This window comes from Geotrypetes seraphini, chromosome 8, assembly GCF_902459505.1.
Source record: "Geotrypetes seraphini chromosome 8, aGeoSer1.1, whole genome shotgun sequence".
Classification (NCBI taxonomy): Eukaryota; Metazoa; Chordata; class Amphibia; order Gymnophiona; family Dermophiidae; genus Geotrypetes; species Geotrypetes seraphini.
Genome location: NC_047091.1, coordinates 28,797,285 through 29,085,642, shown reverse-complemented (window position 1 = coordinate 29,085,642; position 288,358 = coordinate 28,797,285). Strand labels below are relative to the sequence as shown.

General features: G+C 43.4%; 1 protein-coding gene across 5 annotated transcripts; it reads left to right on the top strand.

Moving 5' to 3' along the window:
* Window positions 1-159,834: 159,834 nt before the first annotated feature.
* On the top strand, window positions 159,835-286,332 carry CSF3R (colony stimulating factor 3 receptor). Of its 5 annotated transcripts, none has more exons than XM_033955292.1 (16): window positions 159,835-159,877; window positions 252,419-252,503; window positions 253,410-253,706; window positions 254,438-254,561; window positions 254,829-255,016; window positions 258,576-258,730; window positions 259,311-259,479; window positions 263,056-263,138; window positions 266,463-266,676; window positions 267,971-268,153; window positions 273,827-273,928; window positions 274,750-274,896; window positions 275,124-275,264; window positions 276,723-276,819; window positions 281,395-281,476; window positions 284,526-286,332. In XM_033955292.1, exons 2-16 carry the CDS (start codon window positions 252,440-252,442, stop codon window positions 285,045-285,047), a joined length of 2,568 nt encoding a protein of 855 aa, XP_033811183.1. In that variant the 5' UTR covers window positions 159,835-159,877; window positions 252,419-252,439; the 3' UTR covers window positions 285,048-286,332. The 5 variants fall into 5 exon arrangements, with proteins under 5 accessions (XP_033811183.1, XP_033811182.1, XP_033811184.1 ...); XM_033955291.1 differs by lacking the exon at window positions 159,835-159,877 and adding an exon at window positions 206,447-206,633; XM_033955293.1 differs by lacking the exon at window positions 159,835-159,877 and adding an exon at window positions 239,715-239,724.
* The last annotated feature ends 2,026 nt before the right edge of the window (window positions 286,333-288,358 follow it).

The window sequence follows — 288,358 nt, the reverse complement described above, 5'->3', positions numbered from 1 at the left end:
GAAAAACAAGTCACCTGGTATTGACAGTATTCCAACTGAATTAATAAAAGGCTCAGAAGGTGTTATCATGGCCGTCACTCGACTGTGTCAGATTTGGAAGGAAATCTGATTGGAGAAGATCACTGTTAATACTTATACCGAAGAAAGGTGACGTCAAGGACTGTGACAACTACAGAATGATTGTATTAATTCCACACTCCAGCAAAATATTGCTGAAAATAATACAACAAAGACTCCAATCAATAGCATGAGGTACAAAACTTCCGTTGCAATTCTCTCCTCCTCCAAACTAAAGACAGACAGTCTGGAGGAGGAGAGAGACAGTTTAGAGGAGGAGAGAGTTGCTACGGAGGTTTTGATACAAGACCTCCTGCTGCTGTTATATGATACAAGAGGTGAAATAACTCAGTGAAAACCTGAAGCAGTTGTGGCTCCTGAGGACGCTGATCCAGCGAAACACTGCCTTGTGTTGGGCCGACTAAGCAACATGATTGTAGAGTCCATTGGTGATACCAGAAAGCAGAAACTATAACCATTGTGGTTGAGCAACATGAGACTGTGGTAACAATTCGCAATACAGCATGAGAACATGGGATAAATTTTAAAAACAGGACAATGTGGTGTTGAAAGGAACTGAAAAGTCTTTGCTCCAAGTCCCGGTTTCCTGGCCCAATGGGATATTCCCGTTGAGCTTTTTATAAAGAAAACAGTTGTGTAGTGTGATTTGTTCACAGAGAGTGCGGTTTGGTAATATGTTATTTAAATCAGTGTGATATAAATATATTTATTATGTGGTAATAAAAAAATGTTAAGTGCAATAGAAGGCTTCTTAAAGTTAATAGGTATTTATTGTTGAGTTAGCTGAAGCCATTTTAAGTGATTTAAAGCCCTGTTTGTACTAATTTGGAAAATTAAATAGGTAGGAGGTAAGGGAAAGGGTGCATGTGCGAAGCAGGGGTCAGGAAGAAGCAGTGACTGGTACCCCCACCAAGATGGCACCCGGAGTGGACCCCCCTCACCCCCACCCCCACACACTCTGCTCCCCTCTTCGTATGCAAATCTATCTCATGCGAATTCATTGTGGATGAAAATCTGACTTGGAATTCTCTGATCTAGGTACTAGTATTAAATACTGGTGATACCCAGGTAACCTCCAACAGGCCACCTCCTGTCCAGAGATTAAATGCCAGTACCTGGACAAGTACCACCATTGGATATCCAGGCACAATTCAGCCCTCGGTGGCTGAGGTTTAACAAAATGCTGACCTCTGCCAACCAGATATTACTCTTACGACTTTATGCGATTTCTAAGCTCTTATCCTTGTCTACCAACCTTTTCTTGGAAGGTACTGCAAGCAATTCCATTTTGGGTTTTTTTTCCCCAAAGCAAACATAGAGCTTAAGATTAAATGCCAGTACCTGGACAAGTACCACCATTGGATATCCAGGCACAATTCAGCCCTCGGTGGCTGAGGTTTAACAAAATGCTGACCTCTGCCAACCAGATATTACTCTTACGACTTTATGCGATTTCTAAGCTCTTATCCTTGTCTACCAACCTTTTCTTGGAAGGTACTGCAAGCAATTCCATTTTGGGTTTTTTTTTCCCCAAAGCAAACATAGAGCTCTGTACCTTGACCCAAACAAACCTTCTCAGCCAACAAATATTCCACAGCGGGCACCTATCAAACAATGACTTTTATTGTTGAAATAAAGCCAAGAGGTTGTTAGTTCCTGGAAGCCACTCTGTATTAGCCCAGATACTAATAAGCCGCTTCTGACCCTTCTTCTCCTCCATGTCTGCTGGAAAGTCTGGCTGCCACGAACAGCAGCAGCCGGCATGTGAATTAAATCAAGCAAAGGCAATCTGGACCTCCCTTAAGTGTGAACCCTCTTCCCATAAATCTGCTCTGAGATTCTGGAGACTAATTAAGCGAAACACTGAGCATTTAAGAAAATTTCTTCCACTAATATTATGGCTGCTTGGAAACTTAAGTTTGCACCATGAGAAATTGGAAGTCATTAGTTTACCAACTGGGCTGCTTATAAAACATTAGAAGGTTATCCTGCGTGAATTTCCACATTATCGCTCATAATATCCCAACAGTGGATCTCGTGTCACCTCCTGCAGCCATCCACAATGGTGCAAAAATAATTACCAAATACAGCCCTTCCTTTAGATAAAATTATGAACATTATTCTTGCGCTAAACCCAATAAGAATCTGGCCAGAAATTTAATTTCATACATGAAAATGTCTGTTCAGCAGGGTGTGTCCGTGATAAACCAGAAGGCAATGTATTTGTTGCTAATCATTGCTGCCTGGATGTCCTGCCATCATCTGAAACTAAATACTGTATGTCCAAGACTGAGCTGCTCCTCCTCCTCCTTTCTCCATCTCTAAATAATACTGTCATTGTTCCAGTCTCCTCTGCTCGCAACCTTGGAGGGGTCTTAGATTCTGACTTCTCATTTTCTACATATATCCAACAAGCTGCTAAGACCTGTCGCTTCTATCTCTTCAATATCACCAAAATTTGCCCCTTCTTCTCTGAGCACACTACCCGGACAGAGTGTGGATTGACTTAGTCACCAGTAAGCACCTACCTTAGGTGCCCTCATTTAAGCCAAGGGAAACCCTGGCCTAAACAGCAGTGTACCTAAGGATTTAACGCCTATCAACGCCTAAGAATGCTTAGGTTATCACTAGGCGTGAATCTATAAACAGCAGCTAGCGGTTGACAACTGCGTCGAATGGTGGCTGGGAGTTAGACACCATCTGTAGAATCAGGGCTGTAGTTCTTAATAGGTAAAATGAAAGCGCGGCTAAAAGTGAATTCAGCATGTGGGAAAGCCTCACGCTGGGGGATAACTATGGCCACTTTTGAGCTCAGCTTAGTAAAAGGGCCCCACAGTGTACAAAATTTTCCCAAACCATCTGTCCCATGCCACTGCACTGCTTCTCGAACAGATATGCGAGAACAAAAGAGGAAACATCATGCAATATAATCAAGTTTGCAGACGATACAAAACTATGTCGGGTAGTTGGCTCTCAAAGGGACTGTGAGGATCTTCAGAAGGATCTAAACGAACTGGAAACGTGGGCGATAAAGTGGCAGATGAATTTTAACATAGACAAATGCAAGGTGATGCATCTGGGAAAGAAAAACAAAGAACATGATTACAAGATGTCGGGGGTGACTTTAGCCAAATGCGAACAAGAAAGGGATTTGGGGGTACTGATAAACAGAACCCTAAAGCCATCGGCCCAATGCGCGGCGGCAGCGAAGAAAGCAAATAGGATGTTAGGCATAATCAAGAAGGGGATCACGAGTAGGTCAGAGGATGTTATAATGCCACTTTATAGAACAATGGTCAGACCACACTTGGAATACTGTGTCCAACACTGGTCTCCATACCTTAAGAAGGATAAAATTCTGTTGGAGAGGGTGCAGAGGCGAGCCACGAAACTGGTCAAAGGCATGGAGAATTTAAGCTACAAGGAACGCCTCGAGAGACTGGGACTGGTCACCCTCGAAAAGAGAAGATTGCGTGGGGATCTGATAGAGACTTTTAAAATATTAAAAGGATTTGACCAAATTAACCAGGAAGCAGCATTACTGACATTTTCAGATGTGACAAGGACAAGAGGTCATAGCCTGAAACTGAGTGGCAGCAGGTTCAGGACAAATGTTAGGAAGTTCTGTTTCACACAACGAGTTGTGGGCGCTTGGAATGCTCTCCCGGAGGAGGTGGTGGCAGAGGCTACTGTTCTGGGTTTCAAACGCAAGTTGGATGCATACCTTCTTGCAAAACATATTGAGGGATACGGGAAATCCGGGTCTCCAACAAGGAGCACCTAAACGGGCCTCCGCGTGTGCGGATCGCCGGACTAGATGGACCTTGGTCTGTTCCGGTGAAGGCGTTTCTTATGTTCTTATGTTCTTAAAAGTTGTGTTTATCCAGCTACCGATAAAGGTGGCAACTTTCTGCTATATTACAGCATGTACTTGACCTCCGTGGACCTTTAATAATTCCACCTTAAAACAATCATAAAAAAAAAAAAACTATTTAGAGAAGAGAGTAAATAAGGCTATATTTCAGCATCGATTTTCTGCCACTCTGCTCCGGTACACAGCGCTCTCAATAACATAAACTTCAATGATCTTTCAATACACCAGAATTCCTTAGAATTCAACCTGCATCTCACCTACCACAGATGTGGTTTTGTCTTTTCTTCACAAACTAGCAGAGGTTAAAAATATTACAATAACGGTGTTCTGTCTTAGCATTTCAATTGAGTTGGCGTTGAGCAAGAGGGACACTCTTCATTCTACAGGGAGTTTGTCCCCTTTCCTTTCTTTTCACTTTCACGTTAAATTTATGGTGTGTGAGGGTTTGGGTGTTTTTTTTTTGTGAGTGGTTAAGTAAGATCAATAAAATACAAAGGCTAAGATAAACATCAGTGTATACCCCAAAGATGCACGCTCTGTGTCAGGAAAATTAAATTTCTACGACACCTGTGTGCAGTGGTGCACTCCCCCCCTCCCCCTCCCATGTGACAAGGCATCATTTTGTGTCGTGCGTCACAAGCAAGGTACATAACCCTCAAGGGCTGCAAACAAATCCGGTTTTCCAGAAATATTCATTTGTGGCTTTGTGGCCTTACTTAGTCTCTTGTCTTCCTACTGGGAGGCTGTTCCATGCATCGAATACCCTTTCTATGATGAAAAACGCCCTTACGTCGACTCCTTCCGACCTCCGATCATGACCTCCATGTTCTGGAACTTCCTCACCACCAACAAATGCTTGTCAATGGCACAGACAGAATAGCGCATCATGCTGTATTTCAGGCTCCATTTTTGTTGGTTTTTTATTGCTATTTCCGATTCCTCAGCTTTTAATCTTTTTTTTTTTTGGGGGGGGGCTTTTTGTTCATATGATCTCATGCCAGATCTTGGTTTCTCAACTCGGTCCTGGAGTCCCTCCTTGCCAGTCAGGTTTCCAGGATATCCACAATGAATATGCCTAAACTTGATTTGCATACACCGCTTCCTATATATGCAAATTTCTTTCATGCATATTCATTTTGGTTATCCTAAAAACCCAACTGACAGGGAGGGACTGCAGGACTGAGTTGAGAAACACTGGTCTAGACAATGACTAGATCCACTAGATCAGTGTTTTTCAACCTTTTTACACCTATGGACCGGCAGAAATAAAATAATTATTCTGTGGACCGGCATCTGTCCGTGGACCGGCAGTTGAAGAACACGGGGCTAAGTCGTGGGCCAGACCCCGCCCATCTCTATCCAATCTCCACCCCAGACCCTGTCCCCATAATAGTACTAATTGCACCTTGCACATCCCGTGCCTCATCTGGAAGCCTTCCCTCTGACGTTGCAACGTAGGAGCCACTGTCCACGGCTTTGTGCACTGAATCAGTTAGGAAGAGGGATCTGGCTCGAAGATAACGCCGCATCGATCGCACCATGGACCGGCAGTTGAACACTATTTTGGGCCTAATGCACGTGCTAGCCCCGTGGACCAGCAGGAAATTTCTGTGGACCGGCACTGGTCCATGGACCGGTGGTTGAAGAACACTGCACTAGATGACAACAGAAGAGTAGGCTATTGAGGAACATATTTCTGTCATTTATTTAAACATATTAATAACTAGTCTTTAAGCCCGTTACATTAACGGGTGCTAGAAAGCAGCCCCCTTTCCCTCTCCCCCTCCAGTTCCTCCCTAATTGTCTCTCCTTGGCCCCCCTTCTGTCTTCCCCCCATAAGCAAAACGATCTGCCTCCCAGCACATCCCTCCCCCCGAAGCAGCCCCCTTTCCCTCTACCCCTCCAATTCCTCCCTGACAGTGTCTCCATGGCCCCCCATTTTGTCTCCCCCCCCAAGCAAAGCTATTTACCTCCCAGCACACCCCTCCCCCAAAGCAGACCCCTTTCCCTCTGCCCCTCCAGTTCCTCCCTGACTGTGTCTCCGTGGCCCCCCTTCTGTCTCCCCCCAAGCAAAGCTGTCTGCCTCCAAGCACAGCCCTCCCCCAAAGCAGGCCCTTTTCCCTCTCCCGCTCCATTTCCTCCCTGTCTCTCTGTGGCCCCCCTTCTGTCTCCCCCCCCCCCCAAGCAAAGCTGTCTGCCTCCAAGCACACCCCTCCCCCAAAGCAGGCCCCTTTCCCTCTCCCGCTCCAGTTCCTCCCTGTCTCTTTGTGGCCCCCCTTCTGTCTCCCCCCCCAAGCAAAGCTGTCTGCCTCCAAGCACAGCCCTTCCCCAAAGCAGGCCCCTTTCCCTCTCCAGCTCCAGTTCCTCCCTGTCTCTCCGTGGCCCCCCTTTTGTCTCCCCCCCCCCAAGCAAAGCTGTCTGCCTCCAAGCACACCCCTCCCCCAAAGCAGGCCCCTTTCCCTCTTCCGCTCCAGTTCCTCCCTGTCTCTTCGTGGCCCACCCGATTTTCTCTTCTCGCGGTCTGGCCAGCTCCCCTAGCCCCTTGCCACTGCCGCCACCACCCCCTTCCCTTCCCGCGGTCGACAAACCTCTTAGCTCCAGCAGCGGCCGCAGCACTGTAAACACGCTGCTTCGCGGCCTCTACTGCCCCGATTTGCTCTTCCGTGTCCCTGATGATGTCATCAGAGACACGGAAGAACAAATCAAGGCAGTAGAGGCGGCGAAGCAACGTGTTTACAGTGATGCGGCCCCTGCTGGAGCCAAGAGGTTTGTCTACCGCGGGAAGGGAAGGGAAGAGGGTGGTGGCGGCGGCAAGGGACTAAGGTAGCCGGCCAAACCGCGAGAAGAGAAAATCGGGTGGGAGGCTCAATGGGGATTGGGGGGAGGGGCGAAGACGAACTGAGCCCTTGCTTTCTCCCTAGCTCCCAGTGCCCTACCGGTCTGTACACCGCGATCTGGAGAGCAGGGAGTCCAACGCTGGCGGCTGGAAAGCATAGAAACATAGAAAGATGACGGCAGAAAAGGACCACAGCCCATCAAGTCTGCCCACTCTATTGACCCACCCCATTGAGTCTGAGTGCTAGTGACCTAGTTCCTTAACTTGACCCTCTTAGGGATCCCACGTGGATTTCCCATTTATTCTTAAAATCGAGCACGCTGGTGGCCTTGATCACCTGCACCGGAAGTTTGTCCAGTGATCTACCACCCTTTCCGTGAAGAAATACTTCCTGGTGTCACCACTAAATTTCCCCCCTCTGAGTTTGAGCGGGTACCCCCTTGTGACCGAGGGTCCCTTGGGAAAGAATATATCGTTTTCCACCTCGACACGACCTGTGACGTACTTAAATGTCTCAATCATGTCACCCCTTTCTCTGCGCTCCTCCAGGGTATAGAGCTGCAGTTTGCCCAGTCTTTCTTCGTATGAGAGACCCTTGAGTCCGGCGACCATCCTAGTGGCCATCCGCTGGAATGACTCAGCTCGAAGCACATCTTTCCGGTAATGTGGCCTCCAGAATTGCACACAGTATTCCAGATGGGGGTCTCACCATGGTTCTGTAGAGTGGCATTATGACTTCAGGTTTGCGGCTGACGAAGCTTCTATTGATACATCCCATCATTTGCCTTGCCTTAGATGAGGCCTTCTCTACTTGTTTGGCAGCCTTCATGTCTGCACTGATGATTACCCCCAAGTCCCGTTCCTCTAAAGTCCTAGCTAGCGTTTCTCCATTCAAGGAGTATGTTCTGCATGGATTTCCGCTGCCGAGATGCATGACCTTACATTTTTTAGCGTTGAAGCCGAACTGCCATGTCGAGGACCAGTTTTCCAACGTGATCAGATCCTGCGTCATACTGTCCTTGGGGTTGCTTTTACTTACTATGTTACACAGTTTGGCGTCGTCAGCAATGCGGCTGGGAAGCAGTAGGCTGGGGACTCGCGCATGCGCACTCCTGCAAAGCCACGGACATACATCTCACAGATCAGGGATTTCAGATCACGCAGGTCTGAGTGCGCATGCGCGTCTAGCGTTTTATTATATTAGATAATAAAAGCATCAATGACAAGCTAGGGCAACGCATCAGGGAAAGAAGTGCTGAATTTCACGAATTTCATCGGCTCTGTAATAAGTCAGATTTTCAAGGCTGTAGATCTTTCATTGAGTCACGGTAAGGCTTCTCCCAAAGTGATGGTATGCGTTACTCTTCAAGGCCAGCTGGGACCCAATGTAGGAGCCAACTTGCCGAACACTCGTAAGGTCGCAGCTTCAGTTACAAACAGCAACACAGACAGAATGTTTGTTTCGCCATTTCACTGAATGAGCTCTGAGAAATTGCGATGATAGTATTAACAGTTGAACTACACTCTCTGAGTTATGCACAGTGATGGGTGGAACAGAATTAAGTAATTAGGGAATGTACAACGTTAATCAGATTTGTTCTGGTTGCTAATAAGGCTTATCCGTGATAATGAGAAATTTAGTGCAATTATGTTTTTTGTCTGATTAAAAATGCCATGTCAGAGGCTCTGGGAGATCATTCCGTTTCTCTATTAAGTCCAATAGTACTGTCTGGGCAATCTGGAATATTTTAGAAAGAGAATCAATGATGGCAGATAAGAACGGTGCTGACAATGATACCCAGACAAAGGGGAGATGCTTGAGATGAAACGAGGACAGGCAGCCAAATTCCCCCCCCCCTTCTAAAAGCCGCGTTAGGCTTTTATATCACCGGCTGTGGCGGTATTAGCTCTAATGCTCAAAGGAATTCCATAAGCGTTGAAGCTAATACCGCCATAGCCGATGGAAAAGAAGCCTAATGCGGCTTTGTAAAAAAAGGGGGGGAGGGGGTTAGCTAGATATTGTTGAATGTGGTTGAATAGCTAGACAAAGATACATTCATAAAACTGTCCTTGGACTACAACAGGAGTGTCACAAAAAGATCCAGAACAGCAAAAAATGCATAAGAACATAAGAATAGCCCTACTGAGTCACATCAATGGTCCATCAAGCCCAGTAGCCCATTCTCACAGTGGCCAATCCAGGTCACTAGTACCTGGCCAAAACCCAAAGAGTAGCAACATTCCATGCTACTGATCCAGGTCAAGCAGTGGCTTCCCCATGTCTCTCAATAACAGACTATGGACTTTTCCTCCAGGAAATTGTCCAAACCTTTCTTAAAACCAGCTACACTATCCGCTCTTACCACATCCTCTGGCAATGCATTCCAGAGCTTAACTATTCTCTGAGTGAAAAAAATATTTCCTCCTATTGGTTTTAAAAGTATTTCTCCGTAACTTCATCGAGTGTTCCCTAGTCTTTGTCATTTTTGATGGAGTAAAAAATCGATCCACTTGTACCCATTCTACTCCACTCAGGATTTTGTAGACTTCAATCATATCTCCTCTCAGCTGTCTCTTTTCCAAGCTGGAGCCCTAACCTTTTCCGTCTTACATTACATTACATTAGTGATTTTTATTCCGCTTGTACCTTGCGGTTCAAAGTGGATTACATAAGAAGAGAACTGGACATTTCCAGGAGGGTACATGACATTGGAGAATACAGATTGAGGGTATAGACTTAATAACAGAATGAGGGTAAAGAGTTAATTACTTTGGAAGATAAATCAGGTTACATTACATTACATAGCAAGTAGTCTGTTTCCATACGTTGGTAGATAGTCAGTTTCGGTAGGATAATTTAGGTTTCAGCTAGCTTTCTTTGCCTTTCGTTTTTTGTTTTGTTTTGTTTTTTTGTTTTTTATTGGTCGATTGAGGGTATGGTGCCAGGGAGTGAGCAGAGCCTGGTCGGAGTAAGTGGGGAGGAGGAGAGGGAGATTAGGTAGATTGTTTATACTTTTTGAACAGCAGTGTTTTGATTTCTTGAGGAAGAGGAGAGGGAAATTAGGTAGATTGTATATACTTTTTGAACAGCAGTGTTTTGATTTCTTTATGGAATGCTTTGAGGTCAGATGTTGTGGTTAACAATCTGGTGATGGAGGGTTCGAGTTTTGCTGTATGCGTTGCTAGAAGGTTATCATAAAGCTTTTTGCGATGAGTGCCTTTGAGTGGTGGGTATGAGAATGGTGTCAGTGTTCTTCTTGTTCTGGGTGGAAGGTTACGGTTTAGGCGATCGTTTAGATAGGCAGGTGCAGTACCATTAATTATTTTGAAGAGTAGACAGTATAGTTTGAATTGAATTCTGGCTCGAATCGGTAGCCAATGTGAGTCTAGGTAGGCATTGGTGATGTGGTCAAATTTTCCGAGGGAGTAGATTAGTCTGAGAGCTGTGTTCTGAACGGTCTGTAGTTTTTTGATCATGTTTGTGGGGCATGGTAGATATAGGATATTGCAGTAGTCCACAAGACCTAGTACCAGGGATTGTACAATGATCCTATAGTGTTCTTTGTCGAAGAATTTCCTTATTTTTCTTAAGTTGTGCATTGTGAAGAATGCTTTTTGGGTAGTTTTGTTGATTTGAGTCTGCATAGTGCAGCATCTGTCTATCAGCACTCCCAGGATTTTGAGTGAGGTCTGGATTGGGTATTTGGTTGCTTTAATTTCTAGGTCTGTTATGGATGGGTTTTTGTCCGTTTCAAGCATTAGGAATTTGGTTTTGTCCGAGTTTAGTTTCAGTTTGTGGTTTGTCATCCATTTTTCTACTTCATCCAGTATTATTTCCAGGTGTCCTGTTGAGGTGTGGTCTTGGGTTTCGAAGGGGAGGAGAATAGTTATATCGTCTGCGTAGCTGAATGATGTTACATTTAGGTTGTCTAAAGTGGTACTGAGGGAGGAGATGAAGAGATTGAATAGAATGGGCGATAGTGGAGACCCCTGCGGGACTCCGCATGGATTTGACCATGGGTTAGATTTCGTATCGTTTGTCTTAACTCTGTACGTTCTTGTTTTAAGGAATCCTTGGAACCAGTTGTAAACCACCCCTGAGATCCCTATTGCATCAAGTATCTGGAGTAGTATGGTATGATCAACTAGATCGAAGGCGGCGGAAAGATCTAGTTGGATAATTAGGATCCTGTGTCCTTTACTGAGGTATTGTCGGGCTATGTCTAGTAGTGTTGCTAGTAGTGTTTCCGTGCTGTGGTAAGATCTAAATCCTGATTGAGAGGAGTGAAGTATATTATGGTCAACTAGGTAGTTGGTAAGGTATTGAGCCACAAGACCTTCAATCAGTTTGACATATAATGGGATCGAAGCGATAGGTCTATAGTTGGTAGGACTTTCTATAGGACCTTTTTGGTCTTTCAGTAGGGGTGTGATTATAATCTCTCCAAGATCTTGTGGGAATTGGCCTTCTATGAGAGTGCTTTGTATCCATTGCATGAGGCTGGTTTTGAATTTAGGGAAGGCATTTGTAAAGCAGATACGATGGGCAGTAGTTCAAGTCACATGAGGTGTGGCTGTATTTTTTGTATAGTCGGTTCAAATCAGGCCATTGTAGAGTTGGGAAGGTGGTCCATGTTCTGTCTGCAGATATGGCTTCTTCCGTTTTGGGGGTTGTTATTATCTCGTCGAGTTTGGTAGTTGAGTTGTTGAAGATAGTTCTGATTGTGATGATCTTGTGTTTGAAATGGTCTGCTAGTTGGGAAGCTGTTGGTGGTTTATTGCCTTGAGTGGCAAGGAATGGGTTTGTGTCCGTAAGTTTTTTTTACTAAGTTGAAGAGTGTTTTTGTGTCGGAGGTGTTTGTGCCAATTAGCTTAGTGTAGTATGTTTTGCGCTTTTCCTTAAGTTTGATGTTATATAGTTTGATTTGGGTTCTCCAAGCGGTTTTGGTTTGATCATTTTTCTTTTTTCTCCAAGATCTTTCAAGTTGTCTGCAATGCCTTTTTAGTAGGAGGAGTTCGGAGTTGAACCACTTGTCTGAGGGTCTGCAGGTTCTGTGTTTGTTTTTTTTCTGGGGCTAGCTCGTTCAAGGTTGTTTCACTTAGGGTGCGCCAGTGATTTACGAAATCTGTAGGGTCAGTGGGGACGATTACAGGGTCCACTTTATCCCAGAATGTGGCAGGTTCAATTTTCTGTCTAGATTTGATGGTTGTTTTTTGTGGCTTGGATTTTATGTTATTTTGAGGCCAATTGATGGTGAAAGTGTATATGTGGTGGTCTGACCAAAGAGAGGGATGCCAGGTACCATTGGTGATGTGAATATTTGGGGTTTGGAGGTTATGAGACGTGAATGCTGCTATATCAAGTTGGTGGCTTTTTTCGTGCGTGGGTTCAGGATTGAGGATCTGGTAGGATAGGGCGTCGAGGTATGAGAGTATATCGTCTACTTGTTTGGATGTGTGGTCCTCGAGGTGGAGATTGATGTCTCCTAGGAGCAAATTGTATGTGGAGGTTAGAGAGTTCTGGAATAAGAATTCTTCGAGTTCAAGTTTTGAGGTGTTCCATTTTCCTGGAGTGATGTAGCATAGCAGACAGTTCAAGGTGCCTGTGAGTGTGTTGTCGGAGAGTTGACATGCAAGAAGGTCTAAGTGAGGGGTTGAGTGTTTGTGTAGAACTTTTAGGTTGAGATTTTTTTTTACTAGAATAGCTAGACCTCCCCCTCGTTTGTTTTCTCGACAAACCAGCTCTAATTTGTACCCTTTGGGGCAGAATTCGGTTATGCATGGGTCCGAGTTGGATGTTAGCCAGGTTTCGGCTAGGAAGAGACAGCTTAGTTGTTCTTTAATTAGCCAGTCTTTGATTAGATTTGCTTTTGGGCTAATTGATCTTATGTTCATGTAGGCACAGGCTAACGAGGTATATTTTGTGTTGGAATTAAGGTTGCAATTAAGGTAGAGGATATTTTTTGGTGGTGTTTGTTGTTTTTGAGTAGTAGTCTTGTGCTTTGGTGAAGGTCTTTTTCCCCAGACGGTGGGAATGTGGTCTTGGCTGGTCAGTGGGCAGGATGTTAGGGTTCTCGTGGTGTGGATTTTTCTGGGTGGTTGTGGTTGTCTGTAGGTTGCTGTCAGAATTGGGATGGGTGATAGGTGATATCCTGTGGTTTGCCAGTTGGAAATGAGTAGTGAGAGTATTAGGAAGGCAAGTATGATTTTGTATGTGCGATTTTCCATTTTGTTTGTGGAGTGGAAGATTATTTAGTTCTGGTATCTCTCTGGTTTGAGCTGTGGCAATGGTGTTGGTGATTTCGAGAAGATTTTTTTTTTTTTTAATAATATTCTGTCACGGAAGAGGAAGGAGAGAGTTTCTGTTCGCTCACCTCTCTGGTGAAGGTAATCGCCTTTGTGTTTAATCTCTGGCAATGGCTCCCGATGTAGCGATTCTTTAAAGAAAAACCCTGGCTCGGGGGAGGGGCGGAGTGGGGCTCACACGCGTGCCTCGCTGGTGCAGGCTGGGCTGGCTCGGTCTGTAATGGCTCCCGATGGAGCGATTCTTTAAAGAATGGAAAATCCCTGACTCGGGGGAGGGGCGGAGCGGGGCTCACACGCGCGCCTTGCTGGTGCAGGCTGGGCTGGCTCGTCTTCTCATACAAGAGGAGTTCCATCCCCTTTATCATCTTAGTCGCTCTTCTTTGAACCTTTTCTAATGCCTTTACATCTTTCTTGAGATGAGGAGACCAGAATTGAATGCAATATGCCAGGTGAGGTCGTACCGTGGAGTGATACAGGGGCATTATAACATTCTTAGTCTTGTTGACCATCCCTTTTTAAATTATTCCTAGCATCTTGTTTGCTTTTTTGGCCACCACCACACATTGGGCGGATAGTTTCATTGTATTGTCTACAGTGACACCCAGATCATTTTCTTGGACCCTAGCATCTGGTAAGCAGACAGAAGTGATGAGAAATATCCAATTTATTTATAATCAGATGAATAAAACATAGCATTCTCTACTGGCTCGATATGATCATATTTCACCCTCTCAAGGGCTGCATCAGGGGCTTGAATAAAAACCAATCAGCATTGATTGCAATCCGTAAAGACCATAAAGATGTCTAACTTAAAAATCAATTAGTAGACTAATTATCAGATTAAAAATAAAATACTAAAATGTTGTTTAATCAAAAGTCAAACTGTTGTCAAAAGCCTGCTGAGAAAGGAATGTTTTCGGAACTTTTTTGATCATATCAAGAGTTTTCATTGAGCATGTATCAAAAGTTCGATCATTCCGGAGTTTTGACCCTTCGACATAAAAAACAGATGCCCTATACTCTTCCAGCCAAATTGAACAAAATGATGGCACATCTATCAAGTGCGCTGAGGCTGAGCAGAAAACTCGTGATGTAAATGTAGTCCCAAAGAAATTACTGTTGATATCTCATTAACCAGAACCTTGAAGACCAATAACTAAATCTTACATCAGATTCTAAATTCAATCAGCAACCAAAGTAAATGGATTAAATCGCTTCGAATTTAGATGAAGCGATTAATCAAAAACATATTAAACTTGAAACTTGAAAACAGGAGAAATATGACCAAAATGAACCCATACTCCTCGAACATTTGACTTTTCATCATTTAATCGGGGTACTCAGACACTTGCCACCAAGTTGTTGTAACCCCAATATTGAGCAAACTCCTTGACGATGTCCAGGGAGAGGTAATTTCCATTGGGTTTAGCACCCCCAATAATTTTGAAAAGTTGGCTCCTATGCTTCCACTAACCCATCACTTTTTTGCCAATCAAGATCCTCGGGTTCATAATCGAAAGAGAAAAATGTCCAAAAAACCAGCCTAAGTCGGCACTTGGACGATCATCAGTCAAAAACGTCCAAGTACCGATAATAAAACCGGGTTTTGGACGTATTTTAAAACGACCTAGGCCTTCACAGTGCTGCTGAACGACCATAGCTAAATGGGGCGTTTCAGGAAGAGTGTCGAGGACAGGATTTGGGTGGGATGTGGGCAGGCTTAGACTTAGTCATACTGCATATATAACTGAAAGTTATACAGCACAGCATAGACGGAACTTGGATGTTATGACTTAGACCACAGTTCTTCAACCGTCGGTCCGCGGACCGATGTCGGTCCGCAGGAAATTTTTGCTGGTCCGCACAGGGCCGGCAAGATTGACTCCCTTCAATTTCCTGCCAGTCCGCACAGGGCCGGCAAGATCAACACCTGAAGTCTGCGCTGGGCCAGAGAGATCTTGGGGAGCCTCCGACAGTGGCTTTCTCCCCTCTCTGCAGCTCTCCTTTACTTCCCAGCGCAGCGATTCACGAAGGCAGCCTCGGGGCTTTTGCTGAGTCGCAGCTGCCTCTGATGATGCAACTTCCTCTTTCCTCAGAGGCGGCGCGACCCAACAAAGGACCCGAGGCTGCCTTCCTGAATCACTGCCCTGAGAAGTAAGGAGAGCTGCTGGGAGGGGAGAAAGCCACTATTGGAGTCTGGGAAGCTGCTGGGCAAGGGGAAACAGGGACAGCTGCTACTGGAGAGGGAGAAGGAAAGATGCTGCTAGGAGGGAAGGAGGGAAAGGAGTCTGGGAAGCTGCTGGGCAAGGGAAAAAAAGGGACAGCTGCTACTGGAGAGGGAGAAGGAGAGATGCTGCTGGGAGGGGAGGAGGGAAAGGAGTCTGGGAAGCTGCTGGGCAAGGAAAAAAAGGGACAGCTGCTACTGGACCTGAAGGGAAGGAGAAGGAGAGATGCTGCTGGGAGGGAAGGAGGGAAAGGAGTCTGGGAAGCTGCTGGGCAAAGGAAAAAAAGGAACAGCTGCTACTGGACCTGGAGGGAAGCTTGTGGGCAAGGGAAGAAAGGGACAGCTGCTACTGGAGAGGGAGAAGGAGAGATGCTGCTGGGAGGGGAGGAAGGGAAGAGAGTTACTGCTGGACAGGAGGAGGAGGGAAGGGAGAATGAAAAAAGGAAGGAAACAGCTGGCAGAGAGATTAGAGGAGGGGAAGGGGAGACACAGGCATGAGAAAGTAGAGAGATTGATGATAGGAAGGGGTCAGCAGAAAAATAAGCAGAGAGGGACAACGATGATAGATCTGGTGTAGGAGAGATAAAAATGAAGAGAGCAGTGAAGCTGGAATGAATCATGTAAAAAGGAGAGAGGGGGCACAAGCTGGATGGAAAGGGGAGACGGGCATAGAAAGAAGACAGATACCATATGGAAGGGGGAGAGGACAGACAGTGGATGGAAGGGGCAGATGCTGGATTGAAGAGACAGAGAGGGCAGATGCTGGAACGAAGAGAGTGAAAAGAAGATTGAAAGCAGAAACCAGAGACGACAAAAGGTAGAAAAAAATAATTTTATTTCTATTTTGTGATTAGAATATATCAGATTTGAAATATATATCCTGCTAGAGCTGGTGTTAGACATAACAGGAGACTGCAAAACCCAGGCAGTGCTTCTTTAGCTTCCAGCTGGCTTAGGGCGCTCTCTGACCAGGGGGCAGTTGCCCTAGTTGCACTCCCCTAAAACTATTCCTGTCATGTGTGACTGCAGTATTCTGTTAGCATGATATTTCTGTGTAGCATTCTGTAATAATTTGGCTTGTTCAGTTTTCTTGATAATAGAGGGGATATATGTGAAGGGGAGGGGAGACAGGGGTTTTGTTGATCCTTGCTCTGAATTATTTGTATTTATAAAATGACAATTGTACAGAATATTGTTTCTTTTTATACTTTAATAAAATACATTCAATATAAAATCATAACTGAGGCTTGTGTGGATGGGATCAGATGATTTGTGGGGACCGAGCTCGCGGAGATGGGGTGGAAATGGGGTTTTAAATTTTAGTCCTAGTAGTTTGCCGGTCCACAAAATAATTCTTTTTTTTCTGCCGGTCCACGGGTATAAAAAGGTTGAAGAACACTGACTTAGACCATTTAAAACATGGTCTAGGTCACAAAAACCCATCTAAAGTCACCAGATAAGCACTGTAGACACAAACTACAGACACCCACACACTACCCCAGTGATCACCGACCCCCCCCCCCCATAAAAATACTAATTACAACTTGAAAATTGTGCCTCCAGAACATCATAACCTGGCAGCCTTGGCATAGGAAAGCCTAGTCATGCTGCACAGAGGCGTCTTAAGCTGTCTTGGGGGTGGGTTAGGGACCCATGGAGAGGAGGACCCATGCCCTTAAGCCCCTGTAATCACTGCATTGATATTGAAACATGCACTCCCCTATACACCCTCAAAACCCTTTTGTACTGGCATATAAGTGGCTCTTGCAGCCATAAGGACTATTGGGGTGGTAGATAAGTGGGTCTAGGGGATTCAGGAGGTGGTTTGGGGGGCTCACCATGACCTATAAGGGAGCTGTAGTGAAATGATGACATGGCATCCTTTCTGTGAAATTCACAGCAGTGCCCTGTAAGGTACCCCACTATTTAGGTGCCATGTCTGGGTGTTCAGTCCATCATTTTGCAGACCCCTCCCACGTCCAACAGGGCTTGTTCTAGGCATGTTTGACTTGGACGAAAAGTTGGACGAAAATGTGGTATAAAGATTTAGTGGCTTGGATAATCAGATCGGCAGGACGTATACTTAGACAATTTTCGAAATGAAAAAAAATTTGGACATTTTTTGAAAATGTGTCCTAAGCTGTTTTTTTACTTTGGATGACTTGCGACTTAGACGAAAATGGACTTAGATGTTCCTTTTGATTATGCCCCTCCACATGTTTACTGTAGGCCTTTTTGGAGGTGGTGGAGATGAAGACTGTATTTGACTTCAACAAAGCATGGGACAAGCATAAAGGATCTGTAAGGGAAAAGAAGGGATAATATTGGTGTGAATGGGGCAGACTGTATTAATGGATGGATTATTAAGATAAATCTCCACCAATAAAATATATTTCCCTACAAGAGAGAAATATATTTTATAAAGATATATTAATTTGGGGAAAGCCTGGCCTGTTAAAACTTATCTCTATTATATATATATATATATATATATATATATATATACAGTATATTAAAGGGCCAAGATTCAAAGCATTTGCAATCAAAACTAGAATTTTATTTCTTACAGAGCGGGATTTATAAAATCAGGCAAGTAGAGCAGATATTGCCTTGCTGGTTGAAAAGTCCTTTCGCTGGAGAGGAGACCACATGGTACAGCTAGGCACATGTTTCAGTGATGGGCCGAAGAGAGCGAGAGACATGGTTCCAGCGCTGGTCTGAGGGAAAGAGAAGAGAGAGCATGGGTGAATCTTCTGGTTTTATAAAATGTTGGTGGATTGAAATCTGGTCCCATGAGGCAAGAACCCAGGAGCAATTGTCCAATCCTAAGGCAGGAACTAAGGGGCTATGTCTCCTCCCTGAGGCTCAGTCAAATAAGCAGAAATAGGGCAAAGAAACTCTCTGAAAAGTCGAGAGTGGAGTGATTAAAAATGATGTCTAAAGGCACTATAAAATAATCACTCAGAAGTTCATAATACCATGCTTTCAACTATGTAAATGAGTTTTTATGCTCAGAGAAATGGAGGTGATAACAGGGAGAACCCCAACACTACCACCTCACCGCCCAATCATCGCATATTTCAAAAACCAGTTGTAAAGCTTATCACTGTTATAAGTACTTGCATTGGTGCACAAGGCTACACTTTTTTTTAACTTATGAACGTTATGTAGTTAGTCTGAGCTTATCTTTAGCTTGCAGTTTGCTGTTCAGACTAACTACAAAACGTGCATAATTTAAAAAAAAGTGTAGCCTTGTGCACCAATGCAAGTACTTATAATAGTGATAAGCTTTACAAATGGTTTTTGAAATATACAATGATTGGGCGGTGAAGTGGTAGTGTTGGGGTTCTCCCTGTTATCACCTCCATTTCTCTGAGCATAAAAACTCATTAACAGTTGTACATAGTTGAAAGCATGGTATTATGAACGTCTGAGTGATTATTTTATCCTCCCTGAGGCTGGCATCATATCCAATCACAGAGCAGTCCAGTCTTTCCCTCTCTTTCCAGGTGGATGATGTCATCTGATTGAACGTTCTTATCTCTGAGTGGCTTAAGTTCTCACACTGTTGCTTTGTTGATTAGTCTGAGCTGTACCTGGCCATTTCTTTGTCATCCCTGAATACGTGTACTTAACACTGTCTCTCAGAAGCCCAGTTAGAAATCATTTCTTGGTTCAGGCAGTAAATTTATAATGTAATTTACCTCCGGCAAAATTAATCATATCATGCTACAACTGGGTAGGCCTTATGGCTTTATCTGTAGTCATTTTCGCTCTTCTGCTATGGAATACAGCACCTGAAGAAAGTTCCAGGGCTCGGCTATGCCACTTAGAAAATGAAAGTATGGTATTATTATTTCTTAACAAGAAAAGCCTTACATCTCTCAAGGAAACCATGAGGGCTAAGGAGCAGAAAGCAAGGACGTCTTCATTCGTTAGCAGGGCTGACATGTGGCACAATGAGCTGGCAAACCCGTGTAAATTTATGGTACCTGTATCAATCCATCACACCCCCAAACCATTAGAAGTACTCCACATATCATTCCTCAACCCTCACGGCTGATTATTTGATCACTCAAATTCTGACATCTGCTATGAATAAGTCCCCGCACAGCTTTCACCATAAATGCTCTATTCTTTCAGTTACAAGCATCGGAGATACATCAAAGTCACATTTTCCTTGCCTGGTGCTGTGAATTTTCAAAGCAAACTTAGGGTTGGATTTATATAAGGGTTTATTTTTTCCCGTCAGCACAGAACGAGGGAAAAATTTGGTAAAATCAGACCTACAGGCAAAATGCCTTTACCGCATGATATTATTTATTTATTCAAATTGCCTTTTTCAAAAGCCTCAAAGTGGTTTGCAATTAAATGATCGTCAGAACATGAAATAGCTCCCAACAATGACATCAAGTCAGACTTGTTATACAAAATGTAATATATAATTGTCTCACAAATAATTATTCCAAGTAACACTCTTTTCCCTAGCCACCACTGCTCCCTCTAAACTGAGCCGGAGTCCTCCACCAATGGAGGATGCTGCTTCACTATCACATTTTCAGTAGTGACGGACGAGCAAGCTCTGTCAGAACTTGTCCAGGGAACTTTTCTGTCCCTAGCGATTGAAAACACAGTATTGAAATATTACCCCCCAAACTGGTATCACTCAGCTTAGAGGGAACGGCACCAAACACTCCTGTGGAACCACTAATCTTAACTCCCTGAATGTATGCTCTAATGATGTCTTACCCCCTCATCTGAGAGGGAGGTATCAGAACTCACTGATCCTTTGCCCATGGAGTGATACAGGAGCATCAGCATTCCAAACCTTCACTCACTGAGGGATTCAGCACACCCAAGTCTTTACCAAAGCAAAGAAAGAAAGGACATTAAGAGAACAGAGAAATCATTTATTGCCCAATCCAATGGCGTTTTCATAAGATAAAGTCACATTCAAAAAGTAGGCTCAAACAAATTAAAATATTTTACAAAGTGGATCAGAAGTTAAAACATTCATTTCATTAACAGTTCAAAGGCAGTTTTGGAGTGGGACCCCTGTAGTAAAAAGACACAGCCTTCAAGATGAAGAAAACCAAACAGCGGAAGTGGCCAAAACCAGGAGCGAACCCATAAGTCCAAAAGCAGTTCCTTTATTAATCACTGACCCAACACACCCGTGTTTCAGCACAATGCCTGTGTCAAGGTCCTAGTCAATAAAATAAAATAATACAAAATCATTCATCTTTCGGAACCGCAATACCTAGCAACCAGACTACACAACCATACACCAACACGTGCCCTGCGATCGAGCCAGGAATGCCTACAGGAAATACCCTCCTTCAGAGGCATCAAATACAAAAGTGTCAGGACAAGAATGTTCTCAGTGATGGCTCCGAGGTGGTGGAACTGAACGAATTAAAACTAGAAAAGGACACCAGAAAGTTCAAGAAAGGAATAAAGATCATCCTATTCATAGACCACTTTAACTAATAAGTCAAGGGGGGGAGGGGGTAGCAATGAGGAGGAAATAATAGCCTAACCCCCTCTTGGAGGTACACAGGAAAATTCACAAAAGGTAGAGTATATGATAAAACCACAGATAACAGAAATATAGGGTTCCTTTTACTAAGGTGTGCTATGCTTTTTAGCACGCGCTACATGCTAACGTGTGCATGTTAGTCTATGGACGCATTATGAACAGGGTGACCTACCAAACCCTGCCCTTAGTTGCCTGGGAATAATGATAATTGCACAAATGTTTCCAAGCCAATATTATTTTTTTATTAAAAATTAACAGCAGCAGGTAGTACCCTCCCTGGTCCATATTAATCAAGTTGGCTTTGTTCCTGGGCGCTTTGCTTTCTCTAATATCTTACGGGCCTTGGTAGCACTTAGGGTAGGAGTCGGGCAGGAGATGATCTTTTGACTAGCTTGAATGCTGAGAAGGCCTTTGATAAGGGAACCTGGCCTTATCTTTTTTGGATCTTGCAACAATTTGTTATTTTAGGGCCCTTTCATCAGTGGATACTTAGTCTTTATACCGCCCCCAGGAACACAGTTGCTTATCAATAAACATCGCTCTGCACCCTTCTCGCTTTATCGGGGTAAGCGGCAAGGCTGCCCCCTTTCTCCACTTTTATTTATTCTTTCTTTGGAGCCGCTGGCCACAAGATTCGAAATAGCCTGGCCATATCGGGCATTCAATTGGTCCTGAAGAGTGGACGACAGGCGTGAGTAAGGCGGGAGAGATGATTCCCCGTTTGTCTGCCCTTATTGAGGAGTTCGGTGCTTTCTCGGGTCTCTGCATCAATTTCGGTAAATCTGAGGCTCTACCTGTCTCCTCTCCGTGTGCTTCGTGTTCTGATCCGGCTTTTCCATTTCACTGGGCGAGTGGGGCACTTAAGTATCTGGGCATTTTTCTTAGTACGGACTAGTCCACTGTTTATTGATGCAACATCTCGGCCAAGTTACAGAGCTTGCAGGATTATTGTACCCACTGGGGGGACTTACCTCTTTCCCTGTATTTGAGGATTGCTTTGGTAAAGATGGTCCTCTTTCCCAAGCTTCTTTACCCCTTGCAGATGATCCCTTTGTGGCTTAGGCCTGCTGACAAACGCTCTTACCGGTCCTTTATAAACTCTTTTATTTGGCACCATAGGAGAGCGCGTATAGGATAGTGGAAGCTTACCTAGAGCAGGGACAGAGGGGGGTTGGCCCTACCGGATCTTTGCTTATATAATGTGGCTGCTCTCATGCGCTGGATTCACGAACTTTTCACCAACGAGGCTCACTTTGCTTCTGCAGGACTATTTGACTCTTGGGTGGCTCCTTATGCCACGCTGGCATGTCTGACCTGCCCTCAGTGGCAGCGTGCTCATCTGGGCCTCAACTCTGGTTGCTTCCGCTGCGGAGGGTGCTGAACTGGTGGAAGCATCGGGTTGGTAGGGGTCAAAGTAATTGGGCCTTCCGGATGCTCAGTCATAGCCCTGACTTTCTGCCCGGAGTGGGGGCCTCTAGGGGTGTTGCGGCGCAGTTTGGCTCCCATCTCTGCTTGGGTCATGTGTCTGGTGGGCCCTGCTCCCTTTGTCTTTCCTGCCTATGATACCCTCCGTACCACCTGGTCTCTGCCTAATATGCCCTTTTTTGCATACCTGCAGCTGTGCCACTACTACTTGAACCACCTATGCCGTTGCCCGGGAGGAGGTTCCTTTTTAAAAGTGGACCAGATATTCTTGTCTCTCCCTCCTGCTCTCAACTCTTTGTCCTTCTGGTATGGGACGGCGAGGGCGGACACACAGCTGCCTATTTTAGCATCTAAATGGTCCCTGGAATTGGGGGAGGAGATCACCCCAGAGGTGCTCAAAGCATGCTTCTCTAATATTGCTCCTGGGGCCCGTAGCGCTCAGCTCCAAGAGATCCAATTTAAGCTGCTCCATCGCACTTATTTCACTCGGCAGCTGGGGATGCGGGCTGGTCTATGGGACTCTGCAGACTGTGTGAAATGTAAGCGTATGCCTAGGACTTTATTGCACATGCTCATTGAATGCCCGGCCTTGGGTGTCTATTGGTACGGGGTCCTGGATTTTCTTGCCCGGATCCTGGGGGTGCCAGTTTAGTGGTCATACGGGATATTGGTGTTGGGTTATGATAGGGAGTTCTTGGATCAGGGATTTACCACCGCCCATTGGCGTTTTGTTTATGTTGCCTCCCTTGTAGCTACACGGGGAATATTTCGTAAATGGATGGATGAGGAGCCTCCGGAGTTGCTGGGCTGGAGGCGGTCCCTTCAAGAATTGGCACATTGGGAGAGGCGTAGCCTCAATGAGCCCGCAGTAGGACATCATAGCTTCTATGGGTCACTGTGGGATCAGGTCATTGCTGATGCTGTTGCCTTGTTTCTTTCTTTTTCTACTTTTTCTTTCTTCTTCCTTCAGTCGCTGAGGAGGGGGGGATTGGTGGGGTTGGGGGAGGAGGAGTCCTTATTTGTTTGTTTGTATGTAGGGGATTTCTTAAAACTTGTGGGAGTAAACTGACAGACTGTGTTCTTGCTTTTCATACTGTGTTTTCCTTTTTTTTTTCTTCTTCTTCTTAGCTGGTCCCTAGGACTGGGACCTTGTTTGGCTTGTGTTGTATTGGTGTCCGGGTGGAGTTTCCACCTTACTATATGTTTTTGGGAGGGCTTTACCCTGTATTTTCCTTGCGCTGTTTATAGATCTTGTTCACAGCTTGGATTTGTTTGTCTGTTTGCTTCTTAATAAACATGTTTCAAACAACAACAAAAAAATTAACAGCAAATCTCGATTCATTAGGCCATTTGTACAATGGGGTCATACATAGCCAGGCATGTCAAAATACATCTTTCCTGACAAATATGAATTACGAGAATCAATGCCCCAAAGTTCACTTATATACTTTTGCAGTGCATCACATCTGTCAACTAATCAACCAAGAGAGAGGCCGTCCTTAGGTTTTTTTGAACAAAGAAAATTCCTTTTAACATAGTTACCAGTCTTAAGAAAATTTTTACCAATCACATCTTTGTTTACATCAATTTCTTAATGCGCAACACATTATAACATATCAGATATGCTCCAAACTAACTAGCTCAAGAACATCTGTTATCAATTAGGCCATGAGGATCTTTTGGCGCGAACTCTTTTAGAAAAAGAACAGGCACAAAGAAGGACAGAAACCAAAATGGAGGCAGATTAATACAAAATGGAGTTATTAATACCTCTATAAGTGTGTTATGTATATCTAATACTGGATTTCCTCTATGATCCCGCTTAATCCAGCAAAATACATATACTTTTTCCCTCCTAGTGTTTTCCTGTTATTCTCTAAGGTTATTTTTCTGGCCTTTGCCACAATCCATATTCAGATTTTTATTTTTATATTTATGCACCAACTTTTCATAAGTTTCTATTGGGTGTGGCCTTAACTATCACGTATGCATCTAACTAGATTTACTCAGAATCACATGAAAAGAAGGCATCTTCATATGTAGAAAAAATCTACAACATTCAAATTTTTTATTACACACTATCCATTCCAAGCCAGCATATCATAGCGCCTTCTGGATGCTGCCAGTGCCATTACTCAGCGCCCGCTAAAATGCATAGCGTACCTTAGTAAAGCAGGGGGATAATGTATATACACAAAAAATGCAGTATGGTATAAATATATAAGATAAAAGTAGATATAGTGTAAATATAGTAATCCAAAAGGCATATATAGGGTTAAGAGAGTGAGCAAATACTGAACACTCTTAGGATATGTAAATGCAGCACACCAAAACAAATCAATAGAACACCTCGGAAGCCCAAGCTTGGGTAATCGCCACAGAAACACCCTAACTCTGTATGAAAGCTCATATGTCAAAGCTCACATATTGTAACACAATCACTGAAGCTCATAACACCATAGAGCAGGAGTGTCAAAGTCCCTTCTCGAGGGCTGCAATCCAGTCGGGTTTTCAGGATTTCCCCAATGAATATGCATGAGATCTATTTGCATGCACTGCTTTCATTGTATCCTAATAGATCTCATGCATATTCCTTGGGGAAATCCTGAAGACCCGACTGGATTGCGGCCCTCAGGGAGGGACTTTGACACCCCTGCCATAGAGGCTCATGTAAACCGCTCTGAATCGATACCCCAGTCATTAATAGTAGTACAGAAGCTCTCAATAAACAATAGTAATAGATATATAAATGTTTATGCTTATTAAAATCTTTATATACCGCATTTACATTCAAAAAAAGGATCAAAGCGGTTTACAATATAATTCTGTCAAAATTATGAAAAGAACTCCATTTAAATAGAAAAGAAGGAAAAAGTAACATTTCTAATACATATTATATAACAATCTAAGTTAATAAAATTAAATTAAAAATTAATTAATGAATGAAAATAAAAAAATATAAGAATATATAAATGCAGATTGAAGTCCCAAATTCACATCCCGTCAGTTTAAAAAGGCAAGTTGAAAAAAAATGTGCCTTTAAATGTCTTTAAAAAATTTGTAATGACTCTTCCTTTCTCAATTCTACAGGCAAACTGTTCCATAAAATTGGTACAAAATTTTTAAAAAATGCACATCTGAATTATAGGAGAGTTTGAATTATGTATCGGACATCACAACCACAACAATTAAGAAAACCTGAAATAAATGAATGAACAAATAAATAAAAACAGATTAGTGCTGTAGACATGACAAAGAAATACGTAGACTAGAGAGTGTGGTGCAGTGGTTAAAGCTACAGCCTCAGCACCCTGAGGTTGTGGGTTCAAACCCACGCTGCTCCTTGTGCCTCTGGGAAAATCACTTAATCCCCTCGTTGCCCCAGGTACATTAGATAGATTGAGAGCCCACCGGGACAGATAGAGAAAAATGCTTGAGTACCTGAATAAATTCATGTAAACCGTTCTGAGCTCCCCTGGAAGAACGGTAGAGAAAATTGAATAAATAAATAAATAATCTGTATCTATGAATACTGAAAAAAGTGAAAGACAGACTGCAGTGACTTCCTTAATTAGTCACTTCAAAAAAATAAAACTAGTAAGTGAATGTTGATACATATAATTGGCCAAGATATATAAGAAGACATAAGAATACATACGTTGTTTGTACTGTATATGATATGGATATCTGTATGATCCAGGCTTTGAGAATTGATGCAGCTCAATCACACTGTTTCCTGGTTAACCTGAGAATTACAATTAAGCAGCATTAAAATAACTTCTTAGTTTTAAAAGTTTGGAAAAGAGACGGCTGAGGGGGGAGATATGATTGAAATCTATAAAATCCTGAGTGGAGTGGAACGGGTACAAGTGGATCGATTTTTCACTCCATCAAAAATGACAAAGACTAGGGGGACACTCAGAGAATAGTTAAGCTCTGGAACGCGTTGCCAGAGGATGTGGTAAGAGTGGATAGCGTAGCTGGTTTTAAGAAAGTTTTGGACAATTTCCGGAGGAAAAGTCCATAGTCTGTTATTAAGAAAGACATGGGGGAAGCCACTGCTTGCCCTGGATTGGTAGCATAGAATGTTGCTACTATTTGGAGATTCCGCATGGAATGTTGCTACACTTTGGGGTTCTGCATGGAATGCTGCCACTATTTGGGGTTCTAGAATCTTACTCTTTGAGATTCTGGAATGTTGCTACTCCTTGGGTTTTGGCCATCATTGGTCTGACCCAGTAAGGCTTTTCTTATGTTCTTATGATGTGCACTAGTGGGTTACAGAAATGTGGCCAGTGATACTCATCTCTTCGTTGTGAACCGCCTAGAAGTCGCAAGATTGTTGGCGGTATATAAGAATAAAGTTATTATTATTATTATTATTGTAATCTTGGGCAAGTAACATAGTAAATGACAGAAGATAAAGACCTGAATGGTCCATCCTGTTTGCCCATTAGTTATTCCTCCAGGATATACATATTTAGGTCTTCCATTTAGCTCTTCTCATACTTCTTTTGGTTCAAACCCTTTACTATTTTCATCACCTTCTTCTGGACTGCTTCAAGTCTTCTTATATCCTTCGCCAGATATGGCCTCTAAAACTGAACACAACACTCCAAGTGTGGCCTCACCAATGAACTGCACAGGGGCATCAACTCCTGTCTTCTTCTGATGGTTATTCCTCTTTCTATACAACCTAGCATCCTGCTGGCTACAGCCACCACCTTATCACACTGTTTTGTCACCTTCAGATCCTCAGTCACTGTCACCCCAAGGTCCCTCTCCCCAAACACGCATATCAGCATCTCACCTCACAGCACATACAGCTCCCTCAGATTTCTGCTCCCCAAATGCATCACTCTGCACTTCTTTGCACTGAAATTTACTGTGGTTGCCAGACTTTGGACCATTCTAGCTTTTGCAGATCCTTTTTCATGTTTTCCACTCCCTACAGGATGTCCACTCTGTTACAAATCTTGGTATCATCTGCAAAAAGGCAAGCCTTACCTTCTAACCCTTCAGCAATGTTGCTCACAAATATGTTGAACAGACTCGGCCTCAACACTGATCCTTGTGGCACTTCACTACTCACCTTTCTTTCCTCTATGCCAGGGGTGGGCAACTCCAGTCCTCGAAGGCCGGAATCCAGTCGGGTTTTCAGGATTTCCCCATCATTCCCTACATAGCGGTTCGTAACATAACATAAAATGTTAGTTGCATACTGCAATGCACCATGAAGTTCGATGCAGTTAACAGGGGTTAAGTAGAAGATTGTACATAAGAGGTGAGGCTACAATGACAAGTAATATAGGATTGTAAATAACAAAGGATTGTAGCAGGTCTGACTCAAATACAATACAGGTGAGGCAATATAAGGAGAACTCAAGAAATATACAGAGTTTGGATCTCAGTACAGATTATAGATACGGTAAGGGAGGAATGAGTCCGTACCTATAGCTTTCCTTTGTATTGAGGAGAATGGGAGACACGCAAAGAGGACACAGGGTTTAGTGCTCTACTAGGAATGTGTTGAATAAATACTGTTTCCCCGAAAATAAGACACTGCCTTATATTAATTTTGGGCCCAAAAAAGGCACTAGGTCTTATTTTCAGGAATGTCTTATTTTTTTCATGTACAATGATCATCTTTCCCTTCCACTCCTCCATCCCAATTCTTCCTATTTCCTTTCTCTCCCCCACATGTGCAGAATCTTTCCTTCCCTCTCACCCATCCCTTTGTGCAGTATCTTTCTATCCCTCCCTTCCATCCTTTGTGCAGCAGAACCCTTGCAGCTTCTATCCCTCCCTCCCATCCCCCCCGTGTAGCATCTTTCTATCCCCCGCCACTGTTGTGTACCCCCTGCCCCCTCCTCTCCCCTCCCTCCGCCGACCCATCTCTCCCTCCCATCTGAACCGCGAGACAGAAGTAAATGTACCTTATAACAAACCAGCAGAGTCAGCAGCAATCTAGACAAACTGCTTCGCAGCCCTGGGCCATTCTTGTGCTGCATTGCTGATGACATCATCAGTGATGCAGCAGAGGAACGGCCCAGGCTGCAAAGCAGCCTGTCTAGATTGCTGCCGACGCTGCCGGTTTGTTATAAGGTACATTTATATCTGTCTCACGGTTCGGATGGGAGGGAGAGATGGGTCGGCAGGGGGGAGGAGCGTTGCTGCTGCTTCCGGCGACTAGGGCTTATTTTCGTGGGTAGGGCTTATATTAAGACTTACCCCGAAAATCATGCTAGGGCTTATTTTTGAGGGAAGTCTTATTTTCGGGGAAACATGGTATGTTTTTAATCCTAGGCTGAAAAGCATATATGATGAAGACGACCCTATCCTGACTGTAGTGAGCCACTTGATATGATAGTGATTTTGTCACCTAAGCTTTTGTAGGTTTTCCTTGCAGGGAGGGGTAGGCGAAGATGAAGTTGGAGTGCAAAAGGCAGATCGGGGGAGGGTAAATTCAAATACTTCAGTCCCCTAGTTTGGTAGGAGACCATGGAGAGCCTTGTAAATCAAAGCAACTTGGTTTGAATATAGATTGGGCTTTCGACCGGGAGCCAGTGTAGTTGCTTATAGTAAGGCGTAATATGGTCCGTTTCCCTTAGGTCGAAGGTAAGGTGCACCGCTGTTCTTAACTTCTTTCAGTCTCAAAATTCCATTTTTTTGGTCTTTTTTCTTTCACTATTGTACCTGCTGTGAGCTGGAACCCAACCCCTTTCTCCCAAAAGAGACAGGTGAAGATTTAACACCTCCTAGCTCTGCCCCCCACCCCACAGCTTCTGTAATTGGAGAGATGGACCTAAACATTTTGGCTTGCAAAACCTTAGCTCCTGATTTCTTTGGGGACCACATTCTCTTACTGGAAGTGAGGAAGCTGGGCTTGTCTTCGACTATTCACTCTGGCGCTTCTCTATTCCAGTGTAATGCAAACATTTTTAAGATTACCATTTTTTTTTTCTCTCTCTCTCTCTCTTATCAGAGTAAACAGAAAGTCTCTCCAATGGTGCTGAAAGCTATTACCTGCCCTAATGCCGCTGCTGAGATGCTTCTGCACCAGGTAAGACCCAACCGTCACGGCTTCCCCTGACAAGCCTGGTAATGCTCAAAAGCTGGGGGAATTATGATTTTCTGGTTTTATTATTATATTTTAAATTTAGGATGTCATTTATTTTGCTGGCATCTCGTGTCCAGAGATGTCATTTCCCCTAGAGATGCTGACACATAATTTCGTCTCTGTCAGATTCATAAATGCATGTCTTGTATGGAAGCAGGATGCTATTTGTGGGGGAAAAAATGCCTGGTTCCTCTTTACACATCTATTGTCCAGTGAATCTCACAGATTCTCTGTGTTTTATTAATTCTCTGGTTTATCCACTTGGCCCTGCTGTTAAAGTCTGGAAAAGAGCTTCCATACTATCGGACCGTCGACTTGCCTTGAACATTTTGAAAGCCATTTTCCCTGGTAAAGTGGCTTGTCTGAAAATCGTCATCTTCTGTCCGGTTGATGCGTAGGGGGAGCTTTCTCAATGCACAGTTTTATCCTGATTAAAAATAGTTGTTCCCGGTACCATGTTAGGCCAGGGGAGGAAAATGATGTTTTGTATATTAAAGGGTCCTTTTATTTGGTTGCATTAAGCAGCTGTTGCAGAGTTCGCACACCCATACTAAAAAAAAAAGGCACAGTTACACCATAACAAAATATATTTTGTCTAGGCACTGGATGTGTCTTCTCGTGGGGCTCTTTGAGAACTTACTTCTTGCATTTCGCTCCATTATGATTATTTTGTATTGATGAGACCAGTGACATAACATAGTAGATGACGGCAGATAAAGACCCAAATGGTCCATCCAGTCTGCCCATCCTGATTCAATTAAAAAAAAATTTTTTATTTATTTTTTAATTTTTTCTTCTTAGCTATTTCTGGGCAAGAATCCAAAGCTTTACCCGGTACTGTGCTTGGATTCCAACTGCCGAAATCTCTGTTAAGTCAGTGGTTTTATAACACAAGATAGTCATTGATCAACTGGCTGTATTGTTTCTAGAGTATTTGCTCTTTGTATGACTGTTATCAACATTTGTATGACTAGGTTGTATCATGTCTTAGTTATAATTTCTATACCTTATTTTTCTATATAATCAATAACATTTTGAACCTAAAAAAAAGACAACCAGTTTTCCTAGCTGTCAGGATTGCTGATAGCATAGCCGAACTTCCATCATCTCAAAGCAAGTAGCAAAGCTAACAAGTATCATGGCAGTGCAGCCAGACCCTGGGTTTCCCATACCCTGCCCCCATCTGACTCCATTCTTACCCCAAACCCCTTTACAAGCAATGAACACTCTCTTGTCAACTACCTTGCCCCTCCCCCCGACTCACACCTTAACACTGTAAGACTACCCCTAGGGGGCAGGCATGAATTTAGAGGAGATGCTGATCCAGATAGAAGACCCCTGGGTAGGTACTAAGGAGGGATGGGGGATGGGAGGGCGCAAGAGATGGGGGGTTTAAGTAGTAGGGGTAAGGCTTATATGGAGGTGGGTAGGGTTTTTACTGGGGTTCTGACTTCTTGGGGTGTCAAAGTGTGAGTCAACAGTGTCGAGCAACTTGTAAGGTGGTGCATTGTTTTCACTGGGGGGGGGAGTCGGGTAACTTGTTGGGGGGTTGGAGTCTTTGATGAGGGAGTGGGATTAGGATGTTGAGGGTAAGAGGGTTAAGAGTGATAGGGTGCACTATCACAGTGTGGGGCAACAAAACAAAGGAGAAAGTCCAACTTTGTCTGCAGAAAAAACCAAGCAGGAGAAACAAACAAAACTGCAGACTGTGTACAAGATGCAGGCAAAGATTTATGGTACCAAAATTAAAATGCAAATAAGTAAAATAAAACCCTTTTACCAATCAAGGGCCCCGACACGGTCCGTGTTTCGGACAAACCTTCGTCAGGGGTCCTAATGAATACAAATACAATACAGAAAACATTAAAAACTCTTGTAAACTCTTATAAAAAGCGAAAAGTAACAAGATGGTGTTATTATGCCATGCTACTAAGGCTTGTGGTCAAGTGGCGTGAATGACAAGAAAGAGGGTATGTGAAATAGTAAGGAAACATGCAAAGTAAGATAAACATCAAGGTAAATTAAAAGGAAAATGATAACATTAAACAATAAAACACTATATGAAATTAGTGACAAAAGAACGTGACACAAAATGGAAAAGTGAGAAATTAAAGGAATAAGTACCCATAGGAGTTTGGTAAAAAAGAGGCACCTATCATGGTGAAAAAGGTTGGGACATACCATAAAAAAATGAAGATAAGTAACTATATTCAAAAACATAAAGATACAACATGATGTGAACTTATGACCATAAACCAATAATAAAACCAGTAATAGACCATATATAATATTGACATATGAAATGAGAACCTAACAACCAATAAAAGGATAAAATATAAAATGGTTGCTGATAGTATGACATTAAACAGGATCATATAAATAAACAAAGCATATGCAATACTTCATAATAATAAAATATGTTAAAATCAACATAAAAATTAAAATGAAGAATAAAAGTAAAACAAAATAAAAAAGGGGGGAATGTGCTATGGATTGCAGAGACCTGGATTCCCTAAACCAGGCATATAAATGGAAGTGTCTGATAAAAGAATATAGAATCATGAGCACCAAACCTATAAGCAAGAAACTTAACTGAGGAGCCATCCAGTACTATGTCATGAACTGGATCAATGTTTAAAGGCACATAAGTAGAGAAAGGGGGCAACCTCAATGGTTAACAAATCATATGACCTTACAAAATGAATATGTTATAGCCATAGAAATCTGAACAAGTATTATGGGCACATAAAATTGTGATGATGCGGCTTTAAAAATCTTTCCAACCAGAATATATAGCCCACTGAATACATAGCCCACTGAATAAATTTTTGCCTGCATCTTGTACACAGTCTGCAGTTTTGTTTGTTTCTCCTATCACAGTGTGGAACATTTCCATTTATTTATTTGCGTTCGGGACCTGCGTCGCGTTACACGTGGTGAAGGATAGGGCAGATGCCCCCATGCTGTAAGGCACTACACGTAACACGGTACCTCTACGATTGCTTTTAGCTCTGCGGCCAAAAATGATGGGCATCTCTCTCTTTCCCTCCCTTCCCAGCCTGCGCAGCCTCTCTCCCTCCCTTCTCATTCCCCCCCCCCTCCCCGGCCTAGCCCAAAGGTAGCTGTAATCAAGTTTATAAAGATGTCACTAGGTCAGTCCAATGACTCCAGGTTTGCCTGATAGGGTTACCTCAACAGGTTGGCACCTGTAAAACACCACAGACTAGCAATGCGAGAAGTGGACTTACAGTGTCATCCTGAGGCTCCACTTCACCTCCACACTGCTGAGTCTCCCCCAGAAGAAGCGCTCGAAGTGCAAGAAGAGGGTACGTATATCTGTTCTATAAGGCATTGCGCCTAACTCTTAATAGCATGTGACTCAAAATGGGGAGTGGCCATGAGCGCGTTGGTGGTGTTCCAAAATGTTGCACGCATACGTACAGATTACTGCTTCAGCGCCCTTAACTTGGGTGCCAGCATCCACACCATGTTTCAGCAAGTCTGATGCCTAAAGTTAAGCATGAGAACTGCCATGCCAATTACGTGGCACCCATTTTGGAATGGCACTGAATCTGGTCCTGTGAACGCGGTATGTACAGAATAGCATATAGGTGGAATTCTGGACATTTGGGCCCTGTAGGAGACGCCTACAGTTAAGTGCCAAGATCGACATGCCCAGCTGATCTAACTGCCTAACATAATATTTTTTAAATTGGTGTAATCAGTGCTGATAATTGAAAGCGCCATTAAAAACCAATTTTAATGCTCAAAAATTTTTATTGAGTTTTATAACTATACACCGAAAGAGTAGTGGATCATTGGAACAGACTCCCACTCCAGGTGATAAAGGCCAGCAGCGTGACGGATTTTAAGAGAAAATGGGATACTCACGTGGGATCTTTAAGGGAGTAAATTCAGGGGAGGGGATACTTGGAATGGGCAGAGTTGGTGGGCTATAGCCCTATTCTGCTGCTTTTTTCTATGTTTCTACATAACAAAAATCTTACAAAGAATATCATCTCAACTCAGTTAATACATTGTGGATATATAAATTCAAATAAATCAACAATCAATTATCATCACAATACAGACACGATAAAGTACCTCCCAACACTCCCTCCTCCCTTCCCATCCCCCTCCACCCATCCCATTCCCAAATATTACTGATAAATAGTGCTTCACTTTCTGATTACAAATGTAATGAGTTCACTCCCAAACTGCCTGCTCTGACTGATAATTGTTGTATATAAGGTTCCCAGGTCATCCCAAATTTCCTCTGTTTTTTATAAGATGGGGAGGTCACCCAAGCTTCCATAATCATAAGAGCATGAAATGCTGCCATCCAATGCCAAAATGAGGGTGGACTTTCTTCCAACCATAAAAATACACACCAATTTTAAAAATAATTTGCCAGTAGGCACCCACCACTTCGAGGTAGACATCTACAGCAAGGCGCCTACCGTCAAGTAGACATAATTAGAGGCAGATTTGGGATAGATTTGGGGCACAGTTTGGGAGTGGCCTAAATGCAGTACGTCCAAGCTTTTAACTCCTACCGGTGCCTAGCAGACGATTTACAACCAAACCGAATGGCGCCTGGGCGCTAGACATCCTTTATAGAATTGAGGCCTTTGTGTCTGTTCACTCATGTAAACGCCATTGTTCAAACATTTACACACGTTAGCACCTGTGTCAGAGAATTATCCCCTTAAGTGGGTTAAATATTCTGATGCTACAGGAACACTTAGAAATGAAATCTGCTTAAAATAAAGAAAAGAAAATCAACAGGAGACAGGTTTTTGATGTTTTTATGACAGGCTTGATGGTATCATTTTTCTTATTCCAAACTCCCGGCTCAGCACGATGGCTTAATGCAATTACATTTCCATTAGAAAAAAAACCCAAAATTGATTGCAGAGGTCCAGCTGGTGCATTTCCTACAGGGATCCGAGGCATTAGCTGGGAAGAGCTATCTTCCAGAACACAAGAAGTCACTATTAAGCCACGAAAATATAAGACTTGTTTAATCAACTTTCATCTTGATAGAGGTAAGAAAGTCGGTCATCCAATGATGGGAAGAATACACTCTCCTTCACTCCTCTTGTCAACCTTCTTCCTTAACCTTCCTCTGGTTTCAGGTTTATAATACTTCTAAGCGATGTGCATTATAAAAAGAAGGATACCATATTACAGATTAAAAACATAAACAAACAAGGACTAGCATGATCCAAAAGGGACAGGGTAGAACTACAATAAAGATACAAATAAGGGAATTACAATTTCTTCATTCAATTTTCTATACCGTTCTCCCAGGGAAGCTCAAAATGGTTTACATGAATTTATTCAGATACTCAAGCATTTTCCCTGACTGTCCCAGTAGGTGCACAATCTTTCTAATGTACCTGGGGTAATGAGGGGCTTAAGTGACCTTCCCAGGGTCACAAGGAGCAGCGTGAATTTGAACTCACAATCCCAGGGTGCTGAGGCTGTGGCTTTAACCACTGCACCACTCTAGAAATCACAATGTAATAAAAATGAGCCAAGTCTAGGACAATCAAGCCATTGTGACATCACTGATGAGTTTGGTTCTTATTGGTGGAATGAGGCATTATGATGTCACAATACCAGCTCTGTTTATCAGAGGCTGAAATTCTTCACAGTTTATTCAGTTTTTCTATGCTGTTCTCCCAGGGGAGCACAGAATGGTTTACATGAATTTATTCAGGCAATCAAGCATTTTTCCCTGTCTGGCTTGATGGCTCGCTCACTATCTATCTAATGTACCTGGAGCAATGGGGGGATTAGGTGACTTGCCCAGAGTCACAAGGAGTAGCATGGATTTGAACCCCTAACCTCAGGGTGCTGAGGCTCTAGCTTTAACCACTACACCATTCTAGAAATCAAAATGTAGTAAAAATGAGCCAAGTCTAGGACAATCAAGCCATTGTGACATCACTGATGAGGTTGGCTCTTATTGGTGGAATGAAGCATTATGATGTCACAATACCAGCTCTGGTTATCAGAGGCTGAAATTCTTCACACTGTTTATTCAATTTTTCTATGCTGTTCTCCAAGGGGAGCTCAGAATGGTTTACATGAATTTATTCAGGTACTCGAGCATCTTCCCTGTCTAGCCTTGGTGGGCTCACAATCTATCTATTGTACCTGGGGCAATGGGGGGGATTAAGTGACTTGCCCAGGCTCACAAGGAGCAGGAAGGGTTTGAACCCACAACCACAGGATGCCGAGGTTGTAGCTTTAACCACTGTGCCACACTCTCCCCTCCCCCCCCCCCCTTCCTAGGCTAGCAAAAGAAATAACTGGAGCCTCCTGTAATTTTGAAGAAGTAATTATATTTCTTTTACAGAATGAAGAGCTAAGAGTAGAGATTAAGTCTTCAAAAGCGTCTTTATACAAAAACGACTTCAGTGAGCTCTTAAATCTATCGAGATTTGTGCTCCTCTGAGGAATGAAAGCAAAGTGTCGCACAGCTGAGATGCATATACTGAAAATATTTCAATTTTTCTAGTATTAATTATTTTAAAGGAGGGAGTTGTGAGTAAATTTTAGTCTACGGACCGCAAGGACCTGGAAGGAGTATATGGGATTAATAGTTTGTCCAGGAAAGCTGGTAGATTTGACTGTTGAATTTTGAAACAGAGGAATATTATTTTATATGTAATTTAATGCAGAAGAGGCATTGCATGGTTGAATTATTTTGAGTTTGTGATCATTTTAATAGATGCATCGAGGATTAACTGGATTAATAGATATTGGTTCTGATGGTTAACTCACTGTTTTGAGAGTAAGACAGAAGGAACAAATCCCTCCAAAGAAAGGGAGGGATGCAAACAGCGGAATTAGCCAAAGAGAAGATGTAAAATCACAAGAGTTTATTGAAATGATGACCTTACAAGGTTGTGTTTCGGTAAGATGTGCCTGTGTCGGGTGTCCATTAGTGCCACTCTGTCTCCAGTTGGTGGGTCCTGGGCTTCCAACCAGCTACACTAGTCAGGTTAATGGGTGCTGCTGACTTCCAGCAGCGTTGCTCAGCTGTACCAGTCTGGCTTTCTCAACTGCCAGACTGCATGTGGCAGAAACATTAACCAACAACCGTTAAGGGAAGACGTCCCTTATTTGTGCAAAGAGGAAATGTGGGAATTTGTCATACAGGATCATAATGATCTGTATCTGTCTTGCGTGGTTTAGCCTTCCGCACTATTTGCCTAGTAGAAACCAGACTTTTGTTTTCCCATCTTATACCCCAAATTAATGCTACCCCAAAATTTCCCCATAAATATCACAACAAACCTTGTTGTTGACTGAAAACCTTCCTCTCATTTGCATTCTCTGTTTAAAGTTCCTGAAGTATAATTGGACAACTACGTTAACTGTGGCACTGCACAAGGGAGTAAATTCTCAAGAGGTCAATGAAATTTAGGTGTCAGGATGACGTACCCTAAGCTCGAATTCTATGATGGCAGCTGTTCACAGACTGGAAGAGTGGCCTAGTGGTTAGGGCTGCAGCCTCAGCACCTGAGGTTGCAGGTTCAAATCAGTGCTTACAGGAATGGGACGGGACAAAACTCAAGGGGACGGGGATATTGGGTTCCTGCAGGGATGGGGAAAAATTTGGCCCCTTGTCGTTCTCTAAACTGCACCACTCTGTTTTCAACTCCTAACTCCCACTGTATCATTTCCTCTACCATAATCTCCCCAACCCCATAATGTCCTGTCTAAATTAGATTGTAAGCTCTTTTGAGCAGGGATTGTCTATTGTATGTTAAAATGTACAGCGCTGCATGTGCCTTTCAGTGTTTTAGAAATAATAGTAGTAGTAGTAGTAGTAGTAGTAATAAAAATGTAGTAAAAGTTAGCCAAGTGAACCATTGTGACATCACTGATGAGGTTGGCTCTTATTGGTGGAATGAGGCATTATGATGCCACAATACCAGCTCTGGTTTTCAGAGGCTGAAACTCTTCACACTATTTATTTATTCAATTTTCTATACTGTTCTCCCAAGTAGAGAATGGCACGGGGACAAATTTTCCCCATCTCCGCAGGAACTCATTCTCCCATCCCATCCCAGGGAGTGCTTTCCTGTCCCTGCCCCAATTACCTTGAGTTCCTGCAAGCTCCGTCCTCATCTGCACAAGCCTCAAACGCTTTAAAATCATAAGTCGCAACATTCTAGAGCTCAGATTGTGATGTTATAATGCCTCATTCCACCAATGCCTAAGCTCCGCCCTCACCTGCACAAGCCTAAAACACTTGAAAATCCTAAGTAGCAACGTTCTAGAGCTCAGATTGTGATGTCATAATGCCTCATTCCACCAATGCCTATGCTCCGTCCTCGTCTGCACAAGCCTCAAACGCTTTAAAATCCTAAGTCGCAACATTCTAGAGTTCAGATTGTGATGTCATAATGCCTCATTCCACCAATGCCTAAGCTCCGTCCTCATCTGCACAAGCCTCAAACACTTGAAAATCCTAAGTAGTAACATTCTAGAGCTGAGATTGTGATGTCATAATGCCTCATTCCACCAATGCCTAAGCTCCGTCCTCATCCGCACAAGCCTCAAACGCTTTAAAATCATAAGTGTTCGAGGCTTGTGCGGTTAAGGCAGAGCTTATGGGAATGGAACAGGGATAGCGACAAAACTCATGGGGACGGGACAGGGAAAAATTGTCCCCATGTCATTCTCTAGTGTGTAATTAATAGTAGTCTATAACTTATGCTTGTAACTGCCTGACCCGCCCTTGCCTCGCACCTACCGCCCCATCTTGCATTTCCAGATGGATCAGCAACAGAAGAAGCGCTTAAGAGTAGCATCTCTCGCTAACATAGGGCCAGACTTGATAAGAGCCATATCTTATCTCAGCTCTGTTAATGTACAGTGCTGTGTACATGTAGCAGCACTTTAGAAATGATAACTAGTACTAGTGGTAACAGTAGCTCTTTCTGCGAGATTGTGCCTTCAAGAGCAGAGAGGACACATCTCTTCGGTGTCTCAATACCTTTTAGAGAGCTGTGGTGACCAAAAAAGTGCACGGCAGGAGAGATTTCAGGAATTTTTAGCTCGTGGGGCTTGGGGATCCCCACCATTTATGCTGATGTGTTGTTACTGGGTGGGCCAGAGGCCAAAGCGGGTGGGCCTGGGGGCCTGGTGGGCCCACCCAGGCCCACTGTTGGCGATGCCACTGAATGTTGTACGTTTAAGCGCTGTTTAGATTAGGATGCTGCCCTTAAGTCTGAAGAGAAACTTCTTGGGCGACAAGGGAGTGAGAGAATGTGGAAGGAGATAGAGAAAGGGGGGGGGGGAATGAAAGTGTGGGAGGATAAGGATGAGAGAGTGGACTGATTTGGAATGGAAAAGGAGAGGGACACTTGACAGCCCACTTGCACATTCTCACCTCTGACACACAAATAACACCCCTGCCTCATACACCCCATCCCAGATACTCCCCAGACAAATCTCTTCATACCTTCCAGACACATCCAGCACATATACACAACTTCCCTTCAGACACACACAGAAACCTCCACAGATATATACCCTCCAGACACACATGTATGCACACACGCACACATATATACAAATCTCTTTAGATATATGCCCTTCTCCAAATAACTGCCAGATATACATAAGTACATAAGTACATAAGTAGTCGCTTCCGCCGGGGCAGACCAGAGGTCCATCCAGCCCAGCGGTCCGCTCACGCGGCGGCCCATCAGGCATATTGCCTGGTCAGCGGTCCCTGACTAATTTTATTGCCTACCTCTACACTTATCTCTAAACCTTCCACTGCTCTTATCTGTACCCCTCAATCCCTTTGTCCTCCAGGAATCTATCCAGGTCTTCCTTGAAACCCTTTACTGTGCTATTTCCTATCACGGCCTCCGGAAGGGTGTTCCATGTGTCCACCACCCTCTGTGTGAAAAAGAATTTCCTTGCGTTTGTTTTAAACCTGTCCCCCTTCAATTTCATCGAGTGACCCCTTGATCTTGTGGTTTCTTTCAAATTGAAAAATCTGTCCATGTCAACCTTTTCGATGCCCCTCAGGATCTTGAAGGTCTCTATCATATCTCCTCTGAGTCTCCGCTTTTCCAGGGAGAACAGCCCCAGCTTCTTCAGTCTGTCAGTGTATGTAAGGTTTTCCATACCCTTAATCAGTTTAGTTGCTCTTCTCTGGACTCCCTCAAGCATTGCCATGTCCTTTTTGAGGTACGGTGACCAGTACTGTACACAGTATTCCAGATGAGGGCGCACCATAGCCCGGTACAGTGGCAGGATGACTTCCTTCGTTCTGGTTATGTACAAATACACAAATACACATGCATACACACATACTGTACACTCACACACACACCATACACTTAAGCCCTCTCCACAGAGTGAAACGTGCAGACTGCCCCACACATACCCTCTTTAAACACCCCCTGTGTAGACGGACTTCCCAATTCTTACCTCAGAGTCCCCCCACAAAGACATATCCTGAACTTGTAAGTGGGAGACGGGATGCACACCACTTGTCCCACTTTAAGCGTTTACTTTCCAGCTAGTCATCGCTGATTTCCCGTCGCAATCAGGAAAGCAGAAATTGGAGCAATTACCTCGAGTTCCACCGGTCTGATTTGAAAGAGCTTCAGCGCTCACTTCGCTGTGTTGCTTTGACCTCGTATTGAGTGACGCTGTCCAAATTCACCTGGAAATTAAATATACAGCATCAGTATCTAATGGAGCCCGCAGCTGTCGGAGGCTTTAAAACTGTTGCCCGTTGTGGACAGAATATTGGGGGAGAAAAAATGATGAAAAAAAGCGCGGGAATGATCTATTCTGCACCTCCATACCAGCTAATAAACTCTAACAATCTTTCCTCCACGCATATCCCATACTTTCTTAATTTTCCTTTTTTTTTTTTCACTTCTGTGGATTGGATTTGCTTTGCTTGTTTGTTTTCAGTTCTTCTGCAGTGTTCATTGAAAAACAAACCCTACAGGGGGCACATAAACCCAGCTCCCACAAAGGGCTTCAGGCACTGTTAACATTTTGACAACTAAAGGAATGAAGAACAGTGATAACTTTTAATTTATTTCACTTTGCATTTATAAGTAGAACGCTGCAGCCATAGTTTATAATTTCGCTTCGCAAATCCTGTAAGTGGTCCAAATTTATTTTAAAATATCTATAGGGGGGTAAATTTATAACAAGAACATAGTCACGCAGTAACATAGTCAATGAACGGTCCATCCAGTCTGTCCTGTAATTACATGAATTACAATGATTAAATTTTCTTTGCTATTTCTGGGCCATAGACCTTAGAAGTCCACCCGATACCGTCCTTAGGGTCCAATTACTGGAGTTGCCGTTGAAGCTCATTCCAGCCTATCCAAATCATCTCCTATGCGGGATTCAGACCGTGAAAGTTTGCCCGTTCATATTCTAATTAGAGATCCTCTGTATTCATCCCAGTCATTTTTGAATTCCTTTGTCATTTTTCTCTCCACCACCAAGTTTCCAACTTTATTTCCTATTTGATATCCCGCATTGGCAAATGCATCGATGCAGTTTACAATAAATAAAAAAAATTTTAAGACAGCGTTGGACAAGACGTTACATCATAAACAATTAAAAGAATGACAGGAGAAAAAGATTAAAATTTAATTTAAAGTGAGTTTAAATTCCATTTTACTTAAAGTTGTAATTTTTTTGTGCTTCTGATTCCTCGGAAGGGCATTCCGAGCATCCACCACCCTCTCCGTGAAAAAGAATTTCCTAACATTACTCCTAAGTCTTCCTCCCTGCAACCTGAAGTTGTGCCTTCTAGTATTACCAATTTCCCTTCTCTGGAAAAGATTTGGTCCTGTATTAATACCTTTCAAATATTTAAATGTCTGTATCATATCACCCCTGTCCCTCCTCAGAGTATACATGTTGAGGTCTTCTTTGCCTCTTCTATAGAAACAGTGTACCTACCTCTCTAACTTTATGAAAAAGGTTTGTACAGTAGTCTCCAGCAGCAAATACACCCTGTACAAAAGACTGACCTCTCAACTGGGAAGCCATTCCATGGATTCATCACCTTTTCTGTCCAGTATTTCTTTGGTTACTCCTTAGTCTATCCCCTTCCTCTAATGCCCCCTCAATTCAGAGCTTCCTTTTAATTGAAAGAGACCTGCCTTTTGTGTGTTTATATCATAAACGTGTCTATATGGCTCTATCACATCTCCTCTCTCCTGCCTTTCTTTGAAACTCCAGACCTGCTCCACTCAGGGTGCAAAGGAAGTCCCATCTATCGGTTTCCTTTGCTGACGTCATGAAAGTGGGCGGGGCGGGAGCATGAAGGGAGTGTTTACAGCAGGGGTGTCCAGGTCGGGTTCTGAGGATTTCCCAAATGAATGTGCATGACATCTACTCGCATACATTGGAAGCAGTGCATGAAAATAGATCTCATGCAAATTCACTGGGGGAATCCCGAAACCTGACTGGATTGCAGCCCTCAAGGACCGACTTGGACAACTTTGGTTTACAGTTTGCAATGCTCCAGACTCCACTGTGGGCAAGCAGTGTCCCAAACCAGTAATGCACCCTGTGTGACTTGCCCCCCCCCCCAAGTAATCCCACCCTGCCCACCATGTCACAGAAAAGCAGGGGAGGCAACAGACGAGCTGCAATTTTCCCTGCCTTTCTTACACTCTGCACAGTTGTGCCAGCTGCACATACTTTGGTACAGTTCTAAATATGAGGCAACAGGGGCATTGTCATCCTTTGTAGAAACCTTTTACAAAATAGTGCATCTGAGTGCCGTCTGGCAAATGATCTGACGTCCATTCAGTTCCCATGTGTGTTGGAGCACTTAAACATAGTAAATGACGGCAGATAAACACCTGAAAGGTCCATCCAGTCTGCCCATTAGTTATACCCATTAGTTATACATGATTAAATTAACTTGTCTCTTTGATATTTCTGGGCCATAGACTGTAAAGTCCACCTGGTATTGTCCTAGGTTCCAAACGCTGAAGTTGCCATTAAATCAAGCCATTGTGACATCACTGCTGAGGTTGGCTCTTAGGCATTGGTGGAATGAGGCATTATGACATCACAATCTTGGCTCTGGAATGTTGCTACTCTTTGGGTTTCTGAAAGGTAACATAGTAAATGACGGCAGATAAAGACCTGAACAGTCCATCCAGTCTGCTCATTAGTTATACCCATAACAAATACATGATTAAATAACTTGTCTCTTCTTTGGTATTTCTTTGGTATTTCTGTAAAGTCCACCTGGTAGTTTCCAAATGCTGAAGTTGCCATCCAAGCTCACTCCAGCCTATCCAACCATCCCGTTGTTTGCAGGATATCTACCATAAAGTCTGGCCAGTAACATCCTCATGTTCCAACTTAGTGGAGTTCCCCATTGATGCCCTTCCCAGCCCAATCCTACACCAAATCACCACATATGGGACACAGACCATGAAAGTCTGTCGAGCACTGGCCTTAGCTCTTTAATTTACATCCTCCATTTTCTAATTAGAGATCCTCTATGTTTATCCCATGCTTTTAATTCCATCACTGTTTTCCTCTTATAACCGGTCAGGCTCCGTGCCTGCCTTGGTCCCTGTGTTTTCATTAAAGCCCACTGGGGGGAGCCAGAGAGGAGCCCAGGGGAGATCAGGTGCAGGTAGAGTAGGGCGTGGCCTCTTTCCTTTAAAAGTCAGTAGTTTGCTCTTGGTAAAGGAGGTGAGAGGAAGATAGGTTTTTCCCAAGTAAGGCATGTCTGGCAAGCTAGGGCAATGCCTTAGACCCGTGTGTGGAAGAAGCTGAGGTCCACACCACCTTTTACAGCAGGAGCAAGTGTGCATGTGATTATGTTGCAAATAAAGCCATGAGGGTTGGCAGCTCCTGCTTCTCAGTCTGTGCTGAATCATTGTGAGGATTTTTTTCCTCTTATTTTTGTGGCTAGGTTACTTTTCCTGCTCCTAGTCACTGACAAAGTGTTTTCTGTTCTGGACAGTTGTTTGAAGCTAAGAGTGAGTGGGGAGAAGTTTGCCAACACCTGGGAGGGAAGTTTGAAAGCGGTTTTGTGTGCTTTTGATGGCAAACTTAATGGACTCCTCTTTACCCAGTCCTGCTACAGTTTTCAGGCTGCAGGCTTTATTTTTGTATATGTTTGCCTGGAGAATTGGAGTGAACAAGATTATCTCTGAGAACTGTTGAAAGCTATGAACTTACCTGAGTGCTGATGAGGAGCGGACTTGGGAGAAAAGAAAGTTGTAATATAAAGCTGCTCTGTGAGAGTGCAGGACACAGAGAGAACTGTTTCTTGAGGAATACAAATCCTGAAGGCTGCCGGAGTTTTCCTCAGGCTTTATTTTGTTTCCAGTTGGGACATTGGTTGATTACTTTGAACTGTATGCCATTTTTGACTTCTATTTTTGAACAAGTAAAGTTTTCACTTTTGTCATTCTATCCACTGTGTTTGAGTTATTGATTAAGGTTTGTGAGGAACCTGCAGGGTGACTCCAGTCCGGGTCACACGCTAGTGTACTTTTGTTGGTAACCACTGAGAGCGCTGTTGAATCCCGGCCTGGGGCTGCAGTGTGGTTACACTCTCCACCATTCCCCTCGGGAGGGCGTTCTAGGCATCCACCACCATCTCCGTGAAAAAGAATTTCCTAATGTTGCTCCTGAGTCTTCCTCCCTGCAAACTCAAATTATGCCCTCTAGTTTTACCATTTTCTCTGTCTGTGTGTGAGTAGGACCGGGTGGCTCTGAAAATCCCTTGCTACAGTCCCAATGTAACAGGACCAGGATTGAAGAAACTGAGAGGGAATCGATAAGGCATCAGAGCCAGCAAGGACTAATGAGAATCGGTAGACGACCCTAACTGCATCCACTTGACAGAGCAAAGAAAAACCATCAGGGCTTGAACAGCTCTTAGTAATCTAGAAATAGGTTTGTTGCAGGTAGAAAGATGAATATTACGGAGTAAATAATTTTGACTGGAGGTTACTGTGGTTGCAGTGGCGAAGCAATAACCCTGCAAAACAAAACCACAGAAAAAAGGTAATACAGCATTGATTTTTTTTTTCCCCCCCCCCCCCCCTGTTTTTAGATGTCACTTTCCCCTCTCAGAGTGAAAATCATTTCAAGGTTAACCTTCTTCACACCACTGAATACACTGATAATCCTTCCTTGGTGGAATGAATTCCTTTGCTCTTAAGATAGGTCTATTTTAGGTGCAAGGCACATGAAAGAAAAGGACAGTGAATTTTGATGCTTCCCTGAAAGATAACAAGAATGTGCTCATAATTCTTAGGGCAAAAGTTAAAAATGCCCAACCTAATTATACTAATTAATGATACAGTGTTACCTATTAGAGAATGATACGGGGACAAATTTTTCCCCGTCCTCATGGGAACTCATTTTCTCGTCCCGAGTTCTTTTCCTATCTATGCCCATTCCTGAAAACTCCATCCTCATCTGCACAAGCCTCAAACACTTTAAGTTCATAAGTGTTCGAGGCTTGTGCGGTTAAGGCAGGATTCCAGGAACGAGACAGGGGCAGCGACAAAACTCATATGGACGGGACGGGGAAATTGAGTTCCTGCGGAGATGGGGATAAATTTGACCCTATGTCATTCTCAAAATTGCACCACTCTAGAAATCAAAATGTAGTAAAAGTGAACCAAGTATAGAACAATCAAGCCATTGTGACATCACTGATGAGGTTGGCTCTTAATGATAGAATGAGGCATTATGATGTCACAATATCAGCTCTGGTTAACAGAAACAGAAACTTTTCACACTATTTATTTATTCATTCAATTTTCTATACTGATCTCCCAAGTAGAGAATGACTTGGAACAAATTTTTCCCTGACCCGTGGGAACTCATTTTCCCATCCCGGCCCAATGAGTTCTTTTCCTGTCCTTTCCCCATTCCTGCAAGGTCCGTCCTCATCCGCACAAGCCTTAAACACTTCAAAATCCTAAGTAGCAAAATTCTAGAGCTGAGATTGTGATGTCATAATGCCTCATTCCACCAATGTCTAAGCTCCGTCCTCATCTGCACAGCCTCAAACACTTTAAAATCCTAAGTAGCAACATTCTAGAGTTTAGATTGTGATGTCATAATGCCTCATTCCACCAATGCCTAAGCTCCGTCCTCGTCTGCACAAGCCTCAAACACTTTAAAATCCTAAGTAGCAACATTCTAGAGCTCAGAGTGTGATGTCATAATGCCTCATTCCACCAATGCCTAAGCTCTGTCCTCATCTGTACAAGCCTCAGACACTTTAAAATCCTAAGTAGTAACATTCTAGAGTTCAGATTGTGATGTCATAATGCCTCATTCCACCAATGCCTAAGCTCTGTCCTCATCTGCGCAAGCCTCAAACACTTTAAAATCCTAAGTAGCAACATTCTAGAGCTCAGATTGTGATGTCATAATGCCTCATTCCACCAATGCCTAAGCTTGTGCGGTTAAGGCAGAGCTTACAGGAATAGGGCAGGGGCAGGGACAAAACTTGCGGAGATGGGATGAGGAAACTGAGTTCCTGTGGGGACAAATTTGTCCCCATGCCATTCTCTACTACCTATTTGACCAAAGCAAGAGCAGCTCCAGCTGCCCCTCTCTGTTCCCAAGGGATTGAAAAGGAAGACCTTATGGTTCAAACCTAGGGAGCATCCAGTGTCGGATTAGCTGTATAATGACAGTGGTTGCATTTCATGGGGTTGCAGAAGACTTACATTTATATATCTATTTATTTATTCCGTTGTCCCCAAAGAGCTCAGAACAGGTTACAGGTTAAACATACATAATACACAGTTAACAGGTTACGATTTCACTGGATTTGCCGTAATTTCAGTACAAATTTATGAAACAAGTTTTTTTTATCCTAACTTGACACATACTAGGGGACATAAGCAGAATTTTTTTTTGGGGGGGGGCATATTTTTGCAGGATATTTTGTTGTTTATCATCTAAAGAGAAAAAATGTAAATCCTGATTTTGCATAGGACATTTAGGGGGTCTTTTACCAAGGTGCACTAAATGCTAATGCGCCCATTTTATTCTATGGACGTGTTAGCATTTAGCGCGCGCTAAAACGACTAGCGTGTCTAAGTAAAAGAGGGGGGTTAGGTAGATAAAGGGACCAACAAGTCTGCCTGCTCGCAGCCATAAGAATATCAGAACCCCCTTTTATAGAATCCGTCTAAAGCCAAGAGAAGCATGTAGGTAACCGGCAGCATGTCCAGCAAGAGCAACCGTTTCGCAAAGAAGCACATTCCGAAAAGAGGCTCCGAAACCCAACGCCAGATTCACAAAACTGGGAGTCCAAAGAGAGGTGATAGAGCATTTGAGCTCTCAAAACAAATTCCTGAGTTTTTCCGAGTTGCTTTTCAACGTAATCGAGCTAAGCAAAGCCCAAATGAGTAGTTAACGGACATGGCTCAAAGCCAACAGGCACATTTGTTCAAACAGGAGATGGAAATATACTTTCAGTCCTGCCCAAACTACGCCCAGAGCATGCCTCCTTCCAAACTGTGCATGTCACAGATACATGTGTAAGGACTGGCTTTTCTAACATTGCTGCTCATACATGTATGAATCCACTAGTAACCCTGTGACAATATCATAGAAACAGGAGGCCCACCAGTCTGCACATCTGCAGCATCCACTTTCTCCTCCTCTCCCCAAGACATCCCACAGGAAGCATCAAAAAGAATGTCACCGAGTAGTCAGGAAAGCCAAGAAAGAGTATGAGGAGAGACTGGCCAAGGAGGCAAGAAATTTCACACCATTTTTCCGATATGTGAAAGGGAAGCAGCCAGCGAGGGAGGAGGTGGGACCTCTGGATGAGGGTGACTGGAAGGGAGTGGTGAAAGAGGAAAAAGAGGTGGCTGGTAGACTAAACAAGTTCTTCTCGTCGGTCTTTACAATAGAAGACACATCCAGCGTTCCAGAACCGGAAAAAAATCTCCAGGGGAGATCAAGAGGGAAAATTATCATGCATGGAGGTAAGCCTCAAAGACGTTCTCAGGCAGATAGATAGATTAAAAACTGACAAAGCTCCGGGCCCAGACGGGATCCACCCGAGAATACTGAAAGAGCTCAGAGATGAAACAGCGGAGTTACTGCAGCATATTTGCAACCTATCCTTGAGAACAGGGGTAATCTCGGAGGACTAGAAGATAGCGAATGTCACACTGATCTTCAAAAAAGGATCGAGAGGCGACCTGGGGAACTACAGACCGGTGAGCTTAACCTCAGTTCCGGGGAAGATGGCCGAATCGCTGATCAGGGAAGGTATCAATGAGCATATAGAAAAAATAATCTGATGAGAACAAGCCAGCATGGTTTCTGTAAAGGACGATAGTGCCAGACGAATCTACTGCATTTTTTTGAGGAGATAAGTAAACAATTGGACCAAGGTGACCCCATAGACATTGTATATCTAGATTTCCAAAAAGCCTTCGACAAGGTACCCCATGAACGCCTACTGAAGAAACTGTGGAGTCATGGAGTGGAAGGAGACGTGCACAAATGGATCAAAAATTGGCTGGCGGACAGGAAGCAGAGGGTAGGAGTAAAGGAGCACTACTCTGACTGGATAGAGGTCATGAGTGGTGTTCCGCAAGGGTCAGTGCTGGGACCGCTGCTGTTCAATATATTTATTAATGATCTGGAAACGGGGACAAAGTGCGAAGTTATCAAGTTCGCGGATGATACAAAACTCTCCAGCAGGGTCAGAACTGTTGAGGAATGCAAAGAATTGCAGAGCGACCTGAACAAACTGAGTGAGTGGGCAAAAAGATGGCAGATGAGCTTCAATGTGGAGAAATGTAAGGTCTTGCACATAGGGAAGGGGAACTCCATGTACAGCTATACGATGGGAGGGAGGGTACTGGGGGAAAGCAACCAAGAAAAAGATCTGGGGGTATTGGTGGATAACACAATGAAGCTGGCGGCGCAATGTGCAGCAGCCTCAAAGAAAGCGAACAGAATGTTGGGCATTATCAAAAAAGGTATCACTACCAGAATGAAGGAAGTTATCCTGCCACTGTATTGAGCAATGGTGCGCCCACATCTGGAATACTGCGTCCAATACTGGTCGCCATACCTCAAGAAGGACATGGCAATACTCGAGAGGGTCCAGAGGAGAGCAACGAGGATGATAAAGGGCATGGAGAACCTTTCATATGCCGAATGGTTGGACAAGCTGGGGCTCTTTACCCTGGAAAAGCGGAGACTGAGAGGGGACATGATAGGGATATAAAATCATGAAAGGCATAGAGAAGGTGGAGAGGGACAGATTCTTTAGACTAGCGGGGACAACAAAAACAAGAGGTCATTCAGAAAAACTGAGAGGAGACAGATTCATAACGAATGCAAGGAAGTTCTTCTTCACTCAACGGGTGGTAGACATCTGGAACGCACTTCCCGGAGAGGTGATAAGACAGAGTACAATTCTGGGGTTCAAAAAGGGACTGGATGACTTCCTGGAAGCGAAGGGGATAACAGGGTAGAGATAGAGGTTTACCTTACAGGACATTAAGCGAACAGGGTATGGACGTTTTAGGTTAGGTAGGGAACACTTACAGGTCATGGACCTGGAGGGCCGCCGTGGGAGCGGACTGCTGGGCACGATGGACCCCTGGTCTGACCCGGCAGAGGCAACGCTTATGTTCTTATGGTCTGTTTCCACCACCTCTTCCAGGAGACTGTTCCATGCACCTACCACCGTTTCTGTAAAAAAGTATTTCCTCAGATTACTCCGGAGTCTATCAACTCTTAACTTCATCCTATGCCCTCTCATTCCAGAGCTTCCTTTCAAATGAAAGATGCTCGACTCGTGCACATTTACATGACGTAGGTATTTAAACGTCTCTATCATATCTCCCCTCTCCCACCTTTCCTCTAAAGTCTACAGACTGAGATCTTTAAGTCTGTCCCCATACGCCTTATCACGAAGACAACCAACCTTTTTTTATCGTTTTGAAGGTGCAGCCATTCAACAACGGCTTGACAAGCTCATGTCAATCCCTGTTAGTTATTTCTTCACTGACCTAGCTGAGAGCGGAATTTTCCATGACCCATATTGTAAAGTCTGCTTGAAACAATGCCACAGAGAGCACCATGGGCATGTGTGATTTTCATTTCCAATATGACTCCCTAACGTATTGCGGTACCAGCAGAAGGCAATCCTCCTCTCCACAGGCAAATGCAGGAATTATTCTATTTAAACAGACTCTCTGATGGATTACACTAGCCCAAAGGTCTGCATTAATTTTTAAGCTAGAGCCACTTTGGATTCTAACGAGCTGAAGGAGAGCTGCCAGATATCTTCCCCGTGACACTGCTGACCAGCGTGTGTCAAGGACATCCATCCCCACCAGCTCAGCTTCAAACTTTATTAAGGGGTATCCGCTGGATTGTAAATGCATTCTATTGAGAAATGTCTTGTCCTTCAAGAGTACAGCTCCCCACCCCCATCCACTTTCCTCTTTCTGTCCTAAGCAGAGCAGCAGAAAAAAAAAAATCAGACAATGGAGGCTGTGCCAAAAGTCTCCAGGGGCCACCATTGGCCCCCCCCAGGTCTTGCACTGAAGAGTACTGCGCTAGTAGGAGAAAGCATTTTTACTCTACAAGCAAGCAAAGAACCCAGCAAACTTGCTGGAGGCCTTTTGACATTTGAACTTCCATAAGGAGTGTAAATTGCACTGAATTAGCCTTGTTTTTACACTATAGATATGCAAATATACTTGAGAAATATTCATTTTGATACCCTTAAAAAAAAAAATAAAAACCCAAAAAAACTGACCTAATGGTGGTGGCTCTCGTTGTGAGTTTTTGCCCTAGAAGAAGAGATAGAAACGGGACCAGAAAATGAACACTGGCAAAGATCAGGGAAAATGATTACAGATAAGTTAGGATTCAGATATCGACTTTTTAATTCTGGTTTCCCGCATCAGGATACCAGACAGCTGCTGAGATCTGTCCTCTTTTAAATCGTGCATGGAATATAATGGGCAGACTGTGGAAACGACCCTGGAGCTCTCCTGAATCCACACTGACTGACTGCACAAACTAATGTTTCTGCAGAGGATTTTTTTTCTTTCTTTTTCTGCTGCTGTGACTGCTTTTATGTCTGCTTCTGAATTTCCAGATTGAACCGCAATGACCTTTCTCCGGTATATTCAAGAAACAGAGAGGTTGCACGATGCTTATCTGGAGGGTGCAACCCTGCCTTTAAATTTGAAAGTTCATTTACCATCAGCAAACAACATCTTCAATTTTAAAGTTGATGGAGCCCCTGCAGTATGGTTTGGTAGATCCAGAATAGGAATGTCCGTATGCAGGGGTGGACAAGCATGGTCCTCCAGGGCCAAAATCCAGTCGGGGTTTCAATATTTCACTAACAAATATGCATGAGATCTTTTTGCCTTACAATGGAAGCAGTTCGTGCTAATCAATCTCTTCCAATCCAATTCATCCTTCCAATAGGTGCGACTCGGTTAACAAAAATATCCACAGAACATGGAAAGAGTTAGATAAGACTTTTTCCTCTATAAGCATTAGTTGAAGTAGAGAGATCAGCCAGAAATTTCTGGAATGGATAAGTTTTCAGCACTTTCCGAAAGATTGATAGATGAGAAAGAAGTCAAAAATCCAGTCGGGCTTTCATGATTTCCCCAATGAATATGCATGAGATCTATTAGCATACAATGAAAGCAGTGCGTGCCAATAGATCTCATGCATATTCATTGTGGAAATTCTGAAAACCCGACTGGAATGCGGCCCTCAAGGAGGGACTTTGACACCCCTGGCATAAAGACAGGACTGTGTTTTATGCAGCCTTATTTATACACTTATCTTGGCCGGTTAAAAGCTAAATATTGGCATTTAACTAGCCGAAGTGCTGATTCCACCCCTGGAATGCCCTCAAAACAGCCAGTTTGGGGTTGGGCACTGACCAGGCACTTTCAGCAACATTATCTGATTGAATGACTCTGAAAATGCCTGATTAGCCACAGATGGAGAGATTCAAAGGGTCAGGAGAATCCCCTGGACATATACAATCATTTTAAATATCAGGGTTCTAAGGTCAGAGGGATCTATTTTGGGAGAAAGTCAGTGCAGGACTCCTCCAAATATGTTACTGATGGTCGACAGCGTGCAGTCAGAAGATTCGTACAACAGTACATCTCATGATGCAATTGGCTGCTTAACCTCCCCACCACTGTGCTAAGGACCCCTGAGGAAGGCAATTCATTGCCGAAACACGGACCGTGTAGGGTCTGTTTATTTTTTATATAGAATTATTTTTTCATGTTATATAACAGTTGGCATTGGTCAGATTTTTATAATATGATTTTTATGACGTATTTTTAATATACACCAATAGATATTGAAATTTAACTTCTGTAAGTCCAGGACTTGGTTCCACTATATGCTTTCTATACCATTGACTTTCGTGGTCCCAACTAGGTCCATTGCTGTGAGGAGTTGGACTACCCTCCTTTTGGCATTGACCACCCCACAGTGTTTTTTGGTTTCTTCATTGGCAGAAAATAAAAACAAAATTTTTTTCGTTCCAGCCTCTCATTCATCTTCCCACTAAGGTGAGTTTGCTTTATTTATTTCAAGATTTAAGAAAGCAACTGTGTCCTGTTTAAGCACTCCTGAAATTCCTTGGCACCCGTAATCTCTTTTTAAGTACCTCTAGTAATGAGTGGATTAGTCTCTTCCCTTTCCCCCACCCCATGCGCAGAAGAGTTAATCTCAAAGGGTCAATACTCCAACATTAACAAAGACCTACCTCTATCTCTCTTCCCACCTGGCTACTTGTCGAAAAACTGATTAGGTCATCGATTATGACATTGGTTGGTAATGAACAGCACCCTCTGCTGTCCCAACCCTCGCATCTCATGTATAATATTCAGTTAATTACACTCATGTAACCAGCTCTGTGTTTGTTTTAGCTTCTCACAAATGTGCTGGACCTGGCTCTGCGGTTTAATGCCAGACAGGGGGATTACGAAGGAAGAGGTGCTGGCAGCATGTTCACTTTGTCTGACATCTGTGGGGTAGCACATTTGTTCTGACAGATAACTGGATGTCTACACAGAGGCAGCAAAGGAGGAAATGGAGTCTCTGCCACTGGTATTCTGTCTAAAATATTTGGGACCAGTCAAGGGGAAGGGTAGTTGTTACCTTTAAACAGAAACAGCCCAAACTCCATTGTTTTTATTTAAATGTGTTTTTTTGCCCGCGTCTGGCTTATTCTTGCTGTGCAGCATATTGGGAGAATTTATTGGAAAAAAAGTGGTAAATACACCCTAATAAATGATAACTTCCTCCTTTAAAAGCCACGCTAGCGTTTTTAGCACCGGCTGCGGTGGTAACCGCTCGAACGCTCATAGGAATTGTGTAAGCATCAGAGCCGTTACCGCGGCTAAAAACGCTAGCGTGGCTTTGTAAAGGAGGGGATAAATTTGGCTACGGCAGGGGTTTTCAACCCAGTCCTTGGGATGTGCCCAATTTTTATATTTGATTGAATTCGGTCTCAAATAATACCCCGAATACATTATTCATATTCGGACAGATAGTGATTTAAACTCAAATACATATAATCCAGGGCTCTGCTGTGCTAAGTCCTACTGAAATAAACATTTGATCTCTGATTTCACGCTGCCTCTTCTATTATTTGTTATGTTACCAAGTTTCCAAATTTATTCATATTTTGATATACCAACCATCGACATGTATCTGGTCGGTTTAAAGTTCAGTGCCTATTATTCGTATTTGGCTGAATAGTTAAATATGCCATTCGGTACATCTCTACTCGGGGCAGACGCAACCAGTGAGGTTCTGAGCAGGGTTACCAGCTTTTCCCAAAGGAAAATCTGGACCCATGGCCACGCCCCCAGGCCCACCCAGCTCATCCCCATTCTGCCTGTGTCACGACCAGTTCTGCCCCCAGCCCCGCCCCAGATTGGCATCTGTGTATGCGCGGATGCGATGCATTGACGCAATGATGCCCCTTCCCGATGCGATTTTGACAGGAAGCTTTTCAAATCACGAACAAAGTGCCATGTCCAGGGAAATCTGGACATCTGATAACCCTAGTTTTGAGGATATCCGCAATGAATATGCATGAGAAAAATGTCCAAGTTTATTAAAAATTTTCTATCCCGCACTTAGGGGGTTGCCTTCAGGGCGACTTACAATCTAAAATCCATATATAATAAAACAAAATTCAAATTCATAAAAATGAAGGGAAAAGGAAATTAACTATAGCTTATGATAGAGAGAGTAGAGGTAAGCACATTAGGATTTTTCCTGTTTTGTATGATGCCAGCAGCGCCACCTCGTGGTACCCCAATCAATATGCGTCTGAAAAAATATATGTTTTTAGATCTGTTTTGAACCTTATTTCTACTTTTCTTTATATATTGTAGTTCTGTCCTTTTTTCCCCTTTGTTTTCGTCTGCCTAATGTAACCTGTTCATTGTCTTTTTTTTACCTTTCATTCCCCAGTAATGACTTGTATTTTGTTTTAATATTTAATGTTTTGAATTATTGTGTTATATATGGTTTTTATTGTACACCGCTTTGTATTTCTGATTAAGCGGTATAAGAAATTTTTAATAAACCTTGAAACTTATCAAGAGATGTTCTTAATCAAAGCGATAATGGTAAAGCGTATTAAAATCTGGGGAGAGAGTGTGGCGCAGTGGTTAAAGCTACAGCCTCGGCACCCTGAGGTTGTGGGTTCAAATCCACATTGCTCGTTGTGTGACCCTGGACAAGTCACTTAATCCCCCCATTGCGCCAGATACATTAGGTAGATTGTGAGCCCACCGGGACAGACAGGGAAAAATGCTTGAGTACCTGAATAAATTCATGTAAACCATTCTGAGCTTCTCTGGGAACAGCTTTCCATGCACAGACTATTGGGCTAAAATAAGCCATACTTTGTTTTGTTCTGTTTTCTATTGTATTGTGTTCGTAGGATGAGAAGAATTCTCAGCCAAATATTCCCAGAAACAGACCTCTGTTGTACTAATAGGCACCAATGATAGATTATTTTCAGTTTCCAAGAAATGTAAAAATGTTTTAAAAAGATGCCCTAAACTCCTGCCTGAAATCAATCTCAAGTACTTCTGACTGCCACAAAGGGAGAAGCTTTCTACTCAAGATATAAATCCATATTCTGGAAGGTCAGGATGCCGCTTCCCTCTTACACACACCGTCCTTTTGTTATTCACGCCTTGTCTTTATTGCCTGAGTATGTGCAGGACAAGACAGATTAATCGCCTTAGGTTAATTAGAGAATACCTCCTAGAGCCAGTGCAGTTCATTGCCCACATTTGTTTACATTGTAAATCAATATGCTCGTTAAAAGCGTGTTTCCTCCCCTCTCCTCTCCCCCCCCCTCCCCCACTACCACCATTTGAAGATTTCTGGGATGTGAAGAAATTGCTTGGGAGGAATGTATTCTCTTTTATATATATAAAGGTCTTAAATGTAACGCGACATTCTTATGAACATGTTTACTTTACAAAAGGGGGGGAACCAAGAGGGGGGGAAGCTCTGGCGACCAATAGGTTAATACCCAGTTTGAAATTTCATAGACTAATCTCTGTCCCCTCGGCACCCTAATTCTATATGGGGATCAATATATTCAAAGCAATTTAAGCAGCCAGAAACAGCTCCTCGATGGTTAAATTTATTTTAGGTATTTATATACCACCTATCAAGGTTATCTAAGTGATTTACAATCAGGTACTTCATGCATTTTCCCTGTCTGTCCCAGTGGGCTCACAATCTATCTAACATAGCTGGGCCAATGGAAGATTGAGTGACTTGCCGAAGGTCACAAGGAGCAGGGTGGGTTTGAACCCACAACCCTAGGGTGTTGAGGTTGTAGCTTTCTCTAGAAATCAAAATGTAGTAAAAGTGAGCCAAGTCTAGGACAATCAAGCCATTGTGACATCACTGATGAGGTTGGCTCTTATTCGTGGAATGAGGCACTATGATGCCACAATACCAGCTCTGGTTGTTAGAGGCAAAAACTCTTCACACTATTTATATATCCAGTCTTCTATACCAGTGTTTTCAACCTTTTTACACCTATGGACTGGCAGAAATAAAAGAATTATTCTGTGGACCGGCATCGGTCCGTGGACCGGCGGTTGAAGAACACTGGGCTAAGTCGTGGGCCAGACCCCGCCCATCTCTACCCAATCTCCACCCCAGACCCTGCCCCCATAATAGTACTAATTGTAACACTATTTTTCCCATTCATTTTTCACAGATACACAATATAATCTTATTAACAACACATAACGGTTAACCACAAAATTAAACTACACAAAGCACACTGACAGCAGATGTAGATTCTCAAAATTGACATAATTCAATCACTAAATTCAAAAATAAAATCATTCTCCCCTACCTTTGTTGTCTCCCTCCCTCCATGCTATGCCTTACCTTCTGGCCTGCTCCCGCCTGGCCATTTTATGCCGCCCCGGTATTATCTTCAGGCCGGCTCCCTCTTCCTCACTGACACAATGCACAAAGCTGCGGGCAGCAGCTCCTTGCGCGTGCCGTGCCTCATCTGGAAGCCTTCCCTCTGATGTTGCAACATCAGAGAGAAGGCTTCCGGTTCAGGCGCAAGATGCGCGTAGGAGCCACTGCCTGTGGCTTTGTGCACTGAATCAGTGAGGAAGAGAGAGCTAGCTCGAAGATAATGCCGCATCGATCGCACTATGGACCGGCGGTTGAAGAACACTGTTTTGGGCCTGATGCACGTGCTGGCCCTGTGGACTGGCAGAAAATTTCTGTGGACCGGCACCGGTCCATGGACCGGTGGTTGAAGAACACTGTTCTATACCATTCCCTGGAGAGCTCAGAATGGTTTACATGAATTTTTCCCTGTCTTTCCTGGTGGGCTCACAATCTATCTAATGTGCTTGTGGCAATAGGGGGGATTAAGTGACTTGCCCAGGGTTACAAGAAGCAGCGTGGGTTTGAACCCACAACCTCAGGGTGCCAAGGCTATAGCTTTAACCACTTCATCACTCTAGAAATCAAAATGTAGTAAAAGTGAGCCAAGTGTAGGACAATCAAGCCATTGTAACATCACTGATGAGGTTGGCTCTTATTGGTGGAATGAGGTACGAAGATGTCACAATACCAGCTCTGGTTATCAGAGGCTGAAACTCTTCACACTATTTATATATCCAGTCTTCTATACCATTCCCAGGGGAGCTCAGAATGGCTTACATGAATTTATTTGGCACTTTCTCTGAAATCACTTCGTAGGTGCAGGTCCCGGAAGTGACATCAGAGAGAGCGCCAAAGCCGACGCGAGCAGCGAGTTGGTGGCTGCTCGCATTGAAGTTAAAAAGGTACGGGGAGAAGGGAATGGGTGTGTGTACAGCAGGGGGAGGAATGGGAATGGGGGTGGTGCCCTGAGCAAGATGGTGCACGGGACGGACCAACCCCCTTATCCTCCCCTTGCTTCACCACTGCCCCTGTGTACATGCATCCCTCCCCCCTCCCCTCATTAGTGCACATTTTTGTACTTGGCGGGTTTGCATACTATTTGGTCACTGCAGTGGTGTACTAACGGGAGGGCGAGGGGTGGTCCCCCCGGGCGCCATGTTGGGAGCGCTGCCACCCCTCCTCCTCTCTGCCCCCCTGCCTCTTCCCAATCCTCTCCTCTATGTGCATGCCCCCCTTCCTTTCCCCCATACCTCTAGCTGAAGTTGTTGTTCGTAGCGGTCAACAACGTGCTGTTAGCGCCCCAGTTGGCTGTCCTGCTGACATCACTTCTGGGTGCCACACATAGGAAGTGATGTCAGAGGGATCATGAGGAGCACGTTGCTGACCGCTGCGAGCAACAACTTCGGCTGAAGGTACGGGGAGGAAAAGGAAGGGGAGCGTGTGGGGGGCAGGCGGGAATGGGTAAGGAGTGGGGGGCAGAGGAAGGGCTCCTCTCAGTCTTGCTACGCCACTGGGTCACTGCACCGGGGAGTAAAAGTGTAACTTTACTCTTACATTAGCACACATGAGCATATTAGCAGCTTTGTTAAATCTACCTTTTTTAGACTACGTCAAATATGCTCCGTTTCGAAATTCTTAGAACCTACATCTTTGAACATAAGAACATAAGTAGTGCCTCTGCTGGGTCAGACCACAGGTCCATCACGCCCAGCAGTCCGCTCCTGCGGCGGCCCAACAGGTCATGACCTGTCTGAATCACCCCTTGGTTTCTCCTCGAAGTCCTATCTTCCCATCCAATTCTTGACCCTTTGTCCCCGCACCCCTTTCAGTACCCTACGATCCCTTTGTCCCTCAGGAATCCGTCCAATCCCTGTTTGAATCCCTGTACTGTATTCTGCCTGATCACTTCCTCCGGGAGCGCATTCCATGTGTCCACGACCCTTTGGGTGAAGAAAAACTTCCTTGCATTTGTCTTGAACCTATCCCCCTTCAGTTTCTCCGAGTGCCCCCTCGTACCCGTTGTCCCTCTCAGTCTGAAGAACCTGTCCCTATCCACCCTCTCTATGCCTCTCAAGATTTTGAAGGTCTCTATCATATCTCCCCTGAGCCTCCTCTTTTCCAGAGAGAAGAGACCCAGCTTATCCAGCCTCTTGGCGTATGGGCAGTTTTCCAGCCCTCTTACCAGCTTCGTTGCTCTCCTTTGGACTCTCTCAAGTACCGCCATGTCCTTCTTGAGGTGCGATGACCAATACTGAACGCAGTATTCCAGATGCGGGCGCACCATCGCCCGATACAGTGGCATGATGACTTCCCGCGTCCTGGTTGTGATACCCTTCTTTATGATGCCCAGCATCCTGTTGGCTTTTTTCGCTGCTGCTGCACACTGTGCGGATGGCTTCATTGATGCAAAACTAGCACACCCAAGTCTCTCTCAAGTCCGCTGTCTCCCAGCAGTGCCCCCCCCCCCCCCATTTTGTAGTTGAACAACGGGTTCTTATTTCCTATATGCTTGTACCCTGGCAGCGCCACATCCCATTGATTGTCCTCTGTCCACCAAGTTTCCGTAATTCCAATTACATCCAGGTCCTCCCCTTTGGCCATGACTTCCAGTTCACCCATCTTGGCCCTGAGGCTTCTTGCATTCGTGTATAAGCACTGTAGGTCCCGGCGTTTGTCACTCACCTCTGCTTTTACCTGGACCTCCTTCCCTTGAGTTTCGGGCTGTTCATCCGTTAACTGTGCCTCTGCTTTACCCTCATCCTTTACCCTCACAAGTTTCTGCCTCCTCGTGTCCCCTCCACCCCCCTTCCCCGCTTTTCCTCGGAAATTTCCTGCCCTGCCAGCCCCCTCCCATGCTATTGTCCCCTGGGCCTTGGTTTGATCCCTCTTGCCTTGTGGCTCCTCCTTATTGCCTTCTGCTTGCACTCTGGTTCCACCCCGCCCCCCTGAATCCCCCTGCCGCTTAAGTCCCTCACAGCAAGTTGCTGTTACCTGGTGCTTCCCTCGCTGTCTGATCTCGAGCTCCATCGGTTTCCCGTCCTCCTCCCTGTAGTAGTCATCCCGTTCAGCATCCTTTCTGGATACCGTTGTCCGAAGCGTCATCAGGTCTGCTGTCGGCTTTCCCCCTTTCCTTAGTTTAAAGCCCTCTCGATCTCCTTCTTCATGTTGGCTGCCAGTATTCTTGTTCCCGCCGTGCTCAGGTGCAGGCCGTCCCGCCTGTAGAGCTTGCTCTTTCCCTAGAAGGACGACCAGCTCCTCACAAAGTGGAAGCCCTCTTCTTTGCACCATTTTCTCAGCCACGCATTCACATCCTGGAGCTCGGCCTGCCTCCTTGCATCTGCCCTCGGGACCGGCAGGATCTCCGAGAAGGCTATCCTCTGTGTCCTCCGTTTCAGCTTCCTTCCCAGGACCCTGAACTGGTCCGTTAGTGCAGGCATGCTGAAGTTCCTCCGACTCACATCATTTGTTCCGACGTGGATAATTACTGCTGTCTCCTCTGTTTCGGCTCCGTCCAGGATCCTCTCGATTCTGTCGGCGATGTCCTTTGTCTTAGCCCCTGGGAGACATGTCAATAGCCGGTCCTCTCTCCCTCCGGCCACATGACTATCCACCTCCCTCAGGATCGAGTCTCCTACAACAATTGCAGTCTTCCCCTTTCTCAGTAGCCTCCTCTGCCTCAGGTCCGTATCCTTGGTGTATCTTGGTGCTCCTCCCTCGGGGTCCTGGTTCGCCTCTGCCCCCTCTGTTTGCCCGGCCTCTCCACTAGGTCCATCCACCGGTGGGTTGTGGCTCTCATCATCTAGGGAAGCCTGTCCGTGATGCTGCTGGTCCTTCTCTTCCACCCTCCTGTAGGCTTCTTCGATGTATCTCTCAAGGTCCCTCACTTGATCCTCGATGGAGCTTGCTGTGTCTGGTTCCTCAGACACCTGGCAAGGCTCTTCTAGGGCGTACAGCCTTTCCAGCTCCTGGACCCTGGCCTGCAGTCTCCTGACCTCCCTTTTCAGGCTCTCCAGTTCCCGACACCGACTGCATATGTACTCCCGCCTTCCCGAGGGGAGGTAGTCGTACATATGGTAGTCCATGCAGTACACTGGAAAGCTCTGCTGTGATCTGGTTGCCTCCATTTCAGTCTATCTGCTCTGCTCTTTCTTAGCTCTCCTACTCTGGTCTCCGCTCCCTCCTGCTACTGGTGTCCTCTCTCTCTGCCTGCTGGTGTCTCTGACTCTGCCTGCTGCTGCTGCGTCCTCTCTCCCTCACTCTCTGTCTGCTGCTGGTGTCCTCTCCCCGACTCCCCTCTGGTGTGTGCTGACCCTGTAGTGCCTTGGCCCTTCTCAAGGCCCTTCGCAAAGGCGCTCTCGCTAAGGCGAGCGCCTTTGCCGCTCGCCTTTGCCGCGCGCCGAACGGCCGCGCACCGTTGGCACGCCCCCTTTCAAGGGGGAGCCCGGGTGCTGACGCTGCCTCTGACGCGGTGGGGGGGCGGAGCTAACTCTCACCGCTTACCCCTGCTGCTAGCCTGCCTGCCCGCCTTCTGCCTCCTTCCCCTCTCCTGTTCCTCCGGGCCTCTCCTGCCTGTTGCTGCTCTCCTTCTCTCTCTGCCTGCCTGCCTGCACACGTCCGAGATGCAGGTCGCGCTCCGGCTCAACATATTAATCCATTCCTTGGTGATCTCAAAAGTTGATTACTGCAACGCCCTATTCATGGGAATAGCCCAAAAAGAAATAAGACGTCTTCTAATTATTCAAAAGGTCTCAATAAAACTTATCATGAAAGCAAAAAAATTTGACCACATCTCGCCGCTTCCCAAAAAATCACACTGGCTTCCAGTTTATCACCGAATATCTTATAAAATATGTCTTTTAACCCTTCTTCATAAAGCCCCGGCCTTCATCGATAGACTCTTAATTCCTTATGCCCCTACAAGAATTCTTAGGTTTAATGATCAGCATTTACTTACAGTTCCCTCTCTCAAGGTTATCAATACATGCCGACAACACATCTCTGTAACGGCTTTGTGAAATTCTCTCCCTGTTCACTTAAGGGAAGAACGCAAGTTAGACCGATTCAAGAGTAAGTTGAAATGTTTTCTTTTTAGAGGATGCCTTCAACTGCTAGCACTCTTGTCTTGAATCACTCCTTTGGGTCTGCCCTGCGACCTTCTTTCTTATGAAGTCACCCTCCCTTTTGTCCATTCCCTTTTTGTCTTATTTTCTTTAAAATATTGTATTCCTGGGTTGAGGTTGGGGATCTTTTAGGGGGGGCTGTTTCCTTCCTACTGGTTATAGGATTTATGAGAATTATTACCTGTCTGTATTTGGCTTTTCCTACTCACTGCGTTCGATGGGGGGGGTCTCTAATCTTGTGTGTGGGGGGGGGGGGGTCGGGGAGGTGCTACAGGGTGGGGGTACCTAAAATATTGTATTTCTTTCCCTCTTCCCTCTCTGTGGATCTATGTGGCATGTTTTGTCCCCCTGAAAGTTGTATGGTTTTTAGGTATGTACATCGCTTTGAAGTTGGATTAAGTGATCTATCAAATCTTAAATAAACTTGGAAACTTAGTTTTAATGCAAGGTTTCTGCACTGCACCCCCGACCCCCGCTCCTGTGCAGACTAAGGTTTTCTTTAGTAGGTTAATCAGAGACTCTTTGGCGTCCCTCCTCTCTCCCATATATTTTTCAGTTTTATTCTTCTGCAGAGGCAAAACAAATGTGGCATTTCCCATAGGCTTTTCTGTTTAATCCTCCACTCTCTTTGATCTCATGAAAGGGGGATGCTGTGCTGAGAATTAATAGAAACACTTGCCGGCATGCACCCCAGATCCAGGGCTGACCCTCCAGTACAGGCCAGAAAAGAGAGGAATGGTGTTGCAAATCTGTCCTCTTCTGTGAAAATGCCAGGAAACAGAAACCGAACAAAAAGACCTCCATTATGGAAACTTGCTCTACCGGTGTGTGTTTTCCTTTGAAATGTATATGGCTTTACTTTTTTTCACTGTAGCTACTGTTCCCCGACTAACACGAAAAATTGATTTCAGATAGTGTTTGTGTTGAAGGCAACATGGCAATCATATATTTCACTTCTGAGGCAGAGCACTCAGCCATATTAGTCAAGAGCTGACTTTAGGTTATAACAGTTTTGCTGTCAAATGTACCAATTCCAATAGATTTAATAGAGTTGACTTGGTAGCTTTGCCTGCCTTCCTACGGGATGATATTTCCTGCATACATCAATTGTATCTACAAGCAAGCACAATTTAGTCCTCCCACGGCTACTTTTTCACAAGGCACAGGAAATAGGAGTTTTGTACTGCGAGTCAGAACTTTCCCAGTGACTCAGGTGCCACAGAACCTCAGTTTTCCACTATTCTAGGTTTGCCTTGAGGCCCATGGCCAGTTGGCAATTTTTCCGTCCATTGTAATTGTTCTCCATGGCAAATTTAAACGCTTTCAGGGACGGATTTCATGTTTTTGAGTGTATTCTTGATTCTGTTTGCCTCTTTCCCTAAATTAATTGCTCCTAAAATCTTGGAAAGTCATTGCACGGCTCAAGGGGACACCCTTCCACACTGTATGACTGGAGGGACGGTGTCCCTTTGAAGTTTTTTATAAAATTAATTTATGCGATCTTCCATTCAGTGGAGTTTTGGTGGAGTGGATCCCTCGGCAATGTGGAAGATATGAATTTGGGCTACCATCAAGACTTGCTATTGTATACTGTTAATCTGGGTTATTAGTAACTAGGTCTCATTGTATGGGACCTGTGGTACAATAGCACATCTTAATAGTAGCCCAGATTGATAACTTCCCCTTAATAGTGCATTATTAGAAGACATTTAATGCAGAACCCTATTCCCAAGATGGCCGCTTGATGGAGTATTTCTTCCTTCAAACTTTTTTTCTATTTAAAATAGCTATCCATTAAAATATGCAATGCCAAAAAAAATGAAAAGAGATGCTCCATAGCCTTTCCCCATCAAATATAATCTAATTCATTTTTTTTCTCTCTCTCTTCATGTTCGGATAAATATAGCTATCATTTACAATCAACACACACATTGAGAGGCTTTTGCTTGGAACACTTCTAAGGCAGTACATTAATTACACATATTTTTTTGTTGAAAGGAAGGCATTATCATGGCTTGCTACACTGAGTTTTGAAACATTATGCAATTTCGGGTGACTACAACTTGCTTTCTAACAGCTGCTGCTAAAGTTGACATGTTCCCGTTTTTTCTGGTCAAAGCTAGCTGGACTCTGGATGGCATGTGGGCACTTCATAATGGGTTCATCAGAGGAAATAGCTTGTTTCTAATTGCACCAGGTGACCCTAATAAAGAACCAAAGATATTCCAATTCTAAGGCCCTGAGGCCTAGTGGTTGATGTTGGGCAGTCATGTTGTCTTTTAGTTTTGCAGCGGTCTGTTGTCTTTTTAGAGGCCTCTGCTTACAAAAGAAATAGCCACCCTTATCATAGGACCCTATAGGATGTAATTCCTATTATTTGACCAGAATAAAAAGTAGGAACAATGGTTGAGGCCACACAGGCCCTGTCTTCTGAAGCTCCACCTGATCGAAGTATGTATGAAGTAGGGTTACCAGACTTCCGGGGATGGCTTTTCAAAACCCGGCACTTTGTCCAGGTTTTGAAAAGCATCTGGCAACGAGCAACGGGACGGCATTCGCACATGCACGAATGCCACCCGACGTCTCTCGTTGCTCATGCAGGTTGAGGGGGCGGGCCTGGGGGCAGAACGGGGCATGGCGGCTGGAACAGGGCTGGCCTGGGGGTGGGGCCATTGGTCCGGATTTTCCTTTTGGAAAATCTGGTAATTCTAGTATGAAACATCTTGCTGAAGGAGATTATGCCAGGTAATTTTACTGCAGACCAGCCTGTTGTTAATTGTGCTGAATAGTTATTTTAGTGTAAGGCTTCTAAAAACACAGATATCAATAGAAAATGCAAGACTATAACTCCATGCTCTGAGCATGGCAAAAATAAAGACAGATTCAGCCCTGAGAGATCCAGACCTATCGAGTCATCTTGATTCTATAAGTTCTATGAATTGAAATGATATTTTTATAGCAGCCAAGCATAAAACAATATATTCCATTAAGGCAAGGATGGGCATGCCTGGCTTGAGGGCTACCAGCTGGGCAGGTGTTTTGGATAGCTCTAATAAATAGGCATGAGATAGATTTGCATACCTTGAGGGTAATAGAGCATGAGTGCTGGGAATGATGGGCACATCAAGAAACCTCATTAAAATGGATGGGATCAAATGTGAATTATTTTGCAAACAAGAGAAAAGGTCATGTGTTTACCAAAAGTGTAAGACTGAGCAACCAACCAGAGGACATTTGCTCACCATACTGCAAATAGGGATTGGGACTTGTAGACCACCTTTTTGTAATTTTACAACCACACAGGTACTTCAAGCATTTTCCCTATCTGTCCTGGGGGGCTCACAATCTATCTGATATACCTGGGGCAGTGGAGGATTAAGTGACTTGCCTCAATCATAAGGAGCAGCGTGGGGTTTGAACCCACAACCTCAGGGTGATAAGGCTGTAACTCTAACCACTGCGGCCACACTCACCTCTGAAACAATATCAGCAGTGAGCCAAGTAGAGAACAATGAAGCCATTATGACATCACTGATGAGGTTGGCTCTTATTGGTGGAATGAGGCACTATGACATCAGGGAAAGGGATTGGGACTTGTATACCGCATTTTTGTAACCACTCTCAAAGCAGTTCACATACAGGTACTTCAAGATGTTTCTGACTGACTAACTTTTTTAGATTTTGGACACCTTGATTCAGCCTTTTCAGGAAGCATTGAAACCTTAGCATGACAACTATCAGTAATCACCGTAGTAATTAAGGAAGTAATTTTCTATTCTATTCGATTGGTGCATTATAAATATTTGTAATACAAGTACAAGTATTTACGGTTTACATACTGAGATCGGTGGAGTGCCACAAGGATCTGTACTGGGACGGTGCTATTTAACTTATTTATAAATGATCTGGAAATTGGAACGACGAGTGAGGTGATTAAATTTGCAGATGACACTAAACTGTTCAAAGTTGTTAAAACACATGCAGATTGTGAAAAATTGCAGGTGGACCTTAGGAAATTGGAAGACTGAGCATCCAAGTGGCAGATGAAATTTAATGTGGGCAAATGCAAAGTGATGCACATTGGGAAAAATAACCTGAATCACAGTCACCGGATGCTAGGGTCCACCTTGGGGGTTAGCGGCCAAGAAAGGGATCTGGGTGTCATCATAGACAATACGATGAAACCTTCTGCCCAATATGCGACAGTGGCCAAGAAAGCAAACAGGAAACTGGGAATTATTTTTAAAAGGGATGGTTAACAAGACTAAGAATGTTATAATGCCCCTGTATCGCTCCATGGTGCGACCTCATCTGGAGTATTGTGTTCAATTCTGGTCTCCTTATTTCAAGAAAGATATAGCGGTGCTAGAAAAGGTTTAAAGAAGAGCGACCAAGATGGTAAAGGGGATGGAACTCCTCTTGTATGAGGAAAGACTAAAATGGTTAGGACTCTTCAGCTTGGAAAAGAGAAGGCTGAGGGGAGATAGGATTGAAGTCTACAAAATCCTGAGTGGAGTAGAACGGGTGCAAGTGGATCGATTTTTCACTCGATGAAGTTATGGGGAAATACTTTTAAAACCAATAGGAGATGCATGGAACAGTCTCCCGGTAGAGGTGGTGGAGACAGAGACTATGTCTTAATTCAAGAAAGCCTGGGATAGGCTTGTGGGATCTCTTAGAGAGAGGAAGAGATAATGGTTACTGTGGATGGGCCATTTGGCCTTTATCTGGAAGTGTGTGGTGCAGTGTTTAGAGCTACAGCCTCAGCTCCTGGAGGTTGTGGGTTTGAATCCTACACTGCTTCTTGTGACCCTGGGCAAGTCACTTAATCCCCATTGCATCATGTACATTAGACAGAGTGGGAGCCCGCCAAGACAGTTAGAAAAAAATGCTTGAGTACCTGAATAATTTGTAATCCACATAGAATTGTAGGATATGGGGAATATAAATTTATTTATTTTAAAATCATGTTTAGTGTCTAATCCCTGCTGTGTCAAACCTCCATCGGATTTAATTTGTGTTTCAGTTTCACCTGGCTATGCTACCAGACCCTTATGTTGTCGTGATTTTCACAATTCCCATTGGTACTTCTATTTTTTTTTTTTTTTTTTTTAAACAAAAAAAAATCCCAAACCATTTTAACATTTTTTCCAAAGTTTGAGCAAACAGAATTGTACTTTTCAGATGCCCTTTCATTTATTACTTGTGGTTTGTTGCATTTATCATCAAAAGCACAGCAGGGGACTAGACCTGAATTAAGGAGGGAGTCATAGAAACCGTACCCCCGGGGCCCACACCCCAGAACTTCTAACACACCATCCCTGCCTCCGGTGGGAACCTGCCATGGATCCCTGACAAACGCAGCTTGCAGTGATGAAATAATTGCATTTTCAGCCCTCCCCGGTCACTGAGCGGACTAGCCCTCCAAAGGATTTCGCAGTCAAACTTAACTTAGTATGCCACGCACCTCACCTCCCTAAATCAATAAGTAATGGCTCTTCAAGCTCAAAATACAATGCTGTGATTCTGAACTGGTTCACTCATGGAAGCAAAAATTCCTGAAATAGATGCAGTGCTACCTGAAAAAGGTGGAGAGGCATGTAGACAGATGCGGGCCACATCTGTATGTTTCTGCAGGGATTATCAAACTGTCACGCTGCAAGACACATGGCATGCTCCTCTGTTCCCTGAAGGCAGCTTAAATTCATAACTTTTAGGCCACTAAGTAATATAAGCCCTGTCTTATATAATCTTGTAGAACATTTCACTGCCAGACACTGTTTCACCTACACGGTGCCTGAAGGCACATCTGATTCGGTTTTGATCAGTGGCCTGCTCACACATCACCAGCAACCCACTGAATCCCTCACTGCCTTCGCTCGACTCAGTGGAGAAGCAGATTAGAAACCGGTTTATTAATGAACTGACAATTATCTTCACCCTGAAACTGAACCTAAGGCTGTTGAATTCATCAAGGGTTCTGGCATTCTTTGCTTTTCACTCTCTTAAGGGGGATTTTGTGATCTTTAATTCTTTTTTTTTTTTTTTTTTAAGTTTCACTATATCACAATGAGGTGATGAATTGCCTTGGAGACAAACTTGCACTGAGGAATGTGGAATTATAACAGAACTTTCGGTGAGATCTTAAAAAACAACAAACCAAGACGTGACTAAAAGTGGATGCCATATTTGGCACGAAGGATCAAAAGCAATTATGTGAATTTTATACCACATTCAAATCATCTGAGTACAGGGCTTACCTATCTTGGAGAGGGGGAGGTAGGAGATGACATCTTATAATGGAACTTAGCGAGCAAAATAAATAATTACTGGTTTGTTGCTTCAACATTGCCTTGAGAATGAATGTGACTGTTGGACAGACTGGACGGACCACCAGGTTTTTATCTTCCATCATTTTTAATATAGTACCAAATATTTTCCAGAGAAGAGAACATGGTAAAACTAGAGGGCATAATTTGAGGTTGAGGGGAGGAAGACTCAGGAGCAATGTTGGGGAATTCTTTATCACGAAAAGAGTGGTAGATGCTTGGAATGCCCTTCCGAGGGAAGTGGTAGAGAAGGAAATGGTGATGGAATTCAAAAAAGTGTGGGATAAACATAGAGGATCTCTAATTAGAAAATGAAGAATGTAAATTAAAGGTCCAAGGCTGGTACTAGACAGACTTGCATGGTCTGTGTCCCATGTTTGGTGATTGGGTGTAGGATGGGCATCAATGGGAACTCCAGTAACTTGGAACATGAGGATGTTACTGGCCAGACTTTATGGTAGATGTCCTTGCAAACAGGATGGTTGGATAGACTGGAGTGAGCTTGGACGGCAGCTTCAGCATTTGGAACCTAGGACAATACCAGACTTTACAGTCTGTGGCCCAGAAGTAACAAAGAAGAGACAAGTTAATTTAATCATGTATTTGTTATGGGTATAACTAATGGGCCGACTGGATGGACCGTTCATGTCTTTATCTGCCGTCATTTACTATGTTACCTGGCAGAAGCCCAAAGAGTAGCAACATTCCAGAGCTGAGATTGTGATGTCATAATGCCTCATTCCACCAATGCCTAAGAGCCAACCTCAGCAGTGATGTCACAATGGCTTGATTAGATGTTAACTTCAGCGTTTGGAACCTAGGACAATACCAGGTGGACTTTACAGTCTATGACCCAGAAATAGCAAAGAAGAGACAAGTTAATTTAGTCATGTATAACTAATGGGTATAACTAATGGGCAGACTGGATGGACCGTTCAGATCTTTTATTTGCCGTCATTTCATCATTTCATTTACTAAGTTACAATGCTATTATGACAAATCTTTAGGGTTGTATTGTGAGTAAGGAAACAAGTTTGGTTCATTGTCGATTAGTTTAGGGACTAATTTTTGAAAGAGAAAACCATCCCCAAAATGGCACAATGCGGCAGACAGACATGTTTGTCGGCAAAATTAACAAAATCATTATTTTCAAAAAAAACCCATTTTTTAGACGGTTTTCTGCGCAGTTCATATATGAAGCACTTAGACGTCAGAGTTACATAGTAACGTCTCTGTGTTTCTAAATCTCAAGGGGGCGTGTTGGGGACATGATTTTCTGCAATAATGGAACATTGTAGAAAATGTCCAGGGCCAAAATTGGACATTTGAAGCTAGACCTGTTTCAATAACGAATAAGTGCTGAAAAGGTGCCCAAACTGACCAGGTGGCCACATTGTAATTACACACTTCCTAATGTATTCATAGAATTTGCCTATAGACTGTAGGTGGGAACACTGTTCACCTACCCAACAGACTGCCAAAACCTGTTGTTTCTTTCTCTACAATATTGCTAAAATCAGACCCTTCCTTTCTGATGGCACTGCCAAGACCCTCATCGCCTCTCACCTAGACTACCCCTTCTAGCACCTGTATCTGTCTTATCATTCCCTCTGAAATTCCCCCACCTGAGCACTGTGTATATTGATGCACCTTCTTGTCTAGCTTGTCTGCCTTGCCTAGATTGTAAGCTCTCTTGAGCAGGGACTGTCTCTTCTGTGTTTTGATGTACAGCGCTGCGTATGTCTCGTAGCGCTATAGGAATGATTAGTAGAAGTAGTAGAAGCTGTCTGAACGCTCAGTGACATCACAGTGCATCTGGGTCATACCCAGAATTCTTGATGACATCATAATGCAGCTGTATATGATTCCCCCACCTGAGCACAGTGTATTGATGCACCTTCTTGTCCAGTTTGTCTGTCTTGACTAGACCGTAAGCTCTTTTGAGCAGGGACTGTCTCTTCTATATTTTTGATGTACAGTGCTGTGTATGGCTAGTAACATAGAAACATAGAAATAGAAGCACTATAGGAATGATTAGTTGTAGTAGAGATATGATTTATAAAACATATGGGAACCTCTTTTAAAAGATCTTTAATTAACATTTTGTCCACATTTCTTTGTTCATCTTTCACATGGATTTTTCTTAATGTTCATGTGAAATTATTATTCTTTACTCCAGAGAGGACTTCAAAGCCACCCCTTGTCAGAGCTTTCTAATGTCCACAGCTGTGCTATGACCCTGAATTGCAATAACTGTTCTTCAGCTCCATCGTGAGCTCCCTGGGGAGGAAAAAAAAAAATCCTGGACCCAAAATGATTAAAGCTGCCATTTTGAAAAAAAATGATTACTGTATCTTTAAGTTAAAACACTTTTATTGAACAACCATATTGCAGTAAGGTACAACAGATTCTTTAGACTGTGGGGAACCACAAGTACAAGGAGTCACTCAGAGAAATTGAGAGGGGACAGGTTTAGAACAAATGCGAGGAAGTTCTTTTTTACCCAGAGGGTGGTGGACACATGGAACGCGCTTCCGCAGGTTGTGATAGGCCAGAGCACACTACAGGGTTTCAAGGAAGGTTTAGATAGATTCCTAAAAGATGAGGGGATTGAGGGTTACAGATAGATGTAGAGGTAGGTTACAGAAATGGTCAGGAACCACTTCGCAGGTCACAGATCTGATGGGCCGCCGCGGGAGCGGACCGCTGGGCGCGATGGACCTCTGGTCTGACCCAGTGGTGGCAACTTCTTATGTTCTTATCTTCAACCCCCAGAAAACATAAATTATAGCCAGGTCCCGCCAAAAAAAATTATACATTACTGTATCTTTTAGGAAGAGGAGGCATCAAAGAAAGGAGGAAGAGGAAACAAAGGAAACCCCTGGATAGCCAACATCAATCTCGCCATCCATTTATGTGTCTAAGGGCTCCTTTTACAAAGGTGCGCTAGCGTTTTTGGCGCACGCTATAGCACGTGCTAGCCGAAAAACTACCACCTGCTCAGGAGGAGGCGGTAGCGGCTAGCGTGCAGGGCATTTTAGCATGCAATGCACCTTCATTAAAGGAGCCCTGAGTATTTCTGCTTACTGATGCAGCTGGGTCTTCCTCCCAAAGCTAATTGCGACTGAACCCTGGAAGCTTGACACACACGTTCACGCCCTATTACTAGCCTGAAAATACTGTACAAATTGTATTGTGTGGCTGATAACATGGACTAGCATTCCAGCGCACTTCTGCTGCCTGCTTCCCCCCCCCCCACCCCCCAACTGGTTCCGGTCACACACATGATTCTCACTGTGTACAATCGGCATCAAATTTAACCAGGAATCATTTCACCATTGTAGGAAGCTGGTTGGTTGGGCTGAGAACTTTTCAGCGCCCCCTTGTACGTAATTAATGTGAGCCAAGTCTAGAACAATCAAGCCATTGTGACATCACCAATGAGGTTGGCCCTTATTGATGGAATGAGGCATTATGACGTCACAATCTCAGCTCTGGCTACCAGACATTGTAACTCTTCATACTAAGGGGAAAGGTCAAGCCATTGTGACATCACTGATGAGGTTGGCTCTTATTGGTGAAATGAGACATTATGACATCACAATCTCAGCTCTGGTTACCAGAGACTGAAAGTCTGCACACTAAGGGGCTGAGAACTTTTCAGCACCCCATCATAAAGTGAAAAACTGGCTTAGCTGCCATCTTTGTGTCGTGAAATGCTGAATTATAAAGTGTCTATCAGGAAATCTGGTTATTAGGTTAAAAGCAAATTGAAAGAATGGTTGAATCCAAAGGATATACTTTGTAAGAAGACTTGAGGCGGTCCAGAGGAGGGCGACAAAAATGATTGGAGGCTTGCGCCAGAAGACGTATGAGGAGAGACTGGAAGCCCTGAATATGTATACCCTAGAGCAGGGGTGCCCAATAGGTCGATCACGATCGACCGGTAGCTCGCCAAGGCAAAGTGAGTCAATCATCCAGGACTCACTTTGCCTTGGCGATCTATCGGGCCAATCAGTCTTCCTCTCCCCGACGTCAATTCTGCCGTCGGAGAGGAAGTTCGGGCCAGCCAATTGCTGCCTGGCTGGGCGGAACTTCCTCTCCGACGGCAGAATTGACGTCGGGGAGAGGAATGCTAGTCGGCCCGAAGCAGGGAGAGCATAGGGTGGCGGCGGCTTTGGGGCCTGTTATCCATTGGTGGCGTTTGGGTCCTGTTCCCCGATGGCAGCAGCAGTGGCTTGGGGAAGGGCAGGGAGAAAGAAAGAAAGGGGGCAGGCAGGGAAACAGAAGGAAAGAAGAGAAACAGAAAAAAAGAAAGGGGGCATGAAGAGAGAAAGAAAGAAAGGTCAGGGAGAGAGGAAGAAAAAGTTGGGGGAGGGAATGAGGTGTGGAGGAGAGGAAGCATACAGGCTGAAAGAAAGATTGGATGCACAGTCAGAAGAAGAAAGTGCAACCAGAGACTCATGAAATCACCAGACAAGGTAGGAAAAATGATTTTATTTTAAATTTAGTGATCAAAATGTGTCTGAATTTATATCTGCTGTCTATATTTTACAATATGGTCCCCTTTTACTAAACCGCAATAATGGTTTTTAGCGCAGGAAGCCTATGAGCGTCAAGAGCAGCGCTGGGCATTCAGCGCAGCTCCCTGCGCTAAAAACTGCTATTGTGGTTTAGTAAAAAGGGAGGGGGGTGGATATTTGTCTATTTTTGTATGGTTGTTACTGAGGTGACAGTGCATAGAGTCATCTGCTTTGACCTCTTTGAAAAAACCCCGGAATAGGAATGATAATTAACAATTCTATGCGTACAGTGTGTGTTGTGTTTTTTTTAAATTTTATTGTTGGTAGATCATTTTGACTTGGTCATTTTAAAAGTAGCTCGCGAGTCAAAAAAATGTGGGCCCTAGAGGAAAGGAGAGACAGGGGAGATATGATTCAGACGTTCAAATACTTGAAGGGTATTAACGTAGAACATAATTTTTTCCAGAGAAAGGAAAATGGTAAAACCAGAGGACATAATTTGAAGTTGAGGAGTGGTAGATTCAAAGGAAATGTTAGGAAATTCTACTTTACGGAGAGGGTGGTGGATACCTGGAATGCGCTCCCGAGAGAGGTGGTGGAGAGTAAAACTGTGACTGAGTTCAAAGAAGCGTGGGATGAACACAATCAGAAAATAATATTAAATATTGAACTAAGGCCAGTTCTGGGCAGAGTTGCACGGTCTGTATCTGTATATGGCCGTTTTCGGGGAGGATGGGCTGGGGAGGGCTTCAATGGCTGGGGGGGTTTAGATGGGATGGAGTCGGTTTTGACAGAGATTTCAGCAGTTGGAACCCAAGCACAGTACCAGGTAGAACTTTGGATTCTTGCCCAGAAATAGCTAAGAAGAAAAAAAATTAAAAATTTAAATTGAATCAGGTTGGGCAGACTGGATGGACTATTTGGGTCTTTATCTGCCGTCATCTACTATGTTACTATGTAAGAAAAGCTAACCACTCAAGCACTCAGGAGCAGCATATTCCCTAGCATCTGGTAGGGATAAGCTCTGATTTGAAACCAAACCAGACATTTCAATGCAATTTCCAGTTTTGGTTCCCTTTGCTTGAAAATTAAACATATCCTCCTAGATAAATTCTCCCCAAAAACCTCCACTTAAATAATCTCTTCCTCCCCAAAACACCAACTAAGTATTCAGATCCCTGAAATGTAACGTAATCTTATTTGTACTCTAATTATAATCTATTTGTTATATCACACTGTAACGTACAGTCAATTTAATATCCAATTTGCAAGTTCTTCCAGAATTAATCCAGGTACCTCTCCTCCCTTGTAACCAAAAAAACAAAACAAAACAAAAAAACCTCCAAACTGTTGTAACTTCACTGGAAATGTCCAGTTAGCTCTTTTGTAATCCGCCTTGAACTGCAAGGTATAGGCAGAATAGAAGTCCCTAATGTAATGTAATGTAATTCATTCTTTCTTTGGTGTCCTACCCTTGTCACAAAATTTAAACATCTAAGGCCCTCTGAATCTGCCCATCCTTATGGAAATCACTCCACCCCTATTAAAGGCCTTTAAATTCTAAATGGTGCAGGAGCAGTTCCCAGTTGTACCTGCCCTGGTGAGTTGGTGTTTCAAAATGGTGCTAGCCCTGGGCCTAGTGTCAGTTTGCTATATGGATGTTCTCATAGGCTTCCACGGCTGGCGTCATGATTGTAGCAGGTTTCCGGATCTTGCCGTGTCTGTGTAGAAAGAACCGATGTTTCAGCCATCATGCTGTGGCAAGACCCGGAAACCTGCTACAATCTTGCTATATGGATGTTTTCCTGAAGGCATCAGCAAACCAGGGTAGCACATGATCACCAAATGCTGTAACTAGAGCTGCCAGTTCCACAAGGGAGACGTTTTGACCCACTGGTCTCAAACTCGTGGCCCAGGGGCCACATACGGCCCACCAGGTACTATTTTGAGGCCCTCAAAAAGTTCTTCATAATCACAAAACTAAAATAAAACAGTTTCTTGTTCAAATGTCTAGCAATAAATGACAATATTATTATTAAGACTTAGCCAAAAGGAAAGATTTATAAACTATAAAGAGTTTTACCTCATCCAAAATTGTCATTTCTTTAATAAGACATTAACTATTTTTTCTGAGGGTCTCCAAGTACCGACAAATCCAAAATGTGGCCTTGCAAAGAGTTTGAGTTTGAGACCACTGTTTTGACCAGTCCTAATTGTAAACTTACATCCCAATGCAGTGTGGGATTTGTGGTTCCTGATCCTACCCATTGAAATCACCACTGCAGGTCCATAATGCACCAGGATGAGTTTGGCAGCAATCCAGGACTGGCCTAAAATCTCCCTCCCGGAACTGAGTAGCTTGAAAGCTCTACTGCTTATTAACCACTCAGACACTGTCACAGCTCCTTCCACAGATCCGTAACCGAAGGCACAAATCTGATCTTTTCCACAGAGCTCTCCCCTTACAGGGTTCAAAGGTTCCACTTTTAAAGGTAAATGTATAAAAGCAACCTTTAGAATGTTTTTTAAAATGTTCTCAGCTAGAATCAAAACTACCGCTAGAGGTTACGGGAAAGAAAAGACGTTTGAGAGGTACGTGCAAATACTCCAAAGGCATTATCAGTCACAAGAAGTCTGTCTTTTTCAAGTAGAAAGAATGTTCTAGAACAGGGTGCAGTTGTAGAAGATTTCAGGAGCAACATTTAAAAAAAATACTTCTTCATAGGAAAGGAGTGGGTGCATGGAACAACTTCCCAGGGCAGCAGAAGGAGTGACATGGGGACATGATCGAAACATTCAAGATACTGAAGGGAATAGACTTAGTAGATAAAGACAGGTTGTTCACCCTCTCCAAGGTAGGGAGAACGAGAGGGCACTCTCTAAAGTTGAAAGGGGATAGATTCCGTACAAACGTAAGGAAGTTCTTCTTCACCCAGAGAGTGGTGGAAAACTGGAACACTTTTCCGGAGTCTGTCATAGGGGAAAACACCCTCCAGGGATTCAAGACAAAGTTAGACAAGTTCCTGCTGAACCAGAACGTACGCAGGTGAGGCTGGACTCATTTAGAGCACTGATCTTTGACCTAAGGGCTGCCGCATGAGCGGACTGCTGGTCACGATGGACCACTGGCCTGACCCAGCAGCGACAATTCTTATGTTCTTATGAAAAGAAGTCACAGAAAACCTGTGAAGGATCAGCAGGATCTTCAGTTAAGAGGAAGCGAGAGAGGCAGCAACTGGATAGGTCTGAGAGTCTCTGCTGCTACCCAGCCTATGTTTCAGAAGAACTGGACCTCCAAAGAGGCCCGATCTTGCAATCCATCTGGAGAGAGAAGTTAAATGAAACAGGCCTGATGCAGAAAACAAACTATTAAAAGCGCTTCAAGTGAAAAAAAAAATTACTTTTTCTCATCTTTTCCCAACTTAATATTAAGAGAACATTGATCTCAATATTTTTTTTTGCAGCTATTGAACCTCCTGCCTTTGCTGGAATCCAATTATTCTGAGCTTAAACTCGTCCCAATGGGTTTGCTCTGCAATATTTTAATACAGAGCAGACACAGAAAAAGTCTAATTGATCACTCCATCACACCAGCAGGAAAATGCGACATGAATCTAAGGGGAATGTGATACGACTCTGCTACTGTGCTTTCAGGGTCACGTCTACATAACATCGGGATAATACAGGGTGCCCACAAAAAATACTCCATGATTTTAAATGGTTACAAAACCAAAATTTATTGGAATATTCTTTCACGTTTGAGGCTACAGTTTCATCAACTCATAAAGTTTCATATGGTATCTATTGATTACATACACTCGATGTGCGCCCCCACCTGTTACTCGGCAAACAGCGATGCGATAATTGAGCTCGGACCAGACGTGATCGCGTTTATAGCTTCAGCGAAGTGTTCCTGCAGATCATCCATAGTTGCGGGTAGCAGAGGTATGTACACTCTGTCTTTCATGTACCCCCCAAAGGAAAAAGTCAAAAGCGGTAATGTCTGGTGATCTCGAGGGCCACTTGAGGAACACCTGGTCATTTTGTCGTGTTGCATTGTCTGAAGGTTGTAACTTCTGCTCCAGTTGCAACTTATAAGAGTAAAAGTGCAAGCGATTGTGTAAGATTTGGCTAACCGTGCTTTTGGGGACTTGTATTTGCTGTCATCTTATTTATATTCCAATAAGTTTTGATTTTGTAACCATTTAAAATCAAGGAGTGTTTTTATGGGCACCCTGTATACTGTTTTATCAGTCTTCGTAGTAAGGTCACGACCTAGGCTCGTTAGTTCATACTACATATAATAGTTATCACATGTTGACGCCTTTATCACAATTACCTGCAATAGGGTCTGTTTTATACAATGGGTCCCGCAGTAGATAACGCCCAATAACAGAGTTAGTTCATACTATGTGTAATAGTTATCACATGTTGACGGCTTTATCACAATTACCTGCCATAGGGTCTGTTTTATACAATGGGTCCTGCAGTAGAGAATGCCCAATAACAGAGTTAGTTCATACTAGGTGTAATAGTTACCACATGTTGATGGCTTTATCACAATTACCTGTCATAGGGTCCGTTTTATACAATGGGTCCCGCAGTAAATAACACCCAATAACAGAGATAGTTCATACTACGTGTAATAGTTATCACATGTTGATGGCTTTATCACAATTACCTGCCATAGGGTCTGTTTTATACAATGGGTCCCGCAGTAGATAACGCCCAATAACAGAGTTAGTTCATACTAGGTGTAATAGTTACCACATGTTGATGGCTTTATCACAATTACCTGCCATAGGGTCTGTTTTATACAATGAGTCCTGCAATAGATAACGCCCAATAACAGAGATATTTCATACTACGTATAATAGTTATCACATGTTGATGGCTTTATTACAATTACCTGTCTTGGGGACTGTTTTATACAATGGGTCCCGCAGTAAATAACGCCCAATAACAGAGATAGTTCATACTACGTGTAATAGTTATCACATGTTGACGCCTTTATCACAATTACCTGTCATAGGGTCTGTTTTATACAATGGGTCCCACAGTAGATAACGCCCAATAACAGAGTTAGTTCATACTAGGTGTAATAGTTACCACATGTTGATGGCTTTATCACAATTACCTGCCATAGGGTCTGTTTTATACAATGGGTCCCGCAGTAGATAACGCCCAATAACAGAGATAGTTCATACTACGTGTAATAGTTATCACATGTTGACGCCTTTATCACAATTACCTGTCATAGGGTCTGTTTTATACAATGGGTCCCACAGTAGATAACGCCCAATAACAGAGTTAGTTCATACTACGTGTAATAATTATCACAAATTGATGGCTTTATCACAATCACCTGCAATAGGGTCTGTTTTATACAATGGGTCCCGCAGTAGATAACGCCCAATAACAGAGTTAGTTCATACTACGTGTAATAGTTATCACATGTTGATGGCTTTATCACAATCACCTGCAATAGGGTCTGTTTTATACAATGGGTCCCGCAGTAGATAGCGCCCAATAACAGAGTTAGTTCATACTACGTGTAATAGTTATCACATGTTGACGCCTTTATCACAATTACCTGCAATAGGGTCTGTTTTATACAGTGAGTCCCACGGTAGATAACACACAATCACTGCTTAGTGCATTCCAGTTATTGGTAAATGACCTCATGACACTGAACATACAGCATGGAGAGAGAAGGAGCTTTGAACAGCTAGGCAAAGATGTGGAAGACGAGTCATGAAGATCATCAGCTAAAGAATAACTGTTGACATTTTGTCCTCAAAATTGTCGTTTAATTACTCGCTTTAATTATTTTCTGAGAAAGTTATTTCCTCTACTGTAATCACTGTTCTGGATGTTGATAGGCTACGCTTCAGTTCTGAGGAGTTCCATTCTCTGCTTAAATAGTTGAACATCTGGGATGAGCAGACCTGGGGTGTCCATCCAGGATTAAAAAAAAAAAAAAAAAAGCTGCCGGCCACTTTGCGAGATAGCCATTAGCCATCTCTGTCCTGGCATTATTTTTCTCACCTCCAAAATGTCATGGAAGAGAAGCCTATGAATTGCTTTTTGAAAGCAGTTTACGAGTTTAGCAAGCTTACCAGATAATCAATATGCTTAAATGCCTCTGTATTACAAGTTCTCGTGGCCGACATAATTTAATTCCCCCCAGTGATTAGCTCCCAGCAAATTAAAATTGGTATATCTATTTAATTAGCATGCATGTCCAGCTGAGTGATATGTTCTACACCGAGTACACCGACTGACTTGTTAAAATTCAGAAAATCAATTATTTCACTCTTACCCAACTTAACTTTTGATCCCCTTCTACCCGCCCCGGCTCTCACCCACTGCGTTCCACCTGAGTATGTGATCTCTCGTTTGAACATAAAGAAGGCATAAAGGGAGGGCATCATTTTCTCCTGCTTTGAAAAAGGGAGAGTTATTAAAAAGGGCGCGAGTGTAACCGTTTGTCAAATGCTAATGGGGTGTCAGCTAGAGCCGAGATGTGCAATAAAGATTTGACTAGCAGAGAAATTATGAAAACAATTAATTTCTCTGGAATGGAAACAGCAAATATGGTTAAGGGGAATCTTTATTAGCTAAGAACACCCTCGCGCTGGGCAGGGCCGATGCAAGGGTATTAGTGCCCTGGGTAAACCATAAGCCTTCCACCCCATCCCCATTCACTTTTATTGCCCCTTGCTCCCCCCACCCCCAGCAGGCATGATAACATAACATAACATAATTCACTTGTCTACCGCTAAACGGTTCACAAGAATCAAGGAAACTATACATACATAGAGAACTACAAGCTCCGATATTAAAATTGATCAAATAAATGTGTCTTCAACATCTATCTAAAAGCTTAATAAGAGCTAGAACCTAATGCCAACCTACCAAAGCTCTTCTCCCAGCACACCGCTTGATAGGCCAAGATTCTCTGGAAATAGTGCTTATACGTGCAACCTTTTAACCGTGGGAAACAAAAATATAGAATTGTTACGCAATAATGGTTTTCTATTTTGTGAAATTGGAATGTTCTACGAAGTAGGCTAGCACCGAGCCATATCATATTTTGTAACAAAAGCCAACCATTTTGAAAAAGCATCCTTGATTCCACTGGGAGCTTAGCATTTGGTTAGGTGAAATTGAAAATTAATCACACCGCTGTATTAGCTGTAATCTTTTCAAATTCTTTTTTAGGTGAAGCTAGGTAGGTGATATTACAGTAATCCAAGACGCTGAAAATGAGAGACTGCACCAGATGTCTGAATGCCAAAAAGCAAAATCATCCAAGATCAACCTTCTCAGAATAATCAGAGCAAATGGTCATTTGAAAATCCTTAATTCTTTGACATTGTGTGGTTGTCAGGGCCTCTTTTGCTTTGACCGTGAGTGCCCTTTGGTGCCCTCCCCCCCCAAAAAAAACCTGCTGCTCTAGCTGAGTAATGATGGGGTTGGTTGAGGTGCGGGATCATTTCATGCCTGGGATTGACATTTCGTATTGTATTCAACTTCTTTTCAGTTAACTGTCCTTCAGGGCACATGGAAAGCTTCAGATATCTCAAGAGTTCAATTAATTAGGACTTTCCACACACTTACTTTTTTTCTCGTTCATTTGTTGGTTTTTATGTGGACCATTTGAGGTAATAAGTGTTATTTCAAATAGCTAAAATGGAAAATGAAAGAGAACCGAGAAAACCCAAACTTTGGCTGATAATTTTTGTTTCAATTTTAAGCAAAATGAAACAAGCCTGTATCATTATATTTGTCATTTCATTTCACAGCGAGTGCACATCCCAGTGATTAATTCCTAAGAAGCTTTTTTTTTTTTTTCCTGTGTAAAGGGAGTTTTGTAGCATGGGACAATGATATGAGGCTGAAGAGTACAGACAGAGCATCGGAGTAATAAAATATTTCTTCGTAGAAAGGGTTTGCAGATGCATAGAATAGCTTTCCTGTGTGATAAGGACATGGGGTAGGGGGGACATAAGAGATGATATCAGAAACTAAGAAGAAATAGCACAGGACCAGAAAAGGGCAAATGAGTGACATAATTTGAGGCTACAGGGAGGAAGACTTAGGAGCAATGTTAGGAAATTCTTCTTCATGGAGAGGGTGGTAGAAGCCTGGAATGCTCTCCCGAGGAAAGTGGTGGAGAGGAAAACGGTGATGGAATTCAAAAAGCGTGGGATAAACATAGAGGACCTCTAATTAGAAAACGAATGATGTAAATTAAAGAACTAAGGCCGGTATTGGACAGACTTGTATGGTTTGTGTCCCATATTTGGTGACATCAGAGGAAGCGCCGTCGCTGGCGTGACAGCAGGTTGGGGATTGGTGCTCACACTAGGAATGTTACAGAGGTACAGGGGAAGGGAAACGGCGCACATGCGCAGCAGTGGGGGGCAGGATGCCTGCACCCTTACCAAGATGATGCCCGGGGCGGGCGGACTGCCTGCCCTCTTACTATGCCACTGGCCCTGCCCGAGTGACCTCACCGCCCAGGAGCCTCTGCTGCCTGTCTAAATTGCTTTGAATACATCGACCCAGTTATTTTTCAAAGCAGAACGTCAGAATCTTTTTCCCATCCAAAAGGAACAAGAATTGCCCAGTGTGCTTGAAGGGTCTGGCTTTGTGACCTGATTAATCTCAGGTGTTGATATGAATGAACAAACTATGTTGTGGCGGACGGACAATCTTTCCCAGCCAACTTCATAAATCAAAAGGTAAACGACACAAGAGAGCATTAAACATCCTCTTGAGTGAAATAACAAAGGAAAGCACTTTAGTAGGGGCTCAGGGAGGTTTGCTTTGTCAGAAGTATCGAGCAAGATTAATTAGGGCTATTGTTTAAATAAACAAAAGCTATTTGGATTTTTCTGGTTAAATATTATGCGGGGGAACCTTTCATCTTGCTTCCAGTGGCAAACTCTGAATGCAACCCCCCTCCCCTTCTTAAATTCGATTGCAAGCTCGTCAGTATTCTGCCTGTGATTTTCTGCAGCCTGGTTGCATCACTTTATTTTTGCCACAAATTCTCTTGCAGCTAATTTCCAAGCTCATTTGCACCCATATAATGTAGTATTTAGTCAGTGGACTAGAAGAACGCCAGTCAGTCCATCTCTCTCCTAATTATTTATCTGCCTGTGGTCATCTGTGAAGGGAAGGGGGGAGGACACTGTTCACCTGAAACAGGGTTCAAAAAATAGATACAATTTCAGTGGTGCTGAATATAGTAACATAGTAGATGACGGCAGATAAAGACCCAAATGGTCCATCCAATCTGCCCAACCTGATTCAATTTAAATTTTTTAAATTTTTTCTTCTTAGCTATTTCTGGGCAAGAATCCAAAGCTCTACCTGGTACTGTGCTTGGGTTCCTACTGCCGAAATCTCCGTTAAAACCTACTCCAGCCCATCTACACCATCCCAGCCATTGAAGTCCTCCCCAGCCCATCCTCTACCAAATGGCCATATACAGCCACAGACCATGCAAGTCTGCCCAGTACTGGCCTTAGTTCAATTTTTAATATTATTTTCTGATTCTAGATCCTCTGTGTTCATCCCACGCTTCTTTGAACTCAGTCACAGTTTTACTCTCCACCACCTCTCTCAGGAGCACATTCCAGGTATCCACCACCCTCTCCGTAAAGTAGAGTTTCCTAACATTGCTCTTGAATCAACCTCAAATTATGTCCTCTGATTTTACCATTTTCCTTTCTCTGGAAAATATTTTGTTCTATTTTAATACCCTTCAAGTATTTGAACATCTGAATCATATCTCCCCTGTCCCTCCTTTCCTCTAGGGTTGACATATTCAGGGCTTCCAGTCTCTCCTCTTACGTCTTCTGACGCAAGCCTCCTATCATTTTCGTCGCCCTCTTCTGCACCGCTTCAAGTCTTCTTACGTCCTTCCCAGATACGGTCTCCAAAATTGAACACAGTACTCCAAGTGGGGCCTTACCAATGACCTGTACAGGGGCATCAATACCTTCTTCCTTCTACTGGCTACGCCTTTCTTTATACAGCCCAGCATGGCTTTCATGTCTCATGTTTATTGAAATTTGATGTATCACCTTATCAAAGTAAACAACCAAAGGAGGAACCACTGAACAGCATAAAAACCAAAAGACAGCAATCACACAGACATTTATAACAGACTGGAACAAAAGGAACCGGGGAGGAACTACAATATTTGAAGAGAAAAGAACAAAGATAGGTAAAGCCAAAAAGGAGGGTAAAAAAGGAAAGCTTAGCCACAAGTTAAAACATCCTTAAAAGGACGAATATGGCTCAAACGCATCTATAAAGAGAAAAGTTTATTAAACTGGATTTAAATTGATCAAAGACTGTGATTTCTCTTACGTGGCTTGGGGCAGCGTTCCAAAGCGAGGGGGCCGTGACAGAAAAGATGCTGGTTCTCATAGTATTGATGTGTCTAAGTGAAGGGCTAGCAAGTCAGTTTTGGTTAGCGGATCGGAGGGAGCGTTGAGAAGCATTGCGGGATCAAGAGCTAGTTTATGAATTCTGGTTGACCCGCAATCTTTTAGCTTTGGTTTTCTTTTGTCACAGAGGGATGTCGCAGTAAATCGTCGTTAGGTGCCTTCAACGCGTGCTCGAGTCCTAGGGACTCGATGAATTGCGGATCTAAAAAGAAATTGGTTTTGTGCTAGTCTGGAAAGGTCATCCCCATGGTGGTCATCAACGTGTCCAGCCATCTGGTTGCAGGTCGCCCTCTTCGCCGGGTTCCTTCGATCGTCCCAAACACGATGTCCTTCTCCAGTGATCTCTCTCTTCTGACGATGTGACCGAAATAAGACAGTGGTAACTTTGTCATTTGGGCTTTGAGTCGGTTTGATCTCTTTGTCACAGGTGTGCTATCCCTAAAAGCCAAAATCCATCCATCACACAAAATAAAAATAGCACAGGCATTTCCAGGGCCTCTGGGAGTAACAGAATGTTACCTAAGAATATCAGTCATAGCTAAAGGATTAATTAGACTAAACCAAGAAATGGAATCAAGAGCAGAACCAATTCAGTCTACAATGAGGGCTTCTAAATTGGCCAAAGCACCTTAAAACCCTTTCAGGACCATAAGGATCGTAGGCCAATTTTTGTGGTTTTGATGACATTTTTATGGTAAAAAGGGCTTGCAGATGCCAAAAAATTGATTTTTTTTGTGAAATATCTTTTTTTTTTTTTTTTTAAATCACACTTCTGGCTTATGGACAGTGTGGCAAGTGAATCTTCTCGTCAATCTGGCAACGACGCTAATGAATGAATGTCGGAACCAGTTTGTTTACATAAAGGCAGTATCATATGGAATCCGTAAATATCAAATTTAGAACTGTAGACTATCCCAATCAAAATTTATAGGATTTTAAAGTTATGGGACAAATATGTCCCTTGGTCCTGAAAGGGTTAACATCTTGTATCAATAGTCAATCTGAATTTTCCAAGGTTTTGCATAAAATTTCATGAGGGGATATTGCCAATTTCCATTGTGTTTTGAAGGGCAAATTCAGCTACAGCCCCCAGTACAGTAAACCTTAACCAGTGGCCTGCAGCAAAAGAGGTTCAAGACCTCAGACTTGAACCTCTTTTGCTGGATGTCAGGGGAGCGCACATCTCCTTGTCATACAAAGCCAGAAGGGTCAATTTTCAAATTCCTACCACATAACTCCTGCTCACTGGGTTCAACCTGGGTTTTCAGGAGCATTACCCAGATAGTGCCACCGGAAATCCAGGCAAAATGCTTCAGTATTATCTGGTTAATTCTGAGATGGTCAGGGCAAAGCTGGAACCTACTCAGTCACTGCCAATATCCAGCAATAAAAGGCGTTCTGAAGTAAATCAGTAGCTTTCCCGGTAGAAAATGACACGGGGACAAATTTTTCCCCATCCCCAGAGGAACTCCATTTCCCCATCCCATTCCAGCGAGTTTTGACACTGTCCCTGCCCCATTCCTGTAAGCCAGAGGTGTCCAATGTCGGTCCTCGAGGGCCGCAATCCAGTCGGGTTTTCAGGATTTCCCCAATGAATATGCATTGAAAGCAGTGCATGCACATAGATCTCATGCATATTCATTGGGGAAAACCTGAAAACCCGACTGGATTGCAGCCCTCGAGGACCGACATTGGACACCCCTGCTGTAAGCTCTACCTTAGCTGCACAAGCCTCAAACACTTATGATTTTAAAGTGGTTGAGGCTTGTGCAGAGGACAGAGCTTGCAGGGACAGGAAAAGAACTCGCCGGGATGGGACGGGAAAATGAGTTTACATGGGGGATGGGGAAAAATTTGTCCCCGTGTCATTCTCTACTTGAGAGAACAGTATAGAAAATTTAATAAATAGTGTGAAGAGTTTCAGCCTCTGATAACCAGAGCTATTATTGTGACATCATAATGCCTCATTCCACCAATAAGAATCAACCTCATCAGTGATGTCACAATGGCTTGATTGTTCTATACTTGGCTCACTTTTACTACATTTTGATTTCTAGAGTGGTGCAGTTTATAGGAACTCAATTTCCCCGTCCTGTTCCCGCAGATTTTGTTGCTGTCCCTGTCCCATTCCTGTAAGCTCTGCCATAACCAAACAAGCTTCGAACGCTTATGAACTTAAACTGTTTGAGGCTTGTATAGATGAGGACAGAGCTTGAAGGAATGGGGCAGAGATATGACAAGAACTCACAGGGACAGGATGGGAAAATGAGTTCCCACGGGGACGGGAAAAAATTTGTCCCCGTGTCATTCTCCATTTCCAGGTACTGCCTCTGAGTATCAACGGTATCTGGGTAACTCTCAATGCCCAACCAAGACTCAGATATTCAATGCTGGTAGCCAGATAGGAGCCAGGGCTGACTATTCAGTCTAATTCAGTCAGCGGCAGCCATCATTTCAAAAAAAATGCCGATAGTTGCCGACTGAATTAAGCCCCTTAAGTTACCTTCCATATCGATTTCCAGGAAGCCTAGATCAGAATTTTGACATCCATCCTTATGATGTTTCTAGGGGGTTAATGAAAAGTTTGTTGAATTATTTGCATGTCTGCTTTGTAGGAAATCCTAGTTTTCATGCCCCCAACTGCCTCAGTTGCTAGCAGGATTCATTCAGACCTGTTTATTGTGACAATTAATTTCCTTTTTTCTCGAAGCTTGCAGGTCTAACAGTGCCACTGTGGCTAACCAGGCAGTATTATCCAGCTCTCCCGAAGTCCTAGGGAGCTGTACTATCCAATTCACGTGCCAGTAACAGAAAAATCAATACTGGTCCCATTCTATTGCAAACTGAAGGTATAATTGGTTTTGTGGCTCTTCACAGCTAAAGTCTGGCAGTTCTTACCCTTTAATGATGTCTTCCCGTGAAAACACTGGCAAAAGAGCAGGAAGGATGCACAAGTTGGTTTCTCATTTTTTCATTCTTCGTTTGCCTCATTCATACTTTGATTAAAATTGACTTCACCATTAACAATGGAAAGTTAAGAGCAATTTTCAGTTCATCGTGCCCATTTCAAGCCAATAGATTGGGGTAAGGTACTGGGACACCCCAGAGATGTGGGTCAGATGGGAGCCAGGGGGATTTAAAAACATTTTTGGCAGTATCCCCTCCATATTCAGTCAGCGGCAGTCAGCATGTTTTGGGGTTTTTTAATGTTCAATAATTTTTATTACGTTTTAAAAATAAATATACATAACAAAAATCTTACAAAGAATATCATCTCAACTCAGTTAATACATTGTGGATATATAAATTCAAAGAAATCAACAATCAATTATCATTACAATACAGACACGATAAAGTACTTCCCAACACTCCCTTCCCATCCCCCACTTCCAAATATTACTAATAAATAGTGCTTCACTTTCTGATTACAAAACTGCCTGCTCTGACTGATATTTGCTGTATATAAGGTTCCCAGGTCATCCCAAATTTACTGTTTTTTATAAGATGTGGAGGTCGCCCTGGCTTCCATAATCATAAGAGCATGAAATGCTGCCCTCCAATGCCAAATGAGGTGGACTTTCTTCCAACCAATGCGGTATAATACATTTTTGACCTATAATAAAGGATTTACGAAATAATTCCCTAACCCCTTTCTTAAAAATCCTGTCCCATTGAAGAAATAATACCATCTGGGGGGAAGGAACCACAATTCTAGAAATAATTGATGCAATAAAAACACAAAATAGCATTCCAAAATTTCCGAATTCTGGGACATAACCAAAAAGCATGACCCAATGTATTCATTTTTTTACATTTTAGGCATATTCTTGTAAAGCCTGAACTTGAGAAACATAAGCTCTCATAACCATTCAAAATAGACTCTATAAGTGCTAGAAATTGAGGAAATGCCTAATTGAAGAGCCTTTTCTATTATGACCTTACTAATTTCCACTCCCACTTCCTCAGTCCACTTATCTGCAATCTGTTTATAGCTCATATGTGGATATACAAAATCAAGATTCAGTCAGCGTGTTTTTACATGCTGATTGCCACTGGCTAAATTATCCATTGATATTCAGTATGGGCCATATCCGGGCACTGGCATTGAATATCCCTGGATAATTGTAGGCAGCCAGGCCTGGCTGATATTCAGCCAGCACTCGCAAAAGATGATCAACCCAGATTCTATAAAAGACAAAGAAAGGGTGGTAGATGCGTGGAACAGTCTCCCAGAAGAGGTGGTGGAGACAGAAACTGTGTTTGACTTCAAGAAAGCCTGAGAAAGGCATGTGTGATCTCTTAGAGAGAGGAAGAGATAATGGTTACTGTGGATGGGCAGACTGGATGGGCTATTTGGCCTTTATCTAGTATCATGTTACAATGTTTCTATATATTCTTATAATCACAGCTATAGTTCAATTAGAAATTTTTCTTTTTCTTTTATAATTAAACAATATATATTTTTATATAAATTATTTGTGAAGTGCTCAGACCAAGAAACCCATATAATAGTGATGTCACTACAATGAGGTCTACAAGGGGACCATCATCGCCTTCACAAGTCCCCTGCCCTCCCTGTATCTTAAGGCCTATGTATAGCCTGTCTGGTAAATGCAACCAACATATGGTGCTAATCTATTTTGGGGAGCAATTAACGATGTTGCCTCTCATTGGTGACATTAAAATAACAACATAAAATGAAAATAAGGTGCTTGAATGAAATAAAATACTAGTCGTTTTTTCTTATCTGATTAGATTCCCGTCCCTCCGACCCGGATTTCGTCTCTTCGTCAGGGAGGGACACTAAGAAAAAATCAGATAAACAATATGTGTCAACTCAACTTAGCATATTAAATAATAATATCTTTACAATCTAAATCTAGATCTAAACACTATTAAAGCTTTATTAAGAAACTTAAAGAACCCTTTATTCAAGTTCTCATAAACTTTTTAAGATCAATTTTTACCTAGTGAAGGCTCGCTTGTTGCAGGAACAATCAAAGTGGACGGGCCGTCTGAACCTATCTCCTACAGAAACATTGTTTATATTAATGGACCGGATATGGTAATGAGCCCAACAACCGGAAGTAGACACAACATCAGATGGTTTCTTTCTGAAAATCTAAATTGCTAGCCAATCAATATCTAAATTTAAACCATTTGGCTCTAAAGTATGCCAATTGTATATCAGACACTGTTCTTTTTGTATTAGGGATTTTGATATATCTCCGTCATTTTTTCTTGTTTGGATCAATACTGTATATTTTAAATCTTGAAGTGTGTGTGACTGCTCAGCCCAGTGTGAAACCAGGGGAGCGTAGATCCGATTAGTTCTAATATTACTTAGATGTTCTGTGATTCGTGTTTTAATTTTACGGATCGTTTGGCCAATATATACTTTTTTACATGGGCATTGTATATAATATACTACTCCCCTGGAGTCACAATTGGTACCGGAATTCAGAAAAAAATTATTTCCCGAGAATGGAATGTTTACATGGTTGTTTACAATGTTTACAATGTTTACAATGTTTCTATAGCCATAAAGTTCTATGACATCACAATTCAGGTGTAAAGAGCCAATAGGGAGAGGAGGAGATAGTGAATGCTGTGGATGGGTCATTTGGCCTTTATCTGCCATCATGTTTCTATGTTTCATCTCAAAATCACAATACAATCCACGTCAAACAACCACAAACACCTAATGCCATTTTCACACCCCCGGGGAGCTATTCGATGACGAAACTAGCCCCATTTAATTTCCTAAATTGTATAATATCATCTCAAAATTACAATATGAGTCAAAACAACAACAAACCCCCAATGTGGATTTCACACCCCCGAGGAGCTATTCAGTGACAAAACTAGCTCCTGTAATGTCATCTAAACATGACCCACTGAAATGCCAGGGAATGCCTCCCCTCACAGCGATGTCGCCTGCAAATGTTACATTTAATTATTTATTAACTGCTGATGTCCCAACCACCACTGGGGCCAATACCACATTTTCTGCCCCCCTTTCAGCTGTGACCTCCCCCTCCCCAATGCCCCAAAATGGCCAACCCTTCCCCAACCCAGAAAGTCTGTCACAACAAAAACACAACTCATGGGAGGGAGGGTGGGATAATTTTTACATAGCCCTACCATATCCTTCACTGTTTTCCTCACAATGTCCCTCCAACACACCAAAATGTCTGACCAATCACAAAGCCACACCCCCCAATCTCCCCATTTACCTCAACCAATCACATGTGCATTTACATCTCTCTTAACCCTTTATCTCCTCCTTCCCAACCATCTACAATCCTTACTCCCCTGACCCTCAGCACCTAAACCCTTACCCCCCCTAATCTCTAATTATTCCTCACAGGTGACTAGGTTCAGCTAATGTTATATTCCACCAGCTCACTCTGGTGTCTTCTTAATATATGCCTAGTACTCAAAATCCGTGCTAAGCTCTTAAATTTCCCCCATTCTAAATCCACTTCTGCTGTCACCCACATTTGAGGCTCCCACTGAAATTAGGAGCATGAATTTAGGAGGTCAGCCCTAATAATTTATCAAAGACTAATTTAGGTGCCTAAATCCGAAGCCTATATTCTTTGAATAGAGGGCTCACCATGTCTAACTTCATACTGTCATCATATGAAAGTGCAGGCTCTTTGGGGTAGAGCATTCGCCCCACAGAAGCAGGAAACCCAGCATTGTCTTTTGAAACATGGAGAGTCCAAAGGACTTCTTATTATGCATGATAGGATGTTCCAGGAAATGAGAAAGAGAATTGAACATGGTATTAATACATTTCTAAAAATGAATGCCTTTTATGTTGATACACATGGCTGACTTTGCTTGGGTTTGTCTAGAGAATGTGATGTTTGAGCCAGCATCTCCATTATCAAGCACTTGGTACATGTTAGCTGAAATTAGAGATGTCATACTTAATAACAGCCATGGCTGATTTTATTCCCTCTTTGTAATTCTAATTATTTGCTTCAGATTATATTCCTACCTGTAATAGCACGGAGAGTCCATTACAGTTAACACCAATTTGTCTCCTAATTTCACTGTAACAAAGAGTTATGTGATAGTTATTGTACTTTTTTGGCAAAACAATTTCCCTCTTGGTACAAATCAGAATGTTTGGTAAGTTTTGTGAATGTCACCTCCTCTAATCCCCCAGAAAGTATGATCAATAATAAAATAGCCCTAGTTCTCAGAGCTCCATGCTTTAAAATATCAAGTAGCTTATTGTGTGATTGATTGATTTATCTTATTATTCAAATTTATTTACCACCTCTTTGAATAAATTAACGCATGGTATTGCTCTATTTACTGGGTTTCTTAGAGCTCCTTTTACGAAGAAAGACTGGGCAAATTGCAGCTCTATACTCTAGAGGAGCGCAAGGAAATGGGTGACATGATTGAGACATTTAAATACGTCACAGGTCGTATCGAGGTGGAAAATGACATATTCGTTCCCAAGGGACCCTCGGTCACAAGGGGGCACCCGCTTAAACTCAGAGGAGGGAAATTTAGTGGTGACACCAGGAAGTACTTCTTCACAGAAAGGGTGGTGGATCACTGGAACAAACTTCCGGTGCAGGTGATCAAGGCCACCAGCGTGCTCGACTTTAAGAATAAATGGGACATCCAGTGGGATCCCTACGAGGGTCGAGCTAAGGAACTAAGTCATCAGCACTCAGACTTAATGGGGTGGGTCAGTAGAGTGGGCAGACTTGATGGGCTGTAGCCCTTTTCTGCCGTCATCTTTCTATGTTTCTATGTTTCTATGTGTAGCCTTTGTAGTGCACTCAGGATTTTAGCGCACGCTAAGCCCGCGCTACACAGCTAGAACTAACGCCAGCTCAATGCAATTCAGCGTGTGCTAACCATGCGCTAAAACCGCTATCGCAGCTTAGTAAAAGGAGCCCTTAGCCTTGTATCACCACCCAAGATATTTCTTCTTTGGGGACAGTTACTTTTTAAAAAATCTTTTTTTCCATGCTCAGGTGTTCACATCATCTGTGTGATAAGGCTCAGCTTCAAGAAGTTTCAATGATGCTTAATATATTCTTGTAAATTAATAAGGGGGAAAAGGAGAGAGAGCAACAAAGACCAAAAAAACCTGTGGGGTTTTATACAGGACTTCTCAATGCTGTTCAGCACCATGGGGCTCTGGACAGCTCCTGCACTGAATTGTTGCTCATATGAAATTTTATAACATTTTTCAAAATTTGTGAAAAGCACTCATAGATATTTCATTGTATATGTGTGTTAGAAACTCAAAATAACACTTCAACAGTATGGAATCCTGTGTTAAGTCCACTGCAACATCCAAAACAAGTGGAGAAAAAGAGAACCAAGTCATGCAAAATGGGGCTTAATCACAGTCATAGGTCTCTCAAAATAAACTCTACAAAACAGAATGTAGATAAAATGTGTTCTAATATGCAGCCAAATCTTCCTAAACACAGGAACATATAGGACTAATCCAGCACAATGAAAAACAGTTCAAACACCAGAAGAGCAAAAAATAAAAAATAAAAAGCATCAAACAAAAAACAAATTGCAAAATGCAATAGACAGACTCAACAGCGGCCCTGTTTTGCACACAACTACTTCAAGAGTACAGGCAAAATTCTCAAACTCAAAAACAAAACCAAAGAGGTAGGGACTTTGGATCATTTACTGCACTATTGTCCCTTGATACTTGGGTTTTGGAGATCCATTTGGGGGTCAAGAGAATAAAATGTTGGAAAATCCAGTGGCATTGTCATACGATACCGTGCTATTTGGCACATTAATGTGGGCTAAAAGCCAAATATCTTCCCAGAATAATAAACTTCTCTTTATTATGACAGGGGTTGCCATACAACCTATGAGAAACTGGGAAAGTTGGGATCAGTTAAATTAAACTTTCTGGTGGGAATCTCTATGCCACACGTTTGAAATGGAACGTATGGTTGCTATACAGCAGGGACATTATTGAAAGTTTATGGATATTCGGGACCCATTGACAATATTCTGTAAGGAATGACTGTTGATTTTGCCCTTTGATCATACACGTCCTGGGTGGGTAGGAAGATACTTTTAATTTGGGTGCAATTTTTGGATATGTAGAAAGGGGGGATGATTTATGTATTTGTCATAGAATATAATTTTGATTGAATATAAGTGCTGTTAAAATGTAAAATGTCTGTATAATATGTTGCACTTATTTTTGGCTTTAAAATGAATAAAGATTTTTTTTTTTTTAACCAAAGCCAAAATTATAAAGGAAAAATGTGTCCCATTGTAGGCTCACCAGCGACTTCATTGTGCTGAATTAAGTGGGTGCGTGTAAGCTGAGGACTCTTTTTTTTTTCCATATTTTTTTTTGAGGGGGGGGAATGTTGCAGTGGACTTAACACAGGATTTCATGCTAAGTGTTATTTTGAGTTTCTTATTTATATACAGTATAGATCTTGTGATTTTCATTGATTTTTTTTTTAATGTGTTACCTGTTTTGCTAGTGCAAATGCAGAGAAGGAGGGTTCTAGTGGAAACTGCTGGTGAAATGTGGTTTTGAGTATAGTGGTACCTCGGTTTACGAGTGCACCGGTTTGCGAGTGTTTTGCAAGACGAGCAAAACATTTGCAAAATCGGTGCCTTGGAAACCGAGCATGGCTCGATTTACGAGCGCCCCCCACGCAATCCGGCACCCTCCCCCCCGCAATCCAGCACCCTCCCCGTGACGCGATTGGGCACCCCACCCCACCCCCGCCGCTTCTTACCCTCATCTGGGCATCGGCATATCCTGTGCTTGGTGCCGGTGCCCGAAGATCGGCCTCCTCTTCTGCTGGGCCTTGAGCATCTGAGCATGCTCAAGGCCCAGCAGACGAGGAGGTCGATCTTCGGGCACCGGCACCAAGCACAGGACATGCCGGTGCCCAGATGAGGGTAAGAAGCGGTGGGGGGTGCCCGATCGCGGCGGGGGGGTGCCCAATCATGGCGGGGGGTGCCGGATCATGGTGGGGGGTGCCCAATCATGGGGGGGTGCCAGATCGCAGGGGGGGCCTTCGGGAGGAGCAATGCCGGTTCTCGGGGGGGGGGGGGAACGCATCAAAGCGAGTTCCCATTATTTCCTATGGGGAAACTCGCTTTGATAAACGAGCATTTTGGATTATGAGCATGCTCCTGGAACGGATTATGCTCGTAATCCAAGGTATCACTGTATTCTCAAACAGCTGGGGGCAACAAAGTTAACATTTCTCCACTTACATCAGAATCATCCAGGATCATCGGTAGGAAATCTTCAAGGACTTGTCTCAGTAAGGTCACTAAAAAGGGCAATTTTATAACTGGGCACCTAAAATTAGACAATACTAGAATATTATTGTAAACTGATATGCACATGTGTGCATCCGGTGTGAAACCGAAGCACAAAAAACATCAAAGGCTTCAGAATCCATTATAATCAAAGGAGTTTTACTGGAAGACCTGACACAGCACAAACCTGATGCAATTCATTTGTTTATTCCAGTAGTAGAATTTAATTAGGCTACTTTAAATGTCATAATAATTTTTTATATTTTTTATTTTATTTAAATTTTTGATGGCCATATTTATATTCTGATGTATAGTATTTGTTTTAAAGGACGAAAGCTGTGGAATCGATGATCTGGATGCAAAATTTTATTCAAAAGTCTTCACATAAAGGGTGCAGAACAATCAACCAAACCAATAATACATACCATAATACTCGTTACTGTGTATTATTGGTTTGGTTGATTGATCTGTACCCTTAACGTGAAGACTTTCGAATAAAACTTTACATCAAGATCATGGATTCCACAGTTTTCGGCCTTTGTGTTGCTTTCTCCTCTTTTCCTATGGAATTTTCTTGGTGAATTTCGTTGTCTTGCTTTTAGTAATTGTTTTATGCATTATGTTTATGCAGACCCCCTGATGCAGGGAGGAGAAGGGGAGGGAATAATTTTGGAGGGGACCACCAGTCACTGCTGAGGTGCTGGATCATGAACAGGGAGGAGGGGGAGGGTATAGCTTTTGGGGGGTGAAGGGCATTGCCCCCATAAATGTAGAAATTTTAGGGGATGGGGAAATTGCCCTCCAAATCCTTATATTTTAGGGGTGGGGACATCGCCCCCCCCCCAATTGCTGAAATTTGGGGGGGGAGTGTGGGAGCATCACCCCCAAATGCTAAAATTGGATAATTTATTGCGGCCAATTCATCATGCTAAAACGGCCACGACGAATCATCCTAGACCCATGTACAATGGGTTTAATCAAGCACCGGGAGTTGAAAATAAGTTGCACACATGAACAATGCAGAGGGATTGAGTACAGGTGTGAATTCAAATGGCATATGTGGCCACACATTGCATTAAAATGAATGCTAATGATGTCATTGAGTATTCCACGGCAATGCAGAGGTAAAAAGGGGCTTTTGATGTTTGGTTATCAAAATAATTTTTTACCAAGTCTGGAGTAGAATACAAGGGTCCAGGAAAGGACTTCATGTCATGTCAGTTTTGTCTTCTTTTGCAACCAGAAAGTGTGAGAATATTTTCAATTTTGATTGAACATACACACAAACATTACACTTACCATGAAGCTTTGTACACATGTGTCCAGCACACTCCCCCCTCCCCTCCCCATTACCTGCATATTTTCTATATATAAAAATTTGGCCATCAGCCTTTTGCATAGCAAGGTACGTATTATGATCATGATAGAAACCATGTCCTCAGATATCCACACACGGTTCTTCCATAAGGCTTTCTGCATTGGTCCTATTGTAAGTTGCTCATGTCAGACTGAGCCTGACTCAAGCTCTTCCCAAGCTCCCCCTTGTGTGCCCCCTATATAATTTATAGAATAGCACATAATCTAAACATTTACATACACAATGAGTGCATTAATGTTAATGCCTATTCATACAATTGTCCCCTGTGCTCAGTTGTGTGGCAGTATTCAGTCTACAAATGTGTCCAAAGAATATGAGCAGGGAAGTCTATGTGAGATGGACTATCTTTTGGAGATAACTAATATTTTCTGAGGCCAGCCTTCAAGGCTATGAAGCTCAATTTCCTGAGAAACAGAATTGACCGTTCAATTGCATCTAGTCAGAAAAGGCCATTCAATGCTTCTATTCCAGGGAAGGGACAGAAACAGTTAAAGCAGAAGAACGATTTTCGTGGAATTGTAAATTACAGTCTGCAGCAGGCTGGCTGACTTTGGAAAGGAAAAGTTTGATTACTTAAATTGTATATTGCCTCTTGACATTAATTACTATGTAAATCCTGAAGATTAACATAGCAAGAAGAAGAGTGGCAAGTTTCAGTAAGAGTAAATTTTTCAGGTTCTTCAATGTTGCATCTGTTACCATAGCAATCTCTTCTAATGTGTTCCTCCTCCCTGTCCTAATTTAAGGCTATGCTTCTATGTCCCTTACACTGGTATTTATTTTTGGGAGTCTAAGCTGCCAACACTAAGGTGTTCACCTTCTAAGACATGCAGCAAATAATGGATAACCATCAGGACCTGAACCTTTACGCACAGAATGAGCAGACCAATCAGCTGAGCCTCTCTCTCTGGAAAGCCTGGAAAAGGGCCAGCAGTTATGAGTAGCCTAACTCTGCTAAACCTCATTTCTATGCTTCTGAATCCTCTCAGTTTTAGGAAAATCTATCACCACACTTGGCATTTTCTCGCAGTTGTTGAACAGAGCACCGTAAGCAGTGATGCATAGAAAATGGAGCATGGAGTAAGGATTTGGAATTGTAGAAGTAATATCAAATTGTAACTTTATCTTAATTAAAACAATGATGTCAGTGTGTATCTTTTTGGAATTCAAAACCAGGAGTTAGCGGATAAAGGGTAAAAAAAAGCAAAGCATAGATCTACATGTCTATGCCTCCAGATGCCATGGGGAATTTCAGAGATATTTTTCCCACGGAAGTTTCTTCGCTCAGAATTCTGAGTACATTTAGAATATCATTGTAAATAAACCAGCTAAATGATGGAGGGCTCGAAAGGAAGGGAAATGCTTAATAGGCAGTGGCCTGCATGATGCAGTTCTTTAATGATACAGACACAGTAACAAGCTTCAAATTAGCACCTGAATGTGTCACTGGAGAACTTCACAGAGTTTATCCTGAAGTGCTGTCCACAGATGGTTTGCATTCTGCAGCCTGGAGCCTTCAGTCTTGGTTGTCAATTAATATTCACACTGATCTTTTAATTATGCATTCAGGAAAGCCAAGCATTTCTATACGTACCAAAACAATTCACTGTAAACAGTGTGGACTTGATTCTCCCAAATTCAGCATTGAACAAAAGCTTCCAGCAGGAAGAATTTTTGCAGCTTTGTTGAATAAAAACCATCACTTAACCTTAAGCATGAGCTCTGTACACAGCATGTGGTCCGCGATGCAGAATGGCTCCTGGTGGAGCTGCCTGCAGATACACTCACTTCAGAGCAGGTGCAAAACCCAACATACAGTACATATGTTCCCATTGCAAAATCATCCAAACCAAGCCCACGATGACTCCTTGGAATTGCTGCGTCCCAAAGCATTTCCACACAGAGACTGGCTTTCTGAAATCCCATTTACATGTGTGTGTCAATCAACACATGAACATGTCACTATACACATATGGAGATGCTTTTAAAATGACCTATTAAACAGAAAAAAAAGAAGAAGATTAGAGGTAGATTTCGAACATTTCCCCAAATTGACGATCAAGTACCTCTAATGCATGGGAACAGTGAAAAGGGAGCCAGAGTCAAGGCAGGAGGTCTTTCACGCTCTTAAGACTATAACCTATTCTCCATCCATTTTGGTCAATGCAGGAGACACTGGATACCTAAATCTCCTTAGGAATTTGTAAAGACCTCTTCAAAGAAAGGATAAGAATATAAGAATCGCCTAACTTGGTCAGACCAGTGGTCCATCTAGCTTAGTATCCCGTCTTCATGGAGGCCAATCCAAGTCACAAGTACCTAGCAAAAACCCAAATATTTGCAGCATTCCAGAATCTCAGAGTAGCAAGTTTCTGGAACCCCAAAAAGTAGCAACATTCCATGCAGAATCCCCAAATAGTAGCAACATTCCATGCCACTGATAAAGAGCATGCAGTGGTTCCCCCCCCCCCCCCATGTCTGTCTCAACAGCAGACCAGACTTTTCCTCCAGGATCTTCTCCAAACCTTTTTTTTTAAACCAGCTACATTAATCGCTCTTACCACATCCTCTGGCAACGCATTCCAGAGCTTAACTATTCTCTGAGTGAAATAATATTTCCTCCTATTGGTTTTAAAAGTATTTCCCTGTAACTTCATCAAGTGTCCCCTAGTCTTTGTAATTTTTGACAGAGTAAAAAATCGATCCACTTGTACCCGTTCTACTCCATTCAGGATTTTGTAGGCTTCAATCATATCTCCCCTCAGTTGTCTCTTTTCCAAGCTGAAGAGCCATAATCTTTATAGTCTTTCCTCATACGAGAGGAGTTCCATCTCCTTTATCATCTCGGTCGCTCTTCTTTGAACCTTTTCTAGTGCCGCTATATCTTTTTTGAGATATGAAGACCAGAACTGAACACAATACTCAAGGTGGAGGTCGCACCATTGAGCAAAACAGAGGCATTATAACATTCTTAGTCTTGTTTACCATCCCTTTTCTAATAATTTCTAGCATCTTGTTTGCTTTCTTGGCTGCTGCCACACATTGGGTAGAAGGTTTCAGCATATTGTCCATGATGATACTCAAATCTTTTTCTTGAGTGCTGACCCCCCAAAGTGGATCCTTGCATCTGGTAACTATGATTTAGATTATTCTTGCAATTGACTCACCTTTATCCACATGTTTATTCACACCTTCAAAGAAGTCGAGCAAATTAGTGAGGCAAGACCACTGAGACTCACGGGCTGGTCCAAGGGGCAGATGTTCCTTAGTGTGCTGTACTGTCCTTTTATACAGCATGGAACATGGAATAAAATTAACCCCTATTAAAGTGTCAGTGAGCTTTTAACACAAATCAAGAGAGGTTGGCATCTCAAAGTTGCATTGTCTGTAAAATTCAGTTCTTAAGAATTATGGCAACCATTAGCTGAAAAATAAAGGTGGCATATTATACTGTTCCCAATCTGGCTGCAACTAGAGTTGCCTTGGAGCCCTACTGGATGTCGTAGAGAAAGCATTGTTTCTCCACAGAGCATTTTATAACTTCACCTGCTCTAAACCGCATGCTTGATGGAGCATCCAAAGTAATTCCAACACTATATTTCATTGTCACATTTATTTGCTGTAGGTGTCACTCAGTGGCAGAGAAGGATGGCTTTTCCCCCAGCAGATAAACTGTTGATATACACATTACAAAAGTAGAAAAAAACCAAAAACCCTGTATGTTTCATTTGAAAGATTATAAAAATGTGTTTGCGCAAGACTATGCTTTCCTGAGAAATAGATTTTAGAGGCATGTTAGTGAGGTTTTAAAATAGAGCCATGAGGATGACATTGATAACTGTCAGCCTTTTCAGAGTTGGCATTCAAAGCTCCTGCCCACTTAAATTGTGCCAACCAAGCCAAACTCAGATACTAACTGGCACTTACCCAGATAATCCAAACAAAATGTGGAAAATAACAATTCAAATGAGCAGAGACCAAATTGATGCACCTTGAATTCTTTGCAAGACCTTAAACACCCAAAACACTACTTATGCCAGTCAATACTACTGCTGACATGGGGCAGTGGTCCTCAGTGGAGTAGAATAGGTACAAGTGGATCAATTTTTCACTCCGTCAAAAATTACAAAGACTAGGGGGACATTCGATGAAGTTACAGGGAAATACTTTTAAAACCAATAGGAGAAAAAAATTTTCACTCAGAGAATAGTTAAGTTCTGGAACGTGTTGCCAGAGGATGTGGTAAGAGCAGATAGTGTAGCTGGTTTTAAAAAAGGTTTGGACAAGATCCTGGAGGAAAAGTCCATAGTCTGTTATTGAGAAAGACATGGGGGAAGCCATTGCTTGCCCTGGATCAGTAACATGGAATGTTGCCACTTGGGGATTCCGCATGGAATGTTGCTACTATTTGGGGTTCCGGAATCTTGTTGCTTTTTGGGATACTGGAATCTTGATGTTCTTTGGGATTCTGTATGGAATGATGCTACTGTTTGGGTTTTGGCCAGGTACTAGGGACCTGGATTGGACACCATGAGACCAGGCTACTGGGCTTGATGGACCATTGGTCTGACCCAGTAAGGCTATTCTTATGTTTATATGGCACAGCCCGATTATGACATTCAACGCAGTCCACACCCTAGCTAAGCAGAGATGCAGAATTAATGGTCATGTGGGGACAAGGATCCGGGGTGATATTTGAGTCCCCTGCCACAAAGAACTTAAATTCTAAAGAAAAAATATTCAGCCAGTGGCAGTTAGCAATTTTAAGCAACCACCGGCTTTATACCCAGATAATCAAAGAGAAACCATGCCTGGGCACTGGAATTGAATATCTGAGAATGTGTGCTAAGTTGCTACAGTGTTCTGGTTAAAAGTGTTGTGTTTTCCTTGTTGTGGGAGATGCTGGACAGAGGTGTTCACTGGAATGTGCTAGACCCCAGGGGGAAAGAGAAGAGACGCTGAACCACTAGAAGTATGGTGGGGGGGGGGGAGAGAGACTGGTTGATGTAGGACTGCCTGAGGGAAGGATGAGATAAAGAAAGTACTGAACCACTAGGGAAGGGTCAGAAAAGGACTGGGCAGAAGGAAGGAATTCAATTCAGGCTGAGATTCTCTACAATGAACTCATTGTCTTTTGCTTCTGAAATATTGTGGATCCTGAAGGGGCAATGCAGAAGTCCAATATACATTATGATGGCACATACTTCCTAGATTACAGATGAGCCTTTTAACTTATTCGCGAGCTTAAGTGGACTTACTTCCTTCTGCAATATGCAGGGGGGGTTGGACTGGGGGGGGGGGAGGGAGAAGACAGAGGGGGAGCTGCTGGAAGAGCAGAAGACTGAGGCCCAGATGCCATAAAATCGCCATTAAAATCCTGCGGGTAATTGTGGTGCCAGTAAATTGTCCAATTTGAAAATGACAATCTATGTTCAAACAGCTTCACCTGCAAATGAGGTTCACGGAGGCATAATCTCATCCAATCAGTCCTTGGAGAAAGCAATTGACACATGCACAAAATAGTTTACAGGTAGAGACACAAATGTGCACATGCACCAGGAAAAGTTACCTCATAGTTCTGTATGAGCATCAATCATAGGCATGCCTTATTGTAGCATGTCATAGGCACACGTCATAATGTGCATCATATACATGTATAGCCAGGGAGAGGAGGGGTGGAGAAATACCAGCAAACCATGGAAATGCGAATGGGTTGGTTGTTTTTTTTCTCTAAACCTCTTCTGTGGCACATATATTCTTCCCCTCAATTTTTTTGTTAAACTTCCACATCTCATGCAATCAGCAGCTTTTAACGAGTGCGCCCGAGACGCCCATTTAACAGATATGCTTGAGATGCGTTTATATTACACACATATATGGCTCTCTCTGTATGAAAACAGTATCCTGTTATTTCAATTTCTAGAATCTACAGCCCAGACTTGCCGGTGTACACTTTGATGCATGCGCACATGACATGCACCTGTAGCATGCGCACCAGAGACGTGCTTTTAACACACTATCTCCAGAGCTGTCAGTAATTTTGGCTCATTAAAGGTCAGCGCTTCATTTAGTGATTCACCTGGCAATGTTAGGGCATCACTCGGAGTGCTCGTTTTAATATTAATCACCTTGTTTTGCTACATTTGCATAGCAGAGTCAGAGGCTCCTATGAAGCACGGAAAAGCCCACAGTGAGCCATTGTGCTTCGGTAGGTAAAATACTTCAACGCTAAACCAGTTAGAACTGGTTTTAGGATCAATTGTTAAATGCACGGTAGGTTTAGAACATTGGGGCCTGAGAGGATTGGGGAAAAAACAGACAGCAAGGGTAGAAACAAGTATTTTGACTTTACAGCAGATTTGGGAAATGCACATCTCTGATATACAAGTGGAAATGCATTAATACCACTTCTCACTTCTTATGTTAAGGTTTCTGTTGTAAATAGTGTTCACAAGGTAATGCAACCGAACATTTCAGCCCACAAAGAAAAATGTTTGCCCATGCGCGCATTGCGTTGATTTACAGCATGGGGGTCTTCCCTCTCTTGGTCTTGCTTACGCGCATTGTCAGTTGCAGCACTATGTGCACTCGCTTCCTAGAGCCTCCCTTTCGTTATCCTTTGGGACGCAATTTAGGGCTTTTTTGGAGGGGGGGGGGGGAGGATCCGGAACCTCAGATCTCAGTTTCTTTTTTTCAGAGGAGGCTTGTGGCCCTGGGGCCTCCTCGTGATTTTTCCTCCGTTTTGGAGGCTTGGCGGAGGGATTTGGGGAAGGAGCTTGGGGCGGATTGGTTGCTCCGCGCTATACGCCGGGTCCCGGCCTTAGTATTTAATGCGGAACTGCGTGAGTGCCATTACGGGACCCTGTTGCGGGCCTATACCTCCCAGAGCCGGGCCTTTTATATGGGGTGTGTGGATACCCAGTTCTGTCTCACCTGTCACACTGAAGTGAATTCTTACTTTCATGGCTTTTGGAGTTGTGAGAGTATACAGGGATTTTGGGGGGCCTTGGCCTCCTTCCTGCAAGGCCTTCTTCGGGTTCCAGTCCCTCTTTCTGTTTATCACATGTTGTTTGCTCACTTCTCTGCCTTTTCTGTTTTTTCTTCTGCTGAAAAATTGTTTTTGAGCAAATGTTATATTTTAGGGAAGAAGTGTATCTTGAATCATTGGCTGGCCGATGTTCCTCCCTCCTTTTGGTATTGGAGAAACAAACTACATGAGTTGCTGAGTTGGGAGGCCCGACTGGCTTGTTCCTCTCGTCGTAGGAGCAGTGACTTTATTCACACTTGGTCTCCTTACTTGGACAGTTTGCTGCCGCGAAGTCGTAGTCAAATTGTGAATAGATTGCAATTGTATTCTGCACCACCTGTCTGACCTGGGATGCTTTTCTGTTGGGGTAGGGGGGAGGAGGGGTTTGGGGGGGAACAGGGGTTGTACGGGCCTGTTGGGGGGTATTTGGGTCTCTTCGTTCCCTGAGAGGACATCAGAGTCCAGTCCTCTTTGGGGGGGGAGGTGGCCTCCTTTGACTGTTTTGGGATGTGTTACAATCCTTTTCTGCATTCTGTAGCTGTGAGTTGTTATTCTATGTACCAATAAAAAAAGTTTCATAATAATAATAATAAGATTCTTTGTTCGATATTTAAGTTATTGAACGATGCTGGTCCCCAATTGGTGCGTTCATTGCTACGTATTTATCAGCCGGCACAGAGTTTATGCTGAAAGGATAAGTGTTGCCTTGATGTGCCTTCCTGGTCTGCAGTGAGGCTCTCGAGTTATCGTAGGCCGATGTTTTCTGTGCAAGGCCCTATTTTTTTTTATTTTTTTTTAATAAGCTTCCTTTGGAACTTAGGCTTCTTCTGTGTTATGCTTTCGGAAGCAACTTAAAACTTTTCTATTTCTGCATACTTATAGCAGTCATCTGGAACATTTTATTGTTTTTTTAAATGTTAGGTTATGTTGTTTTATGTTTTTCATATGTTATTAGTGTATGGTTACATTTTGTTACCTGTATTTTTATAATTTTGGCTGTTTTATTGTAATCCGCATAGAATTGTAGGATATGCAGAATATACATTTTTTAAATAAATAAATGTCAACCCAGCCCTTTAAAGCAAATTAAACCTGGGACACGGCCTTCTCTTTGTTACGAAAGCAACGGAAGGCAAAAGGGTTAAGCTCTGGAACGCATTGCCAGAGGTTGTGGTAAGAGCAGATACCGTAGCTGGTTTTAAGAAAGGTTTGGACAAATTCCTGGAGGAAAAGTCCATAGTCTGTTATTGAGAAAGACATGGGGAAATCCACTGCTTGCCCTGGATCGGTAGCATGGAATGTTGCTACTCTTTGGGATTCTGTATGGAATGTTGCTACTCCTTGGGTTTTGGCCAGGTACTACAGACCTGGATTGGCCACCGTGAGAACGGGCTACTGGGCTAGATGGACCATTGGTCTGACCCAGTAAGGCTATTCTTATGCTCATCCCCATTCTCTGTCACTCAGCAAAGTAAGACTCCAACATGCCGCACCTGGGAATATTTTGGAACTTTAATTGAAAACAGCCACAGCATGTTGGCTGAAACATTAAGATGCAGTACAATGCAGAGAGCTGAAATGATCATTCTTTCAACTGGATGATTCACTCTTTCTGAAGAAATAATAATTAAAAAAAAAAAGCAAATTTGACTCTGACATGGTTTCCATAACTTTATTTATTACTGTATTCTGAGAAACTGAACAGTAGTGAGTATCTGAGATATATTTGCACAGTAGGAGTGGGCCATACCTTGCCAAACCTGTCAGAAATATTAAAAAAAAAAAAAAAATTGGTAAATCCATTTGTAATGGGGTGGATTTAAGATGAAGCATTCCGTTCTAAGTAAATCTTGTGTGAATCAGGTTGACTTATTGCTTTGCCCTACCCCCATCACGGTCCTCACTCCCTCCCCTTATGATACTATGAAAATCTCTTAATCTCATTAACAGACATCAATTCATTAGCTCTAATTGGTTTGCTGTGTTGGGAGAACAGGTTTTAATTAACTCTTTCTTTAAAATGAACTAGGGACATCCAACACATTAAAGAGGTCTTTATGCTCTTATTAATGAGTTTAATTTATATATTTCCTCAGCGAGTCAACTTAATTTTATTTACATCATTCTCCCTGCTTTAAATTACCGTCAACCACTGCTTTTCCTTTCCTGCACAGTAACTATGGTGAAACACCAGACTACATGTTGAATTTAATCGAATATAGCACCCAAAGACAAATATAGCTGATCAGCAACCATGTGAGAATAAGATTCCCAAATCCTAGAGGAATCAAATACAAAACTATTCACTCTACAGCCTTGGTAAACTTGGCACCAAAATGGTGGATTCTTGTACCAGCACAATTAAGGAACACCCTTCTCCTACCAAAACTTTTGTAAAGGCCTAAAAACCTGTTTGTAATATACCATCCCCTCACCCCCACCCATCCACCCCCACACACTCACATACAAACAACAGAAACCAAAGAAGAAACAAACCACCTCTATCTCGATAGATAACCAAGCTCCCTACAAACGGAAAAAGAGACACCCTATAATATCAAGACAACACCAGAACTAGCCAATCTTCTCTCCAGACCATATGCCATAATCATACGCCTACATGAAAACAAACTAAGTTATCTGTGTCATGAACCCTAATTAGATAATGTAATGCTTGGTTATGCAGTAACTCGTAGGGTAAATAAGTTGGGACTTGATACACCATCTTTCCTGATGTCAGTTCTGACGTTGGGAGAAGGCTTGTGGGCCGGCAACGTGCAATCGCTGCACGCTGGCCCTTCCCTTCTTTGAGTGGTGGCGGACCCAGGCCAGAGGAGGAGGACTCAGCGGAGGGTAGGCAGGCTTCATCAGCAGGGAGGGAGGAAGGCAGTGTCCGGCATGGCACGCTGGCCCTTCCCTTCCCTTCCTGGAGTTGCAGCGCAGTGGCGGCCAGCAGGGAGCAGCAGGCAGGCGGGCAGCAGTCAGCCCACGTACCCCCAACGCATGGGACATTTTGAAAAGGTACAACAGGGTGGGTGGGGATGGTTTTAAAAAGATACCTTCACTTCATAAGACGCACCAAAATTTCGACCCAATTTTGGGTGGGGAAAAAAGTGCATCTTATGAAGCAAAAAATAAGGTATACAATAGCATAAAAGACACAGTAATAGCATAATAGACTATATTTGTTGTGTACACAGTATTTTATTGTGTTGTCTCCCATTTTTAAGCTTGTGGCTCATAGCAAGACTGGACCCTGGAAGAAGGTCATTTTTACGACCGAAACACGGCCCATGTCAGGTCTATGCCATATTTTATACTGTGTCTTTTATGCTATTGTATATTTTATTTTGTGTTCTTATGGTTTAGCCCGGACATAGTGCAACATTGAATTTCCAGGTATAGCCATTCATTTCGTCAGAATTATCTTAATCTCGGTAAAGTCCATTTTGAAAGCTATTTATCTCTTAGGAAGCCAAATGTCTAGAATATCACCTTGTATGTGTATTTTTGTCACCTAAAACTCTGCCGTTCCTCACAGAATTACTCCCTAAGAGGTGGTTTTATAAAGCTTGCTTCACACTAATGAAAATTTTTTTAAAAAGAGCTTTTATTCAGTTGTGGTGTGATTTTATACAGTCACCTATCCATGAAATGCAAAAGACGCATCATTAGCAGCCTGTTTTATAAAGACAGAGATACTGTATCTGTGTCTTTACAAAATACTAGCACAAATGCCATAGCAATTGTGCCTCGATTGAGGTCCGTGACATTTATGCTGTCTCAGGTCCAGACCTAGATGTTAGCATATAAAGAACGTGTGCACACACTTACAGGGGAATTCTATAAATGGCCCTAATTTGTGTGTGCATTTTAATTGAGTAATAAGCCTATTAATGCCAGTAATTGGATGCTACCAATTGATTATTGGCAGTAATTAGCAATAATTTGGATTTATGGATGCATCTTGCTAAGTGATATTCTTTAGCATGCAGCTAAGGGGGCATGGTCAGATGCCATTAGCACACGAATTCTGGTGTCTAATTTTTGGCGCCTTTTATAGAATTGTCCTCATGTAGTACATGCTGAAATGTATATCTTCTGAGCTGATGGAAATTTGTGCATACAAATCTGTGCCCTATTGAAGCCAGATCTTGGACCCTATTTCATACATGTGCGTAGATGCTTTTGTTTCTTTTTTTTTTTTTTTTTAAATAGCTTAAAATAGTCTCCTTTTTAGATTTCTCACAGTGGCCTCCTGCTATAAAATCAAGACCTAAATGTTTCTTTAACTTTGGTAGGTGATAGCTTACATTACAACAAGCAATTGTACTGAAAAGGAAATTGGGACAATTACCGTATTTTCGCGGATATAACGCGCGCGTTATACGTGATTTTACGTACCGCGCATACCCCTCGCGCGTTATATGCCTGAGCGCGGTATACAAAAGTTTTTAAACATAGTTCCCACCCCGCCCGACGCCCGATTCACCCCCCCAGCAGGACCGCTCGCACCCCCACCCCGAACGACCGCTCGCACGCGCTCCCACCCGCACCCGCATCCACGATCGGAGCAAGAGGGAGCCCAAGCCCTCTTGCCCGGCCGACTCCCCGACGTCCGATACATCCCCCCCCCCCGGCAGGACCACTCGCACCCTCACCCCGAAGGACCTCCGACTCCCCAACAATATCGGGCCAGGAGGGAGCCCAAACCCTCCTGGCCACGGCGACCCCCTAACCCCACCCCGCACTACATTACGGGCAGGAGGGATCCCAGGCCCTCCTGCCCTCGACGCAAACCCCCTCCCCCCAACGACCGCCCCCCCCAAGAACCTCCGCCCGTCCCCCAGCCGACCCGCGACCCCCCTGGCCGACCCCCACGACACCCCCACCCGCCTTCCCCGTACCTTTGTGTAGTTGGGCCAGAAGGGAGCCCAAACCCTCCTGGCCACGGCGACCCCCTAACCCCACCCCGCACTACATTACGGGCAGGAGGGATCCCAGGCCCTCCTGCCCTCGACGCAAACCCCCCTCCCCCCCAGCCGACCCGCGACCCCCCTGGCCGACCCCCACGACCCCCCCACCCCCCTTCCCCGTACCTTTGGAAGTTGGCCGGACAGACGGGAGCCAAACCCGCCTGTCCGGCAGGCAGCCAACGAAGGAATGAGGCCGGATTGGCCCATCCGTCCTAAAGCTCCGCCTACTGGTGGGGCCTAAGGCGCGTGGGCCAATCAGAATAGGCCCTGGAGCCTTAGGTCCCACCTGGGGGCGCGGCCTGAGGCACATGGGCCAAACCCGACCATGTGTCTCAGGCCGCGCCCCCAGGTGGGACCTAAGGCTCCAGGGCCTATTCTGATTGGCCCACGCGCCTTAGGCCCCACCAGTAGGCGGAGCTTTAGGACGGATGGGCCAATCCGGCCTCATTCCTTCGTTGGCTGCCTGCCGGACAGGCGGGTTTGGCTCCCGTCTGTCTGGCCAACTTCCAAAGGTACGGGGAAGGGGGGTGGGGGGGTCGTGGGGGTCGGCCAGGGGGGTCGCGGGTCGGCTGGGGGGGAGGGGGGTTTGCGTCGAGGGCAGGAGGGCCTGGGATCCCTCCTGCCCGTAATGTAGTGCGGGGTGGGGTTAGGGGGTCGCCGTGGCCAGGAGGGTTTGGGCTCCCTTCTGGCCCAACTACACAAAGGTACGGGGAAGGCGGGTGGGGGTGTCGTGGGGGTCGGCCAGGGGGGTCGCGGGTCGGCTGGGGGACGGGCGGAGGTTCTTGGGGGGGGCGGTCGTTGGGGGGAGGGGGTTTGCGTCGAGGGCAGGAGGGCCTGGGATCCCTCCTGCCCGTAATGTAGTGCGGGGTGGGGTTAGGGGGTCGCCGTGGCCAGGAGGGTTTGGGCTCCCTCCTGGCCCGATATTGTTGGGGAGTCGGCGGTCCTTCGGGGTGAGGGTGCGAGTGGTCCTGCCGGGGGGGGATGTATCGGACGTCGGGGGGGGGCATCAGGCTTTCAGGATGGGGACAGACCTTCAAGGGGGGACAGGACTTCAAGGGAGGACAGTGCACGGAAGTCAGGGGGGGTGAACGGAGAGTCGGGACAGCGCACGGAAAGTCAGGGCGGGCGAAAGGAGAGTCGGGCAGCATGCGCGTTATATGCCTGAGCGCGGTATAGAAAAGTTTTTGTACATATCATCGTGATTTCTGCGCGCTATACCCCTGTGCGCGTTTTACAATGGTGCGCGTTATATCCGCGAAAATACGGTAATCATTGTGATTTGTCAGAGTGACGTGATCATACATGATTATCCTTCAAGGTAGAGTCATCTTCCCAGCCAATGACAGGGCAGCTTTTATAAGAGGTGGTGACATCACAAAGTTCTGTGGCATACATGAGGTTTCTCAACTAAGCCTGCCCTCTCCATGGTGCTGAAATTATAGCCCCATTTCTGTACGGCTCGGTTTGCTGATTTCACAGCATAAACCTCTTCAGTCAAATTTAGATTTGGCATATCCAATCGCTTATCTTCAAAAACCTAGAAACACAGCAGGCTCGATCCCTGCCAGCAGAGAATTCTAGCTGACATTTTGTAAGCTATTCAAAGCTTGTATGACTAATCTCACAATCCGTGCAATGTGCATCTCTCTCTCTCCCATACAACGATACAGAATAACAAAGTTTCCATACACACACACAATAACAGTCTCCACTCTCTTCCTCTCTTTCTCTCTCTCTCTCTCTCAAATAACAGCTTCATTTTTTTAACGTCAGGATACTGAGGAAGTTATCAGTACGAGAATAAAAGAATGACCTCTCCTCCTCAAGGAATAATTCTCCCTTTTGGAGACCCACTGAACCTTAGATCTTATATCGCTTCAAATCAGGGCTGTGTCTTTGACTGTGGCTTTAATCTATTACATCAAGTATTTAAATGGATACACCAAAACTTTGTCTAACTAAACAGTCAATTTTAAAATGGATTTCATCTAGGGCAGGGGTAGGCAATTCCGGTCCTCGAGAGCCAGAGCCAGGCCAGGTTTTCAGGATATCCACAATAAATATGCATGAGATAGATTTGCATCTCAAGGAGGCAGTGCATGCAAATCCATCTCATACATATTCATTGTGGATATCCTGAAAACCTGACCTGGCTCTGGCTTTCGAGAACCGGCATTGCCTACCCCTGATCTAGGGCATTATGACAAAACACACAAGGCATATATATGATTCCTAGTTTGCTCCATGCTATCTGGTCCCCAGTTTCTTTTAGCATGCTGCCGTCTATCACATCCGTTATCATTTGGTCTGTTCTATTGCTCTGCTTTGTCTCTCATCTTTTTCACAGTCGTACTTCCCCTGCTGCTCCCCATAGAACTGAGCCCTTTCCAGGGGGAGCTGCTGGTACTCTGACTGCCAAAAAACAGAGTCTTTCCAGAAATGACTCAGAGAGAGAAGGGAGGGAGCTGTCTGGCTTTTTTGGTTGTCATGGGTTTGGTTTGTTTGTTTTTTGCTTTACCAATGCAATCTCAGTTTGGAGCTGAAAATGAAGTGTGCAGTGAAGGCAATCTGTCAATGCTATCCAAAAAAAAGTGTCTTTAAAGGTCACAAGAAGAGTTCAAGTTTCAAGTTTATTAATCTAGCCAGTTTACAATAAAATGTTAAAATAAGAATAAAAATAATACTTGTGGGAAAGTGTTTAAAGAGAGGAAGGGAAGTGTACATTGAAGACGTTGACAAGACGAACTGGAAAGTGATGATAAAGAGAAGAAAGGGAGGGGGGGTAAACTTACATTATTAGAGGTTAAAAAAAAAAAAAAAAAGAGCAAGCAGGCAGAGGGGTAGAGAGCTAGAGAGCACCGCTGAGAAAGAGGTGCTCCAGGATGGGAGCTACTTCTAGTGATGTGTTCCTAATTTCTTTCAAGGGGCTCTCACCACTTCGGGGCAACTCAATAATATAACAAGCGGCTCCCAAAAGCCTCCTCTAGCCCCAGTTCTTGAGATTTCAAAGGTTTTCAACAGTATGTTTGCACCTTCAAATTCTGAGAAAAGAAAAAAAAAGAGCAAAAATGTTACTCAGCAGCCAAGGGAGGATCCAATTAATACATTAGGTATAGATGGAAGACTCTTTGCAATCTCCCTTCAAGTCATTATAAGATTTTCAGAATCATGTGTCCCTAACTACATTACTGTGAATGTCCTATAAGGCTGCCATTAGTCTCTGTATCCCAAGGGACAGACCCAACTGGTACTGGTTTTACTCCCACTGCATCTAAGAACAGCAGCACTGAAGCAAATTCACCAGTCAGGTCTCCAAGAACCCTCAAAGTTCAGCCTTTGCAATAGACTCTGACAGGCCCTAGTAAATGAAGAATCCCTCACTGGGACCTGTTTTCAACATTTTCCATCTTGTCCTTGAGTACTTGGAATTTAGTTTTTGGTGTTAGATGTCGAGAGTTGTTGCATATCATCTTCTCTTTGGCATTGTGCAGAAAATGCTCTCAACATTACATTACGGATTTCTATTCCGCCTATACCTTGCAGTTCAAGGCGGAATACAAAAGATTTGACTGGACATTTTCCAGTGAAGATACACTTTTTTTTTTTTTTTTAACAACAGAGGAGATATAGCTGGAAAGATTCCGAGGGGATTTACAAGTTGGATAGCAAATTGACAGTGCAGAACTGTGTGATATAAACGAATAGATTACATTTGGAGTAGGTAAGATTACAATACATTTCAGGGATCTGTTTACTTGGTAGGTGATTTGGGGAGGATTTTATAGGGGAGAATTATCTGGAGGTAGGTGAAGAGGGGTTAAGATATTTGGATGAATTTTTTGAAAAGCAGGGTTTTGATTTCTTTTCGGAATGTTTTGAGGTCGCCCATTGTCATCAGCAGGTTAGAGATGGAATGGTTGAGTTTTGCTGCTTGTGTTGCCAGAAGGTTGTCAAACATTTTCTTGCACTGTGTGCCTTTGAGTGGGGGGAAGGCAAAAGGGTTCGGGGATCTTCTTGAGGTGAAGATCTGGTTTAAGCGGTTGTTTAGGTAGGAGGGAGAAGAGCCATTTAATGCTTTGAATAATAGGCAGTAGAATTTGAATTGAATTCGTGCTTGTATGGGTAGCCAGTGAGAGTCTAAGAAGGCAGTTGTAATGTGATCATATTTTCTCAGGGAGTAGATCAGTCTGAGGGCGGTGTTTTGTATGGTCTGAAGTTGTTTTATCATCATGGCAGGACAAGGTAGATAGAGGGAGTTGCAATAGTCCAGTAAACCTAAGACTAAGGATTACCCAGCAAGGATTCTATGGCACTATTATTGAAGGTTACATTGGCTTCCTATTGAGGCAAGAACAATTTTCAAATCTGGATGTATTTGTTATAAGGTGTCACATGATCTATCACCTAGTTATCTTGTGAAACATTTTTTGTTTGTTAATTTTAGATGGTCAATGTGTAATCGAGTATCTCCACTTTATTTGCTTTTCCGTCTGTAAAAGACTGTTCATATAAGACATTTTTTGAATGATTACTGTTTTTTCAAGCTGCTAGTTAGGATGCTGATTTTCACCTGTTACTAATTCAACTTCATATCTGCATTTTCAGAAGCTTGTCAAAACCTATTTGCATGTAAAATGTTTTGAAAATGTTAATGTTCAGTTTTCTTTAATTTGCTAACCACATCGAACTGTATGGTGTTGTGGAATACAAATACATTTTTATGTTATGTTATGCTATTGACCTCCATAACTATTTCGGTCACCCATGTAGAACTGATGACATTTCTGACGCTCTGCATCTGCAGTCTTGGATTGTTACATAGAAACATGATGGCAGATAAAGGCCAAATGGCCCATCTGCAGCATCCACTAGCTCCTCCTCTTCCTATTGGCTAGGGCTCTTAACATTTGTATCTCCTCTTCCTATAGGCTAAGGCTCTTTACACCTGCATTGTGATGTCATAGAACATTCTGATTATAAAAACATAGTAACATGATGACAGATAAAGGCCAAATAGCCCATCCAGTCTGCCCATCTACAGCAACCACTATCTCTTCCTCTCTCCAAGAGATCCCACTGCCTATCCCAGGCTTTCTTGAAATCATACACAGTCTCTGTCTCCACCACCTCTTCCGGGAGACTGTTCCACACATCTACCACCCTTTCTGTAAAAAACGTATTTCCTTAGATTACTCCTGAGCCTGCTATCACCTCTTAACTTCATCCTTTTCTCTCTCACTCCAGAGCTTCCTTTCAAATGAAAGAGACTCAACTCGTTCGCATTTACGCCACGTAGGTATTTAAACGTCTCTATAATATCTCCCTTGGTACACTTTCTCCTTCTCTTTTCTCTGAGGTTTTGAAGCCATATCCATTGTGTCTTCAAAAGGTAAGCAAGGCTCTGTTTTGTCAAAATGTTTAATTCCAGCTTATCACGGCACTTTTGGAAAATTTTTCTTAATAGATTTTATTTGCAGGTCTTATGTTAGTGTGTGATACCTGCATAGAGTTAATGCGGGAATACTTAGGGGGGGAGGGGGAGTTTCTAGATGGCATCAATTTTTTAGCTACTCATAAGTGCCTAAATGCAGTAAAAAAATGGTGTTGAAATGACGTTTTTAACTGAGTTTCAAGGCGCCTACGGGTGTCTAAAAAATTGGCACTAGAATTGCTCCTCTGTAGGAGCTTTAGGTTACCTAAAGCCACTGTTGGTATGGCTAATGCCATAAGTGGCGTTAGGCAGCCTAAAGCACCTAAGGAGATGCGATTCACATCATAGGTAGGCGCCATCATAGGTTGGTGTCATTCTGTACCTGGCACCATCGCGTAATTCGACATGTGATTGGCAGCTGCTTTTAAGGCGGTCGCTGACACAGTGTCGGTTACAGAGTCTAGGCATTACAGCCTTAAGTGCTCCAGGGTTAACTTGAGAGATGAAGTTTTAGCACTTCAGGCATCCATGATTAGACAGTCCGATGACCTTACGTTTGGTGACCATTCTTCAGTGGAAGTTACCAACCCATCTGCCTTATCAACTTTTACACTGCCCTCGCTTGTTGTACTAACAAAGGTAGTCTCAAGTCTGCACTGCAAATCTACTTCTCTATTGAGGAATTTTTCATTTTGATACCAACTAGCCTGAGGGGGAGAGGGTACCCCACACTTCATTTTACGTCTAAGGTGACTGAGGAAATTATTCCTAACCAGTTAAGTTCCTATTTGGACAGTACTAATGTCCCTCCATCCAGGGCAAACAAGATTTTGAGCATTGTGTAATACTGAAACCTCTCTTTACCCTTATACTACATTAAGTTACACTTTAGGATGGGCACAGATTTGATAGGGTGTCTTTATATTATATTGAATCACTGAGGCTTACTAAAGAGGCCAGAATTATATTTAAGACTAGTATTTTAGCCCGTTACATTAACGGGTGCTAGAATATATGTCTGTCTGTCTTTATTACTCTCTCTCTGTCCCGCTGTCTTTCTTTCTGTCTGTCTCTCTCCCTGGCCCCCTTTGTCTGTCTTTCTGTGTCTCTCCCTGTCCCTGTGTCTTTCTTCTTTTCTTTCTGTCTCCCTTCCTCCTGCTGGTGCTAGAATATATGTCTGTCTTTCTTTTTGTTTCTCTCCCTACCCCTGTCTTTTTCTTTCTGTCTCTCTTCCTCCCGCTGTCTCTCTTTCTGTCTCTCTCCCTCCCTGGCCCCCTTTGTCTGTCTGTCTCTCTGTCTCTCTCCCTGCCCCTGTCCCTGTGTCTTTCTTCCTATCTCCTTCCCTACTTCCCTGTGCAGCAGCCACAGCATTCCCTCTCCCTCCATTTCCCTGTGCATCAGCATTTCTTCCCCTCAGTCTAGCTTCTCCTGCCCCTCCTACACTCACTACTTTTACTGACTGGCTATCCACTAAAACTCCCCATAGGCAGGCTCTTAAGTAAACGTCCCAGAAGAACATTTCTGAGACAGGTTCAAAGGGGAGAATACTCACAGAGGCAGGTTCCTGAGTGAGGGAGCGTCAACTCACTGAGGCAGGCTTTCAGGATTGCCTCTGCTCCCTCAGTCTGCAGTTTCCTTCCTGCCTAGGCTTGCCAGCTCCTCAATGTGGCTATGGCATGGGTGCTCTTTTCCTTACAGCTGCATCTCCCAGCTCGTCCCCTTCTCTCTTCCAGCCAGCTGCTCCCCTCCTGTCCGCCGGCAAGACTGTGAGAGAGGAGCCTGCACAGACCGAACAGCCTGAGCCCCGACCAGTGTAACTTTCCGGCGGCTCCTCTCACGATCGCCGCCTTTTCCGACGCAGGAGCGGCTCGTGAGAGAAGCCGCTGCAGCGTCTTTTAGTGAAAAAGAAACTTCGGCCCAGCCTGTAGGTTACGGGTTTCTTGGGCTGACCGCCACCCGCTGCTGGTGGCTCCGTGCTCCGTGCTCGCCCGCCACGGCCTGCAGCCGACAGCCGCCATGGCCTGCAGCCGCCGACAGCCACCGCGGCCTACAGCTGCCGCAGCCTTCAGCCACCGACAGCCACCGCGGCCTACATCCGCCTCGGGGGAAGAGAGAAAGAGAGAGAGATTTGCGCGCATGCGCACTCCTACCTGCGGTGCGCACAGAAAACGTGTGCAGCAGGTGGTAGTGCGCATGCGCAGCTTAGGGTTTTATTATATTAGATGTGCTGTGTAATATATAAGATTATTAATGAAATGGGCCTCTTTCAATATGAATGATTTGATTCATATTACAGATCAGACATCAAAACGATCTTCCAACTAAAGTTGATTTTTCCAAGTCTGAGAGGTATGAAAAACATTTAAAACTTTCACCTCCTCTTTATCAGATTTGGCAGCAAAGATGTAGAATTCATTGCCTATAAAAATAACTTTGGAATCAGATGATCTTCTTTTCAGGAAGGCATTAAAACCAGCTCTATTTTTGAAATATGTGTCTAAAAATTGTAGGGTTTTTTGGCTTGATGTCTTGATAAATCTGTAATACATTATGTTGTAATTCCAAACTGGCCTTGGCCCTGATTGTAACTGGCATTGTCCCTGATTGTTATCCACTTTGAATTTATAATAGGTATATGTAGAATAAATGATTATTATTATATGAAGTTTCGCTTAGACTTTGTTTGGCATTCTTGTTTTCAGTGCTATGGAGAGATTACCTTTTTATATCTGTTCAGAATTGTCATTTGCCAAATTTAAGTCTGCCCTGAAAACCTATTACTATAACCAAACTTTTCTTTCAAAACAATAACAACCTAAGAATAGCTGGGTCAGACCAATGGTCCATCAAGCCCAGTAGCCCTTTCTCACAGTGGCTAATCCAGGTCCCTAGTACCTGGCCTAAACCCAAAGAATAGCAACATTCCAACATCTCAAAGAATAGCAAGATTCCGGAATCCCAGAGAGTAACAAGATTCCGGAACCCCAAAGAGTGCAACATTCCATGCTACCAATCCAGGGCAAGCAGTGACTTTCCCCATGTCTTTCTCAATAACAGACTCTGGACTTTTCCTCCAGGAAATTGTCCAAACCTTTCTTAAAAACCAGCTACGCTATCCGCTCTTATCACAACCTCTGGCATTAGAGTTGTGACCCCTGTTGGCAGTTTGCCTCATGACAGCTTCCCAGTCATCATATTTACACATGTCTTGTGTTAAATTTTGATGTGGAGTGGCATTTACGAAAAGATGTTTAAATTTTGGTTGCTTAAGACATCTCCCTTGCCTTTTTTCTGGTTGTTGTTCCAAATCAGAATTTAGACATCCAAGTCAAGATGCCCGAAGTTCCACTAGAATCTTAGAACAGGATCTAAAAACGTATAGTGAAATTGAAATTTAAGTAAAAGTGTGTGCAACGTGAACAGCCGTTTTAGAAAAATTAACATCTAAAATATCTACAGGGCAACCAAAGAACATAAACGACCGTGTGGCAGCATTTAAAGGTCTATGTTATAAAATGGTAACATAGAGAGCTTTATGTGCTGGAACATAGATGGTTACATCTGAATTTATTTTTATAGGGAATGACGAAGAGTTATGGAGGGTAAAAGATGTTGAATTATGAGATACAAAATTTGTTGTTACAGCAGGTATGAGATTATTGGGTGTTTACCTTGATCTGTCCATGGAGAATCACATATTGTATGCGATTAAGGGAGCATTTATGCAACCGAGGTCCTGTCTTGAGTCAGACCAATGTTATCAGTGCTAGACTTTCAGATTGTGGTCCAAAGTCTTGTGAATAGCAAGCTTGACTTTTATAATGCTCTATTTTGGGGGGCATCACAAAGGCAAGGATTCGAACCCTGCAGGCTATACAAAATACAGCTGCAAGACTGATTACTGGGACATCAAAATATGATCCTATCACCCTGGTGTTAAAAAAAAAACAAAAAAACTACACTGGTTGCCGCTTGAGTCCCACATTGAGTATAAAGTCCTGTTGCTTTATGATGTGGCACCATGGTAACTGATTCAAATTCTGTAAAGGTACTCTCCAAATTGAAATTTATGGTCGGAATCAACTTCGAGACTAATTGAGGAAAGGAATCTGGAAGTACACTATAAAAAGACCAGCTGAGCTGCTGTATCAGTGGCGGGCCCAATACTTTGAAACTCAATGAAAGGGATATTAAAAGTTTGCACAGATGTTAAATCTTTTAAGAAACTGTTACTTCTATGTATGAATCAATTGTTACCCGCTTAGTTGACAAGCGGGATAGAACTTTTTAAAATAAATAAAATCAACCATTTTAAAAACATAGATGTCTACCTCTCCCACAGATGTCACACTGCCTAGTATCTCTTACCAGTTTCGCTTGTGGCAGGGGATGAAAGAAGTGACCTCCCCTAATCCCTCCAGTGGAGCTCTTTTCTGAATCTGGATGTCCCGGGTAGCAGGTCAAACTCTCAACATCCATCTTTTTGGATGTAGAGTGGCCCGCCTTCACCGGGCCCGGCCCGCTAAGCTGCGCTGGCCTGCGCTGGCGCACAAAATATTACATCGCAGCGCACAAGTTTCTCTTCACAGCGCACACACGCGTCGCAAAGGTAAGGGGAGGTAAGGTAAGGGGACGCATTGGGGGGATTGCACTTCCCCACAATTGCCATGCTTCGGTTCCTCTTCTTCCTTCCTTCCTCCCCCCCCCGCGGGACCCTGCGGCACCATCAACTCTTACTCCCTCTAATGTCGGCCCTGCAGCTCCAGACTTCCTCGCACCTTCTCCCCTCCCCCTTTGGATCGCTATTATTTTAAATGTTATAGCCGCGGAGCTGTATCCATCAGTGGAGATGTCTAACCTCGGCCTGCCCCGGAACTCTTACTGCAACAGTGACTTCCTGTTCCTGCCTAGACGGGCGGCTGCTGCAGTAAGAGTTCCGGGGCAGGCCGAGGTTAGACATCTCCACTGATGGATACAGCTCCGCGGCTATAACATTTAAAATAATAGCGATCCAAAGGGGGAGGGGAGAAGGTGCGAGGAAGTCTGGAGCTGCAGGGCCGACATTAGAGGGAGTAAGAGTTGATGGTGCCGCAGGGTCCCGCGGGGGGGGGGGAGGAAAGAAGGAAGAAGAGGAACCGAAGCATGGCAATTGTGGGGAAGTGCAGAGCTGCAGGGAAGAGTGTTGCGGTACCCAGCTGGAGGGAGAAGGAAGATGAGGGAGGGAATTAAAGGAGATGCCAGAGCTTGGAGCGTAGGAGGAAGGTATGCCAGTCTAAGGGAAAAGGAAGGGGGAGATGTGAGAGCATGGAGGGGGAGCGAAAGATGGAAGAAAAGGAAAGGAGAGAGATGCCAGAGAATCAGGGAAGGGGAGATACCAGACTATGAGGAGAGGTGTGGGAGAGGGAAGGCGAGGAGAGAGATGCCAGACCAATGGGGTGAAAGGAGAGATGGAAGGGGGAGGCATACAGTTTCTGGAAGGGGCATAGAAGGAGAGAAGATGCCATATAGGGGAAGAGAAACGGCAGACAGTGGATGGAAGGAAGAGAGTTACAAGAAGATGAGGAAAGGAGAAACCACAGAAGACAAAGGTAGAAAAAAATTTCTATTTATTTATTGCTTTAGGAGACATGTGTCACTGTTTCTGTGAAGCATTGTATGCAGAGTCCAGCTTCTTGCTGGTTCAATTTAACCTTTGTCTATGTATTTTTATTTTATCCCCCCTTTTACAAAACTGTGAAGCGTTTTTAGCACCAGCCTTGGTGGTAGCAGCTCTGATGCTCAGAATTTTATGAGCATCAGAGCTGTTACCTCCGTAGCTAAAATCCACACTACAGTTTTGTAAAAGAGGGAGGGGTTAGTTTGTGATTACATATTCCTTACTAGGCGAAGGTGTTTTCTGTGTTCTGTGTGTTCGAAAGACATGGTTTTCTGTTAGGATTGACGGTGTAGGATTGATCTGTGCTGGTCTGGCTTGTTTAGTTTTACAATGGGTGTATTGATGTACTGTTCACTGCAATATGTAAGATGCTGCCTTTTCCTAGGTACTCATGTGTGACGTGTGGCTTGTTACTAAAAATCACGTTTTTCGTACAGATGGGGGGGGGGGTGCCAAAAAATGATGGGCCCTGGGTGTTACATATGCTAGGTACACCACTGCATTATGTAAAGATACCAGAAAGCTGGCGAAGCAAAAACTTTAAGTAAATTGTTATTCTTCTAAGTTTTGAGTATTTAACCCTCCCACAATCTCATGGGCACTCGTTTCAAGTTTCAAGTTTATTGAGATTTTGATTTAAACGCAATATCAAATATTTTCAATGTGTATAACAAAAATAAATTTTGGGAAATAAATAAAACCATTTGAACAATAAACATACAAACATATCCATAGATGATTAAAATTACATAAGGAGTACAAGGATAAACTACATTTGTTTAAAAATGCGTCCTCTGCGCCTGCTCATAAATTTGTGGAGTATGTAATTTGTCGCTCATGCATATTTTTTTTTGCACACACCTCATCAATCCTTAGAGGGAACACTGATGTAGACATCAATTTCCCTTCTGAAATCTAATGTAATTTAATCCCATGGTTCCCAACCCTGTCCCGGAGGACTACCAGGCCAATCGGGCTTTCAGGTTAGCCCTAATGAATATGCATGGAGCAGATTTGCACGCCTGTCACTTCCATTATATGCAAATCTCTCTCATGCATATTTATTAGGGCTAGCCGGAAAATCTGACTGGCCTGGTGGTCCTCCAGGATAGGGTTGGGAACCACTGATCTAATCTACAATTTGTGAGGCACTCTATGTCTAAATAGGTTCAAGTGATGGTAACAAGAATTAAGGAATGAGGAGACAGTACAGGAGCTGGTGAAGAGACTTCTACAGGGAAGAGGTGAGTAGACATTGGAAGTACAGATTACATTGGATGAGGGGGAGGTAGAACAAGCTACTGAAATGGTGTCTAAAAGGCATTCAGGGGTCCTTTTACTAAGGCACGCTAGTGCACGCTAAAAAATTAGCCCCTTAGGGGTCCTTTTACTAAGGCGTGCTAGTGTGTCTCAGCAATAGCTTACATGAATGAATCACACAGCATACAGAGTAATAGAGCACACACCAGGCTGGCCAGACTGATGGAGAACTTCGGATGGTTCAAGGAGCTTTCGTTTATATGATCCTGACAGCTCTGGCCCACATTGGTGCATGTTACATTTCACATTTTCATTGGTTAATCATATTCATTATCTCACTTATTAATCTATTGATTGGTTAACATTTTTGAGTGATACTGTGTGTCACGCCTTTCCCTCTAGGTCTATTCTATTTCCCCGTATATGTCCTGTTAATATACCGAGTTCCTCTTTTGAACACCTGGACCTAACAGCTTTTAGCTCTGTGGTCAGTTTTCTTAAGTTTCACGTCCTTGTTTCTGTGATGCTTTTAATCACTGTCCATGCTGACATGGGTTGCCTTCTGTTTGACCTTGCTCTTCTCAGAAAAAGCAGAAGTGTGCCTTTCCGAGCTGACGGCTTCTAGTCAGAGTGTGTCTTCAACCATTTTAGTCTTTTCAGCAGCCATCTTATGTCTTTAACTGTGTTTGGCCTATTTCTGTTATATTGGGGATTCTTAGGGGTCTTCACCTCTAATGCCCTAGAGGACTTCCTCTCCCACTTCCTTCCTCATTGCACTAAAAACTAACACATGCTAACATGTCCATTCTATCCTATGGATGTGTTGGCATGTGTTAGCATTTAGCATGCGTTAATTTTTAGTGCACGCTAAGACGCATTAGCGTGCCTTAGTAAAAGAACCCCTTAGTCCCATCCAAAACACCCACAGACCACACCATTTTGCCATTAGAATATTTTGCAGTTTTAGGAGTGCTTTGTAAAATAGGGCAGAGTACGGTACTGGGGTTCAAGAAAGGAAAAGGGGATAGAGGGGTATAGATAGAGGATTACTGCACAGGTCCTGGACCTGTTGGGCCGCCGCGTGAGCGGACTGCTGGACACGATGGACCTCAGGTCTGACCCAGCAGAGGCATTGCTTATGTTCTTATGTTTATGGATATCCAAATGCACACGGTACTTCTAAAATGGGCACCACAGTGAGCAGGAGCCTCACGTGTATTATTTTCTGGTCCTGCCTAAAACATTTCCATTTAACACATATTAAGGCTCCCTTTTATCAAGCTGCATTAGAGTTTTTTTAATCACAGGCTGCTATGGGAGAAGCAACCACCTCCCCTTATTTATTTCCTTTGACCTTCTTTCCTCCCCTTTCGTTTATTTTCTATTTCGATGTATTTTTTTAGCTGCTTCTTCCCCTTCATTCCCATTGGATCCAATATATACAGTATACTTTCATCCATTCTCCCTTACTATTTTATTTATTACTTTTAATTCAACTTTTAATTGATACGTTTTATATATTATACTATTGTAAACCGTTTAGTTATCCATTGATAGACAGTATATCAAGGGACAAATAAACTTGGAAACTTGGAATTCTAAGAGCGTCAGATCTATAACCTCTGTTCAAGAACCCACTTCAATCCAAATTCTAACTCACTCATTAATCATCTCACACATAGACTACTGCAACTCTCTTTACCAGGCATAACTCAAAAAGAAACCCGTCGATTACAACTAATCCAAAATACTGCGATCAAATTTATCTACAAGGCCAAAAAATATGATCATGTTACCTCGCTTATTTGAGAGTTACACTGGCTACCAGTCTCTCACAGAACAACATATAAAATTCTTCTAACCTTTGAAATTACAACCTCCCACCTTTCCTGCTTTTCTTGACAAATATCTCATCCCACATACCCCTCCTAGGGCCCTTTGATCTACGAATCAGAACTTACTGACAGTCCCTTCAATCAAGGACCTCTACTATACTAGAAATTCCATTTTTTTCAGTAGTCGCACCCTCACTCTGGAATGCAAGCCACTTTATCTTCGCAGTGAAAATTCTCTTAATAAATTCAAAACAAACCTTAAAACTTTCCTTTTCACAGATGCTTCTCAATAGTGCACTTAAGAACCTATTAAAGGGGGGGAAAATGCTTTTAAGAAGCGACATCCCCATCTCCCTTCTGTTACTTCCTATCCCTCTGTCCTTCCTTTTATTTTTGTTTACATATTATAATTAAAACTTCCCTATTCCCCAGTTCCTTTCGTTTCCAATAAGTCTAATTTTGTCTTAGTCCAGTTTTACTCCCTCTTTATTTTATTTTAACCAAATTTTTATATTAGATTTTTCCAAGTTTTTTTTTTTTTTTAATTCTTTATTCATTTTCAAAATTACATTAAGTGTTAAATATATTCATTCATATTAACAATAAATACATCACTTACAAACAGTCATTGGTACATTACATAAATTCTTATCCCTTCCCCTTTCCCATCCCTCCCACCCATATATTCCATTATCATATAAAAAACATGTAATAATAAAATTCCCCCCTCCCTACACCTTAAATTTTTCCAAGTTTTAATATTGTAAACTGTCCAGATACATGTGATGGTCGGTATATCAAGCCATAAATATACTTGAAACTTTTACCGCAGCCACCCTGTGATTTTAAAAAAATCCTAACACAGCTCGGTAAAAGGGGGCCTAAAAGAGGCCAAAGTTTAGACTTCCAATTTACTATTTATCGGAGCAGACTCTAAAAATTGTTCTCTCCATAGAAACCAATCTGAAGACCAAAAGGCGAGACTTGCAAATTGAAAATGCATTAGCTTGATCAGTTTTATTTAAATTTCTGTCAAGTACCATCACTGTCTAAAGTTAGATTCTACAAACTCCCACAAGCAGCGCTCCCTTGTCTATCACTCCTGCAGGGCTGATGAATTCTTCCTGCCGTGAGATACCAAGAGAGACAATGAAATTGCAAAGGAGTTTAGAACTCATAAATGATTAACATCCCCCCCCCCCCAAGACAGAACTGCAACACAAAAGAGAGAGATGGTCCAGAGAATTCACCTCTTCTGCCTCCAAAACTCTATTCAAATGATTGCAAGATCCAATATAGAGGTAAAGACAAGGCTCGCAGCTATAATTTGCCATTAAACATAATTGGTAATATTCAGCTGCTATCCAGAGAGAATTGTACAAAGACTGTCCTAACTTAAACCACCTGACTATCCAGATACCAGCTGAATTTTGCCAGTATCCATTTAGCTAGCATCAGTCACTGCTAATTATATGTCTTCAGTGCCACCACTGTGACTGGCATTTAAACAAACCCTGACTGTTGCATTTGACTACTGACCTGAGAGTATACATCAGGGATCCAAATTGAAATTTATGACCGCCTTCCAAAGCCTCTGTAAATAGCGCTCCCCCCCGTACCTCCTTTACTTACATCCCCAGCCAAAATCCTTTACTGTCCTCTTTATGTTCCTCTCCTTGAACAAAGGCAGGTTAAAAATACATTTTCAATATAATACAATAGTCCATTTTCTCATTCAGCATAAGCTCAGGGGAGAGGGGAGGCACAGCTACAAGGAGACGGCGGGGCCAAGCTAATTCATACAAATTCTACTTACATTTCCACTTAGAAAAGTCCCCGGGAGACAACATTTCTATTTCTTTAATAAGCTTCTCTGAGAATAATGTCTCAGAAGAATTTCTAGGGGGACCACTATACTTTTGAATTGTAAATCGGCGTCCCATTAGGACTTAAGCAATGGCTTAGCTGCTGGATCCTGAAGTTTATATACGGAGGCTCAAAAGACGTTAAAAGGTGATGCAAGAAATGCTCATGAGGACAAGCGTAAGTCCTGAGCACTTTCTGGGGAGTGTGTGGCACAGTGGTTAGAGCTACAGCCTCAGCACCCTTAGATTGTGGGTTCAAATCCCATGATGCTCATTGTGGCCCTGGGCAAGTCCCTTAATCCCTCTGTGCCCTAGGAACATTAGACAGAGTGTGAGCCCACCAGGATAGACGGGAAAAAATGCTTCAATAACTGAATAAATTCATGTAAACTGTTCTGAGCTCCCTGGGGCAAACAGTATAGAAAACTGAATATATAAATAGTGTGAAGAGTTTCAGCCTCTAGTAACCAGAGCTGGTACTGTGACATAAAAATATAAGCAATGCCTCCGCTGGGTCAGACCTGAGGTCCATCGTGCCCAGCAGTCCGCTCATGTGGCGGCCCAACAGGTCCAGGACCTGTGCAGTAATCCTCTATCTATACCCCTCTATCCCCTTTTCCAGCAGAAAATTATCCAATCCTTTCTTGAACCCCAGTACCGTACTCTGCCCTATTACGCCCTCTGGAAGCGCATTCCAGGTGTCCACCACACGTTGGGTAAAGAAGAACTTCCTAGCATTCGTTTTGAATCTGTCCTCTTTTAACTTTTCCGAATGCCCTCTTGTTCTTTTATGTTTTGAAAGTTTGACGAATCTGTCCCTCTCTACTCTCTCTATGCCCTTCATGATCTTTTAAGTCTCTATCATATCCCCTCTAAGTCTCCTCTTCTCCAGGGAAAAGAGACCCAGTTTATCCAATCTCTCAGCGTATGAAAGGTTTTCCATCCCCTTTATCAGATGCGTCGCTCTCCTCTGAACCCTCTCAAGTAACGCCATGTCCTTCTTAAGGTACGGCGACCAATATTGGACGCAATACTCCAGATGCGGACGCACCATCGCCCGATACAATGGCAGGATAACTTCTTTCGTTCTGGTTGTAATACCCTTCTTGATTATTCCTAGCATTCTGTTTGCCTTCTTAGCGGCCGCTGCACACTGTGCCGTCGGCTTCATTGTCATGTCCACCATTACCCCCAATTCCCTTTCTTGGGTACTCTCATTTCATAACATCCCTCCCATCGTATAGTTTCTGTTTCCCACATGTAATACTTTATATTTCTCAATGTTGAACTTCATCTGCCATCTCGTCGCCCATTCCCCTAGTTTGTTCAAGTTCCTTTGCAATTCTTCGCAGTCCTCTTTAGTCTGAGCTCCACTAAATAGTTTGGTGTCGTCCGCAAATTTTATTATCTCACACTTCATCCCTGTTTCTAGATCATTTATGAATATATTAAATAGCAGCGGCAGCACCGAGCCCTGCGGGACCCACTCATGACCCTCCTCCAGTCCGAGTAGTGGCCCTTCACTCCTACCCTCTGTTTCCTACCCGCCAACCAGTTTCTGATCCATCTATGAACGTCTCCTTCCACCCCATAGTTCTTCATTTTCCGGAGTAGGCGTTCATGGGGCACCTTGTCAAAGGCTTTTTGGAAATCTAGGTATATGATGTCTATGGGTCTCCTCTGTCCATCCATTTGTTAATTCCTTCGAAGAAGTGCAATAAGTTAGTTAGTCACGATCTCCCCCTGCAGAAACCATCATAATGCCTCATTCCACCAATAAGAGCCAACCTCATCAGTGATGTCACAATGACTTTATTGTCCTATACTTGGCTCACTTTCACTACATTTTGATTTCTAATGGTTAAAGCTACAGCCTCAGCATCCCGAGGTTGTGGGTTCAAACCCACCCTGTTCCTTGTAACCCTGGGCAAGTCACTTAATCCCTCTTTGTCCCAGGTGTGAGCCCACCGGGACAGATAGGGAAAAATGCTTGAGTACCTGAATGTAAACCACTTAGGCTATAAGTGGTATAGAAATACTATAAATAAATAATAAAAATTTCACGTTCCAGAGTGGAAAAGCAACTTAAAAACAAATGCGGCAATTCTTTAAATTGAAACCTCAGTTTTGGTGCCTCCAATGTTATGCGTTCGGTGCCAAATCTATAACCGCATCTTGATGCCAAGATACCTTTATAGAAAGCAAGCGTAATGCTGGCATGGTTGAACCTTTTTATGCCATGTCAGTGGCAGGCATAAGTTGGCATGCGAGCATGTCAAGTGATGCACATAATTTATACTATTCTATAAACTATGGCCCGGATTCTCTATAGGGCACTGATATTGGCCGTCGCCAATCGCATGTCAATCACGTGAGGAAGACATTAAGGTCGAAACAGGGACCGTGTTGGGTCCTCTTCATTGTCTAAAGTTGTGAATGATGTTCCAAGTTGTGGATTAACTTTTTGATACAATAAAGTCTGCGTCTGTAACATCAGACTCAGCGATATTTTTTTGTTTTGGACTTTCGTTTTTCTGTGGATTCAAGGGGTCAACTCCGGTTGGTTTTAATCACGTGATGGCGCCCTATAGAGAATTACGTCTCCGCAGAAGATAGGCACCGGAAATGCATGCCTACATTTCCGGTACCTATCTATGCTGTGAACTGCACCTACGTTGTGAGCATGGGTATTGGACGCCAGCGCACTCATAGAGCTGCAGTTGCCAATTAAGCTGCTAGCTTCCACTCAAGGTGTGAAAAATAACAAAAATATGGAAAATGAACGCATAACGCATGGTTACCAAAATATAAGTTTTATTTACTGTTTTTATTTTTCCATCATGAAATTCAAAAGACTAGGTGCGTTAGCGGGAGGTCGTTATAGTTGCCAAAATGCTGGCCTTTGATAACGAGCTCAACTCGATACTTCGAAGCTCCCCATTATATACCTTAAGTCCAGTATGACATCATTGGCCGTGTGGGCCAATCAAAACTAACAGAGGTGGTCTTGAAAGTTAGACAAAGAAAATTCCTCTACATGTTTAAAAGTTTCAGAAATCATATTTGTTTTGTTTACATTCATTTCTGAATATACATTAACATTTTATTACAAATCCAATATTCTTTTTTGTCCTTTTCCAAAAAGGTATATTAAGAGAATCTGCATTTGTTAAAAAAGGTGCTGAAATAGTCTCAGCCTTCCCTGTCAGCCTTAGAGAAAAAGGAAAAGGAGAAGGAGAAGGAGGGGCTGTTTCCCCCTCTCCCTGAAACCTAACAGCTTCATGTTACACCTAAAAACAGTGCTGAAAACTGGTCAGCCTTAGAGGAAAAAAGAGGGGCTGTTCCCCCCCTTTCCCTGCTAGAGACTGCTACAGAATCAGATCTCTGATTCTAACTTAACCATTTCATTTTAAGTACAAATTATTTTACAAATCTATTCATACCACACATTCAGGGGCCCCATATCCATACATTCATAATTTCATTAATACTATGTATTTCATTTATAGTTTCACATATTATATGTATCTCAGGTTGGGATACTTAATCTAATATACTCTTCCTAACCAGCCTGAGGCACATCTGGTATCAATTAGAACCACAATGCTAGAAGCGGGAAACCTGAACAAAGGCTGAACACAAAATGGAGTAAAAACCAAGCAGAAGATACAAAAAGACAGAAAACAAAATGGAGTCCATGTATATCCTGATTTCCTCCATGATCTAGCTTCATAGCAAAGTACATTAAAAGAATATTATTATGCTTTCCCTTAATATTAATCTGTAGTATGTTTTTCTGGCCTTGGCTACATCCATATTCAGATTTTATTCACCAATTTTTCATACGCTTCTATTGGGTATGGCCTTAACTAACACATATGCTTGTATCTGACTAGAGTTACCCAGAATCATACGAAAAGCAGGCCATTTTTGTAGAAAAATTCCACAAAATACTGCACTATCATGTCCTGATGTCCATTCCATTACCATCCCATAGACATCACCCCCTACTGGCCACGAGCCACTACTCCTCAGTTGGCACCTTAGGCCACCTAACTCCACCTCTGACATTAGCCATGCCCATAGTGGCATTTGGCAGCCTAAAGCACCTATGTAGGCGTGATTCCAGGGCGCATTATTTAGGTGCCAGTAGGCACTTTAATGGTGCTGTCTTTTGCCATTTTAAACAGTGTTTGTTTCTTAACTTAGGCACCGATAGAGCCTAGAATTTCCCCCTATAGAATATATAGGTAAGATATACATATATTTAGCTCATGTATTGTAACACCTTTACTAAAGCTCATGCAAGCCACTCTGAATTGACTCCGCAGTTATTAGTAGTGGTGTAGGCAGCGGAGCGCTGTTTGGTTTGGGGAGGCCCAGGAGCTCAGTTCTAACCCTGCAGAATCCTATGGTGTGGCCTCTCCCCACCCACCTCCTCCTGGAGCTATACTTTTAAATCTTCAGGCAGCCGCTGCATAGCGTCAGCGAGCAGGCCTGCCCCTGGAAGTAGAATGAAGTGCTCCGGGGCAGGCTTGCTCACTGACGCTGTGCGGCAGCTGCCAGAAGATTTAAAATTAGAACTAGAGAATGACACGGTAACAAAATTCATCACCGTTCCCGTCCCCGCGGATAACCACGAAAAATAATCCCATGTCAATTTCTAGTGTCTATTTCAGCCTCAGTCCTTCTACACCAGCATTCTTCAAAGCAAAGCTTGAGGGTCAGTGGTTGTGGCCATTCATACTGTGATTCTTATGTGAGCCAAGGATAATGAAGCCATTGTGACATCACTGATGTGATTGGTTCTTAGGCACTGGTGGAATGAGGCATTATGACATCACAATATCTGCTCTGGATATCAGAGACTGTCATTCTGTAGTGTCTATCTCAACCTCAGTCCTTCTACATCAGCATTCTTCAGAGCAAAGCTTGCGGGTCAGTGGTTGTGGTCATTCATACTCTGATTCTTCGCTCTCTCCTTAAAGAATGACATGAAGATAGTTTCCCGCGGGGACGGGAATGGTGATGAATTTTGTCACCGTGTCATTCTCTAATTAGAACACCAGCAAGCAGGTGGGAGGGCGGGCACCAATCAAGAGACCACCAATCTTTGAGGCCCATTCCAACACCTATGAGTAGCGGTATAGAAGCTTCCAATGAACACAAACAGAACTAGAAAGTTTCCAAGTTTATTTATAGTTTAATATACCGACCATCTACGTGTATCAGGCCGGTTTACAATGCTAAAAGTATAAAAATAAATGTATGGTGGGGTAAAAGAAAAATATAGAAACATAGAAATAGACGGCAGATAAGGGCCCACGGCCCATCCAGTCTGCCCACCTTAATGTCCCTCCCCTACCTTTGCCCTGTGAATAGATCCCATGTGCCGATCCCATTTTGCCTTAAAATCAGGCACGCTGCTGGCCTCAATCACCTGTAGTGGCAGACTATTCCAGCGATCAACCACTCTTTCAGTGAAAAAGAATTTCCTGGTATCACCTCGTAGTTTCCCGCCCCTGATTTTCAACGGATGCCCTCTTGTTGTCGTGGGACCCTTGAAAAAGAAGATATCTTCCTCCGCCTCGATGCGGCCCGTAAGATACTTGAACGTCTCGATCATGTCCCCCCTCTCTCTGCACTCCTCGAGCGAGTATAGCTGTAATTTGTCAAGCCGTTTTTCGTATGGTAGATCCTTGAGTCCCGAGACCATCCGGGTGGCCATTCTTTGCACCGACTCCAGTCTCAGCACATCTTTGCGATAATGCGGCCTCCAGAATTGCACACAGTATTCCAGGTGGGGCCTCACCATGGATCTATACAATGGCATAATGACGTCCGCCTTACGACTGACGAAACCCCTTCGTATGCAGCCCATGATTTGTCTTGCCTTGGACGAAGCCTGCTCCACTTGATTGGCAGACTTCATGTCCTCACTGACGATAACCCACAAGTCTCGTTCTGCTACCGTTTTTGCTAGGATCTCGCCATTAAGGGTATAAGACTTGCATGGATTCTGGCTGCCCAGGTGCATAACAACAAGAAGACTAAGACATTGGCATGACTGGACATGAGAGGAGTTGGGGGCGAGGAAAGTTGATAATTACATCATAAAAAATAAAAGTAAAGGGAGGTACGAGGGGAGGGGGAAACCCAGCATGGAATTGGGATCACTTTGTAGAAGTGGTTCTTTATGAGGAGTGTGCTGCAATTAGAGAAAGGTGTTGAGTTTGGGTTTGAATTTTCGTGGCAGAGATGAGATGGTATGGCTCCCAGGCTCCACCCCCTTGCAGGTAATAATAATAACAATAAAAGTTTATATACCGCAGGACCGTGAAGTTCTATGCGGTTTACATAAGATTAAAAGAAGGTACAAATTGATTGAACTTAAAAGAGGTGAAAGAAAGTGGTTAATAGGTCAAGAGAACCGTTATTGAGGAGAAAGAGATGTACGGGTCAAGTGTCTAGATTTTTCAGGAACAGATGAGTTTTTAGGCGCTTCCTGAATTCCTCATAAGTAGTGGGCGAAAGCAATTGTTCTAGATCAGGGGTGTCCAACCTTTTGACTTCCTGGGGCCGCACAAATGCACAAGCGCTGCAGCAAGACAGAGGAGGGAGCCGGCAAGATGGTAAACACCTGGGGGCAGCAGAGGAAAACACTACATCGCCCTCGACCGGGGCCGCACATAATACTTCACGGGGCCGCATGCGGCCCTTGGGCCACAGGTTGGACACCCCTGTTCTAAATCTTTACCCCATAATGCTGCCTGATGTGAGAGAAGATGTTGATGGTGTTTTTTGAGTTTACATCCTCTAATTGGGGGGGGACGAAGGTCAAATGTGAGCACTTAAACACCTGTCAGTTAACAGTGCCTTTGTCATTCCTAAGAGTTTATAGAATTTTTAGAAATTATCGAACAATCCCTACGGCTTCCCTTTGCATTGTCTACAGAAAATCTGGCTTCGAGCTAAACATTTCATTGAGAATTTTTCACTTGACACTAATTACTATTAGGAGGAACTCTTTAAGCTCAGGATGTCTCTGTTCCTCTGACATTCTATTCCCTGGGTGCAATTTACAGTGAAAAGGTGCCTCGGCGCTGTCACTTTCACTTTGTTTCTGGCTTCGCACCAGTTTTATTATTCATTGCTTGCAAACTTGATTTGCAATTTTTATTTTTTATAGCCCGAGCTCAGTCAGGAGCAGCCTCTCTTGCGTTGTGGTATTAAGAGTCTACGAGGGGGTGATGAAAAGTTCTCAGCCCAACCAACCAATTTCCTAAATTTTGAGCATTATTTTGCCACCGTATGTGAAAAGAGTGTTATCTTATTTCATTACGTGCCAGTTTGCAGAAATGAAATTCTCTGCTTTTGACCTTGTTTCAGATCATCGATGGAACCATATCCAGGTCAGCTTAGAAACCTCACGGTTATTAGCGGTATATAAGAATTAAATTAAATTAAATTAAATTCTCTTCTTGGTTGAGCTCAGAACTTTTCAGCATCCCCTCGTAGTGTGAAGCGTTTTAGTCTCTGGTAACCAGAGCTGAGAATGTGATGTCATAATGCCTCATTCCACCAATAAGAGTCAACCTCATCAGTGATGTCACAATGGCTTTGATTGCCCTATACTTGGCTCACTTTTATTACATATGAGGAGGTGCTGAAAAGTTCTCAGCCCAAACAACCAGCTTCCTAAATTCTGAGCATTATTTTGCCACTTTAGCTGAAGAGTGTTATCTCATTTCATTAAGTGCCAATTTGCAAATACAAGATTCTATATTTTGACATAGTTTCAGATCATTGATTCAACCATATCTACGTCATTCTCGTCTTGGTTGGGCTGAGAACATTTCAGCACCCCCTTGTACTTGTTCTTCAACCAGGCTGCCCTAGCTCTGCTCCCTGTGCCATTCCTTTACCCTGTAGGGGAGCTCACATACTTTCCCCATGTAGACAGGGACTGTTTTCAAAGAGGTGGGTTTTATGAGAAAACAACCATCCTTCTATTGGAAATATCCTTTCTTTCTACCTTTCCAACCCAGAAAAGCCCATGACAGAGCTCCGGACAGTTAGGGTTGAGATGACCAAACTACCAATCCTCTGTTCAGGGTGAGAAAAAAAAAAAAGCCCTGCTGCAACGCCCAGTGTCAGCCTCCCTTCTGCTTTTCCCATTTCCTCCGCCACAGATGCATTTCTGTAGAGACATTATCACGGTGCCATCTGCGCAGTGATAAATAACACCTGAGTTGGGCTGCCAGGCAGCAGGCCTGAAACCCATTCTCTGCTATTTGCCGGTACCTTTATTCTCAGCTCTCTGTTCCAGGTCAGATTCGTCAAACACCTATAGATCTTATGCTTTTTAATTTCTGTTACATTGCCAAAGGGGAGGGAAAACCAGAAAGGGACTAATTCTAGCATGAAAGCTAATTGAAACACCGTTAGGAGAGTCTTTCTGGATGGATTCTGGTGATTTCAGCCTACATGCTTCTAAAGAGCATCTGAGGGGAGTTCCTCTGAGTGATTGTCTTCTGGATTGGATTGGATTGGATTTATTTTCTTGATATACTGCTTGTACCAAGTGGTTTTCAAAGCTACAAACTTCAAATACAATACGTCACAACTCGTATATCTATGAAGCCATCATATACAATAACACTCTAAAAATAAAATTTACAATAACATTTTCAAAAAAATGGATAATATTACTCAAACAGATAAAAAGTTATCTAAATTTTCAAAACATCGGTAATATTACTAAAATAGAAAACCAGTCATTTCAGTGAAAGGTTGTCAGCTAAATCCATGACGGTGCTGAAATAGAACTGAGTTGCTACGAAGGTGCCACTGAAAAGTTCTCAGCCCAACCGACAAAATTGGGGCAGTGGCGTACCAACAGGGGGGCGGTCCACCCCGGGTGCACGCCCCAAGGGGGTGCACAACTGGCCACCCACCGGGGAATAGGCTGCCACTGCTGCCATCGGGAACAAGCCGGTGCCAAGTTCTCCCTCCCTGCTTTTCTTCCCCGCGGGGCTGACCAACTCTCACCACCCGACATCAATTCTGACGTCGGAGAGGACGTTCTGGGCCAGCCAGTCGCTGCTTGAGAATCTTGGAGAGAGCAAGACCAGAAGGCTTTGAGCATGCGCAAATGCTCAAAGCCCAGTCCAGCCCAGCACAGGCAAGAGGGAGGATCTCAGACGCACCGCCCAGCCTAGCCCAGGCCAGAAGAGGGAGGATCTTCGGGCACCAGCACGTCCTGTACATTGGTGCTGGTGCCGGTGCCCAATCGGGGTAAGGGATGTCGTTGCGGTGCTCGGGGGGATGTAGGATCGCGGGGGAGGGGAGGGCGACGCAAGCGGGGGGAAGGATGCCGGTTTGCAGGGGGGATGCCAGATCGCGGGGGGAAGTATGGAGCAGCGTCGGTGGCCTCAAGGGGGGGATGGAGTAGCGCCGGTAGCCTTGGGGGGGAGGACGAGGAGGAGGTGAAACAAATCAAATCAAGTTTCCCTTACTTCCTATGGGGAAACTCGCTTTGATATGCGAGAAATTTGGTTTACGAGCATACTTCTGGAACGAATTATGCTCGTAAACCAAGGTTCCACTGTATTTGTTTTATTTTTATTTATTAATTTGTAAAGTGGTGATTGTTATGTATCCGTTTTTTCAAATTTACATCTATTGTCTTAATATTTTGCACAGTATTAGAAGACGTGTTACTGTTTTTGTGGTGTTATGGTGGTGCATTGTATGCAGAGTCTGGTTTCTTGGCGGTTCAGTTTAACTTTTGTCTACATATTTCTATTTTTAGTTTGTGATTATTCCTTATTGGGCAAGGGTGTATCTCTGTTCTGTGTGTATGAAAAGGATATAGTTTTCAGTTGGCATTGACTGCAGGATCAATTGACTGTGTGGGATCTGGCTTGTTTAGTTTTACAATGTATGTGTTGGTGTTCACTGCAGTGTTTAAGATGCTGTCTTTTCCTAGGTACACTCTTTGTTGTGTGATATGTGGATTGTTACTAAAAATCATATTTTTCATATAGATGGGGGGGTCAAAAAACGATGGGCCCTGAGTGTCACATATGCTAGGTACGCCACTGAATTGAGACAGTCTCCATCGAGGGCTATCCACGTGAGAGCCTGATTCTCGAAAATGCGCATCCTGATGGCAGGCAGTGGTAGGCATCATACCGCCATCAGGCAGCCAATCGGGATGCACTTTTTTTTAAATAAAACCTCTCTGAGGCAGGACACTCGCTTTGTGGTCTTCATCATAAGGCGTATGGGGACAGACTTAAAGATCTCAGTCTGTAGACTTTGGAGGAAAGGCGGGAAAGGGGAGATATGATTGAGATGTTTAAATACATGGCATAAATGCGCATTTATTTATTTATTTATTTATTTATTTAGATTTTTATTCCGTCCTCCCAATAGCTCAGAACGGTTTACAAATGAACATACACAGTGGGGAGCAACTAGACATATAAGTGGTACAACAGGTTTAGTGATTGGATTTAGTTTTTGGAGAGAATTAAATACAGGGAGAGTAAGCAGAGAGAGAGAAGGGGGAAATACAGTAGTTTAGTTTAAGGAAAGTTATAAGCGTATAGGTACAATTTGTTAGTGGATAGAGTAAGAGAGGGTCATACTGGAATTTCGGGAAGGTGGTAGGAGAGTGGAGGGTGGGGCCTAAGGGGGGGAGAAGACAGAGGAGATCTTTAATTGAAGAGGAGGGTCTTTACCGATTTACGGAATGTTAATAATGAGTTCTGTTGTCTAAGTTGGGAGGGGAGTTGGTTCCAGAGGTGTGGAATGAAGTGGCTGTAGGATCGTTTGTGGGCAGTTTCTGTGAGCAGGGATCTTCCAGGGGGGGTGCATAGGCGTATCTCTGACTTTGAGCGGAGGGTGCGAGTGGGGTTATAGAATGGAAGTTTGAGTTGAGTCTCTTTCATTTGAAAGGAAACTCTGCAATGAGAGGGCATAGGATGAAGTTAAGAGGTGAAAGGCTCCGGAGTAATCTAGGGAAATACTTTTCACGGAAAGGGTGGTAGATGCGTGGAACAGTCTCCCGGAAGAGGTGGTGGAGACAGAGATTGTGTCTGAATTCAAGAAGGCCTGGGATAGGCATGTGGGATCTCTCGGAGAGAGAAAGAGATAATGGTTACTGCGGATGGGCAGACTGGAAGGGCCATTTGGCCTTATCTGCCATCATGTTTCTCTGTTTCTATGTGTGGGCGGGGTGTGGGCGTGGCTTTGCCCAGAAGCAGGCTTAAGCGGCAGTACGTGTCTCCGTACATGAGAGACAAGTGCCCAAAATGTAGACCTGCAAAATGCTGGCCTACATTTCAGGCATCTGTCCAGGAGTATAGGCACGATTCTGCATAGGACACTGATACATGATTGACATGTGATCAGTGACTGTTTCTTAGGCGGCAGCTGATACTGCATCTACTTTGCTCATTCCGTTAGAAAAATACAGGATGATAAAAATGGAAAATCTCTAGACCCAGTAAGGCTATTCTTCAGTGATGTCACAATGGCTTGATTGTCCTCTACGTGGCTCACATAACAACACAAGAATAGCCATACTGGGTCAAACCAATGGTCCATCTAGTCCAGTATCCTGCTTCCAGCAGTGCTCAATCCAGGTCACAAGTACCTAGCAGAATCCCAAATAATAGGTACATTCCAGAATCTCAAAGAGTAGCAAGAATCCGGAACTCCAAAGAGTAGCAACAGTGGAGCAGTTCAGAGAGCAGAGAAGCCTTGATCGGGGCAGAGAGCAGGGCAGCCAGAGCAGGAGAATAGGGGCAGAGAGCAGGGTTTTAGCACAAGCAACTGGTCCTCACCAGTTGCTTGTTTTTTTATCGGCCAGTCAGTCGGTGTGCCAGAAAAAAGTGTAGTGAATCGCATCCTTCCTGCTTTGCATGCCGTTTCCCCTCATTTGCATGCACGGATCGGGATCGGATTTGGCCACCAGGTTAGTGAATCGGGTCGGAGGGAAATCGGGTCGCAAACCGATCAGTTTGCTTAGTGAATCTAGCCCATAGAGGCATCTAGAAAGGTAGACAGTAGCATGTATGCATACAATACAGATTGCATCAGGGATTCTGAACCCCAGCCCTCTGGACACACCTAGCTAGAAACAATGCTGTAACTCCCTATTTTACAAAGCCCCGTTAACATTTTTAGCACTAGCCACGGTGGTAAGATCTCTGACGCTCATAGGAATTCTATGAGCATTAGAGTTCGTATCACCGCGGGGGTGGGGTGCTAAAAATGCTAACGGAGCTTTCTAAAGGAGGGGGTAAATTTGGTGGCAGTGGGTGTTCTACTGTTGGCTAACTTAATTACTTTAATTGGTTTTAATCAGCACGGTAATTGACATACCGTTAGAAACAATTAAAATAAGTAAGCGCTGGTAGACGCCTACAGAGATAAGCATTGGAATCGCATCTAAACAGGTGCCTAAAGTCAAAGAAGGGGGAAGGGAAGGGGGACTTGAATACTGCCTTTTTTGCAGCTTTTGACATTCAAAATGGTGGGTACTGGAGGATTAAGTGTCTTGCCCAAGGTCACAAGGAGCAGAGGCAGCAGCTCAACCAGTGCTTTTGGGAAGAGATGGCCTTAGGTGCTGTTATGCGTGAGCCTTAGTGATACTTAGGCGCCAGTAATGTAGGTCTTTAAAACCCTGGCGTCTAAGCTCTTTTTTGGAGGTGCTGCTAGCTCCGATTCTGTAAACGGTACTTAAGCGTGATGGATACATAGATGGCGCTGTTTACAGAATGTCAAATTTTCAGGATATCCTCAATGAGCGTGCGTGAGATTCATTTGCACAGAAAGGAAGTGGTGCACACAAATTCATGAGCTGCTTAGAAGTGGCGTATTGAGGGTAAGCGGCGCCCCTCCCCCTAGGAAAATCTGGACCCCCCCCGCCACGCCCCAGGCCCACCCAGTTCCGCCCCATTCTGCCTGTGTCACTCCCCGTTCTGCCCACAAGCACCGCCCCAAATGGCATCCGTGCATGCGCAGACATTACGCAGGTGCCCCTTCCTGACGCGATTTTGACAGGAAGCTTTTCAAAACCCAGCCAAAGTACCTGACCATCGGACATGTCCTCGAAAAGGAGGACATGTCCGGAGAAATCCAGATATCTGGTAACCCTCCCCCCTAAATGAGTATATTTTGGGCTGATTAATAAAATAGCGCAAACTTTTTCTTTTGATTTTAAAATATTTATGGCTTAATGTCACCTTTTCTTCTTTTGAATGTTTTTATATTACCCCCACCCCATCCCTATTTTACAAAACCGCAATAGCGATTTTTAGCGCAGGCCGCTGCACTGAATGCCCTTTGCTGCAAACGTTCCTATGATCTTCGGGAGCAACGCAGAGCATTCAGCGTGCCAGCCTGCGCTTAAAACCGCTATCAGTTTTTAAAAGAGGGGGATAGTTAGGTAAATTATACCATTTTTAAAAAATATCCATCGGAGATGTTCTGTACTGCAATCAGCCAGGCAACCAAAGCCACCTAATCACACACGAGTCACCCAGTCTTAACACCCCCAGGGAAGAGTCCATTCTATTAGAGGCACGCTGCATTTAAAACAATATCTTGTGACACAAAGTGACATTTAATGTTGGATAATTCTGCCAGTCCCCTCAAGGGAGTCCCTCTTCTGTCACCCTGATAAAATTATGGTGTATCTTTTCTGGCATCCAGATGTTCCATCAATATTCATGAAATCAGCAGGAGGCTGGCGAGTTGAAGCACTTTCTCATGCTACGCTCCCCATTTCCACTTTAAGAGCCTTTTACTCCCCAGAGCAGGGACAGGGAAGGCTTACTGATTATGAGTCTCATCCCCGTTTAAGGCTGGCTTGCAGCTCAGCCTATTTTTTAATATCAAGCCCATCAAAAAAATAAAAAAATCAATTTTTTTTTAATTTATTTATTTTCTGTTAACATTCAAGATTCACATCTTTGAAAGAAATTACAGAAATCATAATTACAGCCAATATTACATTGGATAATTACAAAATGAAAAAGAAAGTAATATTTACTACTAAACTATAATCCTCAATTATGGGGCGGCAAGAATAGAAAAATCCCAGGGAAAAGGATTTACATTAACTTTTTCTCTAAGGAAATAGAACAGAAAAATCCAATGATATAAATTTGGGGGGACACAAGTTATACTGGGTCTTCTTGAGGTGTCATCAATATCCCCTTACCCTAAAGAAAAAACAAATTTAGGAGCCTAAGGGGCTGTTTTACTAAAGGGCATTATGAACTTTCCCCCAGATTCTATAAAAATCACCCCGATTTGGACACGCAGGGCACATGCTTGTGCAAATTAATTACTTAATGATATTAAAAACTAGTACCTGTGTGAGGGGCCGCTGTAAAATTCTCACTCCAGCCAATAAAAATGGGACAGTCTCCAATGAGGGCTATACATTTAGTCCAGCGATTTCCCACTTTGTTTGTTCCGTATTTTTCTGTAGGAATGAAGAAATCACTGGACTGTCTCAGCTTTCTTAGGTGGGCGGAGAACTTTTCAGCAGCCCCCAAGCCGCTTCGTTTGTAACCACAGAAAGGTGATATATCGAATCCTAATTGTTCATGTCAATTGGAACTAATTTGAATTTACGCATGCATCTCCCTACGTGCTTTTCTATAATGTCCCATGCCCAAATTGACTCACATGGAGAAACATAGAAGCATGATGGCAGATAAAGGCCAAATGGCCCATCCGCAGCATCCACTATCTCCTCCTCTCCCTATTGGCTAAGGCTCTTAACATTTGCATCTCCTCTTCCTATAGGTTAAGGCTCTTTACACCTGCATTGTGAGGTCATAGAGCTTTATGGTTATAGAAACATGATGGCAGATAAATGTCAAAAGGCCCATCCAGTCTGCCCATCTACAGTAACTATTATCTCTTCCTCTCTCCAAGAGATCCCACATGCCTATCCCATACTTTCTTGAATTCAGATACAGTCTCTGTCTCCACCACCTCTTCCGGTAGACTGTTCCACGTATCTACTCCTGAGCCTATCACCTCTTAACTTCATCCTATGCATTGTGGCCGGGCCCGTCCCCGAGTAGGTGGGAAACACCGGCCCGGACCACAAGCAAGAATTTTAATACGCCTTTTATATGGTGGTGAAAGGAAGACCCGGATACCGGATTCCTTGAAAAACAGTACCAGGTTTATTAGTGTCCCAAAGTACAAAGAAAAGAAAACAGAAGCAAAAAGAAAACATTCACCTTGATTGTTATATTACAGTCCAGGTGAGTCTCAGGTGTTTTACTGAGGAGCTGGATTGCACCTCCTTATCAATAGCAAAAATACTATAACATCAAAATATTATATCAGTTCAATGCCTTTCTTGGCTTGTATCCCCACTGGGATTTATTGATCTCTCTGGACCTTAACACCTTCTGGCTTTACTAGCTGAGCACGGCTTGCGTCAAGCCTTTTCCCCTCTCAGCTCTCTTTATCTTCTTAACACCTTTTTATCACCTCATTAGCTTTGCCAGCACTGCTCTGGCTTTCGGGTGAAACAAATAAACAATGGGAGAACGTTCTTCTTGAGATTAGCTGAGGACTTTCAAATACTGTATTCCCCCAGGTCCATGTCCTCTTCACTCATATTATCACTCAGGACACTGCACATTTCCCATTCACCCTCATGGGAACTCTGGCTTAACGTTTCCTCATTTCTCCCAGGCTGTGCTTCCCATCCCCCTCTCTGCAAGTCTGCCAAACTACCTGCAGCCTTTCCCTGGGGATAATTTCCCAGCCTTTCTCTCTGGGGTTTAAGCTGCCAGTCACTGTACCTCCCAAGTGCTGTACCACCTTTCCTTAGGTGCTGGCTTCCTGCCATACGCTCATGCTGGGATTTAGGCACCCTCTGTGACCTGGAAACTCCTTGAGTGGTTTGGCTTCTCTCATCAGAGACAGCTGTGTCCTCCTTCTCTCGCTCTCTCCTTCTCCCTCCTCCTCCTCCTAAGTTTGCCAACTTACTTTGCCTATAAGGCAAACTCCCGGGTCTGACTCCACCCCTCTCTAAATTGGTCTCAGGTTTCTCCCTGACCTCTGGAAAGGAGTGATAGGGGCAATTAGTGGTTTTCAGAGCCTTCCCTAATTGGCTCTTCAGCTGTGCTGGGACCTGCCTTGGCTTGTATTCTTTTGGCTGAGCCAGCTGTCCTGGCTCCATGCCGGGTTTTACAGAGCCCTGTGCTGCATTCTGGGGAGTTTTAGCAGTAGTTTTCACTGTGACAGGAGCTTCCCTGTCACAGCATTCTCATTGCAGAGTTTCCTTTTCAAATTAAAAACTCAACTCATGCGCATTTACATCACCACTACTACTATTAAATATTTCTATAGCGCTACCAGACGCACGCAGCGCTGCACAGAGTCTCAAAGAGTAAGAAAACAGTCTCTGTAGGCATGAGTCACGTAAAACGTAGGCGCCGAAAATGTGCGCCTTGAAAACCCTGGCCTACATTTCCATCGTCTACTTTTTCCAAAGTCACAATTCTATAAAAGGCGCTGTTGCATGATTGACCTGCGATAGGTGGATGTCTTTAAGGCAGCCACCAACAACGGCGCCATTTATGGAATCCTGGCCTTATTGACCACATAATAGGGAAGTATTTACTAATGGAAGGAAACAAAGAAGGAAGAGCCAATGTTCCACAGGAAAAGGAGCTTTGGAGTCCACAATGTTCTTTGATTTTCCTTTATTTCGTCAAATAAGTTGTAAAATAAAAATAAACTTGTCCACATAGATGAAACACAGAAATGAAACGGACCCGACACAGGCCGTGTTTCAGCTGTCAAAGCCTTCCCCAAGAATCTGGTGGATATGATTTATGTTTGAAGTAGTGGATGAGACTTCCCAAGTTCTTGAGACAACAAAACATTGAACAAAGTTGGTGGCTGGGCGCTAAGGCATAGGACAACTGCCCACGTTTATTTGTATTTGACAACATATTTGAAGAAATAAAGGAAGATGCTGATAGAAAATTAAGCCTGGGCATTTTTTCATAATTAATTCTTTAATAAATAGCTTAATTTAAATAATTTATAAGTTTTTTTGCCTCAAAACTTGTATATGAGAGTTGGATGACAGCGGCAGTGAGCGGATCCCTGACGAAGCTATTGCGAAATATGTCGGCGCTAGCCGCTTGAACTGCATAAACTTATTATAAGATCTACAATGATTCAGATGTCAAAAAAATGCTTAAAAGACTTATAAATTATTTAAATTAAGCTATTTATGTATATATATATTTATTGAATTTTTTCAATATAATCAAGCATAACTTGTACAGAAAGGAAATTCAGCAAGAAAATAAAGAATTGACATTATAATAAAACATAAGACATTAAACATAAGCTTAAATCTCAACTCAAGTCCACAAAAAGAATCCAAGGTGGATGATAGGCGAATAATAATAAAGGAAAATTAAATTACAAAGATATTAACTAGTTGACTGAGGTTAATACACCCTTTCTTAAACTTAGCACTCATGTTCCATCTTTCTCCAAACATGAAGTTGAGAGAAATGTTGTCAGTTGAGATGGCTCAAAGAAAACAAATTTATGTGAACGATAATTAAATTACACATTTACATGGATGTCGCAAGTAAAATGTAGCCCCTAAAGCTACAACACCAGGTTTCTTTAACAAAAATTCACATCTCCTACGCTGGGTCTCCTTAGCCAAGTCTGGAAACATCTGTATTTTACAACCTAAAAATTTTTTTTGTTTATTTTTAAAGAAAAGTTTCAGTAACCAGTTTTTATCTGGTGCGAGAGCTACTGTCAAATGTAAAGTTGTTGGGGCTACTAATTCTTTATCAGATGTTTCCAAAATATTAGATATGTTCATTAAGTCATGTCCCAAATTCTGTTGTTGTTGTTGATCCTGTGTCTTATTTGGAAGATAATAGACCTGTGTAAATGGAGGTATGTTTCTTCAGAAAGCTCCAGCATTTCCATCATATAGCGTTTCAACATTTCTCTTGGGGCTATCATAGGCACCCTGGGAAAGTTGATCAATCTAAGATTATTATTCCGGGAAAAATTTTCCATTGCCTCCATCTTCCTTCTTAAGTTGGTATTATCTTTAATTAAAGTCTCAGTAACTTGTTTAGAAACCTTTAGTTCTTGGTAAACATTCTGTATTGAAGTTTTAGAGTCCTCAATTCCAATCTTCAAATTTTTAATCTCAGTTTCATGGTCATTAAATTTATTTTCCAATTGTTGTAATTGTGGGTTTATAGATTTTGCCAGATTAGCCACAAGATCCCACAGGGAGTCCAGTGTTACTTCCCGGGGCTTCTCTATTTGAAAAGAATGTAAATTTAATTTACTTAGCTCACCCACTGGCAATATATCTCTTCAAACGTCCTGTTGGGCTCTTGCTTCCCCCTCTGCTTCTTCCTCAGTCTCCACATTCGGATTTCCTTGCAACAGCAAGGAACCCGTCAGTACAGTTCCCCCTTCGTTCTCCTTAGCCTCTGGGAGGAGGTGAACTCCGACATCCGGAAGTACCTCCGCTCGCGGGGAACTTGTAGACTGAGGGCGTGGGGGAGGTGCTCTCACGTCAGGGCTTAACGATGTCTCTAGCCCTATGGAGAACGGCACAGATTCGCCACCACTGCGCGACTCCTGCAGGGAACTCCCCGATGATATCGGCGTTTCCTGCATTCTCCTCACCAGCTCCTCATTGTTGCCAAAGACGGCCGTCCTGGAGCACTGTGAGGCTCCAACAGCGCTTCGTCCTCTCCTCTTCGGCATATTGGGCAGGTAAAAATCTTGCAAGCAAGTAAATTCAAAAGGAGCTTCAGGGAGAATGTAGCTCAGACAACCTAGCATGCGGCCATCTTGGATTGCAGAAGCAATTAAGCTATTTATTAAAGAATTAATTATAAAAAAATGCCCAGGCCTATGAGGAAGTAACACCCAAAAATCTCCCCGTTAAGCAAAATATATACTAGACGTTGGAGTGGTCTATCAGAGAAATGGATTAAATGAACGGCCATGACAAATGTCAGAAAGTTCTGCTTCACACAGCGGGTGGTGAACGCCTGGAACTCTCTCCCAGAAGATGTGGTGGAGGAAACCATCATTTTAGGATTTAAAGTAAAATTGGACGCACATCTTCTTGCGGGACACATTGAGAGATACAAATGATTAAGGTATTCGCCCAGATACGCCTGGCTGAGCCTCCACGTGTGCGGACCACTGGACTGGATGGACCCCAGGTCTGATCCGGTGCAGGCATTTCTTATGTTCTAACTAAATGATTGATGAATGGAATGAAATTTCAAGATTATAATTATTGCTCTAAGTATAAATAATAATTGTGACCATTTGTGATAATAACTATAGATGGAAAATGAAGGGCATGGCCATTAATACAGAAAATACAAAAATCAGCCATTGTACTCCAGCGGTAAAAATGGCCTTAGTGTGTGGGAATGACCCGCAGAAAGACGCACTTTTTACTGCAATTTGGTAAAAGAGCCTCTTGCCCTTCCCCCCCCATTACAAAACTGTAGCGTGGTTTTTAGCACCAGCCATAGCAGTAACAACTCAGACGCTCATAGGAATTCTTTGAGCATCGGAGCTGTTACCACACTACGGTTTTGTAAAAGGGGGAGTTGATTTGCATTAAAATGTCTCTGGCATTTTGCTAAAGTCATTTAGCAGATAATTTTCTAAAACTTTTCCACGTGTAAAATGCTGATTTCCTGCAGGAAAATGCCTCATACATTTCAGTCATCCATTAAAACTCAAGGCAGTGTGAGCCGGGTATACTCAGGGAAGGAGTTAGGAAGGAGCCATTTGGCGCTCTGCTTTACATGTGTAATTTATGAAGTACGCATGTATGTGCATGATGGATGAGTTAATTTGTACCCCTACTCTCAAGCCGGGGTCATTCCCACATTTTTTTTATAGGCATGATTTCTACAGGATCTGTGCCGGTATCTTATAAAGACATATATGTACCAATGCATCTTTGTAAAATAAACTACAAACAGCACCTTCCAGCCCAGGCGTCCTGAGTGCATGCTAAATCTGTTCTGCCGAAGAAGCCCGTTGGGAACATGTCCCCTGGTCTGATCACCTTCTAGGCTCTTTCTGCCTTCCCATTTTCATGTCTCATCTTGGCACTCCACCCCGACCCACAAACTCTATCACCTACCGCAAAAAAATCACGAGTGAACTGTTCTGGACCCAATTTCTCAACCAACTCCCCCCTTTTCCTAAACATGATGACCCAGATTCCAACTGGCATAATTGGGTAACCCTTTCCAGGTCTATCTACCGTGCTCTTGCCCCTTTGTCTACTAAATCTATCTCCCACTCCCGCAAGGCTCCCTGGTATCTTCCATACCACAGGGAATTAAAGCAGAAATGTCGAGCCCTGGAACGTAAATGGAAAAAATCGAAATCCCCTTCAGACAGACAATCCTGGAGAGACAACATCAAGTTCTACAACACAGTACTAAAAAAAGCAAGGAAGAATTTCTATGGAGATAAAATCACCAGATCAAAAAACCAAAATAGTACACTGTTCAACATCTGGCGCAACCTAACCTCAAAAAAGACTCCACCTTTCCCCTTTCCCCCCCATCCGCAAACGACCTAGCAAAATTTTTCAATGAAAAGATTACTACCTTACGGAGTTCTTTCCCCCCAGCAGTCTCTTACAATTCTCTGCCTCCCAACGACTCCAATCCTATCCCTGCTGATAGATCCTGGACTGCCTTTGAACTTGTATCCGAATCCCAGATCTCTAAACTCTGTCTCAAACTGAAATCCTGCAATTGCATCCTGGATCCTTTCCCTTCCTACCTTTACGAAAACATTCCCGCGCAGGCCATCTCCTCCCTTACCAGGCTTATAAATTCTGCTTTACTATCGGGCCTGTTCTCCACAGAAATGGGACACATTGCCTTGTCCCCTCTTCTGAAAAAAGCCGATCTCGACCCTTCCTTACCATCTAACTACCGCCCCATTGCAAATATCCCTCTCCTAACTAAACTGCTAGAGGCCATAGTCGCCACCCAGCTCTCTTCTTACCTAGAGAGATTCTCCATCCTCCATCCCTACCAATATGGCTTCAGACCCAGCTTCAGCATTGAATCCCTCCTAGTTTCCTTAATTTCTAAGGTGCAACAACTACATTCTCGTAACAAATTCGCTATCCTATTACAATTCGATCTCTCTGCAGCTTTCGATGTTATCCACCACGACATACTACTTTATCAACTTTCCGAGTTAGGAATTGAATCCACCGTCCTAAAGTGGTTCTCAAACTTCCTACGCTCTCGCTCCTACACTGTCAACACAAATGGCACCATGTCCGTTCCTTGGACACCATCTTGCAGTGTCCCTCAGGGATCACCCCTATCCCCTATTCTCTTTAACATCTATATGTCCTCCCTGAAACTCCTCCAATTATCCCCCCTTGAAACAATCTACACATACGCTGATAACATCCTTGTCCTCCTTGAGACAGACCAGAACCTCACCAACCTCTACGAGAACATTACAGCTTGCATAATCAGACTCCATTCCTGGTCCTTCTCGGTACAGATGAAATTGAATGAATCAAAAACAAAATTACTCTGGCTCGGCCCAAAATTAGAACACCTGCCCACCCTCTTCGCACTACCCTCAGGCGCTGCACTGCAGTTTGAGTTTTCAAGCAAGGTCCTTTGCTTCATTATCGATTCTTCTCTCTCCCTCAATGACCACCTCAACTCCTTGGCTAAATCATGCTTTTTCAGCTTCCACATGCTGAGGAAAGTAAGATCCTATTTTCGCCAACAACATTTCGCCATCCTTGTCCAATCAATCATCCTCTCCAAATTAGACTACTGCAATGCCATCTACATAAGCTTACCAAAAAAAAGTCTTCAAAGACTCCAGCTAATTCAGAATACTGCAGCTAAGTTGATCTTTGCAAAACGCAAGTCTGACCATGTCTCCCCACTCCTAGCCAAACTTCACTGGCTCCCAGTGATTTCCAGAATCCATTTCAAATGCTCCTGCCTGGCTTTTAAGATCATTCACGGCATCCTTCCTCGAGAGATCTTAATCCCACTATCTTATAACTCCTCGAGTCCTGACTCTACCAGACCCTCCCAAAGATATAAATTATCTTTCCCCTCTCTACACGGTATTCGCTATGCAGGCAAACTGGGAAAATCCCTTCTCTTCAGAATCACAGGTCTTTGGAACGACCTTACTACCCCGCTACAGAACCTGGGCTCCCTCCAATTATTCCGCAAGCAACTGAAAACCTGGCTTTTCACTAAAATGTAATTCTATCCCACCTTACTCTTCTCTTCTATATATAAGTTCATGTAAACCTTTTTTTTTTTCCTTCTCTTCCTATATTTTAAGTTCTTGTAAACTGTGCCGAGCTCCACAACATCCGTGGAGATGATGCGGTATATAAACTTAAGGTTTAGTTTAGTTTAGTAGCAAGATTCCAGAATCCTAAAGAGTAGTAAGATTCCAGAATCCCAAATAGTAACAAGATTCCAGAATCCTAAAGAGTAGTAAGATTGCAGAATCCCAAATAGTAACAAAATTTCAGAATCCTAGAGTAGCAAATTCCATAATCCCAGAGAGTAGCAAGATTCCAGAATTCTAAAGAGTAGTAAGATTCCAGAATCCCAAATAGTAACTAGATTCTGGAATTGTAAAGAATATCAAGATTCTGGAATCCCAAAGATAAATAGTAACAAATTCCAGAATCCTAAATAGTAACAAGATTCTGGAATCCCAAAGAGTAGCAATACTTCAGAATCCCAAATAGTAACAAGATTCCGGAATTGTAAAGAGTATCAAGATTCTGGAATCCCAAAGAGTAGCAATACTCCAGAATCCCAAATAGTAACAAGATTCTGGAATTCCAAAGAGTAGGAAGATTACAGAATCCCCAAAAGTAACAAGATTTCAGAATCCTAGAGTAGCAAATTCCATAATCCCAAAGAGTAGCAAGATTCCGGAATTGTAAAGAATATCAAGATTCTGGAATCCCAAAGAGTAGTAAGATTCTAGAATCCCAAATAGTAACAAGATTCCGGAATTGCAAAGAGTATCAAGATTCTGGAATCCCAAAGAGTATTATGATTCCGGAATCCTAAAGAGTAACAAGATTCTGGAATCCCACAGAGTAGGAAGAATCCAGAATCTCAAAGACTACGAAGAATCCATGCAAGATATAGTGCAAGTTCCAATCTAAAATGCAGCTTTATACTGAATCCCTGGCTTTCTCTTTTCCTAGACTTTGGACAACCCAACAGTGAGAGATATTACTTGTCTAGAGCCATGTTGAAGGCCAGTGGAAGAGCAGTCATGAATGCAGGTCTCTCAGTTCCCAGTACTATAAATCAAACTATCTAGCTGCTAACTACTAGTTAAAGCTAAACCAAATACAGTTCTGTTCCTGTCCCACCTGCTACCTGTCTTCTAAACAGAACCGCACTCATGCCTCATTTATGGTTCTCGTTACTTGAATTAAAATGCTGGACTTTGTTTTCCTGCTTGACAAACATCCTATCATTTGATTCTGACATTTTTAAAAAATGGCTCTAATAAGGTCAGTCCTGAGAAGTGTTATTAAAAATGTTAAGCTGAGAGTTAGTCCTATAAATTGCACATCTGTTTGAAACTTAATTAGATTGTGCCAGGAATCGCAATTGACTGGTCCCATGTGCATTTCTTTTTTATAGGCATTAAATAAATTATTAAGCAATATAACTTTGTGAATGATATTTTGGGTTTGCTCAACTGAATCCTAATTTTTTTTAGCATTTAAATCTTTGCAAATTATAGGATAGATATAATCCCAGCAGAACAAATCAAGCTCTAAAGACACTTGGTGAATAAACCTAGAAAGAAAGCAATTTTATAACAAGACAATCAACTTAAACCTAACCTATGCTCTGAAGTGTGCACTTTTCAAAATGTACATCAAAGTGTGACTCACTGAATTTAGAAATAGTGAGGCTGGTATTCAAAGCTATTTAAGCAGCCAGGAATGAATGGCTCCAGGCCAGATAAATGGTGCTTTAGCGCCTACCGATAGAGTGAGAAACCTAGGATTATGACTAGACCCAAACCTGGACATGACAATACCCATCCAACACATTGTGAAAAACGCTTATGGCAAACTCTACGGGGTCAGAGGACTAAAACCTTGCCTAATCCATCAAGCAATGTAGTAATATCCCTGGTACTCTTGACTACTGCAATGCAATCCTGCTGGGCGTTCCAAAGTATATGATCAGACAGATCCAAATAGTACAACTAGATTTCTGCTGGGAAAATTGAAGCAGACTGAAAGAGTTACACTGGCTCCCGATTGAAAGTAGGGTGAAATTCAAAATCTTGTTGCTGACACACATAAAATCATTCATCTCTCAGAACCTCAATATCCAGCGGCAAGACTACTTTGCCGTACACCAGCACGCGCTCTGAGCTTGAGCCCAAGAAACCTGTTGGAAATACCCTCCTTCAGAGACATCAGATACAAAAGCGTCAGGAAAAGAATGTTTTCGGTGATGACCCCAATGTGTTGGAACTCCCTACCGAAGGAATTAAAACTAGAAAAGGACACCAAAAAGTTAATGAAAGGACTAAAAATGATACTTTTCACAGAATACTTTAGCAAATAAAGAAACATTTAGGGGGAATAGCAACATGGAGGATACAGCAGGCTACCCCCCACTTGGAACACGAAAGGGTGAACTCACAAATAATACAAAAAAAGATGAATATATGATACACAGAACTTATAATAATCGAATCTAGTCTTCAATTTATTTACTGGGTCATCTCCCAATCGAGCTCGACTCGGTTCACATGTAATTCAAACTAGAGTACATAAGAGAGCATAAAAGAAAAAAAGCTGGATTATCATCAATTCGTTGATACTATAGTTAATAATAGTATATGTAAATAGATGGTAGAAATAGGTGGGATATACTGTATATATATTTAGCTCATGTATTGTAACATCTTTACTGAAGCTCATGCAAGCCGCTCAGAATTGACTCCCCAGTCATTAGGAGCGGCATAGAAGCTTCCAATATTCAGCAGAAGATAACCAGCTATCTCCCATGAATATCTGTGGTTAGCAACTAACCAGTAATCAGCTATATTGCCCAGCTATGTTTAGCAGTTAAAACAGGCCGCATAAGTGACAGGCCTATCTTTAACCGCTAGGCACTTAACTGGTTAACTCAACCGCTAGGCACTTAACACTTAACTCAACGTTTTATATATTTATTAGGCATTATTTACCACCTTCTTGAAAGAATTCAGTCAAGGCAGAGTTCAGCGAGAATGAGTCAAACATAAGCAAAAGACAATTACAGCAGTAAAAATATTCCAATAATACAAAGTATGGCATAGTATGCTAGATTGCATTGGCCACACAATAAAAGACAAAACATTTTAATGGACAGCAACTTTCTTCATTCTTTTAATTTTTATTGAAAATGCATTAATTTACTATTTATTGGTATATCAAATACAGGCACCTGTACCTGTGTAGGCAAAGAAGGAACATATGGATAGAGAGAGAAGCAGGAGTAAGAGAATAAGGAGACTAATGTAAAGAAAGTTGTCCATGAGACTGGAATAGTGCGTGAGAGTTATCTTAACTAGGGTAGGAGTGGAAAACATGTCCTTCTATAAGGCTATATAGTATGTGCCACTCCTTGTGCGAGTGATTAGCAAGTTAGTTACTTCTTCCATTAAAGGTCTGGGTGAAGAGCCAAGCTTTCACCTGCTTCCTGAAGCAAAGAGAGTTCATAGGCACTGCTTGCCCTGGATTGGTAGCATGGATTGTTGTCGCTCTTTGGGGACTCCACATGGAATGTTGCTACTATTTGGGGGGTTCCAGAATCTTTCTTACTCTTTGAGATTCTGGAATGTTGCTACTATTTGGGTATTTGCCAGGTACTGGTGACCCGTATTGGTCATCGTGAAGATAGGCTACTGGGCTAGATGGACCTTTCGTCTGACACAGTAAGGCTAATCTTATGTTCTTGTGTTAAGTGAAGCCTTTAAGGGGGTGCATTCCAGAGTGTGGGGGCTATTCCAGAGAAGGCTCGCTGGCAGGTATCATATCGTGTGATGCCCTTCAGAGAGGGATATTCCCTGGGAGGACCTTAGTGACCTTGGAAGGAGATCCTTTTGTTCAAGTACTCTGGGCCATTTCCTTTGAGGGCCTTGAAGATCAGACATAAGCCCCGATGATCTAAACTTATCGTTAAAGTCCTGCTGGTAAATTTTCCGATTTCAAAAAGACAAGCGTTGCTGCAAAAACTTCACACGCAAATGAGCTCCGTAGAGGTCCGCAGAAATTCCATCAGATCAGTCGTTAGAGAAAGCAACCGACACATGCACAGAATAGTCCACAGAAAGAGGCATTAAAGTGCACATGCGCCAGGAAACGCTACGTCATAGGCACACATGAGCATCAGTCATAGGTGTGCCTTATTTTAGAGCATCATGGGTGCACGTCATAAGCTTCCGTCAGCGCCATAGATGGAGGGCAGGGACGGAGAACTACCAGCAAACCATGCAAAGGCTTTTTCCCACACTGCTTCTGTGGTACATATAAGCTGCCCTTGTATTTTTTTTAACTTCCACCTCTCATGCAATCTTTAGCCACAGTCCTGCCAGCATATGCTTTTAACAGACAAGTTCCTGCTGAACCAGAATGTACGCAGGTAGGGCTCTGGGGGCTGCCGCAGGAGTGGACTGCTGGGCACGATGGACCACTGGTCTGACCCATCAGCGACAATTCTTATGTTATATTCTTATAAGACACGCCTTTTAAGACACGTCCATGAGATGTGCTTTTAATTCATGCATATATGGACCCCCTCACCATGCTGGTGTACACTTTTGATGCACACACGCACATGAAACATGCCATTAACACAGGTGCCTGAGACACACTTTTGACACAGTTCCAGCACTTCCAGAGCTGCTGGTAATTTTGGAGCGTTAAAGGTCAGTGACTGTTTCATTTTCTTCATTGCCAGGCAATGTCTGGGCATCGCCCGGCGTGCTCATTTTACTATTAATGACCTCGTTCTGCAACATTTGCATAGTATTATTGGAGGATGCTATGAACCACGGTTAGAACTGTTTTAGCATCGATCGTTAAAGACACAGTAAGTTTAGAACATCGGGGGCCTTAGCGTTTTAAACATAACGGGTTAAGCTCACATTGACCAGAAATGAAACCACATATTCAACGCAGATTCAATATCCAGACTTAATGCCGGCGACGGACAGCAAAAGCACTGCCCGCCACTAGCGGAATATTGGGTCCAGTCTGTGCACATTACCCGTGCTTTGAGGTGTGCAAACGTGCATGTGCATGCATTAGAGTTGCTCGTCAGCCCCTCTGCATTGCATACAAGAGGCTCTTTCAAGCTCCATTGAAGCTTTGCACACCTTACCAGCAATAACAGGTCAATGACAAAAACATCTTCATACTGTATGTAGAATACAGATGTGGGGTTTTTTGTGTTGGTTTACAAAGGTTGCGATGAGTGAATGAGATAATTCTGCTGACAATGATTCTGAGTTCAATGGGAACGAGCCAGTGTGGTACGATGTGAAAAGGGTATTGATAAGATCAGACTGACAAAGAAAAAAATAGCCAAGCTGGCAGCGCTTCCTAAATTTTATCTACATGGGTGGTTTGGGGTGGGTTTTTTTTTTTTTAGGTACATTTTCAGACTGAAACTATTTAAAGAAATTTCAGAGTAGCAACTTCTGTTTTGCAGCAGCTGTTTTGTGGTTCTATTGGAGACGTAGAAAAGAATAATCAAAATCGTACGGAAGAGACAACAGCTGGAGAGTCGTCGAGGACATAAGAACATAAGAATAACCTTACTGGGTCAGACCAATGGTCCATCAAGCCCAGTAGCCCGTTCTCATGGTGGCCAATCCAGGTCCCTAGTACCTGGTCAAATCCCAAGGCGTAGCAATATTCCATGCTACCTATACAGGGCAAGCAGTGGCTTCCCCAATGTCTTTCTCAATAACAGACTATGGACTTTTTCTCCAGGAACTTGTCCAAACCTTTCTTAAAACCAGCTACACTATCTGCTCTTACCACAACCTCTGGCAATGCGTTCCAGAGCTTAACTATTCTCTGAGTGAAAAATAATTTCCTCCTATTGGTATTAAGAGCACTTCCCTGTAACTTCATCGAGTGTTCCTTAGTCTTTGTAATTTTTGATGGCGATCCACTTGCACCCATTCTGCTCTACTCAGGATTTTGTAGACTTCAATCATATCTCCCCTCAGCCGTCTCTTTTCCAAGCTGAAGAGCCCTAACCATTTTAGTCTTTCCTCATACGAGAGGAGTTCCATCCCCTTTACCATCTTGGTCGCTCTTCTTTGAACCTTTTCTAGCACCACTATATCTTTCTTGAGATAAGGAGACCAGAATTGAATGCAATACTCCAAATGAGGTCGCACCATGGAGCGATACAGGGGCATTATAACATTCTTACTCTTGTTGGTTAGGATCCAAGATGGCCGACGGCCCCGGACGCTGAACAGCACGCCGGAGGAGACTTTCTGAAAAAAAGTTTCTGCCGAATAGGTTTACCTACCTAGAATGCCGAAGAGGAGAGGTCGCAGCGCCGCTGGAGCCTCGCGGCGTTCGGCGGTCCCCTCGTTCGGCAACATAGAAGAACTCCTGCGTCGGATGCAGGATATCCCGGCAGCGTCGGCACCCCCGCTGGAGACGCCTCAGAGGGGCGGAAATGAGGTGATCTCCCTGGGGCTAGAGACAACGCTGAGCCCCGACGCTAGGGCACCTCCTCCACCTCCTCAGGTTACCAGCTCCCCACAAGTGGAGGAGCTGCCGGGAGAAGGCAGGCATCTACCCTCGGAGGCCAGGGAGAACAGAGAGGGGAGCGTGGAGATGGACTCCCTGAGTTTTCAGGTGAGTCCAAGAAACACCGAGGACTTGGAAACATCAGAGTCTACTTCAGGCCAGCAGAAGGATTGCCAGGAACAGCTGAAAACTGGTGAGACTATTCAAACTTTTAATCCTTCATATGTTATTGAAAAACCCAGAGAAGTAACACTGGATTCAATTTGGGATTTAGTGGCTGACCTGGCCAAGTCTGTCAAGCCCCATCTTTTGCAGCTGGAAAATAAAATTACTCTTCAAGAAACTGAGATAAAAAACATAAAAGTTGAAATTGGTGAATCTAAGAATTCTATTGAGAATATACAACAGGAGTTAAAAGTATCAAAACAGCTTAATGAAGCAATAATAAAAGATAATACAAATATGCGTAGAAAACTGGAATCTTTGGAGAATTTTTCTCGTAATAATAATCTCCGACTGATTAACTTTCCTAGGATAGCCTCGGTGACACCTAGGGATATGTTGAAACGTTATATGTTGGAGATTTTGGGTATTCCAGAGGATACATTACCACCACTTACTCAAGTATATTACCTACCAATGAAAGCTATTAAATCACCATCTAAACAACAGGAGAATAATCAACCACTTAATGTTTCAGCAATCTTGGAACTTTCGGATAGAGAGCTTGCATCTCCGGCAACATTGCTTCTTACTGTGGCTCTTGCTCCAGATAAAAATTGGTTGCTTAGATTGTTCTTTAGAAATAAAATGAAAGAATTTCTTGGACAAAAAATATTAATGTTTCCAGACTTGGCCCAAGAAACCCAGAGGAGAAGGCGAGAGTTTCTTTTGATGAAGCCAGGTGTTACATCTCTTGGTGGGATTTTTTTCCTTCGACACCCTTGAAAATGTGTAATACAATACCATATGAAGAAATATGTATTCTTTGAACCATTCCAGTTGACAGCCTTTTTGGCAGGAACTCGGCTGGATGAAGGAAAATCAAAATCAAAGTGAAGTACATTTGAATAATGATATCCTTTCTCAGCCAAGGGATCTTGTTTTCCTAATAGTTGAATTGATAGTTGTTAGCAGTTGTTAGCATTTGTTAATATGTCCGCCTTATCCTTCTTGGATCTATTGTTGAGGACTTGAGCTGAATTTAAGCTAAACATTTATTTTATTTGATTTGATTATTATGTATTTTACCTTTGAGTATTATTTTCTTGCTTTTCTTCAACTTTCTGTACAAGTGGATACTTGATTTATAACATGTAAAAATTTGATAAATAAATAAATTTAAAAAAAAACATTCTTACTCTTGTTAACCATCCAAGAAGAAACATCTGTCAAAGGGCTCATGTGGTCATGAAGACTAATAACATGGCTAGACAGTTTTTATCTTGGTGTCGTAAGAGAAATATCAGCCTCCAAAGAATCCGAGGTCCCTCCGGAATCAAGAATTGTTAGTTATAGACAGATGCGTGAAGTTCTTTACAAAACGTTTGAGACCCAATGTACAAAGCCTCTCAAGGGTCAAGGTTTATCAAAATGGTTTGCCAGCCATATTAGTTTTTAAAAAGAAAGGCTGAACAATTCAAAGTAGATTCACTCAAAATCTAAGTTGGTCTTCCACGCAATGGCAGATTCCCTCAGATCCATTTCTGATTCCTCTCCACATTCCAGGGGAATTCACAGTTGCAGTCAAGGTTAGAACAGGACTGGATTCTGCATTGTTTGGGCTTGAGTCAAACTCGTTCCTGTTCTTTGATAAAAGGTGAAAAGCACATACTGGACCCACCCACAATACCTTGAAGCTATTACCTAGAAATTTACCTCCCAATATTTAGGCGGTGCCGTGGCATTATTCTCAGATATTCAAAGACAGGCCCTGTCCAGGCTTCAACACCAAACATCCATTGTTGTGTTTTTTGGCTTTTTTTTAGCCAGCCCTCTTTTACTAACCTGTGGTAGAAGTTTCTATTGCGGCCTGGGGTGCTAAATGCTTTGACGCTGATAGGAATTCTATGGCTTAATAAAAGGGGGGGAGGAATCACTGGCTAAGTCAATATTCAGCCCCTCACCGCAGAAACCAAACCGCTTACAGATAGGACGGTTATTTGTGTGCCCCGATTTAAGCGGTTTAGTTATGCGGTGAGGGGTTGAATATTCACACTTAACCCAACTCCACCCCTGGAACACACATGAGTTAGCCGCTTTTGAAATCGGCACTAACCAGTCATTTTTGGGGAAGGTAACTAGATAAGTGCCACTAAAATGACTGGATATCCGTGAACCAAGTGATTTAACCAGACAGCGGGCATTTCCAGCTGCTTAAATTGTTTTTGAATATCAGCCAGTTAAAAAATGATACTCAGTCAAATAAGTGAATCGGGGGATATTCAACTAAACCTGTCCAGCCAGCTGACACTGCTAACACAGTAACATAGTAGATGACGGCAGATAAAGACCCGAATGGTCCATCCAGTCTGCCCAACCATACATGCTCCATAAATTTAATTTAAATGGTCCTTTTTCTTAGAGTTTTCTGGGCCAGAAACCCAGAGCTCTGCCCGGTACTGTGCTTAGGTTCCATCTACTGGAGTCTCTATCAAAGCTCACTCCAGGCCATCTAAACCATCCCAGCCATTGAAGCCCTCCCCAGCCCGTCCTCAACTGAATGTCCATATATGGGACACAGACCGTGCAAACCTGCCCAGTACTGGCCTTAGTTCCTTCAATATATACCCATTATTTTCTGATTAGCGATCCTCTGTGTTCATCCCAAGCTTGTGTCACTGTTTTCTTCTCCACCACCTTCCTCGGGAGCGCATTCCATGCATCAACCACCCTCTCCATAAAGAAGAATTTCCTAACATTGCTCTTGAGTTTCCCACCCCTCAACCTCAAATTATGTCCTCTGGTTTTACTATTTTCCTTTCTCTGGAAAAGATTTTGTTCTACTTTAATACCTTTCAAGTATTTGAATGTCTGAATCATATCTCCCCTGTCCCTTTTTTCCTCTAGGGCAGGGGTGTCAAAGTACCTCCTCGAGGGCCGCAATCCAGTCGGGTTTTCAGGATTTCCCCAATGAATATTCATTGAAAGCAGTGCATACAAATAGATCGCGTGCATATTCATTGGGGAAATCCTGAAAACCTGATTGGATTCCGACCCTCGAGGACCGGAGTTGCTCATGTCAGCTCTAGGGTATACATATTCAGGGCTTCCAATCTCTCCTCATATATCTTCTGGCACAAACCTCCTACCATTTCATCAGATAAGCCTCAGCGGCAATAACTAGACAGCGTGGAGGAATTCTGTGGACCGAGCTTGGGTGGATCCAGCAGTTATTCAGATAGCGGCTATATTCAGATTATTAACCAGTTCAAAAACCACATAACATCAGGGCAGTTCCCAGGCTGAATCTTAAACACCTTTTGCCATTTTAAGACGCAGCTCAGAACTCAGGGCCATGGGTTAGAATCTCAGTGCATTTGGGCAGGGAAAATAGTGCCAGCAGAGAGTGGCTGTATACTGGGTGCAGAGCAAACACAAAGTCCACAGAAAAGGACCTGCGTTCCATAGCCAAGTTGAAAAGTTCACAAGCACAAAACTAATTCCTGGAGATGCAGGAGGTTTGCATAAAAAGTTTATTTAACAGCATTCCATATAGTAAAAATTATTACAGTAATTGCATCATATGCAGACAGTGTGAACCCCAGACCCGACACGGGCCGTGTTTCAGCAAAGTTTTACCTTCCTCAGGGGTCCTTGAATGGAAATATTAAATTAATTGTATCATAAATGAATAGGAATTTTAAAAAATGACAAGGTGTGCATATGATGTAATTACTGTAATAATTTCAATACAATTTGTACCTAATAATAATTTTTTACTATATGGAATATTGTTAAATAAACTTTTTATATAAACCTGCATCAACAGGAGCTAGTTTTCCCCATTTTGTGCTTCTTTACCGCGTGCTACGTTGCCACTTGCCATCTGATTAGCGTGTAAATAGAGAATGGCATGGGGACAAATTTTCCCCATCCCCGTAGGAACTCTTTTTTCCCATCCCGTCCCAGAGAGATCTTTTCCAGTCCCTGCCCCATTCCTGCAAGCTCCGTCCTCATCTGCAGAAGCCTCAAACACTTTAAAATCACGTGTTCGAGGCTTCTGCGGTTAAGGCAAAGCTTACAGGAAAGGGGCAGGGATAGGGACAGCGGTAAAACTCATGGAGAAATTAAATTCCTGCGGAGATGGGGACAAATTTGCTCCTATGTCATTCTTTACACTGCACCACTCTAGAAATCAAAATGTAGCAAAAGTAATCCAGTATAGGACAATCAAGCCATTGTGTCATCACTGATGAGGTTGACTCTTATTGGTGGAATGAGGCATTATGATGTCACAATACCAGCTCTGGTTACCAGAGGCTGAAACTTTTCACACTATTTATATATTCAATTTTCTATACTGTTCTCCCAAGTAGAGAATGACACGGGGACAGATTTTTCCTCGTCCCCTACAGGAACTCATTTTCCCATCCCAGCGAGTTCTTTTCCTGTCCGTGCTCCATCCTCATCTGCACAAGCCTCAAACACTTTAAAATCATAAGTGTTCGAGATTTGTGGGGTTAAGGCAAAGCTTACAGGAATGGGGCAGGAACAGACACAGCGACAAAACTCGCGGGGACAGGATGGGGAAATTGAGTTACTGTGGGGATGGGGACAAATGTCTCCCCATGTCACTCTACATGTGAGCCCCTACACCCACAAAATAGGTAGTGACAAGAGCTCACGTTCTAATGGGGAAAAAATATGCCTTTTACCAGCAGCGCTAAAAGTGGCCTCAGCGCACGGAAAAGACCTGCGTTGGTGGATAGATTGTGATTCCACCGGAACAGAGAGGGAAAATGCTTGAATGTATGTAAACCGCTTTAAGTGTTTTATAGAAGTTCCAATCCCTTTCCTCCTTAATTGTAAACCACTGTGATTGGCAGTATTACAAACAATTCCAAGAAATGCATAAATAATTATTAATTGTCATATTTTATTGACCTTTTATGCTTGTCATCCCTATAGTTTAAATTTATATTTTCTTATGTATAAGTTGTACCCTATATTGGTCATTGGTAAATAGGGTGCTCTAAATTTTAGAAATAAGTAAAATAAATGTTGGAAATAAAACTATGCATTTGGACATATATTTTTTAAAGTAACACTGTGTTGGAACTGGGCGCCAGACTGCCTCCATTTCATACACAAGTCTACCACTGTGAGATTTTTGAAAAGCTCTTTTTTGCCCCATGTAACAGAAGCTTTATATGCAGAAAAGTCTTCCTAGAATAACCTCCAAATTCTATTAGCCTGCAATCTCTCCTGGCAGAAGATTAGCTCAATAAAGCCCTGATCTAAAGATTGTGTTGCTCGGCTTCCCCTTGGATTGTGGTTTTACTTGAATGCACCTCATAGCGAAGGCATTTACTTGCATGACTGACTCATCCCACCTCCCATAAAAGAAATTTCATCCCAGCCCGGAAAGCCCACTGCTCGTTATCGGAAAGTACTGACTCGGCTCCATCACAATGTGAGACGGGGGCCTCGGGAGCAGAGAGTTTAAGAATGAGGGAATTAGTCCCCTGGACCAGTGGACCATTAATGCACTTTAAATCAGCCCAAAAATGCAGTCCATTTAGCACAAATATATACAATCTAGTTGGCTGTTGAGAAAATTACAGCTTGCAACTCCATCGCCACAAGTGAAAATAGCAAAGAATGCTTCTTTCTCTTGGAGGACTGGAAAGAGAAAAAGATTTTGGCGGCTCTGAGCTCCCCCCTTAAGGTGAAGTTTTGCTGATTGCCTGAAAGTATTGAACTTTATGGACAATGCTAGAGTGAAAAAGACAGAGGAAGAAAACGGATTCTAGGAAGTTACTGGAGTTCACCATAGGGTCACCAAACAGCTCTGGGCCCTTTAGAACCAGGCACCCATGGTCTTATAGCTCTAGGTTTTTTAATAAAGGATGGAGAAGAACCGGAACTCACTTAGAAACCAGTGTTTGCCCTTCCAATATGGCCTGCCACCGAACTCTGGTACTTCCTTGTTGGAGAGTCAGCCTTGCCTCCTTATTCTAATTTAATCTAATCTTCTATTTTTGCTTCGCTTATACCTATACAGGCTCAAGGCGACTGTAAAGAGAGATAAGAGGGGAGAGAATGAGGAGGGAGAGAGAGGCGTTGGATAGGTAAGAGGGAGAGGAAGGGGAAGGGGAGAGAGGAGGAAGGGAAAGGGAGAGAAGAGAGGGTAAAGGAGTTGGGTTTTCAGTTTTCTTCGGAAGATGACATGACAAGGTTCAGTTCTGGTCTTTTCTGTAAGGCCATTCCAAGTTTTGACTCATACGAAGGTAAGCATGGAGTGGAAAACTTGTTTATAGTTTATTCTGCAAATAGTTCTCAGGAAGCACTGGTGAAATTGCTCAAGTTAGCTGAGGTGTCTGCAGGAGAGCATCTGATTTTCACATCCATATGGCAGTATGGACGGTATTGCTACCTGGTACACTTTGATCACAGAGGTCATTGCTACAAGTCAATGATAATTTATGTTAGTGGCTTGATATAATGCACTCCTGAGCTGACTAAAAAGATGCAAGAACAAATAGAAAAATGTCTTGATCAAGCACTACTCACGATTATTTATTATGTTAGTCAGCTTTGTCAATTGTCCTGTGTGACAACATAAGAACGGCCATACTGGGTCAGACCAGTGGTCCATCTAGCCCAGTTTCCTGTTCGGCCAATCCAGATCACAAAGACCTAGCAGAAACCCAAAGAGTAGCAACATTCTGTGCTACCAATCCCGGAGCAAACAGTGGCTTCCCCCATGCCTGTCCCAATAGCAGACTACGGACTTTTTCTCCAGGAACTAGTCCAAACCTTTTTTTAAAACCAGCTACGTTAACCACTGTAACAATTATATTGAGGTTCTCTGATTTATTTACTGCTGCGTTTAATCCTACATCAGTGACACATATGGTATATTTTATGTGCCAACTATTTTAACCCTGAAGCAGTCTATGAGCGAAACACGGCCATGTTGATTTTATCATGCACTTTTAATGATTGATTCATCAAACTTTTATATCTGCACTTCCTTTTCTCTGATTTCTGACCACTGATTCTACAGCTCTAGAGCAGATATGTTGACTTTTTAGACTGAAGTCTTCCATCAGATGGCGACTGAGTATAAAGTCCCTGTTCCATGTCCTAGAAGGTATCCCAGAACATCATACAAGAGATAATACTGATGAATGTTGATGCTAATACAAGTTTTGTGTCATTGGAGACTGAAAAAGGATAAGACAGTTTACCCCATTCCTCTACCATTGCCAGTACCCCTCTATGGAAAATTCTAGAAGATGATGGAAACAGTGTTCTCCAATAAAAATGAAGGTGCATGATTTGTACTTTGAAGGTCACAAGTTCAAACCTGACCTATTCACCAATTTTTATTTTTTTTTAAAAAAAAGTTGTTATAAATATAGAATATTCTCATTTATAAATACAAAAATTTGATTTTGATGCTCAAATGTTTGACTTTTTATTTGTTCAAGGATATTTAAGATTGTGGTTATTGAATTGTGTATATATGTTGTTGATGTCTCCATTTATTTTAAAATTTATTTTATTATGCTTGATTGATTTTGAATTTGCTTGTTTTATAGTTCTGTTACCCTGATGCAGCCTTTTGGGTGAAACATGCAAATGTTGGGCACTTTATTCTCTTGAATTTTAATAAAATGGTCATAAAGTAAGTGACAGTGACTTTCCCTTCTTTGGTTTATGAGACCACTTCAACCTGTCCTCTAGCAACCTCCCCTGGGTAGCCAAGTTTCTGGAAGATTTTTCATAGGGCAATAATTGTATCAAAGGCTTTTCTCAGGTCAGTAAAATATATGCATGTTTATCCAGGTATTTGCTATACCACCTTGTGTGGTGTACAAGCCAAACAAATCCCATGAGAAGAGCAGAATGCCAATTAAGATAGGAAGGAGAAATCAGAGGTAATGTAGGTAGTAGCAGCAGGCCATAGAGATCAAGCCGTCATCACCTCCCCCTGCCAACAGAACTCAAAGGATCACATTCCACTCCTGTATCTAAAAGCAAGTTAAAAAAATAAGCTTTGAGCCCCATGTTAAACTTCTTCTAAAGTGTTTCTGGAGAGAAACAGGAGGGAGTTCCAGAGAGCTGGTCCTACAATGAAAAATTCCATCTAAACTAAAACTTAGCTTTCTATACTGGGTCTTCAGCCAGAAAGGAGCTTGACTTGGTTAACAGTAACTAAAAAAATACCGGAAAAAAGTATTACTCAGAAAATATTAATATGACTGGTTTCCAAAGTGTTTGGCAAATAAAATAGTCTTTAAAGATTTACGAAAAAGTTGAAAAGGACCAGCACCCCTTAAAATAAGAGGAAGTTTGTTCCATAGTTGAGAGGGATGACAAGATTATCATTTTGAAAATTTAAGGGATCAAGACGGGGTATAAGGAATAAACAATGTGGCTAGGTAGGGCAGGACATTCAGGGCGATCTTAAACAGAATGCGGCAGAGTAAGGGATTTTCCCTCTCTGGGACTGCTGTTATGCCACCGGGCAGCAGAGGGCGCCATGCATTTGAGAAGGACTGCTTGGCTCAGTGCTGAGTGAGAGGGGCGGGTCTCAGGCAGAAGTATTTCTGCCCAGCCTGACTCATTTAAAGAGAGGTTCCAGGAGAAAGGAGAGGTCTAAGGTAGACACAATTTGGCTGAGGTAAGCCAAGCTTTGTTATAATATGTGAGACAAACTATATAGAAATAAAAAGTGTTATTGAATAACAGAGAAGTAAAATGATCAAATTTAAATGCATTACTGGGAAATCTAATCTCAGGGATCAGAATGGCTTGTAATTGTATAAAGTCGGAGGCTCTAGTCGCAGAGCAGACATTATAGTGGTCAGTTTGTCAAGTAACCAACACATGGATGAGTAAGTGCCAAGATCCTCTAGGTGGCAGAGAAATTCCACTGTATATATGGCAGCTGGATCTGATACTCTACATCTTTGAAGTACAGACACATCTGGAAAGGGTGAAAATTTAAAAAAATTAAAGCCCTGGCATTTGCAGTATGCTCTGGTAAGTGAGCAACTGGAAAGGAGTAGCCTAGTGGTTAGAATACTAGGTCAGGGATTGTCTCTCACATGTTTAATGTAGACATCTGGCAGCGCTATAGAAATTATGGGGTCCTTTTATCAAGCTGCGGTAGGGGTTTAACGCACGGAATACCGCGCGTTAAACCGCCTGCCGCAAACGCCTGCATTGAGCAGGCGTTAGTTTTTTAACCGGCCGCGGGGGTTAGCGCATGATGAAATGGCCGACGCACTAACCTGACTAGCGCGGCTTGATTAAAAGAGCCCTATATGTAGTGGCAGTAGGCTCCAATTCCAGCACTGCAAATCACTTAACCCTCAGATACAAAATTAGATTGTAAGCTCTCCAGGGGGATGCACCTGGTGCTACACTGAAAAAAGGTATGAGCAAAATCCATTTTCTTTGAGGTTTTGTGAGAAGCATTTATATAATTATAATAGTCAACGGGGGAATAATAAGCAATGCTTTTATTCAAAGGAAATGATTGGTCAACACCTCTGCTGTGAGACATGAGCTACTTTGAAGGTAATCTCTTTGAAGTCTTGCAGTCGTTCTGCTGAATTCACTTTTGAATCAACATGAACGTTCTTTCTAGCATTCTCGACCATAAGAGTTCCGGATCAGGTTGCTTGCTCCACTCTGTTCGAGTCACGTTGTCCTACTTGACACATGGCCATCAAATGTTTTGAAACTATTATACTCTGAAAGACATTTGGATGAGGAATGAAACTGTCTACGGGACAGCTAAAAAAAAAAATAGATGGCTCGACGGCAAAAAAGAAGTGATATATATTTTCAATTTTAAAAAAGATTATGGGGTGTTTTTTTTATATATGCTGCCTTGTGCTTCCTGACCTAAGAAAAAGGAAAGATAATAGAATCCAGAGAAAATATATATTTTCATTAATCTTATCCAGCAAGTGTCTTCCGATGCCCTCTGTGCTTTTCTGACAGACCCAGCGCGGTGAGTAGATGGAATAGATTCAATTTGTAATCAGGGGATGACCTTTGACACTGTCACTCCCCATACTACCTTCACAGGATTAAATTCAGGCACCCAGCACAACAGTGCTAGCTATGAAAATATGGGATCCTTGATAAGACGCATCGTTCTGCTTGATGTCTAAGGTCAACTCAAGGAGGAAGTCTATCATGTTAGACTTACGGAGATAGATTTGTGTGGGTTACCTTAGGGTGGCTGCAAGATCCAGGAACACAGCAACCTATGAAAAAGTCCTATATAAAACCAAGCCGAAAGGAAAATAAAATTCAAGGAGGACAAGGGGAGAAGTTTGATTGGAAAGAAATGCACAGCTCGACAAATCGAAACAGCTGTTTGACATTTCCTCTTTCTCCCATCCTTTAATGCAGTGGTTCTCAATCCAGTCCCCAGGACACATCAGGTCAGTCAGATTTTTAAGATATCTATAAATTAATATGCATGCTCTGTGCAAATGGGTTAGGGCTTTTTGGGTCACTTTGGTCCAGATGGTGGCTTACTGAGGGTTAGGCTTACATCACCATTCCTCCCCTTAAGAGTCACCTAGGAGCCGAATCTGCTCCAACTAACTGGTCTTTTGAGATGAGAAAGCTTAAGGCCCAGCCCCCAATTAGTGAAGGTAAGCACCCCAAATTCCAGTCTAGCTACCCCTTTCCCTCCCCCCTAGGGATGGTCCTTCAGAATCCCTAGTTTTCTACCTCTCTTCCTTCTTTCTCTCGGCTTCGAGCAACTCCATTTCCCCTCACAGATTTCATATTTGAGACCACATATGCAAACGAGCTTCCCCAGAGGCCCTATGGGAGCTTGCTAGACTCAGCTTGTCTTTGCATACAGCTTCTCTTCAGATCTCTTCCTTCCCCTGTACCTGAGACCCATGTGAAGGAATGTACACCCCGTCACACTCTGCCTCCATTGTATGCAAATGTATCTCATGCGTATTCATTGTGGGTATCCTGAAACATGTTTGGTTGGGTGTGTCCTGAGAACCATCGATCTAAAGGTGCAACTGGTCTCTATTTGCAATCGCACACTCTTTTTTTCCTATTTGGTCAATCAGGATTTAGTAACCTATCTGGATAAATTCAGCATTCTAAATGATAACCAGTCAGGTTTTCATTCCGGGTACAGCACTGAAACTGTTATTGCCTCTCTGCTAGATTCCCTCCATAGCCTGTTTAGCCAGGGCACAAGTGCACTAGTCCTGCAATTTGATTTAAGTAGTGCCTTCGGCTTAGTTGATCATGCTATTCTTTTGGACTGTTTGGAGTCAATCGGTCTCTCTGGTAATGTGTTAAAATGGTTCCAGGGTTTTCTAAGTAAACGATCATACCAAGTTTACAGTGACAATACTCATTCCTTCAGCTGGGTAAACTCATGTGGAGTCCCGCAGGGCTCCCCCCTGTCTCCCACACTGTTCAACATCTACCTAGCCGCACTGGGGAATCTATTACAAAGTCTAAAAATCAAATTCTCCATTTATGCCGACGACATCACCATAGTCTTTCCTCTAACATACCTAACTCCCGAGACGAAAAATCACCTGGCATCTTTCTTAAAGCAAATCGAACTATGGATGGCCAATTTCAAATTGAAACTCAATTCAGAAAAAAACAAATTCTTCCTGGCGAGTCCGAACGACAAAATCAAAGATTCATCAATTTCCTTGAATGGTCAAGTCTTTCCTATTACAGATTCCATAAAAATTCTGGGAGTGACCCTAGACCGCAACCTTACCCTTGAAGCACACACCGACTTACTGGCCAGAAAAGGCTTCTCCGCATTATGAAAACTAAGAACCATCAGAAAGTACTTTGATGCAATCTCATTCCGCTTACTGGTGCAATCCTCCATTCTAAGCTTACTCGACTACTGGGGTCTTTCAAAGACTCAAAGATTCAAAGACTCCGAATCATCCAAAATTCGGCAATCCGATTGATCTTTGGGCTAAAAAATGGGAACACATAACTCCCTACTACCAAAAACTCCACTGGCTGCCCCTGGAAGCAAGAGTGCTGTACAAGTTTGCCTGTCTCTGTTTCAAATCCATTCTTGGTTCGACCCCCATGTACTGGGTTCCCCATTTTATCTTAGATTGTTCATCCAGACCCACACGCAGAGTTCATCTGTTTAACCATCCAGCACTAAAGGCCTGCGGTTACAAAAGATACCTGAACAGAACACTTGCCTTCCAAGCAGGTCAAATGAATGATTGGCTGGGCAATATTATCTCGCACTCCTCATCCTACCTAAATTTCAGAAAATTAGTAAAAACAAACCTGTTTAACCGATTTGTTATCTAAGATCTCTTATGCCTTACCGCTTGTTTCCCAAGTTCTCTTATGCCTTACCTCTGTATCCTGCTCTCCTATATTGTACCTATACTCGCTGATTGTCCAGCCCTTCTTTGTTGTAAACCGCCTCGAACTACTACGGCTTTGGCGGTATATAAGAATAAAATTATTATTATTATTAAAATGAAATTCAAATTTAACAAAACAATTCGGGTTAGAGTTTAGATCCTTTCCAGGGTTTGCATGACTCTCTAGATCAGGGGTAGGCAATTCCAGTCCTCGAGAGCCAGAGCCAGAGCCAGAGCCAGGTCAGGTTTTCAGGATATCCACAATAAATATGCATGAGATAAGATTTGCATCTCAAGGAGGCAGTGCATGCAAATCCATTTCATACATATTCATTGTGGATATCCTGAAAATCTGACCTGGCTCCAGCTCTCCAGGACCGGAATTGCCTACCCCTGCTCTAGATTGCTCCACCTTCCTTGTTCAGTGGTTCCTAACCCTGTTGTGGAGGACCACCAGCCAGTCAGGTTTTCAGGATAGCCCTAATAACTATGCATGGGGCAGATTTGCATGCCTGTCACCTCCATTGTATGCAAATCTCTCTCATGCATAGTCATTAGGGCTATCCCAAAAACCCGACTGGCTGGTGGTCCTCCAGGACAGGATTGGGAACCACTGGACTATTGTGTTTAACGAGCTGTTTCATACCAAGCTGTCCATGTTCTCCTACAGAAGAGTTCTGCTACTGTCTTTTGAAGCAACCCCTGGCAGTGAAATCAATGCACGAACAAAGGGAAGAGCAGACCTGCCTGCATCTTGTACATGGAGCAGTTGGATATTATGTACAACATGCTTCTTGTTCTTCCTTTTTACCCTCTACCTGGGGTTTGAAATGAAAGTGATCCGAGTCAGAAGTAATCATTTATTTTCTCTCTTTCGTCTCTCTGTTTTTGCACTAGAGTATCATTTCTTGAATCAATTCATCAACACTTACTGCCGGGTCACTTCCCCTTCAGATTGTTCTCCTGCAGGGCTTCCCCAACGTCCTGTGACCCAAAAGCCAGGTTATGCCAAAGAAGACTCGATTTGCTCGTTGACAAGTCATCTGCAAAAGATGCCGAGTTCACTGGGTAATTGAGGCTGACATGCGTGGTCAGGTTTCACTGCCACCTGCACCGAAGATTATCGTCTGGGTTTCCCTCTGGGCTGCTGAATCACAGGATGTGATTTTAATAACCCTGGAAGGCTGGCGGCCCTCTCACCTTTTGTCAGTGAACAATTTGGTCTGTGGTCGTAGTTCATTGCAAATGATGACACATTTCGGCTGATGCTTGTGTCAGGTCACACGGAAGGAGGAGGGAGGAGGGCCACACTCTTATGGCGCTGAAATAAGGCACTGAGGACAGGATGCACAATACCGCGTCGGCAGCAATATTAATTTACCGGGTGATGCTCAGCACAATATATGCATGCTATTTGGCTGGAGCAGCTTCAATAAAAGGGGGAGGAGCTTGGTGCCTGCTCAGAAGTGCAAATCAGTAGGCACAGCTCTTACAATGCCTGTCAAGCCTGCTGAAAGAAAAAAAATTCCTCTTCTCTTCTCCCCTGCCCATGATCAGCTGAGCCGGCACAAGCCATGATCAACTGAGCTTTACCAGATTTTAGCCCCACCCCCATGCCTGCCCAGTTCTGCCCATACCCCAGCCCTGCCTCCTCACCCTGTTCTTGTTAGTTGGGAGGGCATCCACTCATGCACGGATGCTCTCCTGATGCGATCCCAAAGAAGAAGCTTTTCAAAACCCGGACAAAGTGTTGGGTTTTGAAAAGCCATCTGGACACCCAGACATGCCCTCTAAAAAGAGGACATGTCCGGGTAAATCCAGACACCTGGTAACCCTAGCTGAGCTGGCACATACACTCACACAACACACGCTCAACTGCTGGAAAATTGTACCCTGTAAAAGCGGAGCATTCCCTTTTGTGCATCACAAGGAGAGCTCATTTAAATACTAGTAAGCTCCTTGTAATGTATTTGCATAGGGCTCTCAATGGCTGCTACCGAGGATCAGCAGAAGCCCCCCCTCCCTGCCTCCTCCGAAGAACCCTTTTGAGCATCGGAGACTGAGGTTCCTTGCCACGTAAGGCTGGTTTAACGAGTCTTACCCGCATGGAAAGCTCTTGAGCATCAGGGCTTGAGATGGTTATTGGCAGCTGCAATTGGAAGTAGAAATCTGAGCTCAGAGAACAGAATTATGGGCAATAACAGCAGACTGAACAAACAGGAAAACACATCCCTTCTATAAGACTATTTATACCGTCAGCACCAACCCCCCATCCCCCTGACAAGAAAAGACAGCATTCCCCCTCCCAGACCCAGAGGAAAGACCCCAGGCCTACCTTGTTTCCCTGGTGGTCTAGCGGTGCGCTGGAGCGATCTTACTCGCGATGAAAATACCTGCTGAGACTTCCAACAGCAGTCTTGTGAGGCTACTCAAATCTTGAAGTTGTGGCAGCTATTTTTGTCGCTGACAGAGCACGGGCAGGAGCGAGTAGGATTGCTCCCACCCCAGCGCACCACTAGACCACTATGGAAACAAGGTAGGCCTGGGGTCTTTCCTCTGGGGCCGGGAAGGGATTTGTGGTACCTGTTCAGGGAGGGAGGGAGAATGCTGTCTTTTCTTGTTGGGGGGAGGGGGGTGCGCTGTTGTTTTTTTAATAACAATTATTAAAAACAAAAGAAAAAAAAAATTATGTCCATTCATTGCAGGGGGTGTGCTGACAGTGGAGAAAAGTCTCCCAGTTCGGGGGGAAGGGGTCGCTGGGCTGTGCTAATGGCAGCGGCGGAAGAAACAGAAGGAGCACTAGTGGGAGGAAGAGTGATAGAAATGGTTCTTGGGGGGGGGGGGTGGGCTCAAAAATTAACTAAGACCCATGAAGCAATCTGGATAATTGGAATTCGGATAATCGGCGTACCACTGTATTGATATCAGCATTATTTAATTTCAATCTATAATTTGCTGGATATGTAGAATCTAGGTACGGTTCTTCCATTACTAATTTTAACACAATCACCATCACTTTTTCTGATGTGTATTCATTTCACCGATGATCAGGTTAAACTCTTTTAAATCATATTTTAAAAAGAAATAATACCGCAAGTCTCAAATTCCACCTCTCACTAAAGCCAACTACCCCAAACAAATAACCTTACCCATTTCTTACTCTCTTTGAAAATGACCAATTTTTTTTTTTTGTAAGTTCTTGTTGTAATACATCTTGGATAATTCTTTAGTAATCCGTCTTGAACTGCAAGGTAATGGCGGAATAGAAATCCCTAATGTAATGTAATGTAATTATTGAGTCTAATCATCTTGGAATTGGTTTTTATCTTCTTAAAGTTGGCTCTCACGTCACCTCTTTGCCACACTTGTTTCACCTTTTTCACATTATAATGCTTTTTCTAGTTACAAATGTCCATCTTTTTTCACATGTCCACACCATTCATTGGCGTGTACATTGGAACCCTCATAGATTGTTGTAATACGCGAGATATAAATGTTTGACATAAATAAAATAAAAAATATACTCATGATGAATTCTTTTAGGACCCCTGATGAAGGCTACGGCGTTAGCCAAAACACGGACTGTGTAAGGTCTTTACCCTTCACATAAATTCAGGTGGCATCGCTGTTTGGCTGCTCGATTTCCAGTTATTGATCATCACAATTATTCATCATACCGGCATTGTAATACAAGCTTGCCTACAGGATTACTATAATCACAGCTGCAACTCTTCCGTCAACTGCGTTTATCACTTTGATACATCCTTGGATTGTAAAACTTGGCAGCCAGATTGTTTCTATTGAACTGGTTTTTCATTGCTTTTATTTGACTATATTTATTGACGGCTTTCATTGCTTGTTGTATTGATTGGCTCACGTGTTAGAATACATTTGGTGGTTTCAGCCTATCTACTCCACTTTTTTTTCCTTTTTGGTTTCCAGGCGCACATCTCACCATAACCCGCTTATTATATTGTATGTTTGGCCTTCCAAAACCCACCCAAACCTCACTATGCCCACCTGTCCACCACAACCAAAAACCTTATGCCATGCAGGTGCCTTATTCCGGAAGAAATGGAAAACTCTTCTCTTTGATACCTGAATCTACAAACTCTCTCCCTACAAGTCAATTACTGTCCTTTTTCTCTTTTTCCCTGTCTCCCTTCCTCTGCCCCTCTCCTCTTTCTACCTTTTCTCTATAAGTCGCCTTGAGCCTGCATAGGTCTGTGTGACACACAAAGAGAAGATTAAATTAGATTTTTATCTAGGTACGGTAGGTTTTGGGTGGGTTTTGGAGGGCTCAAGTGGGTTATGGTGAGATGAGTACCTGGGACTTTTTTATGTGACATTCACTGCAGTAACCCCTAGAGTGCCCCCAGTGGCGTAGCAAGCGTGAGAGGTGCCCCTTCCCCAGCCAACCCTACCATTCGCGCCCCTTCGGCCACACCTCTTTAACTTTCCTGGTGCACGCAGCATCACCAACTTGCTGCCTGCATTGGCCTCGGCTCTCCCTCCTTCCTAGGCGCAGGACTCGGAAGTGATGTTAGAGACAGAGCCGACGCTGGTGCCAGCAACAGGTTGGAGTTGCTGCTCGTGCCGGTGAAGTGATAGAACTATGGGGGGTAGAAGTGAAGGCATGCATATGGCAGAGAGGAGGACGGGTGCCAAGACAGCGCCTAGTGCGGATCGCACCCCCTCCCCCATCCCCACCTTACTATGCTACTGAGTACCCCTCTGCTCTGCTGAGATGTTTTTGTGGCCGTCTGAAGCTGTCATACAGGCTGACATGCACAGTTTCTTTCACATCTTTGGGTGGTGAGAGAGGTGGGGGTGGGGGGTCATGCCTTAATCCCTCCAGTTATCGTCTGGTCACTTTGCCCACCTTTTATGGCCCTTATTCATTTTTAAAACATTTAAATGGTCTATGCTCCCTTCCGTAAACTCCGTTCAGTTCATCGGGTAAGTCTTTCCTATCTGTACCCTTCTCCTCTACTGCCAGCGCTTGACTCCGTCCCTTCTATCTTGCTGCAACGTATGCCTGGAACAGACTGTCTGAGTCATTACGTCAGGCTCAGTTTCTAGCAGTCTTCAAATCCAAGCTAAAAGCCCACTTTTTCGAGGCTGCTTTCGGGTCCTAACTCCCACTCGCCGTAAAATGACCTATGCCCATCCTATCACTCTCTCTGCAAGAATCTCCCCAACCCCTATATTTCCTGTCTGTCAGTCCAAGTTAGATTGTAAACTCTTCTGAGCAGGAACCGTCTGTTACGTGTTAAATGTGTACACCTTTCAGTGCTACAGCAATGATAGAGGTTTGGTGCCCTGGAAATTTTGTTAAATGCTCAATTGTCACTGCAAAATGTCCAAGTCCTAAACCTGCCTAAAACATGCTTTCAACACCCCCCCCCCCCCCTTGGAATTTACATGAGTTCTGAGAATAGTGATTTGGACGTTTCAAGCAAGAAAAACCATCCATATGCCACCTTATGCAATTTATGGAGCATTTTTCTCCTTTGAAAATTAACCCCTTAGTCTTCTTTAATGGAGTTAATCTCCCAATGATTTTACATTACATGCTACTGAGTTATCACTCATGGTTCTCTTCTCTTAGCCCCTCTAACCTTCTGTCATTTCTGTTTTTTCTCTCTCTCTGAATTTTTTCAGCAATTTCTCTTTTGTCTCTCTCTCTCTTTAATTACATCCCTCTCTCCTGCCTGGCACGTTCTCTTTTTCTATCTGACTTTCTGTACAGTAAATAGTAGGAGCTGCTATCACAGATTAAAGAATAAAATGGCCTTCACTGGATTTGGCTGCCAAATTCAAGAAACGGCTCTTCCAGCAGCAGCAACATCTGGCTCAGTCTTTAGCATGACACAGATGGTTGTGCTGAAGCTCTATCTGGTTTCTACATCCAACATGTATTCCTTGGAGGGATATTCCCATTTTTAGCTGTTAGGGAGAAAAAGGTAGCATACAAATCCCTCCAGTAAGGAGTATTCCCAGAGGTCTCTTAATACGCTGTTAGAGCAAATCTAAAATTCAATCAGTTCCTGTAACACACCATAAGTAGCAAAAGTCTGTTCATGCTAAGAACATGTTTCAAATATAAAGCCTTTTCCATTGTATCGTACTGAGCTCATTTGAGACACGACAGCCAGCAGCCCAGAGCTGGTCCCGCACTGCTCCTTATGACCTTGGGCAAGTCACTCAATCCTCCATTGCCCCAGGTACATTAGATACAATGTGAACCCACTGGGACAGACAGGGAAAAATGCTTGAGAACCTGAATAACCACTCTGAGCTCCCCTGGGAGAACGGTATAGAGCTGGTATAGTGATGTCATAATGTTTCATTCCACCAATAAGAGCCAACCTCATCAGTGATGTCACAATGGCTCAATTGTCCTATACTTGGCTCACTTTTACTACATTTTGATTTCTAGAGTGGTGCAGTGGTTAAAACATCAGCCTCAGCACCCTGAGGTTGTGGGTTCAAACCCCACACTGCTCCCTGTGACTCAATCCTCTTGTACAAACTGTAATACCACTCAAGTCATCTCTGGCATTTGCTGCCCTTGCAACAAATGATATATAGGTCAAACAAAGCGCAAAATCAAACTTCGTATTATAGATTTATGTCATTTAAGAACAAATAGAGAGGACGCTCTAATAGTTTCCCACTGGCGGTAGCGGAATCATGCCCTAGATCAGGGATCTCAAAATCCCTCCTTGAGGGCCGCAATCCAGTCGGGTTTTCAGGATTTCCCCAATGAATATGCATTGAAAGCAGTGCATGCACATAGATCTCATGCATATTCATTGGGGAAATCCTGAAAACCCAACTGGATTGCGGCCCTCAAGGAGGGAGTTTGAGACCCCTGCCCTAGATGAATTACAGTTTGTGACTCTTGTGAATGTTATTCTTCTTCAAGGTGGTGACATTACAGCAGTTTTAATTAATAAAGAATGAAGATTGATATATAAATGGAATACGGTGGAACCCCAGGGGTTAAATAAAGAAATTAAGTGGACATAGGAGGCAGATTAGTGATAAGAACATAAGAATAGCCTTACTGGGTCAGACCAAATGGTCCATCAAGCCCAGTAGCCCGTTCTCACGGTGACCAATCCAGGTCACTAGTACCTGGCCAAAACCCAAGGAGTAGCAACATTCTAGAACCCCAAAGAGTGGCAACATTCCAGCGATCAAGGGCAAGCAGTGGCTTCCCCCATGTCTTTCTCAAGAACAGACTATGGACTTTTCCTCCAAGAACTTGTCCAAACCTTACACTATCCGCTCTTACCACAACCTCTGCCAATGCGTTCCAGAGCTCAACTATTCTCTGAGTGAAAAAAATTTCCTCCTATTGGTTTTAAAAGTATTTCTCTGTAACTTCATCGAGTGTCCCCTAGTCTTTGTGATTTTTGATGGAGTAAAGAAATCGATCCACTTGCACCCATTCTACTCCACTCAGTATTTTGTAGACTTTGATCATATCTCCCCTTTTCCAAGCCAAAGAACCCTAACTGTTTTAGTCTTTCCTCATACGAGAGGAGTTTCATCCCCTTTATCATCTTGGTCGCTCTTCTTTGATGTTAGCTGCTAGGTTAAAAAAAATCCCCGCCTCTCAGGTTTAAAAATGGCGCTTCAGGTTGTGGAAACATACATTCACTCTCCTTTCGGTTAGCTGACAGGCCTGAGAATTGATCTTTCTTTCCTGTCGTTAATATCTACTTATAAGGTATGTTTATTATTATACTTTTCTGTGCTTATGTTATGTATTTTGGGTTTTTTAGTTTTTGTATTTATAATACATTTCGCAATTATAAGATCACAACTTCAGAGCCCTCCACCCTTAAGTCTTTTCTCCTGATGACACTTTCTACGAAACACTCTCTCATGTTGAGCGAGTCTGGGCTTTAATTCAAGACAACAATTTTGACAAGAAAATATAGAAGATATTATCAGCTTTCATTGAAAAACTGTTAATAACAGTCAACATTGAAACAAGAACTTTTGGTGAAGGATTTTTATTGGAGTATATATTTTTTAGATTGCACTATTACCCTTTTACAAAGGGAGGGAGGTTTTGGGTTTGTGTCAAATGTTTCGCTTTGATATAGAATTACTATGTAATGTGTATTAACTCTGACTTTATTATATTTATTAATAATTTGCTTCATTTTTTATTGTGTTTATGTTTCTATAACCATAAAGTTCTATGACCTCACAATGCAGGTGTAAAGAGCCTTAGCCAATAGGGAGAGGAGGAGATAGTGGATGCTGTGGATGGGCAGACTGGCTGGGCCATTTGGCCTTTATCTGCTGTCATGTTTCTCTGTTTCTATAACCATAAAGCTCTATGACCTCACAATGTAGGTGTAAAGAGCCTTAGCCAATAGGGAGAGGAGATACAAATGTTAAAAGCCTTAGCCAATAGGGAGAGGAGGAGATAGTGGATGCTGCGGATGGGCCATTTGGCCTTTATCTGCCGTCATATTTCTGTTTCTATAACCACAAAGCTCTATGACCTCACAATGCAGGTGTAAAAAGCCTTAGCCTATAGAAAGAGGAGATGCAAATGTTAAGAGCCTTAGCCTATAGGGCAGGGGTAGGGAACTCTGGTCCTCGAGAGCCGTATTCCAGTCGGGTTTTCAGGATTTCCGCAATGAATATGCATGAGATCTATTTGCATGCACTGTTTTCAATGCATATTCATTGGGGAAATCCTGAAAACCCGACTGGAATATGGCTCTCGAGAACCGGAGTTCCCTACCCCTGCTATAGGGAGAGGAGGAGCTAGTGGATGCTGCGGGTGGGCCATTTGGCCTTTATCTGCCGTCATGTTTCTCTCTTTCTAGTGTCCTCCTCACCTTTTAAGGAGTTGAGTCTTTCTCGAAGGGTGTGTTTTAAACAAATCATGGGGTACCTGGTCCAGTCTAGTCACCCTTCGCTCTCCGGCTTCCCCTCGCCCTGGAGCCTCCAGGCCTCAGAGCAGTAGAGTGCTTTTGCTGGCGTCTGTGCATTCATCATTAAGTCTGACACCTCAGCAGCAAAAGTACAACAAAGGCCAGATTGAAGAACAGAGTCCTTAATCTGTCTTGTCAGACGAGCCTGGTGAAATTAATTGGAATGTTCAGACAACAAACTAACCCAGCCGTGTAAGAATAGCAGCGCTGATAAGGACTCTAAGTGCTTTGCTATTTGGATAAGGCCGGCTGCAGCTGTGCCGGAGAAATGGATTAGGTGTCGCAAGAACTGATCTACTGCTTCTATGTATTTAAATGCCTGAACTCCCTCCCTACCAGCAGCCCAGGGTTTTCATGTTTGGCGCATGGTGGGGCTGCGGGTCACACCTGGGGCTTTAATTCCCTGACCTAAGGGGGGAGACCATAGTGGAGGAACTGCATCCCCCTCAGGGAACGGGGGCCGCTTCTACCGGCGTAAATTTAAAACCAAATTTACACATATAACATATATCATATAACATATAACATATATCATATATTTTGGCAATTATTGAAACAAGATTAAAACTTATTAGGTTTTTTAGATGATTTAAATTTAATTCATTTAGGGGTCCTTTTACTAAGGCGTGCCAGCTGTTTTAGCGCACACCAAGGGGCAAATTCTGTAAGAAGCGCCCAAACGTTAGGGGCAGAAATGCAAGTAAAACTGGGCGCTGGTTAGTGAATCGCGCTGAGCGGCGCTTATTTTGGAGACGCCCAATAAAAAGGCCAGCTCTAGGCACGACTAAAAGTTAGGCGGCCATGCGAGCGCTTAAGCACGCTTTAAGAGCTGCGATTCTGCAACAAGGCGCCTTACACGAAACCAGGCCCAACATGCATAGCGCCATTTTTTTTTTTTTTTTTTTGAAGGCCGCCTAAATTTTTAGAGACGCCTTGTTACGGAACTGCTCTTTCTTGATAGCGCCTAAGTTTCGATTATTGCTGATTAAAAAGCTTAATTGAGCTTTGTTATTCAATTTAGATAAGGCTTATCTAGGTAGGCGCTTCCGAAATAGATGCCCAACATTAGGCCCAGGTTAGGCCTAAACGCTAACGTGTCCATTATATTCTATGTACATGTTAGCGTTTAGCACGCACTAATATTTAGCGCGTGCTAAATCGGCTAACGCCTTAGTAAAAGAGGGGGTTATTTTTTTTTTTTCATTTTTGGGCTCCTTTCTATTGTCTTTTTTTCTTTTGCTTTCCTATTTTATATGGCGTTCCTTTCTTTTCTTGGTTTTTTTAAAATATAGTTTGTACACCGTGCTGTTGATAAACCGAAGTGCGGTTAAAACTTTTAATAAACATAAATGTGCTTTTTTTATTGTTTGTTTGTATGTTTCAATGGTAGAAGTTCAGGTATAAGCGGATTATAAATTTATAAAATAAAATACGTGAAATCAGTCTCAAAAGAGCAAAGCAAAAAACTGTCACTGCTGCACAGGCTAGAAAAATTCGGGGTAACGGACACAGTTCTTGGTTGGCTTGCATCTTACCTATTTAATTGTGCCCACAAGATATATTTATTAACTCGGAAAAAACAAAATTTTTTGTAGCTTCACCTCTTCCGTTTGATACCAAACGACGGGACCTGCGGTGCTTATACACAAATGCAAGAAGCCTCACGGCCAAGATGGGTGAACTAGAAGTCATGGCAAATGGGGAGGACTTGGATATAATTGGAATTGTAGAAACCTGGTGGACAGAGGAAAATCAATGGGATGTAGCGCTGCCGGGGTACAAGCTCTATAGGAGGGACAGGACCCACAAAAAGGGGGGAGGCATAGCACTATATATAAAGGACACTATCCACTCGGTCGGGATGGATATGGCAACGAAGGCAGAGGGGCTGGAATCGATGTGGGTCAAATTACCGGGAAACAAGGGTGCGGGCATAAAACTGGGGCTGTACTATCGACCACCTGGTACACCAGAGGGAGTCGGACACGACTTGGAAGCGGAATTGAGACAGGAGTGCAGGACTGGAAATGTAACAGTGATGGGGGACTTCAACTACCCAGGGATAGACTGGAGTACGGGTCACTCCGACTGCAATAGGGAGATAGGATTTGTAGAAGCTGTGAAGGACTGCTTCATGGAGCAACTAGTCAAAGAACCGACGCGAGGGGGTACTACTCTTGACCTCATCCTAAACGGATTAGGGGGGCCTGCAAGAGGGGTAGAAGTGGGAGGACCACTAGGCAACAGTGATCACAACACGATCAGATTCACATTAGAAAGAGGGACACCCATAGTCAGGAGGACCGCAACAACTGCGCTGAACTTCAAGAAAGGGAATTACGTTGCTATGAGGGAAATGGTGGGGAGGAAGCTCAGAAACATCTTTAGGATGGAGACTGTGGGAAGCGCCTGGACCCTATTCAGGGACACCCTGCAAGAAGCACAGAGAATGTACGTCCCCAACTTCAGGAAAGGCTGCAAGAACAAGCGATCAAAGGACCCGGTTTGGATGTCAATAGAAGTTAAGAGGGCGATAAAGGACAAAAAAGTATCTTTCCGGAGATGGAAAAAGGACCCAACAGAGGAAAATCACCAGGCGCACAGGAAATGCCAAAAGGAATGCCACCGGGAGGTTAGAAAAGCAAAAGGGAAATACGAAGAGGGGCTGGCCAAGGAGGCGAAAAACTTCAAGGCATTCTTCAGTTACGTTAAGGGGAAGCGACCAGCGAGAGAGGAAGTAGGGCCGTTGGACGATGGGGACAGGAAGGGAGTGATTAAGGAGGATAAAGAGGTAGCTGAGAGGTTGAACACGTTCTTCTCGTCGGTTTTCACGAGCGAAGACAAATCTAATATACCAGACTCAGAGGAACTCATGAGTGGGGAACAGACTGAAAAATTAGAGCACATAGAGGTAAGTAGGGAGGATTTCCTCAAACAGATAGACAGGTTAAAATGCGGCAAATCACCGGGCCCGGACGGGATCCATCCAAGGGTTCTGAAGGAACTAAGACAGGAAATAGCGGGCACAATACAACATGTTTGCAACCTATCCTTGAAAACTGGTGAGGTGCCGGAGGACTGGAAATTGGCAAATGTCACACCCATCTTCAAGAAAGGATCGAGGGGTGACCCCGGGAACTACAGGCCGGTGAGCCTGACTTCAATTATAGGGAAGATTGTTGAAGCTATGATCAAGGACGGCATTTGCGAGCACATCGAGAGAAATGGCCTACTGAGAACAAGCCAGCACGGATTCTGTAAGGGAAGGTCGTGCCTAACGAACCTTCTGTACTTCTTTGAGGGAATAAGCAGTCGGGTGGACAATGGGGAGCCCATAGACATCATTTACCTCGACTTTCAAAAGGCTTTCGACAAGGTGCCACATGAAAGGCTACTTAAGAAGCTGTGGAACCACGGGGTGGGAGGGGATGTGCACAGATGGATCAAGCACTGGTTGTCGGAAAGACTGCAGAGGGTTGGAGTAAAGGGTCAATATTCTGACTGGCGGGGAGTCACGAGCGGTGTGCCACAGGGATCGGTGCTGGGGCCTTTACTCTTCAACATATTCATCAATGACCTGGAAAAGGAGGCAAAGTGCGAGGTTATAAAATTCGCAGACGATACCAAACTGTGCGGCAGAGTTACGACCAGGGAGGAGTGTGAGGACCTACAAAGGGACCTGGACAAGCTGGAAGACTGGGCAAACAAATGGCAAATGTGCTTCAACGTGGACAAATGCAAGGTCATGCATATAGGGAAAAAGAACCCGTTGTTCAGCTACAAATTAGGGGGGGTATTGTTGGGAGACAGCAGACTCGAGAGAGACTTGGGTGTGCTGGTGGATGCATCACTGAAGCCATCTGCACAGTGCGCAGCAGCCTCGAAAAAAGCCAACAGGATGCTGGGCATCATAAAGAAGGGCATAGCAACCAGAACACGGGAAGTCATCATGCCTTTGTATCGAGCGATGGTACGTCCACATCTGGAGTACTGCGTTCAGTATTGGTCGCCGCACCTCAGGAAGGACATGGCGGTACTTGAGAGAGTCCAAAGGAGAGCAACGAAATTGGTAAGAGGGCTGGAACACTGCTCATATGCCGAGAGGCTGGATAGGCTGGGGCTCTTCTCTCTGGAGAAAAGGAGGCTCAGGGGAGATATGATAGAGACTTTCAAGATCATGAGGGGCATAGAGAAGGTGGATAGGGACAGATTCTTTAGACTGAAGGGGACAGCAAATACGAGGGGACATTCTGAGAAACTGAAGGGAGATAGGTTCAAAACAAATGCAAGGAAGTTTTTTTTCACCCAAAGGGTAGTGGACACTTGGAATGCGCTACCGGAGGAAGTGATCAGACAGAATACGGTACAAGGATTCAAACAGGGATTGGATGGATTCCTGAGGGATAAAGGGATCGTGGGATACTGAGGGAGGAGCTGGGAGGTAACACAAGTATAGGAAGTAAATCAGGTAATGAGTATTAACTAACCTGGTCGTGCATGTGCAAGACCGGAGGGCTAGGACTTCGATAGGAAGGCAGGACTTAAATGGGAAACCAAGGTGGCAAGGGAGCCCCTTCTGATGATTCAGACAGGTCTTGACCTGTTTTGGGCCGCCGCGGGAGCGGACTGCTGGGCGGGATGGACCTGTGGTCTGACCCAGCGGAGGCACTGCTTATGTTCTTATGTTCTTATGTTATCATTCTGTATCAATAAATTTAGCTATCCTATTCGATCTACTATTAAAATTTTCAGTTGGTGTCTTAGTATCTGCTAATTTTTAAGAAATAAAAAACACAGAAAAGCACAGACGCACCAAGAGGTTCCTGCAAACAAGTATAAAACACTCCTAAACTAAACTAAACTAACTAAACCTTAAGTTTATATACCGCATCATCTCCACGGATGTGGAGCTCTGCACGGTTTACAAGAACTTAAAATATAGGAAGAGAAGGAAAAAAAAGGTTTACATGAACTTATATATAGAAGAGAAGAGTAAGGGGGGATAGAATTACATTTTAGTGAAAAGCCAGGTTTTCAGTTGCTTGCGGAATAATTGGAGGGAGCCCAGGTTCCACAGCGGGGTAGTAAGGTTGTTCCAAAGACTCCTGACAGGCAAAGCACCAACATGAGGCCATGTTTCGGCAGATAACCACCTGCTTCAGGGGTCACAAATACTCTAAAAGTCAAAATACTCTAAACAAAATGCAAATAATGATCAGTATATTTAAAAATTACGACTATACGGTATATCAAATGAAAATGGAAATTAGCTGCGAAGGCAGAAGAAAAGCATGGAAAAGGGAACATGTCAATGCTTTGCCACTAAAAGAGTGTTTTATGTTTATAGTGGAATGCAGGAAGTTCTTGGTCCGTTCTGCTTTTGCCTGTTTTCTTGGCTTTGCTGCATAGGGGGTTTCTTCCTCCCTTTGGAATTTGGAATTAATGAAATGAAAGCTGAGGAGGTCAGTTTTCAAAACGGTGCTGAGCAGCTGGCTAAGCCAAGCTACTTTTCACGGAAAACCAGAGCTAGTAAATGAAGTACTTTCACAAAACACCAACCTCCCAAGCATGAAGTTCCCCCCTCCCTCCCTTCTGATGTTAAAACTGAACCACACATCCCCCCCTCAAACCCGCCCAGTGTAGAGAGCGATCCTTCTCCCAAACCCTTTCCGCTTGCTTGATATCAAAATACAGTCTCCTCAAAAGCACTGTGATTCTCTTTCTTGCAGTGGTATACAAGAAATACATCCTGTTATGACTCCATCACTTCTGTGCATCTGCAGAAACCCTTCTTCCTCAATGGGAAATCAATACCAGTGCAGATAAGTGGTATTTATGGTATGGTATTACATTTCTGGCTGCTTAATGATTCCCTCTCTATAACCAAACACTTATGACCTTCACTTAATAATAACTTTTTATTTTTGTATACCGCCATACCCAGGGAGTTCTAGGCGGTTCACATCAATTAAAACAGAGTTACAAATGGTTCAATATCGATTGATCAGAGTTGAAGGCAACAAAGTAGTTGAGTTTGGAAGGAGAGGAAAGAGTGGGTCAAGGAGGGGTAGGGTATTGCTGCCTGTTTGGGAGAGGGGGGTGATTTTGTTAGAGGTTATGTTTTCCCCTGTCCCTTTTGTGATCTGTCTCACCAGATTTTAATAACACCATCAACCCTGCCAACAGACTTGGTCAGAGGAGGTCTCCATTATCTTGAGGCAGGCTGGATAAAGCCAAGGGAGCTCACTTTTCAAGGCTATTCGGTAAACTTGTTGCTATTGCTGTTCATAGCAGCGATTAAAACTTTATTGAAAAACAAGTCACCTGGTATTGACGGTATTCCAATTGAATTAATAAGAGGCTCAGAAGGTACTATCATTCCCTCACTTGACTGTGTCAACAGATTTGGAAGGAAAATATATGGCCAACCGATTGGAGAAGATCACTGTACCAAAGAAAGGCGAACCCAAAGACTGTAACAATTGCATTAATTCCACACGCCAACAAAATATTGCTGAAAATAATACAACGAAGGCTCCAATCATACGTTGAGCATTTTCCTTTCTTTTCCAGAGAAAGGAAAATGGTAAAACCAGAGGACATAATTTGAGGTTGAGGGGTGGTAGATTCAGGGGCAATGTTAGGAAATTTTACTTTACGGAGAGGGTGGTGGATGCCTGGAATGTGCTCCCGAGAGAGGTGGTGGAGAGTAAAACTGTGACTGAGTTCAAAGAAGCGTGGGATGAACACAGAAGATTTAGAATCAGAAAATAATATTAAATATTGAACTAGGCCAGTTACTGGGCAGACTTGCACAGTCTGTGTCTGTGTATGGCCGTTTGGTGGAGGATGGGCTGGGGAGGGCTTCAATGGCTGGGAGGGTGTAGATGGGCTGGAATAAGTCTTAACAGAGATTTCGGCAGTTGGAACCCAAGCACAGTACCGGGTAAAGCTTTGGATTCTCGCCCAGAAATAGCTAAGAAGAAAAAAAAAAACTACCCGAAGTTCAGGCTGGTTTAAGAAAAGGTTAAGGATCAAGAGACATTATTGCCAGAGTTACATGGATATTGGAGAACAGCAAAGAATACCAAAAAACCCTATACCTTTGCTTCATCGACTACAGCAATGCTTTTGACTGTGTGGATCACAATAAACTATGGAGAATTCTAGTGCAAATGGGAATCCCCAAACACATAACTCAGCTGATAGAGAGCTTATATGAAAATCAAGAAGCTGCAGCTCCACCTCAGTTGAGAACATAAGAATTTCTATACTGAGACAGACCAAAGGTCTATCAAGCCCAGTGTCCTGTTTCCAACAGTGGTCAACCCAGGTCCCAAGTACCTAGCTAGATCCCAAGTAGCAAAACAGATTCTATGCTGCTTATCCTAAGAATAAACAGTGGATCTCAATAAGCCATCTCAATAATAAGCCATCTCAATAATAAGAACATAAGAACATAAGAACTGCCTTCTCCGGATCAGACCTTCGGTCCATCAAGTCCGGCGATCCGCATACGCGGAGGCCCTGCCAGGTGTACACCTGGCGTAATTTATAGTCCACCATATCCTTATATGCCTCTCTTAAGGAGATATGCATCTAGTTTGCTCTTGAAGCCTAGGACGGTCGATTCTGCCATAATCTCCTCTGGGAGGGCATTCCAGGTGTCAACCACTCTCTGAGTGAAGCAGAACTTCCTGACATTAGTCCTGAACCTGTCCCCCCTTAGCTTCATTACATGTCCTCTAGTCCGTGTCAAATTGGACAATGTAAATAATCTTCTCTGCTCTATTTTGTCGATTCCTTTCAGTATTTTGAAGGTCTCGACTCGATCATATCCCCACGCAGTCTCCTTTTCTCAAGGGAGAACAATCCTAGTGTTATAAGTCTGTCCTCGTATTCCAGTTTCTCCATACCCTTCACCAGTTTTGTTGCTCGTCTCTGCACCCTCTCCAGCAGTTTTATATCCTTCTTTAGGTAGGGAGACCAATGTTGGACGCAGTATTCCAAGTGTGGTCTGACCATTGCCCTATAAAGCGGCATTATAACTTTCTCCGATCTACTCGAGATTCCTTTCTTTATCATGCCCAACATTCTATTTGCCTTCTTTGCCGCTGCCGCGCATTGTGCCGACGGCTTCAGTGTCCTATCTATCAGTACACCCAGGTCCTTTTCTTGGCCTATGGATTTCTCTTTTAGGAAATTATCCAAGCCTTTTTAAAACCCCGCTAAGCTAACTGATTTCACCACATTCTCTGGAAAATAATTCCAGAGTTTAATTACATGTTGTGTGAAGAAATATTTTCTCTGGTTTGTTTTAAATCTACTACTTAGTAGCTTCATTGCATGCCCCCTAGTCCTAGTATTTTTGGAAAGAGTGAACAAGCATTTCACATCTACCCTTTCCACTCCAATCAGTATTTTATACACCTCTATCATATCACCCCTGAACTGTCTCTTTCCCAAGCTAAAGCACCCTACCACTTTAGCCGTTACATATAGGGAAGTTGACCCATCTCTTATCATTTTCGTTGTCCTCTGTACCTTTTTTAATTCCGCTATATCTTTTTTGAGGTACAGCAACCAGAATTGCACACAATATTCGAGGTGCGGCTGTACCATAGAGTGATACAAGGGCATAATAACATTTTCATCTTTGTTTTCCATTCCTTTCCTGATAATTCCTAACATTCTATTTGCTTTCTTAGCAGCCGCAGCACATTGAGCTGAGGGTTTAACGTATCCTCAACAATGACACCTAGATCCTTTTCCTGGGCAGTGACTCCTAACACAGAATCCAGCATCACATAACTTTAGTTCGGGTTCCTCTTTCCCACATGCATCATTTCGCACTTGCTCACATTAAACATCATCTGCCATTTTGATGCCCACTCTTCCAGTCTCACAAAGTCCTCCTGCAATTTTTCACAATCCTCTTGTGATTTAACAACTTTGTGTCATCCGCAAATTTAATTATCTCACTAGTTATTCCTATCTTTGAATTATTGATAAATATGTTCAAAAGTAGCAGCCCCAGCACAGACCCCTGGGGAACCCCACTATTTACCCTTCTCCATTGAAAATTTTGACCATTTAAACCCTCTCTCTGTTTTCTGTCATTCAACCAGTTCTCAATCCATAATAGGACATTACCTTCTATCCCGTGACTTTCAAATTTCCTCAGAAGTCTTTCATGAGGTACTTTGTCAAATGCCATTTGAAAATACAGATACAAACTTTGCCACCAGGAACGACCATATATATAACATTGGCAGCGCATCTTTTTAAACTGGTATATCCCTGAACAGTTTCATGATATCCTATGCACATTTGAAAAAAGGCTTCTAAATATCCCCTTTAGGGGGCACTCTTCAGATAGCTCTCTTACTCTGGAGCTACTTTTGAAAGTAAAAAGCTTGCAAGTGGTTCACTCTTTGAAAATTGCCTATGAGTACAGAGTAGGGTAGGGTTACCAGACATCCGGGGAAACCTTACCTCCATTGCTTTTTAGTAGAAGTTAAACCCAGTTGTCTTAGTCTGGCCTCCTTACCTCCATTGCTTTCAGTGGAAGTAAAACTCAAAAGTCTCAGCCTGTCCTCCTCATTGCTTTCAGTGGAAGTAAAACCCAGAAGTCTCAGTCTGGTCTCCCCATTGCTTTCAGTGGAAGTAAAACCCAGAAGTCTCAGCCTGTCCTCCTCATTGCTTTCAGTGAAAGTAAAACCCAGAAGTCTCAGCCTGGTCTCCCCATTGCTTTCAGTGGAAGTAAAACCCAGAAGTCTCAGTCTGGCCTCTTTACCTCCATTGCTTTCTGTTAATGGCGCCTAAACGTGATTGAAACATGGCCAGCATCGTTTTTAAGAACATAAGAATAGCCTTACTGGGTCAGACCAAAGATCCTTCAAGCCCAGTATCCCGTCTTCGTGGAGGCCAATCCAAGTCACAAGTACCTGGCAAAAACCCAAAGAGTAGGTGCTTGTTGATTTAGGTGCCATTTACAGAATCTGGGCCTTTATGGCTGAGGGAAAAAATGACTTTAGTGCGCAGGAAAAACCTTGGTCAGGGCATTCTAAGGCCACTTTTTGCCACAGCCGTTTATAATCAAAGGGCTCCTTAAATCCAAACACATGCTTCCAATTACTTACAGGATACCATTCCAATACAACGTCCGTACTTTCCAGATCCAGTCTTGATCCCCTGGTCACCCAAAAGGGTATTTCGCTCTTCCCACCAACACTTGCTGTCTGTACCTTCTTTCAGACGAATATTTCTGGATACTAACCGGGATTCTTGCTTTTCAGTTATGGCTCCAACACTTTGGAACTCTCTACCACTGTACTTAAGTTCTGAAAAAAAAAAAAAACACTCGAGACATTTACCACTCCTTTTACGAACGCGTAGCGCGGGTTTTGGCCCCGGCAGCATCGATAACTGATCCGACACTCATAGGAATTCTATGAGCATCTGAGCAGTTACCGCCACTGCTGGCGCTAAAACCCACACTACGTGTTCGTAAAAGGAGGGGTTAAGTTCTCAAGCATCTGTTACAAAGTAATTTTTGGTATGTCACCAGGTTACCTGCTCCCTTATTTTTCCTTGAGTCACTTTCACAAGAATACACGGAGAGTACATCTGTTTACATATCCTTCCATAAAATCTTGTCACTATAAGAGGTTCCTTGAGAGAACTTTTTCATTTCAGGCCGCCAAATTGAACGCATGGCTTGGCAAAATGATGTTAGAAGCTTCCTCTTATTTAGATTATAGAAAATTGCTAAAGACACAATTATTCGGTGGGCTGGTATCTTAATATTCTCTGCTTTTTTAACATGTCTTTTTAACTTTATTCATTTTACTTATATGTTTGTATTTTATCTCGATGTATTTATTAGAATTGCATATACTGCTTTCCTGTTGTTAGCTGCTTAGAACCTTCCCGGTATGGCGGCATTATATAAATTATTATTATTAAATCACAATTAAAAACAATTAAATAACTGTAACTAGGGTTACCAGATTTTCCGTCTGGAAAATCCGGACACCTAGGTCTGCCCAATTCCACCCATCCACACCCCGGTCCCGCCCTAGCCCCGCCTCCAATCCTGCCACAGCCCCGCCCCCCACATGCGCAGATTTCCTCCCTGCCTGACACGATGTGAGGAGGCTTTTCAAAACCCATCCGGACCCCCGGACATGTCCTCAAAAGGAGGACATGTCCAGGGAAATCCAGATGTTTGGTAACCCTAACTGTAACTGTTTGTAATCATTTTTAAAATTTGGCAAATCTGTCGCAGAAAAGAGGCAGAACAATCAAAGCCCCTGTACTTGTTTTTCTGCTGATTTCTATGCTACGCTCTCTCGGAAAGGCTGCAGTGGAGTGCTTTTCGGGAGATAAGGATGTATCTGCCTTCCTCCAATTCTTTTATCGCTGTGAAATTTTTACACTTTTGTTGACGCTAATCAGCGCTGTGCAACTGACCCTGGATGCCAAGGAGAGATAGGGGGACTTCATTACCGGTAGCACAGCGCATAAGATCCGTGCACTGAACTGAATTTGCTGCAGCTCAGATTCTATCAAGAGACAGCTGTACGGTATTTTTGGGGGACAAGAAAAGAAGGTGCCTGCTGCCCATCTGTCCGGCTTTTCACAATCTGTGCATGTGGAGAATCCACTCTTGTTTTGTTAGGAGGACTTGATTCAGGGCTGGCTTTTACCAGTGAGACTCTTTACAGGCCACCCCTGCTTGGGTTTCAGGGTTGGACACAAAGCAGCCACTCAGCACTATTTGGACATCTTTAAAGAGCTGCCGCATGTTTGCATAAGGATTGTCTGTACATGATCTTAGCCATTCTATATCCATGGGGAAGGCAAGAGTATTTGCTCAATCTTTTTTTATTGCAGGCTGAGGTTAGGGGATGCTCCGGGCTCTCGTGTGCTCCTATTACATTTCTATTACAAGATTGCAGAATTGACGGCCCCCCTACCCCCTTTTCCTACTCATCGCAGCTTAGTTGCGTTTTGCCGTTTTCTTAGTAAGCAACATTCCCATAATCTTTCCGTTCCATTTGTCAACTTAGGGTTACCAGATTTTCCCGAAGGAAAATCCAGACCCATGGCCATGCCCCCCCAGGCCCGCCCAGTTCCGCCCTCATTCTGTCCCCAGCCCCCCCACCATTGACCTGTTCGTGCATCTGAACAGCATCCGTGCATGTGCAGATGCAATGCGATGAGGTCACGTGCATGCGACACAATGACATCACACGTTGCCTTCGCATGTTCGCAGATGCCATCCTGATGTTGGAAGCTTTTCAAAACCCGGACAAAGTGCCGGGTTTTGAAAAGCCATCCAGCCCCCAGACATCTCCTGAAAAGGAGGGAATGTCCAGCGAAATCCAGACATCTGCTAACCCTATCGTAACTTGGGAAGGGCACCGTCCATTCCTATGTACTTGATCCCTCGATGGGAACTGTGAGACTGGCCCTATTTGCCCGGCACATAAAAACCGAGAACAGTGTACACTCAAATGAGGAGCAGCATTTGTCTAGGTCAGGGGTAGGCAATTCCGGTCCTCAAGAGCCGGAGCCAGGTCAGGTTTCAGGATATCCACCATGAATATGTATGAGATGGATTTGCATGCACCGCCTCCTTGAGATGCAAATCTATCTCATGCATATGTATTGTGGAGATCCTGAAAACCTGACCTGGCTCCGGCTCTCGAGGACCGGAATTGCTTACCCCTGGTCTAGGTAAAATAAATCAGACCCAACAGACAACCACGGTTTCATAGAAAAATGAAGGCCAATACAGAACATATGACCTATCTAGTCTACCTAAACCATGCCATCTATTTATTTATTTCATGTTTTATTAAGCTCATAATATGCTATTTTTGCAATATGTTAACCTATTATGCATCTTATGTTTATGTTCTTTCTTATTATTCAAAACATTATTGAACTTTAAAAAAAATTAATTCATTTTCTATCCTCTCCTCCCCAAAGAGCTCAGGATGGGTTACAGGTTAACATATATAATATACAGTTAGGTTACAAATTGCCATAGTTACGGTATAAGTTTTTTTATCCTAACTTAACACATACTAGGGATTTAATACCAAATATCCATAATATACAGTTTACAGGTTAAATTAGTCATAGTTACAGTGCAAGATTTTATCTCCTCCTCTCCCTTAGAGATCCAACATATTTTTCCCAAGCTGCCTTGAATTCAGATACACTTTTCATCTCATTCACCACCCTTTCCATGAAAAAGTATTTTCTGAGGTCACTTCTTAGTCTGTCCCCTTTCACCTTCATCCTATGCCCCCTCTTTCAAGAGTTCTTTGTCAATTGAAATAGACTCGCCTCGTGCGCATTTATGCCATGTAGGTAAACATCTCTATCAAATCTCCCCTCTCCCGCCTTTCCTCCAAAATATACATATTGAGATCTTTAAGTCTGTCCCCATACGCCTTATCATGAAGACCACACACCATTTTAGTAGCCTTCCTCTGGACCGACTCCATCCTTTTTATATATTTTTGAAGGTGTGGCCTTCAGAATTGTACACAATATTCTAAATGAGGTGCGTGGGATCTTTTAGGGAGAGGAGGAGATAGTGGATGCTGCAGATGGACAGACTGGATGGGCCACTTGTCCTTTGTCTGTCATCATGTTTCCATAATCACAAAGCTCTATGACCTCACAATGCAGGTATAAAGAGCCTTAGCCTATAGGAAGAGGAGATGCAAATGTTAAAAGCCTTAGCCAATAGGGAGAGGAGGAGATAGTGGATGCTGTGGATGGGCCATTTGGCCTTTATCTGCCATCATGTTTCTATAATCACAAAGCTCTATGATCTCACTATGCAGGTGTAAAGAGCCTTAGCCTATAGGAAGAGGAGATGCAAATGTGAAGAGTCTTAGCCAATAGGGAGAGGAGGAGATAGTGGATGCTGTGGATGGGCCATTTGGCCTTTATCTGCCATCATGTTTCTATAACCATAAAGCTCTATGACCTCACAATGTAGGTGTAAAGAGCCTTAGCCTATAGGAAGAGGAGATGCAAATGTGAAGAGCCTTAGCCAATAGGGAAAGGAGGAGATAGTGGATGCTGTGGATGGGCCATTTGGCCTTTATCTGCCATCATGCGTCTATGTTTCTATGAAAGTGCAGAGCCAAAGAAAGCATTCATTCCAATCCCTTCTAGAACTGACATCCATGATATACAAGAACTACAGAGATGTCAGTGGACTTTTATTCAAAAAAAATCATTGATTTCCAATGAGAAAACCTTTATTGAATAGGGCACAATGGTTGAACCTCAGGCTGACAGGCGATATATAAATACATAAGTTCATTTTCCAGCATTAAAACAAGTGCAATTGGCATCCTCACTTTTTCCTGCCTTCCATAACCTCTTTACTGGCGCTAAGAATCTAATCATTAATAGTCTTTCATCAGCAAGGCTACATCCCAACAAGATACCTGTGGTTTTCTCATTTCTGTTACCATCATTTACCTTTGCAGTGATAATAGGAACGCACTGGGTCAGTTGCAACCTCAACTTTGCTCTAACCATAGGTAGAAGCCTTACGAATGGCTTCCTAAAAAGTGCTGATTAACACAGCCAAGAAGACTAATGCTCAAAACCTTTGACTTTACACATTTCAAGGTTGTGGCCATTTCAGGCAAGAGTTGAAATTTGTTCCAAAAGAAATGTCGCCAGTACATCTGCTAATATTCTGAACATTTATGACATCTATGAAATCATCTCCAGAAAGAGTTTATAAGAGGGGTGGGGGTGGGGGTAGTTTAAAAGGGCAACTAGGTGCCTTAGCTGCTTTTGATAATTCAAGTTTTATTAGGATTTGATATACCGCCTATCAAGGTTATCTAAGCGGTTTTACAATCAGGTACACAAGCATTTTCCCTATTTGTCCCGGTGGGCTCACAATCTATCTAACGTAGCTGGGGCTATAAAAGACACATGAGCGTCTTTTATAAAATATTAGCATGACAGAAATTGCTTGTTCTTGCCCAGATTATTTAAATGCACATTTAAATCAACCTATTTTATAATCACATGCATACTTGTGAATTCATTTGTGCATGGGTGCTTGTAAATTTATTCATGCTTTGTACAGACTGTCCGCTTCTGTCGGCGGAGTGCGCACCATTATGTCATCACATGCGCTTTTATGCCAGGTGGAATTTCACAGCAGATCATTTACGTACAAAACTTGCTTTATAAAATTGAACCCCTTAATTTATGCAAATTAATATTTCCAGAGCTCCTGGGTTCTGCACGCAGGCAGAAAAATATCAAAAAAAGAAAGACTCCCCCCCCGGTCGCTCGTAGCTGCATTTCCGAGAACTTTTGTGCCGACACATCCAGTCAGTGACAACAAGGAGGGACAGAGAAGGAAGGAGAGAGAGTTCTCTGTAGCCAGTGGGGAGCAGATTGAGTGTGTCTGAGTGTATTTTACATGATTTGAATGAAGGCATTAATTAAGAATCATTCTCCGAAAGCTGGAGGTTAACTGGCATGTTAACCCAATTTCAATTCTGCAGAACACTTCAGCTCTAGTGCATTTCAAGCTAATCCAGATTCCTGTTTCAGTCTGTCATCCTGCGCTGCAGCCCATTCGGAAGACATTCACAGCTAGCATCACGCTGGGCTGCAGCTTCCATAGGGAAATCAGTCAGATGCTCTCCACCATTCTTTTTCTCAGGCATCCCGTTCTATCCCATCCCATCCCTTCCTTCCCCATCTCATGCCATCCCCTCCTGCTGCATTCCATCCCATTCTATCCTGCCCCCTAGAAACATAATGGCAGATAAAGGCCAAATGGCCCATCTAGTCTGCCCATCCGCAGTAACCATTATCTCTTCCTCTCTCTGAGAGATCCCACGTGCCTATCCCAGGCTTTCTTGAAATCAGACACAATCTCTGTCTCCACCACCTCTTCTGGGAGACTGTTCCATGCATGCACCACCCTTTCTATAAAAAAAATAGTATTTCCTTAGATTACTCTGGAGCCTATCACCTCTTAACTTCATCCTATGCCGTCTCATTGCAGAGTTTCCATTCAAATTAAAGAGACTCAACTCATGCGCATTTACATTACATAGGTATTTAAACATCTCTAGCACATCTCCCCTCTCCCGCCTTTCCTCAAAAGTATACAGATCTTTAAGTGTGTCTCCATACGCCTTATGACGAAGACCACACACCATTTTAGTAGCCTTCCTCTGGACCGACTCCATCCTTTTTATATCTTTTTGAAGGTGCGGCCTCCAGAATTGTACACAATATTCTAAATGAGATCTCACTAGAGTCTTATACAGGGGCATCAATACCTCCTTTTTCCTACTGGCCATACCTCTCTCTATGCATCCTAGCATCCTTCTAGCTTTCACCGTCACCTTTTCAACCTGTTTAGCCACCTTAAGATCCAGTTGATCAGAGGAAACAGCTTTGTCTGATTTTTTTTTTTTGTCAGAAGCAAAAACCCGGCAAGTGTGAGAACAGAGAAAGGGAGTCCAAAAGTCCAACCAACAACACCACCCAAAAAAGGGTGAAACTGCTTTCAGAACTGGAATAAAACTTCTACTTTATTGCATAAATTCTGAGCAAGATGTATGACAGTGTTTCGGCTCTTGCCTGCCTCCAAGGTCTTTGCGCTGGAGTGAGGAGAACACCCACCGCATTGGAGTTTTCTCGCTACATTTGGACACATTATTTTAAAGAGCGCAAAGACCCCTGAGGCACACAAGAGCTGAAACACTGTCATACATCTTTGCTCAGAATTTATGCAATAAAGTACAAGTTTTATTCCAGTTCTGAAGGCAGTTTCACCTTTTTTGGGGTGGTAGGGTTGCTAGTTGTTCTGCATATGTGCCGGGGAACCATCCCTGGCCATCAGGACCGGTCTGTTGTCAGCTGCCCCATTACCTTCACAGTATTTCATGGATTAAGGGAATAAAGAAGTAAAATCAAATGAGACGGATCTTGTGCTGGTCTTTCACTACAAAGGGAAAGAGAGATCTTTAACCTTTTCCTATCGAAATCCATTTTACGTTACGCTGGTTCCAATCGTAATTATTTTAGCAAAGTTTTGTATTATTCACCGTTATCATTTACGGCTATTGTAAATATAATGTAAACAAGTCTGTAAATTCAAATATTTTGTGTTCCTGGCTCTTTATTAGTATGGGTCATGCGATGGCAACGACAGTTTTGGAATGTCCCGTCAGCCGGGACACACGATAGGAAAAGGTTAATCAATACCGGAATACGGTGCTTTATTCTGGTGTTACTGGACAATCCAGCCAGTACAGATATCGTTTTAGTGAGGAGTTGCGGGGGGGGGGGGGCAGACAAACCTCCCTCCACCAGCCACAGCCTTGAGTATTTCTTTCCTCTCGGCCTCTATTTTTGAGAGTCACCACTCAGCTTTTTCCAAGTGCCCCCTCCTACCACCTTGGTGCCCTCTCTTCTGAAGCAGTGGACTCTCAGCCTGCACTGGTTCCCAGTCCGGCGGTTCACAACTTGGCCCAGAATTTCCCCTGCTCTTTGAAGGAGATACAGTGACTCATTCGAGAGGGCTAAAGGGGGCGAGGAACCAAATTTTGAAGCCTCCCATGACGGCGGAATTTCTTGCAGCAGCCCCGTTTCTGGTCCGATTCGGAGCTTTCAGGATCCTCCCACAGTCCAAAGCCAAGCTGGGCCTGTCGTAACCTGCTAAGACAGGATAAAAACATTCATTTGAGCTTTAGAAGTTTAAAAACATGACACGAAGAGGGACTGTGGAACTTAATAATAATAATAATCATAAATTTATTTATATACCGCAATAGCTCATGCCCTCTCTGCTCCTTCCCCGATCCCGTCTGCCACACCGCGCCCCCCTTTCCCCCCTTCCTTGCTTGAGGGGGTCAACAACGTGCTCCTCGTGACCCCGTCAGCTCTCCCTCTGATGTCACAGTCTAAGTCATGTCAGCGGGAGAGACGACTTAAATTAGAGGCATGGGGGAAGGGAAGGTGGGATGTGCGCATCAAGGGAAAGAATGGGGAGGGGTGCCGGCACCCCCACCAACATGGCACCTGGGGGTGGACCATCCCCTTCGTCTCCTCTTACTATGCCACTGGCAAGGGAGTACTTCGGGACTGAGATGACAAAAACTGCCTTGGGACAAACCCAGCCAGTTGGGTTTTCAGGATATCCATAATGAATATGCATGAGATACCTTTGCATACCCTGGAGACAGTGCATGCAAATCTGTCTCATTCCTATTCCTTGTGGACATGCTGAAAACCTGACCCGAGGAGCAGTACTGCCGTAGAGGAATATTTTTCTGGCACAGCATCCCGTCACCCCTTAGGGTGGGAGTCAGGCCCAATGCTGGGCTGTTTTGCGGGCAACTGTTGCTAGGGAGACGGTCTAGGATTGCCAGAAGTTGATACTTTGCAACAAATTGAAATCACTTCATTCTTTTCATTAGCAAAGACCTGTGAGGTCAACTAGTCAAAGTGATTTCACAGGGCAGGAGAAGCTGATTATTGGTGATTGCTAGAACCCTGTAACTCCGGGCAGGGCTCTGAGTAACCCTCCATATGCAGTGCTGGTACCCACATTGGAGATGGAACATATCTTTGAGTCTAATTTAGCCAGCGGCAGCCAGCACGTTTAAAGAAACGGTAACCTTGTTTAAAGCAACACTGACCTCTGCTGGCTGAATACTGCCCCCTATACTTTTAAACCTGGGCACCCAGGATTGTTTCCATTCCCCACCCCTTACCCTGTTCTTTGAACTTTCTCAGATGTAAAAATTCCCTGTATACTTGCTAAGCAGCTTTTAAGGCTGGTTCAGTCATTCCCAGGCACCTGCTGAGAATTGCAGGTGGGCCCTAGGGCAGACAAAAGCATTTCCTGAAACACTGTAGACTCCCCTAACCAAGTGGCATTAAAGGGATTCCAGGGAACAGACATTTACAGGAGCAATTGGGGGGTCCAGGTGGGCAACCTTTGGGGGGTTGGGGGGAATCAGCAGGAGGGACTAGGCATCCCTCCTGCCATGATGCTTGTGGGAGGGGATTCATGGGGGATTGTGGCAGGAGGGATTGGGCATCCCTCCTGCCGGGGAAGATTGTGGGAGGGTTCGGCAGATTGTAAGATTGTGGGAAGGTTCAGGGGATCATGGCAGGAGGGATTCGGCATCCCTCCTGCCGGGGAAGATTGTGGGAAGGTTCTGGGGATCATGGCAGGAGGGATTGGACATCCCTCCTGTCGCTGATGCTTGAGGAAGGGTTCTAGGGATCGCAGCAGGAGGGACTGGGCATCCCTCCTGCCGGGGAAGATTGCAGGAGGGTTCAGGAGTGTCGGCAGAAGAGATTATGCATCTCTCCTGCCACAATCATTGTGCGGGGGTTGCAGCAATTGCTAGGCAGGAGGGACTGTGAATCCCTCCTACTGTGATTATTTCAGGGGTGGGGTTAGGGGTGGGGACATTCCACAATTCTCTAACCAGCGCTTATTACCAACGCCGGTTAGAGAATCATGCTTTTGGATGAAGAACTGGTCCTTCCCACACCTAAAAGGTCTTATTTTGGGTGTTTGGGACTTAGGCAAATTTTTTTTCGAGAATAGGGCTTAAAGGTAGACTTAGTGGCAGTCTGGACGATTAAACTCCTGAACGTACAGGTACGCCGTTCTCAAAAAAATCACATTTTGGAAGGGTTTTTTTTGAGAATGGACATTTTCCTGCTGCCTAATTTGGGTGCCTAGGGCCTTAGGCCAAAATGGGACTTAGATGTTTTTTAGGATTATGCCCCTCCACAGCTATAATATCAAGAAATCTGCTCCATTAAGCACAAATAATAGCAAAGTTTAAGAAAAACTGAGTTTTATGTCATCAGTGGCTTTGAATGACCCCAGGATGGGCTTTAAAAATTTTTTAATTATTTTTTTAATTGAGCACAATCAAATTCATGAGAAAAATTTCAATTTGCACAGTTTTTCTGGACAACCCTATGCAGCTCACGTGCTTTTGGCGTTTCCAGTGTATTTGTCGGCATTTGGATGTCTTTCGAATCCACATTTCCATTTGTTACAAAACATACCTTAGGTTTGTAAAATCAGCACAGCATTTGGACTCCTCAGCAGCCAAAACACGAATCGTGTCGAGTCTTTTTTAATGTCATCTGTTGATTTCCATAATAAAGGCACCTAAACATGACTCTGGCCACCCAGTTTGTCTGTCTCCATCGCTGTTGCCTTGCGTTGGACGTTGTTTGCGGTGGTTTTTGTTCTTCTGTTTTTGTGTCTGAACTACTGGGACAGATCAAAGGTCCATCAAGCCCAGTAGCCTGTTTCCAACAGTGGCCAACCCAGGCCAACTGCCGCACTAAATATGGCCTCATCACGCAGGAAAGCTCTGCACTGGGGATAGCGCTGGACCTTTTTAGCCACAAAACAGTATGACACACAAAACAGTTTTAGTATACAAGTTAAGGAAATTAAAATTAATTTGACTGGAATTTTGCATCATTTCAAATTTTGCTGTGCTTTCCATGTCCTTTAAACATGAGTGTATCTCTCTACCCACCACTCACATTTTCTGATGTTTACCTTTAGCTGTGTAATGCCAGACACTTGTGTCTTTTGAAAATTTATGAGATTCCTTACAAACATAAGGAAGTTCTTCTTCTCCCAGACAGTGGTAGAAATCTGGAACGCTCTTCCAGAGGGATTCAAGAAAAGGTTGAATAAATTCCTACTGGAACAGAACATACGCAGGTAAGGCTAGACTCAAATAGGGCACTGGTCTTTGACCTAAGGGCCGCCGCGTGAGCGGACTGCTGGGCACGATGGACCACTGGTCTGATCCAGCAGCGGCAAATCTTATGTTCTTACCTATGTATCCTGCAACCATCGGAAAATTCAGCACATTCTGCAGAGCTACACAACTCCGGTTACAGAGGGCCTGAAATGAATCTGGCTTTCAAGGTATCATAACCAGTCTGTGGCTACAGCAAGTGTCTTTGAACCCAAACAGCTTTCTTCTGCCACTCAGTTTTCTTTACAGAAGTACAGACATGCCACATGCTTTCTCCATGTTTTGAATGCATGCTTGCTTTGCTTGTGAAGCTCTGAGGAGGTTGCTTGCATGGCCTTGCATTTTAAAGGGGGTTCCTATTTGCTTTTCTTGAAGTTGGGGTGTCTGGCAATTTGTTCATGTCAATCAGTGCCAGGATGCACTGCTGGAACTCTCACTGGGGTCCCAGAGGTCTTTTCCTTCACAAAGGTTTCATCCCACCAGCACCGATGGTGCCTCTGGCTTTTTCAGGCTTTGAGAAAACATCCATTCTATTGCTGTGGTCTCAATCTCTTTTAAAACTATGAACAAAAAATAGGAACTGACCCCATTCTGCAGGAGAGAAAAAGATGGCCGTCTTCTAAGGCCAGTGGCTCAATGTTGCACCAGTTTTAAGTGTCTGTGACTTACCTTTTAAGGGCTTAAAATATTTTTTATCTTTGGCATATTATAGCTGGGGAAAAATCTGTTTCTGGTGTACCTCTAGACTGTGCAGTTTCATGTTTGCCAGAGCTGGAGCAGGGTAGGAGGGGACGCAGGAGGAAGACAGAGTTTTGCTAGTGAAGATGGGGGAATGCTGCCATCTGGTGAAAAATAGAAAACATTACAGGCTTTTGTTAGGATCCAGGGTGTCTGTATAACATAGGCTTTTCCCATTATTACAGGGAGAGATTGTTCTAATAATATAATTACATTAATAATAGCACTGAACAGGATGAAAAAATCTTTCATTTCAGTTTAGTAACTTACCTTCTCCCTTACTATTGCGTAGCACGGGTTTCAACGCCAGCAGCAGCAGTAACTTACTTGGGCCCTGGTCACATCGTCATAGGTCCATTAAGTGATACTTATTAAATTTCATACTCTACGTTATATTCATTCCAAATCTTAAATTCAATAAGTAGTTTGACTTATCTGAATCTTAACGCAACTCTTTCAAATGTGGAATACTTTCATTGCTGAAAAGTCAAACGCTTCCAAATGTAGGGCTACCAGATTTTACCGAAAGTGCCGGGTTTTGAAAAGCCGTCCAGACTACCCAAACGCTTCCAGAGTTGAATTTGGCATTCTGCATGATTAAACACTGGTATACTTAGGGGGTCTTTTACTAAGGCACTCTAGCCGAGCGCGCACTAAATGCTAACACGTCCATAGAATATAATGGTTAGAACACTTTAATAAAAGACCCCCTTAGGCAGAGACCAGTCCTACTTCCCAACTACAGGTGCTGCCGTCAGAGCCCACTCCGGCCTTGATCCTGAACTGTTTCATGCCACTTACAGACCCAGATCGTAGAAGTCTGCCTGGCCTTAGTCTCGTTTCCCAACCTCTGAAGTAGAGGTCTGCACGGGAACGGGGATCGCGGGAATCCCAAGGGTCCTGCAGGGGTCCCACGGGAATTCCTCCCTAACCCACGGGACTCCCACGAGGACCCCCCTCTGGCCCACGGGACTCCCACGGGGATGGAAGGCTTTAAAAGCAGGGTTCATCCATATAATATAATGGACACGTCAGCCTTAGTAAAAGAGGGGGTTTATAAGTTAATTACCTGAACAGAAAACAAAAAAAGGGTTCCACCAAAGAGATTCCACAAGGAAAACAGCAGCGCAAACACAAAAGAAACTGTGGAATTGATGATTCTGTCAGAAGTAGAAACATAGAAACATAGAAAAAAGCAGCAGAAAAGGGCTATAGCCCACCAAGTCTGCCCATTCCAAGTATCCCCTCCCCTGAATTTACTCCCTTAAAGATCCCACATGAGTATCCCATTTTCTCTTAAAATCCGTCACGCTGCTGGCCTTTATCACCTGGAGTGGGAGTCTGTTCCAATGATCCACTACTCTTTCAGTGAAGAAGTACTTCCTGGAGTCACCATGAAACTTCCCTCCCCTGATTTTCAGTAATTGCTGCTTTTTATGGGGACGGGCGGGGATGGAGGTAATTCGTTGCGGAGACGGGTGGGGACGAAGAGGATCCTGGCGGGGACAGAGAGGATCCTGGCGGGGATGGGTGGGATTTCTGTCCCCACGCAACTCTCTACTCTGAAGCTGCCATCAAAGCTCACTCCAGTTATAAGATTATTTAAGCTTGGCTGTAATTGGATTCCTTTCTTTCTATATAGCATTTCTCCTGTGCATTTCTTAAATTCTAAACTAAACTAAAACTTGAATTTATAGACCGGGGTCATCTTTATAAAATAAAGCTCAACTCGGCTTACAGTAAATAAAATAGAAAAATTAGAGGGGAAAAAAACAGTAAACTTAATAGCTCACAATTTCGAAAATAGCCAGATTTTTATGGAAAGATTGGAATGAACCTAATTCTCTCAACCACAGAGGGATTCTGTTATCGTTTCTATCTCCACAACCGCCCACAGGAGGGACATTCTCTGAAAAAGTATTTCCTGACGTTGCTTCTAAGTTTTCCACCCTGCAACCTCAACTCAGAACGTGATAATATGAACTAACGTATACGAACACGAGACGGAAGTGGATTCACTGCATATTTCAGTTAAGTGCACGCCAAATGAAATAATAATCACGGAAATGAGACATAAATGATCAATGAGAAAGTGCACATCCTTAATGTATCTTATAGTTAGCTTCCAAAGCGCCAATGGAGGAGAGAAGGGACTACTGTAATTCACTTCTGCAAGGCATAAGGTCCTACAGCAGCCATTATCTTCAACACATACTGAAGAGGGATCTCTAACCCAGCAATCAAGTTCTGCCAATAAGCCACTTTTGGTGGAGAAGACAGGAAGAGGTGTTTAACTTGAGAATTAGACCTCGGCTACTGCATCCATTTCAAAGCTGAATTAAGAATACGGCTATTAACAGAACCAGATAAACAGGAGCAGCATTAAAGGTTGAGACTCGCTCATGAATTTCCGTGAAGAAAAGCTGCCCTTTCTCTGCTGGAAGCAGAGTCAGCTTTCTGCTAAGATGGCATTTCCATCCTTAACATGAGCATTTGATCGCAGGTTCGCATGAAAAGGGAAAAAAGTGATAGCTGAGTTGGAGATTAATTGCATTCAGCATTTCAATTGTGCTCTAAGATTCACGGCTAAGCAAGAGACCCCCTTTAGAGCCTGATAGATGTGTGAAATCCATGCTTATCTTGCTTCAAACTCTCTAAGAATCAAAAGGTCGCTTTACAGCTGTGTGGCCCCCGCATAACTTAAAACCAAGATGAGATATGTTTTTAGTTATGCAGACTTTCAGTGAGAATAAGCACACAAGTGTCCTCTCTGAAAAAACCAGGTATAACCTTAGACAGATTTCTGATCCATTGAAAGTTATAACTGGTAATAGAAACATAGAAACATAGAAAGTGACGGCAGTTAAGGGCCAAGGCCCATCCAGTCTGCCCACACCAATGACCCTCCCTTACCTCTCTCTGTGAAGAGATCCCACATGTTGATCCCATTTAGTCTTAAAATCAGGCACGCTGCTGGCCTCAATCACCTGCATCGGAAGACCATTCCATCGATCCACCACCCTCTCGGTGAAGAAGTATTTCCTGGTGTCGCTATGCAGTTTCCCTCCCCTGATTTTCTACGGATGCCCTCGTGTTGTCGTGGGTTCCTTGAAAAAGAAGATATCCTCCTCCACCTCGATACGGCGTGTGAGGTATTTGAACGTCTCGATCATGTCTCCCCTCTCCCTGCGTTCCTCTAGTGTGTAGAGCTGCAACTTATTCAGCCGTTCCTCATACGGGAGTCCTGAGACCATCCAGATGGCCATTCGCTGGACCGACTCAAGTCTCAGCACATCTTTGCGGTAATGTGGCCTCCAGAATTGTACACAGTATTCCAGATGGGGTCTCACCATGGACTTATATAATGGCATTATCACTTCGGGCTTACGGCTAACGAAACTCCTGCGTATGCAACCTATGATTTGTCTGGCCTTAGATGAAGCTTTCTCCATTTGATTAGCAGTCTTCATGTCCTCACTGATGATCACCCCTAAGTCTCGTTCCGCTACAGTTCTCTCTAGGATCTCACCATTAAGAGTGTGTATGTGTGGTGGTTCCTGCAGATTTAAGTTATATGGAGAACAGCTAATTTTGCTACTCTCTGGTGTGGCCCCCAAATCCTGCTCTAAATGAGATATCTCTAGAGTAAGAAGAGCATAGCGGGGGTGGGGGGAACCTGTTCACCCCAAATACAGGGAGTTTGGGGGTGTTGGAACAGTTGAAAGGACCACAGTCCACATGTGTGACCATCATCTTCACTGGTCCCCACCCTCTCAGATGTCAATCAGACATAAGCCATAGATAATTACAGCAGTAAAAATACTCAAATAGCTATCCAAGGTGTGGCATAGTATCCTACATTACAATGTGACCACAATATGCAATAAAACATTTTAATAGATGGCATAGGGTGTGAGTAAAGATAGATAAGATAGAGTCGCAGGACCACGATGATAAGGGGACTAATTAAAAGAAGTTGCACATGAGGTCGAACTGGTGCTTGAGCGTTATCTCAGCTAGGGTAGGAGCAGCCAAGTGTCACTCCTTGTGTGTGTGACTAGCAAGTTAGTTACATCTTCCATTAAAGGCCTGGTTGAAGAGCCAAGCTTTCACCTGCTTCCGGAAGTAGAGATGATAGAATTCTAGTGTAAATTATCATCAATGCTTTTGTGTCATGTTTTAAGTATCAAGTTACCTAGGATTTATAAGGACAATAGAATTTTATTTTCTACATGACAAACATTAAAATTTATTAATAACCTAATACCTATTCTGATTCATCAATCCACGTGTCAGTCCTTATGGCTGAACTTCAAGATCCAAATTGGCGAGGTGAAGGTCATCTGGAAGCATTGGATGCAGGCAGGTATACGCACGTTAGATGATGTGATGTCAAATGGGAAGATGCTTGAGTTTTCACAACTGCAACAATCATTCGGTATTTCAAAGTCCCAAACATTTAAATGGTTGCAGTTGAAGCAGGCCATTCAGAAGGGGTTCCCTAATTGGCGAAATTTAAAGGATCAGTATAGCTTGCCGGGCATATGTCCAGATAGATTTGCTAGGACATCAGGCAGCCAAGTGGTATAAATTAATATCTGAATATTTGAATAAGAAACCAAAAACTAGTCTTAAAGACATTTGGAGCATTGAGACAAAGCAGCAGATTTCTGTGTCTCAATGGCCACGAATTTGGTCTTGGAGAATGAGGTGTACAGCGTCAGCATCTATGAGACAACCCGGGTATTTTTTTTGTTGCATAGAAGTGTTTGGACCCTTGTTAGGTTACAAAAGTTAGATAGTTCAAAACCTAATAGATGCTGGCACTGTCATCTGGATGTAGGGACACTGGATCATCTCATTTTCTGCTGTCCCTTGATACTTAAATTTTTTGGAGATCTATTTGGGGCCAAATTAATACGATCTTGGAAGTTCCATTACCATTGTCATATGATATAGTTTTGTTTGGAACATCATTATTGCCCAAGAGTCCGATCAAGGCAAACCAGAACAAATTACTTCTCATTATGACAGGAGTTGTTATGGAACTTATTACGAAAAATTGGAAATCTTGGGATAACATAGTTTTGGATGGAAAACCTTATGCCAAATATATGTTTGAACATATGAATTCATTACAATTGGAACATCATAGTAAATTTAAGGAGATTTGGGGTCCATTAACAAATTTTTGTAAGAAATAATTAATTGTTATTATTATTATATGATGCCGTTGATTCATATTAAGTATTATTATTATTTCCCTTTGATTCATGAAAAGAATGCTGTGCACATCCAGGTGGGGCGGGTAGGAGGGTTGGGGGGTGTTAAGTACTTATATATCATTTGATTGTTTGGAATGCTGTCTGTTATATTATTTGCTTGTTAACCTGTTGCACCATTTATTGGATTCCAAAAATGAATAAAGAATTTTTTAAAAAAATATATCCTATATCCCTTTACGGACTATTTTCAAAATCTTAAATTGCACTCGACAGCTGATTGGCAGCCGATGCAATTTCTTTAGACTTGGTGTGATATGTTCATATCATGATGTACCCATGACGACACATGCTGCAAAATTTTTGTACAATCTGTAATGCTTTCAAGTGTTCAGATGGAAGACCCAAATAAATGTCTTTACAATAATCAAGCTTTCAGAGTACTAATGTCTGTAAAACTTAACAGAGATCCCAACCAGCTTTTTAAAAAATTCAGTTGAAGCAACTTTCTAATTGCAAAATATGCACTATTTTGGTCACTTGAGATTTAAACGATAATTTCACATCAAAGATCACCCCCAACATTCTAATCTCTTTGCTAATCGTAATCCAGTGATTATTTAAAAATATATCACTAGGTCAAAGTTCTTCCTGTTGTTCTCCTATAAACATTATTTCTGTTTTATCAATATTTAACGTCAACCCAGTGTCAAACATCCATTTATGTATCTCAAACATATAATCATTCAGTTTCAAAGACAGATTATCACCCCACTCCTCAGTCGGGAAGAAAAACTGAGCATCATTTGCATATATTCTATATGATACCTCAATCTCATCTAACAGTTTCCCAAAGGGGACAAAAAAAAAATATTGAAAAGAGTCGCAGATAAGGCAGATCCCTGCGGAACTCTTCGTTCCACCAAAAATTCATGAGAGATTACATTATTGCTCCGAACACACATCTTTCTCCCTACCAGAAATGATTTTAACTATTCCCATACTGCTCCGGCAATCCCAAGTCATCTAAGTCTCATTAGTAAAATTTATGGTATTCTATAAATTATGCATGTAAATGCAGGTCCTTCTCATGCCCCGCCCAGGCTTCTCCTCTGTGAACGCCCCCTTATGTTTGCATATGCTCCATCTCGTTCTTTAAGATCACAAGGCTGAGACTATTTGGTTATTCTTTCAATTTACTCTGTGATCAAAATTGCAAATCGTGCTCACATGTTTCAAATAGCTGGATCATCGTTGTGGAATTTAGTCCCAAATTGTATTCGTTTTTTCACTCCATCAAAAATTACAAAGACTAGGGGACACTCGATGAAGTTACAGGGAAATACGTTTGAAACCAATAGGAGGAAATTTTTTTTCACTCAGAGAATAGTTAAGCTCTGGAGCGCATTGCCAGAGGTTGTGGTAAGAGCGGATAGCGTAGCTGGTTTTAAGAAAGGTTTGGACAAGTTCCTGGAGGAAAAGTCCATAGTCCGTTATTGAGAAAGACATGGTTATTTCCAGGCTGGATTTCTGCAAAACATTATACCATGGCATAACTCAGAAAGAAATAAGAAGGTTACAAATTATACAAAATACTGCAATAAAAATTATTACTAACTCCAAAAAATATGATCATGTCACTCCTCTTTTACAAAAAGCACACTGGCTACCAATTTCACATAGAATAATCTATAAAATTGCACTATTAATCTTCAAAATTCAACAAACCAACACACCAATATTTTTACTTCGTTATTTGATACCATATTCTCCAGCCAGATCGCTAAGATCAACAGATCAGCATTTGCTGACCATCCCGTCTGAAAATAATAGGCACCAGAAGAGCTACAATTTTTTCAATCATAGTACCCCAGCTATGGAACAAGTTACCAGTTTATCTGCGTGGTGAAACATCTTTAGAAAAATTTAAAAGCACATTAAAAATCCACCTATACAAAGATGCATTTGAGTCATAAACAGGATAACTCTTTTATCAACAATCTCAGGCTCAAATACTTAAACCTAACCAGATCTATATATAGGTCACAACTTCTCCCTTTCACTTTTAGACCTAGCTTTATTTGTAAAACATTTTCAATTACCCTCCTGATGTTGTTTTTCCTTAAATGTTCTTCTACTTTCTTTAACAATTGTAGTTCACTCCCCTTTCCCTATGTATCACTACGGTAATTAATTGTGTACATTGATTGTATGTTTACCTGTATAAATTGTTTTATTTTGTCCCCCCCCCCCCAAAAAAAAAAACTTTTTATTGTTATACGCATTGAAAATATTTGATATTGCGTTTATATCAAAATTTTTATAAACTTGAAACTTGGAAGAAGCCACTGCTTGCCCTGGATCGGTAGCATGGAATGTTGCTACTCTTTGGGATTCCGGAATCTTGTTATTCTTTGAGATTCTGGAATGTTGCTACTCCTTGGGTTTTAGCCAGATACTAGGGACCTGGATTGGCCACCGTGAGAACGGACTACTGGGATTGATGGACCATTGACCCAGTAAGGCTATTCTTATGCTCTTATGTTCTTAAGATTTTTCGGCCTTTCGAAAAAGTTTGAAAGCCCACTTTTTTCACCTGGCATTTTCAGATTTGGGCATTTTATAGATTTGTTATTATTTAGTTTATTTGTAGATGTTTTTAAATTGTGTACTGCATGGTGATATTTTATTTTGATTTGTTTAAGTCTGTCTAGTTTTATTTTGCCTGAAATGGTGTTATCCACACAGAAGTTTGATATGCGGGCTACAAATATTTGAAATAAATTAACAATGGCATCATGTGCTCGGTTGGCACTTCTGTGAACAAATGCCTCCAATCAGTACATAAATTTAGATGCCAATGTGCCATGTTATGAAAAAGGGAGTGGGAGGTTGAGGAGGGGAGGGGGGAGGCTGGGGAGGGGGGGATGGACATTGTTTGTTTCTGTCAGATTCATTTTGTCTCCGCAAAGAAACCACGTGGTAGACTTTCTTATCTGATGTTCTGGTTCAGGTTGTAATTAGTTTTCAATGTGCTGAATTTTGAATATCAACAAATTGAAATAAAAAAAAAAAAAAACCATTTAAAAATAAAATAACAACAATTGGAAAAAAGCAAGGGGGTCTGTGACTTGGACAACCGGGATTTATGTGTTCCCCACAGTCCAGAATTAAAACCAGCCCGCTTGTGTGGTCAGCAGTTCTCTGATGAACACGAGTGGTTTGATTTTCATCATTTTGGTGAACAGCGTAATTTCATCCCTTATCCTCCTGTGTTACATTTTGTTTTATAACTATTTTGTTGTTAGAATGTTTGAATTTTTGTGCTTATATTTTATGTAAGCCACTTAGCTGTTACACGATTTGCAGGATATCAAAAATTAATAAACTTGAAGGGAAGGGATGCTAGACGTGGATTTGTCAAACTGATATAAGAAGACGGCAAGAAAAGAAGAAGTGTAGCTACTCACCGAATCATCCCGGATTGTGTAACAGAAAGTGTCAGCGTTGACAAGGGAGTTGAACAGCTCATGTCAAAAGGGAAGAGATTCAGATTGTTGTAATCTGGGGGGTTTCCTCATTTCAAAGGATTTTCCTTTCCCTGCAATAATGGGAGGGGCAGGAGAAAAAGAGAGTTGTCGGTGAATTTAATGCCTCTGAATGATGGTGGTTTAAAAGTCTTCCACTGCAGGTACGGAACAGGAAGGGCGCCATTTCTCCCAAACACGTCTCCCTGCACCTTGCCTAAGAAGGTGATCCAGCCTCTGAGCCAGTTCAACCTTCGGTACCTCTGCTAACAAGGGGTTTTAGACTGATGTAGATGTTCATCCATAGAGAACTAGAATGAGGCCATCAAATCGTTTCATAGGAGTCACTGATGGGCTTTCGGAGAGCTGAGTTTTGGCTCTTACAGAATTGAAATGATTTCAGTCTACAACATTAAGGTGAAACAGAAGCCCAGCCACAGAGCCACAAAACCACGTAATTTCTCCTTAGGTCAAAATACTGATGACTTAACATGTATACTTTGGAAGAAAGGTAGAAGGGGGTTATGATAGAGATGTAGAACTGGAGGTGAGTTTCTTTCAATTGAAAGGAAGCTCTGGAATGAGGAGACACAGGATGAAGGTGGAAGAGGACTGGTACTTCTTTACTGAAAGGATGCATGGAATGGCCTCCCGGTGGAGACGAAGACTGTTTCTGAATTTAAGAAGGATTGGAACAAGCATATAGGAACGAGAAAGGTTGAGCGGGTACACTGGATAGGCTGTATGGTTTTTAGCTGCCTTCATTTTTATGTTTCTAATGGCAGTAGCCTGGGGTTTATTACCTCATAGACTAAATATATGGTGTCGAAGAGAAAGTCAAGCCTAGGAGACGTGAAAGTCACTTGCATTACAAATGGCCTTTTCCCATGGTAAAGTCTCATAGCCCTACGTTGCCCCAGGCAAGAAATTCCCCTTGTTCATTAAAAATGTCCTAAGGCAAAACTTCTGCCTAGGCACAGACCTAGCTTAACCTTCCCTCAAATGACTTTCAAATGTGTTTCCATCTGAGCTTCAGGAAACACGGCTCCTTCCTAAAGTTCACAAGACATGCAGTAGGAATCTTAATGAAAGCAAATGAGGAGTTAAATAAGGACAGTACCCTAAGAGGGCAAATTTCGAGAAGCAACAAAGGTTGCATGAACTTTTTGTCAAGCTGAATGTGGACAAATTTGGGGGGGAGGAGAGGGTCGTTTTATAAAGCTTTCTGACGTGTAAAGCTTGCTTTATATGCAAAAAGGACTCTTGTAAAAGTGCACCAAGGTATAGGCTCATAGAGAGTGTGCATCAGTGGCGTAGTGGGGAGGGGGGCTGACCACCCTGGTGGGGGCGCCGGCACCTTTCTGCCCTCCCATGCCATGCTTGTACCTTCCCTTCTCCGCCCCTCTTTAAATCTTCTCCAGCACGAGCAACTACTCTGGCCTAGCTTCCTCTGAAATCACTTCCGGGTCGCAGGGCCAGGAAGTGACATCAGAGGGTACGGGGTGGGAAGAGAGATGGAGCTCAGCTATTTTGGCCAGCTTTTCCTGAACGATAGGAGGTTTTATCTGCTTGTTTTGTTCTATAGTTTTCTATTTGTTTATAATTGTCTGTTTGTGTCACTCTTACGGATGTTTATTGCTCTTTGCCTAGAATTGCAAAGCTTGTAAATAAATGATTCTTTTGTTTAGATCAGTTATATCTTGTATTTGGTTTGGACTTTTCCTGTCCTTTCAAATTATGACATTCATTTTCTTTTTGCTTTTAATAAGTTTCATATAATGTTGTACGAGGGGAGTTCTCAGCCCAACCAACACACTTGGAGCAATCTCCATCGAGGGCTACACACTCAGGCCCCCTTTTATGAAGCCACGTTAGGCTTTTTGTTTTATCATCGGCCACATATGAGCATTGGAGCTTTCACCGCCATGGCTGACATAAACGGGGGGTTTAGTCCAGCAATTTTCCCCTTTTTTCATTCCATATTTTTCGGACAGAACAAAAAAAGTGGGAAATCACAGGACTAAGTATATAGCCCTCAATGGAGACTGCCCCAACACTGTTGATTGGACTGAGAACTTTTTTGAGGCCCCTCATACACTGCTTTGCTGTACGTTGTATTATGCATGGTAAATTAAGCATTGAATAAACCATAATTAAATGTTAAATTTCTATGTGATCCCAAACACACCCACCCCACCCCCCAGTAAGGCCTTCTTGAACAGCCTCTAAATACAGCCACATTCAAAAAAACTGTGGTTTGATGCCTTAATCTCTTTGAGACTTGCCCTACAGGAGGAAGCTACATTTCTTCTATAAACATATCCCCCAATTATTCTAAGGTCCATTACAAATCACTTCCTCTTTCTTAGCCATATGACAGACGCCTTTGGAAGTGATTATATCTGAACATTCTTTCATCGTAATGAGATATTTACCAATCAATGATACGCTAAGCTTGATCCTTGATTTTTAACAGGGGTGATGCGTGGAAGATGGATACAATTTCAGATTACTGTGAATCATGATGCAAATATATCATATTGTGTACGAATTGTATTAACTTTAAGAAGCTCTTAAAGACACCACATTTTGTTGAGGCTAATTTAATTCTGCCTGCCTTGATATATTGTCACCATATAAGATGAGATTTTGAAAATGTTGGTCCTTTATGTTAATATGTTTTATGGTAAATTTTTATGTGTGTTTGTTGCTGGAAACTACTAAGATATTAAGCGGTCTATAAAAGTTTTTAAATAAATAAAAATATTGTTACAGCTGGTGAAAGTTTTGTATTCAAGTTTACAGAAATAGGAAGCTGATTCTGCTAAGAGGTGGTAAGGAGAAGCTGGGAAGTGCCTTCTTTCAATTAGGATACATAAGAATAGCCTTACTGGGTCAGCCCAATGGTCCATCAAGCCCAGTAGCCCATTCTCACGGTGGCCAATCCAGGTTCCTAGTACCTGGCCAAAACCCAAAGAATAGCAACATTCCATACAGAATGTCAACAATAGCAAGATTCCGGAATCCCAGAGAGTAGCAACATTCCATTCAGAATAGCAAGGTTCCGGAATCCCAAAGAGTAACAAAAGATTCCGGAACCCCAAACTGTAACAACATTCCATGCTACCGATCCACGGCAAGCAGAGGCTTTCCTCATGCCTTAATAACAGACTATGGACTTTTCCTCCAGGAATTTGTCCAAACTTTTCTTAAAACCAGCTATGCTATCCACGTAAAGTTCAGAGCTTGAAAGAAGACCTGAGTCAAGGGCCCAGTGTACTGAACTCTACCAGCCAGACATCTCCCATGGCACATCTCTGAACTCCAATAAACACGGCCAGCAGTTAGCAGTCTTCATTTCCACCGATGCAGTTCAACTCTTTCCCTCCTCTAGTTAACTGATCAAATTGCCAAACTGTAGAAGGAGGTTATGACATTTCCTGCCTGCAGTGAGACGCTGCTGAGCCTCAACATAACTTTTTTTTTTTTTTTTTTTGTCAGTAAAGCATCTAGCAGGTGGAGAAGAAAAAAAAAAAAGGCCCTGAGTCGTCCTGAGCACCGTGTGGATATGTCTCAGAGCAAAATATCCAAACAGAGCAACTACAAAGACAACCCATCTAACTGATATTTTGACTCTATCTGGTCCTGTAAAATCTCGCCTGCTGGAAGACGTGGCAATAATTATGGCTTGTGTTTTCCGGACGTTTCGTGTAAAGAAATAGATCAGGTACAGCGTGTGACACACTGAATGCGCATTCAACATTTGCGGGTAATTCTGTGAAGGGCTAATTCTTGTTAGGGTTACCAGACATCCGGATTTCCCCGGATAGGTCCTTCTTTTTTGAGGACATGTCCAGGGGTCCGGACAGCTTTTCAAAACCTGGCACTTTGTTCGGGTTTTCAAAAGCTTCCTCAAAATCACGTCGGGTAGGAGGACATCCGCACATGCACGGATGCCCTCCTGCCCGATGAGAGCAGGGGGCAGGGCTAAGGCAGGATTGGGGGTGGGACTGGATGGAACAGGGCAGGGATAGGTAAAACTGGGCCGGCCTAGGGTTGGGTCTAGGGGTCCGTAACTCTTCTATAGTGGAAAGTGGGCACCTATATAGATTACTAATGTAACAGACCCAATGTGCATATGTAGTAACCCTCATTGTATAAACTCTAATTGCGTCTGCGACGTGAATCAAAGTGTACTTAACTCTTTATCTTGCATAAACGTCTAGGCTCCCGTTTTATAAAGCTGGAAGAGGCACAACTCAAAGCCAAGTGTAGGCAAATGACAAGGGAGACTTGGTCTGGGCGTGTTTTCAGTGGGACAAGGATGTGGAAATTGATAGACATTTAGGCCCAGATTCTCTAAACGGCCTTAAAAGCGGGCACTGATCGCGTGACGGCGCCATTTAGAGAATCGCACCTCCGGCAAAAGTAGGCGCCTTCCATTATTGTCCTACCTCTGAATCTCTGTAGAACTGTAGTGCAGGGCCACTCAATTCCGGTCCTCAAGGGCCAGGTTTTTAGGATATCCACAATGAATATGCATGACTGAGATTTGCATAACGAGGAAGCAGTGCATGCAAATCTCTCTCCTGGTTATTCATTGTGGATATCCTGAGGACCAGAACTGCCTTAGCGCATTTAGGAGACTTTTACTAAAATGTGCTACAATATGGACTTGGTTTATTCTTCCAAAGATAGCAAACCGTCTACTAACTTGGTATACCCTCATGCATACATATTCATATAACGTTCTTAAGGATCCTCAGCGGCACCACTTAGGGCTCAATTCAATCTCATTGCCCTAAGCTTTACGTGTCAAATCTTCATCGGGTCCTGTCTTAGCTTAATTGTATCATTTTTGTATGTCATTTTTTACTTTTGTTAAAGTTTTTGTATTGCTTTAATTAATTCTATTTTTCAAAAAGCGATACTTAGCTCTTTAACTTGTGGTCTCTGGCCCAGGGATTGTCATACCGACATGTTTCGCTATATATTAGCTTTATCAAGGAACTTCCCCTAGAGAACAACAAAAGTATATATTAAATGGTATACGTTATTATAGCCCTCTAAGTGCCCCAAGTATATATAAAAGAGACACAAAAACAGCAGTTCGTTTTTTACCAGATATTCAATCGCCAGCAACCCGACCACTCTACCTATAGAGATGGCGGCGGCGTTCATGACAGCAGTTAAATAATGCCGAGCCCGAGTCCACTGTACACCCGTGATTACGTGGCAACAGCGTCACGAGCCGGCCTGCCGGTTTTAAAGGGATAGTAACACTTTTACTGGAATAGTAAATTCTGTATTATATATTAAAGGAGCCTCCCACCCAGTAGGTTAGATCAAGGAACCCCACTCCAATTCTGCATTCAAACCAAGAGGAGTCACCGTGTTTAAGGAATATATCCATCTCTGTTCTTTATAGTTTAACAATTCATCATAGTTACCCACCTCCCTCCCCATCTCCACCTTATCAATAACTCTCCAGCGGACTTGATCAATAGAATGCTGGCTATTTACAAAGTGTTCCACCAGAGGGGCCTGCATAACTTTATTTTTGAGCTGTGATTTATGCTCATTCAATCTTATGCATATGGGCCGTGAAGTCCGGCCCACATACACAAGATTGCAAGGGCACATAATTATATATACCACCCCAGTAGACTGGCAATTAGTATCCAAGAAAGATTTAACCACTTTTCCTGTTTGGGGATCTATCCAAGATGATCCCGTGATAGTGGTAGTGCACCATTGGCAATGGCCACATTCCTTGTGGCTTCCCACAGTATGCTCTTTAAAGTTACCCAGTTTTTGTTGGATTAATGTTTGGCCTATAGTTTTACTTCTTTTAAAGGCAAACATGGGGGGTACACTAAAAATATGATGTATTTGAAGAATGTGCCAAAATTTTTTTATTTGGAATATCAATTCTTTGGCTGCCATAGAGAATGGGAGGACACAAATTAATTTATCTGGTTCCTCCTCATGATGTTTTTCAAGGAGGAGGAGGTCCCTATTCGCATATTTTGCCCTGGTGTAAGCCTGCTTAATAGCCCTAGTGGGATAACCTCTCTCTGTAAAGCGTTCTTCCAGCTCTCCTGCTGCAATTCTGAAATCTTGATCTTCCGAAGAGATCCTACGAGCTCTTAAAAATTGGCTGATAGGCAAATTAAATTTGAGATGGTAAGGATGGTAGCTACTAAAGTGTAAGAGGGTATTGCGTGCAACCGATTTTCTGTGGAACTGAGTTTTCAACTGGAGGTCTTTCTTAATAATTAGTATATCCAGGAATTCGATCTTCTCCAAACTAAATGTGGGAGTGAATTGCAAGTTAGGATCCCTCGTATTGATCTATTCAAAAAACTGAAGTGATTCATTCTCCGAGCCTTCCCATAGAAAAAATATATCATCTAAAAACCTCTTCCACAGGCTAATCTTATGGAAATGCGGGGAAGGATAGATTACTGTATTTTCAAATCGTCCCATATAAAGTGTGGCTACAGAAGGGGCCAGCGTGGCACCCATTGCCACCCCCTGAATCTGCTGATAATAATTATCCTCAAAAGCAAAATAACTATTTTCAATCACCCAACGGGCTAACTGATACAAAAATTCCGTGCTGATCCTCGGATTATGGTCTCTATCATCTAAGATTTCCTTAATAACTGACAAAGCTTCAGATTGTGGGATCCTAGTGTATAAAGACACTACATCAAGGGTGACCAACATCGTCCGAGGGCCTATATCCAGATTTTGAGAAAGGATTCGTAGAAAATGAGAAGTGTCTTTCAAATGAGATGGATTCATCAAAGCTTTGCTGGATAAAAAAATATCTAAAAACTTAGATAGAGGCTCCAATAGAGAACCTCTAGTGTTTACTATAGGTCTCCCTGGAGGAGCTTTAATGTTCTTATGTATTTTAGGGACGAAATAGATGTTAGGAGTCCCTAACATTTGAAAGACACTTCTCATTTTCTACGAATCCTTTCTCAAAATCTGGATATAGGCCCTCGGACGATGTTGGTCACCCTTGATGTAGTGTCTTTATACACTAGGATCCCACAATCTGAAGCTTTGTCAGTTATTAAGGAAATCTTAGATGATAGAGACCATAATCCGAGGATCAGCACGGAATTTTTGTATCAGTTAGCCCGTTGGGTGATTGAAAATAGTTATTTTGCTTTTGAGGATAATTATTATCAGCAGATTCAGAGGGTGGCAATGGGTGCCACGCTGGCCCCTTCTGTAGCCACACTTTATATGGGATGATTTGAAAATACAGTAATCTATCCTTCCCCGCATTTCCATAAGATTAGCCTGTGGAAGAGGTTTTTAGATGATATATTTTTTCTATGGGAAGGCTCGGAGAATGAATTACTTCAGTTTTTTGAATGGATCAATACGAGGGATCCTAACTTGCAATTCACTCCCACATTTAGTTTGGAGAAGATCGAATTCCTGGATATACTAATTATTAAGAAAGACCTCCAGTTGAAAACTCAGTTCCACAGAAAATCGGTTGCACGCAATACCCTCTTACACTTTAGTAGCTACCATCCTTACCATCTCAAATTTAATTTGCCTATCAGCCAATTTTTAAGAGCTCGTAGGATCTCTTCGGAAGATCAAGATTTCAGAATTGCAGCAGGAGAGCTGGAAGAACGCTTTACAGAGAGAGGTTATCCCACTAGGGCTATTAAGCAGGCTTACACCAGGGCAAAATATGCGAATAGGGACCTCCTCCTCCTTGAAAAACATCATGAGGAGGAACCAGATAAATTAATTTGTGTCCTCCCATTCTCTATGGCAGCCAAAGAATTGATATTCCAAATAAAAAAATTTTGGCACATTCTTCAAATACATCATATTTTTAGTGTACCCCCCATGTTTGCCTTTAAAAGAAGTAAAACTATAGGCCAAACATTAATCCAACAAAAACTGGGTAACTTTAAAGAGCATACTGTGGGAAGCCACAAGGAATGTGGCCATTGCCAATGGTGCACTACCACTATCACGGGATCATCTTGGATAGATCCCCAAACAGGAAAAGTCGTTAAATCTTTCTTGGATACTAATTGCCAGTCTACTGGGGTGGTATATATAATTATGTGCCCTTGCAATCTTGTGTATGTGGGCCGGACTTCACGGCCCATATGCATAAGATTGAATGAGCATAAATCACGGCTCAAAAATAAAGTTATGCAGGCCCCTCTGGTGGAACACTTTGTAAATAGCCAGCATTCTATTGATCAAGTCCGCTGGAGAGTTATTTTTAAGGTGGAGATGGGGAGGGAGGTGGGTAACTATGATGAATTGTTAAACTATAAAGAACAGAGATGGATATATTCCTTAAACACGGTGACTCCTCTTGGTTTGAATGCAGAATTGGAGTGGGGTTCCTTGATCTAACCTACTGGGTGGGAGGCTCCTTTAATATATAATACAGAATTTACTATTCCAGTAAAAGTGTTACTATCCCTTTAAAACCGGCAGGCCGGCTCGTGACGCTGTTGCCACGTAATCACGGGTGTACAGTGGACTCGGGCTCGGCATTATTTAACTGCTGTCATGAACGCCGCCGCCATCTCTATAGGTAGAGTGGTCGGGTTGCTGGCGATTGAATATCTGGTAAAAAACGAACTGCTGTTTTTGTGTCTCTTTTATATATACTTGGGGCACTTAGAGGGCTATAATAACGTATACCATTTAATATATACTTTTGTTGTTCTCTAGGGGAAGTTCCTTGATAAAGCTAATATATAGCGAAACATGTCGGTATGACAATCCCTGGGCCAGAGACCACAAGTTAAAGAGCTAAGTATCGCTTTTTGAAAAATAGAATTAATTAAAGCAATACAAAAACTTTAACAAAAGTAAAAAATGACATACAAAAATGATACAATTAAGCTAAGACAGGACCCGATGAAGATTTGACATGTAAAGCTTAGGGCAATGAGATTGAATTGAGCCCTAAGTGGTGCCGCTGAGGATCCTTAAGAACGTTATATGAATATGTATGCATGAGGGTATACCAAGGTAGTAGACGGTTTGCTATCTTTGGAAGAATAAACCATTGATTTGAGTCCCTTGTGAAGAGTGTGTGTTGTGCTATTGCAAAGACAATATGGACTTGGTGCATGTTAACTCAAGACTTTCCCATGTGCTAAGCCTAGGGTTACCAGATTGTACGTCAGTAAAATCTAGACCCCCCTAGACCCGCCCCAGGCCCATCCAGTTCCACCCACCCCTGCCCCATTTTGCGTGACGTCACCGCATTGCATCCATGAGGGCACGGATGCCCCTTCCCGTTGCAATTTCTTTTCAAAGCCCAGACAGATTGCCGGGTTTTGAAAAGCCGGAAAAATCCGGACATCTGGTAACTCTAGCTAAGCCCATATTTAAGGAGACAGTAGTTTATTATTTTTGGACAGAGTTTGGTTTTGTACGCTTGTTTAAGTTTTGATTTGGATTTCGCAGATCCCGTGCTAATTTTTCCATTAGCATGCAGGATTTGCAAAAAATTGAACGTGGAATCAGAAGTCCATGTCATTCAGTTAGCATGTGCTAATCGGAACATGCTAGCTGAATCATGCTGGAACTAGACCCGCCCAGTTTTACCCAGACCCACCCTAGCCCCGCCCCCTCCTGCCCAACGGCAATTTGTTAGAAACTTTTCAAAACACGGACAAAGTGCCGGGTTTTGAAAAGCTGTCCAGACCTCCGGACATGACCTCAAAAGGTCTGGTAACCCTAGCTGGAATGCCCCTCCCAAAACTACAAAAACGAACAACATGCAATTAAGTGTTAGGTGCCATCGACTTGTGCTCCAGTCCGAGCGACTTGATGAATTATAGATCTAAAACGCGATTGGTTTTGTGCTAGTTTGTAAGGTTCTCCAACGTCAAATCTATGGTTGTTTTCAACATGCCCAAACATCAAGTTTCACGTTTAATAAAATCTTTGATTAATCGCTTAATCACATTTCTAAGCGATGAACATATTAAAAAAATTACAATCTTTGGGAAACAATACAGTACGTTAACAATTTTGCATCCAAACAGACTAAAAGACATACTTAACAAACAGTAAACACAGGGAAAACAGAGGATGAAATACAAATTCCTTAAAGAAAAGTAAGACAATCAGGGTAAAAACGAAAGGCAGGGAGAACAAAAAAACCACAATAAAATAAGAATTTTTTATTGTGTTTTTTTTTGTTCTGGCTCTTTCAATCCTCCCAAACATAATGTCCTTCTCTAATGATTTTTCTCTGCTGACGGTGTGACCAAAACTTAAGTGTGAAGAACCAAAGTACTGTAAAATGCTTTCACGTGGCTTTGAGGTAAGCCTTTTTTGGCATGCTAGCCATGTGTTTAGGGCTTAACGCCCTCTATACTTCTCCCTCCATATTTGTGGTTTCTGCACTCGCGGTTTTGATTATTTGCGGTTTTTCACTTGCTGGCTCCTCCCTCCAAATTACATTACAGAGCTCAAGGGAAAGGGCTGGAATAATTACCAAGCGTGCGGGGACTGAGAGCTGAACCAGGGGACAGGGAATGGGCGGGGAGCCTTCCACTTACCCAGTTCTCATGGGAAGAGCTGGACGCTGCTGCGGTGGCAGCTGCTGCTCTCCTAAAAGCCAGGCACGGTGCGAGCATGCGGAGCGGACCTGGAGCTCGGCGTTGCCGCCTCGTCCATCTTGGTTTGCCAGAAATGAGAGAGGGGGAGGGAGCTGAGCCAGAGCTTGAGCTAGGAGTGCGCACTGCTGCCTGAAAGGATGGATGGGAGCGCAAGCATGGAGCTGGGAAGGGGGGAGTGGGTGGGCTCTGCGCGCACTTGGCCCTGCTCCAGAGCCCTGGACTTTTTGGCACGGTCAGTCGTTGGGGAAGTCTGGACGCAGGGGAAGTCTGACCCTGGCTTTGCGGAGGTTCCCTTCCGGTGCGCACAAGGAAAGTGTGTTGGAAGTTATTTCTTAATAGAAAACTGCGAATAACTTATGAAGAAGTTATTTGCGGTTTTTCTGTATTCGTGAGTCTGTTCATCCCCAATCACCACGAATACGGAGGGAGACATGTGGTATAAGGGTCCCATACAGTAGCGCAGCGAGAGTGAGAGGCACCCGGAGCAGTGGCACCCCTCCCCCACCCGCCTGCCGCGCATGGCCTCCCCCTCTTCCCTTGTACCTCTAGTTGAATTTGTCGCTCGCAGCAGTCAACAATGTGCTCCTCATGACCCCGTCGGCTCTCCGTCTGATGTCACTTCATAGGCGCGGCAGCCAGAAGTGACATCAGTGGGAGAGCCAACAGGGTCACGAGGAGTACATTGTTGACTGCCGCAAGAAACAACTTCAACTAAAGATATGTGGGAAGAGGAGGGGGTGTCGGTGCCCCCACCAACATGGTGCCACCCCCGCCCCCGGTTCCATAATTAATTAATTTGCATTTATCTCCTATTTTTCCAGAGCTAGTTTGAGACTGGTCTCCACCGGAGGTTTTCTCCAATCCGTAAGAGTATGCGCTGTGAATGGAGGAGGGGCTTCAAAGAAAGTTTTTGAGATCTGGGGATTTTAAATCCCTGTGTTTTATTTGAGCACGTCAAATCTTTCCTACGCTCTAATGTTCCCTCTCAGAAAATATGAAGCCTACTTTTTACACTAGTTTACAAAGATCTTCCTTGGTCTCCAGCGGATCAAAGGCAAAAAGAGATGGGGGGGTGGAAGAGCAGCTCTGATGACCATCAGCTCAGTAGCACCCTCTCCCCAATTCACTCTGATTCATAACAGCGAGCTCTGAAATCATCTTGAAACATCAATATCGCCTTATGCGTGAAATGCAAACAAGAGCGGGAGTGGCGGGGGGGGGGTGAAGGGTTATTAAGGGTGTGGTTAAATATAGGTTTATTTCCTACCACTGTTGCTTTACTACAAGACCATATAGAACAGGCTGAGAGCCAGATGGAGGCCGAAAGGAGTCTTGATGGTTGTAATACAGTACTTAATAATGGAAAAGGAAGACTGCCTCTCCTCCATACAATGTTATTGAATGCCAAAGAGGTAATTAAATCCTTCTGCGCCCTTGCCTGCCCTTCTGACATTTTCCCGGCTATTATGTGCCCATATAAAGGTTTGATCTAGCAGCTCCAGAGAATAGCACCATTAATAACACCCCTCCTTCCCAACCCACCCGCTGAAGCCTGAAGCCTTTCTGGGCACCACCAACAACTGCAGAGGATCTCATGTAAAGAAAGAAAATGCCGCTGCTGTTCAGAGAAAGATGCAGGAAGTGGCAGGAAGGATTTCATCACCCGAGGAAATCATTGGGAGCTTTCTCCATTAACTTCTGCAGCCGGTGTCTACGGACGCTCTAAGGTCCACGTTAGAATCCTGTGGACAGCTGCAGTGCCGGTACATTTTCCGATTTCAAAACAGCAAGCGATGCTCCAAGAACCTCGCATGCAAATGAGGTCCGCGGAAGGAAATCCCATAGGATCAGTCATTAGAGAAAGCGACTGACACATGCGTAGAATAGCTCACGGTAAGAGGCATAAATGCGCCAGGAGAAGCTACGTCAGAGGCACGCCAGCATAGGTGCACGTGATAAGCGTCCGTTGATCCCATTGGAGGGAGGGAGGCAGAGAACTACCTACTATTATCACTTATAAAGCGCTGAAAGGCGTATGCAGCGCTGTACATTTTCACCTTTATAGACGGTCCCTGTTCGGAAGAGCTTACAATCTAATTTAGATATACAGACATGACATGGAGCAGGGGTGTCAAACTCCCTCCTCGAGGGCTGCTATCCAGTTGGGTTTTCAGGATCTCCCCAATGAATATGCATGAGATCTATTTGCATGCACTGCTTTCATTGTATGCAAATAGATCTCATGCATATTCATTGGGGAAAACCTGACTGGATTGCGGCCCTCGAGGAGGGACTTTGACACCCCTGATATAGAGGGTTGGGGATGCAGAACCCAAGGTGAGAGGAGTTAGGAGTCGAAAGCACTCGCAAAAAGGTGGGCTGACGGTCCCTGCTCCGAAGAGTTTACAATCTAACTTGGACAGACAGACATGACGTATAGGGTTGGGGATGCCCAGCATCTGTTCTGCTGCCTCTCCCCCACTTACCCTGCACCTACCCCTTCCTTCTTTCCTTCCTTCTTTCCTTCCTTAGTATCCATTCTTTGCTTCTTCCACTCCTCCCACCCCCCCACCCCATTTCTAACCATCAGTCCTAGTGCATATATAGCCATGTCCTTTTGGAACACAGGCCATCACGGTTCCCTTGCTCCTCTTCCCACTCCACTCTGCCCTCACGGAGGTTGGCAACAGCAGTGAGCACTGAGCTGATTGTCTACTTCATGCTCCAACCTATAGCTAAAGACCAAGGAAGAAAGCAAGTTCACCCCTCCCCAACCTCAACATCAAGAAGACCGAAGGGGAGAAGTCACAAGATTTATTCTGGCTCACTTTATCTGTGTTGCAAGCAACTAGGAGGTAGAAATCAAAGGTAGGTGTTATACACGCAAAATATCTGTCCCATAATTTTATTTTTTAAAAGTCCTCCACCGTCAATGGCCTTCCCCAACGACCCCTGACAAACACAGCCCTCCCACAAGCCAGTCACCCCCAAACCACTGTCCCCCCAAGCCCAAAACAGATGGCAGGAGGGATGCCCAATCCCTCCTGCTATGCAGAACCCTCTCACGCCATGCCCCCACCCTGCGCCAGGCACCCCAAAGTCACTGCACCCCAAGCCTCCCCAAAATGGCAGGAGGGATGCCCACTCACTCCTGTCATCTCCTTGCAAATCGTTTGCATGCAAACTTGATAGCGCATCAATAACTGCTGGAGAATCGGTCAACGGCGACTGAGTCTGCATGGATCTGTAGTGCATCTCGCCCAATGAATAGGCGTCCCTCGGAGTGCTCATTTTAATATTAATGACATCATGCTACATTTACATGGTATTATCAAAGGATGATACGAGGCATAGAAAAGACCACACAGTCATTATGTGCTTTGGGGGCTAAAATAGTTTGAAGTTAAACCGGTTAGAATTGGTTTCGCATCGATCGTTAAAGGCACCGTAAGTTTAGAACATTCTTAAGATGGTTAGCAGAGTGAAAATATGTTCAATCCCAGTTATCAGTTGCAGTCTACTCCTGCACCCCCCCCCCCCTCCTCTGGCATTTTCTGCCCCTGCACTCTGTATTTTGCTGAAATTGTTCCTGGTATTTTTACCCCTCACCCTCAGTTTTCCTGGAGACCTCCCACAATTCAGCCCCAAGAATCCGCTCAATGCATCTGACTCTCAGATTCAAATCAGCTGCTAATAGCAAGTTGTCAAGAAATTTACATAGAGCGGCAGGATGAGAGGGCTCTTCTCCCACCCCCCCCAACCAAAATAATTTGGGAAGGGGTAAAACGCGGACCTCGCGGATCTAAACCCGCACGTCCTTAAAAATCTAAGATCTGTGCCACTTTTAGTCCCAGCATAGGGAGGGAGAGCCATTAGAGTCCGTCAGAGCTAAAGTGTCATGGAGGTCTGGCAGGGCCTATAAATGACGGGGTGCTGGGTTAGTCTATTTTGCATTCTGGCTCTGCTTTGTTGTTATTCCATGGTTGCCTGTACTTTGTAGGTTGTTTTTCTGTTTGAAAATGAAGATTGATTACACATAAAAAGTGGCACAGAGCTCAGATTTTTAAGGCCGTGCAGGTATAGATCCGCGAAGTCCGTAAGGACCGCGTTTTACCCCTTCCCAAAACATTTGTTTAAAATGACACGGGGAACGTCATTAACAGTGCAATCTCTTCATAACATTACTCCCGAAATAAAAACATGGCTGACAAACCCTGAAGAAAGCAACCATTCTCATAAATATGGAAAACATGATATGAAATTTTTGAGTATCAGACCCCTACTAAAGACCTAAGAACAGGAAGAGGGATGAAGGGGAAGGAGCCTTCCCTACCTCTACCTACTGCAGAAGGGATCTCCAGGACAGAGTTGCTGTAAAGCCCCCTCCCCTAGGAAAGGCCCTGATTTCACACGTGTGCTAGTATGGAGAACACTGTTTGAATTTCACAGTCCACTTTCACTTGAGCAGTAATTGAAAACACGGTGGGGTGCAGTTACAGGGAGAATTTAGGAAGTAATTTTGTTCAGAAACCAGAACAGATCTGACCTGTTAAGCCAAGGAGCAAGAACATAAGTGGAAGGCAAGGCAGTTATTTCTAGCAGCTTTCCTTTAGCAATATAGAGATTCTTTGCAGAGAAAACCGTCAGCACAGCAGTGAAACAAACATTCTGTACAATAGAAACTCATTCCCTTATTCAGGCTGTCTTCCTTTCTCACTGGTGGTTCTTAAATATTAGCCTGCAGATCCTGTGTTGTTTTAATCTCCCCTAATCCAGCAAACTCCTTTCCCTCTGCTTCCTTAGTGAACCATTTTATGAAGCTTTGCTTGTAGATTCATGGAGATAAAAGGGGGGGGAGAGGGTTAAGCTTTTGAAAACTCCCAATATTCAGTGCTCTGTCTCCCGATAAGACAGCTGAACATTCCAGATAATGCTCCAGATAAGTTAAGGCAACCGAATATTCTGGATAATGCTCCAGAATAAATTTGGACAATTGAATAATCTTGATAATGCTCCAAATAAGTTAAGGCAGCCGAATATTCTGGATAATGCTCCAGAATAAATTTGGACAATTGAATAATCTTGATAATGCTCCAAATAAGTTAAGGCAGCCGAATATTCTGGATAATGCTCCAGAATAAATTTGGACAATTGAATAATCTTGATAATGCTCCAGATAAGTTAAGGCAGCCGAATATTCTGGATAATGCTCCAGAATAAATTTGGACAATTGAATAATTGTAATGCTCCAGATAAGTAAATTCTATTGACCAGATAAGTTAAGGCAGCCAAATATTCTGGATAATGCTCCAGAATAAATTTGGACAATTGAATAATCTTGATAATGCTCCACATAAGTGAAGACAGCCAAATATTCTGGATAATGTTCCAGAATAAATTTGGACAATTGAATAATCTTGATAATGCTCCACATAAGTGAAGACAGCCGAATATTCTGGATAGCTCTCCTGATACAGGTGCTGAGTATCAGCAGTACCTGTGTATCTTTCAGCAGCCCTATTAGATCTGGTATCCAGGTACAGCCTGGCATAAATTGAAATGATGCAGTCAGCGTTTGAAGTCAATACTGATCGCAGGGTCTATGTTTTCCCTAAAGACTGGTGGAGAGTTGGGAGAAAAGCATTTTCTTGGCCTCATATTTTACAAATCTTTTTTTTTTAATTATTTGAAAATATTTTACAAGCAATACACTTGTTTAGGTAAAATGAAAATTTATTATTTATTTATTTAAAAATGTATATACCGCATAAAAACTATGCGGTTTACAAAATTGCATGCATACATATTAAAAATACTAAAACATGTTTCGACAGAACAAACACAATAAAACATTAACTAAAAGTATCATTATTAAAACCTTTTTTCAAATTCATCCATCAAGATGGAAAGAAAAAAATCCCATTAAAACATTTACAGGACGGTAAGGCTTCAGCAGCAAATAGCATTAGCACATGAAGGCACTGACAAATAATTGTGTTTTTCAACATTTTCTTAAAATTCAGTCTCCCATTACAAAATCACAGAATATCGGGCAGCGCATTCCAGAGCTTGGCGCCAGCCACAGACAGCCTTTTTGCCCCAATCTTAACATCTTACCCTCCAAACTCGACTTCATACTATTTTCAGATCTGAAACGTTTTCTGGGTTGATAGATTTCAAAAAAACTCCTTTATTGCCATTGGGGAAACGTGATAGATTCAAACATTTTTTATTGATGCATACTAGATCAAAAACAACATAAGAGTATCACATTATGTATAATACAACAACAATGCATCAAATAATATAAAATAAGAAGCATAAATGCCCTCCACCTCCCCCCCAATGGTATTCTCTAATTCACCTCACTATGACATATCAATACACTCTAGGAAACCCATCTTAAGACCGCACTACGGTCCTTAGGATGCAAGAATTGTAAGTAAGGTTCCCATATATTCATAAACATCAACTTTTGTTTCTCAGGCCTTCCAGAAATGTAATATAAGATTTGTTGTATGACTGAAAGAATTTTAAACTGGACTCTCCGTTGCATAGGTAACCAATGCAGTTGTTTCAACACTGGGGTTATATAAGTCATTCTTGAAACCCCAAAACAAAATTTAATTCAGAATAAGTAGCAATTATATTCTTCTTTACCAATCTATCTACGTGGAGAAACCTCATTAGAAAAATGTAAAAGCACATTAAAATGCAACCTGTACAAAGACGCATTTGAGTCATAGATAGGATAATTCATCTATCATTAATCCCAGGCTCAAATACCTAATGTTAACCAGACCTTATGTATAGGTCACAACCTCCCCTATCCTCTTTTTAGGTTTAGCCATATTTATAAAACATTCTTCATCACCCTCCTGATGTTGTTTTTTCCTTAAATGTACTTTTACTTTCCTCAAAGATTGTAGTTCACCGCTCTTCCCTTTTGTATCACTAATTACTTGTGTACATACATTGTATGTTTATGTGTACAAATTGTTTTATTTTTGTCTCCTAATTTTAAATTGTCATACGCATTGAAGTATTTGATATTGCGTGTACAACAAACTTTTAATAAACTTGAAACTTCTTAGAACCCCAATTAGAAAACCTATGGGGTAGCAGCCCTAAAGAAAGGGACTTTAACACATTAAGAAGGAAAAAACCCAAAATTCAATGAACTTGGGCATTAACAGAGAACTCCTCTCATACCCATTTACACCCTTTTAAACTCTGGGGATCTTCTTTAAGTCCAGAAAAGTCCAGAGATGGTCTGGAATGGCCATTTGCAAAGTGGCTCCTAACTCCTTCGTTTCTTGCGTCTTGTTATTAAAGTCAAGGTCATGTTTTCTAAATCTTTATGTGTAAGTGTTCCAGATACTCAATGGGATGGCACACGGTTTTCATTGGACAGTTACATGGGTGGAGTCTGAAAGGAGCATGGGCGGGGCACACAGTTCTACATGTAAATTATAGAACAATAACATTTATGAGTAATTATTTTTTTTAGCAGTCTAGGCCGGAGCATTTCCTCTATAGTTAATGTTAAGTGGTCATCCCTAAAATATAATTTGTTAATTTATATTCTGTCTAAACTTACACATGATCCTCCTAATTCTGTATAGTGCGACAAAGGTTAGGCACCACATTACGTACCCAAAAGGGTCAAACGGCGGTTATGTGCATAACTGCGCTTAGGCGCTACTCTATAAGCTGCTGTGATATATAAGCCTCCTCAGTGGCTTAGTGAGGGTGAGTGGCGCAGTGGCGGTCCTCCCCCGCCCTCTTCCCCGTCCCCCCTGCAAGGTAATGATATTCAGCAATGAGGTATGCAGCACTTTTTCTAAGATGAGTTCGCAAACTTAATTGTCAGACCTCGTATGTAGCATGCCTGAAGGTGACTTACTATTGAAAAGGTGTCAGCCAAAACCAAATTAATAACTATAAGACCTTTTAATGGCTCGGTCTTCACTCCCAGTCCCTGAGGACCATCAATGGATCTGGTTTCTATAATACCCCTAATATATTTACATAAGAGAGGTCTGTAGATAGTGGAGGTAGCTACGTGCAAATTTATGTCTTGCATATCCACTGTGGATTTCTTGAAAACGGGACTGGCATAGGGTGCCCGATGACTGGATTGAGAACTCATGGGTTAGAGCAGGGGTAGGCAATTCCAGGCCTCGAGAGCCACAGGCAGGTCAGGATATCCACAATGAATACGTATGAGATGGATTTGCATGCACTGCCTCCTTGAGATGCAAATCTATCTCATGCATATTTATTGTGGATATCCTGAAAATCTGGCCTGGCTCCAGCTCTCGAGGACCGGAATTGCCTACCCCTGGGTTAGAGCAATGGGATGAGAAACAGAGAAATCAGGATGTAATCCACTGATATTATTGTGACCTTGCATTAGTCCGTTTATTTTCCTTTGCCTCAGACTCCAACTCACATTACATTGTAAGCTCTTTTTGGGACAGGAACACATTGTATCTAATACCAAATGCTGTAAGCCATCTTAAATATTGTCTGAGAAGGATGGCTAAACAGCCCCTCCCCAAATAACAAAGTTATTCATCCATTTGGCATCTGTGAGATCCTTTGTGATACCAGTGTTGCTGTATAAGTATTTGATGGATATTTGAATTTTATTTAAAAAGAGGACACCCCAGCCCCACCCTTTCTTTCTCCAGCTCTGCCCCATTCTGCCCCCACCTGAACCTCCCCGAGATCGGGACTGCATCTGGAGGGCATATGTGCATGCGTAGATGTTGATGTAATGACATCACATGCGTGTACACATGCGTATGACATCATCAATGTCCACGCATGCACAGATACTCTCCAGACACGGCCCTGAGGTCGGGGACTTGCAAAACCCGGATAAACTGCCGAGTTTTGGAAATCCCGCTGGGCACCCGGACAGTCCTCTAAAAAGAGGACATGTCCAGGTGTTCTTGGACATAGAGAATGACATGGGGACAAATTTGTCCCTGTCCCTTCAGGAACTCGATGTCCCCAGGGGCAGAATAGAGCAGAGGTGGCCCCAGAAGCGGAACAGGGTGGGGCCAGTTGCTAAATCTAGTCAGGATTCACTTTTGATGATAAAAGTGAGCATTTTTTGTACAGAGTAATAATGTATCAACATTACCCCCAAAAAATTGGTTTTTGGTGCTTTTCAGTTTTTACAATTTCAAATAAAAGATAGCCAACCTGTACAACCAAAGAGGTTTACGTTTATCATATGCAGGTACTTTCGCTGTCCCTAGAGGGCGCATGATCTAAGTTTTGGGCCTGGGGCAAAGCAGAGTTGAGTGGCTTGCCCAGAGTCATAAAGATAAGAAACCAGTTTGTTTATAAAACTGACGTTGCATAAGAACCACATGTTTACCAGAATGGTTGTGATTTTCAGTCGTAAACAGTACGTTGTGTCAAAAGTGTTCGGAAGTGAATAGAGTTGCTACACATTTCAAATATGTTGTAACTCCGACTCCGACGTGGGAAACAGCTGCTGCTCTGCAGGGAGATAATTATGATCTATGAATCAGTAATACTGAAAGGAGCAGGCAACATTCTTAAGAAAGATTTTATTTCCCTGATTTTCTCAAAATTACAGAGTCAATGAATCATTTTGTGAAGACGCTACATCTTTGGATTTGAGATTTTAATTCCCCCCTTCCCCCTTTTATCATATCTGAGCTCAAGGTGAGTTACAAATAAGCACACAAGTTTTTTTTTTTCTTCCCAAAGAGATATATCATCTGAGGCAATGGAATTAATGAAAAGCAGAATTGGCTGCCGTGGATCTTGCCAAAAACAACATTTCTTTGGGAGATGTGATCCTTTATGAAAAATCCAACATGGCCTCATTTCAACCTCAAGCTGCATCAAGGGTATAATATAGCAAATTCCAATGTCAAACACAAGGTTATTAGAGAAATTAGAATAGAACAGTTTGACTTATGCTGTAATGCTATGCAAGAAATATTGTAAGAGCAGTTTTACATCATTGTTGGATTCTATAAGAACATAAGAATAGCCTAACTGGGTCAGACCAATGGTTCATCAAGCCCAGTAGCCCGTTCTCATGGTGGCCAATCCAGATCCCTAGTTGGTCAAAACCCAAGAAGTAGCAACATACCATGCTACCGATCCAGGGCAAGCAGTGGCTTCCCCCATGTCTTTCTCAATAACAGACTATGGACTTTCATCCAGGAACTTGTCCAAACCCTTTTTAAAACCAGCTACGCTACCCATTCTTACTACAACCTCTGGCAATGCATTCCAGAGCTTAACTATTCTCTGAGTGAAAAAAAAATTTTCTCCTATTGGTTTTAAAAGTATTTCCCTATAACTTCATCAAGTGTCCCCCTAGTCTTTGTGATTTTTGACGGAGTGAAAAATCGATCCACTTGTACCCATTCTACTCCATTCAGGATTTTGTAGACTTCAATCATATCTCCACTCAGCCATCAATTTTCTAAGCTGAAGAGCCCTAACCTTTTTAGACTTTCCTCATATCAGAGATATCCTGCAAACAGGATGGTTGGATAGGCTAGAGTGAGCTTGGATAGGCTAGAGTGAGCTTGGATGGCAATTTCAGCACTTGGAACCTAGGACAATACCAGGTGGACTTTGCAGACTATGATCCAGAAATACCAAAGAAGAGACAAGTTAATTTAATCATGTATTTTTAATGGGTATAACTAAGGGGCAGACTGGGTGGACCGTTTAGGTCTTTATCTGCCGTCATTTACTATGTTATTATATAACCTCAGGTAGAAGGTAGCACCCATTGAGGCCTTGTCAGAGCTCCAAAAAGTGATGGTGGTTTCTATAGAAGAATGCCAAGCCATAAATCAGGTGTAGGGGGGGGGGACATGTGAGGGAAACACTGCCACTATTTTCTTTTATCTGCCAACCTACTTCCTCTCCAGTTCAAAATGTTTCTGCCCAGAATCTCAGAACTGATACAGCCTTATCTACAGAGCACAGATCCTAGAGAGCCCTGCATGATATAACTGAATGGTAAATAACTGCAGCCAGGGTCTGATAGCAACACCACAGAAGAGAGATTATTTCCTCATCAGGAGGGAGAGCAGTGATGCAACCCTTTACATTTTCATCATAGACTCCAAAAGAGAATGCACAGAAAAGCAAGCAGATAAGTTGCAGGTGACTTGGATTTTATGAGTCACCTTTTCCAAATCCAAGATCAGGATGATTTATAATTCAGGTACTATATTTCCAAGTGGGCTTACAGTCTGAGGCAATGGACTAGCCCATGGTTATAAGGAGCAGCAGAGGCAGGATTTGAACCATGGTCTTTCAATTTTTCAGTCCATTATTCTAACTACTAGGAAGCTCTAACTCTTCGTTTTGCACAAAAATATTTGGAACAAGCTTGTGAGAGCCCAGCAGTCACCTCTACTCAAAATCTCATCACATATGTATTAGTTAGTCCAGTAAAAAGTTCTCAGTGAAAGCTTGCTCATTAGCCTTATATTTCTGTGGAAACAAGTGGGCTGGTACAGTCTGATATAGGACGAGAGAGGGGCCAAAATATGGGCATGCAACTCCAATTTCAGAAGAGGAAGGGGATGTCCATGTCCACAAAGAGGGACATTGGTATTTAGACCTGGTACTCCAGAATACAGGAAAGGTGCTCTGATTGCCAGGTACTAGGGACCTGGATTGGCCACCGTGAGAACGGGCTACTGGGCTTGATGGACCATTGGTCTGAGCCAGTAAGGCTATTCTTATGTTCTTACCTGAGCCAAGTATAGGACAATGAAGCCATTGTAACATCACTGATGAGGTTGGCTCTGAGGCATTATGACATCACAATCTCAGCTCTGGAATGTTGCTCTCATTGGGGTTCTGGAATCTTGCTATTCTTTGAGATGCTGGAATGTTGCTAACTCTTCGGGTTTTGGCCAGGTACTAGGGACCTGGATTGGTCCCTGTGAGAACGAGCTACTGGGCATGATGGACCATTGATCTGACCCAGTAAGGCTATTCCTATGTTATTATTCAGCAGCAGCCCACTGCATAGATTAAGACATGTCACCCCCCCCCTTAATTCCCCAATGGTTGCTGTCCCCCACCTTGAATGTGAAATTGTCAAGGTATACCAAGCTCTGTGATAGTTTCAGGATCTATAGATGCTCATGGTACTATTTTTTATTTTTTTTTTTACATTAATTTCTCATAGATTGCCTCCAATTCAAAGCTATTGAAACAATGTACATTTAGATACGGAGGTTCTTTTCCTTTCTTGGAGGCTTTACAATTTAAAAAATACATAAATAAAATCACAAAGCATTGCAGTGTGATCTGAAGTTTCTCTATGGAATATTTGATCCTTTTGTCCCCTTATGTTGGAATACCCTTAGACTTTGCCATTTGAAAAATACGTAAAGATATAAGTTAGCCTTCCCTTCCTTTAAGGGAATTCAATCTGCTGGGAAGCTCAGTCGATCTTTTGTTTTCAAGTTTATAGAGATCTGGAATGAACTTCCCGATTCCATTAGGCTTTTAGGCCAGCTGCAATTATTTTGTAAATTCCTGAAAACTTTGTTGTTCTCACAATTTTTAAATGGTTTAACTACAGCCTCAAAGAAATGATAATATTATAGTTATTTTTCTTATGCTTTTCTTATGTACTTTAGTTTTTAATTAGTTCTTCCTTCTCCTATGTTTTCTGCTATGTGTTCTAGTCTTAATTATATGTGAACCGAGTCGAGCTCCACTGGGAGATGACCCGGTATATAAACCAATGATTAGATTAGATTAGAACTGAGGTTCCTAGATTCTCAGCCCACTGCTCCACTCCACATGGATATCTAGGAAGCCATTTTATAACATGGATGCTCCTCTGGTGCCACAATGAAATCCATGTCCCTTGTTGTGGGCCATTATTGAGATGGCTTGGGGAAATCCACTGCTTATTCCTAGGATAAGCAGCATAAAATCTGTTTTACGCCTTGGGATTTAGCTGGGTACTTGGGACCTGGGTTGGCCACTGTTGGAAACAGGATATAGGGCTTGATGGACCTTTGGTCTGTCCCAGTATGGCAATATTCTTATGTGACACACAACAAAACCCTGAGAGATCAAAAACTGAAAACAAGGGTTCCCAAATGATTAAATACATATACTCCAAGCAAACCCTTCTCAGTACCGTATTTTCGCGGATATAACGCGCACCATTGTAAAACGCGCACAGGGGTATAGCGCGCAGAAATCACGATGATATGTACAAAAACTTTTCTATACCGCGCTCAGGCATATAACGCGCATGCTGCCCGACTCTCCTTTCGCCCGCCCTGACTTTCCGTGCGCTGTCCCGACTCTCCGTTCACCCCCCCTGACTTCCGTGCACTGTCCTCCCTTGAAGTCCTGTCTCCCCTTGAAGGTCTGTCCCCATCCTGAAAGCCTGATGCCCCCCCCCCCGACGCCCGATACATCCCCCCCCCCCCCGGCAGGACCACTCGCACCCTCACCCCGAAGGACCGCCGACTCCCCAACAATATCGGGCCAGGAGGGAGCCCAAACCCTCCTGGCCACGGCGACCCCCTAACCCCACCCCGCACTACATTACGGGCAGGAGGGATCCCAGGCCCTCCTGCCCTCGACGCAAACCCCCCCCCCCCAACGCCCGCCCCCCCCCCAAGAACCTCCGCCCGTCCCCCAGCTGACCCGCGACCCCCCTGGCCGACCCCCACGACACCCCCACCCGCCTTCCCCGTACCTTTGTGTAGTTGGGCCAGAAGGGAGCCCAAACCCTCCTGGCCACGGCGACCCCCTAACCCCTAATCACAATCTGAACTCTGAAATGTTGCTACTCTTTGGGTTTCTGTAATATTGTTACTCTTTGGGACATGGGGTTGGCCACTGTTGGAACCAAGATACCGGGCTTGATGGACCTTCGGTCTGTCCCATACAACAATTCTTATGTTCTTATGTGAGCCAAGAATAGGACAATCAAGCCATTGTGACATCACTGGTGAGGTTGGCTCTTAGGAAAATGGTGAGATCCTAGCAAGGACTGTAGCAGAACGTGACTTGGGGGTGATCATTAGCGAAGACATGAAGACTGCCAATCAAGTGGAGAAAGCTTCATTCAGGGCTAGACAAATCATGGGCTGTATCCGTAGAAGTTTCATCAGCCGTAAGCCCGAGGTCATAATGCCATTGTACAGATCCATGGTGAGACCCCATCTAAAATACTGTGTACAATTCTGGAGGCCACATTATCAAAAAGATGTGCGGAGAGTTGAGTCAGTTCAGCGAATGGCCACCAGGATGGTCTCAGGACTCAAGGATCTCCCATATGAGGAACAACTGGGTAAGCTGCAGCTGTACTCACTCAAGGAACGCAGAGAGAGGGGAGACATGATCGAGATGTTCAAATATGTCACAGGCTGTATCGAGGTGGAAGAGGATCTCTTTTTCCTTAAAGGACCCACGGCAACAAGAGGGCATCCGTTGAAAATCAGGGGTGGGAAATTTCATGGCGACACCAGAAAATATTTCTTCACCGAAAGAGTGGTTGATCGCTGGAATAATCTTCCACAACAGGTAATTGAGGCCAGCAGCGTGCCAGATTTTAAGAAAAGATGGGATAGGCACGTGGGATCTCTTCATGGAGGTAGTTAGGGGGTGGGCCATTAGTGTGGGCCGTGGCCTTTTTCTGCCGTCAAGTTCTATGTTTCTATGTTTCTATGAATGAGGCATTATGACATCACAATCTCAGCTCTGGAATGTTGCTACTCTTTGGGTTGGCCACTGTTGGAAACAGGATCCTGGTCTGTCCCAGTATAGCAATTCTTATGTTGTGCCCCACACATAGTTTGGACATTTTATATTTTCATGGATATAACCAGCACATGGATGTCCATTTCTCATGTATTTTAGAACAGTTTGTACAACGGCATGATTTCCCAAGTACTGTATATATTACAGTCTTTGCAGCTTGTGCAGAATGCCCAGTTGGTGACCAGTGTCTCTAACTTACACCAATTTTGCAAATGTTGCACAAGTTACCAGTCGAGTTGTGCATTGGCTTCAAGATTTGGGAACAGGTTCTGTAAACAGCGCCTAAATTGACAGTCGCCTACAAAAAAAGGCACCGGCTGTGAGTTAATCACGCTAAGTGCCATTTAAAGAATCATGACCAACAGCGCCTATCACAAAAGGTTTTACTGGCCTACATTGCCAAGTTGCCAAGTTTATTATAAGATTTGATAAATCGCCTATTCCAGGTTCTAAGCGATGTACATCTATAAGTTACGAAGTTAGGGTAAACATACAAACTAAAAGAACTTAATATTAAACAAGTTAAAATAACATAAAAGTACATGACATCAAATCACATGACTAGACAAAAGCAACAAGACTGATTAACATGTATGATCAAAGAAGGGTAAAATTATGGGGAGAAATACAATTCAATATAAAAGAAACATTTAAGGTTAAAAACATTAGGAAAAGGGGAGAAATTTAATATAAGATGTAAAAAAGAAAAAATTCAATTAGTCACTAAAAGCGTCTTTGAAAAGGAATCCCTTAAGTTTGCTCTTAAATTTATCTAGCATTCTTTCCTCTCTCAAATAAATTGGCAAGGCGTTCCAGACTGGAGGAGCCGTAACTGAAAAAATGGAGTGACGTCGTGTACCAATAATTTTTAACGACGGAACAACTAATAAGTGTTGTTCAGTTGATCGTAATACTCTCGAAGTATTATAAGGGATTAAAAATTTATAAATAAATGCTGGAGTTTTAAAAATTATAGATTTGAAAGTGAGTAAATTTAATTTGTATGTTATGCGATATATAACCGGCAGCCAATGTGCTTTCTCAATATTGCAGATACCTAAGCTCTTAAAGGTGCCTAACCACTTTGACCTTAGCCGCCATTATGTGACTTGCTTTAGACGTGATTATGATGCCTGCTTTTTTTGAATGGAGTTTTTAATTGGGTTTTAATGGTGTGGTGAATTACAGCATTGATTCAAAGCCAATTAAAACAATTAAGATAGGCAACAGTAGGGCGCCTACCACCGTTTACGGAATCAGTATTTAATTTTCAAACGTTTGAGAGATGATGGTCCTGTGAGTTTTGCGGCTCCATTACTTGTGCTCAAGCCTTTGTGCTGTTTACAGTCTTATCCACAACTATACAAAGTAGGGTAAATATAGTCAATTACTGATATTCAATTCATTAAAATACTATTCCAAGAATACCATAACATAAAATTAATTAAATTTATTGATTTCTTTAGTTCAATTCATATCCTATAAACTAACAAAATTTATTTCATCGACATTTCAAATCTACAATAACATGTAAAACAAAGTGCAAAATTAAGAATTTTGAAGACTGATTGATGGACTCTATTGTAAAGCTTTAGATGGTACCTGTAGCTTTTTCTAGCCTATGATTTTGTCATTAGTAGCATTTGTATTACATGTTATTGTAGATTTTAAATGTAGATGAAATAAATTTTGTTAGTTTTTAGGATATGAATTGAATTAAAGAAATCAATAAATTTAATATTTAATTAATTTTATATTATGGTATTCTAATCTTCTCAAAAACAATTGTTGGATATTCCTCTTTTTAGACAAGCTAGATTATTTATTTATAGAGAGTCAATGTTTCATATTGAAGGAGCAAGAGATGGAATGAACTGCCTTTGGATTTATGGGCTATCGGAGTGTAAGCAGCTAAAAACATTATTATTCACTCAAATTTATTGCACTTAAGCATTAGATATATTCTTATAGTTTCATTATAGTACAGTTGTATGTGATTAACGACTGCATGATCTGTTTAAGTATTAGTTATCCAAAGCAGTATGTCATTTTTGGATGGGTTTTTTTTGTATGTCTTGTGTGTTTCATTGTGTACGTACGAGTGATTTGTACCCCGCTTAGAACTGTGGGATAATGCGGGCGATAAATATTTTAAATAAATACTAACATCGCCAGCAACATACTGACTTCGACTTCCTTATTCAGAGTTGGATGTCCTCTCTAAAACACCTTTCTTTGTTGCCAAAGACAACAAGTGGTCCCACAATATTTGTTGTGTGAGAGGCTGAGAGCTTCCCCTTTGCCTCATCCGATGGCTCAATGATTCTGTAAGTTTTGTAAGGCACGCTCTTCCTCTTCCCTACTCTTTTGAAACCCACTAGAGAGGAAAAATATTTGTTTTATCCTTGTTCCTTTTGGGCTGGTTTTATCCCCAGTGCAGGTAGGGATATGTAGTTCGCGTTTGTGACCATCTCTGGGAAAAGGTAAAAGTCACCAGAAACAAAATATGAGGTTTTAATGAATTCTATTAGAGCAAACGATTTATAACACAACAGTCAAAACCCCATCCTTTTATGTGGACAAATAAAAAAGTTGCAGAAGTTCAAATGTGACTTTTCAGACGACTTATGGTCCCATTACTTGAAAATCGGCCATTCGCAACATTTCGGATCTGTCATTTCAGTCACCTTTTCCCAGAGACGTTTACATTTTATTTTGAAATCAGTGCAAGGTTTCTGCATGCGCTGGGGTAAAACAAAGACTGGACTACTCTGTTCTTTATAAAACTCTGTGGAGTGACGATGTTCCCAAATGGACTTTATTTGAAAGTATCAAAGTTCCAAAGGTACACTAAAATCATCCATATAAAATAATTCCATCCACATAAAAGTAAAACATCCACATAAGAGCCTTAAAGGACCTAGTCCGCTAGGGATACAGGACCCAACACAGTCCACGTTTCGACAAAAAGTCTTCTTCAGGGGTATAGGCGGAATAGAAATCCGTAATGTAATGTAATGTCCCTGGGGGTCCTATAAAGGTGAGTATGTGGAAAACAATTGTGTGGTGAACCGGAAGTGAGACACTGCTTGCATTTATTTTATGCGGATGATTTTAGTGTACCTTTGCAACTTTGATACTTTCAAATAAAGTCCATTTGGGAACATCGTCACTCCACAGAGGTTTTTTTTGGTTTTCTCTGGATTTTCTTCTTTGTGGATATTTTGGGGTCAATTCCTTTTGTTTTCTACTCTGTTCTTTATGACATGAAGCCATACACTCGCTGTAGATATGGACGGACAACCAAATAACAAGACGTATGGGGACAAGTACTTAAAGCTCTCAATCTGGATACTTTGGAGGAAAGGTGGGAGACAGGAGATATGATAGAGATGTTTAAATAGCTACGTGGCGTAAATGCGCATGAGTCGAGTCTCTTTCATTTGAAAGGAAGCTCTAGAGTGAGAGGTGATAGGCTCTGTAATCTGAGGAAATACTTTTTTACAGAAAGGGTGGTGGATGCATGGAACAGTCTCCCAGAAGAGGTGGTGGAGTCAGAAACTGTGTCTGAATTCAAGAAAGCCTGGGATCTCTTAGAGAGAGGAAGAGATAATGGTTACTGCAGATGGGCAGACTGGGTGGGCCATTTGGCCTTTGGCATCATGGTTTTGTTTCTATGTAATACAAGCAAATTCATTTTTGCATACCGCTGCACCTGTTGAACTTTCAACTTCAGAGAAAGCAAAAATTGTCATTCCAATTGGTTGATCAGACTTTATCAGTGGAGCTACTAAGTGATTTTCATTCTGGAGAGAGACCTTTGGCCCTTTCTGGATTTGAACTCACATTTGACTGCCATGTGGAATATAGATCTTGTGTTCTTGCCTAGCCTTGCAAGTACCAAAAAGTATCAGAAATGTGCAGTAAACGGTAGAGTGGATTCAGAAACGGGGCCACTTGTGACTCTCTAAATGGTAAGAAGTAAGTCCAAAGGGTTTCGGTCTTCTGAATACCAATAGAGAACCCTTGTTAAACCCTGCAATTTTTAAACACAACTGAATATTCCAAGTCATTATGGGCAAGAAGCCTAAAAAAATGCCTTCAAAGGTGGGTTTTCTCTCAAAACAGAGCTCTGGTAGCCATGCTGGTCCTGGTGAAATATTGATTTATGGGGGGGGCAGTTTGGACTAAAATAAAATTTATGACTTCCGGCGGAAGCATGGGGCTGTGAGCAGGACGGGCTCGTGGCTCCGGTACGCCCGCTGCAACACTAAATGTTAATCGGCACTGATTACCTCGGCTCCTGGTGTCGGCACGCAGGGGAGCACTGTCGGGCGTTCCTGCAGCGATTTCGCGGCTGTCGGGGGGATGGCCCCTCGTCCTAACAAGACGGACCGTGAGCGCAGGAAACAGCCTGAAAATAAAATGGCGGCGCATGTGGCGCCTGCATCGCCGGAAACCCCCAGCTCCCTCTGGGTCGCGAAGGTTACCGCTGAAGTGCAGTCTGCGCTGGAGGGCACGCTGGGAGACAAGCTGCAACGCATATTGGATAAACTAGACACGCTGGATCAGCGTTTTGCCGCTCTGACCTCGGAGGTTCGGGAGACACAGCAGCGGGTCAGCTCTGCTGAGGATGCTGTGCAGAGGCTCACGCAGGACCAGGCGGGCCACTCTACCTCTCTGGCAGTGCTCCGGGCCAAGGTGGAGGACCTCGAGAACCGGTCCCGCCGGAACAACCTGAGGTTCGTGGGCTTGCCTGAGTCTCTGGGGGACTCTGATTTGGGGGACTTTTTGGAGAAGTGGCTGCTGGAGTCTTTGGCCCTTCCGCAGCAGTTGGGTCCCATCTATATTGAGCGGGCGCATCGATTGGGGTCCCGGCGAGATGGAGTGGAGCGCCCGCGGTTGGTTATCTGCCGCCTGCTCAACTATCGCCATAAGATTGCGGTTCTGAGGGCCCTGCGCCAGGGGAAGAAGTTGCTCTATAACAACAAACCGGTCCTCTGTTTCCAGGATTACTCGGCGGAGGTTTCGCAGGCTCGGCGCAAGTTTTCTCCCCTTTGTTCCAGTCTTGTCCGGCGCAGTATTCCTTTCTCTCTTCAATACCCTGCACGGTTGCGGGTGGTGCACTCCGGCAGGCCACACCATTTTGACACTCCAGAGGCGGCTCGGCAGTTTGTGGAGGAGAAGTTCCCTGAGGTGGCGCCGTGATCTGCGGCCGAGCTTCTTTGGTGGAGCTGTCCCCGTTGGGAGCTGGATGCTGTGGTTCTAGGTTTCGAGAGTGCTGCGCTGATTCCTCCGAGGACCTTCCCCCTTGGATGTTGGGGCTTCTGCTGATTTCACTCCACGTTATGAACAGATTTTTTCCCTTGTTGGGTTTCCTGCATTTTGAGTCTGCTCTTCTTTGCTGTGTGTGGGGGGGGGGGGCGGGTTTGTGTGCTTTGTGATCTGGGGAAGTTGTATGGGGGGTTGGAGTGGAAGTGGTCTGTATTGTGGGGGGTCTGTCTGGGGGCTTCTTTGAGTACGTTCTTTTGTGTGAGGGAGGGTCTGGGTCGGGTTTTGCGGTGTGGTTGCAGTGAGCTTGGGTTGCTTGTTTGGAGGGGGGGTTGGTGGGGGTTCTGTTTGCTTGTTGGATGGTTGGGATGCTGGTTGCGGTATTCTCTGTCTGGGGGCTCCTGTTCTCTGGCTCTTTTTTGGTAGTAGCATATGGCTTGTCAGTTTTGGGGTGGGTCTGGGGGCTGAGGGGTTCTGTGGGGGGCCTGCAGTGGGCGTGCCTGCTTTCTGGAAGTGGCACCAATTGGGGTGCGGTACTTGGGTTGGTGTGGGTCATGGGGGGGCGGGGGGTAGTTGGGGGGGGCAGGGGGAGGGGGTGGGGGGATCAGTTGGGGACGGGGTTCTCTTATGGGTTAGACAGGTGGGTGATTGGTGGTGTTTTTTGAGTGTGTGGTTAGAGGGGTGGTGGCTGGGATGCTCCTCTGGCCTTTTCCGATGGGATGTTCTGTATCTGCTTTTGGCTCTGTTTTTAGTCTTTCCTGGAACATAACCTGATATCTTGGAATGTGGGGGGGATTCATTCTCCGATTAGAAGGTATAAAATATTGCAAGCCTTGAATCGTAGGAGGGCCTCCATTGCTTTTCTTCAGGAGACCCGGTTGTCCTCTGAGGAGCATGCTAAGCTCTGCTCTTGGTGGGTGGGTACACATTTGGAGGCTCCGGCTCTGGGGGGAAAGGGCGGGGTGGTGATGCTTTTTCGTAAGGGTCTTCGCCTCCAAACTCGCAAGGTACTTCGGGATCCTGAGGGTAGGTACCTTATTGCCTCAGTCTCTCTTAACAATAAACCCTTATTGCTTTGTAATTTGTATGCTCCTAATAATCCTTCTGCCAAATTTTTTCGGACGTTGCGTAACCTCTTGTTGCAGTTTGGTGACATTCCTTTGATTCTAGGGGGCGACTTCAATGAGGTCCCTGATCCCCGGTTGGATCGATCTTCTTCTGTGGGAAGAGAGTCGCTTGGGGCCTGCACGGGGGCTAGCATGCTGACTTCCTCTTTGAACTTATTGGACGTTTGGAGGGTTCTTCATCCGATGGAGCGGGACTATTCCCATCTGTCTCGTGCCCATGGGACGCTTTCTCGCATTGATTTTATTCTTCTGTCCCGGGACCTCCTCCCTGCGGTTCAAGAAGCCGTGTTGGGCCCCATTGAAATCTCGGACCATGCTTGGGTGGGCCTGCGTTGGCTTTGGGGGTCACTGCGGGTGGGGGGTGTTTCCTGGCGATTTCCCTGTCACTTATATCGTAATGCCCGCTTTCATGAATTTTTGCTGGCTAAATGGAGAGATTTCCAAAGTGCTAATATGCAACATCGCGAGGATCCTATTCTCTATTGGGAGGCTGCGAAGGCCGTGTTGCGTGGGGAAATCATGTCGTTTGTAGCTTTTGAGGCTAAGGCACGGCACAGAGAGATTCTTGCTTGGGAGACTAGGGTTCGGATTCTGCGGCGTCGCTTCGCGAGCGCCGCCACGTTGGCGCTTAAAAAGCAGCTTTTGGAAGCACAGCAGGTCTTGAATGAGCTCCTGCATAGGGGGGCTCAGCGGTTTCGGGAGCATTATCAATTTCAACTTTTTCGGTTCGCCAACAAGAGTAGCAGGATGTTGGCGCGTTTGGCTTGCTCTTATTGGGGATCCGCAGGTGTCGCTGCTCTGCGCGATGCGCGGGGCTTGCTTCACCATAAGACTGAGGATATTGGTCGAATTCTGCAGGACTTTTTCGCTGACTTGTATGCCTCGCCTGGCCCGGATCTTCTTGATGGGGGGGGTCTATTTAGACAGCTTGGATTTACCCCGTCTCACTACAGCTGACTCTGTAATGTTGGAGCACCCTGTGCTGGCGGAGGAGGTGGAGTGGGCGATCCGTGCCAGCCCGTTGGGCAAATCTCCGGGACCCGATGGCTACCGGGGTGAATTTTATAAGTTGTTGGTGGGTGAGATTGCTCCGTTGTTGTCGGAAATCTTTAATTTGAATGTGGCCAAGGGGTTTTTGCCCCGTTATTTGAATTCGGCGCAGATCATTGTTCTTCCTAAGCCGGGCCGGGATCCGACCCTGCCGGACTCCTATAGACCCATCTCCCTGCTCAATTTTGAGACGAAACTGATGGCTAAGGTGCTGGCGAATCGGTTGGCTCGAGTATTACCTTCCCTAATATCGGAGCAGCAGGTAGGTTTTGTGCGTGATCGGCCTATTTCTAAGAACCTTCGCCGTATCTTGCTGGCCCTGGAGAAATTTGGAGTGGATGGGACCCCCGCAGTCCTGGTGAGCTTTGATGCAGAAAAGGCTTTTGACCGGGTGCGGTGGGGGTTCCTCTTTGCTACGCTGAGGGCGTACGGTTTTGGCCCCTTTTTTCTCAAAGCTCTTTTGGCACTCTATAGTGATCCGGTGGCACGGATTTCGGTGAATGGTGGCTTCTCGGACTCCTTTCCCATTTGCAGGGGGACCCGTCAGGGCTGTCCCTTGTCACCTCTGCTGTTTGTGCTTTCCTTGGATCCCTTGATTCGGGAGCTCCAGGCTAATGTCGACATCAGTGGCCTTCAACTGGGAGCCTCTCATTTTAAAATTGCGGCCTTTGCCGATGATCTTTTGGTTTTTTTGACTAACCCACAACGCTCTCTGTCCACCCTTTTGGAGAGTATTAGGGAATATGGGGATTTTTCAGGGTTCACCTTAAATTTGAAGAAATCAGAGGCTCTGGCTTCGCCTGGAGATCTCCGGCAATCTTGGAGGGGGACCTTTCCACTGCATTGGGCGGATTCTTCTTTTCGCTATTTGGGAGTTCAATTGTCCATGGATGTTCGGGAGCTTTACCGGTTGAATATCGCTCGCTTGCTTTCCACTACCGGCTCGGTGTTGGCCGCCTGGCGTAATCTGCCGCTTTCTTTGATGGGGAGGGTGCAACTTTTTCGGATGGTTTTATTCCCTAAGTGGCTTTATGTACTGCAGACTTTGCCTTTGTATCTCTTGCGTAAGGATATCCGGGCCCTTTCCTCTTTGTTGTCCAAGTACTTTAGGGGTGGTCGGCGACCTAAGTTGCGGTGGCAGTTGTTGGTGGGCTCCTGGAGCCGGGGAGGTTTTGGGGTGCCGGATATAGTTCTTTATAATCAGGCGTGTCTGTTGCGCCACGTCCGGGACTGGGTTTTTGGTACGGACCTTTATACTGATCTCTTTCTGGAGCGCGATTATTACTATCCTTTTCTCCTTCTTTCTTTATTGCATGCTAGGCTGGCAGTGCTGCCCGTATTTTGTCGGCGGAGTATTTTGTTTCGTCCACTTTGGGAGGTGTGGCGACGGCTGCTGCCGTTTTGGCGGCAGGATCCTCATGTTAGTGTGTTACTGCCTTTGACCGGCAATCTCTCCTTTCCTCCGGGGCTATTCCCATCTCTCTTTGGGCGTTGGCGAGCTAGAGGGTTTGAGTATCTTTTTCAGTTGCTGCGGGAAGGCGGCACGCTCCTCTCCTGCGACGAGTTGCTGAGTAGGGGGTCTGCCCTCTTTGGGTCTTCCATTTGCTCATTGCCAATTGCGGCATTACGTGCGGTCCCTTCCTCGGAGCTCTCTTTCTTTGGATTTTGGGATTAGTTTTCGTGACTTTTTGGAAGGGGGGGAGGACTCAGCTTCTGGGATCTCGGTTTCCTTATTTCATAAGCAACTTGGGGCGCTTGGTCTACCGCGGGATTTTTCTTTGATACTGATGGCTTGGCAGAGGGATTTGGGGCGGGAGCTCGGGGCGGGCTTTTTGCTTCGGGCTCTTCGCGGTGTTCCTGCTTTGGTGCATAGTGCGGAGCTTTGTGAATGCCATTTTAGGACCTTGTTGAGAGCCTATGCTTCCCAGAGCCGGGCCTACCATATGGGATGTGTTGATACCCCCTCCTGTCTCACCTGCCATACGGAGGTGAATTCTTACTTTCATGGTCTTTGGGGTTGCGAGAGTATTCAGAGCTTTTGGGGGGGCCCTGGCTTCCTTTCTTCAGGGTCTCTTGCGAGTTTCTGTTCCTGTTTCTGTATATCATATGTTATTCGCTCATTTTTCCTTGTTTTCTGTGTACACCTCTGCGGAGAAATTGTTTTTGAGCAAATGTTATATTCTGGGGAAAAAATGTATCTTGAATTTCTGGCTGGCGGAGGTTCCTCCCTCCTTCTGGTATTGGCGGAATAAATTACATGCTCTTCTTGGATGGGAGGCCCTGCTGGCTTCTTCCTCCCGCCGCCGGAGTAGACACTTTGTTCATATTTGGACTCCTTATTTGGACAGTTTGCCTCCCCGGGTTCGTAGTCGTATCTTGAATAGACTACAAGCGTATTCCATCCCGCCTGTCTGATTTGGGGGTTGGGGGGAGTGGGGTGCTGGGTGGGGTTTGGTGGGGGGGTTGGGATACTTTGTAACCTGAGAGGACATCAGAGTCCAGTCCTCTTGGGGGTAGGGAGCTTTGTTTTTCATATTTGAAATAGCTTTGTCCTGCTGTTTATCTGTGTTCTTGTTGTTGCTTAATAAAAACAGATTTCACTTAAAAATAAAATTTATGCAGAGATTTTATGTTGGAAACTGTATGGGTGTCTTTCTCTACTATGTGGCCTTCAAAGTTTATCTATGACAACATCTTTAGAAAATGCACATTACTTTGGCAACTGAATGCACCTTTTCGTTAAATTTTAACCTTGCCATGTTCCCAAAAGTAGGTGGGGCTTCATGAAACTTCAGAGTGATCAGACTCGTGCTATGTCTACAAAAAATCAGCATACGAAGTAAATGACGAGTCTGCTACTCCCGGATCAAATAAGAGCTTATTTTTCCATGGAATGGGAGCAGAACTGCCTGAGGGTTATTTCTAGACCGTGTCTCTCAAACTGCCCCAAAGAGATTGAACTAGAAGAGATGACATGTATGTCGCGTAAACAAGAGTCTGTCAATGTTATGAGCGTCTGTGTGCGTAAGGATACAACCGCCCAAACAAGCATCATTCTTTGACGTGATTGGTCCTTGAAAACTAACGGAAAGTAATTTTACTTTTATTTTTTATGAGCAACAAAACAATCGAGGCTTTGTTACCGTTTGGATCTTCTTGTCTTTGCGAACTTGGATTTTCAGCTCTGACAGAAATTTAAATCTGAAAAAAGAGAACGACTGCAGATGGTGGATGATGAAATTCGTGTTTGCTTGTCAACTATTGAGCTGTGTTTTGAGTTGATTTGCACTCAAAAACAAGCTCATCCATCGCATTGATTAGGAATTCTATTCTTTCTACTTTAGTTTCACTGTTGTTACAGTTACCCATCCATAGCTTAAAGAACTTTAAATAAATAATTCTCAGATTTACCCCCTCTTTTATGAATCCGCGTTAGTGTTTTTTATCGCCAGCTTTGGAGGTAAAAGCTTCGATGCTCATAGAATTCCTATAAGTGTCAAAACTTTTACCGCCACAATCCATGATAAAAAACAGTAAGGCGGCTTCATAAAAGGAGGTGGGTTAATTTTTTATAGATTTTGTAATTTTTATAATTTAAATTATAATGTGCCGCGAAAACCATTTGCTCTGTCTAGTGTACCAGAGCTAAAAAAGTTTGAGACACTGCCTCACTCTGTTCCCCCAGCGGTCTGAAGCTATTTGAGCCTTGAGTTCAGTGGCTGAAGCTCTTTTGTGGTCCAACATAGGAACTGTTGACTTGATGTGTAACAGTGTTTTGACGGTCACTAACAAACAGAGAGGGGGAAGTGAAGTTGCATTTTTGTAGCTATTTAACTTGGCAGACTAGTCTGGCTCCATGCATTATGGGGATGCTGCTGGGGGGGACACACCAGATTATGCTAAGGTGAGTGCAGATCATCTCAGTGTCTGATTGGGTTTTGGGGGGGCTTCTTAAATTTTATTCCATGGTCACTCTCCACCATGATACCAATACTCGGAACCTTCCATGGTTGATCTTTCTGCTTCCTTTTGTCATTCTTTTTTGTTTGTTTTTTGAGGGAGGGGGCTTTTACTTGTCTGATTTTTTTGGGAGGGAAAGAGGGGGTTTCTGGCAGGATTGATTGTTTCTGTCATGAGGAGACAAAAACAAAATTTAAAAGAAAAGAGCGTTCTACAATCTACAAGAAATTATGCTCAAACTGCAGTACTCAAAAGTCCCCAACTGGAAGGGGAAAGTTAAATCTTATTGTCTGCAATACCTCTAAATTTAAACTATCCAGTTTCAAGTTTTATTTTAGTTTGATGAATCGCTTATTTAGTTTTACTAAGCGAGGTACAAAATTGATAAAAATATAAACATATATTTAGACATACAAGCAGAATCAGGCATCGTGAGAAAAGTAACCCAACCTTAGAAGGCTTGTCCTATAAGGAAACCGTCAAGTGATTAGTTTCAAACAAAATATATGGGGTTTTTTCCTGTTACTTAAACATACTGATACTTAGACATATGTAAGGAAAAGGCCAGAAGGTGAAACAGGTAAAACTTTCATCACTTGAGTAAGGCATCGTTCGGGGAAAACAATCTGAGAACCATGAAAGAAAACATCCTTATTCCTAGAAAACAATCTTAATAATATCTCTAATGGAAGTTAATGTCAATAATTCAGTTGTACAAGGAACCCTATTTATTTCTCCAAAATTAGGGGTCCAAGTTTCCAAGTTTATTAAAATTTTTGATAAAACGCAAATCAAAACTTCTAAGCGTTTCACAATTTGTAATTAAAAAGGGGAGACAGTAAACGAATGAATACTCACAAAATAATCCATGACCAACTTGAAACATTAGGAAAATGGGAAGAACTACAAATTAAGAGTAAAGAATACATAGAAGGTAAACCACAGTGGGGAAAGTAGGGAATGAAGATGATCGAATAACCCTGGCTGTAACCAAATCTAATTAACTAAACTAAACTAAACTAAGCCTTAGGTTTATATTAGAGAGTTGCGCGGGGACAGAAATCCCACCCATCCCCACCCAAATCCCACCCGTCCCCACCCAAATTCCACCCGTCCCCACCCGTCCCCGTGAGGAATCCCTCCGTCCCCACCCGTCCCCGCGAGGAATCCCCTCCGTCCCCACCCGTCCCCGCGAGGAATCCCCTCCGTCCCCACGAGGAATCCCCTCCGTCACCATCCTTCCCTATAAACTTCAGAAATAGTTATTTTATTTAATTATGCTACTGAATTAAAGGCTCTGGTAGAGACCCATTTACAAATAAGCAAAGAGACTTTATTAATTTGGAAATATTAATTGGGAAGAATACATACTTTGTAAATGGGTTTCTACCAGAACCTCTAATGTAAATATAAAATATAAATACTCAGCTGATGAGAACCCAAAAACTGTCAGCTGAGGACTTCCTTTGCAGTTGGCTGGGGGTCCCTTTTGCCAAGCTTGGCAGGCAGCAGTAGCGTCCCTGAGTCACAGATGCTGGCACCTCAGTGGCTCATGGATGCTACCAGCGACTGCTGCGCTTGGTGGAGGGGAGTTCTGGCCATCTCTAGAGGAGGTCCTCTGCTGGCGGTGCTTGGGGATCCCCAACAGTCACAGCAAGGGTCAACAAGTACTTCAACACTGTAGAAATAAAACCAGAAATGCATTTCCTTTTCTTTTGAACACAAAACAAAGACATCTGCCATATACATTTCCCAAAGCTAACATATTTTAGTCAATAAATTCCGTTTTTTACCTTTGTTGTCTGGAGACTTATTTTTCCATAAAGTTGGTCCCAGTTTCTTTTTTCCGCTTTCCCATCTTCTGTAAATTATTCTATTGCTGTCCATTGGTTCCCCCTACCATGGTCTAGCATTTATCTCTTTCTCATCTTTCGTGCCTGCCCACCAGCCCCATGCCCAACATTTCTCCTTCTATCACCCCTCTCCAACACTATGCCACATCTCTCCCTCCATTCCCTTCACCACTGTCTATAATTCCTCCCTCTTGCATCCCTTTCAATCTGTCCCATTGTTCCTTGCCACATTTCTCACTCTCATCTTTTTCTTCCCTATCACATTCTGTACCTTCCTCCCTACGACCAAAAATTCTCCTCTTTCTTCCATTTGCCGTGTGTACACAACCATCTCTCTTTCCCGCTCATTGACACACCCACACCCAATTCTCTCTTTCTATTCCCTCCCCCACCTCAGCATCTCTTTCCCTCCCTTCCTCTCTCCCCAGTTCATGACTTCTGTGTCCAAAAATGCATTCCCTTCCACCACTTCATTCAAGTCCAGATAACAGCAGGGGTTGGAGGCAGCCTGCAGCAAGCCATATGTAGCCGACCCAGAAGTCTTCCCCCAAAGTCAAAGCTGACATCGGAGGAGAGGCTTTGCATCAGTCTGGCGGTGGCTGAGGTGTCAGGTGGGAGGGGGTAGATACTGGATGTAGGAGGTGAGAGGAGACAGAATGTAGATAGAAATGGGGAGGGATCAGACACACTGGATGAAAGGGGAAAGATAAGACAAGCTGGAATGCCTGGGGAGAGAGAAAAAGACAGATGATGGATGTAAAGAAAAGGAGAGGGGAGGAAGACATTGAATGGAAAGGAGGAGAAGGGGAGGATACGGATGGAATGGAGGAAAGAGAAAGATGGAGCAGACACTGAATAGAAGGGGGAGAAAGAGAAATGAAGCAGATGCTGGGCTGAAAGGAGGGGAAAGATGGGCAGATGCTGGATGGAAGGGGGAGAAAGAAGGGTAGATGATGGATGGGATGACAGAGGGGGCAGAAAGGAGGAAGAGAGGAGACAGATCAGATGCTGGGCAGAAGCAGCAGACAGAGGGGCAGATGCTGGATGGAAAGAGGAGGAGAGGCAGATGCTGGATGGAAAGGGACCTCAGGTCAGCATCTGAATGGCCGTGCAAGTCTACATGGGTCCAAATGGTGCCACACACTGCTAGACCCCTCCCCCCAGTCCATTGTGCTTTCTAGAAGCCAGTATTGTGGTGCAGCCTGGTCCCTGCTAGGTTTTCTCCCCCTAGATTGGGACAGACTGTGCTTTTGCCAGCAGAGGCAGAGTGGTGAACCTGCACGATGGCGCAAACTAGCCTCCCTCCCCACCCCACCCCACCTCACAAGTGTCCTCCACCCAGAACAAGACCGAATCTGGGTTTCCAGTGGCTGAGCAGTGAGCCTACCAAGGCATCCCCTACCGAGAATGGAACCAACTCTGCATTCCCGGCCTTTGTATGAGGGAGGTCTGGTGCCCCAGAGTAAGAAGACTTAGAGCAGGGATGCCCACACTTTATGGGCTTGCGAGCTACTTTTATAATGACTAAGTCAAAATGATCTACCAACAATAAAATTTAAAAAAAACACAAAGCACAATGAAAGGCAGAGAAAATGTTAATTATTCATATTCCGGGTTTTTTCAAAGAGGTCACGGCAGATGACTCTATGCAATGTCACCTCGGTAACAAAATACAAAAATAGACAAATACACCCCCTCCCTTTTTAATAAACCACAATAGTAGGTTTTAGCACAGGGAGTTACACTGAATGCCTCGCACTGCTCTCAATGCTCATAGGCTCCCTGCGCTAAAAAATGATATTGCAGTTTAGTAAAAGGGAGCCATAGTGCAAAATATAGACAGCAGTTATAAATTCTCAAAACTGACACATTTTGATCACTAAATTGAAAATAAAATCATTTTTCCTACCTTTGCTGTTTGGTGATTTCATGAGTCTCTGGTTGCACTTTCTTCTTCTGAATGTGCATCCAATCTTTCTTCCTTTCTTTCAGCCTCCTGTATGTTTCCTCTCCTCCAGACCTCATTCTCTCCCCCAACTTTTTCTTTCAGTCTCCCTGTTCCCCCTTCTTTCTGTCTCCCTGTCTGCCCCCTTTCTTTCTTTCTCCGTGCCCTCCCCCAAGCCACTCGGTTTGCTGCCACTGCCATCGGGGAATAGCCCCCAAGCCACCGCTGTCCCAAGCTTTCCCTGCAGAAGCGTCGCGCTGACCAGCATTCTGCTCCCTGACGTCAATTCTGACGTAGGAGAGGAAGTTCCGGGCCAACAAGGCATTTCTCCTCATTCCATCCAGCCTGAGCCCCATCTCTCCTTGATCCAGCATTTCCCTTCTGTGTTTGTCAGAATTACCATTCCACCTATTTTCCAGCATCACCCTTCTTTGTGTCCATCTCACCTATATCCCTATCTCACCACTTTTTCAGAATCTTCATTTGTCTCTGTCCTTGTCTTTACCCCATGTTCACCATTTGCCCTTTCAATGTCTTTATCTCCCCCCCCCCCCACTTTTTCAGCATTACTTCTATGTCTCTATTTCACCTCCTCTTCATGTCCCCTCTGTATCTCTATCCTTATTCAGTAGGTCCTGCTTACCCTTTCTCTTCTTTGTGTCACTATCTCCATTTTCAGCTTTCCCCCATTTTCCTTTGTTACTGCACCTGGTAGCCAGAATCTTTCCACCCTCCCTCCACTCCGGCCCAGCCCAGTATGAAATATTTCCTTTTTTTCCCTCCCCTCTCTCTTTCTCTCTCTCTTCTCCTCCCTCACCCATGAGTCCTGCATCTGGCCCTCTCCCTTCTACCTGCAACTAGCAACACCCCCCTGCTCCGCAGCTCTCTTCAGCAACTCGTCAGCAGCGGTGATCAAGACAAGCTGCCGACATCGAGGCCTTCCCTCTACGAGTCCCGCCTTTGTGGAAAAAGGAAGTTGAAACAAGCGGGACTCGCAGAGGGTAGGCCCCGACATCAGAAGTTTGTGTCGATCGCTGGTGCTGAGTTGCCAAAGAGAGCCGCGGAGCAGGGGGTGTGGCCGGAAGCAGGTAGAAGGGAGAGGGAGATAGGAAGACTGTAGAAGCTCCGGAGCATGACACCAACCCCGGCCAGGATGATTTCTTTTTCGGGCTGCTGCTGCCGCTGCCACCGCCACCCCCCACCCGAAATGACAAAAAACAGCCTAATGCCCGCGTTGGCGTCTTTGACGTTGGGGAGAGGAAGGCTGATAGGCCCGGTAGATCGGGACGGCAACACGAGTCTATCACGGAGCCCGGGATGGGCTCTGCGGTCGACTCACGTTGCCTTCCTGAACTACCGGTTGATCGCGATCGACATGTTGGGCACCCCTGACTTAGAGCCATAGCGCACGAGACTCCCACGGGGATGAAAACAGCCTACCTAAATTCTGGCGATGCAGGCATGTAGCTTACAAGTCCGGCCGCGTCGCGGCGGGAAATAGCCATGCTGAGCAGTGAGCTCAGCACGTACACAGATGAAAGCCTTGCTTGCTGATTGGTCCGGTGGCACGGCGGGGCGGGGCCGCCGGACCAATCAGCAAGCAAGGCTTTCATCTGTGTACGTGCTGAGCTCACTGCTCAGCATGGCTATTTCCCGCCGCGACGCCGGACTTGTAAGCTGCATGCCTGCATCGCCAGAATTTAGGTAGGCTGTTTTCATCCCTGTGGGAGTCCCATGGGCCAGGGGGCGTCCCCGTGGGAGTCCCGTGGGTCAGGGGGGCATTCCCATGGGAGTCCCGTGGGCCAGGGGGCGTCCCCGTGGGAGTCCCGTGGGCCAGGGGGGGATCCCCGCGATCTCCGTTCCCGTGCAGACCTCTAGTTTATATACCGCATCTTCTCCACTGAAGTGGAGCTCGACACGGTTTACAGAGTTTAAAAAATATGGGAAGAGAGAAGAAAGAGTTTACAAAGCATAAAAAGAGGGGATGTAATCAGGAGAAGAGATTATTATATGCTAGAGAAAAGCCAGGTTTTCAGTTGTTTTCGGAATAGTTGGAGGGAGTCCAGGTTCCGCAGCGGGACAATGAGGTCGTTCCAGAGGCCGGTGATTTAACAGTAGGTCTTTAGATTTCCCTATGTTGTTTTCTGCCCTAATATGAAGAGGTAAGGAATTCCATATTGTAGGGGCCAAGATTGCGAACGAGGTAGCCCGACGTGTGCTAATAATTTTCAAGGATGGTATATACTAAGGCGCGCTAGCCGTTTTAGCGCGTCCATTATAGTCTATGGATACGTTAGCGTTTAGCACGCTAATATTTAACACACGCTTAAACGACTAGTGCGCCTTAGTAAAAGGACCCCTATATGTTTACAGTAACTCAGTAAGATTAAGGCTATTTAGAAACCTCAAATTATCCACCACCTACATTTTTAAAGAATTGCTAGACAAAGAGTAAAAAGTAGATTTAGTCAAACTGCTCTCTAACAGCTCTAATATATAATGTATTTGTGGATGAAGAGTAGTTTTCATCATAAAACTATTATGAATATAAAATCGAGCTCTTTAGTGAAACCTTTCTATAACCCATATTGTCATCATGGAATCTTATAATATAGAAGAAGAGTTGGGGAAAATTCCGATATCGGGTGAAGGTGACAGGACCAGATGGTTTACTCCTCAGATAAATCAGAATGCACAGTTTTTGGAGATGTTTTTGGTCTGCTAATGAACCATGGTTAGTAAGGGGAAGGAAAATCTTAACAAAACAGAGTTGGACAAAACAAATTATTTGTCAGAAGGAAACCAGTAGAGGAAAATGTGGAAGACAAGAGTATCTCAGAGCAGAAGAACTAATAATAAGAACTTCACATGTATTCTGTAATAATAATAACAATAATAATTCACATTTGCTATACCATAATTACTGCACGAGGCAGATCTAAGTGGTTTACAAGGAAAAGAAAGAGTTCACTGAACACCAGTGTGTAGATAGGACAGTAGAATATCAATCGTTCAGTATACAAAATGGGATGAGAGCCAGGAGATTGGGGAAATAAATCAAGCACACTCAATAAACTTTTCATAACAGGGGTTTACACATTTTAGTATCATCCACAAACAGTCAAACATAGGAACATAAGAATAGCTTTACTGGATCAGACCAATGGTCCATCAAGCCAAGTAGCCCATTCTCACGGTGGCCAATCCAGGTCCCTAGTACCTGGCCAAAACCCAAAGAGTAGCAACATTCCATGCAAACAGAGGCTTCCTCCATGTCTTTCTCAATAACAGACTATGGACTTTTCCTCCAGGAATTTTTCCAGACTTCTCTTAAAGCCAGCTACACTATCCACTTTTACCACAACCTCTGGCAATGCATTCCAGATCTTAATTCTCTCAATTAAAAAAATCTCCTCCTATTGGTTTTAAAAGTATTTCCCTGTAAATTCATAGAGTGTCCCCTAGTCTTTGTAATTTTTGACAGAGTGAAAAATCGATCCACTTGTACCCATTCTATTCCACTGAAGATTTTGTAGACTTCAATCATATCTCCCCTCAGCCCTCTCTTTTCCAAGCTGAAGAGCCCTAACTGTTTGTCTTTCCTCATACAAGAAGAGTTCCATCCCCTTTACCATCTTGGTTGCTCTTCTTTGAACATTTTCTAGCACCACTATATCTTTCTTGAGATAAAGAGACCAGAATTGTACGCAATACTCCAGATGAGGTTGCATCATGGAGCAATACAGGGGCATTATAACATTCTTAGTCTTGTTAACCATATCTTTTTTAATAATTCCTGGCATCCTATTTGCTTTTTTGGCCGCCGTTGCAAATTGGGCGGAAGATTTCATTGTATTGTCTACGCTAATCCCCAAGGTGGACCCTAGCATTCGGTAACTGTGATTCAGGTTATTCTTCCCAATATGCATCACTTTGCATTTATCAACCCTTGAGGCACTCAACTACGCACCTTTCCTGCCTCTGAGCTATTTCCATTAACCACCACCCTCTGGCATCTGTCCATCAACCAATTTCTAATCCAGTTCACAAATTTAGGTCCTAACTTCAACCCATCAAGTTTATTCCTAAGTGCAAGTAGCTATAAACTGGGCCATATTCAGCAAGTGGTGGTAACAGTGGTGTAGTGAGGGTGAGAGGTGCCCCTCCCACCGCCATGCATGAACCCCTCCTTCCCTTTCCCCATACCTCTAGTTGTTTACCGCTGTGACCAACAACTTCAACGTGTTCCTTGCTACCGCGTCCTCTCCCTCTGACGTCACTTCCCACGTACGGCACCCAGAAGTGACATCAGCGGGAGCCGATGCAGTCACCAGGAGTACGTTGAAGTTCTTACTCACGGCGGTGAACATCTCGAGGAATGTGGGAAGGGAAGGGGGTGGGAGGAGGAGTGGAAAGAGGTGAGGGCGGAGAGGAGGAAGGGTGTCAGTGCCCCCACCGTGATGGCGCCCGGCGCAAACCGCCTTCCCCCACCCCACCCCTTACTATGCCACTGGGCGGTAAGCAGTTTATAAGCTATTACAGACACAATATTCAATGCAACTGGCCATCAGACTATATTCAGAGTGGTGCCAGATTGGCTCAGTGGATAAAATTAGGACAATCTGTTTGCTGTCCCACCTTTATCCAATTACGGAGCGGGTTAGCAAACCGAATATCGTTGTCAACCAGGTAAGTAATGGCTCTGCCCCTAATCTAGCTGGTTTCAGTTTCACAATGGCTGGTTAGAACCGATATTCAGCTACACTACCTAGTCAACTCGGCGGGGTTTAACCAGGCAGGAGCCCCTCCTGTCCCATTAAACGCCTTTGGCAAACTTCTCTACTTACATATACAGAGTCTTGAGTGCTGCTGCTTTTTGCAACCATCTTTTTTTTTTTTTTTTAATCTTTATTCATTTCAAATCTTAAATCAAGTACAATATTGACATTTATCAATTAAGCATTCAAATACACTTGAAATCCTATAATTGATAAAATGGCTGCTGCCGATGTGCCACCGTATTTTTCCCACAACCTCACATATATATTACATTCCATTAGTGTCTTCTATCCCACCAATACCTATCAGTTCTAGGCGGTTTACAACAAGAATTGGCCTGGGCATTAGATTACAAGGTTGATAGATATAGTTTGCGTCGGGATCTGGGAAGAGTCGAAACGGTTTGGTTAGATCATTTGACAAATTTCTTGAATACTATATTTTCAGTTCATTCCTGAATGTTTTGTAGTTGGACGTCGTGGTCAGCAGATTTGAGAGGTGGCAGTCTAGTCTCGCTGCTCTGATGGCTAGTAATCCATCATATATTTTTATCTTTTTTTAAAAATAAAAGTCTCATGTTAAGAACATAAGAACAGCCCCTGCTGGGTCAGACCAGTGGTCCATCGCGCCCAGCATCCGTTCATGCGGCAGCCCCCAGGTCAAAGACCAGTGCCCTAACCGAGACAGCCATACCTGCATTCATTCTGCTTCAGCAGGAACTTGTCCAACCTTCTCTTGAATCCCTGGAGGGTGTTTTCCCTTACAACAGACTCCGGAAGAGCGTTCCAGTTCTCTACCACTCTCTGGATGAAGAAGAACTTCCTTACTTTTGTACGGAATCTATCCCCTTTTAACTTTATAGAGTGCCCTTTCGTTCTTCCTACCTTGGAGAGGGTAAACAATCTGTTTTTATTTACTAAGTTTATTCCCTTCATTATCTTGAATATTTCGATCATGTTCCCTCTCAGTCTTCTCTTTTCAAGGGAGAAGAGGCCCAGTTTCTCTAATCTCTCACTGTACGGCAACTTGTCCAACCCCTTAACCATTTTAGTCGCTCTTCTCTGGACCCTTTTGAGTAGTACCATGTCCTTCTTCGTGTACAGTGACCAGTGCTGGACACAGTATTCCAGGTGAGGGTGTACCATGGCCCGGTACAGCAGCATGATAACCTTCTCCGATCTGTTCGTCGTCCCCTTCTTAATCATTCCTAGCATTCTGTTCGCCCTTTTTGCCACCGCCGCACATTGCGCGGACAGCTTCATCGACTTGTCGACCAGTACTCCCAAGCCTCTTTCCTGGGGGGGGGGGGGGTCTCCCCGGACATCTTGTATTCATGTATGGGATCTTTGATACCGACATGCATTACCTTACACTTATCCACGTTGAACCTCATTTGCCAAGTCGCTGCCCATTTCTCGAGTGTGGTTATGTCGCGTTGCAGATCTTCACAATCCCCCTGCGTCTTCACTACTCTGAATAACTTCGTATCATCTGCAAATTTAATCACCTCACTCATCATACCTATTTCCAGATCGTTTATGAATATGTTGAAGAGCACGGGTCCAAGCACCGAGCCCTGCGGCACCCCACTGGTGACGTTCTTCCAGTCCGAGTATTGTCCATTTACTCCCACTCTCTGTTTCCTATCCGCCAGCCAGTTTTTAATCCACGTGAGCTTTTTAAAAAATACACTGCAAACTGTGAAAGTCCCAGCTCGGAAGTCCATTTTCTTCTCTATCCCACACTGAACTTTGTGTCTGGCAGTGTGTGTTTGTGTTTGTAGGAATGGGTGTGGGCTATAGTCCAAGTTTGTACAGATGTATTTGTTTTTTGATTTAGCAAGTGCTAAAAGCATTTAACATACACTACATGGAGCGAACCAGAATTACAAAATAAAACAATTGTTTGGAAAAGCACCACGAAATGTCATTGTTTCAGTGTCATTTCCAAACGAGAGCTCCCTAATCATATATTGATCCTAACGCAGTGCATCCGTGACATTGCATGCCTTTGTGTGCAGAAGTATTGATTGTAACTCTGCACACAGATCTGTGTACGTGTGTGTCACAGCGGCTCTGTGTGCAGGGATGTGGGTGTCTGCGTGTACAGCTCTGTGGTCTTGTCCTTCCTGTAAGGCACGGTTCTGGGAAGTGTCTTGCAATCCTGCCGAAGAATGTCACAGCAACTAACGACACTTGCGTTCAGAAGGAGCAGTCGCTGTAAACTTTCCAGAGAACTGAAAGGTTTCTGTTCATAGAATCAAGATGCGAGAATAGGCTTCGGGGACACCAGAATGGGGTAGGTACTAGACAGCCAAAAAGTTTATTTCAAAGCTGATACAGAATTTTAAAACATGGATGCTTGTCCAGATGCTTAAACACGCTGATGGCATGCGGAAGTCATCCCAAGAGCCTTTTCCAAATTGAAAATGCTGGCTATGAAATCTTTGTATCATTGGAAGTCCGAGTCCTATATATATGTATCTATGGAGGACCATGGTCCTCTTTTACAAAGGCACGCTAAGCGTTTTAGCGTGGATTTAGCACACGCTAAATCGACACGTACGCTAACCGCTAATGCGTCCATAGGATAACATGCACGCATTAGCGTTTAGTGCACGCTACAAAGCTTAGCACCCCTGTGTAAAAGAGGGGGCATGTCTTTTAATTGATTATTTGGAGCTTCTATACCGCCTCTAATGACTGGGGAGTCAATACTGGGCGGTTTGCATGAGCTTCGGTAAGTGTTACAATACATGAGCTCCAGTAATGGTGTTACAATACATGAGTTAAATATATGTGAATCTTACCTATTTATGCCATCTATATACATATACTATAATTATTGTATCTGTATTGTCATATACGCGTCTTTCCTTGTATTATTTGTGAGTTTGTCCTTTCGTGTTCTAAATGGGGTGGGGGGGCTGCTGTTTCCTCCATGTTGCTACTCCCCCTAAATGTTTCTTTATTTAGGTTATTAATGGGGGATGAAGTCCTATATTTTATCTTTGTTTAGGTGGAGGACTTAAGTCTTTCCGTCATTGCTCAGAATAAAAGCAGTGCTCACAAGGTCAACACTTGGACTGCGTCTCCATCCTTTGGTTGAACTAACACAATACATTTGTAACCAGCTTTCAAGGAATTTGCCCCATTCCTCAGATGTATTGCTGAAAATGTAACTAGAAATTGGTTTTGTCTTGTTTTCTTTGCTGTACTGAATACTTTCAGCCTAGAGGAAAGCTTTTACTACTGGTTGGACACATCTACCTTCCCCCGGGTACTCTTTGATTCCCATAAAAGTGTGATTGATACGTGTGAAACCTTCCTTCAGTAACAAGGAATCTGATTTGCTACATCCTTGTCCCTGATAAAGCCTTGATTTAATTGTTCACAAAAGGGAATTGAGTGATTACATCATTTAACTTAAAATGAAGTCAACAGCATTACTATCATGTTAAATATATTGACCATTAGGATGGAGACAATGGCCTGTGCTCTTGGTTACTGCTACCATTAAATGGTCAGCAGGAGTCGCAATTTTCTGTGTGTGAAAATATATTTATTTATTTATTTCTTCCATTTGTGCGTCACACATACCTATACAAGCTCTTGGCGACATTACAGAGGAAGGGGTTAGAAGAGGGTAAGGAGGACAATGGAGGGCAGGAAGATACAGGAGGAGAAGAGGATACAAGTGATTAGGTGCCAAATAGATGAGTTTTCAGTTTCTTCCGGAATTTGGTGTGGTTAGGTTCAATCCTGGTCATTTCAGTAAGGTCATTCCAAGTTTTTACGCCTAGAAAGTTGAACATGGAGTGGAAAACACGCTTGTATTGTAGATTTTTTTGCAGAAGGTAGATTCTGCGTGGAGTAGACCATGCCTTGGAGAAGAGCTGGATGAGACGACAGTGAAAGTGTATTCCCCAATGACTTTTTAAATTTTTTTCCACAAAGGCTAAGCTGCTGAACAATGACCGTCACTAGTTACCTAACAATAAATCTCAAAATAGCGATCAGAGATCAAAGGTTACAACGCTTAACTCTCTCTATGAATTCCAGGGGTTCTCGAGGAGCAGGACCATGGCATTACTTAAGTCCTGGGATGTGATGCTGGGGACTCTACACCTGCTTCTGCTTCTGAAAGGTAAAGAAAAAAACCTAAAGACCAGGTAGAACCTGTCTGACAGCCTCTATTCCCTCTTCCACCCCATCCCTACTTGCACTCCCATCCAATCACACTGTTTTACAATCTGACACCTTCTAGAATGGCAATGGATGTTCCTAGGGGAATTGACCTGCTTTCCATTCTTCATGCTAAACAGGTAAAATCTATAAGAGCATAAGAAAAGACATCCTGGGTCAGACCAATGGTCCATCAAGCCCAGTAGCCCATTCTCACAGCCTGGGTAAAAAAAAAAAAAAAAAAAAGCATGGAATGAACACAGAGGATCTCTAATCAGAAAATAGTAGATATATATTGAAGGACTAAAGCCAGTGCTGGGCAGACTTGCACGGTCTGTGTTCCCCATATGTGGCCATTTAGTTGAGGATGGGCTGGGATGGTTAAGATGGGCTGGAGTGAGCTTTGACGGAGACTCCAGTACATAGAACCTACTCACACTACCGGGAAGAGCTCCGGGTTTCTGGCCCAGAAATATCTAAGAAAAAGAACAATTTAAATTAAATGATTAATATATAGAGCAAGTATGGTTGGGCAGACTGGATGGACCATCCGGGTCTTTATCTGCTGTCATTTAATATGTTACTATGGGTAAATCAAGTTTTCTCAGGACTAACTTGACATTTTAGACAGGAGAAATTTGATGCCCAGGCCTTCCTTGTAGGGTGGATTTAGTGGACTGAGGGTGGGTAGATTCTATTCACACATTTAAGAGGGAGTTTTGGGTGTGCATTCTTTAAGGCCCACCTTCACGTGGTCAAATATCTGCTGTATTAGGAGCCCAGGACACATCAAGGAAGAGACTTGATGCAGCTGTGCTCAGCAATGTTCATGGATTCCATTACTTTCCACTTGATTTTATCCCTGCAGGTATCCAGTCATGTGCTCATGTATCACTAGAGTCACCCATAATCTCTCTTGGATCTCCGGTCACAGCCACCTGCACCATTATCCAAAACAGCTGCCTTGACTTAGAAGAGGAGATCCGGATCCTATGGAAACTTAATGATGAATATCTTCCAGAGACCCAACAGAAAAACGATACCTGGGGGATCAGATCCAGGGTGACCATTCACAACTTCAACCACACCAGAGGATTGCTCTCGTGCTATGCTGCTGGAAAAGGGATACCTCAGCTGATGGACAGAGTGGAGATTCATGCAGGCTGTAAGTCCATTCCAGGCAGTGTTTATTGAACTTACTCTTCTATATACAGGACAAGCGAACCACCATGGACATTGCCAGAGCGGATAGCGTAGCTGGTTTTAAGAAAGATTTGGACAATTTCCTGGAGGAAAAGTCCATAGTCTGTTATGCTTGCTCTGGATCGGTAGCATGGAATGTTGCTACTCTTTGAGATTCTAGAATCTTGGTACTATCTGGGATTCCGGAATCTTGCCATTCTTTGAGATTCTGTATAGAATGTTGCTGCTCCTTGGGATTCTAGAATCTTGTTACTCTCTGGGATTCTGGAATTTTGCTATTCTTTGAGATTCTGTATGCTACTCCTTGGGTTTTTGCCAGGTACTGGTGACCTGGATTGGCCACTATGAGGATGGGCTACTGGGCTTGATGGACCATTGGTCGGGCCCAGTAAGACTATTCTTATGTTCTTAGAAAAATTCTTAGCTACAGAAATCAGCTTTGAGGATAAGGGACATGAGGGCATCAGAAGTTATCAAACACAGGTGTGATTAGAAGATTGACCTCCTTAATGAATATACTGTATGTCTTTATTCAATTTTAAATATTCTGTTAATCTAGAATTTTGTTCTATGTGTACCTAAAGCTGGTATAAAATATTTTAAATTCTAGATGTCATTATAGACACCTTATTAACATTGGAAGGGGGGACATACCATCCAGACTACTTTTATAATATAGTTTCTTTTACTTAGACCCACCATCAAAGCCCAACAATTTAAGCTGCATCATGAACCTTACAGAGGAGAGCTTAACCTGCATGTGGGATCCAGGACCGGAAACCTACATTGAGACTAATGTTACTCTTAAGAGGTGCAGGTAAGAGTCTATAGGCCTATGGTGCAGGAGCATAAGAAACAGTTCTCAGATTCCATCTTGGTTAAAGACAAGCTATTTTCAAGTTAAAATTTGTTTCCAAACTAATCAGATAAGTAAAAGCACCCTGAGTCTACATATTATCATTGTTGATGCAGGATAAAGGACAGGTTTGGTTATTTATGAAGACGGAGAGAAGGTGTTTGAATGCACTAGCATGTTTGCTTTGGAAAGTGGGAGGGAAAAAAAAAAAGTGTACATGTGTTACAGAACCAGAGACCGAGATGGAGCCGTCCTGGATAAGAAGGCAGACTGCGCCCCACGAAAAGACCAGAATCACTGCACAATCCCCCGAAAACATCTCAACCTGTACCAGAAAGAAGACATTTGGGTGACCGCCCAAAATGCTCTCGGCAAAACGCAGTCCGATAAGCTATGCTTGGCTCCAATGGATGCAGGTTGGGAACTGCGACGTTATGAGTAACTTTCTCTTAATCAGCTGACTAGGAAAATGATGCTTAAGTTAGGTCTAAATGTTGGCTTTATGCTTGTCTTAAACCCAAACTCTATTTCTACAATAAGCACCACAATGGGTGGAACACTGCCAAAGCACCTGATTTCACACCATGTCATAAATAAACATGTAAAAAAAAAAAAAAAAGAGCCCTAAGTTCAAGAAATTACTAAAAACTCAGTTGTTTGTTGACGCCTACATGTAGAGGTTGCATCCCCCCCTTTTACTAAACCGCTATAGCGGTTATTAGTACAAGGTGCCGTGCTGAATTCTCCACGCTGCTCCCAACACTCAGAGTTCCTTTCGCAATTTAGTAAAATAAGGCGTGGGGAGGTTATTATGTAAGCGGTTTGTTACTGCTTGTATGTGGGTTGCAGAAATAATGCTTGTTGTATTTGGACAAGATGGTTAAAAGTCATTTAATTTTATGAATGTTTGCTGTTTGGAAACTGCTTAGAACGTAGGCAGTATATAAATTTTTAAAATAACAAATAAATAATAGGAGTTTACACACTTAAACAGCACTATATCCCTTTGTAAGATGTTATTTTCACATGTATATACCAGTATCTATGCGTGAAAAATGTTTATGGAACTAACCCCAGGAAAAATTACCCACCAAATGTGTAACTTGCACCCCTTCCACCAGATTCTATATATGGCACCCTAAATGGTGCCAGAAAATTTGGCACGCATTGCTGTGGCATAGTTAGACAACCAAATTTGGGAAGCCCTTAGCTCAAAGTGGGTGGACCTCTCTCCTTCCCTCCCTTGCCAGCCCTTCCAGCCTCTCTCCTTCCCTTCCCTTCCTTTCCCACTCCCCAGCCCATGCAGCCTGTCTCTTCTTCTTCAGGGGTTTGCAGCAGGAGGGATTGGGCATCCCTCATGCCGGCCGACTTCGCGGTGGGACGGGTTCCTGCTGCGGCCGTTAAACCGATCAGGACAGGAAGATTCCCTTGCTGCGATTAGTTCAGCAGCTGCGTCTATTTGAAATGTAGGCCAGCATTTTGCTGGCCTACATTTCAGGCGCCTATCGTGGCCCTAGGGCGACGCCTAGGACCGCCTAAGCTTGCCTAAGGCCACTTCCGGGGAAACCATGGTCACGCCTAGCCTTGGGTGAGTTTACATGGCCCTATGCACCTCCCTAGGCTCGCAAAGATGCCTACAATGTAGGCAGCCTGCCTCGGGGTGATTTTTCTTTTTTTTTTTTTAAACGTGCATCCCGATGGGCTGGTTAGACAGCAGTGGGACGCCTACCGCCGCCTACAATCGGGACGCCATTTATAGAATTTGGCCCAAAGTGCTGGAGGGTCCCAGAAGCATAACACTGACACCTCAGCTAAAATATGCCCGGCAGCCATCTAGTGACTGCAGCCAACATCCCCGTGCCAGGCAAAATATGTAGCATCGTTTCAAAGTTAAACTACACATGGGGGACCTGGCCATCAACATCTGAGGCTGCTCCTTCCATCGTGCCACTTTCCTGACCAGAAATATTTTTGCTTCAGTAATATATGCCACCCCGGCCTCCCCTCCTGATTCCGTAAAAATCTTTATTCATGTCTGCCGAATAAAATAATAAGAAAGCTGCAGGTGGCTCTGAAGTCAGCAACCCCGCTGTGGGCTGGCACAAGCTTACAGACACGATTTCCTTCCAGCGCTCCTTAATCTTCTTCAGCTGCAAGTGGAAGGAGGATTTTGTTTAAAATATGAACTGTAACTTATGAGTTACTTCATGGGATGCAGCCAAAGCATTTGGAGGATAAATTAAAGGTGTTTATACCAATTTGAGTCCCGCATTCCCAAGGTAGCTGGCACCTTGAGTTACCAGCTGTTCGAAAAATTCAGTCATAGCAATGAACTGCATTTACTTATAATGTGGAAATGGAATTTCATCCCTCAAGAAATTAGAATGAAAGATTCCCTGTTAACTTCTAGATGGAATCGAAAGCTTCGGCCTCTTTCAAAATACATGTTGAAAGAGGAAAGGATTGTCTGAGGGAGCTGCTTAGGATATGTTGATCCCGATTTTCAATTTATGTTTTTATTAAGATATCCATCTTAGTATCAAGATGTGTCCTTACTAAGCCTGTGTTTTTCATTATGGATAGAATGTAATCATTGTTGAGTAGTTTTGATTTCTAGATAGATGGCATACTATAGAAATACTCTTTAAATCAATCAATAAACAACTAATCTGAGGATGGTACTTTCAGAGTACTTAGAGATTGCCCCAGGCACATTACGTAGATTGTAAGCCCACCGGGACAGACAGGGAAAAATGCTTGAGTAGCTGAATAAATTCATGTACCATATATACTCGAATATAAACCTGAGTATAAACCGATAACAGTTTCCTCCCAAGAAAGGGGGGGGGGGGAGGGGCGGTTGTTAACTCGAGTATAAACCGGGGGAGTTTATATACTGTCTGGCCCTACTCTTCTGTATCTGTATGTTCTCACCTCCCTCCACACCAACAACACTCCTCTTCCCTTCCCTTCCTCCTTCCCCCCTTCCCTGGGGTCCTCCCGACAGTGACACCAGCCAACATTTCCCGCCTCCAACCTCCTCACAGCAACCAACATTTCTTTCTGAACCCCCCTCCCCCGACTCCAATGCCATTGCCACAGTAACCAACATTCTCCCTCCTTCCCAATCATCCGTTAATCAGCTCTTTGCTTACCGGCATTTGCTTCCCCAGCACACTCTGAAAGAGTTATGCACTGACTGGATCAGAGCGGGACCTTGTGTATCTTCGCATGCTCAAAGGCTTGCCAGCTCTCACCCTCTCTGAGAGTCTGGGAGAGGGCAGAAACCGGCAGACCTAAGAGCATGCGTAGATGCTTAAGGCCCTGCTTCGATCCAGTCAGCGCATAACTTTTTCAGCATGTGCCGAGGAAGCAAATGCCGATAAGTGAAGAGCTGATTATAGGATGATCGGGGGGAGGGGAAATATTGGTTGCAGTGGTATTGGAGTTGGAGATTTTTGTAAAGAAATGTTGGTTGCTGCGAGGGGGTTGCAGGCAGGAAATGGCTGCTGTGCTGGTGTCGGCGTTGGGAGACCCCAACAAATGCTGGTAAGTGAAGATCTGATTATTAATGATCAGGGTAGGGGGATGTTGGTTGCTGTGGCGGTGGCATCGAAGTCAGGGGGGGAGGGTTGGAAAAAAAATGTTGGTTGCTGAGAAGGTTGGAGGTAGGAAATGTTGGCTGTTGTGCCATTGGCGTAAGAGTCGGGAGGGAGTGGGGTCTCAAAGAAATGTTGGTTGTTATGAGGGGTTGGAGGCAATGGTGCAGGAGAATAGGGTAGGGTTGAAGAGAAATGCCGGTCATTGGGTGGCCTGAAGAGATGAGGGATTCGAATATAAACCGAGACCCCAATTTTTGGACAAAAAAAATCTCGGTTTACAGTATATTCCCCTATATAATTCTGAGCTCCCCTGGGAGAACGGTATTTTAACATGCTAAAAAAGTGTTTGTTTTTTAATCCACTTTTCTTTTAGTGAAATTGGATGCCCCCACTATTCATACAATCACGTCCAGCCCTTTGGATGCTGGATGTTTGAGTGTGGAGTGCAAGAAGTCCATAGAAGCGCTGTGGATGAATCAGTTGTATGACATGCGCTATAAAAGCGAAGAGGATGCCAAGTGGTCCATGGTAAGGGATTGACCGAGCACATAGGGCCAGCGGTTCTCCACATCTTGTATTATTCACTTCAAGAAACTTTCTGAGCCTTGTAGGAATCTAAAATTTGAAACTGTACTTCAGTGTCATTAGGGAGTCTAGAACCTCAAATCCACAGGTTCCAAACTCGTAGCAGCATCTCCAACAATAGAAGGAAATTTTAAGCTCTGGAACACGTTGCCAGAGGTTGTGGTAAGAGCAGATAGCATAGCTGGTTTTAAGAAAGGTTTGGATAATTTCCTGGTGGAAAAGTCCATAGGCTGTTATTGCTGGATCGGTAGCTTGGAATGTTGCTACTCTTTGGGATTCTAGAACCTTGTTACTCTCTGAGATTCTGGAATCTTGCTATTCTTTGAGATTCTGTATGGAATGTTGCTACTCCTTGGGTTTTGGCCAGGTACTAGGGACCTGGATTGGCCAACGTGAGAACAGGCTACTAGGCTTGATGGACCGTTGGTCTGACCCAGTAAGACTTTTCTTATGTTCTTATTTTCTTATGATTCACTGTCCTGCATCATTCCTTTCAGTTTACGGACTATCCATTTTATTCCAGATTTCTTCCAATCACACTCCAGATGCCGGGAACCACTCTGTGCAGATTACAGATTGTGGCTTTCTCGCTGCCACAGTCTACCACTTCCAAGTGCGCCGCATCAGACAGATTGGTGTGGGTCACTGGAGCGACTGGAGCCTTGTATATAGTTTCCTCACTCCAAATAGAGGTTGGTACAAAATTGGGGAGCTGCAGAAGTACGAAGCTTGTCGGGTTACGGGCAAATATTTTGTAATAACAGGCATAAAACATAAGGGCAGTTCTTTACATTTCCCTGGCAGTCCGTTCTCTCTTGACATACCCTGTTCTCTTCACACTTGGCCATCTCAACCACCACAAGTGTCTCTTCAGCTTCTAGACAGAGGAAAGACTTAGGAATCTCCGTAGAGATTGGGTCTCCCCCTTCTACTTCCAGGTCCTTCCAGTTCATGTGGCTTGGTCACAGTGGGAAATAGGGCACTGGGCTTGATGAACCATTGGTTTGATTCAGCTTGGCATGTCTTCTGTTCTTAAATGCTATGCAAACACACAGCATCAACAAGTTAATTTTTAGAAAAAGGAAAAACAGCCCAGAAAACTGAAGGAAAGGAATTTTAGATTTCACTGTTTTTGCATGGTCGTGATTTCTTTGATTAGACCAGTACGGAAAACATCAAGATGTTTCTGTCCCTGAATTTTCACGACCATGTACAGATATTGATTCTGTCTGAAGAAGGAAGCCTGTGGAGTCTCAGAAATTCATGTATACACTTCTCCCTTCGTATTCGCTGGGATAGGGGATTAACAGACCCGTGAATACAGAAAAAACGCGAATAACTTTTTCATATGCTATTCACTGTTTTCTATTTAAAACCATCGTGAATGTGGTGAAACCGCGAATAACATGGCGGGAGACCTGGCCTGTTCCTGAAGGAGAGGCAAAACACGGTGAAGAAAGTGCCGGGAATCGGCGATTTTCTCTGTAAACGCTTGGAATCGGCAATTTCTCTATGCAAGCTGACGTAATAGGGGGGAATAATCGAAACAGCGCATGCTGAAACCGCGAATACAGAGGGAGAAGTGTCTCTTCATCTCGAGAAAATCCTTATAGTTCTACCATGCAAGGCAGCAAAGACTAGGGATCACTTTCTTTTTATTTTTCTTCTTGATTTTCACTTAGCTTATGATAAAATGGATAAACGTCAGAGTGTCGTTTCGGCGTTATTTTCAGATGAGAGCACCAATATATCCAGCTTTCTCCTACACTTTTCAAAATTAAACACTCAGGATTGGAACTTAGGGAGGGATTCCAGACTCCAGCTTTGTAGGTTTTTATATTTTAATGTTTTAACTGGGGGGGGGGATATTTGTTTAATCTTAATTTGTGGTTTTATTTTTTCTTTTGTTAATGGAGTTCCTCTTCCTGGAGTTTAAAATTGTTAACCGCTCTGCTCTTATAGCGAAAGGCGGTGATTACGTGCTAATGAACCTAAACATGGAGTCCTTTTACTAAGGCGTGTTAGCGATTTTATAGTCTAGCGTTTAGCACACGTTAAAACAGCTAACGCACCTTAGTAAAAGGACCCCCATATTCTAGAAATGGTAGGCACATAACTTAAGTGCAAACGCCATTAAAAAAAATAGTAGCATTTTAAAAAATGTAGGTGCCTCTTGACGCCTAAAAAAAAGGTGCATCGCCTTTGAGCCCACCCTTCCCAAACTATTAATGGCAGCCTTAAAGAAACGACTCCCCCTCCCTTTCTATCTTCTCTTTATTCTAATTCACCATTCTCCATCTTGTTGATTTGTCTATGCAATTTGTTTTATGTTTGTAAATTAATATTTGCATTCCCCATTTTATCATGTAAATCGCCTCGAATCCTGGATAGATGGTCAATCGAATTTTATTAAGCTTGAAACTACAGAGGCACTTTACAACGCCTAACGCCGCTGCAGGCGGGGCTAACGTCGGAAGTGGCTTTTAGGCATCGTAAAGTGCCTCCGTAGCTGTGATTCACATGACAGGTAGGTGCTGAAATGTAGGCCTTGAAAATCCTGGCCTACGTTTCCGGCGCCTACTTCTACAAATGACGCCGGTGCATGATTGACATACGATTGGCGGCTGGTTTTTTTTTTTTTTTTTAGGAGGCCACCGATACTGGCACCATTTGTAGAATCCAACCCTCAGCCTCGTCACAGTTGTAATTCTGGATCTAAGGGGCACCAACGACTCAGCAGCGCTATCACTTCCTATCACTCAGGGGCCCTTTTTCTAAAGCTAGCGTGTGCTAATGGAATTAGCACGCACAAGAAGCCCATTTAATACCTATGGGCTTCTTAGCATTTAGGACCATCTTCTATAAACAATGCCTACTCTAGGCTCCACTAGGCACCATAATTGCAGCCACCAAGCGACGCCTAGGCTCAGGATTTGCAATTGGCTTAATTGGTGTGGTAATTGACCACCCCGGTTTTCAGCCAATCAAAAAAAGAAACCCCATTCATTAAACAATTTAAGAGTTTGGCACCAAACTCTCAGGACACCTAGCGATGGAGGTGCCCTCCCACGCCTAAGGACTCCTAGCAATGCCTATCTCAAACAGTAGGTGTGGTTATAAGTGGAGAATATGTGTTGTTAGTCGTCCGACATAGGCGCCATCAGAATAGGCGCATGAAAAGCGGCACCTTTGTCTAGGCTGCCTAGCGATGCCTAAGTTTGCTTAGGCGCTCCTAGGCATGATTCTATAAATGGCGCCTAGCAGTTGATTGACAACTGCGCCTACATTGTAAGCGCCCCTAGGCACCATTTATAGATCCAGCCCTTAGGGCCTGATTCTGCAAATACGCATCACTATGGTAGGCGGTGGTAGGCATCCTGCCGCTGTCTCTCAGCCAATCGAGATCCACATTTTTTTTTTTTTTAAAGGGGGAAAGGATGCCTACATTGTAGGCACATGTCGTGCATCTTAAGCACACCCAAGGCAGGGCCTTGGGCATACTTAAGCCTCCCTATGCATCTCTATAGGCGCGAGCCAGATGACTTAAATGTAGACCTGCAAAATGCTGGTCTACATTTAACGCGCTTGTTCAGCAATACAGACGCGATTCTCTTTAGGACGCCGATGTGTGATTGACATGAGATCGGTATCCTAAAGATAATCAGGTCCTTAATGCCCACTAATTCAGTTTGCAGGCTTTAGTAAAAGTGAGCTCGCTGACCGCACCTTTCTCCATTGCTATGCCGTAATATCAAGGTTCCTGACCTGCAGTTCTGGGTAACTCAGCATTTCCAGTCTAATCACTGAAACCTCTCACAGTTTTACTACAGAGCAGTCAGAACTGATGACCTGCTTCCGAGAAGGAAACAGAAAAAAGCATTTCCAAATACAACTGATTGCAGTAATTTGTAAAGCACGCCTGATGTCGCAATGCTTTTCTCTACAAAAGGATTTACAGAGCCCAGAGCAGTAGCTGCACTGTTGGGTCACACTCCATAGAAGGATCTAGAGTTGAGTCCCTGGGAAAGAGGCCAAGGATGTTGGTGTGTAGCTCTTATGAAATACAACATTTAGCATTTGAATAATAATACAATCATTTGCATACGAACTGATTATCTTGAAAACTGACCTGCTTGCAGCCCTCGAGAGCCCAGTGATAAAGTACCATCTCGGCATGCTTGATGTTTGCTAACATCAGTTGAGTTATGCAACACATTTCGGAAGAGAGAAAATTAGGGCTTAAAAAAAACCTGTGTCTTATGTTCTAGCACCAGTAGGGAAACTGGATGTTTGGTGGAAGCTGGATCACACAGCACCGGACGAGAAAACAAATGTGCAGCTGATGTGGAAGGTAATATCCCCCCCCCCCCCCCCACCAAAAAGAAAAAAAAAATCCTATTTCAAATACATACAAATGAAAGTGGGTTTCTTATTGGGAAGAAGATCTTATTTGTCCATAGCACACAGGTGTCAAAGTCGGTCCTCGAGGGCCGGAATCCAGTCGGGTTTTCAGGATTTCCCCAATGAATATGCATCAGATCTATGTGCATGCACTGCTTTCAATGCATATTCATTGGGGAAATCCTGAAAACCCGACTGGATTAAGGCCCTCGAGGAGGGACTTTGACACCCCTGCCATAGCACAAATATTTTATTAATGTTATGGCATATGTTCCTGATCTCAAGAAATGTGTCTGGATGGGTTTTAACCGATGAGCTTACAGTGTACCTTAAAATAGATGCCCCCTGCTTTATACAGGATTATGCACATATGTTGCACAATCAGCACTGGCTGGCCAGCTAATTTTTAAAGAACAAGGAATTTCTCTTCTAGACCTGCAAATACATAATACACACCTGCAAGCACCATGAAGAGACTCAGGGAAGCAAAGGTTAAGTGCCTACTCCTTGTGACTTAACTCTCCATTGGTTCAGTTAGATTTAAACTACTACCGTAAAGCAGAAATGGATCAGAACCTCTTCAATGTAACAAACAAATCAAAAATGTACAGGTTCTACAAGCAATTGAATTGAATTGATAATAATCAAGAGGAAAAGACCTCAGAAGCCTGCACCATAAGGAATAATAAATTCCAGCAATGGTTTCTCAGCAGGACAGGTTCTCTATCATTGGTCTTAAAAACCTCTCAAAACCGATTACTAAAGAAATTTGTTTTTTGTTTAACAGTGTATTCAACACCTGCACATTTTAATCGGTATGGAATTAGTAATGTAATGCTCTTATCATTAATTCAGATAAGTGCATTACATTACTAATTCCAGTAATTTAGTAATCGGTTTTGAGAGGTTTTTAAGACCAATGATAGAGAACCTGTCCTGCTGAGAAACCATTGCTGGAATTTATTATTCCTTATGGTGCAGGCTTCTGAGGTCTTTTCCTCTTGATTATTATCAATTCAATTCAATTGCATGTAGAACCTGTACATTTTTGATCAGTTAGATTTAAACCATCATCACCAAAGACAGAGAAAACCAAACTGTACCTAAGTACTCATTTCATCTACAGTACTTCAAATTCCTGCTGACGTCCTTCCAGTCTGCCCTCTCACTTGCCAGACCAGAATACTTTGCCCATTTAACTAACCCTTGCCGTCTCTTGGCCACGCTCAACTCTCTACGCCAAGTGCCCTCACCTCCAACCCCCACCCCCCTTCACTTTCCCCCAGACGATGACAGAGGTCTTCTATGACAAGGTGAACCAGGTCACCTCCCCCTACCCCCTTCCATCTGTCCCTTCTGCCAACCTTCCTTGTCCTGCCACCTTTTCAGACATCACATCTTCTCTCCTCCTCTTATCCGATTCTCTCCCACTGTCATTCTTCCTATTTGCCACATCTTCAACATATCACTCTCCACTGCAATTGTTCCCGATGTCTTCAAATATGCCGTAGTTATACCTCTCCTCCAAAAAAACCCTCACTAGACCCCCACGTGCCCCTTTATCTCCCCATCTCCCTCCTCCCCTTCTTATCCAAGCTACTTGAACGCGCTGTTCACCGCCGCCGACTTCCTTTCATCTCAAGCTATTCTTGACCCACTTCAATCAGGCTTTCGCCCACTGCCCTCGCTAAAGTCTCCAATGATCTGTTCCTGGCTAGATCCAAAGGCCTAGTTACTCCATCCTCATCCTATCTACTGCTTTTGATACCGTTGATCATCACCTACTCCTTGACACGCTGTCCTCACTGGGACTCCAGGGTTCTGGTCCCTCCTGGCTTTCTTCCTATCTCCTCCACTGCACTTTCAATGTATTTATTTATTTCTTCATTTTTACAGCCCGTCCTCCCAAGAGCCAAGAATGGGTTACAATACAATAAAATAAAAGTAAAAATTAGGTACTTGGAAATTCCCTAACTGTCCCGAAGGCTCACAATCTTGCTAAAGTACCTGAGAAAACAGATTATTAAATAATAAAGATATATTGTTAATACAGGGGGGGGTTTTTCTTGACCCAAATGCATGGAATTCATTTATGTTATGTTTTATATCATATCTTATACCACCTACACCATATTACAGACCTCAGTGGTTTACATTCCAAGTTATATTAAATATCTAAGAAAAATCGATTCCCAAAGAGAGATGAAGAAAAAAAAAGAAAAAAGAAGTGTACTGTAGATAAAGACAAAGAAACTCCATCAAGGTACAACTAAGAAACAGCAAACAAAAGAAAGAACAAAAATTAGGCCGTATAATAAAGCAAAGCAAATCCCATTCAGTCTCCATCACCTCCCGAATAGCACCAGAACTGGCGCCAGCCATCCAGGAAGCGGCGCAGGGCCAGGCTGGAGCACGAAAAGCTCGCTCCTGCCCTGCGCCGCTGGCTGCAAGATTGGAGGAGGCAGTCGTCTAGCGAGGGAGAGACGGGAGCGAAAAATACAGTAGATGCTTTTAGTAACACCGCACCTAATAACATGTGGCGGCTTATAGAATGGGGCGGCCTATAATGTGGGGCGGCTTATCGTTGGGGAAATACGGTAACCAACAGGCTCCATATTATTTTAGGGGCAGCTGGGTCAGTCCCAGTTTACTCCTCTACACATGTGGACTCATAAGTCTAGCGCTCCTTTTACTAAGCCGCGTTGGGGCATTTATGCGCGGAATAGCGCATGCTAAATTGCCACGGGCGCTAGATGCTAACGCCAGCATTGAGCTGGCGTTAGTTCTAGCCACATAGCGCGGGTTTAGCGTGCGCTAAAATGCTGCGTGCGCTAAAAACGCTAACGCAGCTTAGTAAAAGGAGCCCCCTAGTCTATTAAGACATTGGGACAGGAAATTCGTAGATGCAGTAAGACCAAGACTAGATTAATCTGTCCCTGATCACATATAGCTACGATAATGCCAATGTAATGATTATCAGAAAAAAAAAAAGAAAAAACAACTGACCACATTCCCTAAAGAATATTTCTCCACAACTTTTATCTGTGAAAATTTAGATGGGAAAGGAATGATAAGCATCAGCACCACCTTGTGCATATTTGATGAACTGCAAGTCTTCAGTAGAAGCAGTAAGCTGTAATGTGGTCAAAAGTGGCCTCTTTTGCGGTATCACTCAGAATTTCACCTGTGATGTAACAGTTGAAGAATGCGTATCTCTTGTTTTCACTTAAATGAAAGCTTTTTAATGCTAGTGGTTCTGCTTCATTCCGTGCAGCCCATGAGGAAGAAGGACACCAACGGAGAAATCCTGGGATACCTGGTTTTTCTCTTCAGTGACGAAGAAGAGGATGAAGTCATGGTTTTATGTAATACAACAAAGCTAGTCTGTGCTGCTCCGATGCCACGTGGAGCTACTAAAGTTTACATCAAGGCTTACAACACAGCAGGAGAATCCCCAGCAACGGAAGTGGTCCCCTTCGACATTCAAGGTTTGCCATGCTAAATACTGTCCAGAGAAGTTTCTAGAGATGGACAGGATGCTCAGCAGAAGGGCTTTGAATGATATTTCAAGCAATTGGGCACTCAGTCAGTGATGCTGTGACATTCTGGGGAAGCAGATACTGTGAGGAACGAGAGGACTGCAGTAGATTCAGATTATGTATTTCATATATACACCACTTAGGACCATCTTTGGATTAGATATAATAAGGAGTAGAGTAGTCTAGAAAAATCAGCTCCAGGAGCAATGACAGACCTGGGAAACTCCTTTTCTCAGTTTAATGAAGTCTTTATACATGGTGAATTGGTCTGAGAGGCCTCAAAAGATCATATGTTTTCTTGGTATGTTATGAGGGATCACAGCCTTCTATACCTCCATCCCCTCTAGGATCAATGGTAAATTTTCAACACGGGGAACTGTTGGTTACTTCTAAGAAGGCTCAGTGGACCACTGGTCTGACTCAGTATGGCATGTCTAACATTCTTAACTTATATGCCCCCCCCCCACACACACACACACACACACCTTTTAGAAAACCGTAGTGTGTTGTTTTTTTTGGGGGGGGTTTAATTCTTTATTCATTTTCAAATTTACAATAAGTGTAACAATATATCCAAATAAATATAACACTTAATAATCATCAGTGGTACAAATAATATGCTCTTATCTCCCACCCTTTCTTATCATATAATCAATACCTTATACAATATGTAACAATAAATTTACCCTCCCCTCCTCCCCCCCTCACAATCAAACTTGTAAATTTAAGGGGAAAAATAAAAAAATAAAATGTCATCTAATTGGTACAATAGTAGTGTGGTTTTTAGCGCTGGCCGTAGCAGTAACAGCTCTGATGCTCATAGAATTACTATAAGCATCGGATCTGTTACTGCCATTTTTAATACCGGCCATGGTGGTATCAGCTCAAATGCTCCTAGAATTCCTATGGAGCATCGGAGCTGTTACCGCTGGGGCTGATGCTAAAAACTGCGTTAACTGTTATGCAAAAGGGCAGGGGAGGGAGTGTTTAGGCAGTCTGAAAGAACTTAAATTTAAGATCCTAACAGCTGGTGTCCTAATTTAGGCTTGCAATATTTTTTCCAATATTTAGGATCTTAAATGAAGTGGCTAATGCTGAAAATCAGCGAGAAACCCCCTCTAGCTGCCTACTTCTTAGACGTCTAGTGAAAAGAAAATCCTACATTTAGGGGCTCAGCCGGGACTGATTTGAGTGCCAAGCTCCTAAATTCTTTGGAAACCGGGCCTTGTATTTTCTCTTGTAGGTCTGCCACTGTCAAGCATCCGTGCCTTTCCCAAGGACGATCACAGCTTGTGTGTGGAGTGGGAAGCCCCTAAAGGGTCTGTGATACGATACGTTCTCGAGTGGTACAGGGTCTCTGAGCAAGCAGGCTACAGCAGCAGCTGGAAAACAGAAGTCGGAACAGTTACCAGCTCCCTCCTCCAAGGTGATTCCTTCAGAAAGACTCTTGTGATACTGGCTTGTCTTGATCTACGGCACAATCCCAGAAGTGCGCTAGTTAAACTATGTACACATCATCACCGAGTAGGTTGGTTAGTGGAGGTTGGGGAGGGGCAGGGGGGGCAGTCCGCCCCAGATGCCATCTTGGTGAGGGCGCAGACACCCATCCTCCTCCCCGCCCCACACTGCCGGCCGTGCACGTCACTTCCCTTCCCCCATACCTCTGTAACGTTCCTGCCGCGAGCAGCAACCCCCAACCTGCTATGACGCCAGTATTGGCTCTTCCTCTGATGTCACTTCCTGACCTAGGAAGTGACATTAGAGGAAGAGCCGACGTTGGCACGACAGCAGCTGCTCACGCCAGGAATGTTACAGAGGTATGGGGGAAGGGAAGGGAAGCGGCACACGCACAGCAGTGGGGGCAAGGAAAGAGCATGTGGAAGAGGGGCACCATTGCCCTGGGCGCCTCTCATCCTCGCTACACTACGGGGGAGGGGGGCTCCATTAGGGACTGTTTACATGATTTTGTAAGTGTTATTATGCTGGGTTGATTGACACATGTTATTTTATCTTTGGGGGAAATGAGGCCAAATATAAAGCTAAGAACAGAATAAAACAGGGCCCTTTCACTGTTTAACACCAACCGCAGGTTTACGCAAAGCGTTAATCAGTTTGAATAACGTGTCTGCCATAGGGATATGCGGTAAAAAAAATAGTTGAATTGCTTTTATTTCATGTGGGCGGGTTTTGTTTTAATGCGCACAAAATCTGTAGTTTACGCAATTTAATTTTAGGGACTCGTTTTGCTACTTTGTGATAAATGCGCCGACTGTTCAGGCTGGTCCCCAACATTTACCCCTCAGAAAAGTTCTTTAATAAGAACATAAGAATTACCACTGCTGGGTCAGGCCAGTGGTCCATCGCGCCCAGCAGTCCGCTCACACGGCGGCCCTTAGGTCAAAGACCAGTGCCCTGAGACTAGCCTTACCTGCGTACAATCCGGTTCAGCAGGAACTTGTCTAATTTTGTCTTGAATCCCTGAAGGGTGTTTTCCCCTATAACAGCCTCCGGAAGAGCATTCCAGTTTTCCACCACTTTCTGGGTGAAGAAGAACTTCCTTACGTTTGTACGGAATCTATCCCCTTTCAACTTTAGAGAGTGCCCTCTCGTTCTCCCTACCTTGGAGAGGGTGAACAACCTGTCCTTATCTACTAAGTCTATTCCCTTCAGTACCTTGAATGTTTCGATCATATCCCCTCTCAGTCTCCTCTTTTCAAGGGAGAAGAGGCCCAGTTTCTCTAATCTTTCGCTGTACAGCAGCTCCTCCAACCCCTTAACCATCTTAGTTGCTCTTCTCTGGACCCTTTCGAGTAGTACCGTGTCCTTCTTCATGTACGGCTACCAGTGCTCCAGGTAATGCATTTGAGGTAAATCCACAGTTAGTACAGGAGCACATGGGGTGAATTCTGTAAGGAGCTGCCTAGTTTTAGGTGGAAGAAGACACGTAAATGGCGATATTGATATTCTAGTTACAGCAGGCTCTCTGTTAACCGGAACTCAATTAACCAGAACTCTCAAGCAACCAGAAACTACATTTATCTGGAATCTATCTAAACCAAACCTTAGGCTTAAATACCGCATTATAAAGACAGAGCTCGGCACGGTTTACAGAAAATTTAAAAAGAATACAATAGGGATAATCTAGAGCAGTGGTCTCAAACTCAAAGCCTTTGCAGGCCCACATTTTGGATATGTCGGTACTTGGAGGGCCTCAGAAAAAAACAGGTGGAGGGGCATAATCGAAAGGGACGTCTAAGTTCATTTACGTCCATTTTGCAAGTCGTCCAAAGTCAAAAAGTGCCTAAGTCCCATTTTCGAAAGAGACGTCCAACTTCTTTTGACTTTTGAAAATCGTCCAAATTATACGTCCTGCAGATCTGATCTAAAACGTCTATCTTTTTAGTCCATTTTCGTCCAAATGTCCGTCCAAGTCAAAAACGTCTAGAACAAGCTCTGTTGGACGTGGGAGGGGCCTGCAAAGTGAGTGACAGAACACCCAGACAGGGCACCTAAATAGTGGGGTACCTTACAGGGCACTGCTGTGAACTTCACAAACAGGGTGCCATGGCTTCCCCTCACTACAGCTCCCTTATAGGTGACAGTGAGCCCCCCAAACCACCTCCAGAATCCCCTAGACCCACATATCTACCATCCCTATAGCCCTTATGGATGCAGGAGCCAATTATATGCCAGTACAAAAGGGTTTCGGGGGTGTATAGGGGAGTGCACATGTGTCAATATCAATACAGTGATTACAGGGGCTTATGGGCATGGGTCCATCTCTCTATGGGTCCCAAACCCACCCCCAAGATGACTTAAGCTGGCTCTGGGCTGGACGACTAGGCTTTCCTATGCTAAGCAGCCAGGTGATGATGGTCTGGAGGCTGAAATTTGAAGTTATGATTAAAATTTTTATTGGGGTGGGGGGTGTTGGTGATAACTGGGGTAGTGTGTGGGGGTCTATGTTATGTGTATTCAGTGATTATCTGGTGAGTTTAGGTGGGTTTTAGTGACTTAGACCATGTTTTAGATGGTCTAAGTCAAAACGTCCAAGTTTCCTCTAGGCTCTGTTGTTTAACCTTCGATTATACATGCTGTACGACTAAGTCTAAGCCGGCCCACATCCCTCCCTCGACACGCCTCCCGAAACGCCCCGTTTAGCTTTGGACATTGAGCGGCCTAAGTTGTTTAGAAATACGTCCAAAACCCGGTTTGATTATTGGCACTTGGATGTTTTAGAGAAATGTTCGTCCAAGTGCCGACTTAGGCCGGTTTTTGGACGTTTTTCTCTTTCAATTATGAGCCCCTTAATGTCTTATTAAAGAAATGACAATTTTGCACTTTTTATAGTTTATAAATCTTTCCTTTTGACTAAGTCTTAATAATATTGTCATTTATAGCTAAAGAGGCACACGATCAAGAAACTGTTTTATTTTACTTTTGTGATTATGATAAACCTACCGAGGGCCTCAAAATAGTACCTCAAGTTTGAGACCACTGATATAGAGGGAAGCGAAGATCACAATTTTGAAAACAGCCGGTTAACTGAGAGTCTACTGTATTTCTGCTTGTTAGTGTCCAATGATCGTGGACTTTGCCAGTAGACGTGTGCACAGGCAGAGTGCACATGTGCATGAATAAATTATAAAACACTATTATGTTGTATGTTCATGTGTACACCTAGGCGTGTGCATTTGTACCAGCTCTAGGCCTGGTGTAAGTGGTCGCGCTTGTATGTATATGAATTCTCTGCCAGCAGGCACTGACTTTTCTTTAGGTTTCAAATGCATGCCATGCCCAGAGCCTGTGGTAGGTGCCCTGGTATAGAATCACCTTCCTAATGTCTCCTCTTTAGGAGGTGGTAAGGGCACCCATGCCAACTGCATGAGTGACAGAATGTGGTAGGGTACGTTAACCCAGGCCACTCATTTCCCACCCCACAAGGAGGCATTTATTTCTCAACTCAGTCTTGGAGTCCCCCCTTGCCAGTCAGGCTTTCAGGATATCCGCAATGAATATGCATTAAAGAAATTTCCATATATGGGAGGTAGTGTATGCAAATCAAGTTTATGCATATTCATTGTGGATATCCTGAAAGCCTGACACTCCAGGACTAGAGTTGCCTATCCCTGCTTTAACTGCTTAGTGCTCTTGTCTAAACAACCCCCTCAGTGTTCAGCAATTCTTTTAGTTCACACTAGAGAATGACACAGGGACAAACTTTTCCCCGTCCCTGCGGGAACTCATTTTCCTGTCCCTTCCCCGTGAATTTTTTACCTATGTCCACCCCATTCCTGCAAGCTCCGTCCTCATCTGCACAAGCCTCAAATACTTTCAAATCATATGTGTCCGAGGCTTGTGCAGTTAAGGCAGAGCTTACTGGAATGGGACAGGGACAGTGACAAAACTCATGGAGTCTGGGAAACTGAGTTCCTGCGGGGACAGGAACAATTTTGTCTCCGTATCATTCTCTAAACTGCACCACTCTAGAAATCAAAATGTAGTAAAAGTGATCCAAGTATAGGACAATCAAGCCATTGTGACATCACTGATGAGGTTGGCTCTTATTGGTAGAATGAGGCATTATGATGTCACAATACCAGCTCTGGTTACCAGAGGCTGAAACTCTTCACACTATTTATTTATTCAATTTTCTATACTGTTCTCCCAAGTAGAGAATGACACAGGGACAAATTTTTCCCCATCCCCATGGGAACTCATTTTCCCATCCCGTTCCCGCAAGTTCTTTTCCTGTCCCTGCCCCATTCCTGCAAGTTCATAAGTGTTCAAGGCTTGTGCGGTTAAGGCAGATCTTACAGGAATGGGACAGGGACATCGAAATAACTCACAGGGACGGGACAGGATAATTGAGTTCCTGCAGGGATGAGGAAAAATTTGTCCCCATGTCATTCTCTAGTTCATACTAAATGAAATGACAACACCTTCCTAGTCTGCCATGACAATGCAGGGTGCCTTACAATAAAGTACAGAAACATAGGAAAACATGGCAGAAAAGGCCTCATCCAAACCAACCATCCAGTCTCTATAACCCCTACTTCACAGAAAAAATTTAACTAATGCTCTCTAGGGACACAAAGGGAAAGGCTTATCTAGAAATTGAACCCAAGATCTCTCAGATAGGATTACCAGATTTTTGTCCGGAGAAACCTGGGCACGTGGCCCTGCCCCCTAGCCACGCCCCATTCTGCCTCTAACCCCGCCCCCTGCAAAGCCTCATCTTTGTTTTCTGACCTCTGGCTGTGTCTGGAGGGTCTCTGAGCATGCGCAGATGTGAGTGATGTCATCCGCGCACGCTCCGAGGCCCTCCAGATGCAGCCGGGAGGTTGGGGCTTTCCAAAATCTGGACAAACTACTGGCCTAGTTCAATATTTAATATTATAATTTAGAATCAGAAAATAATATTAAATATTGAACTAGGCCAGTTACTGGGCAGACTTGCACGGTCTGTGTCTGTGTATGGCCGTTTGGTGGAGGATGGGCAGAGGAGGGCTTCAATGGCTGGGAGGGTGTAGATGGGCTGGAGTAAGTCTTAACAGAGATTTCGGCAGTTGGAACCCAAGCACAGTACCGGGTAAAGCTTTGGATTCTTGCCCAGAAATAGCTAAGAAGAAAAATTAAAAAAAATAAAATTTAAAATTTAAATTGAATCAGGTTGGGCAGACTGGATGGACCATTCGGGTCTTTATCTGCCGTCATCTACTATGTTACTATGTTACTATGGTTTTGGAAAATCCATCCGGGCATCCAGACAGTCCTCTTAAAAGAGGATTTGTCTGGGTTTTCCCGGACGTCTGGCAACCCAACTCTCACGCCTTAAGCAAGAAAGGTACTATAGTAGAAAAGTACGTCCCACTGCAGAATTAGTACAGTTTAACAATGGTGGTGACAGCACTAGGTCAGAACAAATAAATGTATGCATGTCTTTAATGTTTGACTCAACCTGCATTATTTAAAGTCACAGGCAACAGCTTCTGTAACAAAGTAACTTCAACAGCATAATTACTTAGTTGAATTCCTAGATTTGCCAATCTTGTCCCCAAAGATGCTAGATATATATCGTGGGTTTTTTTAATTCCAGAAAACATTGAACCATATCAGCTGTATAACATATCCCTGTACCCCATCTACGAAGATGCAGTCGGACAACCCCAGCACACAGAGGCATATACAAAACAGAAAGGTCAGTGGAAAAATACATTCGTGTCTATTGAAAATGGAGGGTGATTTTCAAACAGTTGTGATGGGGCAGGGATGGATGGAACTGGGCGGGCCTGGGGGCAGGTCTACGGGGGGTCTGGATTTTCCAAACAGAAAATCTGGTAACCCTAAGTCAGAATGATCCTACAGGATAAGCAGGGGTCTTAGGTTCATTTTCCATCTCGGATTTTTCAATCCCTAGACTGGTCGGGGGCAACATGTAAAGGCCTTGGGAGGGCGGAGGGAGTTTCTACCATCGTTCAGTGGTGCACCTACTGGCTAGAGTTAATGGGTGAAATTATTCGGTTCCAGAGAGAAACACAGTCTCTGACCACTGACTGTTGCTGCAATGGTGGTTTAGGTAGAGGTATTATAGCTTTGAAGAATTCTCTGCCCCCTTTTTTTTACTGATTTATGGTAAACCACTTAGATTTTTTTTATATAGATATACATATATATATATAGGCGATATATCAAATAAAATGGTGGTGGAAAAAAATCACTATTTGAAAATGAAGGCTCGTGGCACTATAGCCCAAGAGAGACCAGTTCCAACTGAGCTGAAGGCTCAAAGGAGTAGGAAGAAAGTGCAGTTGAAAATGATAATAATAATAAGGTCTGGTCTGTTAAAATGGGCATCAGGGAACTAGAGAACAAATTACAAACTACTAAACCAAGTTAACAGTCCAAAAACATAATTCCCATTGCATCTGACCTTTCATATCTAGCTCACTCCTCTTGACTCATGTTAAACTCATGTTGAGTTTTTGTTATAAGGAACAAAGATGGTCTTCTCTCCTATAGCACCTTCAATCTCCCCCAAACTCCATCTGAAGAGCATTGATAGATCACAAGCAGAGATTGAGTGGACCACCATACCGACAGAGGAACGACATGGCTTCATCACAAACTACACCATATTTTGGAAGGATTCTCGAGAATGCCTATCCCGTATGTCTTCTTTCAAGTGTAATAGATTTACAGATTAGTTATTTTTGGGAACATGAAAGAACTGATAGTCCCGGAATTACTATGTATGGGCATTCCTTTCATAGAAATACTTGGGAACATTAAAATTGAGACCTAATTTTAGGGTGTCTTATTGGGTGCCTGATGAGTTTCCATCATAACTCGTTTTTTTGAACTGTTCTTTCTTTGTTCTTCTTTTGTGTTCCAAGATGCTGTTGTCAAAGCTTCTTCGAGAAACTTTTTACTGAAGAATCTAGAGGCATCAAGTATCTACAAAGTGCATCTTATGAGCTCTACTGCTGGAGGAAGTACTAATAGCACCATCCTAACTATACACACCACAATCATGAGTGAGTCTCTGACTGGAGCAAATCAGGTTTTGCTCAAATACTTTCCTCTCTTAACCCAAAGGAACGGTACAGTTTACGGACTGAAGAACTTATGTGCATGACAAAAGAGCGGGACTTGAGTGTGACTGTATGTGATGATCTTAAGGTGGCCAAATAGGTTGAAAAGCCAGAAAGATGCTAGGTTGCATAGAGAGAGGTATGGCCAGTAGGAAAAAGGAGGTCTTGATGCCCCTGTATAAGGCTTTGGTGAGACCTCATTTAGAATATTGTGTACAATTCTGGAGGCCGCACCTTCAAAAAGATATAAAAAGGATGGAGTCAGTCCAGAGGACGGCTAATAAAATGGTGCGTGGTCTTCGTCATAAGGCATATGGGGACAGACGCAATTTGCTTTTCAAAATCTGGACAAAGTGCCGGGTTTTGAAAAGTCATCCGGACGCCCGGACATGCTCTCTAAAAAGAGGACATGTCAGGGTAAATCCAGACGTCTGGTACCCTAGCATTTGCAGACCTGCTCTCAACTTTCTTTGCTTTCATTTTCACGTCACGTCTGGCGCTGTTCACTTCCAGATATGGTCCCCCCAAGTGTCCAGAGAGTGAATTACAAGCATCTACAGTGCTGTTCCATGCAGGAACTTAACCCTATTTTACCACAGACTTGACATTTCCAGAGAAGGGTGACTAAGATGGTTAAGGGGCTGGAGGAGCTGTCGTACAGCGAAAGATTAGAGAAACTGGGCCTCTTCTCCCTCGAACAGAGGAGATTGAGAGGTGACATAATCAAAACATTCAAGGTACTGAAGGGGATAGACTTAGTAGATAAGGACAGGTTGTTCACCCTCTCCAAAGTAGGGAGAACAAGAGGGCACTCTCTAAAGTTGAAAGGGGATAGATTCCGTTCTTCTTCACCCAGAGAGTGGTGGAAAACTGGAACGCTCTTCCTGAGGCTGTTATAGGGGAAAACACCCTCCAAGGATTCAAGACAAAGTTAGACAAGTTTCTGCTGAACAAGAACGTGCGCTGGTAGGGCTAGTCTCAGTTAGGGTGCTGGTCTTTTGACCAGAGGGCCGCCGCATGAGTGGACTGCTGGGCAAGATGGACCACTGGTCTGACCCAGCAACGGCAGTTCTTATGTTCTTATTATTTGCACATTTTCAGGAACTGTGGTACCACGAATAACAAGAACAGACTGTATTAGAACATTAGTCACCACCCTAGCTAAGTTGATAAATGTGCCAGGGCTCCACTGCCACTTCACATTGGTTGACTTTGTCACCTACTCTTAGGAGCTTAACACAGCTGTGGTACCATACAATGCACACTGTCCTTGTTTTCACTCTCTCTGGCCTTCTAATTACATCCTGGAGTTGTAACTTCATGAGGGTGCTAAGCAGCTACGATCTCACACTAGCAAAGGGAGATTCTCTGAAGTAACCCCATTTCCTCCTCCTTTTTCAGCCGTCATGGAAATCTTCATATTGGCTTCTGTGCTGTTCTTTGTGCTTGCCTTGATCCTATGTTGCGTATTGATCATCTGCTTCAAAAAACACCACAGGTAAGTGCATGAGATAAGACCAACTATGTTCACAGTAGAAGATCTTCAGGTGTTCAAACAATTTACATCATTGCACTGAAACAACAGTGTCAACAGTTCTATACTGCAGAACAAGATATAATATTAATTACAGGTTATTATAGATAAATTTTACAGACCTGTAAATATAATGTAATAATATTGTAATTAGAAAAGACATTAATGAGATTAAACCAGTTATACTCTACACCAGTGGATCTTATATCTGTCCTAGGGGACCCCCAGCCATATCCCTAATGAATAGGCATGTGGGATAGGCATGTGGGATCTCTTAGAGAGAGGAAGAGACAATGTTACTGTGGATGGGCAGAATGGATGGGCCATTTGGCCTTTATCGGCCATCATGTTACTATGTTTCTATAATCAGAATGTTCTATGACCTCACAATGCAGGTGTAAAGAGCCTTAGCCAATAGGGAGAGGAGATGCAAATGTTAAGAGCCTTAGCCAATAGGGAGAGATGGAGAAAGTGGATGGGCTAGAGCAGGGGTCGGCAACTCCGGGCCGGAATCCAGTTGGTTTTCAGGATTTCCCCAATGAATATGCATTGAAAGCAGTGCATGCAAATAGATCTCATGCATAGTCATTGGGGAAATCCTGAAAACCTGACTGGATTCTGGCCCTCAAGGACCAGAGTTGCCCACCCCTGGGCTAGAGAATGACACAGGGATAAATTTGTCCCCATCCCAGCAGGAACTCAATTTCCCCTTCCTGTCCCCGCGAGTTTTGTCACTGTCCCCATCCCTGCCCCATTCCTGTAAGCTCTGCTTTAACCTAACAAGCCTCGAACACTTATGATTTTAAAGTGTTTGAGGCTTGTGCAGATGAGAACAGGGCAGGGGCAGGAAAAGAACTTGTGGGGACGGAACAGGAAAATGAGTTCCTGCGGGGACGAGGAAAAATTTGTCCCCGTGTCATTCTCTAGGATAGGCCTGTGAGTCCCGCCCCCATGACTCAACACTAAGCTTCCTAGCCCAGTGCATGCTGGGACCTGTAGCGGAAGCACTACTTGGCCTGTGCCCTCTGCTATCCAGTGATACAATGACATCATTACTGAGGGAGAATCCCTGACTCTTTTACAGGAGCCTAAAATATACTAGATAACACGGACAACATGGGAGCACTTAGCGTGTCCTAAAAAGGAGGAGGAAGGGCTCCCACGTTAATATTTTTGCAGGTCTCACAAACTAATGGAAAACTTTAGCACAGGATGTGCAAAACTGAAAACCAAAAAAACCCTATTTTAAGGATACATTAGAAAAGGGCTTAGCGCATGGGAAAGTCCCACATAAAACCACACTTAAGTCCATTTCAGTGCATATTAGCAAAAGGGCCCCTAAGTTAGTACAAAACCAAACCTATAACCTAGCAGAGCTGCAAGAGAATGCTATTGTGAAACAGGAGCTCACAACCAGTGGCGTACCTAGGGTATGTGGCACCCGGGGCCCATCATTTTTTGACACCCCCCCCCCCTATCTATATGAAAAATATGATTTTTAGTAACAATCCACATATCGCACAACAAGAGTGTACCTAGGAAAAGGCATCTTAAACACTGCAGTGAGCACTAGAACACCAACACATACATTGTAAAACTAAAAAAGCCAGATCCCGCACAGTCAATTGATCCTGTAGTCAATGCCAACTGAAAACTATGTTCTTTTCATACACACAGAACAGAGATACGCCCTCGCCCAATATGGAATAATCACAAACTAAAAATAGAAATATGCAGACAAAAGTTAAACTGAACCGCCAAGAAACCAGACCCTGGATACAATGCAACACCACAAAAATAGTAACACATGTCCTCTAATACAGTACAAAATATAAAGACAGTAGATGTAAATTTGAAAAAACTGATACATAACAATCACCACTTTACAAATTAACAAATAAAAATAAAACAAATAATGAGAAATAAAAAAATACCATTTTATTGGACTAATCCCCGTAAGCTCGGTCCCCATCCCTGCAAACCACCTGATTCCATCCACACAAGCCTTGAATGGTTTATATTAAAGTATAAAAAGAAACAATATTCTGTACAATTGTCAATTTATAAATCAGCGTCTTCTCCCCACTCTCTTCCCCATTTCCCTTCAGCATCCTCAGCCCACTCTCTCTCCACTTTCCTTCAGCGCACGCACATAAAAACAAGCAAGTAATTTTATATCATTTTCATTCTATTCATTCATAGAAATTAAAGTCTAGATAATGCCAGTCACATAACAAAACATGATTTTACAAAAATAATTCCCTGCACAGTCAAGCCTGCAAGGATTACTAGATGTCTTTCAGCAGCTCCCCTCCCTCCCAACCCCATTACCTTCGTGGCCAAGTCAAAATGATCTACCAACAATAAAATTTTAAAAACACAAAGCACATTGTATGCAGAGAAAATATTAATTATCATTTATATTCCGCGGGTTTTCAGAGGTCAAGGCAGATGACTTTATGCAATGTCACCTCAGTAACAACTATACAAAAATAGACAAATATTCCCCCTCCCTTTTTACTAAACCGTGATAGCGGTTTTTAGCGCAGGGAGCTGCGCTGAATGCCCCACGCTGCTCTCGACGCTCATAGGCTCCCTGTGCTAAAAAACACTATTGCGGTTTAGTAAAAGGGGGCCATAGTGCAAAATATAGACAGCAGATATAAATTCTCAAAACGGACACATTTTGATCACTAAGTTGAAAATAAAATCATTTTTCCTACCTTTTTGTCTGGTGATTTCATGAGTCTCTGGTCCTTCTTCTTTCTTCTCCTGGCCCCCCCCCCTCTTTCTTTTTCTCTCCCCCTGGCTCCCCTCTTTATTTCTGCTTTTCTTTCTCTCTCCCCCTGGCCCCCCTCTTTATTTCTGCCTTTCTTTCTCTCTCCCCTGGCCCCCCTCTTTCTTTCTCTCTCCCCCCTGGCCCTCCTCTTTCTTTCTGCCTTTCTATTACTCCCCCTTGACCCCCTCTTTCTTTCTGCCTTTCTTTCTATCTCCCCCTGACCCCCTCTTTATTTCTGCCTTTCTTTCTCTCTCCCCTGGCCCCCCTCTTTATTTCTCTCTCCCCCTGGCCCTCCTCTTTCTTTCTGCCTTTCTATTTCTCCCCCTTGACCCCCTCTTTATTTCTGCCTTTCTTTCCCTCTCCCCCTGACCCCCTCTTTATTTCTGCCTTTCTTTCTCTCTGCCCCTGGCCCCCCTTTTTATTTCTGCCTTTCTTTCTCTCTCCCCTGGCCCCCCTCTTTATTTCTCTCTCCCCCTGGCCCTCCTCTTTCTTTCTGCCTTTCTATTTCTCCCCCTTGACCCCCTCTTTATTTCTGCCTTTCTTTCCCTCTCCCCCTGACCCCCTGTTTATTTCTGCCTTTCTTTCTCTCTGCCCCTGGCCCACCTCTTTATTTCTGCCTTTCTTTCTCTCTCCCCTGGCCCCCCTCTTTATTTCTCTCTCCCCCTGGCCCTCCTCTTTCTTTCTGCCTTTCTATTTCTCCCCCTTGACCCCCTCTTTATTTCTGCCTTTCTTTCCCTCTCCCCCTGACCCCCTCTTTATTTCTGCCTTTCTTTCTCTCTCCCCCTGGCCCCCCTCTTTATTTCTGTCTTTCTTTCTCTCTCCCCCTGGCCTCCCTCTTTATTTTTGCCTTTCTTTCTCTCTCTCCCTAGCCCCCACAAAGCCATGGTGCCAATTTCTCCACTTCCACGATTCTTTCCCTACCCTCACCCCCAAGCCAGCAGCCGATTTCTCCCTGCTCCTTCCCCCATGTCCTGATATCCTGAACTTCATCGGGCAGCAGCAGCATTCACAATTCACTGCTGTTGCCCGCTTCAGGCCTTCCTCTCTATCGGGTCCTGTCTTCATGAAAACAGGAAGTAGGCAGGACCCGGCAGAGAGGAAGGCCTGAAGCCAGCAACAGCAGCGAATTGTAAAAGCTGCTGCTGCCCAAAGAAGGTAATGGAGCACCGAGGCAGACCGCTTCTCCCCCCTCCCAGCCGAACCCCCGCTGACCCTCCTATCTCCCCCCCAGTGAATCTTTCCGACCCTCCCAGCGAGAGCAGCAAACCTCCTTCCAGTAGCGTCAGCTGCTTCTCGCCTTTCTCCTCCCTCTGCCGCGTCACTGATGACATCATCAGTGATGCAGCAGAGGGAGGAGAAAGCAGAGAAGCAGCCGACGCTACTGGATGGAGGTTTCCTGCTTTCGCTGGGAGAGTCGGAAAGGTTCACTTGGGGGGGAGAGATAGGAGGGTCAGCGGGGGTTCGGCTGGGGGGGGAGAGGTCTGCCTCGGTGCTCCAAGGCCTGGCGCCATTACCTTTTTCGGTAATGGCGCCGATGCTGCTTTCGCTGGGAGGGTGGGAGCACGATAGGGACCGGGCCAGCTGTGCACCCCCCTAAGGCTGCACCCAGGACGGTGCTCCCCCCCCCCTTGGTACACTACTGTTCACAACAGGTCCCCCCTTCCCCTTCTTCTAAGCTTTTGCACTCAAAAACTCTGATGTCTGATTTTACACCCACTGAAGGACCTAAATTGCTGTCTCTTTTGTTGTGTGACCAACAGAATGAAGAAACACTTGTGGCCTAGTGTCCCGGACCCTGCTAACAGCAGTCTAGGAGAATGGATGCCCACGAAATTGCAGGAGGTATTGAGAATATGCAGTTAGGTGGAGACTAAAAAGTACTGATTTTGCATGGGGGTGGGGGGTGGGCAGGGAGTTTAAAACTGAAGCAATGCATGTACTATATATGTTTATATTTGCAAACATAAATGCACAGGATCTTTTTAATAGGAAAATGTATTTGTAGAGAAAGGAGGTGTAGGTGGGACAGGTGCTTTTTTTATTGGGCAATTATAAAAGTGAAAACAGCCACAAACCTTGTGCAGGTAGTTTGAAAACTGTCCTAAACATTCTTATGTTCTTATGTTGCCGGAGATTGTGGTGAAATCAGTTACCTTAGCAGGGTTTAAAAAAAGATTTGGATAATTTCCTAAGAGAGGATTCCATAGGCCATTATTGAGATGGCTTGGGAAAATCCACTGCTTATTCCTAGGATAAGCAGCATAAAATCTGTTTTACTATTTGGGATCTAGCTAGGTACTTGGGACCTGGGTTGGCCACTGCTGGAAACAGGATACTGGGCTTGATGGTCCTTCGATCTGTCCCAGTGTGGCAACTCTTATGCTCTTAGGTGAGCCAAATATAGGACAATCAAGTCATTGTGACATCACTAATGAGGTTGGCTCTTAGGCATTGGTGGACTAGGCATTATGACATCACAACCTGAGCTCTGGAAAGTTGCTACTATTTGGGTTTCTGTCAGGTACTTGGAACCTGGGTTGGCCACTGTTGGAAACAGGATACTGGGCTTGATGAACATGTATGTCCATGTACTGTCCAAGTATGGCAAGTCTTATATTCTTATGTACATGGAGTATAGAGAGGAGGATGGTGGAGAATCAGGGATGATCAGCATGAATCTGTCCTGCCTTCCTAGTGCATGCCACTAAATACTCCAGATTTACTCCGCCTACTGTCATGCTTCATATACACTGCATCATATGTCTATACATAATTTGAGGTTGAGGGGTGATAGATTCAAGAGCAATGTTAGGAAATTCTACTTTATGGAGAGGGTGGTGGATGCCTGGAATGCGCTCCCGAGAGAGGTGGTGGAGAGGAAAACAGTGACGGAGATCAAAGAAGCGTGGGATGAACACAGAGGATCTAGAATCAGAAAAGAATAGTAAATATTGAAGAACTAAGGCCAGTACTGGGCAGACTTGCACGGTCTGTGTCTGTATATGGCCATTAGGTGGAGGATGGGCTGGGGAGGGTGTAGATGGGCTGGAGTAGGTTTTGAGGGAGATTTCGGCAGTTGGAACCCAAGCAGCTTTGGATTCTTGCCCAGAAATAGCTAAGAAGAAAAAAAATTAAATTGAATCAGGTTGGGCAGACGATGGACCATTCGGGTCTTTATCTGCCGTCATCTACTATGTTACTATGTTATACAGTGGCTCATTTTATCTCTTATAGCAGGGGAGGGCAATTGTGGTCCTCAGATGGGTTTTCAGGATTTCCCCAATGAATATTTATGAGGTTTATTTGAACTCACTGCCTGCACTGTATTCAAATAGATCTCATGCATATTCATTGGGGAAATACTGAAAACCCGAATGGATTGTGGCCCTCGGGGACCAAGTTTGCCCACCCCTGCTTCATAGCCTTCTAAGCCAATAGCCAACTTACTAGTGCAGGTACTGGTGCTTCACGTCATCTTACTGTAACTGCAGGTTCAGGAAGAGCTCAGAATTTCTGATGGCTACAGGCTGAAATAGGCTCGCTCATTTAAAAGGAGCCTGATAAGCACCTGAAGATTAGGTCAGTGGTGTGCGAGAAGTATTTATATATTCAGTCCATTTATACTGGTGGTGTTTTGGCCCATTACAAGCAGATTTTACAATATCACACACCAAATCAGCTGGTCAGAAACCATCACAAACTATAGACGAAAAATAACATTAAAACGTTTGTAGCATAAAACAGGTAATAAAAATAACTACATAATATAAGAAAATAAAAGAGTATAGGCAGTTCCTATTTATTTATTTCTCAGATCAACATACGAGTTAAGAAGTAACAATTTGCTATAGTTACAATACAAGTTTTTTCGATACAAGTTTTTATCCTGTCTTGACACATACTGGGGATCTAATACCAATAGACAATCTTCCTAATATAAGGGACACGTTAGCATTTAGCTCGCACTGAATCGGCGAGTGCACCTTAGTAAAAAAAGGGAGTATGTCATAGACTAATAACCCACAAAAATAATGATGGTTATGAGTGGAAACGTCTTCCTAAACATCAACCAGGGATTAACCCAGAGGATCTAAATCAGAAAAGAATAGTCAATGTTGAAGAACTAAGGCCGGTACTGGGCAGAATTGCACGGTCTGAGTCTGTATATGGCCGTTTGGTGGAGGATGGGCTTCAATGGCTGGGAGAGTGTAGATGGACGGAGACTTCAGCAGTTGGAACCCAAGCACAGTACCGGGCAGAGCTTTGGATTCTTGCCCAGAAATAAATAAGAAGAAAAAAAAATATTGATTCAGGTTGGGCAGACTGGATGGACCATTCGGGTCTTTATCTGCCGTCATCCACTACGTTACCCTGTTAAAGCTTGTGATTATTTTTCTGGGGGGAAAAAGACCTCAAGGGCTCGTGGCTGCCTGATTTTAGGACTTGTCGTAACAGGCCCCTTGCGAGCTATCATTTGTCAAACAAACCCCCTCATTTAGGCGTTTTCAAATAATAATCACAATTAATGACAAAATTTTTTTTAATGGTTATACTTAGCTTTATATCCAAGCTTAATGATAGTGTTCACAGCAGTATTTAATGGTAAGTTGCTCCTTGAGGTCTTTTCCCCCCAGAAAAATAATCACAAGTCTTAAACGAGAGATTTAAGAAGTACGGTTGATGCTTCCACTCATAACCATCATTATTTTAATACCAATATACATATTATAAAGAGAAGATCAGATGTGTATTGTAGAAATTCTGGCTGATTCTGATCTGTCTTGGAAACATGCTTCATTTTGATTGTGAATTGGGGGTGAAAGACTTTTCTCCGGGCACGTTACAAAATATGGACAGCCTATAACCATCTTCTTTCAATCATTTTTCATAGGGAAATATACAGTTCCCAATCACACCGGAACCCAACCCCATCATCACTTCCAAGATCACCATCCTGGAGAAAGAAATGGCTAAGAACCCAGCACCAATAAGAAAAGGAGACACAGGTGTAGGAGGCCTCAAAATATTCCCCAAAAGCTCATTCCAGCTGAATGATGACAACAGATTTGACAGTGTCACCCACGGACAACTGCCAACCTACGTGAACACAAGTAGTACTGTTCAGTATGCAAAGGTCATTGTAGATCCCTACCAAGGTCAACGGATTCCAGTTCCTCTCTACCAAAGGTCAGACTCTACCCAGCCTCTGCTGTGCGATATGAGCCCTAGTCCTAAGCCTTATGAAAATCTTTGGTTCCATGGGGGAAGCCCATACTTCCAGGAGGATTCAGTCTTCCAAGAATGTGAGGTGTCTCTGATGGACTTCCCACTCCTACAGGGGCTGAAGATCCAAGGAAGTGAGGCCTTCAACAACTCCCATAACTTCAAGACCCTGAAGCATAACAGAAATTGAAGGAAGGATTAACTATCGATCTAAGAATACACCTGTGATAGCATTGCAGTCCAGAGACATCACCACTTTAATAGAAGCAGGGAACATTGTATGGATAAAAGCCAGAGCTGATCGTCAATGCTCAGACTGATGCAGAAACAGGTTATCATCCTCAAAAAAAAAAATATCTCAACAATATGAATGATATCTTAGACCTTTCATAAAGTTTCCTCTCAGTAGCAATACTGTGTATCTAGAATTCATTCTTCCAGAAGCTGAAAGTGCTTTTTCCATGCCAATTCAAGGCCAAAAGCATCAGCTGAAGTACTATTTCTCTCTTGAAGGAAAGGCGACCAGCATTATGCTGCTGTTCAATGATGAAGCAGAAATCAGCAACACAATTTTGCACTTATTTTATTCTCATGATAGAACTGACTGTATTCTTCAAAGAAATAAATCCAATTTGTATGCACTTTGAAGGGACCAGGGGAGGAGCCAAAAGAAATACATTCTTCTCTTCCCTCCATCCCAAAAAATGTTCCCTCACATCGTTCAGACACCAACAGCAATATCCAGGAATATTCACATCACTCTCAACCCCCAACCCCAACTGCAGAGACCAACCACAGAATCACCAGACCGCTCAGCACCTTTGGTTTCATTCAGACAATCTCGCCTGTAAAAATCCCTGTCAGAGAAAAATATTTCATTGTACAAATCACACACCTTTTCAATGCAAGCTGTAGGAACCAAATCTGAACTCTACTTCTGGCTCCCACAGAGCAGAAATACAGTCGGGCAACTGTTTTCTCATGCACCTTTATATCAATGATATGTACTTTTTATTAAGTTTGGGTTGTACCTCATTGTTTTAAGCTAATCCTGTTCCTCACTGTCTTTACTCCGTGCCTTGTTTGCTATAAGAGCAAAGAGGTTTGATAGAATAGTGTTTCTCCCTTTCTGAGGGAGCTTCATTGACTCCCAAGTGAAATCCAAGTATGTGCATGTTGAGTCACAGCTCTTTACACCTAGAGCTAGGAGGTCAATACGATGAAAGGAGTCTCACCATTTGCTTTTCCTCCCAGTGAAATTGAAAAACTTTTTAACTTCTTCCAGTGCTGGAATCCCATTCCTTTACACATTTGATTAGAATCTCATTATATGCAGTCTCAGAAGGAATTGAAACTTTTCTTTTGCAGGCACATTGGAAATAATTTGAATTCCTCAATTTGTCTAATTATTTTTTATTGTAATTTGCGCTGGATCTATTCTAGGAGAGTAGCAGAATATAATTTTTTTAATGGTATCATATTGTATTGTATTTGTGTTCCAATGTCGTACCTAGTGCCAGTCCTATTGAGAGATTAAGAGCCTGCAAGTTTCAAGAATCAGATTTTGATAACAATGGTTTAATAGCCAATTTTTATTGCCTTTCATTCCCACCAATAAGCTCTCTTTGCCCCACATGGCAATACAGTGAAGGTAGGGGTGATAGAGCGGCGGTATGTGTTGTGAAGAGAGGTAGGGCTTAAAAGAAGGCTTGATATTTCTATGCATATGAATATACCACATTGCATCCACTACTGGGCTACCAGCTTAAAGCTAGCGCAGTCTGCAAATAACTCTCTCATTCCCTTAAGCCAGTGTTCTTCAACCACCGGTCCATGGACCAGTGCCGGTCCGCAGAAATTTCCTGCCGGTCTACAGGGCCAGCACATGCATCAGGCCCAAAACAGTGTTCTTCATCCGCCGGTCCACGGTGCGATCAATGTGGCATTATCTTCGAGCCAGCTCCCTCTTCCTAACTGATTCAGTGCACAAAGCCACGGGCAGTGGCTCCTAGGGGCATCCTGCGCCTGACCGGAAGCCTTCTTTCTGATGTTGCAATGTCAGAGGGAAGGCTTCCAGATAAGGCACAGGACATGCAAGGTGCAATTAGTACTATTATGGGGGCAGGATCTGGAGTGGAGTTTGGGTAGAGATGGGCAGGGTCTGGCCCACGGCTTAGCCCACTGTTCTTCAACCGCCGGTCCACGGACCGATGCCGGTCCACAGAATAATTATTTTATTTCTGCCGGTCCATAGGTGTAAAAAGGTTGAAAAACACTGCCTTAAGCCAAACCGCCTTTTACACTTGTCTAAAATACATTTCTCTTTTCTGATAACTTAATATTTTAAGGGGGAAAAATCTCAACGTCATGAATTATTGCGGACTATTTTTAGCCATTTTGATTTTTCTTAAATCTTTAATATAAAGTACGGTTCTCCACTCAGATAGGTCTAGGACGATTCAGCCTGGCTGTTTCAGTACTGAATCGTGTCATGAGATGAATGTCCATGAGGAATCATTGCATTTCCTTTAAGGATTCAGCGTGGCAATGTTCCCCCAAACCAGCGTTTGAGGGGAGGGCGATGCCTCCCAACCCCCCCCCCAAATTCTTCCCTCTCCCTCTCCTCACTGGCCGCAGCAGATTCAGTGTTTGGGTGGGGGATGCCCCCTCAAATTCTTCCCCTTGTGCCGTACTGCAGCAGGTGGCGTCACTGGAGGCTGGAGGCCTTGTATTGGTGGAAGGTGAGGAGTGTGGAGCACTTTGGGAGTGTACTAGAAAGTGACTACCCAGTCTTGAGTAACGGAGCTGTTACCGCTGCAGCCAGTGCTAAAAATCGCACTACCATTTTGTAAAAAGGTGGGGGGGGGTTTACATAGGTAAAAATATACATCAGGGGTGTCCAACCTTTTGGCTTCCCTGGGCTGCATTGGCTGAAAAAAATTTTTCTGGGGCTGCACAAACGCGCAAACACTGCAGCAAGACAGAGGAGGGAGCCGGCAAGACGGTAAACACCTGGGGGCAGCAGAGGAAAACACTGCATCGCCCTCGACCGGGGCCGCACAAAATACTTCACGGGGCTGCATGCGGCTCTCAGGCCACAGGTTGGGCACCCCTGGTATACATAATAATCTACAAAGTGTATGCAAGTGGGAGTGGAAAAAACTTACAATGGTTAGATTTTTAAATCTATGCATGCTTTTCTGAGGAGGTAAAGTATCTGCAGAAAAAAGAGGACGCAAGTTTTTGGCTGTGCTTTTTTCCAGATAAATTTGGTACAAATTCTTAAGCACCAATTCTAGAACTCACATTTGACATTTGATAGAATCATTCAGCATCCAAAAATCCATTAAAATTGCAAAATTTCTAATAACCATCCATCATGGCCTGGAGAGGATATGCTGAAGGTTTTAGCAGCAGAAGGTGCTTCCTAGGGCTATCAACACTGAGACTTAAAAATAAGGATCATGAACAAAAAATAGGAGATATAGAAAGAAGGATGAT

Coding starts and splice junctions, on each gene's coding strand:
- CSF3R (XM_033955292.1), top strand. CDS start 252,440: ATGGCATTACTTAAGTCCTGGGATGTGATGCTGGGGACTCTACACCTG. Junction 253,707..254,437: donor AGTGGAGATTCATGCAGGCT/GTAAGTCCATTC, acceptor TCTTTTACTTAG/ACCCACCATCAAAGCCCAAC. Junction 266,677..267,970: donor GGTCCCCTTCGACATTCAAG/GTTTGCCATGCT, acceptor TTTCTCTTGTAG/GTCTGCCACTGTCAAGCATC.